This window comes from Puma concolor, chromosome B1 (assembly GCF_028749965.1).
Source record: "Puma concolor isolate L17-30 chromosome B1, mPumCon1.1.hap2, whole genome shotgun sequence".
Lineage (NCBI taxonomy): Eukaryota > Metazoa > Chordata > Mammalia > Carnivora > Felidae > Puma > Puma concolor.
Genome location: NC_141670.1, coordinates 29,002,929 through 29,291,286, shown reverse-complemented (window position 1 = coordinate 29,291,286; position 288,358 = coordinate 29,002,929). Strand labels below are relative to the sequence as shown.

At 37.6% G+C, this 288,358-nt stretch overlaps 2 protein-coding genes and 3 pseudogenes across 9 annotated transcripts; 2 read left to right on the top strand and 3 right to left on the bottom strand.

The window, feature by feature from the left end:
• Positions 1-34,892: 34,892 nt before the first annotated feature.
• On the bottom strand, positions 34,893-42,179 carry LOC112869855 (calcyclin-binding protein pseudogene; annotated as a pseudogene).
• Positions 42,180-92,261: 50,082 nt separating this feature from the next.
• WRN (WRN RecQ like helicase) lies at positions 92,262-243,341 on the bottom strand. Of its 6 annotated transcripts, none has more exons than XM_086703370.1 (34): positions 243,114-243,341; positions 204,449-204,633; positions 203,484-203,596; positions 198,970-199,115; positions 197,610-197,758; positions 196,502-196,651; positions 194,479-194,548; positions 187,520-187,634; positions 183,285-183,708; positions 180,362-180,442; positions 177,374-177,509; positions 175,736-175,811; positions 174,209-174,276; positions 173,812-173,920; positions 173,192-173,260; positions 168,665-168,747; positions 164,949-165,055; positions 153,462-153,649; positions 147,494-147,668; positions 142,614-142,795; positions 136,782-136,883; positions 136,405-136,497; positions 130,915-131,056; positions 122,985-123,155; positions 122,810-122,907; positions 121,877-121,949; positions 120,615-120,691; positions 115,825-115,900; positions 115,474-115,586; positions 113,057-113,171; positions 109,514-109,645; positions 106,759-106,921; positions 98,291-98,508; positions 92,262-95,302 (listed from the first exon to the last, which is right to left on the bottom strand). In XM_086703370.1, exons 2-34 carry the CDS (start codon positions 204,542-204,544, stop codon positions 95,183-95,185), a joined length of 4,230 nt encoding a protein of 1,409 aa, XP_086559496.1. In that variant the 5' UTR covers positions 204,545-204,633; positions 243,114-243,341; the 3' UTR covers positions 92,262-95,182. The 6 variants fall into 6 exon arrangements, with proteins under 6 accessions (XP_086559496.1, XP_086559497.1, XP_086559499.1 ...); XM_086703371.1 differs by having other exon boundaries at positions 204,449-204,585; XM_086703373.1 differs by having other exon boundaries at positions 98,312-98,508; positions 243,114-243,340.
• LOC112870066 (U2 spliceosomal RNA) lies at positions 230,663-230,802 on the bottom strand (annotated as a pseudogene).
• Positions 238,046-239,073, top strand: LOC112869857 (nuclear receptor subfamily 5 group A member 2 pseudogene; annotated as a pseudogene).
• A 91-nt stretch (positions 243,342-243,432) lies between the features above and the next one.
• On the top strand, positions 243,433-280,386 carry PURG (purine rich element binding protein G). Of its 3 annotated transcripts, XM_086703379.1 has the most exons (4): positions 243,433-243,958; positions 244,263-245,132; positions 247,368-247,369; positions 279,483-280,386. In XM_086703379.1, exons 2-4 carry the CDS (start codon positions 244,269-244,271, stop codon positions 279,583-279,585), a joined length of 969 nt encoding a protein of 322 aa, XP_086559505.1. In that variant the 5' UTR covers positions 243,433-243,958; positions 244,263-244,268; the 3' UTR covers positions 279,586-280,386. The 3 variants fall into 3 exon arrangements, with proteins under 3 accessions (XP_086559505.1, XP_086559503.1, XP_086559504.1); XM_086703378.1 differs by lacking the exon at positions 247,368-247,369 and having other exon boundaries at positions 243,435-243,958; XM_086703377.1 differs by lacking the exon at positions 279,483-280,386 and having other exon boundaries at positions 244,263-249,436.
• Positions 280,387-288,358: the final 7,972 nt, after the last annotated feature.

The following is a 288,358-nucleotide window of genomic DNA, read 5'->3' as shown; positions in this document are numbered from 1 at the left end:
CTTTCATTTAAGGCTCCTCAAATCCTTTTTGAAAGCGCATTTGGCAGTGGAGATTTCACTTGAAATCTCTGGTTACCATGGCTCATGCCTCACTTCAGCTGGCATGTGGGTAGCAAATGGTGAAGTCCAAAGTGTCAGCTAGCTACTTGCTGACTCAGGCTGAATAAAGGTTCAAACAGGAATAGCCAGACATCATGTGGCTACTGATACAATGCAATTGGAAGCACACAGAACCACCCCTTGCCCAAAAAGCTAAACTTGAATCTTATCAATCCTCTAAACTAACTCCTATTAGAAAACACAAGGGACAGGGTGCCTGGGTGGCTCAGTTGAGGGTCTAACTCTTGATTTCAGCTCAGGTCATGATCCCAGGGTGGTGGGATCAAGGTCCATTCTGAGCGTGGAGGCCATCTAAGATTCCCCCCCCCCCCAATTAAAAAAGAAAATACAGGGGCGCCTGGGTGGCTCAGTCGGTTGAGCGTCCGACTTCGGCTCAGGTCACGATCTCACGGTTCGTGAGTTCGAGCCCCGCGTCGGGCTCTGGGCTGATGGCTCAGAGCCTGGAGCCTGCTTCCAATTCTGTGTCTCCCTCTCTCTCTGCCCCTCCCCCGTTCATGCTCTCGGTCTCAAAAATAAACAAACATTAAAAAAAAAAATTAAAAAAAAAGAAAATACAAAGGACAACAAAGTTAAATGATACCACAAAGATCCTGGTTTTAGCACAAAAAAAAAAAAAAAAAAAAAAAAGACACCACAAAGAGAAGAAGAAACCAAGATGGGGTAAATTCTACCAAACAATTGATCTATTTTTTTTTTTAAATCAAGTCAATGGCAAATATGAATAAAAGACTTTAATATAGTATAAGGAGTTAGAAAGTAGTGTCTAAGAAATAAGGAAAAAACATTGAGCCTCTACAAGGACCCACCTATTGTGAAAAGGGTCGAGGAAGCTATGCAAAACAAAGAATTTCTACAACTTCTTGACTCAGAGACTCTGCTTTCCTGAGCTGTGGCTTATATTAAAGTAATAAGATCACTAAGTTTTTCTGGACTCTGCCACTCATCTTCAACAATTCTACCAAACTTCCTGTACTTTGGCTTGATTTTCTGCAAAATTGAGAGTGCAACCATAGCTAAGCTTTTCAGTGTACCAACCGATTGAATGACAGTCCTCAACACAGGTGACAATTCTAGCATCAGACTCTTAGAGTAAATGAACTAAGGGCCTAATTCACTGCTAAGAGGCCAAGAACAGCTCTCCTGACTTGCCTGTGTGAGTGAGAAGTTTAAAAAATAAAATCTACATGGATGCCAATGTATATAGCTACAGAAGAGCAATCACATTCTTTAAAGGGGGGAGGAGGAGGTAGTGGGCACTGCTCTTTATTCCACTAAGCTTTCATTCTTCCATCCTCAGAAGTATTTGCCCTGTGGTTTCAACTGGTAAGTACAGAAAAAATACATATATACATTAGGTAAAAATCACAGAATGAGATGAGACTATTTGAAGCTGTTACTTATTTTTAGGTGTGGCAGTCACGCATCCAAACAAAGGCACAGTGACTGCCATTATGTTGTGATGAATGAGGTAGAAAGAGCCATCATCTCAGGGTTTTGCCTCTGGAGTGATCCAGGGTGAGCAACTTCTCTGAATCACAGCTAAAATGGAAATCATACAGCCTGTCTCATGAAAATGGGTAACAGGGCTGATGGCACTTTGTAGACTCTGAAGCATTATCTAAATGTTAAGAATCACTACTACAAGGTTTGTCGCTTCCCTGCACATTAATGCTAAGCATAACGTTGTGTTAGGAAAAGAAACTATTTTATATTAACCATGTACTAGATAGAAAGTCAAAATTCTTAAACATGGAAAACATTCCTGATGTATGGATTCAGTAAGTCTGTCAACTACAATTACACTTAATAAATAACCTATTATATTGGCGAGCAGAATGTACTTGCTGCCCTTTGAGGTCCCCATGGCTTATTAATTCTCTGAAAGATGAAAGATACATGCTCATTTCCTTAATCAAATGAAAAAAAAAAAAATCAAACCCTGTAAGTATGCCAGCACTTGCACTCAGTAAATTAGGACCCTAAATTTTTTTTATTCTAATAGCACCTGTTGCTAAGTGTTATCAAAGAACAAGCTGAGGGGCCCTTCTGGGTGGCTCAGTCGGTTAAGCATCCAACTCTTGACTTCAGCTCAGGTCACGATCTCACAGTTTGGGAATTCAAGACCCGCGTCAGGCTCTGGGAGGACAGTGCTGACCCTGCTTGGGATTCTTTCTCTCTCCTTCACTTTCTGCCCCTCTCCTGCTTTTGCTCTCTCTCAAACTAAACAAACTTAAAAAAATAGTCAAAATAAAAGTACGTTACCCACATTTTAAAAAACCCCTTTACTTATTCTATTTTTAATTATATTCTGCTTTAACATAACAGTATCACCTAGAATATATTAAGCACATATTATACGTCAGACGTTGTTCTAACTTCCCATACATATTAACTCACTTGTGTTGTATATATTAACTATAAACAGTTTTCACATCTATTTCAAATAACTTGAAATAATTTTCTTTTTATCACCTTATATTTGTCTTACGTACATTTTTGCCAATTCTGAGGATGAATGAGAGATGTTCTCATCTACTACCAAAATGGGAGTTTCACCGCAGTATAATGAAATGACACATTTAAATGAATTCCCAAGGACTACAAGTTTATCTCAAGTTCTCTATAAAAATTAAAACAGTAATTTATCATAGTAGGTAAATTAATTGAATACATAATTATTGAATCCAAATTTCCAAAGTAGAAAAGTTTCAAAAACAGTTATCTTTCTTTATATAAATAGACAAAAATACATTGAGCTTCTAATCAGTGGTTCATATTAGTTTTTCTTCCAGAAGGTTAAAAATCTATAAGGAATTCTCTATAGCTTGAATTCCAAAAAGGTAAATCATTTCCATCAGATTTAATTTTCTAATACATAGCTCTACTGAGATTAGTCAGAGATTCAGAGTAATTAAAAAGAGATGGGTAAATGGAGATGGTTAAAATATCCACCAAAGGCAAGAAGTAAATTCTACACCTAATGAAAAGCAAATAAACAGCATCTCATTGCAAGGTACAAACTTGAAAAATTTTGATTAGTGAATTTAAGGACTCACTAATACCTGCATACTTATGACAATCCCCTGCTCACTGCTCCCTGGCTTCTGGCTGTCACAAACAGAGCGGGCAGAAATAGGCTACAGAGCCCCCTCCCCTCCCTACACAAAGGCAGCTGGAAACAGGGAGATCTAGAGCTTTCTCCAAAAGCTAAGCAGCCATTAAAGACACAAAACACTTGGTAAACAGTGCACTTAACAGATTCCACGTAATTATGTCAATTCTTTCAACACCACCTATGAAAGAGGCACAGTTACCACCTGTATTTCACAATAGGGAAACTGAGGCTTAGATGGGTCAAGTACTCTACTGAAAGTCACACAATAAAAGGGCCAAGAACAAAATCAAATGCAAGTCTGATTTCCTAAATGTGACAAGCTCCAATATAGACAATCATAACTTGGGTATCAACTGCCTAATTCAGGTTACTTACACACCTTATTTTATAGAATAATGTATGTCATGTTATAATTGCCCTTCTTTTCAGACAATTACTCAGAAAATATAAATCTCTCAGAAATCTGTTGAAGTGTATCAAGGAATAGGTTTATCCCAAACTTTGATTATGAAATTCAATGTTTATTCATTTTTGAGAGAAAGAGTGCAAGTGGGGGAGGGGCAGACAGAGAAGGAGACACAGAATCCAAAGCAGGCGCCAGGCTCTAAGCGGTCAGCACACAGCTTGAGGTGGGGCTCAAACTCATAAACCACGAGATCATCATCTGAGCCAAAGTCAGACCTGAGCCACCCAGGTGGCTCTTATAAGTAGCAGCAACATTACTTACATATTAGATTATACAGTTATCATTTAAATTCATGAATATCCAGCTCTAACAATTCTAAACAGCTCTGTAAGAGTCTTTCTAAATATTTGTGTTGTTTTCCCCATGCTATTTTAAAAACTTTTTATTGTTGATTTATTTTTGAGAGAGAGAGAGAGAGAGAGAGAGTGTGTGTGTGAGCAGGGCAGGAGCAGAGAGAGAGAGAGGGAGACACAGAATCCTAAGGGGGCTCCAGATTCTGAACTGCCAGCACAGAGCCCAATGAGGGGCTTGAACCCACAAACCGTGAGATCATGACCTGAAGTCAGGTGCTTAACAGACTGAGCCACCCAGGCACCCCTCCCCGTGCTATTTTTAAAAAGATTATCTTAATGTAGTGATTTGAGAATCACATTGGAATTTAGGAAACTGGGTTGGCCTCACAGCTCCATCACTAAATTCCTCCTAAAACATGAGGTAGTGCTGTTTAAATTCCCTGAACACAGAGAGATGTAACTAGCAAAATAAGTGGACTTTGTGTGTAAAGTGAATTCTAAGTCACATTTTCATTGTTAAAAATTATGTCACATAGGTTCTTAAACTAAGATAAAAATAAATTTGCTTAATTATTCACTTTTTTAAAAGCACTTATTTACAGGGGCGCCTGGGTGGCGCAGTCGGTTAAGCGTCCGACTTCAGCCAGGTCACGATCTCGCGGTCCGCGAGTTCGAGCCCCGCGTCAGGCTCTGGGCTGATGGCTCGGAGCCTGGAGCCTGTTTCCGATTCTGTGTCTCCCTCTCTCTCTGCCCCTCCCCCGTTCATGCTCTGTCTCTGTCTGTCCCATAAATAAATAAAAACGTTGAAAAAAAAAATTAAAAATAAAAGCACTTATTTACATACTTTACTATCTACATAGTCGATTCATTATGTGTGTGTGTGTGTGTATATATATATATATATATATATATATATATATATATATATATATATATATAAAGTTCTAAAGTTCTAAAATTCCTCATTCATCCCTTAGGACAGCATGATGCAAATTCCAGGGTAGTCTGTGCTGGCCATCAAATACAATAGCAAGGACCTTTTGCAGGTGTAAGAAACCTCAGTCTTGGTTATAGTTGCTATCCTGAGTCCATCTTGAATTCTCCTTATCAGTGCCCTCATGAAGATGATGCCTTTGGTTAAGCCATAGGTACCTATTTCCATGACTCTAGCTGTTTACCTAAGTGATGAGTTACTCTATAAAACCTTTAGATTTAGAATTCCAGAATTGGAAAAAATCATAGGGATTGTCTCTATATACCATCCTGCTCATTTTATAAAAGAAAAACTGAGAGGGATATAATTTGCCAAAGGTTACTCCATTTATACATTTGATTTTGATGCTAAGATTGGTGGATTAGCATATGAACTAAACTGAGGCAAAAATGATCAGTGCACCCTCTGGAGAAGCTCAAATTTGCAAAATTCTATATTATCAAGAGGATCAGTGGGTGGATTTTAATTCTGGTTCCATCAATCTCTAATTTTGGGCAATTCACTTAAATTCATGGATCTCGGGGCGCCTGGGTGGTGCAGTCAGTTAAGCGTCCGACTTCAGCCAGGTCACGATCTCGCGGTCCGTGAGTTCGAGCCCCGTGTCAGTCTCTGGGCTGATGGCTCAGAGCCTGGAGCCTGTTTCCGATTCTGTGTCTCTCTCTCTCTGCCCCTCCCCCGTTCATGCTCTGTCTCTCTCTGTCCCAAAAATAAATAAACGTTTGAAAAAAAAAAATTTAAAAAAAAAAAAAATTCATGGATCTCCATTTTCTATTCTAAAAAGGCAAGCATTCAATTACTCTTGAAATCTCCATGAGTAAATAAGATAAAAATGTTTATTCCTATTAGACAGAATAGACACTAGATGGGAGACATTAATTAGAATATAATTGATAACATTTATTGATAATTTACCATGCTTCAGATAGTGACCTAAATGTTCTATATGTATTTATTTTATTTAATCCTCACACCTTTGAAACAGATTCTACTATTACATTGATGTTGCAAGTGAGTGAGGAATTGAGATGTAATGAATTTAAGTAACTCAGCCAAGATTTCACCTATGAAGTGGAACAGTAAGGATTTAAATTCAGGTTGTCTAACTCCAAAGCAATGCTTAAATACTGCACTGCCCTTTGGATAACTCAGTTTGCTGTCTTATTTCTTAACTAGTCACTTTTCTGGACTTATTTTCTTCTCGGAGAACAAACGTGCTTCTCCATGACTCCTGATAAAATCCAATTCCTAGCTCTGTGGGCAGCCATTCACTCTATTTCCATTCCCACTGGCATCTGTAAATTAGCCTCTGGTAATTATCTGTGTAGGAAGCAGCAGGCAGTGTACAGAACAATGTAACTTTTGGTCAGATTCCAACATGGGAATTTAGCATTCTTGAGTCATAAATCAACCGACCATAGCCCAACTGGAGGATGTATTTGCTCAAGCTATAAAAATAGGCTTAACTGCATAGCTGTAGGCAAATACACCTTCGTAGACCTGAAACAGTAAATCCTCAATCTGTGAAAAGAACAGGTGTTCACACCTTGCCCTCAAAGACAATTGGTTCCCACTGTGTTTGACCAGATGGTGAGTACAATTTGGGGGCATCTGTCCTCCCTTGAGAATGTACTGTCTTCAGTTCCAGAAGTCATATACAGGGACTTGAAATGTAGTCATAGAAATAACTTTCATTCAAAAGTTAAGATTTAGACTCAATACCAGAATAACTTTTTAAAAGGCCTAAAGTTTCACAATGTTGTGTTTCATTACATCCCTATGCTATGGAATACTTACTGTGTTTTCTTATACTATTTCTCTTTAGGGAAACTAGAACAACTTGGGAGACATAAAACTAGAACCCAAGAAAATAGGTAACCTTGGGCTTAAAGGAAGGGTTGGCAAACTACAACGTGTTTGCCAATCCTACTGCCACTTATTTTTGTAAATAAAGTTTTATTGGAACTCTGTCACATCCATTTGTTTACATACGGTCTACGGTTGCTCTCATGCTACCTCTGCAGAGTAGTTTTGGCAGAGACTATATGACACGTAAAGACTAAAATGTGTATTATCTGTATTTTCATAGAAAAAGTTTGCCAACATCTGGCTTAAGGCATGGTGAATTGTAATTTTTAAAAATTTTTTAATGTTTATTTAGGAGACAGAGCTCAAGCAGGGGAGGGGCAGATAGAGAGGGAGACACAGAATCTAAAGCAGACTCCTGACTCTAAGCTGTCAGCACAGAGCCTGATGCGGGGCTTGAACTCACAAGCCATGAGATTATGACCTGAGCTCAAGTCAGACACTTAACCAACTAAGCCACCCAGGGGCCCCTGAAAATCTTAATGTACCTACATTTTTCAGAAGTTTCTTTTAATAATGTATCTATAAATTAAAAAGCAGAAGTGCTCTGATCATGTTAACCATTTTATTTCATAAACTGCAACCTAGCAAGCTAGAATCAACCCCTTTAACATCAGTTCCATTAGCAGATGATCACTGTGCTCTTCCCTTAATACTCAACCATCAAAATGGCTCAATACTCCTGGTAGAGTTATCTCATGATAAATTGTACTTACTGAAAAAGATGGGAAGGGAAAGAAACAGCGCCTGGCACCATAAACACATTTGAGGGCAATGAAGACATACTTTATTTCATAGCTACTCCTAGGTCCGGCCATATTTTCCCTTACAAAGTATGTCAGAATAGGAGATCATGTAGACCAAGTCTCCTCTGAGACCTGAGATCAAGCTCTAAAAGTGAAGAACAGCAAACATGCTGATCCTTCGTCTAAGCAGAGATGGAAAACAGCTTTAAAGACATAGCACTTAACAAAGGTGAATCAAAGAAATTGCACGGAACGTAAGTAAACCAGATCCTGAGAGAAATTAAGGTTATAATTTTCTACCAAGGATCTAGTCTTCATTTGGTCTCCTATACTTCAAAGTACCTGTCCATTTTATTCATGAATGATCTTAGAATTCCACTAAGTACCACTGTAAATTTGAGTGATAGATCACTAAGGAAAAATCTAATTAATATGTCAACATCCAAACAAGTAAACTCTTGAAATTCTAAAACTTAAAAGTTTACTGAAGCACAAATTTGTATTGCATGCTTTGTAAAATAGGTGAACTGAAATGAGTCATTTAAATAATGAGTGAGCACAGCTGACAGCCAAGCTCCCACATCTCAAAATAGCTTTATAGTTCGCTGTTCACCTTCTAGATGAAGCAACATTCGTAAAATGATTATAAAAATGGTGCCCCAAGGAAAACTACCTGCTACGACTCATGATAGAAGAGAAAAAAGGCTAAAAAATGATCATTCTAAAGCCACAAAGTAGAAAGCTTATGAATACATGCTATAGAGTGATAGTCGTGAACATAAGTTTTTCAAAGTTCTACTGGCTACACTCCATGCTCGTGTCAAGGGAGAGAGCAGGAAAGAATGGGTACAAAGACAAGAAATTTGGTGGTGGTACTTGTATACTCTGGGACTTGCAGCATATCATGTATGGTGCATGGTGCAAAGTATCAAACACCAGAGCAGTGGGTTTTGGATACCTTCGTGGTAAAGGAGAACATATACATGATTATCTATTAGATCCTTCAGGGGAATTTAACCATTAAGTCACATGCACAGACTGGGGGCAAGTGCCATCTCTGTCAACATAAAGTGAAATATGAAAAAAGTCAGCACATTTGACAGTTAACACCAACTAGCATGAAGACTATGAGAAGGAATATAGCAAAGCAGAGAAAGAAACTATCCTTCTGAAAGATCAGATGAAGAGCAAATATCTGGAAGTTCTGTATAGAATCCAGCAGGAAACTTTAGGCAACTATTTAGTATTCTCAGTTGTTGTTCTTTTTTTGGTTTGTTTGGTTTTTTAATTTCCACTCTAAGAGAGTATTGCTATATGGAGAGAACAGGTCAAAATAAGAAATTTGAAGTGTGATGAAAACGGGGGTGCCTGGGTGGTTCAGTCAGTTGAGCATCCAACTCTTGATTCTGGCTCAGGTAATGATCTCACAGTTTGTGGGTTTGAGCCCCATGTAGAGCTCTGCACTGACAGCACAGAGCCTGCTTGCGATTCTCTCTCCCTCTCTCTGCCATGCATGCTCTCTCTCTCACACAAAAATAAACATTTTTTTAAAAAACATGATGAAAATGTAACGGGATGAAATGAGCACATGGATGGATCAATGGGAGTTAGTGTTCCACTCTAAGAATTCACTGGGATGTTATCTGCTCACCAGTTTTCATTATTTTTATTTGTTTTTATTACTAATATTTTCATGTCTTTTGACGAAAACATACATGCATTTTGGAGGTTACATGGCAACTACTGGACCATAAAGTATGTTTATATTCAATGTTAGTAGATACTATCAAACAATTTCCAAAGTAGTCACACCAATTTACAGTCCTATCAGAAGTACAACTGGGGGACCTGGGTGACTCAGTCGGTTGAGTGACTTTGGCTCAAGTCACGATCTCATGGTTTGCGAGTTCGAGACCCACATCGAGCTGTATGCTGACAGCTCAGAGCCTGTAGCCTGCTTCAGATTCTGTGTCTCCCCTTCTCTCTGCCCCTCCCCTACTCACACTATCTCTCAATAATTGTGTGTGTGTGTGTGTGTGTGTGTGTCTCAATAAACATTAAAAAAAAATTTTTTTAAGTATATGACCATTCAAATTGCCCCACATCCTTGACAACACTTGATCCTTAGTCTCTTCCAATTTAGTCATTCTGACATGTATATGTGTGTATTACATTGTGATTTGAATTTGCATTTCTGTAATGGCTAGTGAATTTAACCAACATTTCATGTGTTTCTTCCAATTTAGACACGCTCTTTTGAGTTCACATCTTTACTCATTTTCTGTTGGTTATTTTTTCTTTTTCTTATTCATTTGTAGGTGTTCTCATTGTGGACATGAGTCCCATTTGGGGCTTTCCCTTTCACTTTCTAAATCCTTCTTTTAAACACTCACTTCATTTTAATATGGTCCAATTATCAATTTTCCTTTATGCTTGGCCCTTTTTTTGTCTGTATTTGTGTACCACTCAGAAGTCTGTCCTAGATCTCCTCTGCTCAGATTATAAAAATTCTATTTTTTTCTAAGAACATTATTGTTTTACCTTTCATGTCAAGATCTATGAATTCACCTGGAATTTGCTTTTGTGCATTGTTAGCTAAGGGTCAAAATCCATTTTTCCATGTTGATAGACAATTGAACCAACAGGATTTACTGGCACTGCAATGCAGAACCTTTAACCATCAGTATGGTCACCTATATATGGGTCATTACTGACACCTTTATGAAGCTGAGTCTTCCTATCCACTGGTTCTGACCAAAGGCTAACCCTGTGAACCTAGAACTTACTTAGTGCAATACTGCGTTCATGGTAGGAGTTTATGGAAGTCATGTAGCAAATACAGTTATGACTTAAGTCCCCACATACTCAGTCCAATGGAATGCTGGACCTATCACAGATATTTTTCTAGTTTCTAGGCATATCATTGAATAGATATACTCAGTAACTGACAGAACATCCACATTAGCTTCCTGACCCATTGAGTAAGAATTATTATGCTAAAAAAGGCAAAGTGGAAGCCCCTGGTCCCCAATCCTTATCAAAATACTATCAAAAGTAATGCCATATATATCTCCTTATGAAAAATTATGAGTTTAATGTTATCAGGAATAACTTAGAAATACAGAATTGGTGATTTATATTAGAGAGCCATTTGACTCACCACCTGGTCTATGCCAGAAGACCATTGGATCTTGGAAGACAGCACTGAATCATTGCAAACTAAAACAGGTGAGGACTTTAATTGGAGATTATGTTCCAAATGTGGTCTCTTCATAATGATAGATCAAAGCCCCTTTAACCTAATTTTCAAAACTGACACAGTGCTATTTCATCCTCTAAAATTGCTTCACAATCCCACATGACATTCCGATGGTCTAGTACACTGATGATCTCATGCTGATTGGACCTGGTGAGAAGTATCAGGTACCCAGATACATGCATGCCAGCAGATGAGAAATAAATCCAATTCAGGGGCTACATTCCTAGGAGTCCAATGGTCTAAGCCATACTAGGCTATCATCTCTAATATATAAGACAAATTGCTGTATGTTAATCTCACCAATGCATCACTGATCAATTTTCGTGCCCCACTTGTATTATATGTAAAATATATACCATATTTGGATGGGCTACACTTATTGAGTCATCAGTGAGTGGGCTCAGAGCAAGAGAAGGCTCTCTAGCCATCCAGTTGCAGAGCAAGTGAACTTTGGCCTAGCAAATTCAACAGTTCTCAAATGTGCATAGTCCACCAGGACACTGTGTGAAGATTGTAGCAAGTACCAGTAGAACAATCACAGCAAAATCCCATAGAGTTTTATCAAGTAAGTATGCTTTTGATTAAAACTTTTGAGTAGCTACCAGACCTTGGGAGAGAATCAGTGCTTGACCATGGGACATCAAATTAATATGCGACTAGAATGACCCCTCCTGAGTTAGGTATTAGCTAATCCCCTAAGCCATAAAGAGTAGAGCACCCAGTAGGATTCTATAATCAAAAGTAAGAAGCATAAATGGGATTGAATTCGAATAGATGTTAAGGCATAAAAAGTAGGAGTTTGCTTTCCATTCCTAGTGTACTTACACTGCTCTGCCATGTTGCCATTAACACACCCTTATGACCTCATAAGGAGGTCCTTAAGTTGATGAAGAAAAGTATTTTTCCCTGATTTACAGAGAGTTCTGAAATATATGAGTAAATCAGAATTTCCAGGATCATACTGGTTAAGATGTTACCATACTGGTCAAGATTGGAAGATGGTCTGAGGTATGAAAATTCCCAATTCATGGGAAATAGCTGATGGTTTGGCCAGATGGTAAGGGACTTGTAAGCAACTAGATGGGAAAAATTGATGTGAAAGGAGGTTTGGAGAGAAGTTAGTGGACACAGTGTGGATTATTTCTATCCCATGAAAATGCTAATCAAAAGACCCCTTCTGGGGGTGCCTGGGTGGCGCAGTCGGTTAAGCGTCCGACTTCAGCCAGGTCACAATCTCGCGGTCTGTGAGTTCGAGCCCCGCATCAGGCTCTGGGCTGATGGCTCAGAGCCTGGAGCCTGTTTCCGATTCTGTGTCTCCCTCTCTCTCTGCCCCTCCCCCGTTCATGCTCTGTCTCTCTCTGTCCCAAAAATAAATAAACGTTGAAAAAAAAATTAAAAAAAAAACAAAAACAAAAACAGAAGACCCCTTCTGTGAAGGAGTCTCTCAAGGAAGAAGCCTAAGATAAAAATAGTTCCTATGAAAAGCTCAGTTAAGAAAAAGTATAGAAAGGACAAAAGTAAAGAAAATTGAGTATAAATGCTTGAAGCAGTTAAGATGGCAGAGAAGGAGGGGGATCCTGGACTTCCCACATCCCTCAAACACAGCTGGATTGAGGTCAGATTACTTGGAACACCCAGGAAATCGATCTGTGGAGTGGCAGAAGGTTCTCCATAGTTGGAGGGAGACAGGTTGGCAGGAGTGAGGTGCATGGATGTGAGTTGGGGGAGAAAAAAACCAAGAACCCCTGGAGGGAAGTAAACTCCTTCCATGAAGAGACAAAAGGGAGAAACAGCGGGGGGGGGGGGGGGGGGGGGTTGGGGGTTAAGATAGTGGGGCACTGAGTTAGCACAGAGGGAAACTTCTCTGGACAACAAACTGGAGAGCAATTAAGTACTGGGTGTCCCAGTTTTTATGAACAGTGTATGGAGGTCAAACTTGGGGATTCTGGAAATACCCAACTTTCTCCAGAGAAGCACGCTCCTGGGGAGGGGGAGGGAGTGCATAGTGTGGTGTAGCAATCTCCGGGATACACTAAGAGAGAACAATCCCCTTTCTGGAGTACTTTTGGAAGAGAGTTTATTGCCTCCCCAAGGACAAAAGACCCTGCAGGCACCAGCTAAAAGCCTTCATCAACGGGGTGGAGAGGCTCTATCCAGAGGAGGTGAGTGGATCCACGCCATGCAGGGTCTTTTAAGGGTGGGTTTTGAATCCCAGCCATGTAGCAAGTGGCAGGTCCTTTAAGATCTTAGATTTTAAATCCTAGCCATGTGCACCAACGAGACGGTGCAGGATAGTTGTGGCACAGGGTGAACTGACAGCGCTTGCTATTCTGCAAGGACTGCCTGAACAGCTGGGGTTGAAATCCCCAGTCTGGAGATGAGAGATTGTAGTGATGCCATTATTCCCCCCACAGCAGCAAAGGGAGACTCCAGAAAACAGCACAGTGGGCCCCAAGGGGGCAGGACATACTTACACCAAACCCTGCCCCTCTATCCCTGGCAACTGCTTATTTACTAGGGCAAGACTGCCTCTGAGCCTACACAGCCAGCCTCTTTCCCAGACCAGCACAGCCAGCACCACCCAGACACGAACAGACAACTCTTTTTTCTTTTTTTTCCTTTCTTGTGGAATCAGGCTCACAGTTTCTGATTTGTTTGTCATTTCATTTTATCTTTAATCTTTTTTTCTTTCTGAATCAGGCTTTTTTATTCTTTTTATTCTTTTTTTCTCTTCCTTGTTTTTCTTTATTCTCCTTTTTCCTTGGAATAAGTCTTATAGTTTTATGATTCTCTATTTGCTTTTCTTTTGTCCCCTTTCTGTCCCTCTTTTTATGAGATCAGAGTTCACCCCTTTTTCCTTTTTTCCAGTGTTACTTCAACAAACAAATCAAATCACAGCACAGCACACTTAGGTCCAAACACTTCACTACTGCAAGCAAGGAGGAGCTCTGCAGAGGACTGACCGATGGGAAAGAACAGCTAAAATGCAACAGCAAGGTTTAACAGCATACACCAGAAACACTTCTTGAAGTGCCAGGCCCTAGACAGTGGATGACCCCTTTTTAATACAGAAGTACTCTCAGATGCAGGACGCATAACAAGCTTTTAAAATATACAAGAGACAGAAACTGAGCCAAAATGACAAGACACAGCAATTCTCCCCAAAAGAAAGGTCAGGAATAAATCACAGCCAGGGACTTGCCCAAAACAGATATAAACAATATATCTGAACAAGAATTCAGAGTAACAGTCATAATACTACTACCTGAGCTTGAACAAAAAGCATAGAAGACACCAGAGATCAAAGAACTGGTCAGGATGAGTTTTAAAATGTAACTGAGATGCAAAATAAGCTAGATATAGTGACTGCAAGGACTGAAGAAGCAGAAGAGAGAATAGGTGAAATAGAAAATTAAATTATGGAAAATAATATATGGTAATTATGGAAAAAAGAGGGAAAGTAAACTACTAGATCATAAGGGGAGACTTAGAGAACTAAGTGACTCCATGAAACAAAACAGTATCTGTATCATAGGAGTCCCAGGTGAAGAGCCAGAAAAAAGGTCACAAGGTTTATTTGATAAAATTATAGCTGAGAACCTCCCTAATCTGGGGCAAGGAAAGAATCATCCCAGTCCAAGAGGCACAAAGAACTCCCTTCAAAATCAACAAAAACAGGTCAACATGACAACATATCATAGTGAAACTTGCAGAATACAAAGATAAAGAGAATTCTGAAAGCAGCTAGGAACAAAAGGTCCTTAACCTACGAAGGTAGACACATAAGGTTAATAGCAGACCTGTCCATGGAAACTTGGCAGGCCAGAAGGGAGTGACAGGAAATATTCAATGTGCTAAATAGAAAATATGCAGCTAAGAATTCTTTATCCAGGGAGGCTGTCATCAGAACAGGAGAGATTAAGACTTTCCCAGACAAACAAAAACTAAAGGAGTTTGTGACCACTAATCAGACCCTGCAAGAAATTTTAATGGGGGGGGGGGGGGACCCTTTGAGTAGAAAGCAGCAAAGACTACAAAGGACCAGAGAACATCACCAGAAATTCCAACTCTACAAGTAACACAATGCCACTAAATTCTCATATTCCAAAAATCACACTGAATGTAAATGGACTACATGCTCCAATCAAAAGACACAGGATAACAGAATGGATTTTTAAAAAGAACAAAAACAAAAAACACAACAAGATCCATCTATTTGCTGCCTACAGGAGATTCACTGAAAGTGAGGGGATGGAGAACATCTATCATGCTAATAGAGGTCAAAAGAAAGCCAGAGTGCCCATATCAGACAAGCTAGATTTTAAAACAAAGACCGTAACAAGAGACAAAGGAGGACATTATATCATAATTAAAGAGTCTATCCATCAAGAAGATCTAACAATTAAAAATATTTATGCCAAGATGCATATAAATCAATCACAAATTCATTGATAATAATACCATTATAGTAGGAGACTTTAATACTCCACTTACAACAATGGACAGATTACCTAAACAGAAAGTCAACAAGGAAACAATGGCTTTGAATGACACACTGGACCAGATGGACTTAAAAGATCTAGTCAGAACATTTCATCCTAAAGCAGGATACAGATCCTTCAAGTTCACATGGAACATTCTCCAGAATAAATCACATACGGGACCACAAATCAGCCTTCAACAGGCATAAAACGATCAAGATCACAGCATGCATATTTTCAGATTACAACACTACAAAACTTGAAATCAACCACAAGAAAAAATTTGGAAAGCCCTCAAAGATGGAGGTTAAAGAACCTATTACTGAAAAATGAATGGGTTAACAAGGAAATTAAAGAAGAAATTAAAAAAAAAAAAGAAAGAAAACATGAAAGCCAACAAAATGAAAACCAGACAGTCTAAACCCTTTGGGATACAAGGCTATCTCTGGGATTCAGGCCTATCTCAAGAAGCAAAAAAGTTCCATATACACATGTAACCTTACAACCTAAAGGAGCTAGAAAAGGAGTCACATATCAAGCCCAAAACCAGCAGAAAAGGGAAATAAAAATTAGAGTAGTACAGGGCACCTGGGTGGCTCAGGTCATGATCTCACAGTTCGTGGGTTCAAGCCCCACTTCGGGCTCTGTGCTGACAGCTCAGAGCCTTGAGCCTGTTTCAGATTCTGTGTCTCCCTCTCTCTCTGCCCCTCCCCCACTCGCTGTCTGTCTAAAAATAAACAAATGAGAAGTAAATGATAAACAAATCAAAAAAACAAAAACCAAAAACAGTAAAACAGATAAATGAAACTAAAAGCTGGTTTTGTGAAAGAATAATCAAAATTGATAAACCCCTGGCCAGACTTCTCAAAAAGAGAGAGGACCCAAATAGATAAAATCACTAATGGAAGATCACAACCAACACCACAGAAATACAATTAGACAATACTATGAAACAGTAGATGTCAACAAACTGGACAATCTGGAAGAAATGGACAAATTCCTCGACACACACTACCAAAACCCAAACAGGAATAGAAACTTTGAGTAGACCCATAACCAGCAAAGAAATTGAATCAGTTATCAAAAATCTCCTAACAAATAAGAGCCCTGGGCCAGATGGCTTCCCAGGGGAATTCTACCAGACCTTTAAAGCACAGTTAATACCTATTCTTCTGAAGCTGTTCCAAAAAAGAGAAATGGAAGGAAAGCTTTTAACCTTACTCTATGAGGCATTACCTTGATTCCAAAACCAGATGAAGACCCCCCTAAAAAGGAGAGTTACAGAACAATATTCTGGATGAAACTGGATGCAAAAATTCTCAACAATATACTAGCAAATCAAATTCAACAATACACTAAAAGAATTATTCACCATGATCAAGTAGGATTTATTCCTGGGCTGCATGGCTGGTTCAACATTTGCAAAATCAATGTGATATACCATATTAATAAAAGAAAGGATAAGAACCATATGATCCTGTCAATATAGATGAAGAAGAAGCATTGGACAAAATAGAGCACTCTTTCTTGATAAAAACCCTTAAGAAAGTAGGGGTAGAAGGAACATACCTCAACATCGTAAAAGCCATATATCAAAGGCACACAGCTAATATCATCCTCAATGGGAAAAAACTAAGAGCTCTCCCCCAAAGGTCAGAAACATGACAGGGATGTCCACTGTCACCACTACTGTCCAACATAGTACTGGAAATCCTAGCCTCAGCAATCAGACAACAAAAAGAGATAAAAGGCAAACAAATTGGCAAGGAAGAAGTCAAACTTCCACTCTTCACAGAGGACCTGATACTCTACATTAAAAAAAAAACCAACCCTAAAGGGTCCACCAAAAAACTGCTAGAACTAATACATGAGTTCAGCAAAGTTGCAGGATATAAAAATCAATGTACAGAAATTGGTTGCATTACTATACACCAATAATGAAGCAGTAGAAGAAATCAAGGAATTGATCCCATTTACAGTAGCACCAAAAACCATAAGATAACCTAGGAGTAAACCTAACCAAGGAGAGAAGAGATATGTATGCTGAAAACTATAGAAAGCTTATGAAAGACATTGAAGAAGACACAACGAAATGGAAAAACATTCTATGCTCATGGATTGCAAGAATAAATATTGTTAAAATGTCAATACTACCAATATTACCCAAAGCAATCTATACATTCAATGCAATCTCTACCAAAATAACACCAGCATTCTTCACAGAGCTAGAATAAACAATCCTAAAATTTTTATGACACCAGGAAAGACCCTGAATATTCAAAGCAATGCTGAAAAAGAAAACCAAAGCTGGAGCTGGAATCACAATTCCAGACTTCAAGCTGTATTACAAAGTTTTAATCATCAAGACAGTATGGTATTGGCACAAAAACAGACATACGTCAATGGAAGAGAATAGAGAACCCAGAATGGGACCCACAAATGTATAGCCAACTAATCTTGGAGGAAGCAGAAAAAACATCCAGTGGAAAAAAGACCGTCTTTTCAGCAAATGGTGTTGGGAAAATAGAGGGACATGCAGAATGAAACTGGACTACTTTCTTATACCATAAACAAAATAAACTCAAAGTGGATGAAGACCTAAATATGAGGAAACCATCAAAATCCTAGAGGAGAAAACAAGCAGCAACCTGTGACCTCAGCCGTGGCAACTTCTTACCTGACATGTCTCTGGAGGCAAAGGAAGTAAAAGCAAAAATGAACTATTGGGACCTCATCAAGATGAAAAGCTTCTGCACAGTGAGGGAAACAATCAGCAAAACTACAATGCAACTAACAGAATAGGAGAAGATATTTGCAAATGACATTGGATAAAGAGTTAGTATCCAAAATCTATAAAGAACTTCTCAAAATTAACACCCAGAAAAACAAATAATACAGTGAAGAAATGGGCAGAAGATATGAATAGACACTTTTCCAAAGAAGACATCCAGATGGCTAACAGACACATGAAAAAATGCTCAACATCACTCATCAGGCAGATACAAATCTCACACCTGTCAGAATAGCTAAAATTAATAACTCAGGAAACAACAGATGTTGGTGAGGATGCAGAGAAAGAGAGGAACTTTTGCACTGCTGGTGGGAATGCAAGCTGGTTCAGCCGCTCTGGAAAAAGTATGGAGGTTCCTCAAAAAATTCAAAATAGACCTACCCTCAGTCAGTTGGGCGTCTGACTTCGGCTCAGGTCATGATCTCATGGCTAGTGACTTCAAGCCCCACGTCGGGCTGTGGTGGGGTCTGTGCTGACAGCTCAGAGTCTGGAGACGGCGTCAGATTCTGTGTCTTCCTCTCTCCCTTCCCCTCCCCGACTCATGCTCTCTTTCTCTCTTGAAATAAAGTTCAAAAAAAAATAGTGATGAAAGAAATTGAAGAGGACACAAATGGAAAGATAGTCCGTGTTCATGCATTGGAAGAATATGATCAAAATGTCCATATTACCCAAAGCTACCTATAGATTCAATGCAATCCCTATCAAAATAGCAGCAGCATGTTTTGCAAAACTAGAATAGTACTCACAGAAGACCCTGAATAGCCAAAACAATCCTGAGAAAGAATAAAGATGGAGGTATCACAATTACAGATTTCAAGATATACTACAAAGCTGTAGGAAGCAGAACAGTATGGTACTGGTACAAAAATAGGCACATAGTTCAGTAGAACAGGATAAAGACCTCAGAAATAAACACATACTTATATGGTCAATCTAGGACAAAGGAGGCAAGAATATTCAATGGGGAAAAGATGATCTTTTCAATAAATGGTGCTGGGAAAACTGGATGGATCCATCTGAAAAAACGAAACTGGACTACCTTCTAACACCATACACACACATACTGAAAATGGATTAAAGACCTAAACGTGAGACCTGAAACCTAAAAATCCTAAAAGATAACATAGGCACTGTTTTCTCTTACATCAGCCATAGCAACATATTTCTAGATACAACTCCTAAGGCAAGGGAAACAAAAGCAAAACTAAACTATTGGGACTACATCAAAATCAACTGCTTTTGCACAGCAAAGTAAACCACCCCAAAAAAATAAAAGACAACCTGATGAATGGAAGATATTTGAAAATGATATACCCAATAGGGGTTTAATATCCAAAATATATGAAGAAATCATACAAGGGCACCTCAGTGGCTTAGTCAGTTAAGCATCCGACTTTGGCTCAGGTCACGATCTCAAAGTTGGTGAGTTTGAGCCCCACGTTGGGCTCTCTGCTGTCAGCACTGAGCCCGTTTCGGATCCTCTGTCTCCCTCTCTCTCTGCGCCTCCCCAACTCATGCACTGTCTCTTAAAAATAAATAAACCTTTAAAAAAAAAAAAAAGCATATAACTCAACACCAAAAAAAAATCCAATTTTAAAACAGGCAGAAGACCTAAGTAGACATTTTTCCAAAGACATACAGATGGATAAGAGACACATGAAAAGATGCTCAACATCACTAATCGTCAGGGAAATGCAAATCAAAACCACAATGAGATATCACCTTACACCTGTTAGAATGGCTAAAATCAAGAAGAAGAGAAACGATGTTAACAAGGAGATGAAGAAAACAAACTTCCGTACACTGTTGGTGGGAGTTTAATTGGTACAACCACTGTGGAAAACAGTATGGAGGTTCCTCAAAAAATTAAAAATAAAAATACCATAAGATGCAATAATTCCACTATTTGTTATTTACCCAGGGAAAACTAAAACACTAACTCAAAAAGGTGCATTCACCCTTATGTTTATTGCAGCAGCATTATATACAGTAACCAAAACACAGAAGTAATTTAAATGTTCATCAATAGACAAATGGATAGGACACCTGGGTGGCTCAGTCAGTTAAATATTAGACTTGATTAAGGCTCAGGTCACGATCTCACAATTTAGGAGTTCCAGACCCATATCAGGCTCCATACTGTGAGCACAGATTTCTTTGGATTCTCTCTCTCCTCTCTCTGCCCTCCCCTGCTTGTGCACGCACTCTCCCTCTCTCTCAAAATAAATAAACTTTAAAAAAAAAAAATAGGCAAATGGGTAAAGAAATTATGGTTTATAAACAACGGAATATTACACAGCTATAAAAAAGGATGATTGTGCCACTTGAGACAACTTTGATGGACCTAGGAAACGTTATGCTAAGTGAAATAAGTCAGACTGGGAAAAACAAATACCATAGGATTCTACTCACAAACAGAATATAAAAAATGAATAAACAAACAAAAGGCAGGGGCACCTGGGTGGCTCAGTCGGTTAGTCATCTGACTTCAGCTCAAGATATCACGGTCCAGGAGTTCAAGCCCCATGTCAGGCTCTGTGCTGACGGCTCAGAGCCTGGAACCTGCTTCGGATTCTGTGTCTCCCTCTACTCTCTGACCCTCCCCTGTTCATGCTCGGTCTCGGTCTCAAAAATAAACAAACATTAAAAAAAAAAAAAAAAAAGGCAGAATCAGAACTACAGAGAACAGACTGATGGTTGCCAGAGGGGAGGGAGTTGAGAGTTTGGGCAAAATGGGTGAAAGGGAAAGGGAGATACGGTCTTCCCAGTTATGGAATAAGTCATGAGAATAAAAAGTAGAGCATAAGGAAAACAGTCAATGGTATTTTAATAGCAACGTAATGAGACAGTAACTATACTTGTGGTGAACATAGGATATATAAACTTGTCAAATTACTAAGTCTTACACCAGCAACTAACGTAACATTGCATGTCAACTATACTCAATAAAAATAAAGTGATGTCTGTACAGAGAAATCATTCAATGAATAAATGCATAAACATACTAGTATATGCATAAAATTTTTTCTGATAGGATGGAGAAAAGGCTAAGTGGTAACCTTTAGAGAGACGGTGCGTGAAATGGGAAGGGATATTTTGTTTCTATTCCACACCTTCATATATTATTTGAATTATCCCATTATGTACATATGTTGAATCTATTGCTTTTCACAAGTTATCTCATGTTTTTTATAACTTTGTGTCCCAGAAATAAGTGATTAAGTAATGAAATGTGTATCTGCAATGAGACCTTTCCTCCCAACTTAAGGGACACCTCTTTTCCACACATCAATGAAGTTAAATACCCACCCTACTGCCCTATTGCCCACCAGTCTTCTCCCCGGAAGAGTATACCCTACCTCAGCATGGCCCATTCTAAAGCCCATGCAAGGATTTGCAGTGATTATAAGAAAAGAGTAGAGGAGTGTCAGTACTAGTGAGCATCATTCCCATCAACTTGGGGATAACCCTAGCCTAAAAATATTTCTGAGTCCACTTTCTGTTCACCAAGCATAAAATTTAGCTCAAGAGTTATACCTTCCTTACTGTATGGATCTCGTATATATCAACTTCCCTTTCAGGCCAGCCTTCTTTCCCTGGGATCCTTGATCTCCAAAGTGCTGAGAGGCAGCACAAGGCAGGTGCACCCACTTGCACTTACCACTCTTCCTTCTATCCCATCCACTTCCTCAGCTCAGGCCATCTCTTCTCACCTCCACACCCCACTTCAATTCTTAAAACCCTCTCCATTTCAACCATGCCTCCAGAAATTGGTTTTTATTGCTGGTATTTTGGGGTTTAAAACAAAAAGCCCCTTAAATCTACGATGGAGTCATAGAACCCCCGACCTCCAAACAGAAAGCTCCAGATATTCCCATGCTATAGATACCTGATGAGTTTATAGCTTAAAAAAAAATTTTATTTAAAGCTTATTTTTTAATCAAGTACCCATGGTCTATACAGAAAGAAGAATTTTTGTATTTCATTCCTAATCCAACTATCAAAAGATTACCAGAGCTAAAGTTCTGGTGCATTTCCATGATTGTATCACTGAAATTATCTAATGTATTTAAACATGCATATTAATTTATTCACATTTCATTGTAACACAAGCAATAAAACTTCTTTATAAGCATAATTTAAATGGCCAATCATCTCACGATATGGACGCAAAACAATTTACCTTAGTTATTTCCCATTCATTGGATATTAAAATTGTTTCACTGGATGCACATAATTCTTCTGCACTTTGGATCATTTCCTTAGGAAAGATTCTGAGAACTCGAGGTGCCAAGTCACACAATATTAGTAGTTTGGGGGCTTTCCATATATATAATCTAATATAGGAAGTTAATTACAAATTTATACTTAGAGCAAGTGTGCTCAAGCATTAGACATTTGCTGTTTGATAACTAGAGTTGAACAATGCCAGAGTTAGGGGTACCAACCCTCCATGCAGTCGAAAATCTATGCATAACTTTTTATTCTGTAAAAAAATAATAATAATAATAATAATAATAATGTTAATGACACTGGCACCTGGGTGGCTCAGTCGGGTAAGCGTTCAACTTCAGCTTATGTCATGATCTCACGGTTTGTGAGTTCGAGCCCCACGCTGCGCTCTGTGCTGAAAGCTCAGCCTGGAGCCTGCTTCGGGATTCTGTGTCTCCCTCTCCCTCTGCCCCTCCCCAGCTTTCCCTCTTCCTCTCCCTCTGCCCCTCCCCAGCTTTCCCTCTTCCTCTCCCTCTGCCCCTCCCCAGCTTTCCCTCTCCCTCTCCCACTGTAAGACAAACATTAAAAAAAAAAAAAGTAATGACTAACAGCCTACTGTTGACCATAATACTGATAACATAACTGATTAACACCTATTTTGTGTATATATTATATACTATAGTTTTACAATAAAGTGAAAGAAGAGAAAATGGTAAGGAAATCATGAGAAAAATACATTGACAGTACTGTGCTGTATTTATCCAAAAAAAATCCACATGTAAGTGGACCCTCACAGTTCAAACCCATGTTGTTCAAGAGTTGACGGTGTACACATAAAACAGTACCTCATTCTTTTTGTATTAATTTCATTCTTTTTGAAATTAAAAAAAAAACATTAAAAAAACCCTTTAAGGTTTATTTATTTTTGAGACAGAGCATGAACGGGGGAAGGGCAGAGAGAGGGAGACACAGAATCAGAAGCAGGCTCCAGGCTCTGAGCCATCAGCCCAGAGCCTGACACGGGGCTCGAACTCACGGACAGTGAGATTGTAACCTGAGCTGAAGTCGGATGCTTAACCGACTGAGCCACCCAGGTGCCCTAAAGGGTTTTTTTTTTTTTTAATGTTTCTTAGAAAAGTTTGTTTTCCTCCTTTTCTAAGTTTTGGTCTTAATATATATCTCTGTATGCCAAATATAATATTACCTTAGGTTTTTTTGTTAAAAATGCTTTCCCAATGTGTTGCATGCCTTTTACTGTGTATTGTTTTGTTTTATATTTTTAAGTAGAGAAAATGTGGGCTTTTTAAGATCATTTTTATGTGAGAAGTCAAGTCTATTAGTCTTCTCTTTCATTGCCTCTAGGCTAACAAATCCTTTCCCATCCCTGGATCAGATAACATTCATCTATATTTCTATCATTTTCATGTTTTGTTGACATTTAGTGTTTTAATCCATCAGAAAATAGATGATCTTTTAGTAACAGAAAACTTGAAAACATTTTCTAATTTTAGATGTAATTAATAATCCTACCCTTTATTATTGATTTGTTTTGCCTCCTTTTCAGGCATTAAATCTTATTTGCATCAAGTTATTTTTCTAAATTATCTACTGATTCATTTATCTACCAGTACCATGCAGATCTAATTGCTATAGTTTTATAAGAGATGCTAACATTCAGTAGAATCCAGGGAAGGTTGCTTCTGCCTCATTATATTTTTTTTCCAGCATTTTTTAGTGCTGTTCTTCTCATATGTATGTTCTTCCACATGATGTTAAAAAGATATTTTGGCAATTTTCAAGGAAAAAATATCCTGTTGGAATTTTTATTACATTAAAACTGAAATTTGGAAAGAATTGACATTTTCACATAAATCCTGCTTCCCTTCAAGAACATTTTATATCTACATTGTCACAATTCTATTATATCTCAGTTGAGTTTTATAATTTACTCCATAGAGATTCCCACATTTCATTTTATTGTTATTCATAGACTTTTTCTCCCTTTTATTACTATTGTGAACAGAATCTTTTTCTCACTGTTACTGCTAACTGGTTATTGCCTTAGAGATTAGCCACAATAATATTAACCCAGAAAACGTTTAAAGCAAGTATTACCAAGTGCTCTTTTCAACAAAAGAGAAATAAATTTCTATAAAGTATTCATAATGCATGTAACTCTAAGAATGGAAAAATATCTCATGGATTGGAAGAATATCATTAAAATGTGTATACTACCCAAAGCAATCTACACATTAAATGCCATCCCTAATCAAAATAACACCAGCATTCTTCACAGGGCTAGAACAATCCTAAAATTTGTATGGAACCATAAAAGACCCCTAAGAGCCAAAATAATGTTGAAAAAGAAAACCAAAGCTGGAAGTATCACAATTCCAGAATTCAAGCTGTATTACAAAGTTTTAACCATCAAGACAGCAAAGTGGCACAAAAACAGACACATAGACCAATGGAACAGAATAGAGAACCCAGAAATGGACCCACAAATGTATGGCCAACTAATCTTTGACAAAGGAGGAAAGAATATCCAATGGAATAAGGACAGTCTCTTCAGAAAATGGCGTTGGAAAAACTGGACAGCAGCAAACAGAAGAATGAAATTGGACCACTTTCTTACCCCATACAGAAAAGGAAACTCAAAATGGATGAAAGACCTAATTGTGAGACAGGAAACCACCAAAATCCTACAGGAGAAAACAGGCAGCAACCTCTTTGACCTCAGCCACAGGAACTTCTTACTAGATGTGTCTCCAGAAGCAAGGGAAACAAAAGCAAAGATGAACTACTGGAACCTCATCGAGATAAAAGGCTTCTGTACTGCAAAGGAAACAATCAACAAAACTACAAGGCAATGGATGGAATGGGAGAAGATATTTGCTAACAACGTATCAGATAAAGGGTTAGTATCCAAAATCTATAAAGAACTTATCAAACTCAACACCTAAAAAAACAAATGATCCAGTGAAGATATGGGCAGAAGACATTAATACACACTTTTCCAAAGACAACATTCAGATGGCGAACAGACACATGAAAAGATGCTCAATACCACTCATCATCAGGGAAATACAAATCAAAACCACAGTGAGAGACTACCTCACATCTGTCAATGGCTAAAATTAGCAACTCAGGAAACAACAGATGTTGGCAAGGATGCAGAGAAAAGAGAACCCTTTTGCACTGTTGGTGGGAAAGCAAACTGGTGCAGCTACTCTGGAAAACAGTATGGAGGTTCCTCAAAAAATTAAAAATAGACCTACCCTACGAACAACAATTGCACTCCTAAGTATTTATCCAAAGGATACAAAAATGCTGATTCAAAAGGGAACATGCACCCCAATGTTTACAGCAGTACTGTAAACAATAGCCAAAGTATGGAAAAAGCCCACATGTCTCAACTGATGAATGGATACAGAAAAAATGGTATATAATGTATATATATTATATATAATACACACACACACATACACACACACAATGGAATATCAAAAATGAAATCTTGCCATTTGCAACATGGATGAAACTAGTATCAATGCTAAGTGAAATAAGTCAATTAAAGAAAGACAAATACCATATGATTTCTATTCATACGTGTAACTTAAACACAACATAGATGAACATAGGGGAAGGGAAGGAAAAATAAGATAAAAACAGAAGAAGGTAAACCATAAGAGACTCAACTACAGAGAACAGACTGTTGGTGGAGGGGAGGTGGGTGGGGGCATGGGTTAAATGGGTGATGGGTATTAAGAGGGCACTTTTGGGATGCACACTGGGTTTTACCGGTGATGAATCACTAAATTCTACTCCTGCCACCAAAGAAATTTAAAAAAAAAAAAAAAAAAAAGTCTTGCTGATCAACCCTCTAAAATAAACTGTGCATACTCCTATGTAATTCAATAAGTTGATTTGCTCAATTGCTTAGGCCATAATTTTTATATATAGGGTAATGCCTACTAAACTGTTAGCAAAAATTATTTCAGAGCAATTATTCTAACAATTAGGTATCAGAGCCAGCTTTCTACTGAGATTTCTCCTAGTCTATAAAAATGAAAGCATGAGAAAGCATGAGATCTGTATAAAGGAGATTGCTTCATGTTCTCTTCTCAATAACAGGGTGAAATGGAGAGAAAGGGATATGGGTCCACATCATTTGAAAATGCTGTAAAGGCTCTAAGATACATATGCCCTAAAGAAAAAAATACCAGAATGTGTCTTCATTTTAATTCTACGAAAATGAATTTCTTCAGACTGTCATGAGCATCAATGGTTGAAGGTGAGAAAACTTCAACTCAATCAAGCTCTAGACCAAACTGACTCACACGATTAGAAAGTCCACGAGTAGACAAGGCATACTCATGTTTCTTTCCTCCACAGCCCTCCTCGTCCTCTACTTGATTCTTCCTTTTGGTTCTGCTTTTCTACGCTTCTCTTTGCATATTGACTTCATTCCCAGTGTCAACAAATAGGGTTTATCTCCACCCCTGGAATTCATGTGCCTTCCCACGTACTTGCTACCCATTTCCCATTCTGCCTAATAAACTTATTAACATAAGGAACCGATGTGAAGTTCTGCATGGTGTCCAGATAGTCTAAGTCCCTTCATACTGTATTATAACAGATGGAAGGAGAGTTAGCATAGTCCTCTGGCAAGATCACAAATATATACTGTTATCTAGTCCACATGAGTGAAAACTGATTCTGATCCTTTTCTTGATAAGGATGAAAAGACATTCACCATATTGATGGCTGCATACATAGTTCTGAGGCTGTGTTCATCTGCTCTAGCAAGAAGTATGTCTGGCAAAGCCACCACAACTGATGCTACTACTTGATTGTAGCTGCAGTAGTCCATGATCATCTGCCAGAAACCATTTCATTGTCAAGACTGGTGAACTAGGGGCACCTGGGTGGCTCAGTCGGTTAAGCGTCTGACCTCAGCTCAGGTCACAATCTCACGGTCCGTGAGTTCGAGCCCCGCGTTGGGCTCTGGGTGTTGGGCTCTGGGCTGAAGCAGGCCTGGAGCCTGCTTCTGATTCTGTGTCTCCCTCTCTCTCTGCCCCTCCCCCATTCATGCTGTCTCAAAAATAAGTAAATGTTAAAAAAATTTAATTAAAAAAAAAAACTGGTGAACTAAATGAGGATTTGATGAAGACCATTTCTGCCTTTTTTAAGTTTGGAGAAAGGCATTAATATCAGAAACAACTCTAGGTTGTAATATTGTGTTTTTATTTACTCTCTTGGCCAAGACGTAGGACAGTTTTTTTAGGCTTCCCCCACATGACAGCTCTTAACCATAGGCCAAGAAACAGGAGAGTGCTACCAACTTCCAAGTATGTCCATTCCAATAAAACCTTTCTAATTTTCAAATGTAAACATTTAAAGCTAAAACATTCCCTCTATACATGACATCAGCTGCATCTTCCAATGTGTTGTATTTTCATTTTTAATTAGTTTGAAATATTTCCTAGGGTTTTTCTGGGGTTTCCCCAGTATTGGGTTATCTGAGTAAATAGCCATCATCCCTTTGAAAGAGAATGGAGAAATTCCTTAACGTTTACACTTGTCATAGCACTTCAACATTTTCCCTCGGGGGAATCACCTTCTTCAGGCAATGGCTTCTGTGTCTGAGACTTGACTCCGTCCAAAAATTGGGTAAGGATAGTGACATTTTATTTGGTTAATTGGGATCAGCCTCTTGATGATCCATCCCTAATTTCTCTTAATAGTATCAAGTCTGTAATGCTCTTGTTAATCGTCATCTACTCGGACCCCAATAACACTGTGTGCTAGAAACCATCTCCATAGCTCTCTGAAGTTCAGGCCCACCTCACTACCGCTCCAACCCCACTGCTCCTTACAATAATGGCCCGCATCTTGTTTCAGATGGTTAAGCAGGGCCCACCTAGCCCCTGTCAAGGACAGTTCTGTAACAGCATCTCCTATCATCAGTTCCGACATACAAAACTTCTCACCAGAGGCCTTGCCAATCCTGTGAGGAGCTCTAGACCCGGGTTGGACTTTCAGACTTATCCCAAGTTGCAACAAGTTGTCCAGGCCTTTGTACCCCTGCATTGACCAGTCACTGAATTCAGTCTGCTGCCCCTGTCCCCCACCTGCAGAAGAAGGTGTCACTTTTGGTGAAGCATCTACCTTCAGCCTGAAACCCCCAGAGAGATGCAGCTGTGAGCTGTGACAAGCCAGCATTCCTGGAAGCTAGGGGAATGAGTGCTTCAGTCCAGAACAGGGATATGGTTGGTACATCACAGCATCCACCACAGTAACATACATTTGAGAAATGATTAATAAGATAAAAGGCCTATAGTTTGGGGAGAGTGGAGGAGTAGAGGATTTTGTTTTTAACTGACTTAATGACACTCTAGCTCAAACCAGCTGAAGCCATTTCCATAGAGCTAATAAAAATAAACTCAGGTGAGGAGACATAGTTTCTAAGTTGTCACTGAATCTCTCTCAAGGCAGGACACCTTCTCCAGATACTTTCTTTACTTTTATGAAGAACTAGAGTAATTGGATTGCACATTGGAGGCCTAAAAGTGCAAAGCCTGCTCACAGATGTATTTTGATGGGTACCCAGTATTTCTAAAAATCAGATTAGTTGCAAACAGTTAAAACCAATAAATCTCACGAAAATCAGATTGTTTACTTCTCTTGAAAAAAAGATCTAGAAACACTGGTCAAACAAGAGTACATTCTCAGGAATAGACTTCATTCTCCCCTTTGTTCCACTCAATGGCTGGAACCCCAGCTAACCTGGCCAGTCTCCTGGTAAAGGCACTTTTGATGGCCTGTGGCATAACAGATTTAAGTTGGCAGAGGTTCGGGTTGCAGTAAGTTTGCACCACTGAGCAACTGCGAGCCTGCAGTATATTTTTTATTTCCTGGAGTTTCAGAACATCACTAGAATTTGCAAATACCTTAATCCACTGAATTCTTCTTGACCCTTTATCTCCAAAGGTCAACCATGTGAACAGACAGTCTGGGACAACTATGCCCACAGTGAAAAGAAGACCTTGTAACTTATCAGCCAGTCCAGACTATCCACTTTTGGATGCAGCTGTAAACAGAAATGAATTATTCTACGCCCCATAAGGCTGGCTTCCAGATTAGATATTTTTAAGTTTCACCCAGATCATAATCCTACCCTACCATTCAATATTAAAAGCTATTTTCTAAGGACTTGGCCATTTTAAATGTGTGTATCTTTACCTAAAGAATATCCCATAGAATAATCCTCCTGCTCATTTACTCCAAAGCATAATATGGCATTCGGATCTCCAAGAATCAAATCTCTTGCAAAATATGTAGAATGGGCCAGTGAACTTTGTGTGACCATCTGCTCAAATAGACAGCAAGCACCCTGACAAAAGGGAATATAAGTATTAAGAGCAATCACACCTAGATGACCGGAGAACCAAATAAGGAAAGCAGAAGTTTCCTATCACTCACACCAGGGACTCAGAAACAACCACCCTAAGGTTGAGGGTGGGGGACAGGGGATAGTAGTAACTTTCATTTCTAACAAAATATTGTACTGTCTTTTCCCCCCAGCACCCAAGAAAGACATCAAGTCTAAACCTTGATTACAGTCTATAACACAAATCTACTGATATTACCAGCACTCCAAAAGCAAACCATCTATATGAAAACCCTGAAGACCTTTAATCATGGGGGATCAGCTAGAGGGTTCCTAATAATCGTTCTTTTTTTTGGCGGTAATGGGTTTGGTGACAGCGAGCAGAACAAAGGGAAAGAGGGGATGGTGACAGCCTGGGAAGAACAAGCTGAATGCTGAGGTAAGAATAGAAGGTTCCTAACATTGGACACTCTCCAATGATAAGATAAATCCATCTCACCGGCGTCGTGTGGGAATGAGGTAATCAAAATTATGCTATGGCTTATTATGCATAGAATGAACAGATGTTTTCACTCTCCTCTGAAGAGCCAACAAGTAGGGAAGGGCACACGCTGCAGCACAAAGGATGTAACTGTGTTTGTGCATCCACGACACCTACTGAAGCCAAGTCTCTCGGGAACAGGGTCAGGATTTGGCATCTTTAGCAAGCACCAGAGGTGAATCAAATAGAGATGGTCTTCACACCATATTTCCATAAACCCTGAACATAAGTGAACCAAAGGAAGACCTTTCTAGAAGTCGGGAGTGAAGTGATAAAAGGGATTACCAAAGACACAGAACAGAAATCCTGATTAGTGGACCTGTACATAGTTCTGGGAGACACAACAAGGGAAGTTTGAGGCAAAAGTGTTATTTTTTTTAGAATAAAACCTCACTGGCTATATCAGCAGGAGGTCAAGAAGTAAACACTAGAGTGGAAAGAGGTCTAAACTGAGCTTCCTGGGAAGTGCCGGTCTCCCACCAGCTCTAACTGGCAGAGTAAACTTCCACAATTGCTTTACTCTGCACTTCTTTAGGTACAGTTTTCTTCATAAATAAAATGAGATTAGCCTAGAATTTCTAGGTGCCCCTACTTTTATTTATTTTCAGAGAGACAGAGATGGCACAAGTGGGAGAGGGACAGAGAGAGGGAGAGAGAGAGAGAATCCCAAGCAGGCTCCTTGCTGTCAACACAGAGCCTAGTGTGGGGCTCGAACTCACCACACTCCAAGATCATGACCTGAGCCTAAAGCAAAAGTTGGATGCTTAACTGCCTAAGCCACCTGGGTGCCCCAGTTTTCTACTGCTTTATAACAAATTACCACAAACTCAGTGACTTTATTTTTTTTTAATTTTTTTTTTTAACGTTTATTTATTTTTGAGACAGAGACAGAGCATGAACGGGGGAGGGTCAGACAGAGAGGAAGACACAGAATCAAACAGGCTCCAGGCTCTGAGCAGTCAACACAGAGCCCGACGTGGGGCTCAAACTCACGGACCACGAGATCATAACCTGAGCTGAAGTCGGACGCTTAAACCGACTGAGCCACCCAGGCGCCCCTCCACAAACTCAGTGACTTTAAACACAGGTTTACTCTCTCACCATTTCTGGAAGCTAGAAGTCCAGGCCTAGCAAAGCTCATAGTGTCACCAGGCTGAGACCAAGAGGTCAGCCCGGAGTGTTTTTTTTTTTTCCTAACCTAGAGGTCAGAGTCTTCCTCTGTTATAGACTCAACTTTGTCCCCAAAGAATTCCTACATTGAAGTTCTCACCCCCGGTGTGACTGTATTTGAAGAATGAAACTTTAGGGAGGTAATTAAGCTTAAATGCTATCATAGGGTACAGTCCTCATCTGATAGGGCTGGTGTTCTTCTAAAAGGAAGAGGCAACAGGAACCTCTCAGTTGCTCCCTGCCCTCCGCCCCTCACTATGCCAAATGCCCATATGAAGAAACAATGAGAAGGCAGCCATCTGCAGGCCAGGAAGAGAGACCTCACCAGAAACTAACCCTGCCAACATCATCATTTCCAGAACCATAAGGAAATACTTTTCTGTCATTTAAGACACCCAGTCTGTGGCATCCTATTATGGCAGCCCTACCAGGCTGATACATCTTTCAAGCCCACATGGTTGTGACAGAATTCAGTTTCTTGTGGTTTTAAGACTGAAGTCCCGGTTTCCTTGCTGGCTGTCAGCCAGAAGCTATTCTCAGCTCCTACAATCCACCTGCATTCCTTGCCATGTAGTCCCTCATACCTTCAAGTTAGCAATAAAGAAGTTATTGCACAATGAATCTCCCTCATGCTTCAAATCTTTGACTTCCTCAGTCTCTAACCCATAGGCCCAGATTTTAAAAGCTCACTAAAATGGGGTGCCTGAATGACTCAGTCGTTAGGCATCTGATTTCAACTCAGGTCATGATCTCACAGTTTGTGAGTTCAAGCCCCGCATCGGGCTCTGGGCTTGGAGCTTGGATAACTCAGAGCTTGGAGCCCGCTTCAGATTCTGTGTCTGTCTGCTCCTCCACCACTTGCACTCTCTCGCATGGTCTCAAAAATAAATAAGCATTAAAAAAATTTTTCTTAAGCTCACTAAATGGACAATGTGATTACATCAGCTCCACCTAATAAACTATCCATTCTAAGGTCATTTAATTTGTGACCTACCTTAGTTACATTTGGAAAATCTCTGTAAGCACCACCAACATTAGTGCTTGATTCAACAGTTGAGAGAAGTTGTATGTACAACAGGGTCCAGGAATCTTGGGAGCCATATTAGAATTCTACCTACCACACCCCTTCAAATCAACTAAGTGCTAATGTTTTATAATTGTAGGATGTAAAGATTTTAATCACTCATTATATTTCATGAGAGTACACATTTATAATGTCATGTTCCTGGAAAACCTGGACGTATTACATTGTATCATCATAAAGTTTCTGGTTTTATATGTTTCCCCTTAAAATGTAATTTGTGGTCATTGTCTTTTTCATAAGGAGATTAAATAGACTGTAATTAAAGTTTGTTTTAAAAACTTAAGAACAGGTAAAAAATACACTTGGACTATTAACTTTCATCTATAAAAGATTAAAACTAAAGATAGTTTTTCAACATTTCTTTAGCTGAGAAGCTCTTTAATCAAGCGAAATCTTATACAGAAGTTCAAATAACAAGTAGGCTATTCCTCTGAAGTGAAAGGAGATCCCATTTGGCCCACACTAAAAATAGAGGCATATCTGTATGGAACAGAATCCTACTCCTTCACTTTACTGAAACTTTCAAGTTTAAAGACCATATACCTCATCTAAGCCTATGTATTAAAATCACTAGTAAAGTCAAGCCTTAGAACTCAGATTTCCCACCTCTTGGTTTAATGGTCTTTACGGTTCAGCATGTGTAACAAACTGTAGTTCTCTCCCTGATCCTTTCTACCATGCATAGTTGGAAAAGTGGAGTCAGCCCACTTCCAGGGATGAAATCCAACTGTGATTTCACAATTGGGGACAGTGGTCCCCTTACCTTTGCCACAGTTAATTGGTTAAGGTCAACTAGACCTAAACCACTTTTTGAGTAGTATATTTATTCATTTTTGAGATGGAGATAGAGTAAGGGAGGGGCAGAGAGGGAGAGAGAGAATCCCAAGCAGACTCTGCAACATCAGCATGAAGCCCAATGCAGGGCTTGAACCCACCAACCATGAGATCATGACCCAAGCTGAAACTAAGAGTTGGGCGCTTACCCAACTGAGCCACCCAAGTGCCCCATGAATAGTATTAAGTCAAAGGTAAATGATTCAGAAATGAGCACATTCAGGCCATTTACTCTTGAGGGTAAGTGAAGATACCTCCCTCTTCTCAGAGAGTCAATAGAAGCCTGTCCTCACAAAGACTGATGCTTAGCTTTGACATATCTCAGTATCAAGTTGAGATAATCAGTCCCTGATCTCACTGTCCTCTGGGAGCAAAAGTAAATCATCACTGGAGAAAGAGAACACAGTCCAGAGCCTCAACTGCTCATTATAATTTTTTATATACTATATATAACATTTAATCTAAGATTAAAAGGCATCAAAAAGATAATTACCTGAAAATTAAGGGTGGTGAAATTTAGGTGAAAATTAAGACAACAAAACAGACTCCTAGGAAATCCAGACACTGAACTTATCAGACATAAAATTTAAAATAGCCCTGGCTGATGCATTCAATATAAAAAAGCAAAATGGAAAATTTCACAGCTGAAGAAGATTTTTTTAAAAAATAAAATAGAAATTTAGAAACTGAAAAACACAGAATTAGTCAACTTAAAATAGAATTAAGGTCAAGAAGATAATTCAAAAGAAAATATCCAGTGGATATGAAGACTCAGTATCATCAGTTCTTCCCAACTTTGTCTATAGATGCAACATCATCCCAAACAAAATTTCAGCATTTTGTGGACAGGCTGATTTTAAAGTTTATGGAGAGATAAAAGATCCAGAAGAGTCAAAACAATAATGAAAAAGAACAAAGCTGAAGGACTGACATTACCCAATGTCAAAATTTACTATAAAGCTACAGTAACCAAGTAAGTGTGGTATTAACAAAATAACTTTAAAAAATAAGTAACAGAATAGAGAGCCCGGATATAGGCCCACAGAAATATATTTAACTGATATTTTTACAAGTAGCAAAGGCAATACAGTGGGGGAAAAAAAAGTTTTGTGTTTTTTTAATGCAAAAATCCAGGCTTTATTTTTACTTATTCTTACATTGGTGGGTGGTGATGTCAGGAACTTACAGGCAAACAAGAACTTTTGTTTTCTACCTCTTAGTTGAACAAAAATACACACAATGTGGCATTATCATTAGGCAAGACTTGCTTTTTTACATTTCACATAAGAACACAGTATCCTTTTTTGAAAAAAATGCCCAGATTACTAAGGAAATCACCTTTGGGGGAAGTGTTTAATAAGCATATTTAAATAAATCCTCCAGTAGGAAATGGAAGAATTCATTGCCTTTACTTAGAAGAAGGCTATGTAAGTAGTTATCTGTCAAATTTATCTCTGCAGCTCACTAACAGTTCCTCACTGGAAGGGTCAGTATTTCCACATCACAGTCCCCCAAAATGACTTTCAAGTCTCAAAATTCTGTGTCTCCTTTGGCTTGTTTCTCTCTTGATTCCACCCAGTCTTTAGTAATGGTTCACTTCATATCATCTCCATCTTCAGAAGTTTCTTTAGAACATTCATTAATCCCTCACTAGGATCTGTTTTCAGTGTCATAGGAGGGCTTTTCTTTTTCTTTACATTCTTTTTCAACCTGAGTCAGGTAGTCCCACCACATGTTTTCAGCTTTCTTAACTTTTTTTTGAACTGCCTTCCAGAGATGGGTTTTAAGAGATTGTTCACAATCATGGAGCAAAGCTCTTCCCATTTAGTTTCTTTACCAAGAGATCAGATGACCTCTCTGTGAAATGCACCTACACATTCTCAGTGGGGATTTGATGAACTCCAGTTAAGGTAATGTAGATTTTCACAAACTTATCTGACTGATCCCATTGGTAATTACTGATTTTCACTGTGTAGCCCATTGTAATAGGGGCAATCACAGCATCTGGCTTTTCATAGTCAAGAAGTTCTGCTTTTCTCTCATTTCTGCTGGATCTTGTTCTTGATTTTTGTCTCAATCTTGGATTTTTCAGCCTTAAGGGTATCACGTACTCTTTTTCTAGGGGCCTTTTCCAGCAGCACTTTCACCTCTTCTAGACCTTCCTGTAACTCTTCCAAAGCTGAAGCCACAGTCGGGCTGGGTCAGTCAAGGCCCCAGCTACAGCTGCACAGGGAAGAGAACAGGAAACACCACCCAACCCACTCACTGGGATGCAGGTCCCACCCATGCCAGTCTCAGTACCCACAGCCCGTACGTTCATACTTGACCCTGCTCATCATTCAGCCCCAACAAAGTCTTTAACAAATGGTGCTGGAACAACTAAATATCCACCTACAAATAAATAAATCTATGCATAGACTTTATATACTTTTCACAAAAATTCACTCAAAATGGATCCTATGTCTACATGTTAAATGCAAAACTATAAAACCCCTAGAAGACAAAATAGGAGAAAACCTAGATGATCTCAGATATGGGAATAAGGACTTAGATACAACACCAAAGCCATGATCCATGAAAAATAACTGATGAGCTGGACTTCATTAAAATTAAAAACTTATGCTCCATGCAAGACACCAGCAAGGAAATGAGAAGACAGACCATAGACCGGAAGAAAATATTTATAAAAGACACTTCTGATAGGGGCGCATGAGGGCTCAGTAAGTTAAGCATCCAACTTCAGCTCAGGTCATGATCTTATGGTTCGTGGGTTCAAGCCCTGCGTCGGGCTCTGTGCTGACGGGTGGGATCCCGGAGCCTGCTTCGTATTGTGTCTTCCTCTCTGCCCCTCCCCTGCTCACACTCGGTCTCTCTCAAAAATGAACATTAAAATATACGAAGAATTTTTAAAACGCAATAAAAACAACTTCAATTAAAAATGGGCCAAAGAGGGGCGCCTGGGTGGCGCAGTCGGTTAAGCGTCCGACTTCAGCCAGGTCACGATCTCGCGGTCCGTGAGTTTGAGCCCCGCGTCAGGCTCTGGGCTGATGGCTCAGAGCCTGGAGCCTGTTTCCGATTCTGTGTCTCCCTCTCTCTCTGCCCCTCCCCCGTTCATGCTCTGTCTCTCTCTGTCCCAAAAATAAATAAAAACTTTGAAAAAAAATTTTTTTTTAAAAATGGGCCAAAGAGCTTAACAGCACCTCAGCAAAAAAAAAATATGTAATATATATATATATATATATATATAGACAGATGGCAAATAAGCATATGAAAAGATACTCTACATAGATCATCAGAGAAATGCAAATTAAAACAATGAGGTAGGACTACATGCTCATTACAGTGGCCAAAATCTGGAACAATGACATCAAGTGCTGGCAAGGGCATGGAGCAACAGGTGGGAATGCAAAATTGTACAGCCACTTTAGAAGACAGTTTGGTGGTTTCTTACAAAATCAAACATACTCTTACCATACAACCCAGTAATTGTGCTCCTTGATATTTACTCAAAGGAATTGAAGACTTATTTGCACATAAAAACATGCACATGTACGTTTACAGCAGCTTTCTTCATAGTTGCCAAAACTTAGAAGCAACAAAATGTTTTCCAGTAGGTAAACAGATAAAATGTGGCACACCCAGACAATGGAATATTCAGTGCTAGGAAGAAATTAGCTATCAAGCCATGAAAAAAAAAAAAAAACATGCAGGTAACTTAAATGCATGTTGCCAAAATGAAAAACAATCTGAGAAGTCTCCATACATATTATACCAACTATATGACATTCCAGAAGAGGCAAAACTATGGAGAAAGTAAAAAGATGAGTGGTTGCTAGGGAATGGGATGGGGTTAGAGGGTAAATAGGTAAAACACAGGATTTTTAGGGCAGTGAAAATACTTTGCATGATACTAGAAGATGCACAGATGTCATACATTTGTCTAAACCCATACAACACCAAGAGTGAACCCTAAGGTAAACTATAGACTTTAAGTGTGTCACATAATGATGTGTCACTGTAGATACATCAGTGTAACAAATGTACCACTCTAGTTCAGGTTGTTGATAATGGAGGAGGCCATGCATTCGTAGGGGCAAAGGGATATATGGGAAATCTGCCTTCCGCTCAATTTTGCTGTGAACTTAAAACTGTCTCTCTCACACACACACACACACACACACACACACACACAGACACACACACACGTTTTAAAAAAGAAATACCTGGGCGCCTGGGTGGCACAGTCGGTTGAGCGTCCGACTTCAGCCAGGTCACGATCTCGCGGTCCGTGAGTTCGAGCCCCGCGTCAGGCTCTGGGCTGATGGCTCGGAGCCTGGAGCCTGTTTCCGATTCTGTGTCTCCCTCTCTCTCTGCCCCTCCCCTGTTCATGCTCTGTCTCTCTCTGTCCCAAAAATAAATAAACGTTGAAAAAAAAAATTTAAAAAAAAAAAAAAATATCTGAAATGAATCAGAAAAGAAAAAAGAAAAAATCAACAGTTTAAGACCAAAGGAGTACAAAAAATACATAACACATGTAATTAGGCTCCTGGGGGGGGGGGGGGGAGAGATGGGAATAAAGCAATATTTAGAGTGATACTGCTACAAATTTTCTAAAAATAAAAGACATCAAACCACAGATTCAAAAGATATTACAAATACCAAGTAGGATAAATACCAGGAATATCCTATTGGGGTACATCAGAGTAAGATGTACCTAGTTAATTTACAGAACTAAAACTGCTAAAAATCAAAGGTTTAAAAAAAAAAAAAACGTTTTTAAAGCAGCCAATATAAAACCATTAAAGATTACTTTCAAAATACAAAGACTTGCAAAAACTTTTCAAAAGAAATAATGAAAGCCAGCAGATAACGGAATAATATCCTCAAAGTACTTTAAAATTCTATATACAATAAAAATACCTTTCAAAAGTAAAAATTCAATAAATCCATCATCAAAAACAGAGAACTTAGCACCAGATCTACAAAAGAGGAAGAGCAATTGAAAGAGAAAAGAACTTAAAAGGAATTGGAAAAATATAAAAGACTATAATAGATTTAAAGACAAATATTTAAGTAATTACAATAAATTAGCCTGACTAAATAGTCCAATTAAGAGGCAAACATTGATAGATTTGAAAAACAAAAAATTAAACTCAATTCTGTATTTGTTTTAAATTTTATTAATGTTTATTTATTTTTGACAGAGACAGAGACAGAATGCGAGTGGGTTAGGGGCAGAGAGAGAAGGAGACACAGAATCCGAAAGCAGGCTCCAGGCTCTGAGCTGTCAGCACAGAGCCCGACGCAGGGCACAAACTCACAAGTTGTGAGATCATGACCTAAGCCGAAGTCAGATGCTCAACCGACTGAGCCACCGAGGCGCCCCAATTCTGTATTTTTTTTTTTTTTTTTACAGAAGACATGCCTTAAATACAAAGGGCCTAAAGTAAAAAACTGAAAAAAGATAGACTATACAAAACACTAACCAAAAGAGTTTGTGTACCTATACTAACATCACACAAAGTAAACTTTTTGGCAAGAAGCATTATTGTAAGATGAGGAGGGACATTTCATAATGATAGAAGTACCATTTTGGCACAAAGTTAGAACAATTTTAAACGTGTATACATCTACCAATATAACCTAAAAATGAAATAAGTGTTGACAAAATCAGAAGGACAGATAGGGATGCCTTGGTGTTGGTTCAGCCTCTGACTCTTGATTTCAGCTCAGGTCATGATACCAGGGTTATAGGATCAGGCCCCACATAGGGCTCCGTGCTGAGTGAAGAGCCTGCTTAAAGTTCCTTCTCTCTCTGTGTGTGTGTGTGTGTCTCTCTCTCTCTCTCTCTCTCTCTCTCCTTCTGCCCCTCTCCCGTGCTCATACACACTATAAAATAAAATAAAGAGGAAAAATACACAAACTCACAGTGATACTGGAAGAGTTTAACATACCTTTCTGAACAGTTGATAGAATAAGCAGACCAAAAAAAAAAAAAAAAAAATCCATTAAACAGAAAAAAAAAAAAAAACTTGAAAAACAAAGTGATCTACTTATATAGAACACCAACCCTAGGAACCACAAAGACACATTCATTCCAAGTATATATAGAATATTTACCAAAATAAACCACATGTCAGACCACAGAGCAAGTCTCAATAAATTCCAAAGAACCACTTAGAATATGTTCTCTGATCACAATGAAATTCAATGAGGACTCAACTACAGAAATACAACTAGAAACTATCCTTATTTTTAAAATTAAACAATGTATTTCAAAATCACCCATGAGTCAAAGACATAGGAAATCAGCAAATGAAAATGAAGGCATAAACATATTGAAAAAATATGTAACATGGCTAAATCTGTACTTAGAAAGGAATTTATAGTCGTTATTGAATATATATCTGATAAGAAAGAAATCTGAAGATTATGGGATCCTTAAAAGGATATCAGTCAATGAATTTAGGGCCCACCCTGATCAAATCTGACCTCATTGTAAGTTGATTACATCTGCAAAGATTCATTTCTAAATAAGATCATATTCCTAAGTATTGGGGTTAGGACTTCAACCTAACTTTTGGAGGAACACAATTCAACTTACAACACTAAGTAGTGGAAACAGGGGCCTTTCTTCCACATTTGTGTATAGATTTAATACTATCTCAATCAAAATTTAGGCAGATTTGTCATGGAAATTGATAAGCTGCTTTTATAATTTAGATGGAAATCAAAGAATTAGTTGAGGCAACTTTGAGAAAGAATAAACAAAGTCAAAGGACCTACACACACTCCAGATTGTCTAAAATAAAAAGACTGGCATTGCCAAGTGTTACCAAGAATGGAAGCAATTAGAACGGTCCTGCATGCTACTGGAAGGATAAATTGGAGCAATCACGTAGAATATTGTTTGGTAGTGAGAAAACACAAAGAATCTGACAGTCCAATCATATTTAGAAGAATCAGAGAGCTTGCTCTGTAACAACAGATAATTGCCAAGGAGAAGGGTAATTGTGAGACACAAGCAAAGCAAGAACAGATTGGTGATCACCAACACCACTGTCCACATTCTTCCTTGTCATGTTAGGAGGCTGACAGCAGCGCAGAAGGCCATCACAAATGGGAGCTATTTCAGTTGTGAAACATCAGTATTTTATATTCTGATGATTCAATAGCTTAGGTACTATTTTCTTGGAAATCCTATCCCATTAAGGACACATATACCGGGCTTATTTGCAAAAAGCAATCTAAACTATTCAATGACATACTGCTAAAAAGCATTCCCTAGATAAGAATTCTCACAAGAGTAAATATACCATCAGTGTATTTTCAAGTCTTTCATTAGCATGTTTACAAGAGCATTTACCTGGGTGTTTTTTTTTTCTTTTCTTTCTTTCCCAGGCATCCCCACTAAAGGGAGAAAAATGATTGCAGGAATGCTGCTAGATCTTTCCTTACCAGGCAGGTTTTTTTTTTTTTTTTTTAATTTTATTTATTTTGAGGGAGAGAAAGCAAACAAGCAGGGTAGGGACAGAGAGAGTGGGGAAAAAGGGAATCCCAAGCAGGCTCCACACGGTCAGTGCAGAGCCCAATGTGGGGCTCAAACTCACAATTAGTGAGATCATAACTTGAGCCAAAACCAAGAGTCAGATGCTCAACAGACTGAACCACTCATGCACCTCCCCCCAGGCAGTATTTTTGAAAGCTGAACACATGTATAATATACAATAATTCCACTCCTATATTTCTATTAGAACACAAAAGCATTAAATGTACACCAAAAGGTATGTAGTCTGTATTTGTGGTAGTGAAAATAATCCAAATGTCTATCAACATTAGAAAAGACAAATTGTGATATATTTGTAAATGGAATACTAGATGGCAATGCAAGTTAATTACTTCAGTATCCAACAACATGGATGTATCTTACAAACACAATGTTGAGTACAAGAAATCAGGTGTCAAACAACAGATACCATATAATTCCAGTCAGATAAAGTGCCAAAAAAAAAAAAAAAAAAAAAAAAAAAGGCAAAATTCATCTATGGTGTTAGATGTCAATTGGTAGTTCCTTTAGGAAGCATTTGTTGCTTAGTAGGGGCATGGGAAGGGCTTCTGGGCTGCTGTAATACTCTAGGTCTTTAAATGGGTGGTGGTTACATCGTTGAATTCACACTCTAATAAGTTATTGGTCAGTATAGTTAGGACTTAGGCACTTTTCTGTATGTGTTATAATGAAATTAAAAAAAAAAAAATTTTATGTTTGTTTTTGAGTGGGGTGAGGGGGGAGAGATGGGCAGAGAGCAAGGGAAATCTGAAGCAGGCTCTAGGCTCTGAGCTAGCAGCACAGAGCCCAAGGCAGGGATCGAACCTACAGACTACGAGATCATGACCCGAGCCAAAATCGTATGCTTAACCAACTGAGCCACCCAGGCGCCCCGATCATGAAATTTTAAAGATTTTTATTTTTAATTCCCTGCTCTCCACAAACCAAACAGTCACTATCTCATGAGTGGATGACTTTGCTTCCTACTTCACAGAGAAAGTAGAGATCATCAGTAAAAATGCTTCTTCCTATCCTACCCAACCAATCACTCCCCCTTTCAAACTCATCTGCCCCCAAACCTAATACAGCTTTCCTTCCAAGCACAGGGGAAGAGCTAGCCCACTCCTACCCACAGAAAAGGTCTCCATCTTTGTTCGGGATTACCTCCTTGGGAACATCATGCCATGAAGTGCCCTTCTGTCCTCTTTCTCACAGTTTTGCCCTTCCCAGCAGCATCGACATTTCTCAGCATGTCCCATTATGAAAACCATGTTGTGGTCATCCTAGGGCCCCCACTACTACTGCCCCCCTTCCTCTCCTTTCCTAGCAGAGCTACTTGGAAGATGCACCTGCACTTGTTCTATCTACTCATGGCCTTGCATTCACTATTCACATCCCCACAACCTGATTTTATCCACGTCGTTCCACCAAATACACCCTGACCACCTGCTCGCCAGGTAATAAAATGTGGGTTTCTCAGCCCTGGTCTCAACTCACTTCTCTGAAGTAGTTGGCTGCTTCCTCCTGAAAATGCTGCACATTCCTCTCCAGATTTTCTTGCACCATCCTGGCTATTTCTTCCCTGCTTCAGCAGTTCACAGCACAGTTGTTGGCTTCTCCAAAGCTGGCAGGAGAATGCCTGCTACTGGTCACTTTTAAAGGCTACCTTATCAGGCCAGGCCCACCCAAGATAATCTCCCTTTTGATTAACTCAAAAATCAACTAATTAGGGACTTTAATTACATTTGCAAAATCCCTACCCCATTGCCGTATAAAAGTACCATGTAATGCAGTCGCAGGAGCAATACCTTATCATAGTCACAGGTTTGCCCACACTCGAGGAGTAGATTATACAAGAGTACGGGTCACTGGAGGTCACCTTGGAATTCTGCCAACCTCAAGGGCAACGGTTAGCAAAGGGCCCCTAGAGAATGGATGTTTGAAAGGGAACTGGTAGGATTAATAGGAGACTTCACCTGGAAATAAGGGGGGTGGATTGTTCCCTACCCAGCACCCAGCTCCGGGGGGTGGGGGCTTTTGGCGGGGGGATCATTTTCTTGCCACCCCTACAGGCCACCAGAGGCCCCAAGTGCCCTGGCCCAGGACTAGGAAGTTCTGCATTGGGCAATGGTAAGCCGCCCAGATGGGAAATTTTCCCCTGAAAGGTAATGCCTAGATGGGAGTAGGGATTGGACAGAGGGGAAGTCAATCAAAGTCTGAAAATAAGAAGGTTGCCTTTAAAAAAAAAAAAAATTATCAAAAGGACTCCTGGGTCTTGAAAAACTGAGAGATGTTGCATTAGATATAGACAGAGGAACACAAGAATGTGTGATCAGGTCTAAGTCAGAGGAGGACAGTATGAAAGCAAGTGCAGAGGCCTGAGCAGAAGAGAGCTTCTGCACCATCTATCCAGGGTTTCTTCCCCCAAGTACCAAGTACAGGGTCCAAGCATAATGGGGGACAGTTCTCAGCTGCTGCTGCTTGCACCCCTACTAAGCAGCCCTCACCACAAAGAACAGGTCTTATCCTCACAACAGCAAGTATTATGATGTTCAGCTTGCAAATGAAGAAATTTATAACGCGGATCGTTCAAACAGACTAGCTCGTCAGCAGCCAAGCTGGATTTAGGCCAGACTGTCTGCCTCCCAAAGGCTATACTCCTATGATGTCAAACCCCCACCAACTAATCCCAAGCACAAACTCAACCACACAAGCCTAGAGGCTTTGTAGGCATCCTTGCACTTAGGGTTCCAGGCAACTCCATGAGTAGACATTAGCTAGTCTTACAGATCAGGAAGAAGGATCAGCAAGCACCTTGTCCAAAAGCTTAAGTGTAGAACTTGACCTCAAATTCTGATCTAAAGTTAAAACGTGGATGGTCCAGGTTTGAGGGTATGCCTTTTGTAAGTGAGCAAACACAAAATCCGGAGTCTACCGATCAGGTCTGAACCTTGTTAGTTCCAAAGAGCAAAGTTTGTCTTATTTTCTCCCCTTCGTCCTCTACACTTTTCCTCACCTTTTCCTTTTTCTTTATTACTACCACTTAGACTCTGCTTTCCTGAAAGATCTGCCTATAAAAGAAACCATCTTTGACACCTTGAGATGGATTTAAGGCAATACTTTAACTTTCCAGAAATATGTACTCTTGGGTCTCATTCTAAACTGCAGATTCAATGGTCTTCTCCCCAGTTAAGTGATTTTAGCAAACATAGGAGAAAGTTGGGAAAGGCTCCAATTTTGCCATAGATTGTCAAATTTTCTCTAATGCAAGTGAGAACCCAATCATTTCTTAAATGAAAATTTAACAAACATATGTAAAATATATATATAAAAGTTTTGGGGGGGGTTGTTTAAGACTGTTGGGGGAAAAAATGAGAAAAATATACTATTCTTCTATCTTAAAACTTCAACTCCCTAATATTACTGATTATAAAAATCCTGAAACATTCAATTATCTTAAGACCAAGAGTAGTATAGGATTGGGACCCTACCCTTATGACCTTAATTACTTCCTAAAAGCTCTACCGCCAAATATAGTTACATTGATGGGGATAGGGGAGAAACACAATTCGTTCCATAGCAAGGACCAAGGGGTACATTAGATATGTATGGTCTTGGAATAAAAAGCATCTTGTCTCATTAAGGAACAGAATTTTATCACCATGTCATTGTGGCAGCTGGTTGTCTAAACTAATCTTTATTGATTGCTTTCTCAAATCAAGTGTCCTGGAGGAACAGAAAATAAAAAAAAATAAGCAATAAGCTTTTGTAAGGCACACATAAAGCAGTAAATGCTCAAATTGATTATTCAATAAAAAGAATTTTTTGTAAGTTTCTATCCTCTCATTTCTATAGCGCCAATGCTGGCTGCTACAACAGTCTTTTGTTAACAAAGGTAAATTACAAAAAACTTCTGTTGCGCTGATGTGGGTTTCTGTGAACCGAGCTCGCCACCCAGTGGCGAACACAGAAATTGCAGAGACACACCGCATGCTGTACTTTGGGTGATTAGAGACTAGATCACTTGCTTTTCTCCAGCTTCAATCACTGCTAATTACAACTTCTACCTCCAAGACAATAGTTACTTGAAACTAAAGTGGGTTTTCCTTGGACTTTCTTGTTGAGACGGGGATAGAAACAAATGGATAGTGGAGCTTGTGGGTAGATTTGTACAAAGGTCAGTGTCCTCCCTCGCTCCCAGTGTCCCACCCCCCAAAGTCTCAGCATATAGGTGCCCATCCAAAGCCTTCCAGTTTTGCCAACCTCCACCCACCATTGCTGCTGCTTGTCCCACATGCTCACACCCAACGGTCACTAAGTCAGGCCAGGTTACCACGTGACCATACCTCCAAGCTCCCCTTTCTTCTGTTGCTGCTACATCACTACAGCCCTGATTTTTCAGTCCCCATTCATGTCTCTTCGGCATCCCTCCAATCCATTCTCCATACTGCTACCCAATCAACTCTACAAAAATTCTTATTTTTTGCAGTTTTTTGGTGCATGAGAAATGTAGCTAGGCAAATTTGAGGAAGCAAACAGAATATTCCTGACAATATAAGGTAGACCAAAGAATGAAATGAATGTAGAGAATATATGTAGGATATCTATATAGGTATATATACATACAATACATATGCACACACCAACACTTGTAGATACATGTCAAGGTGGAAAACACTTAACAGAATACAAAATCTAGAAGGCCTAAGGAAAAGATTAATTTTACTACAGAAAAATTTTAAATTTTAATTAAAAACATAACAGTGGGGGCTTTCTTGGGCAAAGATCAGAGAATATGCCCTTTCTTTTGGCATATTTTGTTAATGTTTGTTAGAGAGAGAGAGAGCATGCACAAACAGGGGAAGGGAAGAAAGAGGGAGACACAGAATCTGAAGCAGGCTCCAGGCTCCAAGCTGTGCTGTGAGCACAGAGCCCGACGCAGGGCTCAAACTCATAAACTGGTATCGTGACCTGAGCCAAAGTCAGATGCTTAACCAACTGACCCACCCAGGTGCCCCGCAAATTACCAGTTTTAATAATCACCTCTGAACAATCCGTGATGGCCCTAGAGGAGGCCTGACCTGACTAGATTACCTACTGACTTAACAAGAAGTTAAAAAGAATCAGGTGAAACCCAGAGCAGAGAAACCAAATTGTGAAGCTGAGAAACACAGGGCCTGAAGGGAAGGTGTTCTAAGAAGAAACCATGCCATGCAGGAGCAGTGACCTCTGACACACTTAACCCTCTCCTGACAGAGAAGCAGACAGATTAGCCCCTCCCTGAAAGCAGAAATCATGGGTGAGAAATTCCCTTCACAACATCCAAAAATAACAAAGAAGCCTTCCCTTCACCACCAACACCTCCTTAGCAGCACCATACTCGGTCTCTCACTCGGTCTCTCACTCGGTCTCTCACTCGGTCTCTCACTCGGTCTCTCACTCGGTCTCTCACTCGGTCTCTCACTCGGTCTCTCACTCGGTCTCTCTCACACACACACACACACACACACACACACACACACACACACACACACACACCCTTTAACCTTTTCCCTCAGAGCTGGTGATGTGGGGAAAAAAAGGCAGAAGGAAATGGCAGATAAAATTGAATTTCCTTATAACCTGCAGCCCATCGACAGCTACTTGAGGCTGGCAGAGCAAAAGTTTCTCCAGGAACTCGCTGCTGTGTTAATGCTAATGCTCTGTTAGAGGGAAAAACAACCTTAGCTTGACAACAGCTAGGCCTCCAGTATCCTGGGAGTCTTCTTTAGCATATGGAAATCCCTCTGGAAACTTCCCTTGGACCTTACCTCCCCCAAGTCCATAGTATATAACCAGTCTCTCCCCATAGTCCCGGGGCAGGTCTTTCTGCCCGAGGGTCCTGTCCCCATGCTTTAATCGCCATTTTGCACCGAAGACGTCTTCAAGAATTCTTTCTCTGCTGTCAGCTCTGGATGCCACGAACCCCACAATCCTGGCAAAGATCTCATCACTGAACAGCCAGGTCCACATGAATTAGATACCTGGCTCTCTCAAGGAAGAAAACCCACAGGATATCAGGGCAGTTTTATGGGGTTTTTTTGACAGAGAGAGAGAGAAAGAGAATGGGGGGGGTGGGTGGGCGGAGAGGGAGACACTGAATCTGAGGCAGGCTCCAGGCTCTGACGCAGGGCTTGAACCCACAAACCGCGAGATCAGGACCTGAGCCGAAGTTTGACGCTTAACTGAGCCACCCAGGTGCCCCAGGACAGTTTTGCTTCCACTTTCATGAGACCTCTCTGCCTACACCTATTACTGGTCCTTATGTATCTTCTTTGGGCTCATGTGGACAAGATTTTCGTACCTAAAGGCTCCGAGATGGCCAACACTGAACATATAGTACATTAACTTCAAGGCCAAACTGCACCCTGAACCAAAATTCATTCCCTATTTCTCATCTCAAATTATGCCCCGCCGCACTAACACAGCTTCCCAAGACAGTGGTCAAGGGGCACAGAGGACATGCTTAAATCCCCAAATCCTTCAGCAGCAATATAAACAGGCACCAAATTTAGACAATAAGAACTCCTTCAAATAGTAAATATCCAGAGAGAAAGTGCACTCGGGAAAGAAAATCCTCCTGTAGAGTGCAGCTGAAAAAAATTAATCCCCAAACTTGTTCCGCTTAGTCTTAGAGAATCTCACCGCAAGGCCGGGGTAGAGTCAGGCTCCTGCTTTCATAGCCACAGCCTAACTTTCACAGAATGGGCTCCCTCCTCACCTCCCAAGCTGAATTCACAAAACCCACATCTCTCCCTTCAACTACTCGCCCAAAAAGTCAGGGTAAGCAGGAAAAAATAACGACGCCAAGCCTTAGAGCCCCAGGCACCAAAAAAAAATGTAGAAAACACAGATGACCAGCCCCTACCATAGTTACTCCTAACTGAACCATCTTCTCAAAACCCAGTATTTACAACAACCCAGAATCACATTAGGAGAACTATGCCATCACAAAAGTAATCGTGATATTCCGCGTCCTCTTTCTCGGAAATCTAATTCACCTGTGCACACCGTAACCCCCCCGCAAGGACGTGGGAGACACTCCTGTCTTCAAACATGTGGATTCAAAACTTGAGGAGCTTCCCTGGCGAAACGTGAAACTGCCCCCGCCCCCACCTCCGTCAGAAGGCAGGGAGAAACTGAGGAAAGAGCCCGACCATGCCAGATTGGTAAGTAGCAGGTGACAAACGGGAGAACTTACCTGTGAGGATCACTTGGGCAGCCACAAGCTGACTAAACCTCCACCCAACCCCCTGCCGCCTTCTTAGGAGTTTATATAGAGGCCTTAACTGGGTTCAGTCACGTGTAGTGCCCAGGTGATTTCAATAACACATTACTCTCTGAGGGCTGTTTGCAAACAGCTGTGGGCGGGGGCGGCGAGCAGAATGTACTTTCCCAGGGCCCAGGAGGTGGGAGGAGCCTCTGGCTGCATGGGTCCAGCCCACGGGTCAAGCAAAGGTCACATCCTCCGAACGACCTTCTCCAATGTAGCAAAACAGGGAAATTTGCAAGGCGGTCCCTGCATGCATCCGGATATGACCTGAAATTCTCTTCCCCCACCCTCGGCGTCCATTCCACATATTTTAAAGACTTTTAATGTCCACTTTCCATTTGAGCCTTGTGTTCCCATCATCTTCATACTTAGCTGGCATGCTCTTCAAACAACTCAACAATCTATTAATCATCATAAGATCCCCCCTTCCCAAGTCCAGTCCCGAAAGGAACACAGAGCCCATATATTTCAGATCTGTCTTGCCTGATCTCTAAGATTTCAGTCTTTCCCCCAAGGAAATTCTTTTCTTCCTCCAGCTCAATTGGCATTTTCTTCATTTTCCTTTTACTTCTCAAGTATTCCTATTCTGCAATCAAGCCTAAAACCCGATTTTACCAATTCTATTCCTCAAGTTTTGGGACAACCTGAATCTTAGAGATACCTGTATTCCAGGTACAGGCCCTTCAATTTTCTTCTGAGTGTCAGGGTTTAGAATTATTTAAATTAGTTTATTATCACCCTCAGGGAGAAAAAAAAAGAGGCAACAAGCACACTTTGTGGACCCTTGAATTTATAACATTTGACTTGTAAAATGCAGAGGTAACAAAAATTAAGGGAAATATGAGTTGTATGAGACCCAGTTTTTCAGGAGGTAATTCTTTGCTCCACACATCAACATAGATCTATTCCCTAGGATTGTGAATGATTTCTTAAGTATATTCTACTGTCTCTCCTCTAAATTGGGATCAAAATCTTACCCCTCTTTTATTACCAGCTCCAAGCACAGCGTCCTACACGTAGCAGGGGCTCGGTGATTTGGAAAGTACCCATATGCTAACAAAAACCACGAAAATCCCTTGCTTGTATGCTATTGTGGCTCTGATTCTCACCACATATGATGCAGAGTCAAGAGGCCAGGATTTGGTTTCTGCCCAGACACTAAATGGTTGTATGACTCTATAGGGTGGTTTCAATTCAAGAGTCTCTCTTGCCTTGATTATAAAATGGGAGGATTGGATTTGACCTATCTCCAACATCTCCTCCAGCTCCATGTTGCTGGAAAAGTTATTCTCAAGTCTTTATAAAATGAAGCATGCCTTTTGACTGTGCTGAGATAGTGTGTTTGTGGAAAGAATGTAAATGGTGAGGTAATTAACATATTAGAAGAATTAACTTACTGGTTGCCCCATCCTAGAGCAGTTTGCAGACTTTCAAAACAGAGATGTCTTTAGATTAGTAAATTTTGCGTTTGAAGGAGGAAATGTTGGAGCATGAATCTTGTCCCAGTATTGGTACATATCAACAGAACCCTGGGCACCAAAGAGGCAGGAGGCTCATACAGGCAGGTGGCCCCAGACCTGGTTCATTGTCATCCCCACCACCAGTCTGCCAAGGGACAGCCTTGACCCTGCAGAAAGCAGGGAGCTGTGCTCATTGTTTCACCTCCCACATGTCCCAGGAAGCTACCATTTGTGGAGGCTTTTCCTTTTTGCTTTCAGTAGGTCAACAATTTCTTTCAAAACTCTGCTTTTCTCTCTTAGGTTCCTGCGCATTGCTGGGTCTGACTGTTGTCTTTGGTCCCATCACCACCCTTCACTTTGCAGCCCACAGTCAGTGCCTTCGTGCAGCTGGATTCTATTCACACCATAAATGAGCGGCACTAATTCCAGAGGGCTCCTAGGACTGATCTCGGCTTCCTTAGACTTTCAAACACCACTACCTTCATGAGAATACTCTCACCTTCAATAAATGATCAGGTGTCACTACATTGCAAAATGTGAGTCCTGAACACACACAGCACACTGTCAGTTCAGGACATCAAAGGGGCTGTAAGGGAGAAAACCTGTCAAGGGGCTGCTGGTGAGTCTGACTCCATTAAACAGCAGGGTTAATGACCCACTTACCCACCACCTAAGATTAGGAATTAAACCTTAATTCTCTATAAGAATAGCAAGTAGAAACTGGATCATGTTTGAAGAAAATTTGTGCACCACCACTGAAAAGTAAAAAATAAATCAGTTCTTCATCACATCCACAGTTTCTAAGGGAGAAAACCCAATGGCTTTTTTTTTAACCTATATGCTCAATTCTACCCACCATATTCACCATGCACACACACACACGTGTGCCTGCACACTCAGTCACACATACACACAGCTGCAAAATATTTAAATGCCACCAACAATTTCATCTATATAGTTACACAGTGCCAATCAACATTTTAGCTCCTCATAAACACGCCCAATTTATTGCCCAATTTATCAAATATTATTTATTCTATTTCTTTTTACAATACTGGCTATACTGAGTACTTTTTTTTTTAACCTCGCCGAATACTCAAGTCAAAGTTCTCTCTTCTTCATCAATAAATCAGACTGTAGGGGTGTCTGAGTGGCTCAGTCTGTTAAGCGTCTGACTTTGGCCCAGGTCATGATCTCAGGGTTCATGAGTTCAAAACCTGCGCACGGGGGGGGGGGGGGGGGGGGGGGGGGGGGGGGGGGGGGGTGTCTGTACTGACAGCTCTGACAGCTCAGAGCCTGGAGCCTGCTTTGTATTCTGTGTCTCCCTCTCTCTCTCTGCCCCTCCCCCACTCATACTCTGTCTCTCTGTCTCAAAAATAAATAAAATGTCAAAAAAAATTTTTTTAATCAGACTATATTTTTTCGATGTAATCAATGTCTCTTCCACTTATTGTCCTAGATGACTTCTTATAACCAAAACTTCTCAAGAGAAGAGATTTCCATTAGCTTTAGACTCCTTTCAGAGTTTTTCTAGGACTCGAATGGGAACTCCAAGACAAATATAAAGTCTCCCTCCATGGGGAGATGAAGTCATATCTAAAGGACACCTGCTAGAAGGGAGTCTTCACATGGAAGCTTGCCCTGTGAGGCAGGAAAAGGAAAAATGTGGAACATACTCTGATAGCTCCTGAGAGCAACAAACCTGCATATCAAGTCACACAACCATGTGGAGAGAGCCAAAACACACTGAGCAATCTTCCACCAACTCTTACCAAACAGATCAAGCCACAAACTCAACACTTTCCTTATTCCCCATTTAGTTGCAGAAAGTGACTGTCATGAGATGGGAAAGGCAACCACGCTCTTTGTTCTGCCGGGTGCCTTCCTGTAACTCAGTTCTTTCCATGTGTGTGACTGACACACAGATATGGGTGGGACCCTGCCAGGCATTCGCCCTCACCCAGTGCAGAGCACCGCGAATACACCTAGTGCTTTGCTTCAGCTGCCTCCTGTTAAGTCAACCCGACACGGTAAGTTGGATCTTTAAGACTGCTTACAAAAAAAAACACCATAGTTTTAACTTTTATTGGAAAAGTAATTTAATTTACAACTTGTTAGCTAACAAGTTGGTTGGCATAAAATGTGTCTTAGATATCAAAGGATTGGGCATAAAACAATGAAGTTAATATTTGGATAATCGATGCCCTTAGAATCAACAAATAGATGGACCACTTTTCTTTTTCTTTCTTTCTTTCTTTCTTTCTTTCTTTCTTTCTCTCTCTTTTTCTTTCTTTTTTTTGTTTTTGTTTTTTTTGGCTTAAAGTACATACTTGATCTTTTAACAAGATATGTATCAAAACTGAAGTAACTCTTTGTATGTTAGATATATCTGAATGTGTGCAAATCAAATTTCAAATAATTAAGCACTATTAGGGGGTCTTATAATAGGGAAAGATAGGATACAATAGGCAGAGAGGGAAAGGTTAGGATCTGAGGTCCTGGGTGGCAAAAAAACACATATTTTGAAACAATGCTGGGAGGAGCATTTGACCCTCAGGGGTAAGGTCCCTCTTAAGAATGTAACAGACACCGCCTACTTGCCCTCACATTCCCCTCAGGAATTTGAAAATCAAAATACCTAACTAAAACAAGTAAACCCTAAAACTTACATTATATATAAGATAGTATGACCAGTCTGACTCTTCAAACAGGGGAGTCGAACCAATCAGGAATGGACAACCCAGCACCTAGAATTATCCGGCCAATAAGGGGAGAACCTGAGAGGCAACAAGGGGGAACAGAAGAGGGTGCTGACCAGAACCTTATAAAACAAGGACCCTTGCCTATAGTCCACGGACATTCACTTTCGAATGTCCCTTTTCTGTAAAGAGAGTTTTCATACTGTTCTTACTTTCCGATCTGGTACTCTAATAAACTTTTGCCTGCTGCGCATTCCGTGTCCACCTCTTCATTCTTCGAAGCAGCGAGACAGCGAATCCCGGGTATTGAGATAAAAAATCCTGCAACAGTCTCACAAGAGAAACTTTTTTTTTTTTTTTAAACAGAGACCTATAATTTAAGATATAATCACACCCCTAATTTACATCTTTGGTAAATTTCCATGGTTATTTAAGATATTTTATTAAACTCAAGTCTGCTTTTAATATCCAAAAACATAGGGATGAATCATGAACCAGAGCTTCTGACCACAAAGGAAAATCCACTTCTATCACATCTGCTGGTGCTGGCAGTCATTTCAGAGAAAATATTGAGGAATTTTGGGTATAAGAAAACATAGGAAATTCTACTTCTTGCATGTAAAGATACAACAGGAGCTTCCTCTGGAAAGTTCTGTCATAGCAACACTCCACTAGCGGAAATGCCAGCCCTTCTGAGCTACAGGGAAACAATGAAAGGCCTAAAGGGTAGATCCCCATCTTCTTGCTCCAAGAAGCTAAAAAAAGGAAAGTTCTGGATTCCCCACTCATTTCTTTCCATGGCGTCTTAAAAAGCTCCTTAGGAAAGCTGTCCAGGTTAAAACTTTTTAACTGTAAATGTCCTTTAAAACTATTTTAGATCACCTCCTAAGGGACAAAGTTATTGTTTTCACTGTTCTGCTGCTCTGTAAGGACAACCAGGGTAGCTGAAGGTGACCTCAAACAGAGTATTGTTACAGATCACAAATTCTGTTCCCGGAAGGCATAGAGCACGTTAAACCTTAGAGCAGATGGCCTTTCAGCATCACATCTGGTGAAGGCTCTTCTAGTAAATCAACTCAGAGACCAAGGTGTACATCTATGGAAAGAGAAGTCCCAAAGCCCTTGGGAAGCGAACCTTCTGGTGACCTTGAGTGGTCACGTAAATGGACGTTTGTTCTACCGACAGATTCTCTTCTCATTCCATTCCTCCATGGCCATTACCGTGGGAGCATTTGGAGGGTGGATGGCTATAAACAGGCTATCAAACAATCCGTGAGTTTGAAAGATGTGAAGCTCAGCTACTTACCAAGCTCTGAGACACCTGTATACTACACGGGGAAGGAAGAGCCCTAGCTAACAGGAGAAATCCATACAGGACCCCTCCAAATCAAACATTAAGCAGGCAGAGGGCTGCTTCTCACCAGGAAATGGGAACTAGTTTGAAAGGAATAAAGATAAATTTCCAACTGATCCTGGAGAGGTTCCCTTGGGGTCTGCTGAAGAACGCTTGAGTTCTCTAAGAGCAGCCTGGAAAGGGGGAGTGAGTCACTCTTTTCTCTCACGGATTAAGTGCAAACCTCCTGAAAGTTAAGCAGAGGCAGGCACCATTTAACATGACAAAAGGCAGAAAAGCCTGAGCTAATTACAGCCCTTGAGGGAGGCAGGTGGCCAGCACTTCCTCAACACCCAGCTGTCACAGAGAATGAGTCACACTGAACCCGGTGGGGGGCAGCTCAGTGCCCCCTGAGACTTCATTTATTCAGGAACCACCATCTGAGCCAGCCCAAGACAAAAACTGGGAGCCAGTTGACCATGCCCCTCGTAACCTACCAAAGTCTACTCTTCCAACCCCTTTTGTCTCCTCAGCAGAAGTAGAACATTATCTCCCCTCTCCTGAGATGCATGATTTTTCTGGTTTGTCTTATTGGTAGAACGTTTCTAAAGAAAATTAGAATTATCACCACCTCTATCCACGTCATGGGAACAACCCAAAACCCAAATCTGCATCTTTAGGTTGGAACTTACTCCTGAATTCCCAAAGTCCTCCCCACCATGTTCCAAAGCCTGTCTCTACATCACTACCTGAGTGTCTCAGAAGTACCTCTAAACTCAGTTTACACAGAACTGAGTATCTCTCAACCCAGTCCTCCAACACCTGCAGCAATCCCTCTCTTGGTTAAACTACCACCATACAACTGCTCTCCCAAGGGAGAAGCTGGGCACCATTCCAGCTTGCTTCCCTCAGTCCAGTCCTAAAGGCCTAACAATCAAAGCGTTTTAATATCTTTAAAACTTGTCTCTTCTCTCTATCCCCATCGCCTGATTACTGATTACTTCCTCTCTACCTTTAAAAATCTTTCCTTCTCTGTAGCCCTTTGGAGCTCTCTTCTACTTGCCAGATGGAATACTGCCCAATTCATGAATCAATTAAGAAATCCAGTTAGACCTTTAAAATTTGTTCAGTTGAGGGGCGCCTGGGTGGCGCAGTCGGTTAAGCATCCGACTTCAGCCAGGTGACGATCTCGCGGTCCGTGAGTTCGAGCCCCGCATCAGGCTCTGGGCTGATGGCTCAGAGCCTGGAGCCTGTTTCTGATTCTGTGTCTCCCTCTCTCTCTGCTCCTCCCCCGTTCATGCTCTGTCTCTCTCTGTCCCAAAAATAAATAAACGTTGAAAAAAAAAAAATTTGTTCAGTTGAATTTTTGTTACTGAATGCTAAGAAGCCCCTGGGTTATAAAATTGAAGTAAAATTCCTTTTCATTGTGATTTTTTTAATATTTCAAAGAGTAAAAGATTATTTTTACATTGGAAATTATTTCTATATTAAGAGGAATAAATGAGGCTTTATGGAACTCTTAAGAAATGGGACCCCTACTTTCTAATAGGACTTTCTTCAATAGACATACATCAACTTAAATAGAAAACTCTTCGTAAAGTTTATACACATTCATTAAACCAGATAATACAGAATAGCATGTACGTATCACAGATCTGAGAGAAACTAGGCTGATTCCTGCTAGGCAGGCCAGTATTTAGACTATGTTACAGTTAATGCCTATGCTGAATGCCTGCTATTTGCCTTCTTATATGTACTGTCAACCTTTCTCCCAGCATTGTTTACCAGAAGGAGGTTTACTGAAGACGCTACATCAATGGGGTCCTTTGCTCGCTGGCTTCCAGTTGCATCTGGCCAATGGAAGACACCGAGAAGAGATCTGAGTTGAGAAGGAAAGAACTTGAGGGATTTATTCTCTCCCTTCCCCCTCATTTCCCTCCCTTCCAGTTTGCTTTGACTTGCCTGCCTCCTCCTCCCAAACGTCAAAGCCTCTATCTGGAAGCTTTCTCCACAGAGCTTCTTTCTCCAGTCCCAGTAACCACTTCTGCCCCTTGCCTCCTCAGACCAGAGTGGTATTGGCTCCCCACAATTACTAATCCACAGTACCACTTTATCCTCTATGGTTTCCTTAAACCTCACCTACACTTGTATAAACAGTCCCTTATCAAATCCTCTTTAAAATAACTACTTTGAGCATACCATTTGTTTTCTGACAGGACCCCGACTGATGTAGTAATTGGTGCCTGGAGTGGACCTAGGAAAAAGACTTTAGAATGGAATTCTGTGATCTGAAAAGTTCACAGATAACTTTCCTGTTAAGACAAAATGGGATTCAAGTAATCCCTGGCATGGTTGACAACACAATTACTCAAATTATCACAAGGCATGGGAGGTACTACAGGCAAGTTACTGAGAAAAAACTAATTCTAGGACATATCACTGCTATGACAATAATAAGTGCTTATCAAATTTGGAGGAGGGGGGGTTATAAAGACTGGAGGGCCAGCTGGATCCTGGTGGCCCTGGAGAACATATATACAGAAAACAAGAAATTGGAGTTTGTGACTGTCCAACTCAAAAAATTGGGAAGATTCTACGGCAGAATTTGAGGAGTCCTTTATCTTACAATCATATAGAAGATGTGGCTGAGGACCAAGAGCAGGCCTAATTTTAGGAGGTGTAAGTTATAAAACTTACTAAATGATCAGCTCCACCATATCTCTTCACCAACACAGGGGTATTGGCTGGTGGTAAAGAAGTGAGAACCTGAGATATGGGAAGGGGTGGTTTGAGTAGTCAGAAATGAGGCTGAAAGCTTTGAACCCCAGATCTTTCTGAACCTTCCTTAACAGTAAAGCCAACCCCTCCCCCACTTTCCATTTGCGGGATGCAACCTTCTAAGAGAGAAAAAGTTTTCAGTGACTGTATCTGTAACACGTGCTTTAAAAATGGGTGCTTATAGGGACACCTGGGTGGCTCAGTCAGTTGAGCGTATGACTTTGGCCCAGGTCATGATCTCATGGTTCATGAGTTGGAGCCCCATGTCGAGCTCTGGCTGACAGCACAGAGCCTGAGGCCTGCCTCGGATTCTGTGTCTCCCTCTCTTTCTACCCCTCCCCCACTCATTCTCTCTCTCCCTCTCTCTCTCAAAAATAAATAAAATATTTAAAAAAAAAATTTTTAATGGATGCTTATTCTCCAAGGTTAATGGAATCCAGCCCATTAACATTTTCTTGCCTCCAAGTTCATGATGGGAGTTCAATACTAATAGAGCCAAGCCAAAGGAGTGAAATGTCTATCTCAGGATTCTGAAAAGCACACATGCAAGTGATTTGAAGAGTGTGATACCAGAGAAACTGAAACATAAAGCTTGATTGGACTGATTTATTGACATGGGTACACTTGTGCAGGAATTAGAATTAAATGAATTGGCTTCAGCACCCAGGAGTGGTGTTAACACCCTACTGGACCGGTTAATTGAAGCCTAGACTCAACAGTGACAAGCAGTCGATAAGGTTAAAATCCCCCAAATTCTCTGGCTTGCTATAGAAGAAGGAATCCAAAATTTCAATGAGATGGAAATGTTGGACCAGATCTATTTTAACCCACCTACTCAGCCACCCCTAACTTAATCTTACCCTCTAGAAGGAACTGAGGATGCTCCCTCTACTAAGACATTAAGAAATTAAGATATTTATAAATGAGAAGGGAAGATATTTATTTGGGAGGAAGAGTGGTAACCAACATCTTGGAAAAGCTCTGTGATGGCTGTCCTCTACCAACAACAGGGGAGATGCAGCAAGGGAACTACACCCCCTGGTTTCAGTGGAAATGATGAGATCGGTGAACAGAGAGCACAGGTGGTAGTCCTCACCAGCAAGAACAAGGTGGGCACAATTGCAATCAGCCATAAGGACCAAGTTGTTATCAGAAGGTTTAGACTCACAGGACTCTGTAAGATCATCTAATTGATCACGAAATCTCCAGAAATAAAGTCTACAAAGGATGCCACTTGGCATTTACATGTGGAAAAATTCCAGGTCTGCTAGGCAGACACCTAACTCAAATTGCTGCAGTAAGGGGTTCACAGTCTCTTAACTAGTTCCCACACCTAAATAAGTTCACAGATCCAGAACTCTTTGATTGAGCAAGAACTTTGGGAGAGGATCCTGCAATACAGTCACAGATATCTATTCATAAATCATCCTTCAAGGTTTTCCCAGAGATGCCGACAGCCAGTTAAGCTGGACACTGGGGAAGGTGAAACACCAGATCTTCTGGAGTTAGTAGATACTGGCTCTGAAGTGATCCTATTCTCCAGAGATCCAATATACCACTATGATTCACCAGCAGAATGGAATCTTAACAAGGTCAAGAGATAAATGGAGTCTTGGCCCATGTGGATCACCCCATGGGTCCAAATGGGACCAGAGAGACCCACTCTATCTATGGTTATCCCCTAATTGCAGAATGTAGAGTGGGAATAGATATATTTAATAACTGTTAGAATCTCCACCTTAGTTCCCTGGCCTTTGAAGTATGGGCTATTTGTGTGGGCAGGGCAGAATGGAAGCCTTTGGAACTGCCTCAGCCCTTTCCAAGATAGTAAACCATACACAATACAACATCCCTGAGGTAACTGCAGCAATCAGTGACACCATCAAATAATTGAGAAATGCAGAGATGATAATTCATGGTGTTTTTTTTTTACTTTTTTTTGTTTTTATACTTTTTTTTAATGTTTATTTATTTTTGAGAGAGAGACAGAGTGTGAGCAGGGGACAGGCAGAGAGAGAGAGAGACACACACACACATAGAATCTGAAGCAGGCTCCAGGCTCTGAGCTGTCAGCACAGAGTCTGACTCAGGGCTCAAACCCATGAACACAAGATCATGACCTGAGACAAAGTTGAAGGCTCAACCACTGAGCACCCAGGCTCCTCCCTCCACCCCACCTTTTTTTTTTTACTTTTTAAAAAATGTGGTAAAAAAAAAATAACATAAAATTTACTCATCTTTAAGTATACAGTTCAGTAGTGTTAAGGGTATTCACATTCTTGTGTAAAAGATCCCCAGAAACTTTTCATCTTGCAAAACTTAAACTCTATACCCATTAAACAATTCCCCATTTCTCCTTACCCCTAGCTCCTGGCAACCACCATCTTACTTTCTGTTTCTATGAATTTGACTACTTCAGCTACCAGGGATGATATTCTTAACACACCATTTAACACTTGTGTTTGCCCAATGCAACAGCCAGATAGAGCACAAAGATGGCTACAGATTATCACAAATAGTACCAAATAGTAAAAGCCAATCACTACTGCAAATCAATATCATCACTGAAGCAAATTAACATAGCCAGTGACAAGTAGCATGCACTTAGTAATTTTTTTCTCATTCTTATTAAATATAATCAGAAGTACTTGCCTTTCTATAGTAGGAAAATCAATATACCTACACTGCCTTGCCTCAGGGCTATATACACAGATACAAAAACTCAATAGACAGATTGGGAATAAAAAGAAAATGATATGGGAAATAAAATTTAGTAAGAAAATGAACAGATCAGATCTAAATCAGAGACATAGAATCTCATTTTAAGAAACAAATAGAGAAGAAATTATCTAAGAAAAAGTGTTTTAATATTCCAGAACTTAAGAGTATGAACTTCTCAATTGAAAATATCTACTAAGTGCCCAACACAATGAATGAGAAAACACACAAAACACATCATCGTACAATTTCAGAAGCCTAGGGGTAAAGAGAAGATCTTAAAAGTTTCCAGAAAGACAAAAGAGTTCAGTAATGAAAATGATTTCAGATTTCTCAACAACACTGGAAGCTAGAAGATAGTGGAAAATTGCCCTCAAAATTTTTAGGAAAAAGTATTTCTAATGTACAAAAAACAAAAAACATATATATAGTTTGCTGTGGACTGAATGTTTGTGAACCATCAACATTCATACATTGAATGGGGCACCTGGGTGGCTCAGTCAGTTCAGCATCAGACTCTTGATTTCACCTCAGGTCATGATCTCATGGTTCGTGGGATTGAGCCCCAAGTCAGGCTCTGCACAGCACAGAGGCTGCTTGGGATTCTCTCTCTTCTTGTCTCTCTGACCCTCCCTGGCCTGCATGTACACATATTCTGTCTCTCAAAAATAAATAAACATGTTTTTAAAGTAAATGAAATTGTAGTACACTACATGCTCATCTATGGACATGTACAAAGTCATAATAAAATAAACTTAAATATTTATCATATGTGATAATATTAGTAGCATGCGGTATTATATGTGTAGGGGAGTATAACAGTACTAAGTACTTATCTAACAAGTAGAAATTAGGGAGGGGGAGGTCAACAAATAGTGATATAAATATGCTATTTGGAAATATGATGGTAAATAACAAAAGGAATAGTAAAAGTCAAAAATAGAAGTTAGGGTGAGAAGCAATTGGAGCTTGTCAAATATTCTAGCTTATATACGGTTTTATTATTCTTTAATTTAATAATCATTATAATAGAACACCAAAGAAAGAGTACCTTCCTTAAAAATTATTAAATAACCATTTTTAATGGTAGAACCCAATCCTTAAAATTAGTCTAACAGTTTCAACATGAAGAGTATAGTCTATGACCTTTTTTAAAGAGTAACCCTTTGATTCATGAAGATTCCCTTAAGTAGGCAATCAGTTTAGCTTTTATGATTTTTATTTTGTTTCAGATGTTAAAGCATCAGTACAAATGCCTGTGTTTTTTAAAAATGGAAAGGAAAATAAATACTTTTCTGGTGAATTGTGGCACTTTAATGCCACCAGGGGTGGCTATAATATACACCTGACCCTGCTAACTAATTGCTCTCTGAAGGTTATTATTCAAGATCAACTATTCAAAATCAAAATCTGAGGTTTTTGTAGATGTCATCTAATCCTTTGCCTAAATATCCCACATTATGAGTCTCTTTGGTTGCTGAGGGGTATATGATACAACCACTCTAAACTGAAGGATTCACCAAAAACTAATATTACCTAAATTTAGATGCCTTTTTTTCTTCTGTTTAAATTGGAAAGCCTAATTATATCATGACCATGCTATCTTCTATAAAACCTTAGAATTCATTATCCCATTTGTTTTGGTTTGGAAAATCTCCTACTTCTTTATTTTATAAAAATAAAATAGAATAAGTAAAATAAAATCTGTGCTCATTCATGAAAAGAAAAAAAAAAACTTGGAGTTTTCGAACCATGACATTTGGCTACATCCAACTCAACTGTTTACGACACAGAGTATCATCCATCTAGGATTTCTGAAAGAGTATAATCTCACAATTCTGCCATCCAATGGTGATCAAAAAGCACAGAGAGAGAAGAGAAAGAATCCTAAGCAGGCTCTGTGCTGTCAGCTCAGAGCCGGACATGGGGCTCAAACTTACAAAACTACGAAATCATGACCTGAGCCGAAACTGAGAGTTGGACACTTAATCGACTGAGCCACCCAGGTGCCCCTGACTATTCCTTCCTGACAATCAAAGAACTAAACACCAGGACCACATCATTTTGAGTCCTCATAGGATGGCTTACACTGAATTGCTTGTGACAATGTGACAGCTAGCTTGCTTTGAAAGATATAATAAGCAGCTCTACTGAATCTTTGTAATACCCCATTTAACACATCTTGTTCAGCACATATTTGTTATAAACCACTTTGTGATGGTGAATCTTATGGGTCATGTTGACTGGCCTAAGTGCCCAGGTAGCTGATAAAATACTGGGCATTCCTGTGAGGGTGTTTATGAAAGAGCCTAGCATTTCAATCAGTAGATTGAGTACAGAGATCTGTCCTCACCAATATGGGTAGGCATCATCCAATCGTTGGAGACATAAATGGAACAAAAAGATGAAGAAAGGGAGAATTCCTTCTTCTCTTCTTGAACTGGGACCTCAATTTCTTCTGCCCCCTGACATCAGAGCTCCTGGTTCTCAGGCCTTCAGATTCCAGGACTTCAACACCATCAGTACCTCCAGTCCTCAAGCCTTTGGACTCAGACTGAATTACACACCAACTTTCCTTGTTCTCCAGTTGCAGATGGCAGATTGTGGGACTTCTTGGTCTCCATAACCATGTAAACCAATTCCTAGAATAAATGAATGAATGAATGAATGGTGTGTGTGTGTGTGTGTGTGTGTGTGTGTGTGTGCATGTGCACGTGCGCACTGTGTGTGGTTCTGTTTCTACTGGTTCTGTTTCTGTGGACAACCCTGATGTATATACACCTGATTCCAAAATATCTTTCTAAATAAATATAAACAAATGTAGTATAGAGTTTATATACTTTCCCAATGTTCTGCATGCTACTCTTAGGCATTCTTGATGACTTAGAGTCACCTGTTATATTAAATAGTCCTTCTGTCTCCAACTTTGCTATTGGCTGTCACTAGCAGTTTCTTTTCTCTTAAAATGTCTCTTCTAATTTGCTACAAAGCTTTCTTTTCTTTTTAAATGTTTTTTTTTTGAGAGAGAGAGAGAGTGAGAGACAAACGGACAGTGGGGGAGGGGCAAAGAGAGAGGGAGACAGAGGATCTGAAGCAGGCTTTGCACTGACAGCAGAGAGCCCAATGCAGGGCTCAAACTCATGAGCCCGGAGATCATGACCTGAGCCGAATTTGGTCACTTAACTGACTGAGCCACCCCGGCTCCCCACCACAAAACTTTCTTTTATGGAATCACTACAAGCTGATTCTACATCACTGGACACTCCTGCAGGCCTCTCTGAGGAAAGGCTCATTCCCAATGGATGGTGGTTCTTAAAGACATTTGGCTACATCTTAGAACCTAGCCTCTTCACTGTCAAACCCCACCCTGATTCCTCAATTTTCAAGCCAAAATGTCACCCTTTGAAGCTACTTCTAAGTATCTCCTTCCAATCCCTGTTCATTAGAAATGTGTTCCTACAATCTCTTTCTTCAACTAGTAAGTGTTTACATAGTCTTAGAGTTGTTTTTTTCAGCACCAGTTAATCTCGTTTCAGTGAAGGATTGGTCTCCCTTTCCCCAAGAGCTACCTTGTTGACTACACAGACTGAAGGCCAAGTCCTAATGCCTTCATTTCAGAGTCTAACCTTGATGCTAGCTGGCCTGCTATTGGGTTGGTTGTGTAAGATGTTATATTCTCCAACCAGTGTGCAACTAGGTTCACTAGGTCCTCTTCCTTTTTTACCAAAATAGAGATGCCAAATTCAAGGGGTACTTACCTAGGAACAAGTAACATTGAACAAGATTATTGGCAATAGGCCAGGCTCATGGTAAGAAGGCTCCTGTTTTCTGATGAGTAGTTTCTGGAAAATAAGTCCAAGTATAGCTCCAAGTCACCAGACATACTCTGAAGCCCAGAACAGGATCCTGAACTCCAAGATGTCACTAAATTTTATCCTCCTTGGTGATGCGGGGTCCCAGTTATCAGAACTAAGGACCTCAGGATCTAGGGAAATTAAGAAGACAATAGAGGCCTATCCTGGGACACTCTGATGCCACTGTCTATTTTTCTAGGATCCATGATAATGTAAAACCAAGGCCAGTCTACCAGAACCCCAAGTCAGCCACCATAGTCATCCTCTCCCATTTCCAGTAGTGTCTATGCACAGCCCCACATTTCTAATTAAGCCAGATTTTCTGGCTTAGATTAAGCTACACAGATCATAGGTAACAAAATCAGAAACTCACTTCTACTAATATCATAGCACAGCAATATGACAGAAAGTGAAAAGAAATTTCAGGGCCACTTAGTGAAACTAAACTGGAATCATACCTACTCCTGGTAACCCCTCTGTCACCACCAATCTCTTTATTACTCAAACTATCTATTTGCCTTCACAGTCAACTGTATTGCAAGATCTTCTTGACCTTTTTGTTGTTATATCATGGTGATCATCTGTGAGAGAGAAGCTGCATAAAAACATTTAAGAATCTGGATAGAATGCAGTGAAACAGCATCATGACCACTATGACAAAAGCAAGAACAATTAATAATCCATATAAGCTGCTTCAAAACCAGGAATCCCAATTGCTCAATCCAGGCCAAGAAAACAATTCCCATAGGAAATAGAAAGTCAAATAACTTTCTCCTCAATGTATATTACTATGTACATCCTGTTCTACCTTGCCTGTTTCCCAAGTACAAGAAGTATTAGCAATGTCACAGACACCACCATGACTAGTCAACAAGAAATCTAGAGCAATGCAATCACTCATCATGACATATGCCATTGTGTTGAGACTGATCTATATTCTATCTAGGGCAGAGACAGTGTCCTTAATACCTTCTGCCAGAGTTAGCAACAGGTTTCCCACAGTCTTTGTGTGATTCCCACCGATGGGAACACTACTCTGATTATTTACATAAACAAGGAGTCAGTAATTCCCCAACGTAGTATGCCTGAATACTCAAGAGTGACCTCATTTTGAAGCTCAGGTCAGAATCCAAACTTGGTAACTTCTAGAATTTAGATCTCTAACAAGTCTCAGAATACTATTCCTAAAGTGTATGAGGTGCTAGTCTAAAGGCAAACAAGACCAGATGTCCTGGCCATAAGGAAGTAGTATAGAGTAGGAGTACATGGATATACAGGGGAAAAAATGAGTCATTCATGACATGAGCTTGGAACCAAGACCTTCCATTAGTTGGATTACATACTTGGATCTCTATTAGTCTCTTCTAGGTGGTATTTGGCCCATTGCCCTGTGAAGTTTATTGTATTCAAAGTTAGAATTACCTAGGGTCTGACCAATAGATTGTAATTATGGTTTCTTTATCTGACATATATGAGTATGTCAAAGTCACTGTTAATTTAAGGTCAGTTGTCCATGAAGATACAAGTGGAAATGCGATCAGCTAAAAATCACTATGGTCTCATTTGATGAAACCAGAATTGTCCAGAGGTTTTTATCACAGTGTCTGATGATGGATAGCATGTCCAGGAGTCAATAAGATTGAGGGCAGTGGTTATTGTTTGGATAATCTAAGAATGGTGTTGATATGAATATGTCCTGACCTAACAATTATAATAAAGAAGGAAGAAAAGAAAAAAAAAAGGGTCATTATGAGTGGAAAAGAACAAGGATCTATATAAAATGAGAATTATTATAAGTAAGCAGATAAAACAGGAATTAGATAGAGGTCTTGGTCCAACATCTTGGACAGAATCTTCCCAATATAAATTGTCATCTGCTTGTTCTGAAGGTCTTGGGTCAGCTGTCTACCTCTGAAGATCAACTGTTTCTACAATCCTCAGTTTGACTTACCCTATTGGAGTAACCTTCCAATTGTGTGGAATTCTGAATTTCTGTTTTAGTTGTGAAACATGGACCCAAGGATTAACTCCCTGGAGTTTCATTGCTGTCTTCATTGTTAATGTTGATAGGGTCCCTTCCAGCAAGTTTCAAAAGCAGTTTTTCTCTGAGGTCTCTTCCAATAGTTGAAATATCCTGGTTAAAAATCATGAAGACATTATTTAGGAAAGTGTTGTGGGAAAGGCGGCTTTAACCTGTTGGTGATAGAACCTGGTATCGTACATGAATCCTTTGTAATATTTTGCCATATCTGCATGCAGCAGGGCAGAGCCTAGTGATGGAGATGAAATCCTAAATGCACAGACTTTCCAGTTACTAATTCATAGGTGGATAACAAATGTGTCCCTGAGAGAGTGGACTGCATGGCCATAAGGACTGGTGGGAATACTTTTGGCCAAGGAGCTAAAGAGTTTCTGAAAATTCACTGATTTTAAGGACACCATTGGTCCTTTCAGTCTTTCCAGATTGAGACTGTAAGTGGTAGGTGTAGGTTTTTTTTTATAAGTGTATTTATTTATTTTGAGAGAGAGAGCAAACACACAAGCAGGGGAGGGGCAGAGAGAGAGAGGAAGAGAGAGAATCCCAAGCAGGCTCTGCACTGTCAGTGCAGAGCCCAATGCGGGGCTCAAACTCACTAACCATGAGATCATGACCTGAGCTGAAATCAAGAGTCAGACGCTCAATGGACTGAGCCACCCAGGTGCCACAGGACAGTGTAGTTTTTGAGCAAGGGTTAATGCCTTACAGAGTTCTTTTATGATGGTTCCCATAAAGTGTGTGCCTCAATCACTTGATATGAAAGTAGGAATGTCTTAGCTTGGAAACTTAAAACCCAGCAGTTTTTTAACGATTGTAAGGGCTATAACTTTTTGTCAAGATTATGATTCAACCCTTTCTGAAAATAGGCATATAATAACTAAAACATATTTGAATCCCATGGTGAGTATAAGCTGGATAAAATCTATCTGAAAGTGTTCAAGACACCTTGAGGTTTTGGTTCCTAACTATGTCCTATGTTTGCAGTTTTTCCAGGATTATGCTGTCGACAGGTGACACATGACCCAAAAATACTCTATGGCATCTTTTTTAGAGTTTCCCTATCAATGTTGATTGAAGATACTAACCAATTTGTCTATTCTGTGATGAGTTGTTTAGTGGAGAAACTTAGCTAATATCCATTTAAAGCCATTTGGTGCTACTAAGCAGCCATCTTGAGAACACCAGAGATTATCTGAGTGAAGGGTACAACCAGATTTTTTCTAATCTTTTTCTTTCAAAATCAGGGACTAAATGTTAATATCTATAATGACTACTTTGAATCCCTCAAGAGATTTATCCTTTGAAGGTTTAGACAGGATCATAACTTTGGTTACAGCAGCTTGTTTGGTATAGTGATCTTCTAGAACATTTCCATTAGCTTCCATATTATCTTTTTACATAGGTCTCAACCTTTATAATAGCCAACTCTCTAGGAAATAGGAGTGCATCTAAAAGTTCTTCACCTTACTATCTATTTTTATTGGGGGTTCCAGCAGAGATGAGAAATGCTCTTTGTTTCCAAAGCATCTCAAAGTCATTTACTACTTCAACAGCACACTTGCTATCAGTACATATGTTGACTCTCTGGTCTTTGGCTAGTTGACAAGCTCTAGTGAGTGCAATAAGTTATTTCATCTGGACCAATTTTACTGCAGATCAAGGACTGAAGTCTTCGATTAGTGACTGTACATCCTGCTTGGTTTCATTTTGAGGTATGATTCATCAGCAAATGATATTAGGTTAGTATTTTCAAAAAGAGTTTCTAGAAAATCTGAGGGAGGTACATTGAGTTCCCTAACTGAGGCAAGACAATCATGAGGCTCCCCTTCTTCTGGTAGGTGCAGGAGAGTAGCAGAAATTGAGTGGTAGAATTGTAAGGAGTAATAGTATCTTATAAGAGGTTAATTGGCTGACTGAAAATTCTTTTGTGTTCTCAGTCAGGAGTAATATTTACACTGCATGAGGAACCACAAAGTCACACAAGGAGCCTAGAATTTGCTTTGCAAAAGCATCAACAAAAGACTTAGAAAGAGAGATTTCTCATCAGAAGAATAAGGGGGAAGATGGAGAGCTGGATAGATGGAGGCAATGGAAGAACAGGAGGGAGAGAGTTTGCCAGAGGAATTAGTCTAGCTTGTTCTTGTGAACGTTTGCCCAACTGCTTGTTAGCATTGGTCAAAGAATCTTTTAATCAAGCAATTTTTGACTCAGAATTTTGTTTGTAGGCAACTGCCTACCAGTCAGAAAACCCTGCCCATTTGGCCTATGAAATCTTTTTCTCTTTCTTTTCTAAGATATCTTTCAAATGAACAATTTTGTTCAAATCAAATGTTACCCTGAGTGGCCACTGAAGGTCCGAATCAGCCTTGGTGAAGTTATGCCATTTCGAAAGACAGGCACGAGAATTAGGATTGCAATAAGAGTACATATAAAATGTAGGCATTTTTCCTGGTAGAGGAGAGAATTTAGACTTAGACAACCTCAAGAAATGTGACAATGGTCAGCAGGAATCTAATGCTTGTGCACTGTGTGCCTCAGTTTCCCAACCTTAGGTTGGCTGCCTCTGAAAGCAGACCTGACCATCAGCACCCCCATTCCTACCCCCTTCCACCCCTGGTGGAAAACCAGACAATGCTCTCTCTTCATGAAAGCCAAGCTCTCTGGACAGAAAACTAACATGTAAGGAAAACCTCATCCAGTTTTATTGGTGACTCACAGCAAAGTTTGCCCAAAGAGATGCTAGTACAGTTAGACCTGCAAAGTCTTTGAGGTAGATTCAAAGATTCAAACAAACAAGCTTATGGGGCCTATGTCTGTATTCTACTCCATGAGTCTGTTTTTTGTTTGTTTTTTTTTTTTTTTTATGACTTTGAGATGGTACACACAAAACAGCAATGCAAAAGACAGCAAAAAGTGATGCAAACTAATGGCCGGGGGGTGGGCGGCGCCTGGGTGGCCCAGTTGGTTAAGCCTTTGACTCTTGATTTCAGCTCAGGTCAGGATCTCACAGTTTGTGAAATGAAGCCCTGTGTCAGGCTCTGCACTGACAGCACAAGGACTGCTTAGGATTCTCTCTCTCCTCTCTCTGCCCCTCCCCCCCCAACTCATGTGCTCTCTCTCTCTCGAAAAATAAATAAATAAATAACATGAAAAAAAGAAAAGGAAAGGCCTGTCTCCACCAATGATGCCCCCAAAAATGGGAACCTAGAACAAAACCCAGTTCCAAACTGAGAAAAAATAGTCAAGGAACTCAACACAGCAGAGTTCAGACTCAGGACTGACACTGCGTCCTCAAGGACTCAACAAGCCTCCAACAGCAGGACACAAAGGGCCACTGTGGGCACTGCAGTACAAAGCCGGTGTCAAACCTGTGACGTAAAGAAAGACCACCAAAATGAGAACAAGCAGAAGTTATTTTTTCAGAGCTTGCTATATGTGGCAAGAGATCAGCCACCATCACTTGCATTTGGTGGAGACTCAAAGGCAGAGGTGTGGGAAAGAGGACAGCCTCAAATGTGCCATTACTGGAGGCTGTTGGCATGAGAAGGCTGTAGGAAAACTAACTGGACTCAGGGCATCCTATGGGATTGGCTAGGAAGTATGTTTGGCTTTCTCTGGGTGGTCCTAAGCTGGAAACAGACAAAAACTAGGGAAGCTATCAGTTATTAATCAAGTCCTGGCTGTTTTGAGCCAATTGTTACAGGGCTTATTGTTTGGCCTACGGCATTATTTTCTAGAAAGAGTGGTCTGATTTCCCATAAGTCTGACCTATAGATAGTAGGCTGGCTTCCTGGGCTGTTTCCAGTAGATAATGGGTTGGTTTCCTGGGCTGGTTGCTATGGATAGTGGGTCAGAGTTCTATTTTTATATATGATTTGGCCACTGTATATTGGCCAATTTGTATATTCAGTCTCCAACAACATAGGGTAAGTACTATTATCCTCATGTTACAATGAGGGGAATGTGACACATAGACACAGTTAGTAAATGGCAGAGCAAGAATTCAAACTGAGGCAATCTTTCTAGGCTGTGCCCTCAGTCCTGCAGGTAGCTGCCTCCAATGTTGCTATCTTGGTGTTGGATCCATTCCATAAACCTCTTTTTGGTGATAAAGTTAAAATTTTTTAATGTTTTATTTATTTTTGAGAGAGAGACAGACAGAGCGTGAGGGGGTAGGGGCCAACAGAGAGGGAGACAGAGAATCCAAAACAGGCTATAGGCTCTGAGCTGTAAAAACTGAGCCACACAGGCACCCCTTTGGTGAGAAAGTTTAAATCTCTTCCTCTACCCAGTTGTTTGGGATCCTCCTACCTATTCATTTTTGTGGCCCAACCAAAGAAGATGTGTAAAGTATTGTTACATTAGCAACTTATGAGAGAATTTTTTTAGTTTTTTAGTTTTTGTTTGTAATTGTCTTCCCAGTAACACTAGAAAAGGAGAATTTTTACAATTGGCTCCCCTGGAAGCAGGCTCTGAAACAGAGATTATTATACATTAAGTTTATTAGTGAAAGCTCTTGGATTCAACCCCTGAGGAAGGGAGGGGAAGGAAGTAGAACTGAGCAGAGAGTAACTGAGCTATGATGCAGTCTCAACAAAGGCCTCAGCCACACCCTAGGGATACAATGGAGCTGGGATGACCTTTCAGGACTGGCTTTCATTGCAACAAGGATGCCCAGCCTTCCATTCCCTTAGAAACTGGTCAATAGAACAGGCTACCCCCAAGAACAGCCTACCCCCAAGAATAGCCTCCCCCCAAGAACAGCCTCCCCACAAGAATAGCCTACCCCCAAGAACAGCCTCCACCCAAGAACATCTTCCCCCAAGAACAGCCTACCCCCAATAACATCCTACCCTCAAGAACAGCCTTCCCCCAAGAACATCCATGGGTCATTTCCACAGGATGCTGAAGTCTGAAGGCTGTCTTCTGACAACACTCCCAGAATCTAGGAGAATGAGTCCATCCCCCATAAAGAGGAATCACTGTAGTGTGTTTGTGTACCAGAAATATTATTCTAAGAGAGAAAATCTCTAAGAAATTACTCCTCAGTAACCACTAACAATTAAAAAAAAAAAAGGTTTTTAAAGTGCTAATTCCATTGGGATGAGCACTTTGTGTTGTATGGAAACCAATTTGACAATAAATTTCAAAAAATAAATAAATAAATAAATAAATAAATAAATAAATAAATAAATAAAGTGCTAATTTCTAGTGGTGCTGTATTTGGCAGCACTAAGATAGAAACAGCTGAGTCAATAAAGAAAGAACAAACCCCTGAGGGCTCATGTGACCACCTTCTGAGTAAGTGAACTAATAGAAATACGGACCCAGAAATGTCAGGGGTGGTCAGGGTGGCCAGGTGAGTTTCTTCCAAAGATGACTTGGGCCCCAGCCTGATCCTCATTCATACCACAAACTGTGATTTCCTTAAGACACCTGTATAAGTGCATGAGATTTGGTTCTTGAATTGGAATTGACCAGAGTATGGGTCAACCCATAGACTCCTTTGGACTTATTCCTACCTGCTCCAGGTATAAATCTTGTGACCTCTGAGCTGGGGGCCTCTCCCTTGAACTAACTCGGGGGTGATCTGGAAAGAGCCTGAAAAGTTCCATGGGGAGACGGGAAGGGGCAACAAAATGGAAGAAGAGAATAGGAAGACCCCGATAAGGAGAAGAAAGGAGAAAAGGAGACAAGAAGAAGTAAAATAAGACTAAATGGGTTGGGGGTGGGGGAGGCTGCTTACACAGTGTCCTACCAGAACATAGGAGACAGATGAGGAGACACTTCAAGATTCTTTCACCCTCATGGTTCTAAGATTAAGTTGGCTTTGCAAGTGATTTCCTGCTAGAGACGGTATGACCCTATCCCCACCTACCAAAGCTGGTTTTATATTTGGAGAATAAAATGTTATTTTACCCACCAGCAGTTCCTAGAGGAGAACACAGTAAAGCTTTAGAAGGTTTCATTCCTGTCAGTTTCAACAGAAACAGTTTCTACAGAAAGACATAAATCATGCAATGAAACAAACCCTCCCCATAGATAAATAAAGAAAATGGGTGAGAGAGAAAGCCAGGAAGAGTGACACTATTAATGCCTAACTAGTGAAAGTTGAAAGCCATCTTTTCCATTCACACTATAAGTAAGACGATGAAAAGGAATCATCTATTTTCCAAGCGATTTACTCTTTATAACAAAGTGCTCAATACAAAACAAAAATGCTTAACAGCTCAGAAAATAGCTTTGAAAGTTCATGCACAGAAACATTTTCTCAAAATGTTTTGCCTACAGAAGACTACATCATTTGTGGGAGAAAACGGGGTTTTTCAAATGTTGAAGAGCTGAATAGATCCATCTCTTAGATTTTCTAAATATCCTAATAGAAAATCCTTCTTTGTACTGCACTGACAGATCCTATCAGAATGTGCAAAAGTGGGGGTGCCTCATTGGTTCAGCCAGTTTAGTCTCTGACTCCTGATTTTGGGTCAGGTCATGATCTCACAGTTTGTGGGTTGAAGCCCCATATCAGGCTTTGCACTGACAGCACAGAGCCTGCTTTGAGTTCTCTCTCCCCCTCTCCCTGCCCCTCCCCTGCACCCACACTCAACGCATGTGCTTTCAATCCCTCTCTCTCTCTCTCTCTCTCTCTCTCAAAATAAATAAATAAACTTTAAAAAAAAATTTAATGCCCAAAAGTGTACTGCTTTGAGATTTGGATCTTTCCTCTTTTTCACAGGTCTCAGAGCAAACCATTCAGCCTCTCCTCATCTCCTGCTATCTCAGACAGCTCAAATCTTCATAGGTTAAGGCAGGTTTTGGAAACTTGCTTTTTTGACTTAAAATATAGCTAATTTCCACATTAATTTTTTAGAAAGTCATTCTTATACAGATTTAGCTAAAACTCAAGTAACCTGAACCACACTGACATTGGAAGATGTTAGAAAGTATAACCCTTGTGTTATGCAACAGGATTATTTTTTCCTCTTAGTTTATATTGTTTGGAGTTCAGCTTATAAAGCCTAGAATATATGGAAGATCCTTATAATAATTAAAAGTTACTAAGACATGTCATAGGTGTTTGGCAACCACTTCACTATTATTTATGCCAAGCTGTCCACTGAGGTCATTTCTAGAGAGGGCTTATTTTTGTTTCTGTTTTTTATTTTGGTATTAGAAGATCTTCCTTCCTTTGTGGGGTGGAAGGACTCTCATTTTTTTAATTAAGTCATTGGAATTTTTTTCATGTACTTAAACTGTAAATTTCTTTGAAGAAATTCATAAGGTTGAACCATTTAGCCAAGAATATGCTCTAAGTTTTCACTGGGGAGTAGCTGGGGGAAAACACTCCATTATTCCGTAATTCCCTTTCCTTCTTACCAAACTCTGTTTCTAACACTATCACTGAGTTAGCCACAACCAGGGATGACACCGTCATCTCTAAATGTGGCACATGTTACTTCTTTTTAAAAAAAAAGACAAAAAAACCTTTATTTACTTTGAGAGAGAAAGCGTGAGTGGGGGAGGGGCAGAGAGAAAGGGAGAGAGAGAGAATCCCAAGCAGGCTCCCCACTGTCAGCGCAGAGCCCAACACGGGGCTCCAACTCACAGACTGTGAGATCATGACCTGAGTTGAAGTCAGCCACTCAACTGACTGAGCCACCCAAGTGTGCCAGCATATCCTACTTCTTTTTATTTAGTGTTAGGTGATAGTACTGTGGCTATTACCTTAAACATAAAGAATAGGTTCACTTAGCAGCCAATCCTCAGCCACCATCATATACTATACAAAGCATAACCCCAGTTTCATCAACACTCTGGAACCCTTGGATTTCAGAGTCATGGTGTCTCCAATTTAGTGACTTCTCCACCTCAACAAGGTTCTGAAATTGTATATGACCTGTTTCTATAACTTGTTCCATTTTGTACAGTATTATGTATCCCCTGGCAGACATACTTGTGGAAGGGGCTCTCAGAATGGAGCAAAAGCACTGTATCACAAAAGGCAAAGATCCACAGAAAGTGCAGGAATAAATTGATGCATTGCAGTCTGTCACAAGAAGGAAGATAAATAAAAAATCATCACTTCAGCTGTGATCCTGTTTCCTAAAGCGTTTGGGTCTTGCTGGGATGGTGAAGATGACAGTATACAATTTCACTGGCCTCAGGGCTAAGAATTTAATTTCCTTTTCCATCAGGTTTTTTATTTTTTAATTTTTTTAAACGTTTATTCATTTTTGAGAGACAGAGAGAGACAGAGCATGAGCAGGAAAGGGGCAGAGAGAGAGGGAGACACAGAATCCGAAGCAGGCTCCAGGCTCTGAGCTGTCAGCACAGAGCCCTACGCGGGTCTTGAACTCACGAACCATGAGATCATGACCTGAGCTGAAGTCGGATGCTCAACCGACTGAGCCACCCAGGCGCCCTCCATCAGGTTTTGAAGTGATATTTCTCTACTTTTCCCATGAGCACAGACAAACTAACATAGATACAAAAGAGTGAACTGGTTTGTTATTGTGTTAGCAAATTACACCAGTTTTACTCAGCATAGACTGTGGTGAAATTCTACACAGGGTTTATGTTGTGCTAAACCAATAACATAACTAAAGGGCTAAGAGTGTACAGAGGAGCCAGTAAAAGTTTCTATTTGAGTAGATCAGTGAAGGCTTCATGGTGGAAGTGACATTGGAACTAGGCCTTGAAGGGACAGCAGAGTTTCGCTCGATGGAGAGCATTCTAAGATGACGAAACAGCATGAAAGTGCTGGGAACCCATGGCAAAGGTGGTTAAGTGTAGGTGCACATGACTTTGCTAGACTTCTGGAAGATAACAAAATATCCTTCATTCACTTTTAGTCATAAAATAGCTCAAATCAAAAATTAAGACAACAAGTCCCACACAACAGTGAAAGTTCCAAAACTTAATTTAGTGTTCCATTTCCTCCAACCAATAAATTCTCTGGCTTCCAAGCAGAAGTGGGGGAGGGGGTGTGTGGTTTTTCTGTTCTCTGCTTTCTCCTAGCTTGCCTCCTTCCCCAGGGGGAAGCCATAGTTCAAGAAACTTCCTGTGTCAAAATAGGAGGCAGCAAGTGAGAAAATAAGGGACTCTTGCTTGACTGGTATTCCCAGATGGGTCTGGCTGTTAATTACACATGGATTGCAGTGGTGCTTTCCATGGGCTCTTAGAAGTTCCCTGAAGTTTCCATGACCCAAGGAACTCTTAACAACTCCTGGGCACCCAGAAGTATAGTGCCAGCCTCCATATGCCGAGTTTTCCTCATGCTGCCAGCCAACACTATGTGACAGTCTCTCAAAAGCACCCACATCAGGTCTCCCTCCCTGTTGGTCCACATGTGTCCACAGGATACAATCACACGCTTTTGCTACCCTGACAAACTCTAGGAGAGCAGGCTGCTCCCAGCACACCACATGCCTCATTTGGCTCTGCCACCAGAGCAGCTATTAGCCTTTTCTCTCTCACTTTGGAATTCCTGTACAGTTTTCAGACCCCAGTCCTCTGTGTCTCCCAGCTGTGGAGAACACATTTCAAAGCTGACCAATGGCCCCATAGAAGCCCTTGCAAGTTAAGGGTTAGAAAAGAAGCCCTTCTTGTTCCTCTTCCAAGAGGGGCATTTGTCTGAAATCATTGTTGTACTATATGCTAATTAACTTGCATGTAAATTATAAAAAATAAATAAATTATAAAAAGCTCTGGATACAACACAAAAAGCATTGGAGGACCCTGAAAAGTGGAAAGAAGAAAGTGGAATGCCCAGGGACTTCAAGACTTGAGAAAAGATAGTGGTGAACTCCCTGGGCACATTAGTCAAAGCTCTACAGAGCAACAGAACCAATCGCATGTATACAGATATACACAAAGAAAGAGACTTATTATGAGGTACTGGCTCACGTGATTATTTAGGCTGAGAAGTTCCACCACCTGCTATCTGCAAGCCAGTGGCCCAGAAAGTCCAGTGGTGTAGTTCCAGTCCAAACCAAAAGGCCTGAGAACCAGGGAGCCAAGGTATACGTCCTACTCTGAAGGCCTGAGAACCAAAAGCACCAAAGTGCAAGGGCAGAAGGAGATTGGTGTTCCAAGCCAAGTAGAGACCAAACTCACCTTTCCTCCTTTTTGTTCTATTTAGGCCCTCGATGGATTGGGTAATGACCCACCCATACTGGTGAGAGCAATCTACTTTACTCAGTCTACCTGTTCAAATGCTAATCTCTCCCAGAAAAACTCTAATAGACACACTCAGAAAAATTGTTTTATCAGCTACCTGCTATCCCTTGATCCAGTCAAGTTAACACATAAAATTGACCATCACACTGGGTTTCCTTGTTGTCACCCTTAAATCATGGACACAGTGCTGCAGAAGCTTCCAACCGGGAATCACCAGCAGGTGCAGATGAATAAAACTCAAGAAAAGTCTGTTCCTCCTAGACAAAGGACTGAGAAAAGCGTGACCTAACAATAGAAAGTCTTTTTCATAATTTCTGCCTGACTCCGGCCAAACACCAAAAGGAAAAGCTACCACCATCCCCATCTCCCTGTGGTCTCAAAGGGGCTGACAGGGAGTCAATCTGCCACCCACCATCACCCCATCTCTCAAAAGCAGTCATGAAGTGGTGTTGATGTCAGTTGGACCAAGTGGGAGCTGATCTTTCATCGCCCCTTGAAAGAAGTACATGATGTCCTGATTCCCCCACCAGGAGAGTGCCAGTCAAGTCCAGGGGAGTTGAGCCTTCAACCCCACCTGACAGTTAACAAGACTGAATGATGCCATGCAAAGTTCCTGCCCTCCCACCCCCACTTCTTCAGTAAACTAGGGAAAATTAAGTAATGTCAGGTGGATTGGTCAACATTCCACTCACCTTCCTCCTCTCCCTGGTGGCAGCAGGGCCCAGTGGGGAGCTGATTTTACACTTCCAATTGGAAACTATGGGATGGAATAAGCCAGTGTCTGTCTTTGATCAGGAAAATATCAGTGAGGGCCAAGGAGAAAAGCTGAACTTCCACCCTACCTGTTTAGAAGGAAGCAATGTGAGTCAGTGCTTCACTCTTTCTACAGGGGTATCAATGGGGCCTGTGTCGAAAGCTTAACATACCACCTGGCCTTCCAGCTACACTTCAATAGGGGGATTGCCTGATGAGAAGAAGATTAAAGAACATTCCAAGTCTCATAATATAATATCCAAAATGTCCAGAAGACAATTTTTTAAATTCCAGTATCATTGACAATGTTATATTAGTTTCAGGTGCACAATATAGTAATTCAACAACTGCATACATTATTCAGCGCTCATCATGATAAGTGTACTCTTAATCCTCTTCACCTATTTCATCTATGCCCCACCCACCTCCTCTCCAATAACCACCACTTTGTTCTCTGTATTTAAGAGTCTGGTTTTTTGTTTGTCTCTTTTTTTCTTGGTCCATTTGTTTTGTTTCTTAAAGTCCACATATGAGTGGGATCATATGGCAATTGTCTTTCTCTGACTGACTGATTTTGCTTAGCATTATACCCTCTAGATCCATCCATGTTGTTGCAGGTGGCAAGATTTCATTATTTTTTTATGGTTGAATAATATTCCAGTGTATATATTTATACCACATCTTCTTTATCCATTCATCTATAGATGGGTTACTTCCACATTTTGATTATTGTAAATAATGCTTCAATTAACATAGGGGTACACATACCTTTTTGAAATAGTTTTTTCATATTCTTTAGGTAAATATCAAGTAGTAGAATTACTGGATCATAAGGTAATTCTAATTTTAATTTTTTAGGAAACTTCATACTGTTTCCTATAGTGGCTGCATCAGTTTGCACTCCCAAAAGTGCACAAGGGTTTCTTTTTTTCAGGAGACAATGTTAAAAGTCACTTGTCATACCAAGAACCAGGTAAACTACAACATGAATTTTCAAAGGTAGTTAAGGGTCAGATGCATTTACTCATGAATTCTACCAAACATTCAAAAGAAGAAATTATGCCAGTTCTCCGAAACTTTACCAGTTCTCTACAATCACTTCCAGAAAATAGGAAAATATGGGATACTTCCTAACTCATTTTATGTATTTAGTATTACCCTAGTATACCCAAACCAGACAAAGACATTATAAGAAAACTACAGACCAATATCTCTTGTGAACATTCTTGCAAAAATCCTCAATAACATATTAGCAAATCAAATCCAACAATATATAAAAAGAATTATACACGATTACCAAGTGAAAACAGTTGAAAACCAATTAATGTAATCCATCACGTCAAAAGGCTATAGAGGAGAAAAATCACATGATCATATCAATAGATACAGAAAAAGCATTTGACAAAATCCAACACTCATATAACTTTCAGCAAACTAGGAATAGAGGGGAAATTCCTCAACATGATAAATAACATTTACACAAATACTTATAATTAACATTACACTTAATTGTGAGAAACTAGAAGCTCTTCTACTAAGATCAGGAACAAGTCAAGAGTGTCTACTCCCCAATGTGACTTTCCAATGTCACATTGAAAGTTCTAGCTAATGCAATAAAACAAGAAAAGAAAGTATACAGATTGGAGAGGAAAAAATAAAACTGTCTTGGTTTGTAAATGAAATAATTGTCTACAAAAAATAATTAAAGAATAGGCAAAAAAAAAAAAAAAACCCCAACTTTCCTGGAACTAATCAGAGATTATAGCAAGATTGTAAGATATAAGATTAAAATATAAAAACCTATCACTTTCCTATAGACCATCAATGAACAAGTGGAATTTGAAATAATTTACATTAGCATCCAAAAAAATGAAATATGTAGATATAAATCTAGCAAATATGTACAAGATCTACATAAGGAAAATTACAAACTATGATGAAAGAAATCAAAGAATTATAAGCATGTCCAAACTACCCAAAGCAACCTACAGATTCAATGCAATCCCTATCAAAATACCAACAGTGTTTTTCACAGAGCTAGAACAAATAATCCCAAAATTTTAAATAGAGCTACCAAAGACCCTGAATAGCCAAAGCAATCTTGAGAAAGAAGAACAAAGCTGGTAGTATTATGCTCCCTGATTTCAAATTATATTTCAAAGCTATAGTAATCAACTCAGTATGGTACTGGCACAAAACAGGCACAGAGATCAACAGAACAGAAGAGTGTCCAGAAAGAAACCTATGCTTATATGATCAATTAATCCACAACAAAGGAGACATAATACACAATGAGGAAAAGACAGTCTCTAATAAATAATGCTGGGGAAATTGGACAGTTGCATGTAAAAGAATGAAACTGGTATACTTTCTTACATCATATACAAAAATAAATTCAAAATGGATTAAAGACCTAAATATAAGACCTGAAACCATAAAACTCCTAAAAGAAAACTTAGGCACAAAACTCTAGGACATGGGCCTTAGCATATTTTTCTGGATCTGTCTCCTCAGGCAAGAGAAATAAAAGCAAAAACAATTGGGATTGCATCAAACTAAAAAGGTGTTGCACAGCAAAGGAAACCACCAACAAAATGAACAGGCAACCTACTGAATGGGAGAAGATAGGTGCAAATTATTTGCCCGGTAAGTAGTTAATATCCAAAATATATAAAGAACTCATGGAACTCAACATCAAAAAAAAACAAAAACAAAAACAAAGTCTGATTAAAAAATGAACAAAGAGAAATGAATAGCCATTTTTCCAAAGAGGACATACAGATGGCCAAAAGACATGTGAAAAGATGTTCAATATTACTAATAACAAATGAAAATCAATGAGATATCACCTCACACCAATCAGAATGGCTATTATCAAAAAGATAAGAAATGTTAAATATTGGTGAGGATGTGGAGAAAAGGGAACCCCTGTGTACTGTTGGTGGGAATGTAAATTGATGCAGCCACTATGGAAAATAGTATAGAAGTTTCTCAAAAAATTAAAAATATAAATATAATCCAGTAATCCCACTTCTGGGTATTTAACTACAAAAAATGAAAACAGTATTTTGTATAGATATATTCAATCACTATGTTTATTATAGTATTATTTACAATAGCCAAGTTATGGAAGCAACCTAAGTGTCCTCTGATAGATGAATGGATAAAAAAATGTTTTACACACACACACACACACACACACACACACACACACACGCACACGCACACGCACACGCACACACACACACACAAACACAGAGGAATATTACTCAGCCAGAAAAAGAGAATGTGATCTTGCCATCCAACAACATGAATGTACCTACATGATACTATGTTAAGCAAAATAAGTCAGAGAATGACAAATACCATATGATTTCACTTAAATGTAGAATCTAAAAAACAAACCAACTAACAAACAAGAAAAATAGAATAGACTCATAAATACAAAAACAAACTGGTGGTTGACAGAGGTGGGGAGAGGATGGGCAAAGTAAGTGCAGAGCATTAAGAAGTACAAACTTCTAGTTATAAAATAAGTAAGTCATGGGGCGCCTGGGTGGCTCAGTAGGTTAAGTGGCTGACTTCAGCTCAGGTCATGATCTCACAGCTCGTGAGTTCAAGTTCCACATTGGGCTCTCTGCTGTCAGCGCAAAGCCTGCTTCAGATCCTTTGTCACCCCCTCTCTCTGACCCTCCCCGGCTCATGCTCGCTCTCTCTCAAAAATAAACATTTTTTAAAAATTAAAAAAAAATAAGGATGAGGATGAAAAGTACAGCTTAGGGAATATAGTCAATAATACTGTAATACTTTTTTATGGTGACACATGGTAACTACACTTATCATGGTGAGCATTCCATCATATATATCATTGTTGAATCACTATGTTGTACACCTGAAAACAATATAATACTGTGTGTCAACTATACTTCAATTAAAAAAAAGTAAATAGAGAGATGCTCCATGTTCGTGGATAGAGAGACTCAATATTATCAAAATGTCAATTCTTCCCAACTTGATCTATGGATTCAATGCAATCCCAATCAATATCCCGGAAAGTTACTGTGTTAATATTGACACACTGATTCTAAATTGTGTATGGTGAGGCAAAAGACACAGATTAGCCAATACAATATTGAAAGAGAAGAACAAAGTTGGAGTACCTATGCTACCTGACTTCCAAGACTTACTATAAAGCTTCAGGACAACTCAACACCATATCAAGACAAATCAATCAAGACAGTATAGTACTGGTGAAATAATAGACAAATATATCAGTGCAGCAGAACACAGAGCCCAAAAAATAGACCCAAATAAATATAGTCAACTTATCTTTGACAAAGGAGCAGAGGCAATACAATGGAGAAAAGATCATTTTTTCAACAAATAGCGCTGGAACAACTGGACACCTACATGAAAATAAATGAATCAAGACACAGACTTTACACCCTTCACAAAATTAACCCCAAATGGATTATAAGCCTAAATGTAAAACACAAAACTATAAAACTCCTAGAAGGTAACATGGAAGAAAATCAAGGTAACTTTGGGTTTGATGATGACATTTTAGATATAACACCAAAGCTGCAACCCCCCCAAAAAAATTACTGCTCTGTGAAAGACATAGTCTAGAGAATGAGAAGATACACCCCACACTTAGAGAAATATTTGGTAAAGATATCTGATAAGGGACTATTATCCAAAATATACACAGAACTCTTAAAACCCAATAATATGATCGTGAACATCCAATTTAAAAAAGAGGGCAGAGGGCATCTTTTGGGATGAGCACTGGGTGTTGTATGGAAACTAGTTTGACAATAAATCTCACATAATAAAAAATAAAAAAAAATCTTAAAAACAAACAAAAAGAAAAGAGGGCAAAGGTCTGCAAGAAAACTCACCAAAGAAGATGTGCAACCTATTTGTTTACTTTATTGTACCTATCAAAATTATGTATATATTTGTTTTTTGGGAGCTGAATTTTGCATATCACTAAATTCCCAGTACCTGCTGCACTCCAACAATATATTCAATAAATACCTACTGAACAAATACATGATTGAATGAGTGATGAACAAACATAACAGAGATAAAAATGGATAACTTCAGTTGGGAATCAAGGAAAAGGTGAAAAGGGCAAAGGAGAGAAAGGAAAGGTAAAAGGAAAAGAGAAGGGAAATGAAAACAAAAAAGGAAGAAATACATGTAAAATCAAACCCAGAAATTTTTGTTTAAAGTTGATTTGGCTCAGGGTTTAAGAAATTCTTAGGAAGGTGCAATTCAATTTATTATTCAAGAAATTGACCTGGGGCCTCCTGGGTGGCTCAGTCAGTTGGGCAACTGACTTCAGCTCAGGTCATGATCTCACGGTTTGTGGGTTCGAGCCCCATGTCAGGCTCTGTGCTGACATCTCAGAGCCTGGAGCCTGCTTCAGATTCTGTGTCCCTCTCTATCTGCCCCTCCCCACCAATGCTCTCTCTCTCTCTCTCAAAAATAAATAAACATTAAAAAAAAAAAAAGGAATTAACCTGGCTGGTTCAAGTTTGGCATTCATGATTGGTTCATTTTGTCTCAGGAGTTTGATGTAAAGGAAATTTTATAGTCTTGTAAGTGAACACACATCCACATCAACATGCACATCCACATCCATGTAGTAGCACCGGATCACAGAAAAAAAAAAAAGATAAAGATGACTCAACTTCTATTTCTCATCCTAGATATTTATCTGGCTTAAGAAAATGCTTATTAAGCTAGTGGCTCCTTAACATATCTAGGGCATTTTGTCACAAAAAGTCAAGCTTAGAGCTATCGGAATTAAACAAGCTCTCCCCAATTAGAGGAATTGAACTTTTGGAAGCTAATTGGTAGGTTCTGAAATCACATAGCTTTAAAATTGCAAGACAATTTTCTTTATTATGTTATATTGAATTAGCACACTCTTGAGAAATTAGTTACCTTTTTTATATTATCAAAGCCAGGTAGCACATTATTTTATTTATAAATCAATATCTTGGCTCACTTGACAGAATTCTGAGCAGACTGATTGACGGATCAGCAGTCTGGGATCCTGGCTTATGAGCTGGAGAGGAGACCTGTCACAGTAAGAGTGGGATTAATTGGTAAGGCTACAATAATCTGATCATGACATTTTTGAAGGGCAGAGTTCATCTCATTAATTAGAAAATTACAGTGGAAACTCAGGGCATTTCTGGGAATTGATGGTCATCTGAGAAAACTAAGAACTTCAGATTTTGTTTATTCTCATTATGCCTAACCCATTAACCAGCCATCAGCTGCTTGTTTATCCCCTTGGAACTCCATTTTGCCGATCTTGCTCTATCATTGGCTTTACTTCTCCAATCCTTCTCCACCATTGTTATCACAACCACCATAATCTTGCCGCTTAAAGTTAATTTAGAGGAGAGTTGTTGGGAGGAGGGTGAACAACTGACATCTAAGATACAGTGTATGGTGGAAGGAATTTGAAAAAGAAATGCAAAAAAGCCTTTCCATCTTCAGGAGACTATAAACAAAAGAATTTAATCATGTAATACCATTAGCTGATAAAGTAGACCTTGAAATGTGGTGAGGGCCACCTGAATGCCTCAGCACTCATGAAAAACAAGATTAGATCAATATACTTCAGCTCAATAGCAGGAACTAGCCTTCCTGATAGCAGAGCCAGGTCCTGATAATAAGAAAAATATTCTTTCCTTTTCTTTCTTTTTTTTTCTTGTCCTCATGTTGTACATTACATCCTCAAGACCTCTTTATTGCATAATTGGAAGTTTGTACCTTTTGGCCACTTTCACCCATCTCACCCATATTCTTTTATTTATATAGGATTAAACTGTGTTGTGTATTTTTTTAAAAGCCTTCTAGACAGTTGATTAGTTGATTGCCTAGCAGTTCCATTGATAGGAAAATTACAGTAGAATCGAACCATTGTTTCCCTTTCCACCTTCCCTGGACCCCAGCTCGTTTGCATTCTCCTGCCTGAAAACTTGTGCAGAGGCAAACAGCAATATCTTTTCTATTTATTTAGATTCAAGTTAACATATAGTGTAGTATTGGTTTCAGGAGTAGAATTTAGTGATTTATCACTTACATATAACACCCAGCGTTCATCTCAACAAGCGCCCTCCTTAATGTCCATCACCCATCTAGCCCATCCCCCAACCCACCTCACCTCCTGGAACCCTGTGTTTATTCTCTGTATTTAAGAGTCTCTAGCGGAGCCTGGGTGGCTCAGTCAGTTAAGCATCTGACTTTGGCCTAGATCATGATCTATCCCGCTGTTCCACTGTTCGAGCCGTGTTGGGCTCTGTGCTAACAGTCAGAGCTTGGAGCCTGTTTCGGACTCTGTGTCTCCCTCTCTCTCTCTGCCCCACCCCCACTCAAGTTCTGTCTCTCTCTCAAAAATAAACATTAAAAAAAAATTAAGATCCAAAATCTATAAAGAGCTCACCAAACTCCACACCCAAAAAACAAATAACCCAGTGAAGAAATGGGCAGAACACATGAATAGACACTTCTCTAAAGAAGACATCCAGATGGCCAACAGGCACATGAAAAGATGCTCAACGTCGCTCCTCATCAGGGAAATACAAATCAAAACCACACTCAGATATCACCTCACGCCAGTCAGAGTGGTCAAAATGAACACATCAGGAGACTATAGATGCTGGAGAGGATGTGGAGAAATGGGAACCCTCTTGCACTGTTGGTGGGAATGCAAACTGGTGCAGCCACTCTGGAAAACAGTGTGGAGGTTCCTCAAAAAATTAAAAATAGACCTACCCTATGACCCACCAGTAGCACTGCTAGGAATTTACCCAAGGGATACAGGAGTGCTGATGCATAGGGGCACTTGTACCTCAATGTTTATAAGCAGCACTCTCAACAATAGCCAAATTATGGAAAGAGCCTAAATGTCCATCAACTGATGAATGGATAAAGAAATTGTGGTTTATATACACAATGGAGTACTACATGGCAATGAGAAAGAATGAAATATGGCCCTTTGTAGCAACGTGGATGGAACTGGAGAGTGTGATGCTAAGTGAAATAAGCCATACAGAGAAAGACAGATACCATATGGTTTCACTTTTAGGTGGATCCTGAGAAACTTAACAGAAACCCATGGGGGAGGGGAAGGAAAAAAAAAAAAAAAAGAGGTTAGAGTGGAAGAGAGCCAAAGCATAAGAGACTCTTAAAAAATGAGAACAGGGGCGCCTGGGTGGCGCAGTCGGTTAAGCCTCCGACTTCAGCCAGGTCACGATCTCGCTGTCCGTGAGTTCGAGCCCCGCGTCGGGCTCTGGGCTGATGGCTCAGAGCCTGGAGCCTGTTTCCGATTCTGTGTCTACCTCTCTCTCTGCCCCTCCCCCGTTCATGCTCTGTCTCTCTCTGTCCCAAAAATAAATAAACGTTGAAAAAAAAATTAAAAAAAAAAAAAAAAAATGAGAACAAACTGAGGGTTGATGGGGAGTGGGAGGGAGGGGAGGGTGGGTGATGGGTATTGAGGCGGGCACCTTTTGGGATGAGCACTGGGTGTTGAATGGAAACCAATTTGACAATAAACTTCAGATATTGAAAAATAAAAAAAGTTAAATAAAATAAAAATAAAAAATGGAAAAATAAATAAAATAAAATAAATGATGTGAACATATCGAAATGTCAAAACCTATTTCAAACTGAGCCAAAAAGCAAACCCCTGATTGCAACTATGGTGAACTCTGGGTGGGAAGATCATAAGAATTTATTTTTCTAATTGTGTTTCTATTTTTTCTGATGAACATATACTCTATTTGCAACTTTGTTTTTAACAAAATGTTAGTGCCAAGTTGCAAAAGGCCTTGATTTTAGGCTGAGAGGTTCTGAGAGCCCTAAAAATGCAAACAGGGCATCTTCAAGTGTCAAGGAGCTTACTCCTGGCTGATTCTCTTCCATTCCCCTTTCCGTTGCTCTGGATGAGCTCAGCATCTCCCAACGGAAGTCTGAAAAGGGAAGACATAGGTTGAGGCTAGAATTCCCACACTGGGGACTCCACAGAATGAGTGTGTGAAGGGAAAACATTGCTCAGAGAAAGACTGTGTGATAGTCAGGTTTTCAGGATGAATTTGAACAATTGAGGAGCTCAATTGATAGGACAGCCATGACAAAATACCACAGACTGGGTGGCTTCAACAACAGAAATTTATTTTCTCACAGTTCTGGAGGCTGATCCAGGGGTCAGCAAGCAGGGTTGATATCTTCTGCAGCCTCTCCCCTTGGCTTGTAGGCTGTCTTCTCCCTGTGTCCTCACATGGTCTTCCCTCTCTGGGGGTGTCCTTGCCCAAATCTCCTCTTCTCAGAAGGACACCAGTCATATTGGATTAGCATGTTCCCTCCCCATCTCCAAATGTCCTCAGTTTAATTACCCCTTGAAAGACTCGACCTCCAAATATAGTCACAGTCTGAGAGATTCAACATACAAATTTGTGGGGAACACAACTCATTCCGTAACAAGATAATCCTGAGACTGCAGTTATCACAGCTGGGGATGGGTGGCCTGATGGCAGGTCTCATCCAGGATGATAAACAGTACAGTACTTACCCTAGGCTTCCGAGATGCTCTCTACAGGAGTGCTATTATTCTATCTTCAAGACACTTAGAATCTAGGTTTGGAGACTAGACATAATCATCACATTTGTCAAATGAGGACTAAGCATCGTTCTCATTCTATAAGGCTGTGGGATTCTCTACATTGGGATGGTGTGGTAGATGAGAAGAAAGTTTAAGAAGCCCTTTTCTGGACTGTGAGGAGCCACAAAAATTTCTAAATACATATCAGTGGAAAATTTCCAGTTGAGAACAGTAAAGCCTATTATGTCCTGTGCATAGGAACTGATGAACGGGCTTAATTCAAATGCCTGCTGCTCTGTAAATGAATGAACAGACTCCAGCTTCTCTGTGACTCATAGAAACTGGCCCAGAGTAAACACCTCTTCCTTTCCGTCTTGACACAGTAGCCATGAACCTTCGGCCTAAACCAATAACAAATGATCCCCCCCTCCCCCCCCCCCCCCCCCCCCCCCCCGGCCGTGTACCATAAACCTGAAATTACCTAAATTTACCAGTAGGTGGTGCTCTTTCACCAGCTAGGTAAATACTCCTTCCGTCACTCCCAGTGTGAAAATGAGCCACAGGAGAAAAAGAAAGAAATAAACTGATGATTGATTCTTGGTGGATGCTTAAAACTGTATGAAATTCAAGTGAGTCAATAAAAGTACTAAACTGCCCCATTAGGATCTAAGTCAAAGAGGGTCTGGGCGGCTTATCAAGTCCCATATCTTCTCTAAGGCTTACAGAGTTCCAGCAGATGCCTTTTTCTCCCTCTTTGTTTCTGTCTTGCACTGTCAGCACTCCCAAGCTTAAATATCCCTACCCTTAATCAGCTACAATGAACCCAGAGGAAATTAAAAATAATTTCTATTCAAAAATGTTAAGGCTATGTCTTCACAGAATACCAATTCATGAACCAGAATATCTCATCAACTTCCAAATATTTTATTATTCCAGTTATTTTCTTAAAAGCTTCTGGAATGCCCATCCCTTTGTATCCTTTGTTAAATGAAAAGTAACAATTACTTTAGTACATCAGGAAATCTACCTGGCGCCTTTCTTTAAGTACCAAAATTACCCAACTCCCTTCTCTTTGACTGAACCACTAGGCAATCTTCTGATTATAATGTGGCTTTCCCATAGCTTTTCTTTTCTTTTCTTTTTTTTTAATATTTATTTATTTTTGAGACAGAGAGAGACAGAGCATGAATGGGGGAGGGGCAGAGAGAGAGAGGGAGACACAGAATCAGAAGCAGGCTCCAGGCTCTGAGCCATCAGCCCTAAGCCTGACGCGGGGCTTGAACTCACGAACCATGAGATCATGACCTGAGCTGAAGTCGGACGCTCAACCGACTGAGCCACCCAGGCGCCCCTCCCATAGCTTTTCTATAGGCAAAGGATGAGATAGCTAACGTTCATTATTCCCACAGTGCTAAGAACTATGCTAAATGCTGTACTTTGTGTAATTCTCCAACTAAGACTGCTTCCTCTTCTTTAAAATGCTATTAATAAATGAGGCTTACAGAGGATTGATTTGCTCAAGGTCACAGCAAAAGTTGCCAAATCCATGCTAATTCCAGAGTTCACATCTCAGCAAGGTCTTCTCTGACCCAGACTGAAACACTCCCTACTGTCTTCCCTGCGTTGTCCTCCTATGGCTTATCACCATGTAATGTTTACCATGAAACATGTTTTGTTTTGCCATTGTTGTATCCCTAGCACCTAGGACAGTGCCAGGCACACAGCCGGTACTCCACATAATTTGTTGAATATTTAGTTCCATCTCTGTCAACTTGAACGAGAGCCTGAATCTACTCTTGAAAGAAGGATCCATTTTTGGGTGTGGACACCCCAAATTTCTGAGCAAGAACAATAAGGGGCACACACTGGACCACAGTGATTTCACCAAGTAGTGCCCAAGTAACGTCTAGGGAGATAGATTGCCTCCTCAGGATACCCAGGACAAAGTCTGCCTTTTCCCTTAGAAATTTCTACAGCTCCAACTGGGTGAATACCAACTATGTATGCCAACCATTGTCAAATGGTCTGCATGAATTGAGTTTAATCCCAGCAACCTCTCTTCGTGTTACAAATTGTCTGAGTCTCAGAATGTCTATTTGTCCAAAGTCACATAGCTAGTAAAACGGCTAGTAAAAACAGACTTCATTGAACATATGCTGACCTACTAAAGTCCAGAGGAAGTTATAAAGGGAAACTGTGCTATTTGTGTACACAGAATCCACTCATGGACAGAGCTCACTCTTCCTGCCCTTGGCTCTTTTCTTCACCACAAAGAACTCCTGTGCATACATGTGAACACTCAGCCTAGACATCCAAGCCTTGTCCATAACCCCTGCAAATAGCCATTTCTAACCACCCTTCATGATGAGAAATGAGCACACCAAAGAGTTAAACCAAGGTCAGAGGCTCCTAGGGACTCAGAAATGTTTAGGCCAGGCACTCTTGGGTCCTATGTACTGGGAACATGGTCTAGAAAGGGGGGCAGGTATGGGCTTCTTCAAGGGAGGATGACCCCTGACCCTAAGGATTCCTCACCTCTTGGAAAAGGCAGGGAATGTTCTCTCACTAAGGCTCTGCTGCCTAGAAGTCTCAAAGGAGGTAGGTCATCAGATACCTGTCAAAGCAATAGGATAGGCCCCTGACCCTCTCAATCTCATGGAGTTCTTCTACCTGGAGAATGAAAAGAATTTGATCTGTTCTTTTGGAATCCAAAAGGTCTGACGCATCCCAGAAAACCTAGACCAACCTTCCCCTGCATGTCCAGGCATCTCTTTGGTATCCTTCACATTCCTATCTTTGACCTAGCTTTCCCCACTTCCAGGTGTTGGTCTCACCAGCAAGAGTCAGCACTCTGAGACCCTGCTCACCTGCCAGTCCTAGCCAGCAAGAGAGGCAGGTGGAAGTTAAAACAGGGACCAGGTGGAAGCAAACCTATTGTTGTGCCATCATCCTGGGATGCCCTCCTACCTTAGCTTTAATTTAAAAAGCAATATAGATTTATTTTTTAAATTTCTTTTTTAGATTTATTTTGAGAGACAGAGACAGAGACAGAGCAAGTGGTGGAGGGGTAGAGAGGAGAGACAGAATCCCAAGTAGGCTCCGCACGGTCAGTACAGAGCCCAGCGTAGGGCTTGAACTCACAGACTGACATCATGACCTGAGCCGAGATCAAGAGTCAGACACAATCAACTGAGCCACCCAGGCACCCCAATACAGATCTAAGAGATTATAACAATGTAAATATCTGGCCCTTCCACCTTCTCCTTCTACTCCCCCAATATAAGAAATGTCATTAACCATTAGGAGTGTTTGAGTCCACTTCTTTGCCCTCCTACAGCCATATTACGGGCAGATATATGTATAAACATAAACCTCTACTTTTCGCAACTCCTACCAAGTGTCAAATACCCCTTAGTCCCACTGGGTAGTTGCTCCTTTTATATCTCAGCTTAATTTCCATCTCTTTGGGATATTGGAACAGTCTCAATTCAGTTTTCCATCTTCAATCGCACATCTGATTCAAATTCCTCTTACCTCCACCCCAACCCCAGTTCATGCTAGACTGATGGCTGTAGCTATCTCCTCTATGTCACCTCCCCCTTCCATGCACTAACTCTTTGAACTTAGGGTTGGGAAGAGGAGGAGGAAGAAAATCTGATGACTGACTATCAGAATTGCTTATTCCCTTTTGGTTGCTTCTGTGGCCAATTGACTGGCAGATGCTCAATCTGTTGGCAGATATCCAAATGCCAGCTCTCTAGGGGTGCATTAGTTGGTCCTTCTGCAGGTCTGGTTGGGGGGGAAGGATTACCTTTCTCCAACCTCCTGCCAAGTGTGTTCTTGCTGCTGGGATTCCCATACCCCATAGGTGACCCTCTTCTGAGGGTACTCTCAGAATGGCCTTTAAACTTGGCTCCTTCCAGGAAGTCCACTCACTCAACCCACAGAAAATTAGCACATCCGTGCTGTGCCACATGGTGATGAGCAAGCTGGCCCCTTGGCATCTGCAGTCATAATCCTGCTCTATCAAGTGCCAGGAGCAACGGGTATTCTGCTGAAGCAGCTCAGAGGCTTTTAGAGAGATCACACTCCTTAATCTAGTGCACTGTTCCAACACCTTCAGTCTTCTAGGAATAAGGATGGAAGGCTCAAGTGAAAAGCCTCCTTTCTGGTGTAAAGAGAAGACGAAAAGTTTGTTGCCCTCCACAAACTGCGTTCCCTTGTAAAAGTTCTCTCTCTCACCCAATACTCCTCTCCCACAGAGGGGATGATGGGGAAGAAGCAGGAATGCCACTTTGCTAAAAAGGTGCCATCATACACCTGCTAGAAACAGCCTGAATTTAAAATTTTTATCAACTTTAAGTTCAGTCAAAATTTAAAAATAATAAGGAAAGTCCCACATGGCCCCTAACCCCACCTGATTACATATTCATACATATATTGTGATCTTTCTTTTCCCCACTCTCACATTCTGTTTACACAAATATAAGCAAATACATGATTCTAACTTCAGGTTGTACTGAAGGCTAACTGCCCAGGGTGTGGCCACGGCAAATGCTTAATGAATGATCAGCTTCATGATTCCTTTATATGGTCTCCTTTTTTTTTTCTTTCACATTGGTCATTGTTTTCTTGTATCTTATAGACTTCATGATGTAAATATCTTCTTCAAAATATCTTGCTTCCTGTAAGAAAATACTTTTGTGAGATGCTTTTTTGTTAATTCTTCACAGAGCATATCTTCTTGTCTCTTAGGCATGGGATCCATGTTGTGTTTTCTTCTTCTATTTGTTCCTTCCTTGTGAAGCCAGTCTATTATCTAGCATCCTATGAATGCCAACGTTTATTGAATGCAGAAGTATTGAATAACTGAGTACGCGCTTCTCATTAATCCTTTTAAATTGAGTTAGAAGATGAAGCTGGATGTAAGGCTGAAGTTTCATTAATTTTCTGAAAAATAATGAAAGCTCTGGGTTTAATGAATGGATACTAATATTAATATTAAGCCTAGTATTAACAGTAAGCATAATATTAGATCTTTTTTCTTCCTCCTACAAGTGTAATTTGTTGGTGATAGAATTTCATGCAGTAACAAATTTTTTAATTCTTATTAAATATTCCAATAATGTGTTAAACTTGGTATAATTTCAACTTTAAAAGAACAAGCATATGCTAATTTTTCAATGATACATTTTAAATTGAAGTCACAGGAATAAGCTGTTCCTCTAAAAGCTAAATTATCTCCAGCATTTCAAATGCTCACAATATCAAATATATACCTATTATTCCTTAATCCTAAAATATTATTACCAAAGGTTTAATTTATGTTCTACTTATTTTTAATCTTTTCCAAAGTTTAAATACATTTACCTAGTAAGGATGTATGTACTTTATCCCAAATGATCTTTGGATTGCCTTCCTAAGAAAAATTCATTATGTGGCACTTTCTCAGGTGGCCAAGACTCCTAAGTTTTCAGCTTCCATTAAGACTGCAGTGAACTCTCTTCAGTGTTTTTGTTGATTTTGCATTTCTTTGCTTCCCATAAGACAGATAAATGTCTAGTCATCTCTAAAAAGACTTTAGAGGGCACCTGGGTGGATCAGTCGGTTAACCGTCCGACTTCAGTTCAGGTCATGAACTGAGCCCCTCATTGGGCTCTCTGCTGTCAGTGCACAGTCCACTTTGGGTCTTCTGTCTCCCTCTCTCTCTGCCCCTCCTCAGTTCCCCGCCTCTCTCAAAAATAAATAAACATTAAAAAAAAATGACTTTATAGCCATGCCACTGGATCTTTCATGTTCTTAGTTACTTCTATTACAACCTCTTTGGACAGGAAGAATCCTATATTCTTTTTTATTCTAACTATTCTATATTCTTTTCTTATTCTACACAGGTTTTTGTTTTTTTTTAAATAAATTCTAAATAAATGTCAGGGTGTTGTCTGACTCCATAATCAAAATTCCAAATGACAAACAACACAAAGAGATCCTAATGAATACTTTGTAGAGGAGATAGCATAAGACAAATACCCTAAAAGAAACCCCTTGTTTTTTTAAGCTTTTATTTATTTATTTTGAGAGAGAGAGAGAGAGAGAGAGAGAGAGAGAGAGAGAGAATCCCAAGCAGGCTCCACACTGTCAGTGCAGAGCCTGATGCAGAGTTCAATCCCACAAATCGTGAGATCATGACCTGAGCTGAAATCAAGAGTTGAATGCTTAACTGACTGAGCTACCCACGTGCCCCCAGAAACCCTTTGTTTTTAAGAATGAACCTGAGGCCAGCTTGTGGCCCAAGAATTGCTGAAGAATGATGATACAACTGGGAGACTAAAGTCCAGTTCATCAGTTCTTAATCAGTTCTTACCATATTTCATTTCAAGAATGTTCAAAGCAGTGCATTAAAATAGGAGAGAAATTGGGTGTGATTTAATGTGCAACAATAGGAAATCAGCTAAATAATTCATAGTATGTGTATATAAGAAAATACTATGTCAGCGTATGTCTCAGACCTCCTTTATATTCTTAAAAATTACTGAGGACCCAAAAGTGTTTTTCTTAATGTTGGTTATATCTATCACTATTTACCATTTTAGAAATTAAAACTGAGAAATTTTAAAGAAATGTTTATTAATTTTAAAAAAGCAGCAGTAAATCCATCACATGGTAACATAAATACATCTTTAAAAAATATCCCCCACAAAATAGTGAGAAGAATTGCATTGTCTGGCTTAACAGAGGTGTCTGGATTCTCAGATTTGCTTCTATATTCAGTCTGTTTCAATATGCATTCTTTTGGTTGATGTTTCTGAAGAAAAGTATGACATTAAACAGGCAAGTAGTTGCAAAAGGGGAGGAGTATTTTAATAGCTTTTCGAGATAATTATAGACACGCTTCTTTGGAACTATACCAAAGCTGGACACCTGTAGTTTTTTTTTTATTAAAAAAAAATTTTTTTTAATGTTTATTTATTTTTGACACAGAGTGAGAGACAGAGTGTAAGAGGGGGAGGGGCAGACAGAGGGAAACACAGGATGAAGTGGGCTCCAGACTCTGAGCTGTCAGCACAGAGCCTGACGCAGGGCTCGAACTCATGAACCGTTGAGATCATGACCTGAGCCAAAGTCAGTCGCTTAACTGACTGAGCCACTCAGGTGTCCCGGACACCTGTAGTTTCTTAAAGATTGGGTGCAGTGCGTAATATGAAACATTTATATCTGAAAGTATAAATGAACGTTTTCCTACTCTGCTACATTAAAATCCACTGGGCTATTGTGTGGTTTGAATGAATCATTTACCCCCCATGCATGACTTTATAAGATCATATATTAGTCATCCAGAAAATATTAATTCACTGAGTTATGCAGATCTTCTAAATGTTGACAAAACCATTGTACGATAACAAAAAATGTATTAACCACAGGATTAACATCTCATTAGAAAAGTCTTTATATTATGGGAAGCTTTCAAACTCCTGGTAGCAGACATAAGTTTTCCAAAACTATGAATTCCACCAGTAATCTCAAATTTTATCACTGGCAACAAATAACCATCAGTTTTCCTTGAAGTGATAGGGTGGCTTCATTCAGTTTTGAGAAAATGTTCACCAAACACCCAAGTCTGAATAACCAATCACAGTTTTGTCATTCTTTTCAGTAAAAATGGTATTCCATGGAAAAAAAGAACTAATTCAATTCACAATTCAAACAATTAAACAAGTGCTTTTTCTGGAGGGCACCATCACACATTGGTACAGAGCAAAGTGTGTTAAGGACTGAGAATTAGTAAAATCAATAATTTGGTGTCACTGCCGTGATCTGCACTGAAGCACCAGTGGTTTTACTCACGACTCGGCACATATCGCAACAGAGGACAAAAGGCAGATAATGTCTTGAGATGATGAAGATAGTTTTGTCTTTGCAGGTCCCCTGAAAGGGGCTCAAAGATTCCTAAAAGTCTGCAGACCACACACTTTCAGAATCCCTGTACTATAGAAAGCCACAAAAAAAGGATCTGTGGAAAACAACTTAATGACATGAGAAAAAAAAATGTTCAGAGCATTTCAAGTGAAATATAAATTTGACTAATTCTACTTCTAGACATAATCTGAAATTTAGAAAAATGACAAAAATCACCGAGAGAAGTGATTATATAACTTTATAGTATATTCATCAGATATAATGGTATGTAGCTATAAAAAAATGAGACAGACCAATATATATACTCAAATGGAAAGTTCTTCATAACATATTAAGTGAAAAGAGTTTATTGCAGGAAATTGCACGTAGTGCACTCTGATTCATGTTGAAAAGCAAGAATGTGGGTGTAGATGTATATGTAAAGCATGTAAATGAATGAAGAATGATTAGAGAGCTATAGGTCACATTTAATAGGGTCTACCTTCTGGAAAGGGGCTGGTACTGACATGGTGAGAAATGGGATTACAGAGGACTTTGTGTTTTCACTTAAGTGTTTACAAAGTAAATACATTCATGTATTATTAATATAACAAAGAAATAAAGTGAATATAAAGAGGTTTAGCAGGATACACAAAAGGGGTCAACTGATTACCTAATGGTAAAACCACCGGCGATTTTTTTTTTTTTTTCATTTCTCTGGATTTTCTACTTCTTCTGCAATATTTCTTCTTTATTAACAACAATTATCTTTAGTCACAGAAAAGTCAGTTAAAGGCCATATGGTGAACTGGTTAAAGTTATATTAACTATGGTTTATAAAACCCAGTGCCAGAGTATGGGTTTGATACTAAAGTTGCACATACTGCATAAAGAAGTATTAGAATCGAATCCAACATCCTCAAAAACTAAAGGTGCTCAAAGTAATTAAGCAAATAAAAGTTAAAAAAATATATATATATACATATATATATCTTTGTAACATTCAGTATGAAGGAATTTATTATTTGAAAAATAAAAAAAGTAGTATATAAAATCAAAGGGCACAGATGCCCAATGCAATTGGTCTCCTTTGTAATATTATTTTTCCCTACTTACATGGAATCCAAAATGCTTAATTTTCACTGGTCTGGTTTACTAATACCATTTATCAATGTATGTAAGAGTTTCTTCTAAAGATAGCAAGGACAATTGTAAAATAACTATGCTTCCTTAATTCACAAGAATGAATTTTGGTAATATATGAAGAATTTATATCACACGCACAATCACCACACAACTACCAATCTGTTATTTATATCAAATCACCACTCCTTAAAATTTCCAAATATACTGTTGAAATAAAGAGATTAGAAAACTGAGCAGTAACAGAGTTTCTTAAAGCAATCTTAAAGGAAACTATTACTCTATTCTATGATGTACTCACTCAGGCTCTCAGAAGACTCAAGTAACTGTACAAGGAGATGCCAGCTGTTCAACAAATAGGTGAGTTTTACTTTAGAGATTAGAATAATTTTTAAACTGAAATGTTGGCCCCCGCTATTTTCAGAAATGAAACAAGATCCCCTCTTATAATACAGCAAGACACACATAATTCCTCTGGCAATCACCAATTTAACTAAAAAGACCTCTCTTTTTTGTTTTGGCCATTGATTGCTTGCTGGTCTCAGCTGAAGTCTCATTTTCTTTGGCAAACCACTCAGGTAATTTTCTCATTGAGGTTACAAGTGAAATCTATAGGAAAGAAAGAGAAAAAGACATATTTATAATATTGAAAATGTATGTCAGTTGTAAAAAGTAACATAGGTTACTGAATGAATATACACCCACCACCCTTCCCTTGCTGAGTAAAACAAAATAGTGAGAGCTACAGGATTTATTTCTGGATGAAAAGTAAATAAAGAAAACAGAGACAAAATCACTGTATCATCTCTTTAGGCAAATGCCTGCCATCTTGTTTTTTTATTATTAGGCACTTAAGCATACACACACATTTGAGAAGGAAAGAACTGGGTATTATTTCAGATTTATGTCTCATGTATATTTGCTCTAGGTTGACCAACATGGTTAATTTAATGTTCAGAGGAAGGCATCTGCTTGGGCGTGTGTGCACATGTGTGTGCGCGCGCACACACACACACACACAGAATCACATTAAGCATTTGAAAAAATATATTTCTATGTCTCCAATGGCAGACTGACTACAGAGTGGTTTCAGCAACCACCGACATCTTGCAGACTTGCCAAAACGTAATAGATACTCAAAAAACAGCCAGTGAATAAATGAAAACAATTTTTGTTTTTTGGCTCAAAGACTCTTTGGAGAATCTGCTAAAAACTGGAGATCCACTTCTAACAATTTTAGGGGATTTATTTGTACACCAAATGAAGCCTCAGAACCCTAAGTCAAAAAGTCCCTGAAAAAAAATTTTTAAGAACCCAAAGGCAGTGGCTGTGTCCTTATGATCTGCACTTGAAAAAGATAAAACAATTTTAAGTTATGTCCCATAAGCCTAAAATGGTATTAATTAGTGTTATCTCAGTTTGACCACAGAGCCTCACACTAACATGACAAAAAAATCAGTCTGACAGGAGTATACCTTGGAGTCTAGCAGAGTTGGTTTAGTTATTGAACTATGTGAAAGATTTATGATAAGGTGAGCTCATCTAAGGTATAATGTGTCTGTTACCTTAAGGTAAAAAGCATAATTTATTTAATTTCAAGAATGAAAACTCTACCTATATATTGTTCATCAATTACTTGTTATGTTTTATTATGTTTCAAAATGGTTTCAAAGGGATGCCTGGGTGGCTCAGTCAGTTAAGTGTCTGACTTCAGCTCAGGTCATCTCACAGCTTGTGAGTTCGAGCCCCACATCAGGCCTGGAGCCTGCTTCAGATTTGTGTCTAAAAACAGATTTGTGTGTGAATTTGTTTTCACATTATTATGTATTAGAAAACTCATAATCTTATGATGAAATAGACTAAGAGATACAACCCAGGTTAGCAGAAAAGATGAGTGTTCACATAGGAAATACGTGAAACCAGCTCTACAGTATTCAGGGTAGAATACTTTCTGTACTTGGGAGGAGGTTGAAAGAAAAATACTTTGGCTGGCTCACTCCTCTCTTAATCCACCTCCTAGCCCCAATAACCTTGTTCCTCTAAATGGGGGTGGGGGGAGAGGACTACATCCAGTAGGCTCAGCATGACTTCCACCCATTCACCCAGTCCCCCCAAATCTCCCCACTCTGTTGTCGGCATCTGATGCTATTTCGATAAGGGAAAAGCCAAATGCTAATATGTTATTAAATACAGTATTTCACATAAATGTGTACCGATAATCAGGAAAAAATAACAAGTTAGACCTTTTCCTTTACTGATAGGTAGAAGCTGGTAAAAATTTAAGGGTTTAGGGGTGCCTGGGTGGCTCAGTTGGTTAAGCGTCTTGGCTCAGGTGATGATCTTGACAGTGAGCTTGAGCTCAGTGGGCTTGAGCCATGCATCAGGCTCTGTGCTGACAGCTCAGAGCCTGGAGCCTGCTTCAGATTCTGTGTCTCCCCCCCTCTCTCTGCACTTCTCCTGCTCATGCTCTGTCTCTCAAAAAGGAATAAATGTTAAAAAAATTTTTTTTAATAAAATAAAATATAAAAATTAAGGTTTTAGGCACTTGGTATAGATTTCAGAAATAAAAGGCTGGGAAACAGAAGCCAAATTTCACTACCACCATCCCAACATATATTCTCTTTTATGTCCTTCTTATAGCTAGCTCAATTGTGTAAATAATGAAAAGAAGTCCAATTTAATCCAATTTCATTAGGTTATCTAGGACATGTCTAAATGCAAACCTAACTGAAGTACAGAATTTAAAAACACCAGTTCCTCTCATTTTTAAACTATTGAGAAAAGCAGTTTAACTGCTGGAAATCCCACAAGGACTACCTTAGAACTGAAATGGAATCCCTAATGCCCTACCATAAATATTAGCAACCACCTACTACTATGCTTTCTAGTTAATTATTAGTTTTCACAACTTTTATCATGTAGTCATATAATTTCAGCTACAAGATACTGAAGGTTAAATTTTCAAATTATTCAATCATTTAATAGAATCATTACCAAAGAACAGTCATCTCATCCAACATGCAGAGCAATAATTTCCAAAGCATTTAATTTTAATAAATATACCATCTAAAATAATACTAAACTCATGATCTTTCTCTGATCATGCAAAAAGTATGCTGGGATATACTCAGGACCATGTACAATAATTACTCCTGTGCCTGAAAGATTCAGTATAATAGGAACAAAGCATGATGAATGACAGAATGACAGACACACTGACTTTGGGGGGTATTTGTAATAAAATTTGTTTTCCTTTTCATTAACTACATAAACTGCCAAATGCTCAAAGCCAATATTAACTATGTCTATGAAAGAAAGAGAATTGTCAGGCTACATATAGCCAGGATGAGGTAGACGTAAAATTTAAGCTGATAATCCACACAAAAAGCTAAATAGATGGGCTACATGTCCCTTTTTCTGTCATTTAAAAAATCACTTTCCTCAAATAAGATTTATGAAAAACAAAAGAAATAAAGCACAGATTAAAAAGTAACCTTATATCAGAATTTATACATTTAAAAAATACAGCATTCTAGTATTAGAATATGTAAATTGAACCAACTGACACTGTATGAAAATTCTACATATAATTAACACCTTGGTATTAGCACCTACTTCTTCTTCCTTGCTTCTCTTAGAACTTGAACAGCTCTCTTCAGAGTTGGGGAAACATCTCTTTCTGGTGGAATCACAGGAAAGCTGGTCTAACCGTCTGTTGTCACCATCTTTTTCCAGGATCTCAATTGCCATATGGATAAGGTATGTGTCAATGTTTTTAGGAACCAATGCTCTAATAAGTTTGATTTTATTTATATCTGTAAAGCATGAAAAAATAAGATTTAAAAATAAATTACACAGAACATTTTAGAAAGCTCTGAGCTGAAAATAGTGAAATATTTTGTAGAAAGCAGGGAGGAGGGTGTCCAAAGAAAATGTTCCTCTTTCAAATGCCTACAGCCCTACAAACAGAAATTAAGTAAAATGTGTCCTCCCCTCACCTGTGCACCACCTGCAATTAGCCCTTGCCTCCAAGACTCAAAGTCAGGTCAATGCCAGCGAATTCATATAAATTATGTTTCAAACTGCTTTTTGTGAGGTGCCCTGAGAAACCACTATCTACAGAACTGTTTCTAAAGGAATTATGCTTCAAATTCCAAATATCAATTACAATCATTTTTGAAAATGACTTATTCTTAAAATTTTTTTAATGTTTATTTTTTGAGAGAGAGAAAGAGTGCGAGTGGGGGAGGAGCAGAGAGAGAGGGAGACACAGAATCTGAAGCAGGCTCCAGGCTTCGAGCTGTCAGCACAAAGCCCAACACAAGGCTTGAACCCACGGACCATGAGATCATGACTTAAGCCAAAGTCGGACACTTAACCAACTGAGCCACCCAGGTGCCCCATGAAAATGACTTATTCTTAAGATAGAAGGTAATCACACTTGTAAATAAAATGCTAATAAAAAAAAGATCCTTTCAATAGATAGTGTAGCATAACAGAACACACTATTTAAAATGCATAGTAACTGAGTTTTCTGAGAAAGAAATAACAAGGAATTTTTAATTTGTAACTCAACAGAACTGATTCAACTGTGTGTTGTGTCTTCACTGAACCTTTTACAAATTATTTAGCGATCTCCCACAGACCACTACTTATGTTTCAAACACTTCCAACATCACATTCATGTGAAATGTTCTAGGAGTAGCTTAAAACTAAGCAGCTTAGAATCTATTCACTCATCTTCATGTAATTATAAAACTAGTATAAAACATTTCTGACACCCAATTCAAATTCACAATGCCACCCTGAAAAGGCGGTCTTTCAATTATTCCACTTTTCAAGGTTTATATTCTCCTTTCAAAGATCTTATCTTGCTACTCTTGGACTTAAACAAACAAACAAACAAACAAAAAAAAAACACTGCAGTTACAAAAAAACGCAACAGGAAGAGAAAAGGTTACACAGCTAATGGAAAACTAAGACCATGGGGTATCAATGATTTCGCCTCTACTCTTTCTAACTTTAAAGTTTTAAAATGTGAAACTGATTCTAATCAAAAACTTGGAAAGATAAGGGGTGCCTGGATGTCTCAGTCGGTTGAACGTCCAACTTTGGCTTCTTGGTCATGATCTCCTGGTTTGTGAGTTGGAGCCCCACGTCAAGCTCTGTGCTGACAGCTCAGAGCCTGGAGCCTGCTTCGGATTCTGTGTCTCTCTCTCTCTCTCTCTGTCCCTCCCCTACTCACACCCTCTCTCACTCTTTCTCTTTCTCAAAAATAAATAAACATTAAAAAAAAATTTTTTTTAAACCTGGAAACATAAGATTAACTCTAAATGTACTAAAATTAGCAATGTGACTGCCAAATCTATCAACCAACTAAAATTCTACTTGCCCTTTGGCCATTATACCATCCAAACACCACAGAAATTTGGCCCATTTTACTACTTCATTAATTTCTTAATGGCTGAGAAGTCTGTGTCTGAGCTCCCTTTCAGGTCTTCAGGTTTTCTTTCAAAAAAAAAAAATTTTTTTTCCAATGAACATTACATTATGTTTATTTTTCCAGATTTCTAGATTCTTAGAAGTGGGATTGCTAGTTCAAAGGGTAAACACATTTATGTTTTCATACATATTGGCAAACTACCTCTATAACTGTGCTATCTCATACTATAAGCACTACCCACATGTAGCTACCTGAAATGTGGCTAGTGTGGCTAAGGAACTCAATACTTAATTTTAAGCAAACTTAATTTAAAATTAAATTTGAAAACTGAGGGGCGCCTGGGTGGCGCAGTCGGTTAAGCGTCCGACTTCAGCCAGGTCACGATCTCGCGGTCCGTGAGTTCGAGCCCCGCGTCGGGCTCTGGGCTGATGGCTCGGAGCCTGGAGCCTGTTTTCGATTCTGTGTCTCCCTCTCTCTCTGCCCCTCCCCCATTCATGCTCTGTCTCTCTCTGTCCCAAAAATAAATAAACGTTGAAAAAAAATTTTTTTAATTTGAAAACTGACACTTGATTCACTTATCAGAAAAATTTTACATACGTTTGGAACACATTGAGTATCTTCATCTACTTTATTCAGCTGTCAATTTATGAAAGCTAAATACAGATCAAGTATTTTCGATTACAATTTACTATCAAAATTGACATATGCTATAAATATAAAATGCATACACAATTTCAAAGGCATAGTACAAAAAATAAACAAAATATCTCAATAATTTTATATTGATTTTATGCTAAAATTGGTAACATTTTTAATACATTGAGTTAATTAAATTATATAATTAGGGGCGCCTGGGTGGCGCAGTCGGTTAAGCGTCCGACTTCAGCCAGGTCACGATCTCGCGGTCCGTGAGTTCGAGCCCCGCGTCGGGCTCTGGGCTGATAGCTCAGAGCCTGGAGCCTGTTTCCGATTCTGTGTCTCCCTCTCTCTCTGCCCCTCCCCCGTTCATGCTCTGTCTCTCTCTGTCCCAAAAATAAATAAACGTTGAAAAAAAAATTAAAAAAAAAATAAATTATATAATTAGAATTAATACATCTGTTTATTTTTACTTTTCTGTTTTATCTTTTGCTTTTTTAATGTGGCCACTAGAAAACTTAAAATTGCATATATGAATAATAATATATAGACTTGTTGAATCTCTATGCTGCACATCAGAAACTAATGTAACACTGTGTGTCAACTATACTTCAATTAAAAAATTTTGTTAATTAAAAAAATAAAATTGCATGTATGGTTCATATCATATTTCGTTTTGGATAGTGCTGCCCTAGAAAAACCATACAAAATTTCCTGTACTCCAGCCAACTAACACGACTATATTATATTACATTTATTTTCTTCTATGGGTATTTAAGTCCTGGGTAAATAAACTATACATCCTTAATTTCATCATACTGTAAATGTACATTATACAAGCGAATTCTTTGGAAACATAGTTCAATAACTTTGAATTATCATGGCATCATAGATTCAATGAATTATTTTGAAAGGAAAAATGAGATATTTTATTCCATTTGAAACAATGTGTTTCTGAAATTAGAATGTCTTCTTTTCATAAAAGTATGATGTGTAAACATTTGCTTATAGTTTTAAACCACTGTTAATGATTAATAAATGTATAAAGTTATTGTACTATAATTTGAATATAATTTCTAGATATAATTAGAAAATCCTTATATTCACATTACACATTTCTGTAAGTACCCTTAATATTTTTATCTTAACGTTGATTTATTTTTGAGACAGAGAGAGACAGAACATGAACAGGGGAGGGGCAGAGAGAGAGGGAGACACAGAATCTGAAGCAGGCTCCAGACTCTGAGCTGTCAGCACAGAGCCTGACGCGGGGCTCGAACTCACGGACCGTGAGATCATGACCTGAGCCGAAGTTGGACGCTTAACCGACTGCGCCACCCAGGCGCCCCAATATTTTTATCTTAAAGTCATCCTACAACATATACCTGCAAATAAGGGGCATCTAGCATTAAAGATACATCTCCTGCCCTAGCTTTAAAGGAAAGTAAGTGCTGAAAATTTCTACTGGAGAATAATGAACACTGGCTGCAAAGCTTTAAAAGAGATCATATTACTCCTAGTTTTGTGGCAGGTCCCTTGGAAGCCACCCTTAATTTTCCAGTTACATGCACATAAACAATGGAAGAATGAGATTATTCAAATATTATCCAGACACCTCATTAAATGTCTTGCCTAATTTATTAAGCATAGTTACAATTTCAACTCCATAAAAAATCTTAAAATTACATAAACATGGATAAACTAAAACATTAAAAAGTTTTAAAACTTCTGTAAATATTAAATAACAAGGACAAAACCTACTTAGCAAATAAGACAGCATGAAAATAATACATGTGATTTCTCAATTCACAAATACTCTGTTTTCAGGTATAAGATTAGGCCATAATAAAATAATAGAAAATTCTCAATTCAGTATTTTGCAGAATTTAAATGCCAATCAAACCTGTTCACTAAAACACCAAATTATATAATATGGCTACAGTTAAATAAAACATGAAAATAATGCATCTGAGTCATTAATGTAGTACGTACATCTTCATTTCTTATTACAATTTATAATTCAAAAATGTCTTCTCTGACTAGAGAATAGTATTTCTCTTATCAAGTATCAAGGAAAAACAAAAATTCAAAAGTAAAATTTCACATTTCAATAAGTGTTATCTTACACACTAAATAAAATTTAGAGCTCATAGTTCTCAAAATCTAACTTTCTCAATTTTGGCTTTGGAAGTAAACTACAATAATATATTTTTTCACATTATATGTATAACCTACATAGAGTATATAGGCAGAAAGATGAATTAAATGTTTAATAAGTAGATTTCAAAGTTTTCTTTATGTAGAATTTCAATTTAGTATGAATCTCTAAATGAAAATTTATTTGCTATATTCAGTATATAGTGGTAAAGACAAATTTTTTTGTTGTTGTTATCTATTTTGAGAGAGAGAGAAAGATCATGTGCATATACAAGCAGGGGAGGGGGAGAGAGAGCGAGAGAGAGGGAGAGAAAGAATCCCAAGCAGGTTCCACTCTGTCAGCATAGAGCTGGACACTGGGCTGGATCCCACAAACCGCAAGATGATAACTTGAGCTGAAATCAAGAGCTGGACACTCAACTGCTGAGCCAGCCAGGAGCCCCAAGACAAATGTTTTTTGTTTTGTTTTGTTTTTTAATTTTTAAAATATTTTTTTATTTTTGAGAGAGAGAGAGAGAGAGAGACAGACAGACAGACAGAGCATGAGTGGGGTAGAGGCAGAGAGAGAGGGACACACAAAATCTGAAGTAGGCTCCAGGCTCTGAGCTGTCAGCACAGAGCCTGGTGTGGGGCTCGAATTCACGGACTGTGAGATCATGACCTGAGCTGAAGTTGGACGCTTAACCAACTGAGCCACCCAGGCGCCCCTTAATATTTCTTAATTTAAAAAGTTGTCTGACATCAGAAATGGAAATTGCTAAACTCAGAATGTAGAGGAGACTAGAGAATATTTAAAGATACTAGACATATAAATATGTTAACCTGATTATATGTAAGTATATTTATTTTACCCATCAATGAGAGGTTTATAAACCCAAATCTTACACCAGGATTAGAAACTGCATATTTCTTTCTTTAAATAGTTGGCAGTACGCTTAAACATCGTATAATAAAAAGAAAAACTTGCTCAGTCATTAATCTTGACATGATATGAAAACAATCTGCAACTCTCTAGGCCTCAAATTCCTATCTCTGAAACAGGGCTGGATTAGCACAGTGAAAATTTAATGATTTCCAATTTCCTTTCCAGGTCTAAAAAATCCTGTAATTTTACAACTATATGATTTGTAAAGCAAATTAGGAACACCTGGATTCTTTACCATAGCCAAATAAAATAGATGTTGTCAATAATTGGCTAAATACTAGAATGTTAAATCCTTCCCTACCATTTCCCTCTGCCAATAATGAATCGAAATTAGAACATCTATTTTATGTCATTCAAGAATATCTGCCCAAGGGACACCTGGGTGGCTCAGTCGGTTAAGCATTCCACTCTTGGTCTCGGCTCAGGTCATTATCTCTCAGTTTATGGGTTTGAGCACCTCTGCACAGCGCTGCCAGTGCATCTGGCTACCGCTTCGGTCATGATCTTGCGGTTCATGAGTTTGAGCCCCCCATTGGGCTCTGTGCTGACAGCTCTGAGCCTGGAGCATGCTTCGGATTCTGTGTCTCCCTCTCTCCCTCCCCTGCTTGCTCTCTGTCTCTGTCTCTGTCTCTCTCTCTCTCTCTCACACACACACACACACACACACACACACACACACACACACACACACAAAATTAAAAAAAAATTAAAAAAAAATTTTAAGATGAGGAAAACTGGGGCTTGGGGAGATTGGGTAATTTGCCCAAGGTCACATAGCTGTGAAATGGTAAGCCTACACTGAAACAGGTCAGCAGTCACCAGAGACTTTGCTCTCACTGACCAGGCTGACACATTCGCCAGTCTTCAGGATTTAAGGAAGGTAGCCAATGATACCAAACACGATGGTCAACAGGAAGCAAAAAAACAAAAAGGAAAAAGGAAAAAAACTGCACAAACTCTTTCAGAGAATACCACCTACTACCCAACAGCCTCATCAAAAGACAAACATTTCTTTAAGTCCTGAGAGATTATACATACACAAAGGAAAAAAATAATTCCACAAGTATTAAAATCAAGAAGGCATCAGAGTCTTTGACTTCCTTTACAATACTATTTTACTTTGCATTGGAGAAAGAGAGGTTTGATATAATCATAGTTCTAACCCTACAAAGTAATTACGGTTTTCCTTCCTCTACCTTAATTTCAAGGTAGGTGGCTGCTGGAGTTGGAACAATGGGAATGTGACCAGGACAGCTGCCTAGCTTTCTCATAAGATGATTCACGGCTAAGTAAGCTTGGATGTTTTATCACAGTCTGTGATACAACACTCAGGTTTTCAGATTTAGAGACCTACTTTAACCTTAACAGATCCACATTAGCCATGCTCACGAGCTGTCAATTCCCTGATTTACAATTATGAATTCACAATTATCACACAGAAAGACTAGCATACTTTCCCTACAGACAGATCTACTTGAGAACTCAAATTATAACCAGAAGGCAAGGAAGTGATATAGAAGCAGAATTAGTTGCTGAAATGTCTTCCTCAAATACTCAAATAAGATCTTGGGATAACTAATCAATAGGCCCTTAATATGCTTGAAGTCTCATTGGCCAGGATCAGAACTTGAATGTTTGTTTTTTTGAAATAGTTGGCAGTACAACTTTCATATGGTATAATTAAAACAAATATTTTAGGGGTGCCTGACTCAATTGAGAGAGCATGTGATTCTTTATCTCAGGGTTGTGAGTTTGAGCCCCACACTGGGCACAGATATTATCCAAAGGAAAGAAAGAAATGTAAATAAATAAATAAATAAATAATCAATCTTTTAAGGTAAAAAGAAAGAAAAATTTTAGTTCTCTGGGAATAATTTAGATGACTACTACCCACACTTGCCTCTTTGTCTTTGTCTTCCCCCTCTGCCTCCATAGTTGATCAATGGAAGCGATGAAGGTGTCCTTTCTTTAGGCCTTCAGTCAAGCTTTCCTCAAACCTAGAATTATTGCTGCCTTTTAAGGTGACTTTAATATCTTTGTTCTAACCAATTTAATATAGTATTGACTGTGCTTTCAGAAGGTGATCTTATTTCCCTTATTTCCAAATTTTGGGGGGGAACTGCCTAGTTGTTCCCAAGTGGTAACGAATCTGAGTTAATAAAAACTTAAGTATTTGCATTGCGGTTTTGGAGATAAGGCTTTTTGTATGTCTACTGCTCTGCCCTAAGAATGTGGAAATATTTATCGGATTTATTGAATGCTAACATGCCCAGGTTGCACATGTAGGGAGAAAAATCTTCTGAGGTAGTTCATCTTTAATTCTGTAAAAAACAGATAATTTTTAAGTTTCTGCAGGGCAAGAAACTTGGTCTCAGCACGGCTGAGGTTCTGCAGCAAAGTGACAAGAGGACACCATTCTACATGGGGGCCTAGAGACCTGGGACCAGCCCTTCAACATCACACTGACTGAGACCACTGATTGTACTGAATAAGAATTGTAGAATAAGGCTACTTCAGTGAAACAAATGACAAGGAATCTGTAAGATTCAAGGGGAAGTGAGAAGTCAATACGGGAAATGAACATGGGAAAAAAACGTGTTGTTTTCAAGGGGTGAAGCAGAAGTTAGAAAAGGATGAAAGTTCATTGTCTTGGGGGTAGTGGAAGTTGTATTCTAAAGCCGAAAAGGAAACCAAGAATTTCTCAGATGCAGTCTCCTCTGAGTGGTAATGGGAAGAAAGACTGGTTTTGAAGAACAATTAACAAGCATTACCAAAGTAAATTTTCATAGTAGCATAAAGGGTTAATGCTGGTGAAGTGAAAAATATTAGTGGATTGCTTGTTTACTTCATCTGGGTTCAGTGACTCAAGTCATTAAGGCTGTAGACGAGGGTCACAGTGATCACCTGAGTTGATGGGAGGGTTTCGGATAACATCAGCAATAATCTTCTGAACCTCTGGAGTCAGGCCTGCTCGCTCCGTATCAAGTGGGCAGCCAGCTCTCACCGCCTGGGATAAGTGCATGCCAACTGCTGTGAGAGGCAGAATCCTATTCTCAGCTATCCTCATCTAGAGAAACAGGAACAAAAGAACCAGTGAGGCTTCAAATGTTTGCACGGTACTGTATGCAAATAAAAGGTCCAAAACCTTCAGGTAGTAAATGTTCACTGAGAAATAAACAATGCACTGAACTTTCATTCCAAATATTCAAGTTTCCTATTTCTTTAAAACTGCCCACATTATACATCTCCAGTTCTACTTTTTATACTTACTGTATTGAATAAAACAAAATCATCCAGCTTTAGCTAAGAACTCATTCCTCAATCCCTCTATAATTATTCACTTTAAAAACCTATCAGTAGTAGAGAGTAATCATTCTGTGGAAGTCTACTGACTGCCACAGCCTTTTGAAAATAGAGGAAACTGTAATCCAATATTCTATAATTGAACTACTACATGGTATTTCAGTTATATGAATTTCCAAGAAGACAAGTCCTAAAATGCTTAGTGATAATGTAAGGCTCCAGGTGCATTTTATAAAAGGTTCTTGAGAAGACTTTAATAAGGTTTTTATATTGGCTCTATTCGTAAAATAATAACCACAATTTATTCTGTCATCTCTTGCCTAGCATTAAACTTAAGATGAATTGTTTTAAATTTAGGACAGCATTACAGATTCATGTAGCTTTTTAAACAAAGGTAGTTCCAAATCCATTTATGATGTACATTAGATAAAACATTGCTTTAAATACTCAGAAAGTTTAGTCAGCTCTAAATTATTTCATGATACTCTCTTAATATATCTTTGAAGTATGAATTTGGATTGTATTTATGTGAATGTCGATACTTTCACGGAATAGAACATTTGAAGCACTATTTACATCCTTCAAAGGTAGATTTTAAATTACCTTAATTAAATGTCTACCTTTTTCTACTACACAGTATGCACCATGTGTGCATAATATCAGGGTTATTTGATCCCAGGCATCAAATTACCTAGAACTAATTGTATTATTGCTCCAGATTAATTAGTCCTTAGGTATGGTTAATTTTGTGGTTAGCTGGCACAGACCCTCTCAGACCCGTGGGAAGAACAGATAATTATACCATGATATTACACAATAACAAACAACAAAATAATAGCGTAAGACATTAATGAAAATACACCATTCTTCACATTTTTAACCATGAATATGTAATATAATACTGAAACTTCATGAAACCACATATCATGGCATAGTATTAGAATGTACTTTATAGAAGCTATGCCAAATTTTCTTAGTACCATATTCAGTTATGCCATAAATATTGATGTTCAATTTATGTATATATAAGCATATTTAACACACATGTGTAAATTACTATTTAAATAAGAAATTTTTTTCAAAAATAGTTCAATGGAATTATTTGGTTTCTCCTGTAATGGCTTTGGTACTTTTAATTTTAGAAATTTGACTGTTTAATTAGAATATCTATTAAGTGATGAAGACAAACTATGGACTGTTTTTCATATTTACACTGGACTTTAACCAGAATAAGTGTAATGTAGGCTAAGAAATAGACACAGAGACTAGGAAAAGTAGGTATTGGACCATATAGCCTTTTCCAAATCAATTTAATGACAGGATAGGAATTCAAATTAATTAAACCTAGATGGAAACCTAATTCTGTCTCTATTTCACTAAGATATACTCTTCATTTTGTATATTTTAAGAAACCTCAACAGCCTTAAGGATTTAGGCCAGAACACTGAATATGAAAAAACATTAATATGGCCATTTTTCATAGTAATGAAGATTTTTTTCAAAGACCATCAGGCATGGTTTAAAAAACAGAATAGTATTAGAGGATACAGAGTGGAAAACAAGTTTGTTGTTAGTGTTTTTTTTTTTAAACTTATTTCTAGCTTCTTGGACATCCTTCCAATGATATTCTATGCATTTCTGTATAATACACAAGGATATGTCAATAAATAAAAATGCATATATATACACACAAATTTATGTTTTTCAAACAGCTCTGCATCTCCCCTTTAATGTATCTTGGAGATAATTCTTTATCAATACATAAGCTAATAGTTATTAAACTATTAGTCCCAGCTTTAAAAAAAAAATAGAGTCTTAAAATATGGCTGCTCTAATATCCCTAAGCTGTAAGTGTGTTTAACAGTACCTCTATACAACCTCTATAAAATAATCATGGTCAAAGTATACTTGCTGTTTTTACTTAACTGACAAAAGTAGCCTTAGCAGAAAAAGAAAATGACATTCTAGTCTAAAATTACATATGGAGCTCCTGGGTGGCTCGGTCAGTTAAGTATCCGACTTCAGCTCGGGTCATGGTCTCACGATCCTTGAGTTCGAGCCCTTGAGACGGGCTCTGTGCTGACAGCTCAGAGCTTGGAGCCTGCTTCAGATTCTGTGTCTCCCTCTCTCTCTGCCCCTCCCTGACTCATGCTCTGTCTCTCTCTGTCTCAGAAAATAAATAAAAACATTAAAAACAAATTTTTTTGATTAAATATAAAATGAAACAATAGAAAATATTGTAGGATTGATTGTAAGAATTTTATCCCAAGTCACAACTTTAATATTTGAAAAACTGATAAAACACATGTTTACATAAATTTGACAATCCCCTCTAACTTGAAAGTAAAACACTTACCAAAGACATCTTCTTTTCTTGGAATAAAGAATACGTGATGGCCACAGACTGCGAAAGGGAGCATGCTCCATTTTTCGGCACCAGACTGTTCCCTTGTTTTTCCTGAAGTTTTGTATTTGGAAAGAGGTCTGTCTACAAAATTTAAAGTGTAACAAAATAATCAATAATAATATCAATATAATGATAGAGTATTAATATGGTCATTAGGCACTGGGGGGAAAAGTCTCTAAAGAACAGTAAAAAATTCACTTTTTACAAAGAGCTCAAAAAAGGTTTTTTCGTTTTTTGTTTTTTAATGTTTATTTTTGAGAAAGAGAGAGAGAGAGAAGAGTGCATGCTCACGAGAGAGGGCAGAGGAAGGACAGAGAGAGAAGGGAGACAGAGAATCCCAAGCAGGCTCTGTGCTGGCAGTGTAGATCCCACAACCTCGGGATCATGACCCAAACCGAAATCGAGTCCTACGCTCAACCAACTGAGCCACTCAAGTGCCCCTGTTTTTGTTTTTGTTTTTATCTATTTATCTAAAAAGATAAAATAAGGCTAGAGGGAATAAGTTTTTTGATAAAATATTTGTAATGACAAACATGATTATAGGACCAGAAATGTCTAGCCTCTCCGTTAGCCAATAAGAGAGAATAACAAATGAACTATAATGTGGACCACTCTGACCCTAAATTTCTTAATCCCTGGAAGTGAATGCTGAATGAATGAATAAACCAAATTAAAATTCAAACTCAGATACCACACCCACAAATTCTAACATATCATAAGTAAATATATCATCACTATATACATACAGTTTAAAAAGATATGTACAAACTGTGGCTCTAAACTTGAAGCATTATCTAAATTCTTCAACATAGTTCTTTAGGACATGTTTAAAAGAAAAAAAGTGGGGACAGGATTGAAAATATGAGATTAATGAAGAAAACATCTTGAAATAAAGACCAAATGAGAGTTAGTGGTAGAATTACATGATATATGATTCACATAGATACATGAAGTTTCTCCTAACTTTACCTTTCAAAACATAAGCACAAATACTAAATTAAAAGAATTAAATCCAATAGAACTTGGCTTACTGTTAACCCACAGAAGTTCATTTCTATCCTAAATAAAAAATGAGTCTGTAGATTAGTTCACAGATACCTAGCACAACTGCAGTTTGGTGAACAGAGAGGCCCAGACAATCCAATGACCTAAAGTCGTTGTTTCTAGGCACCCCTAAATTTTCAAGGAAGAGTAGTTTTTATTAAATGAAGTGTTTCCATCTGAGACCTGAACGCTGTCAACTTTGGCCCTAAATTCCTAGGAATGCCTAACTAACATCAAACTTCATTAGCCAGATTTCTAGGTATGTCTGTATAACGGTCTAAAGCTGGAGGCAACAATGCGACACTCCTATACCAAAGTTTTGGAAATGTGACCACTGTAAGTTATGCTGATAATCCATACAGATTTTATTATTTAGGGGACAAAATCATGGTATCATCTGTAAACTTGTGACCAAAGGGTTTAGAAACATCCAAAACACGAAGCAAAGTAATAGGAGAGCAGTAATCTCAAGAAGATAGGGCTAGAATGTGATTCTAATGAGCAAAAGTCTCATCAAATCATATTCTATATAGATAAAAGGCTATGTGGATAGACAGTGGTCAATTGTGGAAACATATAAATAGGAAAGGCAGAACAACAGAAGTAGGCAATGCCTATCCAAGCACTGTCTAGAGGAGAAGATGCCTTGGCTAACTAGATTTGAATAGGACAGCTTCCCGGGCAAGTAATGTATGAGAATGCCTCAACCTGCCTTGATGCTTAGAGACAACTTCAGACACCATCAGAATGCCCCTTGTTATATTCCAGGCATGCTAAGCAACTGTCAGATAAGCCGGCCTCCCATATCCCTTTTTCCTCAATAGGAGAGGAAAACACACTGGCTGGGTCAAGTGAAACTTTCCAGTTGCATTTCTCACTATAAATTAATGAATCTGCATTCCAATATAACCATTTACATTTGCATATGCACACTAGTATACATAAAACCAAGCTCACAGAGAAGGATAATACTCCCCCAAACACAACTATTCTGTGATAAGACATACCAGAGTTTTAAGATTACAAGGATGATTTCTAAAGTGGGATCCAAATGTGCCTGTCCAAAGCTTACAGGAGATTCTTACAAGTAAAAATAGCCCTTTAATATTGTCTTCCAGGGGTGCCTAGGTGGCTCAGTCGGTTAAGTGTCTGACTCTTGATCTTGGCTCAGGTGATGATCTCATGGTTTGTGAGATTGAGCCCCATGTTGGGCTCTGTGCTGACAGTGCAGAGTCTGCTTGGGATTCTCTCTCCCCATCTCTCTCTGCCCCTCCCCCACCCCTCTCTCAAAATAAATAAATGAACTTAAAAAAAATGTTTTAAATACTTCCTTCCATATTTTTAACTCTTCCAACTTTTTATTCCCACCCTGTTATCTTTTATCTTTCTAATTCATCCATTGTTTCTTTAATATGGGGAAGGAAAGTATGCTTTCCATCCTGTACGTGAGGAAATGGAAACCCAAAGAAGTTAAAGAACACGTTTGGCTTCCCCAGGTAGACAGTGGTGGAATTAAATTCTTGATTCCCTGATTCTGAGTTTAATAGACTTTCTACCACCTCACAATGCCTCACCTTCTATGTTGGAGTACACAGACTAATAGAGTCTACATGTGGAGTTTAAAGAAAGAAACCCAAAGGTCCCTGTGGAAAAGGTCATTTACAGTGAAGCAAGAAGTAAAAGGATAGGAAGAAAACACTATGAAGACGGAAGAGAGGGGGCGCATGGGTGGCTCAGTCGGTTGAGCATCCAATTCTTGATTTTGGCTCAGGTCATGATCTCACAGTTCATGGGATCAAGCCCCATGTCAGACTCTGTGCTAACAGTGCAGAGCCTGCTTGGGGATCTCTCTCCCCCTCTCGCTGCCCCTCTCCTACTCGTGCTCTCTTTCTGTCTCTCAAAAAAAAAAAAAAAAAAAAAAAAATTAAATAAATAAATATAGGTAACTAACATGTTTTTATAAGTGATTTACTATAGAAACAATCTGAATCGCTTTTTTAAGTGTCCAGTGTGGAAATGAAAATACAGTTGACCCTTGAACAATACAGTGTGAATGGGACAGGTCCACTTATATGCAGATTTTCTTTTCAACAAACACGGTACAGCTCCATAAATATATTTTCTCTTCTTTGATTTTCTAATAACATTTTCTTTTCTCTAGCTTACTTTATTGTAAGAATATAAAACATATAACATAAAAAATATGTGTTAATCGACTGTCTGTGTTCTCAGTAAGGCTTCCAGTCAACAGTAGGCTATTAGTAGGTAAGTTTCGGGAGATTCAAAAGTTATCTGTAGATTTTTGATCGTGTGGGGCTCAGCGCCCCTAATGCTCCACATTGTTCAAGGACCAACTGTAAAGGGAGAAAATACTGCTGTTGAAAGGTGTTTCTAAAATTATTAAAAAATGTTTATTCTCACAGTTCCTGAAAAATCACAGTATTTTACCTGAATGCTATTTTTTTGACAGAAATGTTTGATAACTTCCAACAGAGGGGCCAACATAAGAGCTTTGCCTTCAGAAACACCATCGATCCTTTTCACATTTTCAACTGTAGTAGGTCTGTCATTCAAAAAAATTAAAAGGTCAACAAACCACTAAAATATGATCACTCCAGTAACATAGCTGATATTTAGTGTCATACTAACAGTAAACATATATTTTTCCAACAATCAGAAACAATGTGTAATACAGGCACTCATATTTTATGATGTCTTTCTTTGCTTTCCACCATTTAAAGATTTGCCATTTTAGCAATTTATGAATAAAAACACCACCACCATTGTCACCACAGAAACACGGTACTAACTGATAAATAGGGTATTATCATGAAGAAACTAATGTTCTACTCTATGACTGATCTTATTATTATTTTTGTAAATAATAAAAAAAAGGCTACTATGAGGCCCGGGGCACCTGGGAGGCTCAGTCAGTTAAGTGTCCAACTCTTGATTTCAGCTCAGGTCATGATTTCGCAGTTCATGAGATTGAGTCCTGCATTGGGCTCTGCGCTGACAGCATGGAGCCTGCTTAGGATTGCCTCTCTCCCCTTTCTGTGTCTCTCCCCAGCTCATGCACGTGTGCTCTCTCTCTCTCACTCTCTCTCTCTCAAAATAAATAACTATGAGGCTTTAACTGTGGACAACCGACAGGCTAAGAAACAAAAAAGAAAATCCCATTCATTATTTACGAAGTATTTATCGGTAACAACAAACCTGCTAACTACTTTAGGCTTTTAACTCACTATTTCTTACTGTATCCAATATCCAAGAGACTGTATGTTGTCTACTTTCTAAAAATCTGCCAATTTCATGATTATTCTTTTTCCTTCAAACATCTTCACTAAATATTAAAGTGTGGTCTTGGAATATTTATTTATTTGTTATTATTATTTTTGAGACATGGGGCAGAGAGAGGGAGAGAGAGAATCCCAAGCCGGTTCTGCACTGTCAGTGCAGAGCCTGACATGGGGTTTGATCCCATGACCAGGAGATCATGACCTGAGCCAGAATCAAGAGTCAGAAGGTTAACTGACAGAGCCACCCAGGCACCCCTGAATATTTACTTTTAATGAAATAATTATTATAAAATATAAGCGCTATGTTCTATTATTAAAATTTCTACACTAAAGTAACACCTTTTGGATAAAATTTAGTGACAAGAACAATTTTTTAAAAGAAAGTATAAATGATGAATACAATTTCCAAACAACTATTCTTTGTTAATATTTCTTCTAAATATTTATTGACCAACTTGTGTTTATTAGGCATTGTGTTAGGTGCTTCGGAAGACAGAAAATGATGAGGAACATAGTGTCTTTATTCACAGAGTTTACAATCTGCAAGATAGAACACATGTATACCAATAATAATAATAACAAAAAAAGTAAGTAAAGCATTGTGTAAGAAGTGCCATAGAAGCTTCTTCTAAATTTAATTTTAAAGTCCTTTATGAATTCTAGTGAGAGGAATTACTTTGCAGTTAAAGAGCATATAAAACTTCATGGAAAAAATAATTAATAAAGCCAGATCTTAAAGGATTCCCTAAAAGGAGTTTTGGGGACTCAAAGAAACCACAAGGCAGAAGCAACACTGTAAATAAATATATGGAAGTTGAAAGTGGGTCTTTAACAAATGGTAAAGAGCCTAGGTAAGATAAACCATTCAAAATCGCATGACTTGGCTGGAAAAGGAGGTTTCAGTCCATAAATGGAGGGGCCTGAATTATAAGCTACAGAAGTTAAGACAGTGGGGAACTAGTTAAGCAGAAGTACAACATGATAAAGACTGATTTAGTGTCATATTATCAGGTGAAACACAGAGGGAGAGATGAAGGAAAAAGTAACTGGCTTTTGCAATAGTCCAGGAGCACTGGTCCAAACTAACGGGGTGTCACTAAAAAGAGAGAGGAGAGAATACACAGACACATAAGGAATATTTACATGAAAAAGTCTCAAAACTATTTAAATAAGACAAAGACGGGGATCCATGTTAGAAGAGTGAAAATAATACCTGGGGTTTTAAACGTCCATCACTGAGAACATGATGGTATGAATTTAAAAAAGTAAGATATTCAGAAAGAGTTTTGGTAGTTGCCTGAAATGCATGTATGGAGGCTTTGTGGATAAAGAGTTAGATTTTATATAGAATGAATCTGATTGCTGAAAACAGTTGATTTTCATTGACGTAGAAACACGGGTCTGTAGCTCGGTGGTGACATTGTGAGCAGCAGCACGGGAGACTGGGAAGTCAACGCACAGACACGACAGCTGGACCCACGGTCATACTATCACTTAACAATCCATGTTACAAATACATTACGTTAGAAGAAAATAAGTTAGAACATATGCAAACAGACAGCTTACCTTATTTTGGCCATATCCAGCAGTATCTTATTTGTTGCCAGAATAGCGGGAGGAACACCCTTTTGATTGGCATTTTCCTGCCTTGCTTCCACCAGTTTGCTATACAGCATAGTCTGAACAAAGAACAAAGAAAACAACTCAACATTTTTTGTTTTTTTTCAAATGTACTTGGAAAAATCCAGCCTTCTATTTTTAGAGCTTCAGATATTACATTTTCCCTTAGGGTGAAAACTAAACTGTATCTCAGACTCCTTGCTAAAGAACAATTTTTAAAATACTGGCAAAAAAAATTTAAGCATGCATATGTTCACAACTATCCTTTCAAATACTGCCTTTTCACAAAAGCCATACCTGAGTCTTCTGCTCTTCAGCTGAAATAACAGGTTCTGAGGACTTGTAAGATTTTCCTGGTGAATGTACCATGATGCTAGAATATTTAAAAGAATGTAAATGATAAAAGCTTTTCTTTCTCCAAGATCACTTTTTATTTAACCCCCAAAATGAGAATATTGTTCCAAGTCAATAGTAACATTTATTCTTCATAATACCAGTAACATAATTGTGATCTACAACAGCCTAGATTTTCAATAATTTCAATCAAATGCATTCATTATAATGGTAAAGTTAAAACTGCAATTGGAATTCATCAAAAATGAGTATGCTTAAAAACAGCACTTTCCCTACCCTCATCCTCAACTAAATGCTTTAATACTCCCTATCTATAATGAAAATAACTCTTTTTTGACCAAGAGAGAATCTATTGATTCTTCACTGTAATAGATGCTAAAGAATCTACGATTCTTTACTGTGATATCACTAATTTTTGGCTGGTGAGGCACATTAGCATGGAATTAATCAAATTGTTCATACTTTTCTTCAGAATCAAACAAAAATAAGCCAAAGAAAATACTACCGCTTTTGGCTCCTCAAAAGGATAAAAAACACCCAGTTAGCAAACAACATGGAAGGTGAGAGGCAGCAAAATAGAAAACCATTTTCTTTAACAAGCATTTCTCACTGATAAAGTAATTATAAGGAGAAAAAGTTATACAAATGAAATTATATGGAATAGCCCATATAAAAGATGCCACATTTAAATAAAGTCCTCCTTTGGTAAGGAAAGGGGGGAACATGTTTGATACCTGAGAAATGTTTATAAATTTCTCTGTTGCAAGAATTCAAAATCTACAGTGTAAAGTAAGATTTTCACAATTACCAAATCTTATCACTAAAATAAGTAGATGTAAGCCTGAGAAAAGATACATCAGTTCAAGGAATTAGTAATATCAGTTTACTCAAGATAAGTATAAATGTTTTAAATAATATAATTACATTGACCTTTATCTTAATATTTATAAATATCTTTATACTAATGTACTGTTTGCAAAATGGTATTTTAAATGATTTCACAAATAAGTTTTATCATCTATACTAACAAATTTTGGGTAACATAGCCCTAAAGCAGAAATATACATGGAGAACATTTAATAAAAAATACTTTGCCTATGAATGTTATTACAAGTGCACAGAAGAAAAGTTCAAAATTACTACTATGAAAATCACCAAAAAGTAGAGATGTTGTATCCACGAAACAAGAAAACGTTATGTTAAAGAAAGAAGAAAGAGAACAATAAATAGTTCTTAGAAATTAAATTTTTGAAAAATAAAATTAAAATCTTACTAGATGGAAGGGAATATAAAGTCAAGGAACTCTCCAAGAGAATAAACAAAAAGAGATTAAAAACAAGGGAAAAGAAAAATAAGGAACAAGAACACTAAAAACCAAGCAAAGAAAAAACAAAAAAGACAATTACTAACATCAAGGAAAATAAGGTAGTGGTGGCCATAGTAACAAAGTTTGGCTTAGTAGTATATAAAGTTTGAGTAGGTTTAATAACATAAAAACAAATTGTTAATCTGACCAAAACTTGAAATGTAATTGCTTTGGTCAAGAGGGGAATGAAGGAAGGGAAATGAGGGGAAGGCATATGGAGGATAAGCCCTAATCCACCATTATAGAATGTCAACAAAAAAATTTCCAAAACTAGTTGGTCCAAAACCAGTAATCTAAGTATGCCACTTAGAAATATGGTGGCAGGGGAGCCTGGGTGGCTCAGTCAGTTAAGTGTCCGACTTCAGCTCAGGTCATGATCTCGCGGTCTGTGAGTTCAAGCCCCGCAACGGGCTCTGTGCTGACAGCTCAGAGCCTGGAGCCTGTTTCGGATTCTGTGTCTCCCTCTCTCTCTGACCCTCCCCCGTTCATGTTCTGTCTCTCTCTGTCTCAAAAATAAATAAATGTTAAAAAAAATTAAAAAAAAAAGAAATATGGTGGCAAATATCAGAAAGCCCAGCTGGAAGATTTGAGGATGACTGCTTCTACAGAACAGAACAAAGTAGGTTTGGGAAGGGTGTGAACTGGTGTGCTTTGTGACATGCCATTAAGTACCAATTTTAAAACCATGTACATGTATTATTTTTTTAATGTTTATTTATTTTGAGAGAGAGAGAGTGTGTGCAAGCTGGGGAGGGACAGAGAGAAAGGGAGAGAGAGAAGAAACCCAAGCAGGCTCCACACTGTCATCGTGGAGCCCCAGGAGGAGCTCAATCTCACAACTCATGAAATCATGGACCAGAGCCAAAATCCAGAGTCCCATGCTTAACCAACTGAGCCATTCAGGCGCCCCCATATGTATGATTTTCATAAAAATTCAAATGAACTTTAAAATAATAGTTATTGATGTGTAAGCATAACTCTCACTTCTCTACACTATAGAGCCCATACATTAAAATTAGTATCTGGACTACTCCACAGGTGTCTCAAACTCAGTCCATCTATCAATAAACTCCTCATCCCCTTAATATCCAACAATCTCTCAAATCGGTGTTCCTCTTATGTTGCCAGTGAAGGGAAGGACAACACTCTTACCCGTAACCAAAGACAGAAACCTAAGTGTCATGTTCAACTTCTCCATTTTCCTCAGCCCACCTGACTTTCCAATCACCAAGTCCTAACAATTCTATCTCCTAAATATCTTACAGCTCTATTTCTGTCCATGCCCACTGCCACTTCCCTCATCTATGTTCCCATCTTCTCCTGAAAATTCTACTGCAATAGCCTTATTTGTGTCTCTACACTCTGATCCTCTAGTCTTCTAATCCCTCCACAGCAAGAGTCACTGATCAAGAGTCAGCACACTAGGGTGCATGGGACAAATCCATGTGTTCTGATAAGGTCTGCAAGCTAAGAATGGTTTCTTACATTTTTAAACAATTTTAAAAAATCAAAAGAACATTTTGTGACATGTGAAAATTATATGAAATTCAAATTTCAGTGTCCATAAATAAAGTTTTATTGGAACACAGCCACACTCATTTCTTTACATATCATTTATGGCTGCTTTAAGGCTACAACAGCCAAGTGGAGTAGTTAGACAGAGACCACATGACCCACAAAGCCTAAATTATTTACTATCTGATCCTCTATGGAAATGCCAACCTCTGTTCTCAATCATAAATTTGATGTCACTATCCTACTGAAAATCCTCTTAGATCTCATCTCAACTGATCAAGTTGAGTGCCTGAAAGGAAACTGGATATTCTGGACCCTATTTAATTCTCCAGTCTTAAATATTTACCACTCCCTCACTTCCCTCTACCAGATAATTGCTAGCATACTTGTTGAGTTCCTCGTTGTATCATACCTTCTTTTGCTTTCAGGTTTTAATATATGGGCCATTCCTCTGCTCAGAAAACTTCCCCTCATTTCACTTCACTTCTACTTAAGCCTTGATCAAGTGTGACTTCCAAACTGCTTTTCCAAAGTGTTACAACCCTGAATTGTAATTTTATGTTCCCTTACCTGTATATCTCACCAGAGTATAAACCCTGGGAGGGCCCGGGGGTGGGGGCTATGTCTCTGTTTTTCCCCACTCAATCCCACTGTCTAGAATAATACCTGGCACAAGAAGATGCCTAGCAAAACCACAGTAAATGTTTAAATGAAGAAATGCTTCCACATACTGAATGGATATATTGTTTTATACACAACTTAACCTTTTTGTTTACATAAAATGTAGTAATTACTCCATATCTAAACAAAAAGAAATTGTTTTGAGGGGAAGACGTATTATAGTAAATGTTTGTCAGATCCAAAGTAGTATTCTCTAAGTGAGAAATCCATTAGAAAGTAACAGTATCAGGGCGCCTGGGTGGCTCAGTTGGTCAAGTGTCCAACTCTTGGTTTCAGCTCAGGTCACGATCTCACGATTTGTGAGTTCGAGCCCCGCATCAAGCTCAGTGCTGACAGTGCAGAGCCTGCTTGGGATTCTCTCACCCTCTCTCTCTGCCCCTCCCTCATTCGTGCTCCCAGGCTCGCTCTCTCAAAACAAATAAACTCAAAAAATTTTTTTAAAAAAGAAAGTAACAGCATCAGAGCACATTAATTTATTTTCACCTGATACATATATAAACATAGTCCATTCAATAATCTGTGTATAAAGGTCCTGACAAGTTTTTCAAATTCTCCATCTTCAGACCTTCTGTAATTCTGTACATTCTCCATACTTCCATTAAGTCAGCAAGTCAGACAGCAAGCTCCAAAGTACAATAGGTGCATTCATTATTTGTACCAACTCTCATATTTACCATTTTATATTGCCATATAATGTATTTTAAGTGGGCTGGAAATATATATTTTATACAAATATAATGAGTGCTTAGATGCTAGAGGTTGACAAATATAGATTTGAAAGTCAGCTCTAGTATGAGCTATGTGCAACTGAACAAGTTAGTTAACTTCTTCACCCTTGGTATCTTCAACTTTAAAATGGGAATAAATAGTAGTGGTTAACTCATAGGCTGTTGTAAGAATTAAATAAGATATTACAAATAATATACTTAGCATTTAGTACAGAGTTTGGCAAACAATAATACCCAAGAAGTGTTAGTTATTAAATTAATGTTAATACTATCATTTTATAGGTCTTCTTCAATAATTCTAACACTGGAGGCTTATGCTTTAACTTTTAACTTCCTTCTGCCAATTGAAATAGCCCAACATCTGACAGATATTTACCTTTAGGAAAGGAAGAAAAAGGTATTGATATAGTAAGTATAGAAAATAAAAATTTTCAACTCTGTACCTTCTTTTGGGAATGTTACTGCCAGAAGAAATTTTATCAGATGCTTTGTAAGAATACATCTTCTCCAAGTTAGACTGCTTTTAAACATAGAAAGGTCCATTAAAAAAATCCAAAGTTTCAAAAACTTTTAAATATGAAAAGAATATGATATAAAATCTCACGATTACAATTTCTCCTCTAAGTCATCAAATAAATCACCTGAAAATAAGCTCTTAGATTATCAACTTCTAGGATGCTGGCAGTTAGTCCTATTCCTCCCAAATGTAGAGAATATATGATCAAAACAATTATTTGACACGCAGCAGAGGCCAAAGTTACAAAATGATTCAGTTACATTCTGCATACTTTAATAAAACAAAAACTTTACCAAAAAATTTAATTCACCACATTTTCCTATTACTCCAGTGTTCCAATTACGTGAAGTCTACCTGTGGGTATTTAATCTATAATAGTTATCTAAGACCCAAAACATAAAAGAAGAACATATGTATGCATGTGTGTATGTGAGTGTGTATATAGTTTTACTGAGAACTTTTAGGAATCGGACTTATTTGTTTTCTATCAATTATATGTATCATAATGTGTAAAAAAGAAAAAAACTCCAGGCCAAATGAGTTATAAAATAGGCTTTAAAAAAATCAAAATACTGGGCGCACCTGGGTGGCTTAGTCAGGTGAGCGTTCGACTTCGGCTCAGTTCATGATCGTGAGTTCGAGCCCTACATCAGGCTCTCTGCTTACAGCTCAGAGCCTGGAGGCTGCTTCAGATTCTGTGTCTCCCTCTCTCTCTGCCCCTAACCCACTCACATTCTGTCTCTGTCTCTCTCAAAAATAAATAAACATTAAAATTAATTAATTAAATTTTTAAAAAGCTAAAAAATCAAAATAGGTGTGCCTGAGTGGCTCAATGAGTTAAGCATATGACTTTAGCTCAGGTCATGATCTCACAGTTCGTGGCTTTGAGCCCCATGTCGGGATCTGTGATGACCACTCAGAGCCTGGAGCCTGCTTTGGATTCTGTGTCTCCCTCTCTCCCTGTTCCTCCCCTGCTCGTGCTTTTTCCTCTCACTCTCTCAAAAATAAATAAACATTAAAAAAATCAAAATAAGTTACTTCTCAAATATTTCTGCTATTGATCCCAGAAATTATATACTGCATATTTTATTGTTCATTTCGCTACTCTTTCCAAAGTTTATGTTTTGTTATATAAAGCATTTCACTTAATAAGGAAATAAATAAGAACCACCTCTTTAACAAACAAACCTTCTCTGCAGTTAATTCAGTTGGTTCTTGAGTATAGGAACACTGTTGCATGCCAAGTGATACGGTTTTAGAACTGAAAAATAATAAAATTAAGTTATCTCAAATGTCAAAGTGTAACTATCTAATTATCTAATATCGTCACACCTCCACTCTTAGAAAGGCAGATGAGATTTCATTACTGTTTCAGAATTGAGGATTTTTTAAAATAATTTTTTTTAGAACAAGCTCTGGAATGTGCTTTTTAAGCTCTTCAAAGTTTAAGTTTAAAGCTCCTTAAAGTTTAAGTTTAAAGCTCTTTAAGGTGTTTGAAGTTTAAAAGAAAAATTGACAATCTAATGCACAATTATAAACAATTACAGTGAACAACACTATTATAAACTTCAAAGTTGCAGTGACACTAGGTTGTTCTCAACACAAAAAGAAATAATTATTTGACATGCTAGAAGTTTTAGTTAAAGTATTGTAGTAATCATACTGTAACGTATAAATCTATCAAACCAATATGTTATACACTTCAAACTTACACGATGTTGTATGTCAATTATATCTCAATTTTTTAAAAAAAGGAAAAAAAACAAATGATCAACAACATGTAAAGATATTAAAAAGAAGGCAACAAGTATATTCCCTTCCCACCGTCTACACATAAGAAGGAAATATAATGTATTGACTCTTCAACACTGATCTCAGCACTGCTTCATTAACCAATGGGAAAGCAGCTTTCTAAACACCTCACCTGCTTTTTATCAACCAAGAAAATGTTCTATGATTTCTCTTTCACCCACTGACTCCCACCCTCAAACTAGCTAAAAGAGGTATGCTAAAACAATCTTTACTCATTTTATCTTTGTGGTGTCTGTAAATTGGTATAATTTGACATTTCAACTACAAAAAATCCAGAAGTTAAAAAAAAAAAACACCTGAAAAACGAACCTTGGTTGAGGAAACTCTGTTAGACACAATTCTTCATTAGCTTGAAGGATAAGTTTCTTAGGAAATTCTGTTTTGGCTTTATCAAGCCAGTCTCTACCCTGTTGAATACAAGAAGAATCTCTTAATGAAGAGTGAGTAAAATTAAATCAAACAGGTAGACTTCTACATTGTTTACCTTTTTCGTAAGAGTGCAAATCCTTATAAATTTGGAAGACCCAGGAATTTCCATCAAGAATCCCTCAGTCATGAGCTGACGGGACAAAGCCTTCCACCAATTCTCTGTGTGATCCTTGCCATTGCCAAATAAATCATGTCTGCGATATTGATCTGCAAGACGCTGGGAATTCTGAAATTAGGAATAAAATCAATATCTAAAAATGCTTATTGAGTTAAACAGGATAAGTGAAACAGAACTGTCTATTCATTTTTGGGGTTTAACACTAAATCTCAGTTTTAAAAACATATGAAATTTTATGCCCATCCTGCTTGTTCTGAATACTTAAGCCATAAATAAATATATAACCAAAGTAGAGTTGCTTTTCTGTCTAAAATAATGGCAGGTAATTCTGCATATAATTCACACGCATTTTACAATGCATAGGCTGGGATATGTTTGTAATATTTAACCTAGGCTATTTAGACCTTTTATTAACATACATTGTCTGAAAACAGAAATCATCATCTGCAGCATGAGACTAGGAGCTTGGGTGTTAAGAGGCAGTGTGATCCAGCAGCTAGTAATCAGTGAGTACATGACAACTCACTTCCCACTGCATGGCTGCATTTGTGGTGCTTTTGTTCAAGAGGTACTGCAAAGTTTACTTCATCACTTCTGATTTAGCTGCTTGACTGAGATACCCCAGAAAAAGCAAGTGCATGCTACACAGTTGCTGTTTTTGAGATTTTTTTTTTTCCTAAGTGAAGAGAGGATTCCAAACTGAAGACTCTTTGCAAGCCATCAAGTTTTAACAATGTTGGGGAAGCTAGTCTGTCATGTGCAATTCTCTTGTCCTCTAATGGAAATGACTCTTCCCACATTGCCCCCCACAAAGTACTTTTCCATTCATTCGCTCTGCCCTCTCACTACCGCCTTCCCATACCCTACACATTTAAGTACCACCTTTAAATGTCTATAGTATTACACGGACAAAGTGCTTTATGGAAAGTTGCTCCTCTCTAATGTATTTGTGGTGAATAGGGCAGATGGTAATTCAAGAGTCATTCTAACCTTCATCCACTGTGACTTCTTTTCTTGCAGAATCTGGAAAGTTACAAATACTGCTTCTCAAAATCCCTTGCAGCTAGAGTTCTGGGTATGATTTAAGTTCCACTATTCAGGTGCATTTTTTCATGACATCTATAGGCAGGAAGTTGAGCTAAGGATACTCTTCCACTATTTTTTGCAGGTATGCAGGATCATGGAGGTGTTTGCTTTTTATGAGGAAGTGTTAGCACAGAACCCAGCATACAACTACTGGCTTCCTGAGTATCAAGAGGCATCCATTTTTTTGGATACAGATTATAGCGACTGCAGGGTGATTACCAGAGCAAGCACAAGGGGAACCTCCCTGATTGTTAGAGCTCCCTCTTTGGTGCACTTTGGGGTCTGGTGCTGTAGCAGTGGCTTGCCAAGCTGACAGATAGCTTCTTGTCACAGAAGAGGCAGCAGCTCTTAGGATCAACTATCCAGTACAATGTTATCAACAATACCATAAGCTGTTTAATGCACAGTAATACATACTTTTCTGTTTAAATTACTTAGAGTGATCCTGAGATAATATAAATTCTGTATTTTAGAATATGTTTCAAAAACATTCATCCTTTGAATATGTCAAGAGGTTACTATATTCTAAAAATTTTAATATAAAACGCAGTCTAAAATTTTAGAAACAGGCAAAGCCTGCCATTCAACATTTTTACATTTCACCTATACTCCATGAAGGTTTAACAACCAGTGCATTTAAAAACTCAGGGATCAAAATCAAAACAATTTATAGGATGAGTTCCAGCAGACATGACTCAAGCACTATAAAGGCTCTCTATTATGAACGTATTGGTTTTATTCACCTGACGAGAATGTTACAGCTAACCGTTTATCATTCTGGAACGTTAAACATGTGAATACAAGTGAAAGAGCCTAATTAAAACCGATTCCTCATACAAAGGAAATCTAGGCTGCAATCAGATTAAACTGGAATGAATTCTGATCAGAGACACATTGGTGCCTAGATACTGAGCTTAACACATAGGCTTCTGATAGGTTTAGTTAACAGAGTCTGTAACATGCATTCTATTTATCTTAAAAATAAAAATAGAAATAGAAGTCTTTTTATTAAAATGACTAAGTAATGAGCTTTAATATCATGATAATTATATTTACCAAAACTTTACTGGAACAAGATTTAGAGAAACAGAAACACCCGGGTACAACATGGTACCTTTTTCCTTAGTAACAATCCCTATAGCCTGCTTCGGATTCTGTGTGTGTCTCTCTCTCCTCCTCCCCTGCTCATGCTCTGCCTCTCTCTCTCAAAATAAATAAATGTTAAAACAAACAAACAAAAAATCCCTACCTACGCCAACTGACTTTGAGTTGACTTAAACAGAATGTTTAAAATCAAACATCAGAGACTTTCAGAGCTAGAAGGAACACTGGAGCTCTTTGATCTACTTGGTCACTTTTTACTCATGTTGCTAACAAATAATCAGAGGCTCAAAGATGTTTAGTGGAAGCCTAAGGTCCTAGAACTAGAACACAGACCTCAAGACTACTAGTTCTAATCTTTTATTACTATATTATGTGTACACACACACACAAATATACCTATACAACACACACATACACAACATAGATACTATATATGCATATAGTATATATGCATATACATAAACACATACATACACATATATATGCACATACACATTGATCATAGTCACTCCAGCAAAACTACCTGGATTCACATCATAGCTCTGGCACTTACTAGATTCTTGACTTTGGGCAAGTTACTTAACTTATCTGGGTTTCTATTTCCTCAGCTGCTATAGAAGTATTAACAATAGCATCTATCTCCTGGGGATGTGATGAAGACTGAGTACCCAAGACAGAGCCTGGCTCAGTAACATTAACTTTCTTATTAGTTAACAGCTGATGCTTTAACTCAACCTGAATTTCTTAATCTAAAAGAAAATCCATGACTTAGTACCTAGTCAGTTTTCCCTGTAACACCTGTAATGGCACTCTATCTCTGCTAGGAGCTTATACTAATAGTAGGAGATTCTATTGCTTGCAAAGATACTAAATTGCCTAACCAGTACTTATTAGCAATCTCAACACTAAAATTATTCCTCTAGCCTTTCCTTTCATAAGAAAGAAAGAAAGAAAGAAGGAAAGAAAAGAAGGAAAGGAAAGAAAGAAAGAAAGAAAGAAAGCAAGCAAGCAAGCAAGCAAGCAAGCAAGCAAGCAAGCAAGCAAGCCTGAAGGCAATGGACACATTTAATAGTAGGAAACAGTGAGATTTTTTTCTAATCAGCAAGGAGTAATTGTCCTTCCCCTCACGATCAATAATCATCATGAATGCTATGTACCGTTGAATAAATTTACGTTGTCTTGTGTCCATGGCAATCCTCATGTCCAGAAAGCTGCTATAGAGACTACTGGATTTGGGCACTGATTTTACACACATTTTATACACCCATCCCATACCAGTCGCATTCATTCTCCAGATCACTGAACCCAAAAACAAAAGTGTAAAATCGCCTGTGAACAGCATGATAAATAGAAAAGGCACTAAACAGTAGTCGGGAGGGCTGCTTGCTCATCCTGATTCTGCAACAAGGTAATAGTATGATCAGGGCAGGTCCTCTAACTCTTAGGGATTCAGCATTGATCACTGTAAAATAAGGCGATACACAGGGTTAAACAGTCTTTTTGCTTTAGGAGTCTACAGTTCTTTAAGACACACTCAAAAAGGGTAATTATCTCACTCTTTTATTTTAAAAATTAGGTTGGGATAATAAAGAACACCAAACTGGCATATAAAGGAATGTGGAAACCTACTAATTAGCAGATAAGAGTTAGAATGAAGTGAGAAGACTGGCTGGGACACACGACCCAAAGAATCACTTTCTGATAAAAGCAAAATCTCTGAACCTCTACCTAGCAGAGAAAACAAATGCACTTGCCACTTATCTGAAGTAACTTCTTTAAAAATCACAACTATTTTGTGTGGTCATTTTTTGTGGTAGGAATGTCACATTCTCCTCCACCTTTCTTCCCTCATTCCATCTCTAAATGCCAAAATCTACTGTATCTCCCACAAAACAAGAAGTTCCAGTGATAGTGGCAGAATCACAAAGACTTCTCTAATTTCTCAGCTATTAACAAGCACTCTCTCGAGGACTCAGATCTACTCATATGTCCTTTATCTCTTTCAACGCTACACTATACTTTCTATCTATCTATCTATCTATCTATCTATCTATCTATCTATCTATCTATCTATCTATCATTAACACCTTTCCTATTAGATGATGAGTTTCATGTAATTCAGGTTTGGGATTCCCCACAAAACACAGTGTCTTACACACACACACACACACACACACACACAAAGATGTTTAATAATTAGTGGGAAAAAATAGGTATAAGCTCTAACTCAACAAGTTTTAAATCTCCATGTTATTTAAGTGCAAACAAAACCAGCCTAGTTTCTATTTACATTTTCACTTTGTTCCTTTTGACTTTTTCTCAATTCCCACAAGCCAAAGAAGTTCAGAGCTGCCACTCCAGGGCTTAACAAAGTCACTCCCAGAGCTGTTATTCTAAGTGCAAAATAAAATCAAAAGATTAAAAAATATCTATCTCTAGGATTATATTTCAATCAGACAAAATAGCTTACCCAGAAAATTAAATGGATAACCCTCTTCTGTATGATAGATTTAAAACTATACAGGGTGATTAAAACTACCAATAGTTTGCTAGTGGCTGCCTAGTCAAAGCATCTTTTATCAAAAGTGTTACCTAACTCTGGAGCCATGACAAGGTTTAGCACTTTGATAATGTGATTAAAAATGCGGTTTCACTTAATGTCTTGGTTATTAAAATTAAGGACTGTGTTTCTGTTTTCTATAAAATCATGATAACTGCATATCTTACCACTCATTCACACAGGGTGTTTAAAAATATTTATGTGGTGAGATGTTTAGACAGCTAAAACAAAGTTCCTTAGGCAACATTTCTACTATTTAATCTCTAATTAAAACTTTGTTTTAAAAACAAAATTTTAGGGGCGCCTGGGTGGCTCAGTTGGTTAGGCATCCGATTTCGGCTCAGGTCATAATCTCACGGTTCGTGGGTTCAAGCCCCAAGTCGGGCTCCATGCTGACAGCTCAGAGCCTGGAGCCTGCTTCGGATTCTGTGTCTCCCTCTCTCTGCCCCTCCCCCGTGCTCACGCTTGCGCGCTCTCTCTCAATCTCTCTCTAAAAAATAAACATCAGGGGCGCCTGGGTGGCGCAGTCGGTTAAGCATCCGACTTCAGCCAGGTCACGATCTCGCGGTCCGTGAGTTCGAGCCCCGCGTCGGGCTCTGGGCGGATGGCTCAGAGCCTGGAGCCTGTTTCCGATTCTGTGTCTCCCTCTCTCTCTGCCCCTCCCCTGTTCATGCTCTGTCTCTCTCTGTCCCCAAAAAAATAAATAAACGTTGAAAAAAAAAATTTTTTTTAAAATAAACATCAAAAAAATGTGTTTTTTTTTTTAAACAAAAAAGCAAATTTTAAACTCCATTCACAAATGCCTGAATGGCTGCATAACTGTTTATACCATTTAGAAATATCTTGTGTAAGAAAGGAGAAACATATGCTGCTTAAATCATTTTTGTTATATATACATATATATATATATAAACATCTTTTTAAAATGCCAAGAGTTTTCAGTTTAAGATATTTATCATATTACAGATCAAAATTAACTACAAAGATATCAATTTTTTCTAAATTAGTTAAGGTGGACAATTTGTCAAATTCCTAAAGGAATTATAATTATAATTTTTTAAATAATATCCCAGTAGGTACCAAGATCACTGAAATGGAAGGAAAAAAAATTGCCTCATTTTCCTTGTGGTTAATGTCTACAAATTTTTGTTAAGTGGTACTTTTTGAAAAGTTTTGCACTTTTACCTAGCAAGGGTAGTATAAAATTTCACAAAGAATAAACTTCTTAATTTGAAGACTCCCAGAAGAGACCGTCAGTATAAGAGGTCTGACTTGGTTTTCAAATAATAGGTGAAATTCGATCCCTCTTGTGACCAGTTCAAGTTTGTGTAGGAGCCCACTTACACTTCTTTGTTGATACTGGATACTGCTGGATCATACCAAATTAAACAAGGATAATTTTTATAAATTACACATTCAACTGGGATATACAGGTTTTGAAGATGACAGAGACAGAAGAAACTTTCACAGATCTCAATTAAACTTAATCTATCCCTTGCAATTTCAAGTCTTTAATAAAAAAGATAGAAAAAAATATTAGCACTCATAGCAGCTAAATCCAAGTTCCTTAACTTGGAACACTAATTAATTAATTAACTGTGGTAACACTATTAAATTTCTAATCAAACTGGTGATTTGATAACAAAATTAGAATGGGACGGGGGAACAAATTTTAAATTCGATTCAAAATCTAAAAACATTGCTACCTGAAAAGTGAACATATTTTCAATATTCCACTAAAAATATTTCACAACTAACTTGTCTATTTCTAAACAAGAAAAAAACTCGATATAAATATTTATATGAAGCATTCAAGTATTTAACAAATAAATGCTCACTTAAATTATTTTTTAAATTCTACATACAAAGTGAGAATACTCATCTCTACTTTTAAGTATTTTTTTTTTTTTTTTTACTTTTTTGATAGAACACAAGGAGGGGAAGAGAAGAGAGAGAGGTAGTCACAGAATCTGAAGCAGGCTCTAAGCTCTGAGCTGTCAGCACAGAGCCCAACGCAGGGCTTGAACCCACAGACCGCGAGATCATGACCTGAGCTGAAGTCGGTCAGCCAAACAACTGAGCCACCCAGGTGCCCCATATTTTAAGTATATTTTTAATAAATATACAAATTTGTGAAGGATTCTATCTCCCACTTTTGGTTTATTTAACTAATATTAATACCTAATAACTCAGCTTTACTTTGCAGTCTTCTAAATCAGGAATAAAATCATATGAACCAAAGGACTACAGAATTTAAGGGTCATGACTTACTCATATTGTACTTGCAACTGTTAGAATAATTCTGGCACACTAATTGCGGAAAAATAATAAAAGTGGCTGAATTGACTATCACTATTTATTCACTGGTAAGGTCAAACAAAAACTTTGGAATTTTAAATATCTGTGATAAGCAGAATAGAAGTAAAGAAAAAATATACTGCCAAATATTGTTATTGAACTGAGACATTTACAAATAATCGCTAAAGTTAAAGTTTTGTTCAAAGCATTTACTACTTTCCTGGGCACAAAAGAGACAATTTTGTTCTATTTGTCTCCTGATACAATGAAAGTTAACTTTTCTTAAGCATCCTAAGAAAGAGCAGGTTAGGGATTCATCCAACCAACTGCAATAAGCTAATACAATGCTTCTAGAAGGAGGTGCAGAGCTGCACATCAACCTGAAATATGAAAACAGGAGTAGGTATGATAACACACAGGTTTTGTCAAAAGTAATGAATGCAGGGGCGCCTGAGTGGCACAGTCGGTTAAGCGTCCGACTTCGGCCAGGTCACGATCTCGCGGTCCGTGGGTTCGAGCCCCGTGTCGGGCTCTGGGCTGATGGCTCAGAGCCTGGAGCCTGTTTCAATTCTGTGTCTCCCTCTCTCTCTGCCCCTCCCCCGTTCATGCTCTGTCTCTCTCTGTCCCCAAAATAAATAAAAAACGTTGAAAAAAAAATTAAAAAAAAAAAAGTAATGAATGCAGTGCTTAATTGGAACTTAATATGGCTCTCTGAGTTTCTAACAACTCATCTAAGGCCAAAGCTAATACAGCAAACCTCTGAAGAAAAGTATAACAGGAGTGCAAGAAGAACAATGAAGGTGATTCACAGACACTTACAGATCCTCGGAGAAATAAAATCGGAAGCCCAATTCCAAACTTTTCTCCTAAGATGTTCACAGCAGATAATAGCTGGAATGCCTGTGGACCGAAGTCCTGTGGGGTATCATCTGAGTCATCAATGGAAAAGCAACGATCCAATCTAAGTAATAATAGGATAGAAAGTTTAGCTAAGGCAAGTACCTTTAGAAATAAAAAGATTTACTGAAATTATTAGCCAAGTTAAAAAAAAAAATCTCAAATACACCAACTGCTTCATAAGCTACAAATAAAGTTCATTACAGCCAAGACCACGTGAATTGTGTAAAACATGGAATATAAACCACAATACAGCTCTGCACGTTATGTTGAGAGTTCTCAACCCTAGTGCCCTAGAACACAAGTTTCACAGTTGGTAACTCAGACCATAAACGGAAGAAGAGGAAGGAGTTCAAGCAGAATGCAGAATTATAGCTTGAAAAGCTCCACTTGACTGATTATATAAATATTGGACTTTTGGGTTAGGTTGTGATCGAAGAAAAAGTTTGTTGCAAAAAAAAAAAAAAAAAGTAACTTAAAAACCAAATCTCCTATGCAATAAATTATTAAACTCTGATGCCTGTACAATATGACAGAAAGATAAACTGCACCTCATTTGAATCCATTTAGAAGTTACATTCCTAAGCCTTCCTTTAGGTAGATTTGGAATTATCATTAATACAAATGAGAATTCTTTAAAGCAGATTGAGAACAAAAGGACTCCTTAGAGAAAATTAACTAATACAGTTCAACTATCTAATTCAATTGCTTTCTTTATAACAAATAGCTTTGAAATAGCAATAAGAATATATTCAATATTCCAGATATAATAATATGTTTGGGGGGGGGTAGAGACTATGCTTAGGTTTATCCTCCTATTCTAATTTTCTTTAGTAGGATAATTAGGTCATTAATTCTCTTTTCTAATATGAATAGTTAAAGCTATCTGATTCTCACAAAGTACCACCTATACTGGATCTTAGAAGTTTTAATGTAAAGATCTTAAAGTTTTAATTTAATAAAGTATTATTGTAAATATCACTAAAGTTCTAAAAATGTTTTAATTTCCATTCTCTTTCTTTGATTTATGAGTAATTTAAAAGTGTTATTTTTAATTTCCAAAGGAATGAGAATTTTTCTATCCTCTTACTTCCTTTTTTTTCAAATTTTTTTAATTTTTATTTTCTTAACATTTATTTATTATTTAGAGACAGAGAGAGACAGAGCATGAGCAGAGGAGGGGCAGAGATAGGGGGAGACACAGAATCTGAAGCAGGTTCCAGGCTCTGAGCTGTCAGCACAGAGCCCGACGTGGGGCTTGAACTCATGAACCGTGAGATCATGACCTGAGCCGAAGTCGAACACTTGACCGACTGAGCCACCCAGGCACCCCGTCCTCTTATTTCCTTTAATTCAAATACATTGTGATCAGAAAAAAGTGGTGTGTTCAGGATGCCTGGGTGGCTCAGTCGGCTGAGGGTCCAACTCTAGCTCAGGTCATGATCTCACAGTTCATGGGTTTGGGCCCCACGTCGGGCTCTGTGCTGACAGCTCGGAGCCTGGAGCCTGCTTCAGATTCTGTGTCTCCCTCTCTCTCTCTGCCCTTCCCCTGTTTGCGCTCTGTCTCTCTGTCTCTCTCAGAAATAAATAAACATTAAAAAAAAATTTTTTTTTAATAAAAGAAAAAGTGGTGTGTTCAATACCATTACACAGAAAACTTCTGAGACAACACTACAGTCTAGTCATAGGGGCTAGAAAACTTTTATAAAGGGCCAAGATAGTAGTTTAGGCTTTGTGGGCTATATGGTCTCTGTGTCACAACTACTAGGCAACAGCCATAGACAACATATAAACCAAAGGGTATGCTGCATTCCCAGATGTTTGGGTCATCCACACAGACAGCAAAGTGGATTTGTTTACCATGCTCTGCTCTAATACAGAGTCAAATTTTTTATCCATCTTCCATGTATGTTTGAGAAGTGCAGTCTCTAATTCCATGCTTCCAAGCCAGTGTGCTGTATAGTTAACCTCGGTTCTGAACAGAACCTGCCCTCAAGTAGTGCACAGCCTACTGTGCCTACAGGTATTATCATTAGATTTGTGGATCGTGAAGTGAAAATGTTTGAGATACATTGTTCTAACTGCTTAGTACGAGGCTCTAAATACCAAGTGTGTAATAAATCACTTGTTACTATGTTGACCACATTTTCTACAGCTCAACATTGTTGGATTGCTTAACCTGTCAATAACTAAAAATTGTATCAAACTCCTCTGCTTTAATGGTGGATTTGTTGATTTTTCCAGCTGTTCTGTCAATTTATACTTTGTATATTTGTAGGGTTTGGGAGTTCTTTTTTTTGAGGTGCATAGAACAATTCTGTCCTCTTGGTGGAGCAACTTTTTGTCACTGCACAGAGATCATCTCCATCCCTAATAGTTACTTTTTTGTCTAATAGTAACACAGCTACCACACCTAGGTATACAGCTGACCCAACTAGGTATACCATTTGTTTTTATTTTATTTTTTCAATTAATATACAATTGAATTGACTGTATGCCTGAACATGTGTAAACTTCTACAAATTTAACCACATCTATTGATTCCTATGCATAGATTCACCTAACTACCACAATCAGCCACCAGCACCATCAGGACCCATAACAACTCCATCACTTCAGACAGTCCCTTGTACTAACAGCCCTTTGTAATCCTACCCTCCACCTCCCTCTAACCGCTGGCAGCCACTGAGATTTTCTTCATTCCTATACTATAGTCTTACTTTTGAGAGAAAATCATATAAATGGGCTCATACTGTAAAACTGGCATGATTTCTTCTTTTAAATGTTTGGTAGAATTTCCCATTTAAACCATTTTGGTGAGGGAATTTTATTTCCAGAGGTTTTTAACAACGACCTGATTTAACAGTAACTACTATTTATTAATAATAACAATAATAAAAATACTGTTTATTAATATTTGTTACTAAGAAATAAAAACAATAACAATTTATTAATGACAATAATAAATACTGTTAATAATAACCATAACTGTTATCATTTAATGGTTACTATTAAAGATTATCTATTTCATTGTGGGTGAATTTTGTTAGTTTGAGACTATCAAGGAATTGGGTCCATTTCCTCTGAATATATGCACACTGAGTTATTCATATTGTTTCCTTACTATCCTTTTAATGTCTGTTGGGCCTATAGTGAAATTCTTCTTTCATTCCTAATATTAAGAACCTGTGTCTCCTCTTTTTTTTTCGTTAGAAACTATCAATTTTATTGACTCTTTCAAAGAATGTGATTTGGAGGTCTTTGATGATTTTGTTTTCTATTTCATTTATGCTCTTTATTATCTACTTCCTTCTGCTTCCTTTTAGTTTACTTTGCTCTTATTTGCTTCCTAAGGTGGAAGTTTAATTACAGATTTGAAACGTTTCCTCTATTATGAGTATTTAATGCTCTAAATCTCCCTCTCATTATTGCTTTAGCTGCATCACATACATTTTGCATTTTCATTTCATTCAGTTCAAGATATTTTCAGTTTACCTTGAGACCTCCTCTTTCACTCATGGGTTATTTAGCAGTGTGCTATTAATCTTTAAGTGTTTGGGGACTTTCCTGGTATTTTTCTGTTACTGATTTCTAGTTTTATTCCATTATAGTAGGAAAACACACTCCATATGAACAGAATTCTTTTAAATTTATTAAGGTTTGTTTTATGACCTGGAATATAATCTATGTTTGTGAACATTCCGTCTGTACCTGGGAAGAATGTTTATTCCACTGTTGTTGGGCAGAGTGTTCTTAGATCCAGTTTGTTAATAGTCCTGTTCATTTTTTCTGTCTCAGTGATTTTCTGTCTACTAGTTCATTTAATTACTGAGAGAAGATGCTGAAGTTGACAACTGTAATTATGGATTTCTGTATTTCTCCTTTTAATTGTCACTTCTTTTGTTAACTACATACACATTTAGGATTCTGTATTCTTGGATATGATGGTTGCCTTTATGTGTCAACTTGGTCCAATTATTTGCTTAAACACTAACCTAGATATCGTTACAAAGGTACATTGCAGATAAGGATTAACAATCAGTTGGCTTTAAGAAAAAGGAGACTACCATGCATAATCTGAGTCTCATCCAATCAAAAGCAGGCCTTAAAGAACAAAGACTGAGGTTTGCTGGAAAACAAGGAATTGTGACTCAAAACTGTTCACACAGAAATCCTGCCTGACTTTGCAGCCTGCCAGCTTGCCCTACATATTTCAGACCTGCCAATCTCCACAACTGCGTCAGCCAATTCCTTAAAACCACTGTGAGTGCGTGTGTGTGTGTGTGTGTGTGTGTGTGTGTATACATATACATATGTATGTGTCTTTCTGTGGAGAACTATGATTCATCGGTAAATAATACTTTTATCATCATGTAATGTCCTTCTTTATCCCTTGCAATATTCTTTTTCCAAAGGCTCCACTGTCTAATGTTAAAATAACAACCCCAGCTTTCTTCTGATCAGTGTTACCATGATATACAATTGTTAGCCTTTTATTTTTAACTTACCTATATAATTATACTTGTGGTGAATTTCTTATGGACAGGATATAGTTGGATCATATTTTTGTTCTTTTTTAAAGCTTATTTATCTATTTGTAAAGTTTATTTATTTTGAGAGTGCATCCAAGTGGGGGAGGGGCAGAGAGTGAGGAAGGGAGAGAATCCCAAGCAGGCTCCACATTCTCAGCACAGAGCCCAACGTGCGGCTCAATCCCAGGAACTTTTCAGCTAAAGTCAAGAGTTGGATGCTTAACCAACTGAGCCACCCAGGGGCCCCATATATTTTTAAGTAACCTCTACACCCAATGTGGGCTCAAACTCATGACCCCAACATCAAGAGTCACATGCTCTTCCAACTGAACCAGCCCAGAGCCCCTAGTTGGGTCATATTTTTAAGTCAATTCTAACAATGTCTACCTTTATTTATTTATTTATTTTTTTAAATTTTTTTTCAACGTTTATTTATTTTTGGGACAGAGAGAGACAGAGCATGAATGGGGAAGGGGCAGAGAGAGAGGGAGACACAGAATCGGAAACAGGCTCCAGGCTCCGAGCCATCAGCCCAGAGCCCGACGCGGGGCTCGAACTCCCGGACCGCGAGATCGTGACCTGGCTGAAGTCTGACGCTTAACCGACTGCGCTACCCAGGCGCCCCAACAATGTCTACCTTTAAATGGTACCTTTGGACCATTTACATTTAATATAATTACTGATAGATTTAGATCCACCATTTTATTGGTTTACCTACTTATAAAGTAAAATAATGTTGTTTGCTTTGTCTTCTATTTAAATAAAGATTTTGTTTTTTAAAAACTACAATGCATATCATTCAATGAAAACTCAATTAAAAATTATTTGAAAAGGAAGAAAAAGACTTTTAGAAAGTCTATGTAGAAGAAAAAATCTTTACCTGGACCTGCAATTATCACAGCATTTTTCAGTTTCCATAATACCCACAGAGGCCTTTCGCAGTTGTTTGTCTTCAAAATGAGACAAGATGATTCTACCCAAGAGAAAATTTAAAATTAAATAAAAGAACAAAACCATATATATTAAAACTATTGCTGAAAATAATGAGGTGAAATCATTACTAATTGATTCATCTGAGATCTCATTATCTGGCTTCAGTTTACTGAAGCACAAAGAAAGTTGCCTTAAAAATCAGCACATACATAACACCAACAAAATACTATTTCTAAATATTTCTAATTACTTTGCAAAACTTTTTCTTAAAGGAGCACCATTCATAAAGCTGTTACTAATTAGTATAAGAAAAATAATACATACTGTCGCCTACATCTTCTGGAAAGAAGATAGTTTTCCATCTTTGCCACCATATTTAGTTTATATAATCGAAACTTTTCACTGGGTATCTGACTAAGGAGGTTCCTGTCAATTACAAATATTACAAGTTAATAAATAAAATTGCATCAGTGATTTTCTTACTTTTAAATTTGTTGTTATTTTTCATAAACTATAGAACCCACACCTCCATCAAGATAAAAAAAAAATTTGTATCATCCTGGAAAGTTATTGTGTCCCTTGCCAGTCAATACCCACACGAGAAGCAAGCATTTTTCTGACTTTTATGAAAATTACTTTTCAAAGAATTCTATGCCTATGCCTAAGATTCAATTTTTTAGCTGCCTTTGAAAAATTACTATAAACCCTAAAGTTTTTCATTTTGATTTATATGCTTTTTGGTAATTTTTCCACTATACATGAATTTTACATTTTCCCAGTAAAAAGTTATTATTTTTATTTATTTTATATGAAAACTAAAAACACCTATGTAAGCAATACTGAAAGAGGCTCATGATCCAAATATGAGCCTTCATCCCTATTTACTCTTCAGAGGACTTCCCATCCTCCTAAAACTATCTCTGTACTATAGGCTATTATGGGACACCAATAAAACATCAGAATTAAGTTCCTCTTTCAAACAATTACAACTGATCTTTTCCATAATACTGAACTTATTTAAAATTGTTAGAAATGGTAAAGACATGGCACAAGAAAAGACACTCAGATCAATGGAATAGAATAGAGAACCCAGAAATGGACCCACAAACATATGGCCAATTAATCTCTGACAAAGCAGGAAAGAATATCCAATGGAATAAAGACATCTCTTCAGCAAGTGGTGCTGGGAAAACTGGACAGCAACATGCAGAAGAATGAACCTGGGCCACTTTCTGACACCATACACAAAAATAAACTCAAAATGGATGAAAGACCTCAATGAAAGACAGGAAGCCATCAAAATCCTCGAGGAGAAAGCAGGCAAAAACCTCTTTGATCTTGGCCACAGCAACTTCTTTTTTTTTTTTTTTTCAATATATGAAATTTATTGTCAAATTGGTTTCCATACAACACCCAGTGCTGTTGTATGGAAAAGGTGCCCTCCTCAATACCCATCACCCACCCTTCCCTCCCTCCCACCCCCCCATCAACCCTCAGTTTGTTCTCAGTTTTTAAGAGTCTCTCATGGGCCACAGCAACTTCTTACTCAACACGTCTCCGGAAGCAAGGGAAACAAAAGCAAAAATGAACTACTGGGACCTCATCCAAATAAAAAGCTTCTGCACAGTGAAGGAAACAATCAGCAAAACTAAAAGGCAACCGACAGAATGGGAGAAGATATTTGCAAATGACATATCAGATAAAGGGTTAGTATCCAAAATCTATAAAGAACTTATCAAACTCAACACCCAAAAAACAAATAATCCAGTGAAGAAGTGGGCAAAAGACATGAATAGACACTTCTCCAAAGAAGACATCCAGATGGCCAACCGACACATGAAAAAATGCTCAATATCACTCATCATCAGGGAAATACAAATCAAAACCACAATGAGATACCACCTTACACCTGTCAAATGGGTTACATTAGCAACTCAGCAACAACAGATGTTGGCGAGGATGTGGAAAAAGAGGATCTCTTTTGCACTGCTGGTGGGAATGCAGGCTGGTGCAGCCAATCTGGAAAACAGTATGGAGGTTCCTCAAAACACTAAAAATAGAACTACCCTACGACCCAGCAATTGCACTACTAGGCATTTATCCAAGGGATACAGGTGTGCTGTTTCGAAGGGTGCACCCCCATATTTATAGCAGCACTATCACCAACAGCCAAAGTATGGAAAGAACCCAAATGTCCATTGATGGATGAATGGATAAACAAGATGTAGTGTATATATACAATGGAGTATTACTCAGCAATCAAACAGAATGAAATCTTGCCATTTGCAACTATGTGGATGGAACTGGAAGGTATTATGCTAAGTGAAATTAGAGAAAGACAAAAATCATATGACTTCACTCATATGCGGACTTTAAGAGACAAAACAGATGAACATAAGGGAAGGGAAACAATAATATAAAAACAGGGAGGGGGACAAAACAGAAGAGACTCATAAATATGGAGAACAAACTGAGGGTTACGGGAGGGGTTATGGGAGGGGGGATGGGCTAAATGGGTAAGGGGCACTAAGGAATCTACTCCTGAAATCATTTGTTGCACTATATGCTAACTAATTTGGATGTAAATTTAAAAAAATAAAAAATAAAACAAGTTAGAAAAAAAAAAAAAGAAATGTTAAAGACGTATTTTTTTTTAAATGTTTATTTATTTTTGAGAGAGATAGAGAGTGAGTGGGGAAGGTGCAGAGAGAGAGGGGGGGACAAGAGGGCTCCACTGAGAGCCCGATGCAGGGCTCAAACTCACAAACCGTGAGATCATGACCTAAGCTGAAGTTGGACTTCAACCTACTGAGCCACTCAAGGGCCCCAAGACATCTTTGTTTTTAAAAAGTTAATGCTGCTGTGACTTATCCTGACTCTGTTAATTCTAGTCTTCTTTGAAGAAACCCCATGAATATCAGATATCAGAAGATGACAATCTCCCTTGGCATGTCTTTCCAAGAATTCTTTCAAAAATAAACATAAGTATCATAATAATAATAATAATAAACAGAAGTCTGAATTGAATACATTTCAGATATTTCAAAAGAAAATATTTACATATAAGATCTAATTCATAATCCTGATCCTCATCAAAACGGAACTCACTAATATTATGCCTATTCAACCTTCTGACAGATAAAAACACCTCTGCACAATTCTCAAAGATTATACCAACAGGGAATCCAGTTAAGTGAGTTCTGGAAAGTTTGGACACCCAAATGATTTCTTATTCAAAAACATTTTTATGATTTAACACCACCAACCACCATGACTTCCCACATAATTTACCTAAAAGTCTCTTCTATTAACTCTAGTTCTTACTAATCTCATTCTTCCTAGCTCATGGGCTAAAAATTACAGGTGACCATTGAACAACCCGAGTTTAAACTGCATGGGTCCACTTACATGTGAAGTTTTTTTTATAAATACAGTATGGTACTGTAAATGTATTTTCTCTTATGATTTTTTAAAATACATTTTATTTTCTTTATATTATTTATGGTAAGAGTATAGTATATAATAGATTTAACACACAAAATAAGTGCTAATCAACTGTTTATGTTATCCCTAACACTTCCGGTTAACAAGTAGGCTACTGGGAGAGTCAAAGTTATATGCAGATTTTCAACTGCCTGGGGAACGGGCAGCCCTAACCCTCAAGTTGTTCAAGGATCAACTGTAGCTCCTTTTTTGCTTTGTTTCTCACTTCCTTCTCCTCAGAAAGAACAAAGAAAACAATGCCTACACTTTTAAGTACTACAGACTCCCTTATATTTGGTTTAAATGACCTACATTTACCTACTTTTTGTCATCAGTGTCAGTAACAAATCTACAAACATGAAATTATAACCATCTAAAAGCAAATTCAGTTAATAGTTATTCTTCTTATAAGACTTTTAAAATAAAGCACAATATTCCACATAATAAAAATAAGTTGAAAAAAGAGAAAGATTCTAAAAGCAATACCGTAAATAGAAATCAGATGGAACCAGTTGGAAGATCTATTAAATTGAGATTAAACTTTATAAATTACAGTAACCTTTTCAGTGAGAACCAGCAACTCTATTTATTCTCAAACTTTGTGTTTTCTAAAGAAGAGGTTTGTCACAAGGATGACACAGATCTGTCCTAAATCCTATAGTTTTATTTCCCATAGGATGGCTGCAAAGAACAACCTGTCTACACTCAAGATTCAAGCATGGGTTTTCTGGCACCGTTATTTGATTAGTAATCACTGTTACTTCCTGTGAAATCTTAATGAGATAACCATTTAATATATCTTTTGAGACTCAGATAAACAGGAACTATATCTACTAATGACCCTGTAAAGTCATAATATAAAACTCGGGCTGTTAAGTATTCAGCACCTTTTATCACAATGTACAAATAAATCAGAATTGGCAGGAATCGGCATACGCTTGATACAATCCCAAATTTAATAGTATCATGCAGAGCTATACTCTATACCGATTATTTTAGTTTATAAAAAGGTTTACATAGACAAGAGTCAGGAGAAAAACAGTAATGTTCTGTTTATGGGGATGGTTTTATTGACTATGTTAAGAAACAAAAGCTACCACTACTCTTAAAATGATAAGCTTAAAATTTATATCAAACATGTTTACCTAATGAATCTCTATTCTTCTTTCAGATCAACTTACCCTACCACCTCTTGAAAGAAGTCTTACCTGACCTTTTTGGTAAATACACACCCTATTATACACTACTCAATGTAACTTTCCTTCCCTGTACTTAACACAGCTGCAATCTTACACGGATTTGCATGATCTCTTTTAAAAAATCTTTCAGGGAGCCTGGGTGGCTCAGTCGGTTGGGCGACTGACTTCACTCAGGTCATGATCTCACAGATCATGATTTTGAGCCCCACGTCAGGCTCTGTGCTGACAGCTTAGAGCCTGGAACCTGCTTCAGATTCTGTGTGTCCCTCTCTCTGCCCCCTCCCTGCTCAGTTCTCTCTGTCTCTCTCTCAAAAATAAACATTAAATAATTTTTTTAAATAAAAAATAAATAAATAAATAAATAAATAAATAAATAAATAATCTTTCCACTATTGGAATTTTCAAACACAAATGCAGAACAGAAAATGAACCCTATGTATTCATACTTGTGTGATTCTGCGATTAAGATCTTCCATTTCCATTATACTCCAAGCCCCATGAAAACAGGAACCATATCTGTTTTCATTTATTTATCACTGTATCCCCAGCACAGAGCATAATGCTTAGAACATAGTGGGCACTCAAAACAGAGCACTGCTGAATGATGAATGAAATAAAAACAGGATTGGATAGGCACACTTATCATTTTAATAACACGAGCTAATATGTCCATTCAAGAGCTCAATTTATTCAGCTACATGGAGGTGCATTTTGAAAATACCTCATCTTAACAGCCCCATCAGTTACCATATATAAGTTTTTTTCCTGAGGTTTTATCGCCCCTCTGGAAGAGGAAATCAGTTGCTAACAGCTGCCCCTAAAATTTTTGCAAGATGAAGTTTTCCTTTCCTATATAAATCTCATAGAATTTACATGCCAACGAAGATTTGCTTTAAGTTTTCTTACATTTAAACACTGAACTCTTTCATTTTTTTCATGGTAGTCAATCAGTACAGTGAATGGGTACAGTGCAACATGATTATTCACACACAGTCAATGAGAGCTGGCATGCTTTCATAGAACAAAAGAAACAGATGGTAAGGAGAGACAAACAGGAATTGGTAAAAAGTCTCTTGGAATAAGTACCACTGTAGCATGGGAAGAAAGAACCAATAACAAAATAAACGGTATCTGAAGAAACTATGGCTGAACACATATCAAACTTGAGAGGACCTGGGGAGACAGAAAATAGTTTGTCCCTGCACGATTAGGAAAGCACCCATACGATCTATGTTCCATTCCCAGTATAGTCCCCATTTAGTTAATTCCTCACACTAAATGAGGTAGAGCTGACATCAGGTCATCTCCTCTGGGTGGCAACACTTACCACGAATGTTCTTGAGATGTCTTGTTTGGGTTTGGTTTCAAATGCACCTAACACATCACTTGAAAGTCTGGATGCTGCTACAAATACTTTCAAAGCTTATGTGGAAAGAAAGAAATCCGCAAGGGTGAAAGCAAGAAATGTTTTTACCTATTTGACTGAATGTCTACTGGAGCCCAGAGTACATGACAAGAACTCTGAAGTCCATCACGGCCGGCTCTCCCAATCTCCTGGTAATAGGATTCCATTTCCTTAGGAGCGCCATAATGAATGACCTTGCGAATGTCAGCTTTATTAATGCCCATGCCAAAAGCTATGGTAGCCACGACACACTAGGAATAAACAACAATGTAGTTTGACAAATATGTAGCAGAACCAAAGCCTTACATCTTTACCTTGTGGTAAAAGTAATTAATTAGTTCATTAACTAAAGTCCCTGGCATAGAACTGAACTTCATATAATTTCAAACAATCACAGGTTAAAAGATCATCTGCACAATTTACAAATCAGGGACTGGCAACCATAAAACAGGATTTCTAATTCCTCACTTAAGTAGCAAATAAAGTGGTCTCTCTGAACACCTATGAGTACAAGACACACAACAGACTCTTAAAGTACTTATTATATTAAGTCTTGCTATTACGACGTTTCAAGAGTCCTTACCTGATTGCACATTATCTTAATATTTTTAGCATTATTATAAGATGGAAGGAAAACTTCTCATTAAAGATGGTAAAATGAAACACGAATTTATCTTTGCATCTTTAAAAAGATAAAATTAGTAGATATCTAATATATATGAGCATACTGAAATAAGATTTACATGATTGGGGGAAATTCTAGGGAAAAATTAGTGAGAACACAAAAATAACCAAAAAATTTTAAAGTATTAGCAGCAAAAGAAGATGTATAAGAAAAGTAACTATATACTACATGGCTTAGAAATAAAAGCATTTGCAGAGAAATAATTACGTAAATATATAATATTTATATATTACAGTATATATATCAGTACATACATATACTGATCTAACCAAATTGTTAATGTTGGGAGGAAAGTGGGTTAGAAATACATAAATGGAGTGAGGAGGAGGGCAGGAAGGGGTGTGAAAGGAAGCTAAACTTTCATTCCTCATAATAGGAAGTCAGTGGCAATGCCTAAATCTAATAAATAAGAAACTAAGTAGTAACAGTAAAAGCAATCATTGCAAGATCTAGGGGTAAACACCAAAAGATTAAACTAAAAGAGACAAGAATAGGAAACAGAAGTGGGGAAGGAAGGAGAGTGAGAGGCTACTGTTCTCATTGTTAGCACTATAGAACCAGCTGGTTCTTTAAACTGTGTGTGTAACCAACATAAATTAAAGTGCTATTTAAAAAAAAAATGTATTGGGGCGCCTGGGTGGCGCAGTCGGTTAAGCGTCCGACTTCAGCCAGGTCACGATCTCGCGGTCCGTGAGTTCGAGCCCCGCGTCGGGCTCTGGGCTGATGGCTCGGAGCCTGGAGCCTGTTTCCGATTCTGTGTCTCCCTCTCTCTCTGCCCCTCCCCCGTTCATGCTCTGTCTCTCTCTGTCCCAAAAATAAATAAAAAACGTTGAAAAAAAATTAAAAAAAAAATGTATTAAGATGGACCAAGAGTGGAAGGAAGGAAAGAAGGAAGGAAGGAAGGAAAGGAAGGAAGGAAGGAAGGAGGGAGGGAGGGAAGAAGGAGGCAAGGAAAGGAGAAAGAAACAGATAAAAGGAAGTATAAGAAAGATTAAAGAAAAAGATAGGAATAGAAATTTATTAAGAAAAAGCTTTGAGGGGTGCCTGGCGGGCTCAGTCAGTGGAGCATGAGACTCTATCTCAAGGTTGTGAGTTCAAGCCCCCATGTTGGGTATAGAGATAATAAAAATAAAATCTTAAAAAAAGAAAGAAAGAAAGAAAAAGCTTTGAGTGAAAAGACTGGGCTATTTTGTTATACTTGAGAGTAAATAAGCAACATAATTTTAAGGGTTTTTTAAACTGTATTTCTGAGTCAAATTTTTTCAGCTTTATTGGGATATAATTGATATATACCATTATGTAAGATGCATAATGTGATAATTTTATATACATATACACTGTAAAATGATCATCACAATAAAATTACTTACAACATCCATTACCTCGCATAGTTACTATTTGCGTGTGTGTGTGTGTGTGTGTTTGTGTGTGTATGTGTGTGCGGTGAGAACTCTGAAGATCTAATTTTCATCATATGATACTGTTTTGTTATTAAGATTTTATCTTTAACTAATTTCTATACCCAACTTAGAGCTCAAGTCCACAACCCTGAGATCAAGAACCACATGTTCCACGTACCTGGGTGGTTCAATCGGTTAAGTGTCCAACTCTTGATTTCGGCTCAGGTCATGATCTCACGGTTTGTGGGTTCTAGCCCTCTGTCAGGCTCCAAACCAACAATGCAGAGGTTGCTTGAGGTTCTCTCTCTCTTCCTCTCTGCCCTCCCCCTGCCCATGCTCTCTCTCTTTTTCTCAAAATAAATAACTAAAACTTAAAAAAAAAAAAAAAGAACCACATACTCTACCTACTGAGCCAGCCAGGTGCCCCTTTATGATACTCTTTTCAGATGAGATCACCCTATTCTATAGGCATGATTTTCAAAATATCATAAACGCTCAGGTGAAAATACAGATATTTTATCAAATAATTTATTCACAGCCTCATCCCAGAAAGAAAAGGAATTCAAGTCACCTTGAAAAGGCAAATAAAATATGAAAGGACCTGAAACTAAAAATTAGGACTAAGAGTAAGAACGAATGGTCACAAACTAAAAATGCAAATTTACATCTGAATGAGGTTAGATATGGTTAAGAATAATGGGAAAGAAAAACATTTCTCTAAAATTATAAAATAGAAAATACTAAGATTCTAAGCATCAATCAATCTAAGGCATTAAGAGCTAAGGTAGTGAGCTGGGTGGTCAGCTGTACTTTTAGGTCCACACCAAAGTATAAATCAACTTCAGAAAGAGAGGAGAAGGAACATCCAGAATTCTGTACATGTATGCATTCAGTAGGCACTCAATGAATATTCAATGGAAGGTAATCAATTCTAAGAGCATCAGACTATTCTATATAGATGAGGAAATGTATTTTCATCATCTTGAGAAGGTGTTTGAGAACTCTCAATGCAAATGTGAAGCTTCTGAATTATTTATTAAATAGTTGTCATATACAGCAGAACTCCTGATGTCAGCCTAGGGTGACACCATCAATATTAATTTATTAATTTTCATAATGTGGATAAAACTTTTTGACATCCTGCCATAGACAGGGAATATATAGTGGCACATACATACATAGACCTTTCTAGATATTAAGTATAATTAGTGATCACTGTGAGGTTTTTAAAGCCATATTTCAAAGTATTAATGTTTCAGTGAACACAGGTTTCACTGGAAACCAGATGTATCCAATAAAGTTTCCCATCACAACCTAACAGGTAAAGTTTGCAATCTCTCATATCTGTAGAAGATGTTTCTACCTAAATGACTAATAATAAAACAAGATGAAAGAAATCATTGATTAGTTAATGGCTCAAATATCAATTGTTAAGATTCAGTAAGCAGCAGCCAATAAATTTTATCTGGTAACTTTCAAATTCCTGAGATAATAGAATAAAAGTATACACATGTAAGAATTTAGGGAACTCTAAGCAGTTGTGATAGCTGTTACTACCTTTGGAAAGAAGAGGAAGAAAGAGAATAGGTGCTTTTAGGGCAGGAATGTGTTACAGCATGACAACGCACAGTGAGCTTCACAGACAGTACATATGAACCATACTTGAGGTAGGTTGTCTGAACAACACCTACAGAGCTAGGCAGAGGGGAAACGGAAGACCAACTGAGCCGAAAATGCAAAGAAGTTAAGTTCCTCTCTTGAGAGGAGAGCTAGTCCACAGGCTTACAGTGACAGACCTTGGGTATGATGTTGATGGCGTGAAGCTGTTGATTTAAACCCACCAACGTGGTTTGTATCTAAATCTTCCTAAATATTCTGCAAAACACCCATTAAACTAGGATTCCAATCGCTACAGGAAGCTCAGTTGGAGCACTTCACAGTAAGGTCACTGATACCCATTTAACTTTGTTTTTCTCCTTCAAATCAATCCTGCTTAGGGTTGCTAATCCAATGTTTCTAGAATAGTATTATCTTGCTCAAAAACACAGAGTCGTCTTCATCATGGCTTTCAAACTCTATTTTGAGGAGCTCTGCCGCATGGACTGTCCTGGGAGACTGGAAGACTCTTGGAACACTTTCTCCCTCACATCAACTTCAACAAGAATTATTCTACTTTAATTTGTTTTAACTATTAAAAAATGAATTAAAATTTAAATGAAAAGTTAAATAAAAAACTCTAAGGCTAAAGTAGTCTAGAAAAACTACAGGCATATCACATCAATCCCAGCCTGCCTCTCTGCAGGTTTTAAGGCCACCCATCACCTGGCCAACCACCCCTTAAGCTGTTTTCCTGTGACCTTCTAACAGTTCCTCCCTGCCTTTTCACCTATACCTTGTACCATTCCTACTCCACACTCCCTTTCTCTCTAACCATTTCATACTCCCAATTTCCTGAACCCAGCAGGCCCTCTCATACCACAGTGCCTTTGCACATGCTAGTCCCTTTTCCTGGAATTCCATAACCGATGCCCTTTCCCTCATCACCTACTGGCCTAGCATATAACAAACTTGTATTCACTCTCCACTCAAATAGCTTCTTCCTGGATGGACCATCCCCACAGTACAAGCTACCTTAACAGCTAGCGTTCCCTCCTCTGTGCACCTAATCTCTATGTGCAGGGTCCTATTAAGACTAGTCTGCAGTAGTTTGTTCATATACCTATCTTACACATTATATATTAATTCCCTTTATGAGAGAGACTTCTTTAAACTCAACACAAAGTATTTCATAAAGATATGGCAAATATTAGACAAATATCTGTATCCATGGAAGAATAGAGAGTAATGATGATGGATCTTCACACCTGAATTTCATCTCTCATGAACCTGTGATGAACCTCTCTCCTTGCAGTAACACACATGCCTGCATGGTATGTTCCACAGGCTAACTTCACCTTCCTAAGTTCAGCTGTAACTTCTTCTGTCATTTTTCTGGAAGGACAATAGATGATAGTTGAACCTTCAAATTCCCAGGTGGAACTAAAACAAAACAAAAAAACAAAACCAAGAGAACAAACATAAATATATAGGCTTCAGTTTGAGTTTCCAAAACCAGTTTGAGTTTGGCCTTATTGAATTTCCCCTTTCTTTTTAAAATTTTAATTTAATTCAATTTTAATTTAATTTTTAAATTTTTAATTAATTTTTTTAGTAAAACACTAAAAAAGAGAAATTATATAGAAAAAAGGATATATTTAACTCCATAAAAATGTGGAAAGTCAAATGTGGAAATAAATTATACTAAATCCCAAACACTTTTGACTCATTTTTTTGTTTAAACAAGAGACAAGTTTATTTATTTAAGTAAAAGCCTTGATAAAAGCTTACAAACTACTGAAACGCAATTTTCATACTTTTAGAAATGCAAAAGCACTAGGTGAAAAATTAGTCTTCATTTATAGGAGAAAGATAAGTGAATATTTACATAGGAGAATGGATACAATTTATATTACATTATTCCTATTCTCTCATGATCAAAAAAATGAGTTTCTATGTATGTTTACTAAAAAAGCAGTAACTTCTTATAACATTAAAGATCATTTTTATAGTTCAAAGAAGTATTTACTAGTAATCTTGAGACTGTAACTATTATAGAAAACATCTGTTCAAAAGTCTGTTTTAGAAACCTGTGCTGCCTTTTTTCTTAAAGGTTTTTTTTATTTATTTCTTTTTTGCAGGGGGAGGCATAGAGAGAGGGGAGACAGAGAATCTCAAGCAGCCTCTGCACCATCAGCATAGAGCCCCATGCCGGCTTGAACCCATGAACAGTGAGATCATGATCTGAACCGAAATCAAGAGTCGGACGCTTAACCAACTGAGCTACCCGAGTGCCCTGAAACCTGTGCTTATTTATTAAAAATGAAAAGGTTTGATTTCTCAATACAGTCATTTACATAAATACATTCATTTATGCTGACTTAAGAAAAAGAATGTGCTATTTTGTATTTAGGAAAAACTGGTTTATTTATTTATTTTGAGAGAGACAGAGACAGCACCAGCAGGGGAGGGGCAGAGATAGAGGGAGAGAGAATCCCAAGCAGGTTCTGCACTGCCAGCACAGAACTGGATGTGGTGCTTGAACTCACAAAACTGTGAGATCACTACCTGAACTGAAACCAAGAGATGTTTAACCAACTGCGCCACCCAAGTGCCTGTTTTATTTATTTTTTAATGCATACACATTTTGATACAATTTCAACTTCAGGAATCTATTTTACAAATACATTTACACATTTACCAAAAGACACATAGACACAAATATTCACAGCAGAACTATAATTGTGAAAAAATCACCTAATGTTCATCATTATGTACATTCGTACTATGAAATTAACTAAGCAAACAATAAAAGATCGTGTGGATCTAAATAAATCCTTTAAGAAGGACTATGGCAAAAGTCACTGCATACTTAAACAGAGAAGAAAACATAGGTAGTAATTTGACTCCAAGAGTTTTACTGAATAATCTACTCAAAGCAATTTTTGATAGCGACCAAATGGGCTTCTGTAACAAAACTTCACAGCAAATAACTTAAGTATGGGACACCTGGTGGCTCAGTCATTTAAGTGTGTGACTCTTGATTTTGACCCAGGTCATGATCTCAGGGCTCATGGGTTCGAGCCCCACATCAGGTTCTGCACGGACAGTACATAGTCTGCTTGGCATTCTCTCTCCCACTCTCTCTGCTTGGGATTCTTCTTTCTCTCTGCCCCTCCCCTGCTCATTCACACATGCTTTCTCTCTCAAAAATAAACAAACAAACACTTTTTAAAAACCCACACATTTCTCAAAGAAGAAAAATTTCTTCAACAAAATGTGAATATTGAAATATCCTACACATTAGGGCCCCAATTTTTTTCCTCTTTTAAAATTTATTAGTTTTTTAAAAATTTACATCTAAGTTAATTAACATATAGTACCATAATGACTTCAAGAGTAGAATCCAGTGATTCTTCACCTACATGTCACACCCAGCGCTCATCCCAACAAGTGCCCTCCTTGTATAATGTGCCCTCACATTATGCAGAAAGATAGCAAAGACACTTTTTTACTAAGAATGATAGAAGTTTCAACTTATTGAGGAGTCTGGGTGGCTCAGTCATGATCATGGCTTCGGTCATGATCTCACAGTTCATGGGTTCAAGTCCCACGTCAGGCTCTGTGCTGACAGCTCGGAGCCTGGAGCCTGCTTCAGATTCTGGGTCTCCCTCTCTCTCTCTGCCCCTTCCCCACCTGCGCTCTGTCTCTCTCTCTCTCGAAAATAAACGCAAAAAAAAAAAAAAAAAAGAAAAAAGAAAAAAAAGCTTTAACATTTCAATTTATTGAAGATATGAAAATCCTAAATGTGTATGTACCGACTAATAGTGCTTTAACACACATGAAACAAAAATCTACAGAACTAAATAAAGGGAGAAAGAGATATATCTGTAATAATTGCAGATTTTAACATGTATCTTAGGAAAGACACTTTAAGTCAAAGGAGAACATTGCCTAAAAAATGGATATACTGTGTACCTATTTCTGCACAGAGCTAACAACAAAAGCTGGCAGTGCACATCTGCACGGCACAGTCAGAGAACAGAAGGGTATATATAAAGGGTATATATATAAAGTGCCCAGACGTCAACAGTGATGATACGTGAGGAATCAGATGGGAAGATCTAAGTACTCTGGAATTTATGCACATCTGTAGTGTTCACATCAATAAGACTGTGTATCACTTTCTACACTAAAAAAAAGGTAAAAAATACACAAAAATTTGAACTTACAGAGCAGAAGAATCAAAGGTGTAAAAATCTCTATTACAACAGGATTCATTACTGGGGTGCCTGAGTGCCTCAGTTAGCAATGCCTCTGACTCTTTATTTTGGCTCAGGTCACGTTCTCACAGTTGTGAGATCTAGAGTCCCGCTTTGGGAGTGGGCAGGCAGCCTGCTTAAGATTCTCTTTCCCTCTCCCACTGACCCTCCCCCACCTGCGCTCTTTTTCTCTCTCCCCCTCATCTCTCTCTCTTTCAAAAAAAAGGGGGGGGTTTATTACTTCACCAAGTGGTTTACTAAACATTGTTATTTCCTCACAACAATTTCTGGGAGGGGAAAAAAATCTATCTTCATCTAATCACTAAATTAGACAGATGAGAGGCTTGTCTACCCAATTTCAATGTATCACGATTATAGAAAACAAATAAAGTCAGGATTTAACAAACATGTTAGCTCAATGACTAGAAAAAAAAATGGTAGAATTAAATAAAGGGAATAAAATGGAAATAAAAGGCAACACTCTGAAGTCTTAATTACCCTCCATCTAATTATTGCTCATTAAGGGAAAAATTTCTCTTTGCCTATGATCTACAGAAAGCATTCTGACTCTCAGTGGTTGGCTGCTACCATACTGTTCTTGAAGGATTGAAAATGGGATGCAAAAATCTTTTTTGCTTTGCTCTCAGAAAAACCACGTCATATTAAATACAAAAATCTTGGATGGTCTTGGATGCCAGGCTAAGGATTCTGGCCTTTAGTCTCAGGAAAGAGGGTGGCACCAGAGAGAAATGCCAAGACTCAGGGATGTACTTTCAGATGGCGAATCTGAAAATTGTGTATAGAAGAAGCAAGGAGGAACCCTGGGGGTGGGGGGGAGTTTGGTAACAGTCTGGGCTAAGGGACCTTCACTGGCAGAATTAACATGGAAGATGGTAAGAGAACATTTACATAAGATATCATAAAAGGACAATACAGTCCAAAAGATAAAATGTCACAGTGTGACACACACACACACAAACACACATACACACAAAGGCAAACAGTTTCAAAAGAAGAAGGTTATTAGGGGAAGGCCACTGAGATTGAGAAAAATATAGATGGGAGAGGAGATCAAAGATTAGGAGAATAGATAATGATCCCACTGTTAAAAGACTCTAGCCTAGAATAAGCAGCCTTCTTCAAGAGAATGTTTTCCCTCTAGGGCACAAAAGAAGTTAAGTGCAATGAGTACTCATTTCAGAGAGATCTCTAGCACAGCCAGAACACTCAGAATATATTCATTACTTTCTTGTTTTATTTTTTTTTTTTAATGTTTATTTATTTTGAGAGACAGAGCCAGGGAGAGGTAGAGAGAGAGGGAGAGGAAATCCCAAGCAGGCTCCACATTGTCAGTGCAGAGCCCAACGTGGGGCTCTATCTCATGAACCTGTGAGATCATGACCTGACCTGAGCTGAAATCAAGAGTCGGATGCTTAACCAATTGAGCCACCCAGGCACCCCTCTTGTTTTATCTTTTATTTATTTTTAAAAATATTTTATTTTAAAAAAAAAATTTTTTTTTCAACGTTTATTTATTTTTGGGACAGAGAGAGACAGAGCATGAACGGGGGAGGGGCAGAGAGAGAGGGAGACACAGAATCGGAAACAGGCTCCAGGCTCTGAGCCATCAGCCCAGAGCCCGACGCGGGGCTCGAACTCCCGGACCGCGAGATCGTGACCTGGCTGAAGTCGGACGCTTAACCGACTGCGCCACCCAGGCGCCCCTAAAAATATTTTATTTTTAAGAAATCTCTACACCTAATGTGGGGCTCGAACTCACAACCCTGAGATCAAGAACTGCATGCTCTACTGACAGAGCCAGACAGGCGTCCCCATTACTTTCTTGTTTTAATCTAAATGTAGTACAATCCAGCCAATAACAAATCCTACATTAAAACTCATCCTAAAGGACCCCAGTAGTCCTTAAGGAAGAAACTAATGATGTTCTTTAAACTCTATTTGCCTAGATTTGTTTCATCTTTGTGTTGGTAGGACAAACATTATTTTCATGAATTCTGACTTAACACATTTCATAACATGACAGTTATAAGATTTTCACCAACGAGACAGATCAGGGAAATAAGGCAAAGGAAAGCTTCTTAGCATATATATAAAATGCCTCCAAACAAAACAAACAGGACAAAGTACTAGTGACAGTTTCTTCATCAGTAAAATGAAAATAATATGTAGCTTATTGAGCAGTTACAAGGATTACTACATCATTTACATAAAGCACCTACGAGAGTCCTTGGCACATAGTAAGGGCTCAAAAGTACTTATCAATAAGATGGCTTTTAAAATTCCCTAATACTCATGGTGCCTGGGTGGCTCCGTAGGTTGAGTGTCCGACTTCTGCTCAGGTCATGATCTCACGGTTTGTGGGTTCAAGGCCCAAATCAGGCTCTGTGCTGACAGCTCAGATTCTGTGTGTGTGTGTGTGTCTGCCCCTCCCCTGCACACTCTCTCTCTCAAAAATTAATAAACATTAAAAAAATTTTGTTTAATAAATAAATAAAATTCCCTAATACTCAATTAGTCACATAATTAGCAAACTAGATAGAATTCAGATAAAAGACTCAGTTATTTTTGTTGTTTACTTATCAATTATTAAGAGTATCGGTGTGTCTGGCTGGTTCAGTCAGTAGAACATGTGACTCATGATCTCAGGATCATTGGTTCAAGCCCCACATTGGGTGTAAAGTTTAGTTAAAAAAAAAAAAAAAAGAGCATATATCCTGTTCAAGTAAAATTAAGTAGAAAAATACCAGATGAATTAGTTTCTGACTTCAGAAATAGGCTATTTACTCAGTCACTGTCTTGTTAATATGACATCACACTTGACTTGAATCAAAGCTAAGTAGAACTTGAAATATGTTAAATATGAATTAGAAGAAAATAGTAAAAAATAAATAAATAAAACAAAAATTTAAGAAGGAAATAGTTCACCAAAATTTATCAACCATGAATTCTTCACCTTGTCTTTTGGACAAGAAATTGCTTTAGATCCTGAAGGATGTTTCCTGATTTTCGTCCAACTTCCAAATACAAGTTTGGTCGATCAAAACCAGTACAGGTAATCTGAGGATTCTTCAGTTTTAAGCAGTGTATAATGTCTTCCCGGATTGAAGAACTTGCAGTAGCAGTGACTGCAACAATTGGAACCTAAATGAAATAAAACTGATTTGTCAGAAAGGAGAGCACTCATTACTTCCTAACATTTCTACCACCTTCTTACATAGAGACTGGACAACAATTATATGAGGAACAATGTTAAAAATATAACTTTAAAATTACTTTTTCAAAGAAGAAAAAGAAAACTTCCTACTTACTTGTTTCTCAGCCTTCATCATACATTTACTTTTTAAAAATCAGAAATCATTTGGGGCACCTAGGTGGCTCAGTTGGTTAAGTATCTGTCTCTTGACATTGGCTCAGGTCATGATCTCACCATTTGTGAGATCAAGCCCTGCATCAGGCTCTGCATTGACAGTGAGGAGCCTGCTTGGGATTCTCTCTCTCTTTCTCTCTCTCCCTCTCCCACCACCATTTCTCTCTCTCTCTCACACACCTCCCTCACTTGTGTGCATACACGAACTCACTCTCTCAAAATAAACATTAAAAAAATCTTAAAAAAATCATAAATCACTTAAATAAAACACTAAATCCATACAATTTTTCAATACAATCTACCTACTTATTAGCTATCTAACTCTTCATTTATTATTTTGTAAACATTTATTATATTTATAATAGTGCTGGTATAAGTCATATGTCATACCTTATTTTTTATTAATCTGTGATTCACAAATCATAAACCCTTTCATTCACTGAAAATCTAACTATACAAAGCAGTAAGTCTTTTTTTTTTTTTTTGTCTCCTATATTGTATATATCGGTTTATGGCTTCTCAGATCTAGAAACACAGCTCTTAATGACCTGGATAACCTCTCTCCAGTTCACTAAGTTAATGATTACATACAATACATAAGAGGAGTACATAAAATGAAACATCTATTATTAATTGGTTCCTTGAGCAACCAACTCATGTTCTATTTTTAGTATAGAAAAGACCTAACTTATAAGGTCAGCAGCCAAAACAGGAGACATGCAAGGTACTAAGAAAAACATGAACATGTAATCTTTCAGAAATTCTAAAGTAGGATAACAATATACCTCCCATGAAACTATATTCAATATTTTTGTCCCTATTATCACAGGGAGCTATAATTAATTATGCTATTATTTTATATTCAGAAAAAAATGGAGTAGGTCTTCAAGTTCTTCCTAAATCATTAAGCTGTTCTATATCCAAGAATACAACTTTCTAAAAATACTTTTTGTGGTCTCTTACAAACAAAATAAATGATATCCTCAGAAAATAGCTCTTTAGATGCCCTGCATGTAACTCACAAATCAGTTTAAGCAAGCATCCTCATGTAAGTGAAAGTTTATGGGCAATTTGTAAAAAAGCAATTATAGAATTTGGAAAACAAGATACAATTTACTAAACACTACAAAGTACTTTTACAATCAATATAGTTTTACTGAATTAAAAATTATTTCGGGGCACCTGAGTGGCTCAGGTGGTTAAAGCATTCGACTAGGGCTCAGGTCATGATCTTGCGGTTTGTGGGTTCAAGCCCTGCGTTGGGCTCTCTACTGACAGCTCCGAGCCTGGAGCCTGATGCTGTTTCTGTGTCTCCCTCTTTCTGCCTCTCCCCAGCTTGCACTCTCTCTCTCAAAAATAAATAAGCATTATAAAAAAATTTTTTTTAATTATCTCAAAGCTCATATAAAAAAATGAAGTCTGGAAGTAGTTTTTTTTAATGGAAAAAAAAAAAGAGACCACAACCAGTGTGACCCAGTTATTTGCATTTTTGCATTCTCTATACTTAAATTCTATGAAATTATTTAAATGTGTTAAGTATTTTTTAATGTTTATTTATTTATTTTGAGAGAGAGAAAGAGAGATTGAGAGCAACCTCTCTCTCGAGCAGAGGGGGGTGGGGGGTGGGGGGAGAGAATCCCAAGCAGGCTCCATGCTGCCAGCACAGAGTCCAACATGGGGCTCGAACCCACAAATCGCAAGATTATGGGGCCGAGCTGATATCAAGAGTTGGATGTTTAACCAACTGAGCACTCAGGTGCCCCTAAATGTGTTAAATATCATTAAATGTTTTAATTAAATTTAAAATTTTTAATTAAATTATTTAAAAATTAACCCCCAAATTAACTTCCTTGAGTTTTGGCTTATAATCAGACTGTTCTCTGAAGTTAGAGAGTGCCATCTATAACAACTTATAAATGAATAGGCCAATTTATAAAGAATTTAGTTTCTCTAACCAAGCTTAGAGAATATATATACATATATATGGGAAGTTCAAACATTAGAAGCTCCTAGGACATGTACATTCTCACTTTTTTTTTTTAATGTTTACTTATTTTTTTTTTGAGAGAAAGAGACAGAGTGTGAGTGAGTGAGGGCTATCAGCACAGAGCCCAATACGGGGCTTGAACTCACAAACTGAGCTGAAGTCTGATGCTTAATCGACTGAGCCACCCAGGTGCCCTGAGGAATGTCTTCTCACCCTTACAACAACAAAGCATTTTCATCAATTTAAGTGCTTTATTCAAACAATTCATAAATGCACTAAGAAAATACTTGTTGCTTAACTACATATACAGAGAAAGACAGATGTTTTCAGGATACAAAGAATAAGTGGGTATGGTCTGTTTTTCTAAACAGTATAATGTATGAGTGAATAGGCAATGCATTTCTGAAAATAAGAAATTAAGCAATGGAACAGGACACCTCTTGAAGAAGTTAATAGAAAAGTCAGGCAAAAGAGCAGCATGGTAGTGAAAAATATCTGGTGTAGTCAGTTGCCCGAGTTCAAATCCTGTCTTTTTTGTCACTAACGAGGTGTGAGATTTTGAGCTGTTTATTTCACTCTCTAAACTTTGGTTTCCTCATCTACAAAATGGCAACAATAACAGCAATCTCATAAAGTCACTGTGAAGACCAGAGGACAACAGGACATGTAATGTGCTGCACATAATGCACGGTACACAGTAAGCACCCGAAAAGTTTCAGCCATTACTGATGTTGTCATCGCATAATGGGAAAGAATTCTATACAAGAACTCCAGAGCCCTAGGCGCTAATCCAAGATTTGCCACTGACTTCGGCGAGGGCTTCTCTTGGCCTCGGTTTTTTTTCTCTAAAATATGATATGTACTGGGCTCCACAATGTTAGACTCTCTTCTAACTCAAAATTCCCATGTTGCCACTAGAAATGCCCTATGCCAGCGACCCGCTAATGATAAAAAATCACCGTAAATGCACTCTTTTGCCTCAAGCACTCTAGAAAGCCAGTCACAGTTAAGAATGCTGCTTCCACAACTAGAAAATAGAAGTAATGGAATATATTAATTTTTAAAAATTTTTTAATATTTATTTTTGAGAGAGAGAGAGAGAGAGAGAGAGCTAGTGCACGAGCAGGGGAGAAGCAGAGAAGGAGACACAGAATCCGAAGCAGGCTCCAGGCTCTGAGCTGTCAGCACAGAGCCCAATGTGGGGCTCCAACCCCTAAGCTGTGAGATCATGATCCGAGCCAAAGTCGGACGCTCAACCAACTGAGCAACCCAGGTGTCCCTGGAATACATTAAATTAAAAGAAAATAGTTATTTCCTTCCACTTCAGAAATGAATAGAATCTGTTCTCTTAGAAGTCTGTGGTACCTTATGATGTTTAAAATTTATAAATGAGAGTGAAGCCTGGAAATAGCACACAGGCTGGTTATGAGACAGGTGATCACACATCCTGGTTTCCAGGGACACTCTGGTTTATGCTGTCTTCACAGCATAAATATTAATAGCTTGTAATCTCTAACATTCCAAAGCAAACTGATTTAGGCAATAAATTATGGTGTCACCTAGTCATATCAAGTTCTTAATTCATGAAAACTCTTACTCTTTAAGTTGGAAAATTTGGCTTCTTTGGAAATAAGTACCAGGTTTTGTTAAAACAGGCAAAAAATGTAAGTTAATCTTATGACTATATGTTTAGGAATGATTCAGTCCTAGACTTCAATGGTATAGCACCTACAGATTCAGAGAAGTATGACTATTCCATCTGCTTCTAAATTTGGGTCGTGTTGCTAATTCTCACTTGGTACTGCATAATATCATGCTTCATTCATGCAGCCATTCACTCAGTCCAAGTAATTACTGAGTGCCTGCATGCCATCTTTGGGAAAGGCTGGGGGAGGGAGGAATGGAAAGAATCAACATGTCTCACGGATCTCACGGTTCCTTCTCCTTGAATCTTAGAGAATGTTAAGACTGGTGTATAGCTTTCTGCCTGGTTGCTCTTTCTGAGACTCACTTTGTCTCATTCTCTCCACATGGGAATCTTTATGCCAAGTGGTTTAGTGAGTTCTTTGCTATTTTTAAACTCATTGAAATCATATGGTGTGAAGCTGCATCAGCTGTCCCAGTGTGACTGTAACTAGAAAGAGGAGAAAAGCACAGACAACCGTGAGGAAAATGAGAGTCCTACAACCACCAGGTGGCATTTCTCGCCACCTAGCTAATCAGCAGGATTTGTGAAAACACTAGGGGGAAAGGTTTTCTCAGCCATTGCTTGACAAACACTCTGTGCTATACTGAACCATCACAAGAAATGAAAATGATCCAATGGAGTCCACAGCCAGATATAATAAAAGATTTAACTCACCACTGAAAAGTGTTTAAGAACTGCATAAAATACTTAAAACTCCTCTAACACAATCCTTTTGGAATCAAAGGCCTGGGAAAGGATTACAGAAAGCAATCTTCCTATTTTCCAAAAGCTTACTTTAAACCATTCTAAATTAATGGAAAGCAGACCTTGAGGCACACTGAACCCACTGACTTTTACCACACATATATCTTTTTCCTCTATTATACTACTAACTACTATTAACACTGCTAATATTTCTATTGTATTAATTCTATTCTATAGAATTCTATATTAATTCTATATTAATCTATTATTAGTCTATTATTAATCTAAACTAATTCTATATTTATTCTATTAATATTTGTACTGTTCCACACACCATTTACTGTTTGGTACTATTGTTTCTACTTTTATAGGTACAGATCTAAACTCCTTTATTGGACTATGAGCTACTTCAGAGCAGAAACTATACCTATGGTTTTTTTACTTCTTTCAAATCACTTGTTTGAGAAACTAGCAGTGTCCCACTGTGAAACTACGGCCCAACTCCACCACTATCCACGTGGGAAGGGGACTTCTCTGATTCTTGGCTTTCTCATCAGAATTCATTTATTCATTTAACCAAGTATTTTATGGAGCATCCACTATGTGCCCAGTCCTATTCTTGATGATACGAGCAAGATTATCAACAGCCTGTCCCCAGAGAATATCCTAGTGGGGACTCACAGACAATAGACAAAATGTAACACAGTAACTTAAACAGTGGTAAGTGCTTTTAAAAAATAGCAAAGGAATAGGAGGAATATTGAAATGTTGGAGGGAGGAATTGATTTAAAAATTTAATATGGTGGCCCAGGAGGCCTAAACGAAAAAGTAGTATTTCAGCAAAGACCTGAGAGAAGTAAGGGATCACCGCATGTGAATTATCTGGGTGAAGAGTATTCAGGGAGAGGGAAGAGCAGGAACAAAGCCCTATCGCGAGAGCATGCTCCGTTGAAGAATATCAAAGAGAATGTGGTCAGGATGCAGCAAATGAGGAGACGAGTAGAGAATCAAGTCAAAGACAAGATGAAAGACCAGACCACATAAGACATGGTAGTGAGTTCTGTCATTATTTAGAGAGAAAAGGTCCACTGCTAGAGGATTTTCAGCAGAAGACATAACCTATCTGACTTATTCTAAAAGGATCACTCTAGATGCTGGGTTAATAGACTGAAAGAGGGAAAGAGTGGAACGAGGAAGACCAACGAGGAGGCTACTGCTGCAGGGAGATGGAGATGGTGGCTGGTACCAGGGCGGTGACAGAGATCAAGACAGAAATTATTAGATTCTGTACATATCCTGAAGATCTCATGAGATTTCCTCACTGTTTAAATGGGTGGAGGGGCGTCCAAGTGGCTCAGTGGGTTAAGCACCTGACTTTTGATTTCAGCTCAGGTCATGAGTTCAAGCTCCGAGTTGAGCTCTGTCCTAACAAATCCTCTCTCTTGGGATCCTCTCTCTCCCTCTCTCTTTCTGCACCCGCCCCCCTCTGGCCCACCGCCTCTCAAAAATAAATAAATAAAAATGTTTAAAATAAATACATAAACATGGGGGAGGTAGAGTATGAGAAAAAAGGAAGAGTTGAAAAATTTTTTTAAGTTTATTTATTTTGAGAGAGAGTGAGGGAAGGGCAGAGAAAGAGAGAGAGAGAGAGAGAGAGAGAGAGAGAGAAAAGAGGAAGAGAATTCCAAGCAGGCTCTGCACTGCCAGTGAGAAGCCCAATTCAGGGCTCTATCTCAGGAACCATGGATCATGACCTGAGCGGAAATCAAGAGTTGGACGCTTAACTGATTGAGCCACCCAGAAACCTCGAAGAGTTGAAAATTTTTGGCCTGAGCACCAGAAGGATAGGCTGCTATTAAATGACATGGGGGAGGGGTGCATGCGTGGGTCAGTCACGTATCTGACTCTTGGTTTCAGCTTAGGTCACAGTCTCACAGTTGGGGAGTTCGAGTCCCACAACAGGCTCTGTGCTGACACTGTGAAGCCTGCTTGGGATTCTGTCTCCCTCTCTTTCTCTGCCCATGCTTGCTCTCTACCTCTCTCTCTCAAGAGGAAGTTTGAAATGTCTATTAAGTATCTAAGTAGAGAGATGTTGAGTAGGCAGTTACATTTAAATAAGTGTGTGTGTGTGTGTGTGTGTGTGTGTGTGTGTGTGTGTGTATTTTATAAAATGGTTACAATAAAAAATAGTGATAATACCAAATGCTAGCAAGGAGGCAAAGAAACTGGATCACTCACACCTTGCTGGTATTAATGGAGTCGGGGGATATAAATTTGGGAGTTGTCAACATATAGATGGTATTTAAAGCCGTATGTTAGATCAAATGACCTAGGTGGGCAAGTGCAAATAAGGAGGAGAATTAAGTCCAAGGACTAAGGTTTCAGGCAGGCCAATGTTAAAAGTGCAGGGAGCTTAGATGAAACAAGCAGAGTATGAAGAGACAGGAAGGAAGGAAGAGAACCAGGAGAATCTGCTAACTTGGTGACAGGTGAAAAACTGTTTCAAGAAGGTAATCAAGATAATAATCTTGCTGGCTTGTTGTGAGGCTTAACCAAGACGAAAGCATCGACCCCAGGGCCAGTCCCATAGTTGGAGCTCAATTCAGGCTAGTTTGATTCTCTCTCAGTATATACTTGTAACTGGTACATTCAAGTTTTTTTCTTGTTTTTACTTTATTTTATTTTATTTTATTTTATTTTATTTTATTTTATTTTAATGTCTGTTCTAACCAAATTTTTATGAGAAGAGCTAACAAAAAGAAGCTCTCAATTTTGCTACCGAGGGGCGCCTGAGTGCTTCAGTTGATTAAGTGTACAACTTCAGCTCAGGTCATGATCTCACAGTTCATGAATTTGAGCCCCATGTTGGGCTCTGTGCTAACAGCTCAGAACCTGGAGCCTGCTTCAGATTCTTGTCTCCCTCTCTCTCTGCTCCTCCCCTGCTCATTCTCTCTCAAAAATAAACGTTAAAAAAAAATTTTGCTACCTAGAAGCATAATTAATATGCAATGGAAATGAACTACACTCTACCAAAAGAATAACAAACAATCTCGGTCTTTCTTTCTTTCTTTCTTTCTTTCTTTCTTTCTTTCTTTCTTTCTTTCTTTACGATCTCTGTTTTTCTAAGTTTAGTCACACAACTGTTAAATCTTGGACTCTGACGACATACGTGATAGCTTCACTACTATGTGGCAAACCTAAACATAAGTCGACCTTGTTTATTCATTCAAAATTAATACAGTAGACTAGAGAACCCAGAAATAGATTCATCCAAATATACCCAAATGATTTTTAACAAAGTGTCAGAAGCTGTTCAATAGAAGAGGGACAGACAGACATTTCAACAACTGGTTTCAAGCAACTAGATAGACATCTACAGGCAAAAAAATGAACCTCAATCTAAACCTCACACATTACACGAAATATAACTCAAAATGCATCATGGACTTGAAATCTTCAGGATCTAGGGTTAGGTGGAGAGCACAATGAAAGAAAAAACTGATGAACTGGACTTTATCACAACTAAAAATGTTTGCCATGTGAAAAACACTTTGAAGAAAATGAAAAAACAGCTACAAATTGGAAGAAAATATTTACAAACCATGTATCTGACCAAGGATTCATACCTATCTACAATAAAACACTTTCAATAGTAAAAATAAATACATAAATAAATAGACAAATCCAATTAATTCAGGCATTTCACAAAAGAGGCAATTAGTATATAAGATGTCATCATCAGCCATTAAAGAAATGCAAATTAAAAACACAACAGGCTAATCCTCCACACTTATCAAAATGGTTAACCATATATGGGGTGCCTGGGTGGCTCAGCCAGTTGAGTGTCTGACTCTTGCTTTCAGCTCAGGTCATGATCCCAGGGTCATGGGATCAAGATCCAGGTGGGACTCTGTACTGGTTATGAAGCCTGCTTAAGATTCTCTCTCTCTCTCCCCCTCAGCCTCTCTTCCTGCTCATGCTCTCTCTCTCTAAAATAAGATTTTTTAAAAAACTGTATTTAATGGCTAACACAGAGGCAACTGGGTGGCTCAGTCAGTTAAGCGTCCAACTTCGGCTCAGGTCATGATCTCGTGGTTCATGAGTTTGAGCCCTGCATTGGGCTCTGGGCTGACAGCTTGGAGCCTGGAGCCTGGAGGCTGCTTCAGATTCTGTGTCTCCCTCTCTCTCTGCTCTCCTCCATTTCACTCCAACACTTCATCCCTCTCTCTCTCTCCCTCTCTCTCTCTCTCAAAAATAAATGAACATTAAAAAAAAATGGCTAACACCAAATGCTGGCAAGGATGGAGAGAAACTGAGTCACTCAAACACTGCTGGCAGGAATGTAAAATGGTAAAGCCACTCTGGAAAACAGTTTGGCAGTTCCTTAAAAAACTACATATGGGGCACCTGGGTGGCTCAGTTGGTTGAGTGCCCAACTTCCACTCAGGTCATGATCTTGCGGTCCGTGAGTTTGAGCCGTGTGTCCAGCTCTGTGCTGACAGCTCAGAGCCTGGAACCTGCTTTGGATTCTGTGTCTCCCTCTCTCCCTGCACCTCCTCTGCTCATGCTCTCTCTCTCAAAAATAAATAAACATAAAAAAAAAAAAAAAAAAACCCTACACATGCACTTACTATAGGACCAGCAACTGCATTCCTGGGCATCTGCCCTAAAGAAATAAAAACTTATGGTCACAGTTTGTTTACACACTTGCCAAATGAAGGACTTCTGGGTTGTACACAAATGTCACAGCAGCACTATTCGTAAAAGGCAAAAACTGGAAACAACACAAACGTTCTTCAACAGGCAAATGGTTAAACTAACTGTGGTACAGCCACACAATAGAATACTATGCAGCAATAAAACGGAACTTTTGATTTACACACCAACTTGGGTGGATCTCAAGGGAATTATGCTGAGTGGAAAAAGACAAAATAGGTGACAGACTGTACGATTCCATTTACAGAACATTCTCAAAATAAACTTATAAAGATGGAGACCAGATGAGTGGTCACCAGAAGTTAGGGTTGGGGGGGGATGGGGGGGATGGCTGGAAAAGAACAGCTTCAGGAGGCTTGTGTTAATGAAGCAGTTCTGTATCTTGATTGCCGGGATAGTTTTACAAATCTACATATGGGATAAAATTGTACAGAACAATACACACACACACACACACACACACACACACACACGTACTTATAAAACCAGTGAAGTAAGTATAAACTGTGGAGACTAACTAGTTTTGACATTGTACTACAGCTATGCAAGATGTTACCATTGGGGACATTGTGTGAAAGGTACACAGACCCCCATTGTACATTTTTTTTTTTTTACAACTGCCTGTGAATCCATAATTCTTTAATATAAAAAATAAACTGTTGCCATTACTTTCAGTTTTCAAGCAATTCATATAAAACATGCCATTCATGTACTTATTTAGAAATTTGCTCTTCTTTATAATTAGGGAAGAAGTGGAGTTCTAATACTAAAAACTTTATTAAAACCTCTTTAGTTCATTTTTCAGGTTTTCTTTTTTTTTTTTTTTTTAATTTTTTTTTTCAACGTTTATTTATTTTTGGGACAGAGAGAGAGCATGAACGGGCGAGGGGCAGAGAGAGAGGGAGACACAGAATCGGAAACAGGCTCCAGGCTCTGAGCCGTCAGCCCAGAGCCCGACGCGGGGCTCGAACTCACAGACCGCGAGATCGTGACCTGGCTGAAGTCGGACGCTTAACCGACTGCGCCACCCAGGCGCCCCATTTTTCAGGTTTTCAATATGATGCAAGAAAAGATAACCATGCTTTCACAGCATCCTAGAGGAAAAGGACATTGCATAATACCTCATTGAGACAGCATGGGAGACCTAAACATGTTCTCAAGTAGTGTCTGTCGGGGCACCTGGGTGACTCAGTTGGTTAAGTGTCTGACTTCAGCTCAGCTCACGATCTCACAGTTCGTGGGTTCAAGCCCAGGATTGGGCTCTGTGCTGACAGCTCAGAGCCTGGAACCTGCTTCAGGTTCTGTGGCTCCCTCACTCTCTGCCCTCCCCCACTCATGCGCTCTATCTCTTAAAAATGAATACATGTTAAAAAAAATTTTTTTTAAGTAGTGTCTATGTTCTACAGGTCAAATATGGCCCATAGCCTTGTTATGGCCCACAAGAAAATAATTTTTACATCTGTTTAAACTTTATTTATTTGTTTTGAGAGAGGGGTAGGAGGGACAGAGAGAGAGAGAGAGAGAGAGAGAGAGAGAGAGAGAGAGAATTCCAAGCAAGCTCTGCAATGACAGTGCAGGGCTCGAACTCACGAACTGAGAGATCATGACCTGAGCAAAAGTCAAACACTTAACCTACTGAGACACTCAGGTGACCCAGTTTTTACATTTTTAAACGGTTGTGAAAAAAAACAAAGAAAAATATGGACAAAGACCATACATGGCCCATAAAGCCTAAAATATTTATTATCTGGTTCTTTCAGTAAAAGTATACCAATCTCTGCTTTGTGGTATACCTCAATAAATTATATGCCAACCTTAGAAGAAAGTCAAAGTCAGAATTTTTTAAAAATCTTTCCTCTGCTTACACCATCCATTTGCCCTTCATAGAGAAGCCCTCAGCCTAATAACAATTCCCCAATCCTGGACTCTCCTTTGTTAAGAACGTCATTTCAAGACACCGCACTTTAGGCAAGTTTACCGTGGGGAGTGCTTTCTTTAGGGAGCCCAAAGTCCTGAATGAATTCCTGAAATCATGTCCCCATTCAGAAATACAGTGAGCCTCATCCACAGCAATAAGTGTAATACCTATAAAGTGAAAAATATAAAAATGGGGAAAATAAAGTTTAAAAAGAAGCAATAAATTCATCTAAATCAATTATCACCTTTACTTCAAATATATAAATATCACAGAAAGGAAAATAAATAACTCAAATCAAAGTATTTGGTTCATATAAAAATATAAGCATAAACAACATCAGGTAACACCAAAAATCATTATGAAACAGAGGATGGGAGAAACATGGATAAAGGCACATGGATAAAAGAAGGAAACACTGATTCAAACAACATTATTTATTAGATTTCAGCTTTCATCATTATTCCTCAAAGAAATGAATTACTTACTATTAGTTTGTCCTCAAAACTATCACTCATGAACCACTTGCAATGATACTGTCTTAAAAAAGAAGAGCTGCTTTTCTTTCTCTCTCTCTCTTTGGTAATACTTTCAATTTTATCTTATCGATTAGCTATCAAAAGAGACAGAAAGAGCACATTCCTACTGAGATGAAGCACATCATTGTCCATGACTGATCACATATCATACTGCAGAGAGTTCCTCTGAAATGCCAATATTGGAAGACAGGATGACATCCACATTTTCTATTGTAAGATGGTAAGAACTAAATCTCGGTATGTACCATGCAGGTAAAAAGGAACGTAATTTGTTCTTTCCTTCCCTAGCAACCCCTCCACTCTGCCCCCCACCACACACCCACATTGAAACAGAATCAATAGTGTATACTAATACATTTCAGAACAGGCTTTATTGTGTAACCATCCATTAAAATGTCTTTAGATATTTCAAAGTAATGACAGTAGTGCTTTCGCCTTCCATTACCAAATTAATACTTAAGACAAAAATAATTTTGTCCTTCAATGGAGATGATCACCACTTGATACTTATTTGAGTATTAATCATTTTCTGCCATTAGGAGGGCAATTACAAATATGTGTTCTAGAGTCAGACTACCTGGATGCAGAACCTGGCTCCAGCACTAACATTTGTATTAACTTAGACAAGCTACTTAAGTTTCCGATGGTCAATTTCCCACAAATAAAAGGTAGAAAATAATAGTACTTAACATTTTTTACTTACTCTGAAGATTAAATTAGATCATTCACTTAAAATGCTAAGACAGGGCCTGGCATAAAAGCCGAATTAAAAAAAAAACAAAAACAGAACACTAAACTATTACAGTTATTAAATGCCCACTCTGATCCAAACACTCTTCTAGGAAAAGATCAATAAAATGTACTCTGTAACCTTGAGAAGCTCACGATTCCACCCGAGGAGACAGACCAGCAAATAAACAATTATAATTCAGTGAGATTACCAAATAACAACAGAGATGAAAGAGAAAGCAAAACAGTAAACCTACTAAATATGAATACAGGTTGATTAGTATCAAAATTCTCTGGCTGCTACTGTGTAACTGGGAAAAATTCAATGTTACCACTAATTTGGGCTTTAGAAACTAAATGACCCAGATTTTAAATGAAATAGGTTAAAATAAACATGATGGCTCCTCTTTTAAAACCTTCCTTAAAATTATAGGTTTGAAAAAAAAATTATAAATTTGACTAAATACCTCTTCATGGAGCTGAACTTTGTCCCTTACCATCAGTTTTACCAAGCTTTTGCTAACTTTAACTTTATATTTTTTAATGTTTGTTTATTTATTTTTGAGAGAGAGAGAGAGAGAGAGAGTCACAGAGAGGGACACACAATCCCAAACAGGCTCCACACCAGCAGTGCTGAGCACGATGTGGGGCTCAAACTCACAGCCCATGAGATCATGACCTGAGCCAAAACCAAGAGTCAGACACTTGACTGACTGAGCCATCCAGGCGCCCCAACGATTTTTACTTTAAATTTGCAAGTCCAAGTGTCTGCCCAAGTCCTATACATATTTCATTTTGCTTATCTGTCACTCAAGCCTTATTTCTAAAGTCAAAAGACAATTACAAGTGTGTTTGGTTTTAAGGAGTCTCCATATAACATTATGTTTGCTGCTTCTGTTACACATGCATACTACTTAAATAATGTAACATAAAAAGCATAAATCTGATTAGCTAAATGTCAGACTACTGTACAAACAGAATTCTGAGCAGATTCACTTTTGCAAGCATTTTACAATTTCCTGCAAACAAAAGCCAAAGAAAAATCTTTCAAAAAGAATTTATGCCCTTTTGTTCAACATTGAGAGTCAACCAAAACGAGCATTTTCATCCATCCTATGCAGAGTATTCTGCTCTAATGACTGCAGTGTTCATAATTTAATCCATTACAAAAAAATAAAAATAGAGAATCAGAACTAGTTGTCAAAGGATCTAAGCAAATTTTTAAGCTAATAACTAATTAACTCCATCACAGAAACAAAGCAAATATTGAAATGGAACAAAACATATGCAGCTCCCCATGAACACAGATCCAGCTTTTGGTAGAAAACGATAAAATTCCTACACCTAGGGTATTTAGGCTTAATCTGAAGTGAAATATCCTTAAGAGTTCCACACAACTGGATAGAGGACACACCAAATTTGTCTTCCATGAAAGGCAAAAATATGCCAATAAGGAATATGATACTGATAATATCTTTGATAACGTATTTAATCAAATGTTAACTTCTGCCCTCATTCTTTTGTTGGTATTTAATACATACTAAAAAGACACAAATTTGTTTTCATTAAGTTGTTACAAAAATTATTAAATGCATTCCTAGAAGTATATGCTACTAACCATTAAATGAGATGTTGCAATGTTGAAAATTTACCTACCCAGAATTATTTTAATATATAATTATTCAGTGAGACCAAATAATATTAGAAAACTAAGACTGGTTAGTTGAGCTGAATGTTTGCACGATGATTGCAATTCTTGGATAGCTTATTCTAGCCAGCAAGAAGGAAAAAAAGGCAGACAAAAATTTTTAAAGTACAAAAAAAAAAAAAAAAATAGGGCACCAGCTGTTGACTAATTCTGTATTTACATTTTCTAGGAAATAAGCTCTGACTTACTATCTAACTTTTTAAAATCACACTCGCTGGTGGCAAATAATCAAAGTTACTGTGGTTTTCAACCTTGACTACAAATCAGAATCACTCATGAAAAACCACAGGGGCCAGGGTCCCACCACAGGCATGTTGAATCAGAATTTTCAGGTTTGGAGGATACTACATTGTTCTCAAGTTTGAAAAGTGATTCTCATGAACAAGAGTGGAGAACAACTATGTTGATTTAATTCAGATTCAGAATATGAAAAAAAGGAAATTATAATTTCACAGAATCTAAAAATCAACATTTATCTAACAATACATTTAAATTCCTACTGTGTGCCAGGCACTGCGCTAGGGCATTTTTGCCCCCAAAATGTTTATAGTCTAGCAGAAGAAAAGAGATCTATAAACAGGCAATTATAATACAGGAGCCTAATGTCTATGGCAGAAGGAATTTTAGGTACTTAGAATAAGACAAGGAAGACACCAAGTTGCAAAGTCAGAGATTTCCTGGAGGAAATAATGTTTGAAATAAACTTTAACAGAAGTGAAATCCAATATCCATTCATATATTTAACTTTAAAGGATAACTCAATTAAATAAGCACTTATAAAAAGATCCTATCATACCACTTACCAATATTAGCCTCAAGTTGCTGGAGTAGGCTCAAGTTACCCGAACAGAATTCTGGAGTTACATACACAATTCGATATTTGCCTCTGAAAAATAAACAAACAAAAAAAGAAATAGAAAAGGAAATATACTACAATAAAGAAAACAACCATCCAATGAATTACAATTTAAAACCATAATACCTGATAAATTTTTAAATAATACATTATACCACTCAAAACTAAATGAACATTACAAGTGTGTGTATATATCCACATGTATTAGTTCTCTGATTCTACTTCAACACATCAAAATAAACAGTGGCAAAGAGTACTCAGGAAGTCCTCAGCATTAAGGTGACATTAGAAGCCAGGTCCTGATTTCCAGCAGTTTAGCCCCAAAACTATAGTGTTTGAGTTAAACAGTTAAGCCTGTGGTAAACCTTCTATGTGTTGGCAATCCAGCCACACACCATCCTCCTTCTTGGAGAAGTACAACCCATTATCCTACCACCGACTCCCTCCCCATGATTAAATCCATAGTCCCATGTTTCTCCTACGTATTTTGCTCTCTTGCCTAAACATATCTTCTTGGGCCAGAGTTCAGCACTGAATCAATGTCACATCAACTGGTCTCTGTCCTAGAATTTGGAGTTCCAACCAGGAACAACCAGTCAGTCTCTGCAAATGACAAGACCTATAATTTGTGAAAAAAAGGAGCTGCAGGGCAGTCTTCTCTACCTTATGACTAGAAAAGCAGAAAATGCTTATCTCCTCTGAGAGAAGAATTGAGGAGACACAGAGAGGCCATGGATAAAAAAAAAGCCTTATTGTATTTTTGATACCCAATTCAAAGTCTCTTCCTAACGGCTGGCTAATTCGTGTTCAGTGTGACCCATGAGACATTCCTATATCCTTAATATAAAATTCATTATTTGCTTAAGCTAGCTTGACTTTTTTCTATTCTGGGCAGACAGAATCCTAACTAAACAATGTTTGTAATAAAGTTTAGGTCTAGGGCATTTAAAATATGTAGAGTCTCCTTTTCATTCTACTAAGTGAAGACATAAAGTTAAATAGAACGAAAACTTAATTTCCTATATAAAAAGACTTTAAAATATTTCATCTACTGTGTGCTAGGCATAGTGCTTTTATTAGGAATTAGGAACAAAACAATTAGGAACAAAATAGATATGCTTTTAATCTCATGAAATTAATTCAATATTCTAATTAACATAGGAAAACAGTATAAATAACAAGTTCTGATGTCAGCCTGCCCAAGGTTTGAATCTCAATTCTACTTCTTACAAGCTAAGTGATTTTAACTTCAGTGTGCCTCAGTTTCTTAAATGTAATGTAGTAATAATAATTATAAAGACAACTAATTCAACACAAATCTACATTGAAGGTAAATCCAATCAAATTCCACTGGCATTTGAGTTGAAAAAGTAATTTTGAAATACTTATGGAATGTTCACTTTGGCAGCACATATACTGAAATACTTAAGGAAATACAAAGGACCTAGAAAAGACAAAAAACTTTGAAATAAAAGAACAAAATCAGAAGACTTATACTACCTGATTTCAAGGCTTATTACAAAGCTACAGTAATGAAGACACCAATCCAGATAGGCAAACAGATTGATGGAACAAAGACTGTAGCAAAAGACCCACATGTATGTAGTCATTTTGTTTTTGACAAAGGTACAAAGGCAATTCAATAGAGAAAGGATAGTATCTTCCACAAAGAGAACTGGAACCAACTGGATATCCTTAAGAGAAAATAAGTTGTAATCAGTAACTGGTACAATACACAAAATTTACATTAAATGGGTTATAGACCTAAATGTAAAACTTAAAACTGTAACACTTTTAGGAGAAAATATAAAAGAAAGTCTCTGTGATCCTGAGTTAGGCAAAGGCTTCTTAGATTCCACACCAAAAGCAAAATCCATAAAAGAACAAATTGACAGGCTGGACTTCAAAATGAAAAACTGCTGCTCTTCAAAAGAACAGTTCAGAGAATGACAAGAGAAGTCACAAACTAGAAATGTTGGCAAAGCATATACCAAATAAAGAATTTGTATTCAGAATAAATAAATGATTACCAAAACTCAGTAAGGGAAAAGACAACGATAAAGAATGGGCAAAAGATGTGAATAGATGCTTTCTAAAAGAAGATCTACAGATGGCCAAAAAGGACATGAAAAGATGTTCAAATTCAGTAGTCATTAAAGAAATGCAAATTAAAAACACATTGAGATCTTATTAGAATGGTTAAAATCAAGACTGGCCATACCAAGCAATGGCAGAGAGGAGGAGGGATTAGAACTCTCAGACCTTGCTAGTGGGAATATAAAATGGTACAAATCACTCTCAACAAAGTCTGGCAGTTTCTTAAAAAGTCAACATAGAATTACCTATGACCCAGCAATTCCACTAATAGGCATATACACAAAAGCATGAAAACAATCTTCATATAAAAACTTACACACTAATGTTTGTAGTACAATTATTCATAACAGCCAGAAGTGGAAACAACCTAAATGTCCACCATTAATGAATGGTTAAACAAAGCATGTTATGTCTGTACAATGGAATATTATTCATCCATAAAAAGAAATAAAATACTGACAACTAATGCTAAGTGAAAGAAGCCAGACACAAAAGGCCACATACTGTAGGAGTCCATTTATATGAAATGTCCAGAGTAGGCAAATCATAGAAACAGAAAGTAGATTAGTGGTTTGAAAGGGTGTTGGGGTTGAAGGGGGAGGGAGATGGGGACACTGGGGAGTGACTGAGTAATGGATACTGAGGTTTTTTTGGAGTGATGAAAATGTTCTGGAATTAGACGGTTAGATGGTTGTAAAACATTGTGATGTACTAAAAGCCACTGAACTGTATAAAATGGTTAAAATGATGACTATTATGTAAATTTATCTCAATCAGAAAAAAAAGTTAAATATATACTCACGACACGATCCAGTGATTCCACTCCTTGGTTTATACCAATCAACACATATGAACACATACCAATAAACACATAAATGAAAACATATGTCCATACAAAGACTTGCATACAAATGTTCAGAGCAGCTTTATTTGTAACAGCCCCAAACTGGAAACAATGCCATGTCTATCAACAGTTGAACAGATGAAACAAATTATGACAATACCCTTATGACGTAATCTAGTTAGCAATAAAACAGGAACGAACTATTGATACATGTAACAGCATGGATGAATCTCAAAGTAATTATGCTGTGTGATTTAAACCAGACAAAACAAGAGCACATACTGTATGACTGGTTCTGTTCATGTGCAATTTTAGAAGACATAAACTAATCTAGATTGGCAGAAAGTAGATCAGTAGTTACCTGGTGAGTGGGGTAGACAAGGTAGGAATAAGTGAAAGGAATGCATTACAAAGGGTGTAAGTAAACACTGAGGATGATGGATAAAGGGTCAGCATCTGGATTGCAGTGATGGTTTTGTCGGTATTTATACGTCAAACTCACCAAATTACACATTTTAAGTATGTAAAAATTATTGTATTGCAATTATACCTCAATAAAGGTAATTTAAAATGTTTAAAAGAAAGAAAACATATGTTCTAAAAAAGATTTTACAGGAATGTTCACAGAAGCTTTATTAGTAGTAGCCCTGAACTACAAACAGCTTAGGCATCTACTGCTGAGGAAATGAAAAAACAAACTGTGGTCTTTTCATACGATGACGTTTCATTCTGATACATCAAAAAAATTATGGATACGTGCAACAACAGGAAGGATTCTCAAAACATTTTGCTGAATGAAAGAAGTCTTACACAAAAGTTTTTATTGTATGAATCCATTTATATGAAGTTCTAGAACAGACAAAAGCATGGTAGAAAAAAATTAGTGGTTCGTTTTAGAACGGAGATAGAACGATCGATGGAATAGGAAGAGACGTGAAGGAACTTTCTGGAGTGACAGTAACATTCTATATCTTGATAGGGGTTTGGGTTATACATTTGTATGCATTTATCAAAACTCAGTAAATACATGTGTATACGTGTGTATATTAATAAGATATATACATTATTAATATACATACACACACATATTTTTGTGTGTATGTGAGATTTTATCCTTGTTAGAAATTATGCTATGATAGGACTGGTGGGGCAAGAGATTTAGAATCCAGTCCATGCTCAGCCATGAATTCGTTGAGTTACTACAGGCAAATTACTCGCTCTGGGCCTCAACTTCGTCTGTAAAAATGAGACAAAACTAGATACATACTCTCCTACTTCTACTTTCAAAACCAAAATTTTACAATTCTAAGACGACAATGCTAAATTCACAGTCCAAGAACTAAAAATAATAGATTTCTTTTAAGTCTTAAAAATTTTTTTAATTATCAGTTCTGTAAATGTGCTATAAAAAACAAAGTACATTTTTTAATCAGGAACATTTTGTCCATGAATTAAATAAAAATTTTTGTGTACAAAATTCTCTCACATATCATAGACACAACCACGTAATCAGAAATCATATAAGTTACTCACAATTTAATATCCTCTAGAACATTTTTTGACTGTGCTGATCCCAGAAAACAAGCTGGAATGTTGGACATTCTATAAGAAGAAAAACAAATATTCTGGAGCCATGTACACACTACAAATATCAACTTAATTCTTAAGGAATAAAGAAACAATGATGAACAATCCTCTTCTTTGCAATCTTCATTCTTTTTATAACTCACTGATTTAATAAACAAATTCCTTTGAAGGCCATATGAGAAAGCAAGTTGTTAAGGCAGGTTTTTCAAAAAGATTGTAAGCTCAAGTTAAAGAGGTTTAAAATGTTTTTGTAACTTAAAATTATACTGCCATGTATACACTTCATATCAAGCTAAAGAGTAAGGGTAACCAAAAGAGAAAAGACTTTTGAGATATGGATGTAAACTGGCTTAGAGTTTGCCGTTACACAAACTTTTACTGGGGCCATCTGGTAGTCTTGGATTATAGAGAACTCAAGAAAGAAGGTAAGTCCTTCCACCAAAGGGTCATGTATCACTAATAAAGACAGAGCAACACTCACAGAAATGTGTTACGGGGAACTAGATTTTAACATACAGGATAGATTACATGTTTCCTTCATGGAAGAAAAAGAAAACATTACTGACTGAAGCTGGAGCACTTGGTCTTCCATCAAAGAAATAAGAGGAGAGATGACAAGGCCAATCTTGCCTACATACACAGGTGGGAACTGGAAGCACAAACTCTTTCCATATCCTGGAAATAAAAATAATACACTGATAGAAATAAAAATAAAGACTTGGTACTTTGATTTCTTCTTACAACATAGTTGGCTGAGATGAACCACTAACATTTTATCCTCTTATCCTCCTAACAGCTAATTCGTGCATAAATTTGAGCATCTAATCTCAGATCCCTCTCTTCTGAATTTTAAATCATTTGCATTTGTATTTATATTTTGAGAGTACAGTGAAAGATTACACCCTTGAAAACCTTTAAGTTTTATATTTTAGAGGACTACATTATTGCTTGAGTACAGCTTACCAGTTGCCATCACAACAACATTATCTCTTCTTTCTTCCAGTACAGAATGAATCACCTTCCACTGAACCCTGCAGGGTAAAAAGCAAAAGGCTATTTTGTTTTACTAACAAAAAACCCAAGGACAAGTTGAAACCTGTTTAATTTTTTCACTACCTCCAACAGAATTTGTTCTACATTTTTGAGCTTCAATACAAAAAATGTATAAACCCTGGAACTTTAAAACAAAGAGTCCCATGTGATCAAGCTCCCATTCAAGCTGATTTCACAATTACGAGTTTCAATTGGTATATGCATTAAATTTGATTACATATATCAAAAGTATAAAATAAATTCTAAGTTTCGTACCAGAAATCCAATAGAATCATCATTGATTTAAAATAAATAAAAGAAATGCTCCAGGGGCAAGGACTGCCTGAGAAGGGAAATGAGGGAACTTTCTGGAATGACTTTAATGTTCCATATTTGACCAAAGGCTTAGGCTGGTTTGACCATCTCCTCGTATGTAAATTTTACATCAAAGAAATAAATCACAAACATATAGCTATAGTTAATGATTTATACGCTGAAGTACTTAAGGAGATGTGTAATGGTGTCCACAATTTACCTTGAAATGCATTTTTAAAATTGGATAGATTAAGGAATGGATAGAGAGGTGACAGATGAATACATGACAAAGCAAGGATAGTAAAATGTTGAATATACAGGTATTCATAGTAAAAAAAATTCTTTCAACTTTACAGTATCTTTGAAAATTTTTAAATAAAATACTGAGGGAAAAATCAATAGGCAAGGTGATCTTCTGATGTGCTGATAATGACCTATTTTTTCTTATGTGAGTGCTGGTTACACAGGGTGCCTAGTTTGTGAAAATTCATTCATCTGTACATTCATGTGCACTCTTCTGTATGTAGGACATAGTTTAATAAAAAAAACATTTAAGATCAAAGACAAAGGGAAAGAAATGTCTCCATGGGTTAAATTTTAAATTCCCAGAATAGGAAAAATCCAGTCTAGATTTTTACATTCTTATTAATTTACTTGTTCTTCATCTCATTTTTATTCATCTCCTTTTAATACTTATAAATGTGCCCCTTAGACATAAATACATTTGAATACATTAAAACTGGTAAGATTATCACTGTTCTTCCAAATGTTGTCTTATGAATTTCCATTATATCAGCATGCTTTGGACAGTAAGATGTACAAAACAGACACACAGATATTTATTTAATGAAAAACAAGTCAGTGTTAAGTTAGATTAATTTATTGATGTATTTAAACTAGTTTCTACACAGAACTCTCTATGGTAAAGAAAACCATTTTCCTCTCTTACAAAAACAATTTGCAGATATGAATTTTATATAAATATTATTTTAAAATAACTTTGTAGTCACAGGAAATACAGTGTGGAATATATAAACTACAGTGAAGTTGTGCTATTACTATTATACGGATGGACTACTGGCCATTTTTCCTTTGTGTAAAAAATTATGAATATGCAATTTAATTAGGAGAGATTATACTCACGGTTTAAAACTTGAATGGCCAAAGTACTTCTTGAGGAAATTAATTTGCATTTCATTAGGTCCTGGTAATGAATGGTCTTAAAATAAAAGTAAAATGGCATTTATGTTAAAATATAAGTGATAGGGAATAAAAATTTTTATTTCATTGGCTTCTTTTAAAGAATTTGGTGAGGGGCGCATGGGTGGCTCAGTCAGTTAGGCGTCTGACTTTGGCTCAGGTCATGATCTCACAGTTGAGTTTGAGCCATGCATCAGGCTCTGTGCTGACACAGCCTGGAGCCTGCTTTCGATTCTGTGTTTCTCCCTCACTCTCTACCCCTCCCCTGTGCACTCTCTCTCTCTCTCTCTCAAAAAATGTTTTTTTTTTTAAAGAATACAGTGATAAATAACAAAGATTACGGTTTCCTGTCTTTTAAATCCAACTAATTTGGCCCTCTGGATACTAGTCATGACTCCAGTTACACACTTTGATTATTACCTAATACTAAGGATTAGAACTGTGTTGTTCTACTACAAAGTGGTTCATATTTTGCCAACACTATAAGAAAACAATGTTTTGGAATTTGCTACAGTTCTAAAACGTAACATGTAGACCCAGCCACGGCAAGCAATATACCAATGCAAATGTCATAATACAACCAACTTTCAATTAATAGTAATCAGAAATTAAATGGTCACAAATAAAATCCAGAGATAAAATTAAATCTTATTTTAGTTACCACTCCACCAAATCTTTCGCCAAAATTTTAACTGCCTAGCACAATGGAGTTACATTAACTTTTACTCAACTGATTTTTATTTTCTACTCAGGTTGAACAGTTCATGAGTGGCCAAGAAGAGCAAAGTATCAAGACCATTTACCTATAAACAAATGAAAACTTATTATACTTCTCAGCTTTAACAATTCCAAACAGAGAACTAAATTGATTTGAAGATACTATGCCTTGATTTAATACAAGAAAACAAACAGAATAACACTTTCTTTACCATCTTCATATACTTTCCACCTACAATATTTATGTTAATTTTCCTACATTATAACATTGATGAATCTAACTCTAGAGAGTGTTCTACTTCACGAGAAGACCCCATGGTTTGCCATAATGAATTCTGCTACTTAACGCTTGAATAACAGGAGGTCATTTCATGGATTCCTTATGATAGGTGGCATACACAGTATGAAAATTAGTCTGTTTTGCAGTCTGACATTGTGCCACTTGCTTTAAGTAATAAATTCCTGAAGAACAGAAACTATATCTATGTCTTTAACGATGTTTAATATAAGTAATTAAGGATTCTTATTAATGATTTCCTATTAATTTTTTGAATATAAAATATATTTCTTGAGTAATATATAATATATATATATATTACCATATGCACCAAATAACATACACATCACATCACATCACCATATGCGCCAAATAACACAACATTTCTATTATGACACTTTTGTTAAAAGTAAGAATTATGCTTTATAAAGACCAAAGCACTAAGGGACTTAATAACAAGTTTTTAGGACCTTATTAATTATATGCCACAAAATCCTTGCCTCCAAAGTGTTTAAAAACTGGACCCTAAATTAGAGTCAGCGGTAGGTACCAGAGATGAGTCACTGCAAACATATTGCAGCGCATACCTTCATCATGTCCTTCTTCTTTAATAGTTTCAAACTCATCTTCATCATCTTCAAAAGGAACATCCAGATTTCTGTCCATTTTTATGCCTTTTGAATGAATTGAATCTGCCGTGCCACTATTTAGATTTTCTAAAGACTGGAAGTTTAAAAGAAACCTTAGAAGCAAAACCATTGACAGTGTCGTATCTTTTTCACCAAACACAAAAGGAGTATTATTAACAGAACCTACAATTTTGTTCAAAGCTAACAGATGTGCAACCACTCTCACAAAAGAACATGTGTGCTCTGGTTTAAATATGTACTCAAGAGTGGTTTGTAAGGCACAAGGCCAAAGATGGAATACTTCCAGCATAAACAGGGTTCATTAATAGCATATAATGAACTGCCTATGGGGAAAGTTACCAAAATTTGAATAAAATTTGAATTTAAAACTTTTCTTCTTGGGGGCGCCTGGTGGCTCAGTCCATTAAGCGTCCAACTTTGGCTCAGGTCATGATCTCATGGTCCGGGAGTTTGAGCCCCACGCCGGGCTCTGTGCTGACAGCTCAGAGCCTGGAGCCCACTTCAGATCCTGTGTCTCCCTCTCTCTGACCCTCCCCCATTCTTGCTCTGTCTCTATCTCAAAAATAAATAAACATTAAAAAAAAAATTTTTTTTTTTTAACTTTTCTTCTTGGGGCGCCTGGGTGGCTCAGTTGGTTAAGCAAACAACTCTTGATTTCGGCCCTGGTCATGATCTCACGGTTTGTGGGATCCCAGGCTTCATACTGGGGATTCTCTCTCCCTCTCTCTCTAAATAAATAAACGAAGTTTAAAAAAAACTTTAAACTTTTTTTTCCTTTATCATACTTCAATGTTTTCAATTGCCAAGAGGTAAATGCAGGTTTGACTATTATTTTATGAGTTTCTCCATATCATGTGTCAGCATAACATTTAAACAATAAATAATAAATGTATTTTTTGTGAATTATGTGAACGTGTTTATGTGAATTGTGAAAACAACAATAAAATATTGTAATAATTTTAGGAAAGGAATATTACAAATGTGAAATAAAGCTACTCTTTATTTTGGCTTGACAATATTGGATTTTCTCCCCTAAATGAAGATTATCTATTTAAAGAATGTTAGGATATTTCAAAATTGTTTCATCTATATGGGTTTTTTTTGTTGTGTTTTTATTTGTTTGTTTGTTTGTTTTTTACTGAGAAGTGACAGGAAGAATTGTTAAACCACAGTTCTCATTTTCTCTTTTTATTAAACCGTCCACTTAATATATTTGACTTTAATAGCTTTTTTTTTTAATTTTTTTTTTTAACGTTTATTTATTTTTGAGACAGAGAGAGACAGAGCATGAACAGGGGAGGGTCAGAGAGAGGGAGACAAAGAATCCAAAACATGCTCCAGGCTCTGAGCTGTCAGCACAGAGCCTGACGTGGGGCTCGAACTCACAGAACGCGAGATCATGACCTGAGCCGAAGTCGGCCGCTTAACCGACTGAGCCACCCAGGCACCCCGTTTAATAGCTTTTTTTAAAAGTGTATTCATTTCAGGCCTGGAAACGAAAGAGTGATTCTGTTCCCAATTCTTCATTCAAGTCAACAAATATGTTTAGAAAAGCATTCTGAAAATAAAGTTCTCTCATATGTGCATCCAGATTGCCTTCTAAGAGGTTCAATATACAATGTAAGATTGTGGAAGTCTGCAAGTGTCCTCCAAATGCACTACTTGAACAGCATTCCGCAGAGAAATGGTTAATCAATAAAGGAGTACGATTTAGTATTTACATTCTATTATTGCTATTAGCTAATATTTATTAAACACTTAAGAAATGTCAGGCTCTGTACTAAGCTCTTCACAAATGACACCTTAAATAATAGTTACAGCTGTTAACTGAGTACCAAAAAGACTAAGAAACTTGCCCAAAGTCACACAGCAAATAAATGGGAGAAGCTGGGATTCGAACCCACATCTAAATTCAGAATCCAAAAATAATTAATTAATTAATTAATTCAGAATCCACATTCCCAGTCACTACCCACTACTCTGGCTCAAAACTGAAGAATCAGGACCCTAAACTCATTTCATTAGAAAGAAAAAAAATCACATCAACCTAAAAATGAGGAATAAAAGGTACACATTATGATGAACTTCTGTGTGTTTCTTCATTTTCAATTAATTTGGATAAATTTAAGCTTTGCTTTCTTATTGTCCATCCCTAGTTCATACCTGACAAAGAAACTGGAGGTTGGGTGAAATGATGGAAAATAGACTTATAAAATAGTATTTTCAACTGTGATAATAAGATAGGGGTAGATGAAACAACTTAAAACATTACAAAATTATGTATAATAACTATATCCATAGTAAATAAGACTTTTTCAAAGCAAGTGAAGAACAATACTGAATGTATAACAACAGAGCTTCCGAATCAAAGGGGATACACATAGATGGGAAGAAAAAGAAACCTATTTCAATAGCAGAGGGCAAAATTGCTACCCATTTTCCAGGAAAAGATTTAAAAGAAGTGACCTGGGAGAAATATGTTTTCTAATATGTAAAAATTAGCGTACTACTAAAACATTATAAAGATGTAAAGAAATATGAAATGGAAAACAAAATCTAGGGGCGCCTGGGTGGCTCAGTCGGTTAAGTTTCTGACTTCAGTTCAGGTCATGATCTTGTGATCCGTGAGTTCGAGCCCCGCATCAGGCTCTGTGCTGACAGCTCAGATCCTGGAACCTGCCTCCGATTCTGTGTCTCCCTCTCTCTCTGCCCCTTCCCCGCTCACGCTGTCTCTCTGTCTCTCAATAATAAATAAATAAATGTTAAAAAAAAATTAAAAAAAAACAAAAACAAAAACAAAATCTAATGATTATGTAATTGACAGTAATCACACTGTGGGAGGACATTTAGAATTAGGTAATATTTTACTTAATTAAATTCCCTTTTTAAGGAACTGGAAGCAAATTTCCATAATTTCAAACATACCTTAATCATCTCTAGTTCTAAATCTTCATCACTTTCAATTACATAAGATACATCCTCTTCATTATCCTTGGAAAATAAATCCTTTAAAAAAATAGTATTTCAAACATTAATTTTCCAATGTAATTGACTCAATACCCTGTTTTCTACAAAATAAAGTTACTATGCATGAGATATCTTTAGACAACTTTCTCTTCTTCTCCAGTAGATAAGTTTATAATACATATTTATATGTTTATATGACACACAGATAGAAAGGGAGAGAGGGTGGTAAGGAAGAAGAGAAAGAGGGAGGAATAAATAGATGCAAAGAAACAAAGAACCAAAGAAAAGGAGAATGAAGGAAATGTAACTGGAAAGATAGATAAGACAGACTGACTTGAAATAAAACCCCCCACAAGCTAAAAGTGAGTACAAAGTGACAAGTTCAACAATGGTTAAACAATATCAAACTGTGTTTCCCGACTTGAGTACAAGAACCTCCTTACAATGTTGAAAAATTCCATTCCATTCCATTCCCATTCCCATTCCATTCCAGGAACAACAGGTGTTCTTTTATATCTACTGATTTTAGGAGCTCACAAAAAAGCTGCTATGACTGTAATAATACCTTTAGATTAATCACTTTTACAAACAGTACCTACACATATTTTAAAAACTGTATCAGATATGTTATTTATTCAGATATTGCAAAGGTTTGGATATGAGGAAACTTTGCAATTTGGCAATTCCCAGGAAGCAAGCGTCCAACAGCATGGGAACCTGCACAAAAAAAATGCAGAAGGACCCAAAAAAAGTCCAATCTTTAAACTGAAAGTAGGAAAAGGAAGTCTAGCCATAATTAACCTGCAAAAATTAAGCCTTCAAAAAGGATTTTAAAGTAAGTTTTATAGAAAGAGAAAAAAATTCTTTTACTATTATTTTACCCTTTTAAATAGGGTCTTTAATGAATAAAGAAAAAAATTGCTAATGGTTATTACACAATAAGAATGGCAATAATTGGGGTAAAAGATGGCAGTGAGATCATTAAATTTTGATCATTCTATATCATTTTATGAAACCTATCATCTTAAAATGTATACCTAATATGAAATTTCCAAAAGGTTAAAGGTTGATATAGCCATTAGCAAAAGATATTTCCTAAAAGGGGAATATGTTTTACAAGTGGTTGGGGTGAAAATAGCTTGAAAATCTTTTTTTACTTTTTAAATTTTTTTTTTTTTTTTGAGAGAGACAGCAAGCACGTGCATGCACATGAAAAGGGCAGGGACAGAGGGAGAGGAAGACAGAGAATCTTAAGCAGACTCCATGCCCAGTGCAGAGTCTCACGCCAGGTTTGATCTCACAACCATGAGATCACAACCTGTGCTGAAATCAAGAGTTGGACACTTAACCAACTGAGCCACCCAGATGCCCCTTGAAAATCATTAAATTTTTTTTTTTTTTAACGTTTATTTTTTATTTTTGGGACAGAGAGAGACAGAGCATGAACAGGGGAGGGGCAGAGAGAGAGAGGGAGACACAGAATCAGAAGCAGGCTCCCAGGCTCTGAGCCATCAGCCCAGAGCCTGACGTGGGGCTCGAACTCACGGACTGCGAGATCGTGACCTGAGCTGAAGTCGGACGTTTAACCGACTGAGCCACCCAAAATAAAACGCATTAATATGTAGGTAGAAGTGATTACTAATATAGTTACCAAACAGAGAATTTCTCAAATACTAAGATTTTGATTGCCACTAGAAAACTGAAAAGGGAAATAACCTTATTATATGACTTTCAAATTTAATTTAAAAAACGTAAAACTTCATTATTGCAAAATAAAATGCATAAAATTCTACCAAATATGGACATCATAGGTAATTTTCTAAACTAAGGAAAAACAAATGAGACAAATGTATAGGCTATATGATGTCTCTTTTTATGGTTTCTCTTTACAATAAAAGAAACACAAAGATTTTTCTAATACAACCTCATTATTTCAAAAAATATCCTTGGGCGCCTGGGTGGCGCGGTCGGTTAAGCGTCCGACTTCAGCCAGGTCACGATCTCGCGGTCCGGGAGTTCGAGCCCCGCGTCAGGCTCTGGGCTGATGGCTCAGAGCCTGGAGCCTGTTTCCGATTCTGTGTCTCCCTCTCTCTCTGCCCCTCCCCCGTTCATGCTCTGTCTCTCTCTCTGTCCCAAAAAATAAATAAATGTTGAAAAAAAAAAAAAATATCCTTAACTTAGCCAGGAGAAAAACATTACCTCACAAATTAAACTAATAAAATCAGAACATAATAAGAAATCTAAACATGAAATTGACAGAGAATATAGAAGTTTAACAACAATTAAGAAAAAAACAGGTCAAGACTCTCTGGATGCCAGGAAAGGGTAGTGTCAGGCAAAAATATCAGTTTGTTAGAAACCCTCTTACAACAGCAAGTAAAGAAAATCTGTATGAGGAAATAAAACTACTTCCAAAGCAAATTTGGAAGAGTAAAGACTAGTAGGTATATAGGAAATCCACAAAAAAAAAAAAAAAAAAAAAGAAAAAAGAAAAAAACCCAGAGTTATCTATTATATAAAAATCAGGAGAAATGTTAAAATAGCAAAGTACAATGAATGTGTACTGACACTTTAAAATCTTTTCATTGTAAGACCGTAAGTTGCTGCTTATTAGACTCAGTCAAAGCAGCAAACTAGAGCTCACGTGTCAAATTCAGCCCACTTTTTGTTTTTGTTAGTAAAGTTTTACTTGAATGCAAACAAGCTCATTTGTTTACATTTGTCTATAGTTGCTCTCACATTAAATTGGCAGAACTGAACAGTTATAACAGGAACCGTGTGGTCTGCAAAGCCTAAAATGTTCACTATCTGCCCTTTTACAGAAAAACATCAGCAAACCCCTAGTAGTGAATGAAAATTGTTTTCTCTTTTTTTTTAGTACCTCAGGAGATTTGCAAGTAACATCACTAAGAACTTTTTCCTGAGCCTGCTGCTCCAAAATCTGTAGTTCATATTCTGTAATATCTAATGAGTGCAAACAAATTCTTTCTGTGTTCTCTCTCAACTTATTGTCTTCTTCTAATACATCTTCAAGCCCATCTTCTCTTTGTTTTACTTCATTTCCAAGTACATTTTCCTCATCATGTTTAATTATATCAAGTGTTGTGTCCCACGTCTCATCTTTAACTTTAGTAAAACTTTCATGTTCTCTAATTTGTTTCTGTTGTACTCCATCAGCAGTTGGATTTTCCAATGGTGATAAGTGAAAATTAGCACTGGGCCTCAGTTCAGTCTCAGTTGAACCAAATATCATCTTCCTCCATGAATACAGATTTTCTGAAATATCATTTAATAGTGTAGAAACCCTAAAAAAAATTAAGAAAGGGTAATTCAACTTTAACTGCAATAACTATGAACACAAGTCATAATGCTTTTTAGTAAGTACAAGCTTTCTAGCCTGACCTTCACTTAAAAGACAAATTGGATTAAAATTATTCTTCATTCCCTAATAACCACTATATGCTTATGGCTGTGGGTTACTCTCTAGTACTGTAAGACACTTCTGTACTAAGCATATATGCTAATATGCTTGTTGACTTGTAGGCTTACTAGTGTCAGTAGCGTTTAGTCCCAAACTAATTATTTATGCCAGTTACACTTTTTGTGGCAATTAATTTAAATGTAAGTCAAATCGATGATACATGACCACCAAAAAAAAATTTAAGTTGAACATGCTGAAAGACTCAGCAAATTTCCTTTTTTATAAAAAAAGTTCTGATTAACTATAGTCAAAACAACCAAAAAAGTTTGGAGGAAAAATCTTAAAAACTCCTAGGACTCTGCATTCAGATTGTTTCAGGTGTCTTAAGTTTTCACTCCTAATTTTAAAGAAACTAAAACTAGAAATTGCAAATGATACACAATGGGCATGAGTTAAAAAAAGAAACTCCAAAGAGCGTCCTATATTTAATGAAAAAGCCATGATAAATATAAAAAGACTGAGAAACAAATATATAATATGTTAAATTAAAAGAAAATTTTTATGATCCTACATTTTAACTAACTTTTTCAATTTGCTGATCAATTACTAGTCCCAACTGTAACACCTAAGACTGTTTATGTTACAATTCAAAAATGATGCTGTTTAGCATAGTCAATAATCACAAAACTAGAATATATTCTTTGGAATAAGAAAAAAACTTCCCATCAGTGGACAAATAAGAAAATATGGAGAGGCTGTATGTGAATAAATATGATATGAATTTTTTTAAGTTTATTTATTTTGAGAGAGAGCATGAGCAGGGAAGAGACAGAGAGAAGGAGAGAGAGAGAATCCCAAGCAGACTCCACACCACCAGCATGGACCTGATGGGGGCTTGAAGTCATGAACCAGGAGATCATGACCTGAGCTGAAACCAAGAGTTGGACACTTAACCAACTGAACCATCCAGGTGCCCCATGATAAGAATTTCTTAACTCGTTAATTATAGTTGCTAATAATAGCATTTTAACTAAGTGACTTTAAACATCTATTTATAACCAAACCTGCAAAGGGAAACCACAGCTAGAGTGTAAATTTTTTTTTAATGTTTATTTTTGAGAGAGAGAGAGAGAGAGAGAGAGAGAGAAAGCAAGTGTGAGCAGAGGAGGGGCAGAGAGAAGGAGAGGGAAACACAAAATCCGAAGTAGGCTCCAGGCTCTGAGCTGTCAGCATAGAGCCCGACACAGGGCTCAAACTCACGAACTGTGAGATTATGACCTGAGCCAAAGTTGGACGCTTAACCAACCAAGTCACCCAGGATCCCCTAGCGTGTAAAATGAGACACACTATCTTGTCTGTTGGTAATAGGGTTTATTAAAACAATTTTTAGTTACTTCATAAAAGTGGAAGTTAGGGGGAGAAAAGAGAATATGATAAGCAAAGAGACATTTTTACTATTTAGTTAACAATTTTGTTTAGCTCTTCTAATTCTTCTGTATTGAAATTAATAATAAAATCTGACATGACTTTTAAAGTTTTATATTGATGATTCGCATAAAAATTTGATCATTTATGGGAATAAACTATCAAAAATGCTGAGTTGTTTCATGATTTTTTCCCATGCTAAAAATAGCACCAAAGTTGGGCTCAAGCTTAAGTTGACAAATCTACATCAATACAAACAAAATCAAAATTAAATTCAAAACCTAAAAACTCACTAATTCTAACATTCTAAAATTGTTCAAATCTTATGGAGAACAGTTAGCATTATACTTAGGTATTCAAATATAAGAACCACACATAAATAGTTTAGGAGAAACAGATATGTGACATCATTAAATTGTTAAATGCATGGTAATGTTGTAACATATAAATACAGCAACAGTGACATACAGATTGACAAGACTGTAAGAGCTTATTTATTCTGTGCTAACATCAGAGGATGACATGCCTCACGTGAGGTAACTATTTACTCTAACAAATATCAAAGGCTATCTTCTTCAGTAAGGCATAATATACTTTTCCTTCTCTCTTGGAATTGTTATTATGCATATTAGTAGCCTACAGAAAGCATCAGCACCCAAAAGAATGCCAAGGACAGGACAGCAATACAAGAGATGTATAATGAATTTAAATCAACAGCTAAGAAGTATTGTACAATCCAATACCTTCCAGGTTCACTGAAGCATAAAACTGTCCCCTTCTCTAACAGACCTCAATTGACTCTACCTTTAAAGTTCTCACTTCTAATTTTTATAGTTTTTTTCACTCTTTCACAGATTGCCACCTTTAACTTCCAGGTGTGGTCATGTGCACACCCTTCCTTATCCATGCCTGGTTTTCACTTTAACTGGATATCCAAGCTTATCAAACTGTATCTATAAACAAAAAGCAAATAGGTTCTGAATGGGTTTCATCCACTATGTACTTCAGTGAGTTTGAATTCATGCTTAGGGCATGTATTTTGGCATTCAGAGGACTTTTTTGCTCCCCCTTGGTTCTAATGTGTAATTTGGTAAGTTAGGTATTATGCAGACTTCTCACAAAGAATCTGAAATAAGAAATTTAACTAGTCCTTGTTTGACACTGAAACTTGACAAGATCTTTCTTTACTAAAGATGAATCCAGTATTTCCTATTCTCAAGTTTTAACAACACTTACATAGCTTTGTTATTACAAAGCAAAGCATTAATGAGACATAATCTACATTTAATAGACAGTCTAACTGCTGGAACAAAAATCTGGAATACAGTAAATACCATGTAAACAGTGATTATTTTTCTTTCATGGAGGGAAAAATATAAAATTGAATATGAAATGGCTCTACTGGTACCTGTCCCCATTTCACAGTCAGTCTTTCAGAAACTCTGTTACATAAAAACCACTAAAACAAACTAGGGGGAAAAAGGACTTTGAAAAAGATCTGATTCTCTGTATCATATTTTGAAATATCACAGTCAACATATATCACAAATCTCATCCCCCAAAAATACATGAACATTGCATTTTGTCAAAATCAGAATTCTATTTCAACAAACTGCTGACATTCCTACAAAGTATTTTTGCCTCAATATTATATTACTACATTGTAATCATTCCATATTCAAGAGTATTCCTGATTTTAGAGGAAGTCATTCAGCAATTAAGGCTCCCGCAAGGCCTAGTCCCTGAAAGAGTCAGCTACAAGGCACCAGTAATCCAACCTCTATTAATCCAAATATCTCAAATTATCTAGGGCTTTAGCTATAAAATTACATCTAACAGTGTCCTGATTAGGTAGAATTCCTATTTAATAATCAGATTAAAAAAACCAGAAAAATGAAGCTACTAAATATAAAAAGTGTTTTTATTTATACATTTTAGGTGACCAAACTGTAAATATAATTAAATGAGAGATGCCCATAAACAAAAGAAAAAGACAACATTGAATCTAAAATATTTTCCTTTCTGTGAACTTCTGAATTTTATTTTACTTTGTTTCATAAAACATCCTACAGAGCAGACAGAAAAGCCTTAAGCTTTTGATCTGCAATGTAACAACTGGAAAGGTATTTCTCAAATTTACACATCAGTCCATGTATATTTCTATGAATCAAGCAAATTGCTATGAATCTACCTTAATGAAAAGTAATTCTTTATAAATAGGAATGTACAGTAAGAACAAACACAATTGGTAAAAACAGGTAATATTTAACCTCTGTGGATCTTCCAATTTTTTCAAAGTGTCAGGAAGACGCTTAGCCAGATCCATCATATCCTCAGATACTGAAATCAGTTGTTTCTTCACATCACTAGATAGCATTTCTTCCTCTGGAAAAAAACAATCAACATCACCTTTCAAACCACAAAGCAGGGCTCACATTTTCCTTTTCTTTCTGTAAGTGAGTTCCAACAAAAGAACTTCTTTATCCTATCTCCCCATCACCTTAGTCACTTTACGTCCCTTTCAAACTTTTACTACTTAAATTTTAAATAAATTTCAAATGATCTGTATTCATACATATTACAACCAGTGGTTATCAACCTAATCAGAAGACGGTGGAAATGAGAATCTGAACCCATCTACATTATTTCAAGATCGGAAATCAGCATAACATCACTTGGGCTGTTACTTACAAAAAATAGTTTGGTAAACATAACCTTAGCCAACAGCCATTCCTCACTTCCCTAGTTATTAGGACCAAAATAAAATACAAGCCTTTCCAATCAGCAATCATCTTCCAAACCCTCAGCTTCACTTTGTCTGGTGCATCGTTCCCCACCCACACCACACCTGCCCTCCTTTCCAAGCCCTTCCCCTGCTTAGAATTTCTTACACTTCCTCACCGTCTTCTCTTGTCCTTCAAAAGTCCAGCTCCTCTGATGCATGTGACATGGGGTTACACCATCTGCTAGTCCTGCTTGCTGCACCTTGTAACCTCAAAATCACAACCTTTCATTCACTGACGGTTTTACTGCCTGGCTCACTGTCTTTCCCTTTACTACTACTCCTGTGGTCATTCCTAGTGATTTTACCACTCACAGATGCTCCGCCTAAAAGGGTGGCCTTCTCAGTGCTTTGATCCTTCCGTTTCCAACAATCTTTTCCTCAGCTGACCTCAGCCACCTATTCCTATAGTCATTTGACCTTATAATTGCCAATAAAGTCACTACTTCCAAACTTTAATTGTAAGCATTCCACCCTCCAAACACCAGCATGCTGGCTTTCTTTCTAAAATGCCTTCCTCAATATAACTGTTCTTTCACACTTTCAGAATGAAAACTTCCTTACACACCTATCCTTCCCACATCCACTCCCCACCATGTCTTTTTTTCCTTTCTTACCCATTTTCTAGTAATCACTCCCCTGTTTGGACTGTCCCCTCTTTTGCTCCTTCCTCCCTCCATGGTACTTATGTAGGAAAACTCGTACCCTAATTAAAACCAGCTTTTTTTACCTACTGGATGCCTATACTCAAAGAGTTTAATATAAATGAAAATAAAACCCAGCCATGATGACTCAGCTTGCTTTAAATTCTTAACACAGATCTCCACTGAAGTAATGACTGTTAATTATTCTACATTTCCCACTCTCCCACTATCAAGATGACCATTTCATACCTCTTTCTTTCTCTCCAAGCCTCCAACACCTGCTTGCCCCTCCTTTCATTCGGGGAACAACTTCACCTCTCACTACACTAAGAAAATACCAAAAGAAAACTATCTCATCTGCCCACCCCCAATCTGCTAATGAGTCTGCATTCATAGAACTTCTCTCATTTACAGCAAAATTCCATGAAAGCGTTGTCCATACGCACTGTCTCAAACCTTCTACTCCCATTTTCTCTTAATCTGTCTCCAACCAAGCCTTCACCCCCACCCATGCAGCACAGCTGCTTTGGGAAAGGTTACCCACGGTCTCCACACTGTCAAATCTAATTGTTGGGTCTAGTTCCACATCTCCCCCAAATACTCAGAGGTATTTAAAACAGCTGATAACTTCTTCTTCCTTATAAATATATTCCTCGCTTGCCTTCCAAACACTACACCTGTTTCCCTCTGTCCTTCACTGCTGCCCCTTCTCAGGTCCTCTTGGCTGCACTCTCCTCCTCTTCCTGATCTCTAAATGTGGGTGTGCCCCTGACATCAATACTTGGGCTTTCTCTCTATTCACTCTCTTTTCATCTCATCTTGTTTCACTGCTTTATTTATTTTTTAATGTTTTTATTTACTTTTGAGACAGACAGAGCATGAGCAGGGGAGGGGCAGAGAGAGGGGGAGACACAGAATCCGAAGCAGGCTCCAAGTTGTCAGCACAGAGCCTGACACGGGGCTCGAACTCACAGACTGTGAGATCATGACCTGAGCTGAAGTCAAAGGCTTAACTGACTCAGCCACCCAGGCGCTCCTCGTTGCACTGCTTTAACTACCATCTGTACCTTGATGATTCCCAAAGTCACATCTCCAACCTCACCCTTCCCCCTGAACTCGAGTCACACTTCCAAGTACAATGTTCTTGGGTATCAATAAGCATCTAAAATGTAGCATATCCAAAACTGTAACCTGGATTTTTCTCACCCAAGCTCATTCTTCCTATGACCTTCCTATCATAACTGATCCTTCCATTCACTCAGCTGATCCAACCAAAATATCTTAATTGTCCTCTCAGTCTCTACAATTCACCCCTTACAGAGAATTCATCGGCAAATCCTTCACAATACATACCTTCAAAACATATACACAACCTTCCACTTCCCACCATCTCTACTGCTACCAGCCTAACCCAAACAATTAACTGTCATCTCTTGCTGGGACTATTATAGTAGCCTAATAGACTTCCCTACCTAATCACTTGCCCTCTTACAGCAGCCAAAAAAAAAAAAAAAAAAAGAAAGAAAGAAAAAAAAAATCCTTTTAAATTAAAATTTAAGCGTATCACTCACCTGTCCCAAATCCTCTTGGGTTTCACATCATTCTACTTTGTATTTATCTTAATAAAATATGCATTCATCACCTATAAGGACCTAAATGATCTGGCCCAAGCTACTTTTCTAGCCTCACTTTCTACCACTCTCACCCTTACGCATTTTGCTACAGTTAACCTCATTGGTCCTTTTTTTTTTTTTTTTTTTTGAGAGAGAGAGAGAGAGAGAGAGAGGGTGCAAGTAAGTGAAGAGCAGAGAGACAAAAAGAGAGAGAGGGGGAGAATCTCATGAGGGGCAGAGAGAGAGAGAGAGAGAGAGAGAGAGAGAAGCGGGCCTCACCCAGGGCTAGTGTTTTACCCAAAGCAGGGCTCACATTCACCTGAAGCGGGGCACAAGCTCACCCAAAGCAGGGCTCGAGCTCACGGGATGTGGAACTTGAACTCACAAACTGTGAGATCAGGACCTGAGCCAAACTCAGATGCTGAACAACAACATATACTTGTTGCTCCTTAAATAAGGCAAGCGGGGCGCCTGGGTGGCGCAGTCGGTTAAGCGTCCGACTTCAGCCAGGTCACGATCTCGCGGTCCGTGAGTTCAAGCCCCGCGTCAGGCTCTGGGCTGATGGCTCGGAGCCTGGAGCCTGTTTCCGATTCTGTGTCTCCCTCTCTCTCTGCCCCTCTCCCGTTCATGCTCTGTCTCGCTCTGTCCCAAAAATAAATAAAAACGTTGAAAAAAAAATTAAAAATAAATAAGGCAAGCAATCACCCTCAGACACTCAGCTCTTCCTCCGAAGACTGCTACATTCTTCCCTCAGATATTCACATGGCTCATTCCCTCATTTCTGTGAAATGAAGTGAAGCACTTGTCTCCTGTGTTCAATGCATTTTCCCACCAACCGAAACTATACCTGACCCATGATAAACACTCATCAAATATGTGATATGAATGAATATCCCCTTTCCAAACCAATCTAAAAAAAAGTTTACACGTGCTTTCTCATGTTTCTTAGCTCTAATAAGTCCTCTATCATGTTCATATGATTTCCATTCACATCATTCTGCTCATGCTATGGTTTAGCACTTCCTTGTTACCAAAGCCTGGGGACCCTTTTCTGTTTTAGTAGCACAATGCACAAATAACCACTCTCTCCCTGGAATACTCTTTTGTCACTCATTACACCAAAGCTGTTGGAGTAAAAAGGTTACAAACAACTAACACGTTGCCAAAACTAGTGATTAATTCTAAGTCCTCAGTTTCTCAAACTCTCAGCAGAACGTACTAAGAGATAGCTCCTCCTACTTAAAACATGCTCTTCACTTGGCTTTCTGCACATCAAACCTCCTAATTTTCTTCTCTGCCTATGGCAACTGCTTTGCTGTCCACCCCCCATCATGCAAACATTAAATACTAAGAGTTCCTCAAAATTCTTAGTCCCAGTCCTTTATCTCTCTCAATTCTTTTATTTTTTTTATGTTTCTTCATTTTTGAAAGAGAGAGACAGAGCACAAGCAGGGGTGGGGTGGAGAGAGAGGGGGACACAGAATCTGGAGCAGGTTCCAGGCTCTGAGCTGTCAGCACAGAGCCCGACGTGGGGCTCGAACTCATGAACCGTGAGATCATGACCTGGGCCAAAGTCGGACGCTCAACCGACTGAGCCACCCCCAGGGGCCCCTTTAACTCTCAATTCTTTATCTCTAACTAAAACCATCCTCTGAGATACAGCCTGGATATCTAAGTGCCGCCTGGCCACCCACACCTGCTATCTCACAGCCATCCTCCCTTTAAGACATCTAAAATCAGCTGTTTGACTCCTCAGTTCCAAATCTTGCTCCTTCTCTTCAATGGGTTTCATCCCTGTTGCTCATGCCAACAACATAGGAATGATCCTTGATACATGGCTCTCATCATCACACCAAATTCTGCTGATTCTACTGCTCTATTCAATGTATAGATTGAATCTATCTCCTTCTCTCCATCCTCAATACAACCATCCAAGCCAGGCCACCACCCCCTCTCCCTTGGATTGCTCTTGCAGCCTCCTAACAAGTTTGCCCACTATGACCCTTGCCCTCCCACAATTCATTTTCGACTCTACAGCCCAAGTTATTCTTTTTTTTTAATGTTATTCATGTCACTCCTCTATTTAAAACTCTAATTCTTAGGAGGAAATGTCAACTCCTAATGTAAACATGGCCTATCTGCTTCCCTTGGTCTGCTTCCTCTTCATCCCTCACTCGTCATACTCAACAGTCCACCATAGTGAACTAGTTTCAGTTGCCTATAGATACTATGATCTCTTTCTGTACCTGCTATTCCCTGTGCCTGTGACACTTTTCCTCTACTCTTCAGCTACCTAACTCCTGTTCCTATTTCAGGGTGTACATGAAACATCACTCTCTGCAGGAAACCCTGCAATACTTCCACATATGCATTGGACGACTCTCCTAGATGCTAACCAAAGTGCCTGTTTTCCCACATCCTAAGACTCCTCTCCCTATACTGCAACTGCCTTTTTTTGTTCATCTCTATAGCCCCTAAGAAATGTAGGTCTCCCTGTCAGGAAGCAGATCATAACTGTCTTATTCACTACTGTAACTCCACATCATAAAGTGGTCAACAATTTTTAATGAATGAATAAGTGCATTTTTACCTGCTATATCATTTAGTGTTTATTAGCTACCATCCTGGGATAAATGACTATTTTAACAGTGAGAAACAATGTGCAAATATCCTTTTGTTTTCTGATGTTATAATCCACTGTAATTCTTTAAAAAAGAAGAAAAAATACCATCTTACAACCAAAAGTGGCCATTTGAAAATATCATCTATAAATACACCAAGGAAATTAAAGGACAATGAGGCTGGCATAACTCTGGCTTCATAATAGGAAGCCAGTGAGGGAGAAAAAAATAAAGAGTAGTAATGTTCATTACAATTCACTAGGATCCTAGTCAAAGTATTTCACCTTAGATGTCACAATACACACACACGTATAATACAATAAAGAATAAAAGTGAGAGTCAAAGAATGCAGTATTGCAATGACAGGTACACAGATACCAGGACTTCTAGTGGCAATTTATATGTTACTTAGTAAGAAATATCTTACACATCTCTTGGAAACATTTTAATTGGGGACAAAATTACAAGCATAACCTAGAAGTAATTCTACAAACCACAAACTCAAAAAACCATGAATCCCCTCTGTTGCATTTAATTCTGTTATGATTTAAATAAATTCTATATTATTCTCCAGATCAGCTTCAAAAACGTATCATGTGCTCAGTTAATCAAGATAATTTCTAGCCACAGTACCTTTGGCTATAGAGAGTCAGCAAGCATTCATTAGAAGTGGCTTTCCAGGGAAAGAAAGAAAGCATAAGGAGACTTCTACCTTAATAGGTAAAGAAGGAGGGTCTACCACAGAGGATATGGATCCCTTCTCAATGGCCCAATATAATTTTAAAGGGTACAATATAATTTTAAGTGAGATCATGCCATATCTTTAAGCTTATTTAACAAAATCACTACTTTAATTAACATCTTAAACACAACTGTTTTCTATCTCCAAAGAAGCCACAAGAATAGGAATAACAACTCTATACAAATCAATATAGGTGCATGGAATATTCTGTCCCTCTTGGTGCTCACAAGTATTCTATGCTTGTGATAGATACTTAGCTATCATCTACATTTCAAACATGGGGAACCACGTACATCTCAAGTCAAATGGCACAGATTCCCCTTTGGCTTTTGTGACATGGAAGCCCACATTCTTCCACTACCCATGTAAGTCTATTATCACTGACCTATCAAGACAGCTAAGAAAAGCACTGAAGTTGAACAAAGTAGTCATTCTTTCTGGAGAAAAACAGTGGTTATCCTACCTTAGAGAAAATTTAGAAATTTAAACCAGGACACTATGAAGTAAATGGTACACTTCAAATATTTATAGCAAGGATGTACATCATCTCCAGCCTGGGAGATAACTGGCTGTATAACTGATATTATCAAAGCCACAAAGCCCCAGCTGAAGAAGCCTAATGAAGTGCAATGTGACAAAGTAGTAAATGCCTGAAACTCTAATCTCTGGCCAGACAGATCTCACACCCTAATATCAGCATGGCTCAGACACTCAAGAGGCTGTAACAATACTAAATAGATTGCACACGTGTGAATATTGACTTTTTGGAGATAAACCTCACAAAAGAGCACATTCAAATTTTCTTTTATTTTTAGATCATCACATACCTTTTTTTATAGCAAACATTTGCACAGCATCACTTAAATTCTCTAATTTTCGATAAATGATGAGACCAGCCTACAAAAAAAAAAAAACAAAGAACAAAAACAAAACAAAACAGAGAAGTTATTTTTGCTAAAACTAACCAAAATGAATGAGGTGCCTGGGCGGCTCAGTCAGTTAAGTGTCTGAGTTCAGCTCAGGTCATGATCTCATGATTTGCGAGTTTGAGCCCCGTGTCAGGTTCTATGCTGACTGCTCAGAGCCCGGAGCCTGTTTCAGATTGTCTCCCTCTCTCTCTCTGCCACATCCCCACTTGTGCTCTGTCTTTCTCTGTCTCTCAAAAAATGAATAAACGTTAAAAAAAAATTTTTTTTAAATGAAGCTATATGTCCCATCTTTAGAAAAATCCAAAGTAGTGACTCACAAAGCACCCAAAAGGCTGCATTCAACTTATTATGTTACACAAAGATCTATGCCTTCATTAAATCACCTTACTGATTATGAGAACAGAGAAAGCAAGTGACTTGTGCCTTAAAATAAACGTTCAAAGTTTTTACTTTTTAGCATTCAATATTACAAGGAGTTATCCAAATCAAATAACTTATAAGTAGACTCCAACAAAATACAAACAAGTAAGAAAAATCTACTTTGACAACACATATCCACTTCCCCATATCTCACTAAATCAGCTGGGAATGTCGACATATGAACAGCCCTCCCTCAAGGCACTGTTAAGAGGAACAACAAACTCACACTGAATTATCATGAATAAAAATGCTACAGAACTTGCACGATTTCTCAAGTTTTACAATTTTTTTTTTTTTTTTAACAGAACATAAAGGGGAATGCCTGGGTGGCTCAGCATCTGACTTCGGCTCAAGTCACTCTCTCTCAAAAAACAAAAAAAAAGAACAAAAAAACCCACTTTATTAACAGAACATAAAGGAAAATTATACCCTATCTCCTGAAAAAAACTGAATTTTTTGTTTATAAAAAAATGGTGGCTCCATGCCTAAAAACGGATGCAAAAAGGAAAACAACAATATATTCATCTACAAATAAACGTATAAATTAGGGAATAAGAAATCCACTGTGACATAAGATATATTTCTTGAAAAAACAAAGACAAAAAACAAATAATGCTATAAAGATAAGTCCAAATTTCATGATGTACAAATATGTAAATATGAAAATACATCTGACAGCAGTGGAAAGCTAAATTTGGAGGCAATTTTCTTAAATTTTTAGCATGTTTTAAATATAAATATAAGAAATAAGGCCAGTTTCAGTATAGAAACTATAATTATTTTTATTCTGAAGCTGCTTATAAATCAAATACATCATCAATACCATTTGTTGTTTACTCAGCCTGGGCTTATTACTATTCCATGTTTTCAGAGAGATTACATTTTTTACATACAAACTGGACATTATTTTGGCTTCATGACAATGCCAACCTGATTTAAAATATTTGAGTTGTGGCCACCTGGGCGGCTCAGTCGTTGAAGCGTCCGACTTCAGCTCAGGTCATGATCTCACGGTCCGTGATTTTTTTTTTCAACATTTATTTATTTTTGAGACAGAGAGAGAGAGCATGAACAGGGGAGGGTCAGAGACAGAGGGAGACACAGAATCTGAAACAGGCTCCAGGCTCTGAGCTGTCAGCACAGAGCTCGACGTGGGGCTCGAACTCACGGACCGCGAGATCATGACCTAAGCCGAAGTCGGCCGCTCAACCGACTGAGCCACCCAGGCGCCCCTCGTGGTCCGTGAGTTTGAGCCCCGCATCAGGCTCTGTGCTGACAGCTCAGAGCCGGGAGCCCACTTCAGAATCTATGTCCCCCTCTCTCTCTGCCCCTTCCCTGCTTGTGCTCTGTCTCACTCTCTCAAAAATAAATAAATGTTAAAAAAATTAAAAAATAAAATAAAATATTTGAGTTTGTGCAACTGTTACAACAAAATTTTTCTACAGTGATTTGTTATAAAGTTTAAAAAATACATCATAGTCTAAAGAACTTTGGTACATACATACGCATCAGTGGCTGCATACAGTTTCTGATCTTCAGTAAGAGGAAAGTCACTCCAGTTGCTACAGCAGATAGACCTGTCTTTCAGAAGCTGTTTGCCGAAGAGGTGTTTAACCAAACCATTGAGGCTCCAGGTCTCTTTACATTTCAGCTAGAAGTAATGAAAGATCAACACTGCAAAAAATTATTTCCATTTTCAGGTACTCCTAGATACCACCAACTGACGAAGTCACAAATAAAATTGGAAATGTTATACTAAAATATATAGTATATTTATATATAGTGTATATATATTATATAAATATATAGTATATTTATATATAGTGTATATATTATATATTATATATATATACATATATATATATATAGTATATTTAGCAGAGATAGTCCTTGATAAACTTACCATCATTAAAAACCTCATTTGCAGTCCATATTATATGAATTTAACTCTGGAGTTTCCCTAATGTAGGTATTAAAATTTTTGGACTATAATGGAAAAAAGTTAGATAGGTTGGTAGGCTTTCTACCTAGTCCAATGAATACTTGGCCAAACATGAGAATTCAACCTAATGACTACATTAATAAAATAAGTGAAATAAGAGTGATGGAATTGATGGCCAAACTTCCACTAAGCATCATTCCACAAGAGCTACATTATGCTTTCCCTTAAAAAAAATTATTGGTATAAATGGATCAATGAGAAAAACTTAAAATACAATACTTAAATTTGCAAATATATGAAACAAAGTCAAAGAGTACTAAATGCGGGGGGGGGGGGGGAGCGGGGGTGGAACCAGCTTAAATCAACTTTGCTAAGGTAACGGATTAGAACTAAAGGTTTTCATTATGGAATACTCATTTGTGACTACTGTTACACTAACATACGGCTTAAATTATTTTTTTCAAAATATCTAACATTCAGATAGACAGGACATTCTGTGAAACACAAATTTATCTTCTTTATGAAAATAATATATGTATTACATCTACCCATTTTTTATTTAAATTCCAGTTAGTTAACATACAGTGTAATATTAGTTTCAGGTGTGTAATATGGTGAATCAACACTTAACACCCAGGCTCATCAAAAGTGCATGCCTTATGCCTACCTTGTCATTAGCAACATCTGTCAGCTCCACAAAACTCTTCAATTTGATGTCAAAGTCCTTTAGAAGTTTCCACTGATCTCCTTGGATTCCTACACCTGCTTTTTTAATTGCTTCATTTTCAAGCAACATTTTTAATCCCTGAGGAAAAACTGTAACATTTTATTATTATTTCCATAGGTCCTTTCAAGTATTATTGATTTCTTTCCTACTTCTTACACACTCTATGTTTATATTTAAATTTATATTTATGTTAAGCTTAAATTCAGAAGCACATTCATCTTTAGTATTTCCTTTCTTACCTAAAGCAAAGTCCTGACAAATAACAAAAACAACTAGTTTGAATGTTTCCTCTGCTAACACTAACAGTGTATTCCAGATCATTTAGCCTCTCTAAATTTCAGTTCTCTATTATTTAAAACAGGAATAATATCAATGCCTGACGGGAATGTTGTAAACATTAAATAAAAGAGGGATATGAGGGGTGTCTGGGTTGCTCAGTCGGCTAAGCATCTGACTCTTGATCTGGGCTCAGATCATGATCTCATGTTTCTCATGTACTGATAGCACAGAGCCTGTTTGGGATTCTCTCTTTCCCTCTCTCTCTCTCTCTCTCTGCCCCTCCCCTGCTTGTGCTCTCTCTCAAAATAAATCTTTAAAAAAATATATATATATAGGGATATGAATGAGACAGGTGGAAAATGAATACTTCAATAAATTTCAAGTTAAAAAATAAACATAAAAGTAAATGATAAAATAAAAATAAATAAGAAAATAATAATAATAATTAATTAATTAAAAGGGGTGACTGCCTGGGTAGTTCAGTCAGTTAAGCTTCCAACTTTTGATTTCAGCTCAGGTCATGATCTCATGGTCATGAGTTCAAGCCCTGCATCAGGCTCCACATTGGAGCTCCATGCTGGGAGTGGAAACTAGTTAAGAAAATAAAATAGGAGTGCCTGGGTGGCTCAGTCAGTTAGGCGTCCACCTTCGGCTCAGGTCATGATCTCACAGTTCATGAGTTTGAGCCCTGCATTGGGCTCTGTGCTGACAGCTGAGAGCCTGCTTCAGATTCTGTGTCTCCCTCTCTCTCTCTGCCCCTCCTCTGTCACTCTGTCTGTCTCAAAAATAAATTAAAAAAAAACAAAATAAAAATAAATATTTAAAGAAATAAAGGAGTAAATGAATGAATGAATATGAAGCAATGAAAGAAGCAGCAGCTAATTCAAAAGCTTAATTTTATAGGGATAAAGTTGACATAATACAACTATCAACCATGTAAAGTTTAAAAAATACAAAGTTTATATTAAAAAATATAAAGTTTAAAAAGTTAAAAAATGAAACAAAGAAAAGAGATACCAACCTGCCATAGAAGAAATATGAAACAAGTAACATTTGCTCTCTGACACACATAACTGAATCAGTGCAACTCTGCCCTGCTTCCCTGGAGTGTATACTGGTGGCCATTCCATGTCAAATCCTACCACATCTCCAAAAGACAGACTCATGCTAAAGGGGGAAAAATAGTATAAATTAAATACATTAAAATTTTAACTTCTGCATTCAAAAAAATTAAAACACAAACCACATATAGTAGAAGATATCTATGATACAAATAACTGATAAGGAATAGCCAGAAAATCTTCAAAATTCCTCGAAAAGTCCCTAAGAAAAAGATAATACAGTAAAATAAAGAAAATGAAATATATGAACAGGCAATTCCCAAAAGAAAATCCAAATGGCCAATAAATCCAAGTAAATAATGTGAAGACAAAAAATCTCACTCAAAATCAGATGCAAATTTATCAATACAATTTCATAAATATATGACTGGCAATAATTCAAGCCTCACAATATCAAATAAAGAAAGATATCTACCAGTGGGACTGTTCATATACTGGTGAACGTTAAATTAGTAAAATCCTCTTAGCTGAAGATGTACAAACACTGTTACCTGCAAGTTTTTCTCATAAATGTATCAAGCTCTCATATGTACACAACCAGACAGATGTTTAAGAATGTTCATTGCAGGTGCGCCTGGGTGGCTCAGATGGTTAAGCATCTGACTTTGGCTCAGGTCAAGACACCACAGTCAGGACATCAAGTGCCCACAAGTGCAGTGCAACATCTTCACTGGATGTGGAGCCTGCTTAAGATTCTCTCTCTCTCCCTCTGCCACACCCCCCCTTACGCACACTCACGTGCACACTCTCTCTCTCTCTAAAAAACAATGTATAGATATAACAGAAAACATGTAACATATGACAGAATGCTAAACACTAAACTCATGATAGAAGTTATCTCAGGGGGCTGTGGAGGAGAGAATCACAAAGGACATACCTGGGGCTTCAGCTGTATTTTATTGTAACATTTCTTAGTAGAGATTTGAAAAAAAACAGATTTTAAGATTTGCTAAAGCTATGTGGGAGGAATATGGGGTTTGTTATATTATTTTCCATTACTGTTTATATTTGCCCTTTTTACAATTTTTAAAAATTAAAAATGTACATAACAAAAAAAATCTCAAACTTTGCTTTGGGACAAGATGGAGTACCAGGGATCAGACATATGTTTCCTCTATGAACAAACAGAAAATTGAACAAAATAGGTAAACAATAGCTTTCAGACACTGAACAATGGGCAGTAAAGGACTCTGCTCTCTGAGGGAAGGGAAACAATGGGGGGGAGCCCCACTGTTGCCCTTGTTTTCTATGTGGAACACTTTCCAGACAAGAGAACAGGGAGGAGAATCCAGAGCAGAGCACTGAGTCAGGGAGACAGAGTTCAGAGCCAAAGACGCAGAGGACCTGGAAGCTGTGGGTGGTTTCTGGAGAAAAGGGAGCTAGGTAAGAAAGAAACTGAACAAAGAACAACCAGGGAATCATTAGATGAACAATTCCTAGTGCTTACCATACTGGGAAGAGGCACTAAAGTTCTGAAAAGTCACAGCAGAGATTCCTGTTGATCACCTGGGGCAGTCAGCAAAAAGGCCAGACTGGTCACACCTTATTATAGTGCTAAATTATTCCCAGAGTAAAGACTTCTAAAGACCTGCCCTAACAAAGCTTAAAACTAAAGGCTCAGGGCATCCAGCCAGGTGGCTCAGTCGGCTGAACATCCGACTCTGGCTCAGGTCATGATCTTAGTTCCTGAGTTCGAGCCCCACATCGGGCTCATTGCTGTCAGCATGTCAGTGCAGAACCTGCTTTAGATCCTTTGTCCTCCTGTCTCTGTCCCTCCCCCACTTGTGCTCTCCCAAAAAGAAATTTAAAAAAATAAAATATAAATAACGAAATAAATAAGGCTCAAAAGGTAAAAGCTGGTCTTCAGGTAACTTAACTGTTTAACAGAGCAAAGCTCCTTTCTTTGAAAAAAAGCAAATCCAACATTCAACAAGGTAAAATCACAATGTCCAATCAAAATTGTCAGCCATTAGGATAAAACAGGAAGATGTGACCCCTAACCAGGATAAAAATCATTTCATAAAAAAATAAAATAACTGAAATAATTGAATTAACACGTAAGCACACTAAAACAAGCATTATAAATATGCTGAATATGTTCAAATATTTAAAAGAAAACATGAATATGATGAGAGCCAAAATGGAAGATATTTTTAAAAAGAAACAAAACTAACTTCTAGAGATGAAAATACAATAAAATGAAAAATTTACAGGATGGGATGATAGACACTACAAAAGGAAAAAAAGCGAAATTGCAGACATAGCAGAAGGAACTATTCAAACTGAAGCACAGAGATAAAAAGAATTAAGGAAACAATAAAAGACTGAAAGGGAAGAGAGCTACATGACCAGTGACACAGGATTAAGCAATCCAACCTATGTGTATAGAGGCTGCCAGAAGGAGAAGAGAGTACAGGATGGGAACAACAACAACAAAAATCTAAAGTAATGTTTTAAATTTGATGCAACTATAAAGCCACACATCCAAAAAGCTCAATGAAACCCCAAGCAGGATTAAGACAAACTGCACTACAGAAAGGCATATCATAATCTAATTTTTTTAATGTTTATTTATTTTTGAGGGAGAGAGAGAGAGACAGGGCATGAGCTAGGGAGGAGCAGAGAGAGAGGGAGACACAGAATCCGAAGCAGGCTCCACGCTCCAAGCTGTCAGCACAGAGCCTCAAACTCTGTGCTGGGCTCAAACTCACAGACAGTGAGATCATGACCTGAGCCGAAGTCGGACACTCAACTGACTGAGCCACCTACGCGCCCCTGGCACATCATAATCTAATGGCTGAAAACTGTGATAGCAAAAATCTTTAAGGTGGCCAGTAGAGGCTAAAAACAAACCTGCCTGTCTTTCCTAACACACACAGAATTTATGAGAACTACATTCCTCAAATCACTTATGCTTACTGCCTTCAGATACGACATGCTATAGCACTGTTAACAGTGCAATGGTGGAGTTAATATACAATCGTAAATGACAAATTTTACTTTCTCTGTGAGACAAATTTTGTTCTATATAATGAGACCCAAAAGTGGCCAATTAACTGTATGCAGTAGGAGTGAGGACACCTGAATACTATTTCTAGAATTCATCTACCACCAGGAGATAATAATAAATAGCTAAACTTAACTCTGCTTCTTTTAACCACTGCAATGTATAACAGTTTAAAAAAAAAAAAAGTGTAACAACTTCAAAGAAGATCTGAATGAATTCTCTACTACTTCCCCTTATAAAATGCTTCAAGTGCCTTACATTGTATTAATGCAGAGTCCTAATTTAACAAGTCAATTTTTAAAAATACTAACAGTCCAGGGTCACCTGGGTGCTCAGTCAGCTAAGTATCCGACTCTTGGTTTTGGCTCAGGTCATCCATTATCTCACCGTTTGTGAGTTCAAGGCCCACACTGGACTCCACACTGACAAAGCCTGCTTGGGATTCTTGCTCTCCCTCTCTCTGTGTCCCTCCCCACTCGTTCTCTCTGTCTCTCTCTCAAAAGTAAATAAACTGAAAAAAAAATACTAACAGTTAGGGCACCTGGGGGGCTCAATCATTAAGCATCCAACTTGATTTAGGCTCAGGTCATGATCTCATGATTTGTGAGTTCAAGCCCTACATCGGGCTCTGCACTGTGTTAGTGCAGAGCCTGCTTGAAAGGCTCTCTCCCTCTCTCTGTCCCTACCCCACGTGCTCTCTTTCTCTCTGTCAAAATAAATAAACTTAAAAAAAATACTAACAGTCATTTCTAATGTTCTTTTTAAGAATCATTCACTATAATTTTTGCTCACTAAATGCAAGAGAGGTGATCCAACCACTATTCTATATTACTAGGTTGGTATTTTTAATGAAATATAATGGAGCATTTGGAGGTTGAATAATTCTTGTATTTTTTTGTCTTATATTAATTAACAATGTCTTCAATAGTTCTACATATCTGGGGCACCTGGGTGGCTCAGTTGATTGAGCATCTGACTCTTGGTTTCAGCTCAGGTTATGACCTCCCAGTCATGGGATTGAGCCCCATGTTGGGCTCTGTGCTGATAGCATAGAGCCTGCTCTCTCTCCATCACTCTCCCTTGTCCCCACTCACATACACATGCTCTCTCTCAAAATAAATAAAACAAACTTTGAAAAAAATAGTTCTATATATCTGAAGTAGCAAAAGCAACAAAAATTTAGCGAAAGTAATAGACAGGCTTATGAATAAACAAACAGGTACGCATTACACATTTAATCCAATGATTTTAAGGGTTTTTTAATGTAAAATTAGAACTCGTTAAGTGATATTCCACATGTAGAAATAATTGTCTATAGAACATATCTTAACTGTAAAATTCAGTATACTGACAAATACTATCATAACAGTTATCTTCAAATGAAACTAGGAAATTCAAATCTCTTACCTAATATCTTCTGACAGAAAAGAACAATCACTAGCTTCATAACTATAAACAATGGATCCAGTGAACTCTAAGAAGGGGAGAACATCTTCAAAAATACTCCTCTGAACAGATGCCTTGAATTAAATAAAATTCCAAAAGGCACAAATAAAGTTCACATTAAATAAGAAATGTTCATGGAAATCATGAAGTTCAGTGTAGCATTCAAATTATAGTTCTAAGTTTTATCACTAATGTTCTAGAGACTTAATGAAGTCAGAAGGACAATGTAGCAAAAATGAAGCCATCCATAATAATTTTTCTAAAGAGCTTATTTGTAAACTTATAATCCTATGTATTTTCATAAGAGCACTTATTAATGTTTTTCTATAATTATATTTGTATTCTAGATGTAATAATGTTGACTTAAAATGTTAAAGACTGGCTGGTGGATCTTGAATCTATGAAAACTTAAACTTAATACCCACAAAAATTCCCATAGTAAATACTGTCCAAATTATCTAAATTAGAACATACTAGTAAGGTCAACCATACAAATGTGATAAAAAGGTAAAGTACGCAGCAAGAATTCCCATTTTGTAAGCCCAATTAAAATTTAATCCCATTCCACCATTCAATAACTAGCTGTGGTTAAATCACACAACAGCAATTGTAATTAAAATAATGACCTGAAACTTACAAGTGAAGACTGACTCAATTTACAGTGAAATTTCACTAAATTTCCCATCTGAAATAAGAATTGGTGGGGCACCTGGGTGGCTCTGTAGGTTAAGTGCTTGACTCTTGATTTCAGCTCAGGTCATGATCTCACCATTCGTGAGTTCTCTAGGAGCCTGCTTGGGATTCTCTCTCTCTCTACCCCTCCCCCACTTGCTCACGCGCTTTCTCTCTCTCTCGTTCTCTCTCTCAAAAATAAACTAAAAAAAACAAAAAAAAAAAAACAAAAGAAGAACTAGTGAACTGCATACCTTTCTTTCTTCTACATGACATCTCTCATTCTGCATAGACATCCATTCTGGAAGTTTCCGCTGCTGTGGAGTTGTTTCCAATTTTTTTTCATTCATCTTTAATAAGGTCAAGTAGCAAAATCCAAAACACAATTACTCTGTGAATAAATACAGTGCAATCTTTGAAAGAAAACTCAGAGAGAGGCCTGTGGATATGAATGAAGAAACAAAGATGCATATTTAAAGTTATGGCATTTGGCCCACATATAGGTTTTAAGAGATGGAATTGAAAAACAAAAGGGAACAGATATAATATGCTAGATCTAATAACTATACATTTACTATTTCTTCTTTCTAAAATAAGTGAGCCAGTTTAATTGAGCTCGAAGGTCCTAGCAATTTCAAAATCCTATTATTCTATGACTTTGATCCTTTCAAAGGATCAAAGATAATCTTTATCTCACTACCAAAGACAATCATTGGGTGTATAAATTCTTACAAATTTTTGACATGTTTAATTTTCTTATCACCTCTCCTAAGATCTAAGTAAACTCAGCAAACTGTTGGACTTATTCACAAGTCTACTTGAAAAATGAATTTTTAGACTGAGAACAGCTTTTCCATAGTAAGGGTTTTTTTGTTGTTGTTTTTTGTTTTTTTTTTTTTTTAATTAAGCTCTTGGCCTAGTAACTGAACAAATTTCCCTAAGAATAAGAGTTTTACAGGGGATATTTTTAAAAATCTATTACTAGCTTTGAGGGCTCTTCCCAGTGTAAACCACACTTCAAGAATAGTTACGGAAAACACAATGAATAGAACTATGATATACTCTTCTTGTTAATGGCAAATGGATCCATACCCTCAGGTGACTTAACATACTAAACTGAAGTAGCTTTAAGTTCTTAATAAAATCTTTCCAACTCCAACCTTAGTTTCTATTAACTCAAATTTCCAGTAAAGGGACAGCAGTTTTGAATATATACCTAAAGATTCTTATGAAGAAACATGATGTTAATATGAAATAATCAAAGCAACTATTTATGATTTAGGGACAGCCTGTTATCCCTCTTAATACTTAGCAATATAAACCCTGAAGAAATTAAACAGTATTAGCAGGTATCCATTTTAATTGCTCATTTTCTAAAGCATGAACCCCCAAAACTGAGAATACTGATAATTTATAAAGGAAAATGTTTAGAGATTACTCTAGCAAAATTTTCTATATAGAACCAACTCCACCACTCTTATGCATTAGGAAGGAAAGGGTTAACAGGAAGCTAGTAATACACTCTCCCAACTGGGGAAGGGTAAATGAAAGACAATGGATCCCAATAAATAAAACACTAATGATCTAAATAATCCATCTCAACAGTGGATCCCAATAAATAAAACACTAATGACCTAAAACCAGAGGGTAGCCCTATAAACCTATCAATGGCATTTACTAGCAGAAAAATACCAAAGAATACCTATCTAGAAAGTGCTGTTCACAAGATATAGCTCAACTATCTTGACTGCTTATCATAAATATGCCTGACATTATGGATTTATTAATTTATGGCTATAAAATGGGAAGTAGTCAAGTAAGCTGTGTAATAAAGAAAATATAAAACAAAGGAGTTCTAAAACCAAAACAATTTCTTTTGTGCAAAAAAAGGGGGGTTTTTTTGCACACAATGCTCAAAACTGTTCTGTTAATCCAAAACTATAACATGTCCTATTGCAAAAGAAAAGGACATTTTTGGAATCTGTGTCTGACAGTCTCGGGCTCCTCCAAAAAAAGAATATGCCATCTGCACTTCGTGCTTGCCTGTATTCTTTGAATCATTAGCAAAATTTTGACATTGGGTAAGATCTATGAATCACTGGATCAGAATGGACAACTCAAGTATGGGTGTTACCACTTGTATTATATGCACTAAGATAAAACATATAAAATATATGTATTAGTCACTATAAAACATTTTACAAACATTAGTAGTTATTAATATGTGTATATGTGTCACAAACTCAAAACTCTTAACAAGAGAGTTAAAAGTTAGTCCCAAAGTCTACTTTTATATATGGTCTGTTCTTAATCTTAAAATATTATTTTTATAAAGCTGAAAAACAAGTTTTTGCTATACACAGAGTAGATAATTTGCAAAACTGCCAGAAAATTGAGGTTCCTACAAATAATACACAACTCTATAAAACCAACTACAAAATCTTGTAATTTTGTAATTCATTCATTCATACTACCAAAATGGAAATAAAACTCCAGTAACTCTTCCCTACTGCCACCTATAACACTAAAATTGTTTTAACTTGAAATGCTTAGTTTTCAGATGTAAAATACTCTCTTTTGCACACAAAATTCTGTCTAGATGCTTCCAGGCAAAGAATTTGAAAGTAAACTTGTTTACAAACCTAGTATCTTTCTCAAATTTACTCAGCTCTAGGCAGATAAAAAGCATACAGAAAATTAAGGTTGTAGAATAATTTGCAACAGGGAAATTCTTCAAGATACATAAGGATTTTTTTTGAAGTTTAATGATTTATTTTGAGAGTGAGAGAGCAGGGGAGGGGCAGAGGGAGAGTGGGAGAGAGAGAATCCCAAGCAGGCTCCATGCTGTCACCACAGAGTCCAACACGGGGCTCAATCTTAGGAACTGTGAGATCATGACCTGAGCTGAAATGAAGAGTCAGATACGTGGGGCGCCTGAGTGGCTCAGTTAGTTGAATAACCGACTTTGGCTCAGGACATGATCTCACAGTTCACAAGTTTGAGCCCTGCATCGGGCTCTGTGCTGACAGCTCAGAGCCTGGAGTCCGCTTCAGATTCTGTGTCTCCCTCTCTCTCTCTCTGCCCCTCCCTCGCTCACACTCTGTCTCTCTCTCTCTCTCTAAGAATAAACATTAAAAAAAAAAAGTCAGACACTTAACTGACTGAGCCACCATGGTGCCCCTAGACACATGAGAATTTTAATCGCTGATCACATAAAGGCTATTCTCATGAGGGATCCAAGTCATCGATTAATAGAATTTTTAACTTATATATTTAGATGTTATGTTGTTGAGTACAAACCACTTTGACCGGTCTTTCTCTAAAATGAAGTCTTTTCTCATTTCATAACACTTCATATTGTACCATTAAAGGACTTTAAATTCCTCTTTGAAATAAATACAGATGGTCCCTGATGAACAATGGTTTGACTTAGGATTTTTCAACTTGACAACAGTGCAAAAGCAATACATATTCAATAGAAACCACACTTCAGATTTGAAGTTGGATCTTTTCTCATGCTAGTGATATGTGGTATGATCCTTTGGGGTGATGCTGGGCAGCAGCGGGGAGCCACAGCTCCCGGTTAGCCAACACCATCACAAGGATAAACAACCAACACACTGACAACCATTCTGTAACCACGCAACCATTCTGGTTTTCACTTTCAGTACAACATTCAATAAATTACATGAGATATTCAACACTTTATTATAAAACAGCCTGTTAGATCATTTTTGCCCAACTGTAGGCTAATGTAAGTGTTCTGAGCACATTTATGTTAAGCTAGGCTAAGCTATGATGTTCAGGAGGTTAGATATAAGAAACACTTTGGTCTGGGCACCTGGGTGGCTCAGTTGATTAAGTGTCTGACTCTTGGTTTCTGCTCAGGTCACGATCTCACAGTTCATGAGTTTGAGCTTTCAGCACAGAGCCTGCTTGGGATTCTGTCTCCCTCTCCCTCCGTCCCTTCTGCACTTGCTCTCTATCTCTTTCTCAAAACTTAGAAAGAAAGAAAGAAAGAAAGAAAGAAAGAAAGAAAGAAAGAAAGAAAGAAAGAAAGAAAGAAAGGAAGGAAGGAAGGAAGGAAGGAAGGAAGGAAGGAAGGAAGGAAAGAATGGAAAGGAAAGGAAAGGAAAGGAAAGGAAAGGAAAGGAAAAGAAAAGAAAAGAAAAGAAAAGAAAAGAAAAGAAAAGAAAAGAAAAGAAAAGAAAGAGAAAGACAGACAGACTTTTGGTCTATCAGGGAAGTCCTCACTCAAGGAAGATCTGTAATGTACTTTGATTTGGTTTGCTTTGGACTTTCTTCAGTTTCTTTTTACTCATTTCATTTTTTCTAATTGGCCAAAATTACCATTCATACTTTTTTCCCATAACCAATGACAAAATTTCATTTTTTTTTCCATCCTACTATCTCAGCAAACTAACATGACAATATCCCTTCCCCACCAAGACACTACATTTGCACAGTCCTTCTCCCTAGCAAGGCAAAAGTCAGAGTGTTTTTACTTCCCCACCCTTCTACATACTGTTTTTTGATATGATATGGTTTTAGTTACAGCCTGTTAGTTTACTTAGTATTGCTCTTCTATTTCAAGAATCCTTACTATTTTCTAAACATTTGTGTTACAAATTTTATCAAACATTTTAATATTCCCCATCCCCCCTCAACTTCCCACCCCCATCAACTCTCAGTTTGTTCTCAGTTAAGAGTCTTATCATTTTTGTCTCCCTGTTTGTATCTTATTTTTCCTTCCTTTCTCCTATGTTCATCTGTTTTCTATCTTAAATTCCACATTATGAATGAAATCATGATATCTTTCTGACTTATTTCATTCAACATAATACAGAGAACTCTTCAAATTATTTTCTTCAGGTAGAATATGTAGGTAATAAACTCTGATCCCCTGCATATGTGAAAATGTATTTTTTCTTTTTTTTTTTAATTTTTTTTCAACGTTTTTATTTTTATTTTTGGGACAGAGAGAGACAGAGCATGAACGGGGGAGGGGCAGAGAGAGAGGGAGACACAGAATCGGAAACAGGCTCCAGGCTCTAAGCCATCAGCCCAGAGCCCGACGTGGGGCTCGAACTCACGGACCGCGAGATCGTGACCTGGCTGAAGTCGGACGCTTAACCGACTGCGCCACCCAGGCGCCCCGAAAATGTATTTTTTCAAACAGATAGGAGAATGATGTGTTGGCTGAGTACAACCGTCCCTCAGTAGTCTATAAATACTCTCTTATTGTCTTCTACCTTTTGATGCTGCAAATAAGAAATCCAGTGGTTCCATGATGGCTTTTCTCTTATAAGTAATCTCTATTTCCCATCTGGGAGCTTGAAAGACTTTCATGGATGTTTATATTTTAAGAGGCCCAAGTGTAAGCTTTATTCTCCCTGGGATCAGGACTCCTTTTCACATCTTTTTCTTCAAATCAGAAAAATTCCCCCTCATTGTAAGTTGAATTGTATCCCTCCCCCCAAAAAAGATATGTTGGAGTCCTAACTTCCAGTAAGTACTTCAGCATGTGGCTCTTTATTTGGAAACAGAGTCTTTACATCAGTAAATCAAATTTTAACAAGGTTATTACAGTGATCTATAATCCAAACTAAGTGGTGTTCTTACAAAATGGGGAAATGTGGACAGAGACAGGCATGCATAGAGGGAAGATGATGTGAAGCAACACAGGGAGAAAGAGTCATCTAGAGACATCATCTAGTGATGAACAGATCTGAAACAGATCCTTCCTCCACAGCCCTGAGAAGGAAACAGCTCCGCCAACAACTTGACTTCAGACCTCTAGTCACCAAAACTACGAGGACAAATTTCTTTCTATTCATTTTGAACTAAATCACATAAATTTACTATAAATTAAATCATAGTTTGTAATACTTAACTATGACACCTTCAGTAAACCAATATAATCCTATTCCTAGTTATTGATTGCCATTATCTATTCCTTTTTTTCCTGCTACAACATTTATTCACATGCTGGTGAATTTCTTACCTGGATTTCATCTCCTAGACTCTATTTTTTCCCTCCTGACTACCAACTCTTTAATTTTAAGATACTTCTTCCACGTGACTTCCAAGATGCTAATTTCACTCTCAATGGTGATAGTCCTCTTTCACTTTGTCTATTGGATTTTTACAATGTTAAGAACTTGATTGTTAGTTTCAGAAAGTTTCTTTGTGCTCTAGTTGAGTCTCCCTAAATGTGCTTATTATTTCTTTCTTTTGTAAAAGTTATAATTTAGTTCAAATATCTGTTCCAATAGGAATGTCCCATTCTGTTGTTCTTTGGCCTTCTGTCCACTGATAGGGGCTTCCTTAGTCAGACTATTATTTTTCTTTGCTTGTAAAACTCTATTTACCATCAGCAGTCATCTGCTCTTAGGGTCCCTCAGGTTAAGCTGTGAATGGGACAAAGACTGTAAGTCTTCCACTGAAGCCTTAAGAGGCAATTCCTCTATCCACAGGTCTCCCAAGTTGTAATCTCAAGACCTAGCCCACCAGCACACTGATCTCACAACTCCTCTGAAGGCCTCTAAGACAGGAAAATCAAGTAGACATCCTCCGACCAGTTGTTCAGTTCACTCAACAAATACTATTTTGTTTTCAGCCACGTTTGTTCTACCACAGTAATTCCACCGAGTATTTTATTTAAGGAATTATGTTTCAATTCCTTTCTTACCCTGCAACTTTCCTTTTCAACCATCTTCAGTTCCTTCATTAATGTAACTTCCTGTTGAGTCTGTTTTTTGGTTCTTTTTAACGTTTATTCATTTTTGAGAGACACAGACAGAGTGTGAGCGGGGGAGGGGCAGAGAGAGGGAAACACAGAATCGGAAGAAGGCTCCAGACTCTGCACTGTCAACATAGAGCCCAACACCGGGCTCGTACCCACAAACCGCAAGATCATGACCTGAGCCAAAGTCAGATGCTTAACTGACTGAGCCACCCAGGCACCCTGCAACTTCCTGTTAAATCTAGCAATAATACTTATAAAGACTTTTAGTTCTTTTTTTTGTTTAGAAATTATTTTTTATCAAGGGTTAAAACTCAGCTAAGGGATTTGATGGCTGTCAACTTGCTCAAATACATGATGATTCTTGATGCTCACTTCATTTAGAAATGTAGGTCTACCCCAAGAGTCCACAACATTTTCAACTTCATAGCACATTCAGAAAATGAAAATATTTTTATAGCATACTGGGAAGGGGATCTGGGAGTGCACCTGTGAAATTTTGTAAAAATTTTATATCTTCATTATATCTTCATTGTAAAATTAAACTTTTTAAACAAGAAACTAAATTGTTTACATGAACACACCTTTTGTATATCAGGTTTTCTGCTTAAAATGACTATATACAACTCCTGATTAAAACCTTTTAACAACATTTTCTTAATATCCTATATAGCAACCATCACGGAGAAGCTTTATTAACGTAAGTAGTAGCAAATGGCAAAAGAGGATGCTTTGTTCCAAAAGGCTGAAAACTTCTTTTTCACTATTAACCAGCATTCCAACAATCCGACCTCTTTAAATTGTACTTCAAGAATGCTAAAATTCTTTAAATCTAACAGCTTCTCCTTTTCTTCTACTGAGAAATATGTTAACTCCTTCTGATAATATAAATAAGTCTGGAATACAAATGATCTTTTTATATCAAGTATTTCAATAGACTTGTGTTAAAGCTCTGTCACAGGTATATGCGGAGTTTGCTCTATACGTATTGTTAATTCATCTTTAGGATTCAGATGATACCAATTAAATGTCACTTCTAAAACTATTTTAACTTCACTCTCCCAAAGCTGATTTTTTACTCTGAAGCCATAAACTTTGTCAGTACATGTTAATATATTTTCCGCGCGATTGTTGTACTTTTAAGTTAATTCAGGTGCTCAAAATTTGGTCAGTTAAGGACACCATTCATTGAAGACATAACTATACTTCCACAAATCTGCAAAGTAAGAACCATTCACCATTTCATAATCTGAAATTTTCTTTGAGCTTATAAATCTTCCTTTAGACAGATACTTCATAACTGAAATAGCTAACATTTCTTCACCTAAGGCTGAAGAGAAGGTACTACAGCAGCTTAGATTTCATTAGGTTCATCATTTTTATGACTTCATTCAATGTGGAACTCAGAACTACAGGCCAATTTTAATATATAGGAGCTTCTCTGTGAATAAGACCACTTAATACTTAGAAGAGTATTGAACTTAAGGTAAAGCCTAAACCTTACTGTTATTACCAGTCCCAAACTGCCACTGTTTCCATAATATCTTGTATGTTTCCAAATATTCCCTTGAATATTTTAGTTTTGAAACTTCTTTGCCAAGCAAATAATGTCCTTTCAGGCATTTTTCTTCAAGGATTCTATACAGCTTTCTAAGCAAGGCCCATTACCAACATTTATGGATTCACATCTGCAATTAACAAGTTTTTCATTAAATAATCTTTTGAATGAGTACTGTCTTCCATGTGTTTGACAAATCTTAAACATATCTTCCTTTTTTTGGTAAATGTTTATTTTACTTTTCAGAGAATGTGCACACAGGGGAGCAACAGATGATCCAAAGTAGGCTCTGTGCTGACAGCAGAGAGCCTGATGTGGGGCTCAAACTCAAGAACTGTGAGAGATTATGACCTGAGCCGAGTTGACTGAGCCATCCAGGCATCCCTTAAACATATCTTATAATAGAATAATTTAAAATGGCAACTTTTACATTTCCTTTGCCTTATTGATCCCAAACACAGTGTTCTACACAGGCAGGAAATAAGAACAAATTTGGCTGGGCTTTACCAGCCTCTTGAGCTCAATCTGATTATCACAATCTAAAAAGTATTTTGTTCTTATTTTGTGCTCAAAGATGATTTCAAAGGTTCAAACTATTTTTAGATTTATGAAAAGATACGACAGTATTTTGTTTGACACCCCTATTTGTTTTGATTTAGTCTGAAAAGTAAAGAATTGGGGAAACACCATATAATTCTGAGATATTTCTTTACTTTATAGCCTAATTATTGAAGAAATATTTACTATTACATTTAACTCATGAATCAGATAACTTTCCAGCTTTAATCAATTAGACATTACAGTAGGAAAGTAAATATCTGCAGAAATAAAATTTATTTGAATATAAAGCACTCAAAAATAAAGTACTTAAAATACTGTCTTTAATTCCTTAGGAAAAGTTTTTTGTCAATTATTGAGTTTATCTGAATTCTCAAATTTTTAAACAAATCTTATCCCAAGGTACTTCTTTAGTTAAAAAGAGTAAACAAAAACAACATACTGCAATATTTATTTTCATTTAGTTTAATATTTTTTTTTTTTTTTTTTTAGAGACAGAGCACGTGAACAGGGAAAGGGGCAGAAGAAGAGAGACAGAGAATTTTAAGCAGGCTCCACACCCAGTGGGGAGCCCAACACTGGGCTCAATCCCACAACCCTGGGATCATGACCTGAGCTGAAATCAAGAGTCAGATGTTCAACTGACTGAGCCACCCAGGTGGCCCAATAATTTAAATTTTTAAAACAAGTAAAATACACTGTAATCAAAAATATGTTTAAGTGAGGGGCACCTGGGTGGCCCAGTCGGTTAAGCATCCAACTTCAACTCAGGTCATTATCTCACACTTCCTGAGTTCAAGCCCCACATTGGGCTCTGTGCTGACAGCTCAGAGCCTGGAGGCTGCTTCAGATTCTGTGTCTCCCTCTCTCTCTGCCCCTACCCTGCTTGTGCTCTGTCTCTCTCTCGCTCTAAAATAAACACTGGGGTGCCTGGGTGGCTCAGTAGGTTAAGCATCTAACTTCGGCTCAGGTCATGATCTCACAGCTTGTGGGTTTGAGCCCTGTCGGGCTCTGTGCTGACAGCTCAGAGCCTGGAGCCTGCTTCGGATCCTGTGTCTCCTTCTCTCTCTGCCCCTATCTGCTTATGTTCTATCTCTCTCTCAAAAATAAATAAACATTAAAAAAATTTTTTTTAATAAATAAATAAACATTTAAAAAACTTAAAAAGATATCTTTAAGTGAGCTTCTCAAAGGCCTATCTTTCCCTTACTGAATCAATGGAATTGCATTATGTTCAATTATTGATTATTTTTAGATATAAGCAATAGTTTAAATTAAATAAACATATTATGAAACTCTATCATAATCACGGTTTCACAAACTATCACATCAAAAAGGCCATCAAAAATAAATAAAAATTAAATAACAAGCAAGAAAATTAACAAAATTCATTGTTTTCTGTTAGAAAATACTAAATATAATACAATAAGAATTAGCTAACAATCATGATCTTTTCTGTTAGCAGTAAGATAATTATGAAAATTGAGACAAAAATGAAAGAATTTCATGTACACAAACACATATAGCTTTCCCAATTATTAAATAACATACACATATACAATTAAAATAATAACTAGAGGGGCACCTGGGTGACTCAGTTAAGTGTCTGAGTTTGGGTCAGGTCATGATCTCATGGTTCATGAGGTCAAGCCCCCCATCAGGCTCTGCGCTGTCAAATTTTCTCTCTCCCTCTCTCTCTGCCCATCCCGCTCACACTCTCTCCCAAAAGGAATAAAAATAAATAACAAAATAAAATAAAATAATAATTAGAATGGAAATTATTTAAAAGGAAAAGTCAGGAGGAAGTTACTACATAACACAGCCACAGCATACAACTCTGTCTGACCATGTTTACTATGCATAGCCATGCATGTTACTTAACTCAAGTAGTTTACAAAACGATCGCCATCTAGAATAACCTTCAAATATAATTTCACCTATTATGAATCTTTGAATGTTTCACAAAATGCTTTCATATGTTTGAACACTATAAAAAGTATGCAACCATCAAAATCTTGCATGCCCATTCATTATGCTACAGCACAAATTAGAAGCAACTAACTGCTCCAGCTAACTCTTGCCAATAGTCAACATGGACACAGTGTTGCCAGGCCTTCCAATTTTTCCAAAGAACATGAATAATGCACGTTCCTGTGCAATCCTCCATTTGATAGCAATACCCAAGACTACTCTACAGGCCAAATTTTGGCCTGCAGACCTCCCAATTTACAACCTCTGCTATAGACAGATCAGTACTAGCAGCTGGTGTGGGTATCCCTACAAATTTTTTTAAGTCAATATCCAGTTACAAATCATTATTTGAGTGAAATACTTGGGTATATTTTTGTAGGTACACTACAGAAAGAGTGGTAGCAAAACCTAGGAATATGCTAACAAATGGAATTTCCTTTATAAATTGTTTTTTAATGTTTATTTATTTTTGAGAAAGAGAGACAGAGTGTCAGCGGGGGAGGGGCAGAGAGAGAGAGAGAGAGAGAGAGAGGAGGAGACACAGAATCCAAGGCAGTCTCTAGGCTCTGAGCTGTCAGCACAGAGCCCGATGTGGGGCTCAAACCCACGAACCATGAGATCATGACCTGAGCTGAAGTCGAAGTCAGATGCCTAAACGCCTAACGGAGCCACCCAGGCCCCCCTGGAGTTTCCTTTAAAGAAGGATACAGGGGCGCCTGGGTGGCGCAGTCGGTTAAGCGTCCGACTTCAGCCAGGTCACGATCTCGCGGTCCGTGAGTTCGAGCCCCGCATCAGGCTCTGGGCTGATGGCTCAGAGCCTGGAGCCTGTTTCCGATTCTGTGTCTCCCTCTCTCTCTGCTCCTCCCCCGTTCATGCTCTGTCTCTCTCTGTCCCAAAAATAAATAAACGTTGAAAAAAAAAAAAAATTAAAAAAAAAAAAAATAAAGAAGGATACAAAGACCACAAAGAGGCTGGCTGGACCACCTACTTCGTCAGGGCAGTAGCAAGTGAATTATCCTAAGAATGGAGCACATCTCCTTTGTACCTCCATTTCTGAGTCTACTGTGTCAACTCACACCAACCTGGAGCATCACTCCACTTTTCTCTATGGCTTCCATAATAATGCTAGCAGCACGCTCACAAGAAATTTACTTTCCCAAGCCGTAGAACTGTGAGTGAAAACTATGAGCCCAGAGTGAGGCACTGACCCAGTTCCTCCTATCCACCTACTATCAGTATCAACCATATGTTTTATCAGTCAAATTATTAAAAGGACTGGTTTGATGGTCTGGTGTGAAAATTATTATGTTGAACCAGAGCTGAAGCTACATGGAAGATAAGCCATCTTCTTCATGAAGGCAGACCAAGGAAGTATTTTACCACACTATCAACATTTCCCTTAAAATATCTGTCTAGTTCTCATACCATTTTACACATAATTTCATTTTTAAGAATTAATCTTACCAAAAAAACCAGCACTCCTCAGAAAGATCTATATACAAGGATAGTCATACTTGTCATATACAACAGTATTTAAGGTATATATTATATAACGTAATATACAATATATATAATGATAAAGAGTTGAAAATAGACATGTCCAACAACGGTAAAAATAGATAAATAATGAATTATGGTACATCCATAAAACAGAGCACTATGCAGCCATTAAAAACATATTCTTGGGGCACTTGGGTGGCTCAGTTGGTTGAGCGTCCAACTTTGACTCAGGTCATGAGCTCGAATTCATGAGTTCAAGCCCCACATCGGGCTCACTGCTTTCAGCCTGCCAGTGCAGAGCCCAGTTCAGATCCTCTGTCCCCTTCTCTCTGCCCCTCCCTTGCCTGCACTCTCCCAAAAATAAATAAATATAAAAAAAAGTTTTTTAAACATATTCTTATAATTTATCAAGTGAAAAAGCAAGTCAGACTCTAAATTTACACAATAAATGTGTATTTTTCTATGTGTATATATACATATTCTATACAGACATGTACATATACATATACATATATACAAACATTCATACATATACATATATTTACATACTATAAATTTTTAAAGGTCTGGAGCAATGTATACCAAAATATTAGTTGTTATCCCACCACTGAAGATAGTTTTCAATTTTCTTCTTTATACTTTTCTAAACGTTCCAAATTTTCAATAAGAACATGTATTACTTTCAGCAATCAGGAGGGAAAACTAAACCAATAAAAGAGGGAAAAGTTTTTGTTTTTTTAAATGAACAACTAAGGCTACATTTTTTTGTACTATAGAGTAAGAGCCAACTTTTTCTCTACAGAGTCAGATAGTAAATATTCTATTCAGACATTGTGGCACAAATGCCATAAGTAATAAGTAAACACAGCTATGTCCTAATAAAACTTTAAAGACAATGAAATCTAGATTTATAAAATTTACCAAAATGTTATTCTTCTTTTGATTTTTGTTCAGTCACTGAAAAATGTGAAAACCATTTAGCTCATAGTCAGTGAAAACCATTTAGCTCAAACCAAAAGCAAGCAGCAAATCAAATGTGCTCCACAAGTTAGCCAACTCCTAAGACAGAACACAAACAAAATGGTGGAAGACTGGAAAATGTCCAGTGCTACTGGTATTAACAACTACAGCTATTTTTTAATTACCATAATACACTGGTAAAATACTTAATAAGAATACAACTTCTTAGTAAAACCTTTTTGATATATCACTTGCAAAATGAAATTAATGATAGCAGAATGAGTGGGTTTACTATAGAGGGTTAGTAATATTAGCCAATTAAATGTTAAGAGATTATCTCCCCAAATTATAAATGATGTTTTGAAAACATTCATCTTAAATGATTTTATTTGACATCAATTAGACAGTAGGACACGCTGTCTACTGAGGGCAGTTCAAGTGCCTTTTAGTTCATGGCAATAGAAATACACCTATAAGATTCAAGATTTAAATCAGACCAAATACAGGAAAATTAAGACCAACGGCATCATATTAACTAAGAAGGGATAGCTTTTTAATCATCTATAGAGCTTTTAAGTCACATTCTACTTCACTCTGTCAGAGCAGAAATTGGTCTCAAGAGTACAACATTTTGGGTGCCTGGGTCAGCCTCAGTCGGTTAAGTGTCCAACTCTTGACATTGGCTCAGGTCATGATCTCACAGTTTGTGAGTTGGAGACTCCCATGGGGCTCTGAGTTGATGGTGCAGAGCCTGCTCAGGATTCTCTCTCTTCTCTCTGCCTCCTGCTCTCAAAATAAATAAATAGACTTAAAAAAAAAAAAAAGAGGACAACACTTTCCCACTTAGAATGCTATCATCTTCTAGAAAATGGACAAACTCCTGTTTCTTAGAAAGCTGGGTTTCAGTGGAGCAGCTCAGAGATGTCTTTGTTCCTAAAACCTTTAACTAAGCCAAGGAAATTAATACCTACTGTTACCATGGTAACTGACTTGCCCAACAGCTTGAGGGCTAAACTGAATCCCAACCTTTCTGAAAAGTGTTTAAAACAACAACAACAGGGGCGCCTGGGTGGCGCAGTCGGTTAAGCGTCCGACTTCAGCCAGGTCACGATCTCGCGGTCCGTGAGTTCGAGCCCCGCGTCGGGCTCTGGGCTGATGGCTCAGAGCCTGGAGCCTGTTTCCGATTCTGTGTCTCCCTCTCTCTCTGCCCCTCCCCCGTTCATGCTCTGTCTCTCTCTGTCCCAAAAATAAATAAACATTGAAAAAAAAATTTTAAAAAAAAAAAAAAAAAAAAAAAACAACAACAACAACAACAAAACACTGTTAAGTTACATGATACCTACAGATAACCACTTCCAGGAAAAAATTTTTAGTAAGTAGTTCAGTGTTTAACTGATAGGCAATTATACTGTTTAATGTGAACAAATTTCTACCTACTATCTAAAATAGTTCACTTCTATTTGTTCAAAATATGTAAAGGCTAATCTGATAAAATGTTTTTATAAATTTTGATTTAGTCAAAAATCAAGAATGTTTACAATGACTCTGAAATCTGCTAACCAAATGTCATAAAAGAGTGGTCATGGTATGGGGTGCCTGGGTAGTTCAGTCGGTTAAGCATCCAGCTTCAGCTCAGGTCATGATCTCATGGTTCATGAGTTCAAGCCCTGTATCGGGCTCTGTGCTGACAGCTCAGAGCCTGGAGCCTGCATCAGATTCTGTGTCTGCCTCTCTCTCTGTCCCTCCCCTGCTTGTGCTCTGTCTCTCTCTCTCAAAAATAAATACTAAAAAAAAAAAAAAAAATTTTTTTTTAAGTAGCCATGGTATATAAGCTGTAATTTCAATTTTTCACTTTGGGCATTTATGCAAATTTTACAAATATCCATTAAGTTTCACAATATTTCTCTGAGGAAGAAAACTCTATGACCATCACCATATAACAAAGGAATTTCTATCACAAAGGAAAACTAATAACAAAGACTAACTGATTTTGCAAAAGTTAGCAGACTGCTCTCATATTAAACATTATACTATTAAGGGGCACCTGGATGGCTCAGTCAGTTAAGCGTCTGATTCTTGATTTTCAGTTCAGGTCATGATCTCACGGTTCGTTTGTGAGTTCAAGCCCCGCATCAATGCAGAGCCTGCCTGGGATTCTCTCTTTCCTTCTGTCTCTTGGCCCTTCTCTGTTTGTGTGTGCTCTCTCTCTTGAAATAAACACACAAACTTAAAAAAAATTATATTATGAAGAGGCAGAAGACTAGAATGGAAAGAAATCTGGGCTTGGAGTCAGAAAACCTAGGCTCCCACGTTGCTTTGTGTCAAGAAAAATTATCCAAAAGTTAAACTATCCAAAAGTTAAGTTAAAAGAGAAGGCAGTACATCCTTTCAATGTCATATAGGAACACAATCTCATCCAAAGATAACTTTCATTAGAGAATATACCTTTATATGACTTGCTATTTACTACTGATTAAAAACTGAGACTCTGTGAAGTTACTTGTTAACTTTAAGTTTTTGTCTGGTTAAGAAGCAATTGAATTCTGTCATGTAGAAAAGAAAATGTCTGTAGGGATAGCTTTGTAGTTGACCCAGCAATCTTATTCCAAAGTTATTTCTCCAATGTCTACATGTAATGGTCAATTTTACAGGTCAACTTAACTAGGCTAAGGGGTTACCTGGCCCAGAGCTGGCTGAACATCAATTCTAGGTGTGTCTGGGAAGGTGTTTCCAGAGGAAACTAGCATTTGAATAGAACTTTGTAAAGACTGCCCTCACCAACAAGAGTAGGTATAATCTGATCCATTGAGAACCTCCATAAAACAAAAAGGCAGAGAGAGGGCAGATCTGCTCTCCACTTGAGCTGAGACGTTCTTCTTCTCTTGCCCTCCCATACCACACTCCTCAGTTCTCAGACCCCCCCCCTAGGAGGGGCACTTAGACCACCGGCTCCTCTGGTTCTTAGGCCTTCAGATTTAGACTGGAACTACACCACTGGTTTTCCTAGACCTCCAGCTTGCTGACAGCAAACTGCAGGATTTCTAGGCCTCCATAATTGCATGAACCAATCCTTCATAATAAATCTCTTCCTAGAGGTGCCTGGCTGGCTCAGTCGGTTAAGCATCCGAGTCTTGATTTTGGCTTACATCATGATCTCACAGTTTGTGAGTTCCAGCCTTGTGTTGGGCTCCACACTGACAGATTCTCTCTTCCTCTCTCTCTGCCCCTTCCCCATCACTCATGCTCCTGCGCATACTCCCTCTCTTTCTTTCAAAATAAATAAATAAACTTAAAAAAATCTTTTTCTATATATCTATATATATCCTACTGGTTCTGTTTTTCTGGAGAACCCTAATATACTATATAATCTCTGTTCCTCTTTGAACAAATTTTATCTCCTGCTGGTTCCCTCATTAGTGAACTGAATGTGACATCTGTTGATTCTGTACTTGTATGAGAATCGGTCTTTAATATTTTGGAAAATTACACTTTGACACTTGGCCACTTAGTATCCATGTGACTTTGGACAAGTCACTTTACTTTCTGTTTTCGTTTCCTCATCTGTAACATGGGATTAAATTCCTAATATATTACTTGCCTTATTACATTATTATTATATATTATATTACTTGCCTTACCAACCATGGCATCAATATAAAGATAAGCAGTGATAAACAGGACATTACATCTTTTAATCTACAGTTATACATAAGTTGGTATATCGATAGTGTTAGGATGCAACAGAAAGTTACTCAAATCACAGTTCTGATAGCAATCAAGCAGAAGGGAGAAAGGGAAGGGACAAAAGCAGGGAAGGAATGTATTCAGCTTTACAGAACCAGCAGTGTGGCCAAGGAGACACCCAGCCAGGTTGTTTCACCTGGTGGTCCCTTGTGGGGTGTTTCATCTGATAGCCTCTTATGTGAACCAGTTTGAGCCCTTGTGGACGAGTTGAGGACCTGTGCAGAAGCCCCGGGTTGTCCTGAAGCCCCGGGTTGTCCTGGGTTAGCTCACTGTAATACAAAGATTTCCTCCTATGGGAGGGGTTTTCTGCCATTTTTTGAACAGACGATGTATGTATGCACTACTAGCACATTGACATGCTAGGTATGCACAACTGAACTAAAGTGCCTAAGTAACAGAATATGTATAAGTTCCTTAAAGTATATGCAAGCTCCCTGCCTCTACCCCCAAATACACAGAATAAAAGCTTCCTGTACAACCCCACAGGGAGACAGTGCTTTTGAGAGCTAGCTCCCTGACTCCTTACTTATAACAGGTAATAAAAAGTTCTTTGCCTTCAACACTTCCTTGGGTTGTGTTCAATTTAATGCACCCCAATAGGCAAATCCCTTGAGTTCAGTTACAAGAGAAATTGTGATAGATCTTCTACTGTTACTATACCTCATTCCCTTCAGTGTACTGACAGGAATCAAGTGAAGATACCAAATCCATGCCAACTAGACAAGGCATATAAAGTTATTAAAAATTAATTAAGCAGAGAAGTGCTTCATCAACAGAACGTTCTTTTAAATGATAAATTCAGGGGCGCCTGGATGGCTCAGTCGGTTAAGCGTCCGACTTCGGCTCAGGTCATGATCTCACGGTCCGTGAGTTCAAGCCCCGCGTCAGGCTCTCTGCTGACAGCTCAGAGCCTGGAGCCTGTTTCCAATTCTGTGTCTCCCTCTCTCTCTGACCCTCCCCCATTCATGCTCTGTCTCTCTCTGTCTCAAAAATAAATAAACATTAAAAAAAAATTATAAATTCAAATGGGGAGAGAAAATGAATTCATTTTCCAAAAAGACTTCATTCTTACCCATTAGACCTGACCCAAAGTATAGTTTTGATACTGTAAAAGTATATTTAGGAGGTTTCCAAATATAATCTAAATTACAACAGTAATAGTCACATACTCACCTTTTTGTGCATGTACAAAATAAGAATGAATTAAAAAAGTCTCAATGACTTATAAGTTATAAAATGGGACTAATAAATATTTACAAAATAATTTAACACAGAGAGCTTATAAAACCAAAGCAGCTTAAATGCTTCAGCAATTCAATTTGGTTATCAATGCCTTAATTTTGGTTAGACTCTCTGGGTTTCATCTATATAGTTATATTCTTTTTCCTGAGAGGCAGCTTCTAGTCAAAACGTCTTTCAAATTTAATCAACAATGCAATGAACTTTAAACATTCTGGGTTTGCATAAAAATCCTAAAAGAAAACAGGTGGTTAACTCTTGGACATCAATCTTAGCAATATTTTGGGGATCTGACTTCTCAAGCAAGGGCAACAAAACCAAAAAACAAAACCAAAAAACAATTGGGACTACATCAAATTAAAAAGCTTTTGCACAGTAAAAGAAACCACCAACAAAACCAAAAAGCAATCTATTGAATAGCACAAGATATTTGCAAATGATATATCCAATAAAAGGTTTATATCCACAATATACAAAGAAATCGTACAACTCAACACCAAAAAAAAAAAAAAAAAAAAAAAGTGATTTAAAAAAAAGGGGGGGCAGAGGATCTAAACAGACATCTTTCCAAAGAAGACATCCAGATGGCCAACAGACACATGAAAGATTCTCAACATCGCTAATCATCAGGGAAATGCAAATCAAAACCACAATGAGATATCACCTCACATATGTCAGAATGGCTAGTATCAAAAAGACAAGAAATAACAAGTGTTGGTAAGAATGTGGAGAAAAGGGAACCCTTGTGCACTGTTGGTGGGAATGTAAATTGTACATTTAGCCACTACAGAAAACAGTATAGAGGTACCTCAAAAAACTAAAAATAGCAATACCCTACAATCCAGGAATTTCACGACTGGGTATTTATCTAAAGAAGATAAAAACACTAATTCAAAAGGATACATCCTGATTTTTATCACAGCATTATATACAATATCCAAGATAGGGAAGAAACCTAAGTGTCCATCTAAGGATGAATGAAAAAAGAATGAAAAAGGTGTGCAATGGAATACTACTCAGCCATAAAAAGGAATGAAATCTTGCCATTTGAGACACCATGGATGGCCCTGGAGGGTATTTTGCTAAGTGAAATAATTCAAAGAAAGACAAATCCCATACCAAAACACCAGAAACAAGACTCATAAATACAAAAAGCAAAGTGGTGGTTGCCAGAGGGGAGGGGTGCTGAGGAACAGACAAAATGGATAAAGGGGATTAAGAGGTACAAACTTCCAATTATAAAATAAATAAGTCATGAGCATGAAAAGTACAACATAAGGAATATAGTTAATAATATTATAATGACTTTGTATGGTGACAGATGGTAACTACACCTGCTCTGGTGAACATTTTGTAATGTGTGTACAGCTGACCCTTGAACAATATGAGGGTTATGGGCACCAACCCACCACACAGTCAAAAATCCACATATAATTTTTTACTCCCCCAAAACTTAACTACTAATAGCCTACTGTTGACAGGAAGCCTTACCAATACTATAAACAATTAACAAATATTTTGCATAAGTATAAAGTAAGCTAGAAAAAAAATTAAGAAAATCGTAAGGTGGAGCCCCCAGGTGGCACATTTGGTTGAGCATCCAACTCTTGATTTCGGTCACAGTTCTCACAGTTATGAGTTCTCACAGTTATGAGATCAAGCCCTGCTTTGGGCTCCCTGCTTGAGATTCTCTCTCTCCCTCTCCCTCTACCCCTCCCAACTTGCTCTTGTCCACTCTCTGTCTCTCTCAAAAAAAAAAAAAAAAAAAAAAAAAAAGAAGGAAGGAAAAAAGACACAAATCATAAAGGAAATACATTTATGGTATTGTGCTATATTTATTAAAAGTATTCATGTACAAGTGGACGCACTCCATTCAAAACCATATTGCTCAAGGGCCAATGGTAAATGTTGAATCACTATATCATACACCTGAAACTAATAATATTATATGTCAACCGTACTTCAATTAAAAAAAATCTAGATTTAGGGGTACCTGGGTGGCTCAGTCGGTTAAGCATCTGACTCTTGATTTTGGTTTACGTCATGATCTCACGGGTCGTGAGATCAAGCTCCCTACCCCCACCCCAGGGCTCTACACTGACAGGACAGAGCCTGCTTGGGATTCTCCCTCTCTGTCTGCCCCTCGCACAGCTCGCACTTGCAAGCAAAAGCACCTGTGCACTCTCTCTCTCAAAAATAAACAAACAAACATTAAAAGATTCTGGGCTTGATTTCTTTTTATTTATTATGTTACATATTTTCTAAAAATTGTAACCTCGCCCTTTGAGTGTATCTATACTTAGTAATATACTAGCAACTAGTTTATGTGTGCATACACACACATACACACACACACACACACACACACACACACACACACACACACACATATGCACATATACCCAATCTATAATTCACTTTAGGAGTTCCAGTGGTACAATCGGTTAGCATGTGGTACTTACAGAATTCATTTTAGAAGATATAATTTATAAGGTATTCTTCTGTACTGTTTTAGAGAATTCTTTCTACTTTTCAATGTACTACTAGAAATAGGAGGGGGTAGAGGAAAACAAGAGAAACCAAACAATCCATGACAAAGCCCTCATTAAATCCCTAATTAAAGAGGCTTTCAAGACTTTCATTAATCCATTGCTAGACTTCTGCTAATCATCATTTCCTCCCAAATAACCCAGGCAAGCAAACTAGAAAAGCTAAAAAAAACCACCTATTAGCATTTGGTTTGGCTATAGTAAGTTACTAAAATTTTAAAAAGTAATAGAATGTTTTTTTGACAGACCCATTCCTTTATCATAGATACCTACCAAATTTTCATAATTATCAAATATTATATAATATGATTCATATTAATAAGGTATAAATAAAAATTTGTATTAATAAAGTCAACTGAAATAAAGTGTAAATGAAACCAATCAAATATAATAAAATGCCATTAAAACGCTAGCAACAGGGGAAAGGATAAAGCCTCACTCTATGCTGTGTCATTGTGAGAAGCCGCACTGCCCATAAACCAGGAACACGACTTGACCTGAACTGAGTCCATAGCTCATGAAGTGCTTTATAACTGAATTTCACTATCCAACTGAATAATTCATTGTTTTTAATGAATTTCCTCTGTTCTGTAAGTAGCTACAGCCAGTCAGCTGAAATCAACCATTATAAAATGGGAGAAACTGCAGAGAAAGTTTTCAAGTAAGTCAATTTAAAACTTGCTTAGGCTGCCTATTTTTCCTTTTACATTTATTCCTGTTACTTCACATGGCCTGAGATGAAATTTCATCGGACTCATTATCAAGTGTACATTGATGGTTGCCTGCCCACCATCCATTCCATCCTGCACCCTTTTTACAGTACCATAAATTTAATTTAGAAAAGACTAGTTATTTACCCACAAAGCCAGTATGCTTCAGGAAAACTGCCCTCACTCCCAGCTCCCATGAGAAACCCAAGTGATCTAAAGGTAACCTCATGCCCTTTGGGACAATGATGATTCAGAAACTCGGGTTAAACTCAAGGCATTCCCCCAAATTTGGCTTAAGAATAAAATATACAACCTAATTTAGGCCAATGAGACACAAGAAGAAGGTTCCTGAAGATAATACTGTCTTGTACTGGTAAGAAAGTGATTTGAAGAGATGCCCTCTATTTGAGAATGTGAAGTCTGGGCCATCTACAGCCATTCTGCTACTACAATGGAAGTCAGCTGGAGGAGAAAGCCATCTTAAATAGAAATCCAAAACACAGAAAAAAGCAAAGATGACAGTGGGGTCACAGTCAATGGACAAAGGCAGATTAACTAATCAGCCCTGCCTTAGCCTTCACGTTACATTTTAATAATATATTTCCTTATTTTTTTAGCCTGTTGAAAGACGTTTCCTGTGCCTACATTCTAGCAACACACAAATATAACTGAAAATAAAATTGTGTGGTTAATCCTTTTCTTTAATTCCTTATCTTAAATAAAAATGAATTATAAAGATAAAATAGCCAAAGTATTCAACAAAAGTTTCATAACTTCATATGTAGAGTTTCGAAAACTTTTTTTTTTTTTTTAATTTTTTTTTTTTTTTCAACGTTTATTTATTTTTGGGACAGAGAGAGACAGAGCATGAACGGGGGAGGGGCAGAGAGAGAGGGAGACACAGAATCGGAAACAGGCTCCAGGCTCTGAGCCATCAGCCCAGAGCCTGACGCGGGGCTCGAACTCACGGACCGCGAGATCGTGACCTGGCTGAAGTCGGACACTTAACCGACTGCGCCACCCAGGCGCCCCTCGAAAACTTTTAAAATAACAATAAGAATCAAAATAACAGTAAATAGCAATTTAACAGAAACTTACAGCAACTAAGTGGGAGTAATATTTAACTTCAGGATGCAAAGCTCTGCAATCCACTGTGTTGAAATTCAGCAATGCCACACAGAAAGAAAAATGCATGGGGCACCTGGGTGGCTGTCGGTTAAGCGTCCAACTTTGGCTCAGGTCATGATCTCGCGGTTCGTGGGTTTGAGCTCCACATCGGGCTCTCCACTCTCAGCGAGGGGCCCACATCGGATCCTCTGTCTCCCTCTCTCTCGCCCCACCTCCCTCTTTCTTGCCCCACTGGTCATTCTCTCTCTCCCTCAAAAATAAACATTAAAGACTTTAAAAAAAAAAAAGAAAAGAAAAATGCATAAATTTTACCACAAGACCAGTAAGTGTGGGAGGAAGGGTGAAAAATAAAAATGTAGACTGGGTAAAAAAGACGTTGGGAAACTAATACATAATTCTGAAAGCAACCATTAGTTTATCCAATGCAAATCTTTCATAAGAACCTCTTAAAACAGGATGAATTTATATAAAATGAATAAAAGAGGGGCACCTGGGTGGCTCAGTCAGTTAAGCATCCGATTCTTGGTTTCGGCTCAGGTTACGATCTCGTGGTTTCATGAGTTTGAGCCCCACTTCTGGCTCTGCACAGGCAGCACAAAGCCTGCCTGGGATTCTCTCTCTCCCTCTCTCTCTCTGTCCCTCTCCCCACTCATGCTGTCTCTGTCCCTCTCAAAATAAATAAATAAACTTAAAAAAACTTTTAAATGAATAAAAGGAAAAATCAGCAATTTTGTGATTATACACCTCCTAGAAGGCAAAAGTTATTGTCTAGTCCAATTGTCTTTCTATTGTACTTCAGTGCCTTCATTTTATGAATGAACAGCAAAAGCAGATCAGGTGCCAGTAGACAATGCCTCATGCTGCATGTCAAAATTTCTAGAAGAAACAAAGCTTTGGTATTTTTTCCAATGGCGTCTATCAATGCTACCACAGACTACGAATATCTCCCATCCCTCTATCCTCTGGGCTTCAACGAGCCTAAAAAGGGGGTGAATCTCTGCCCTCCCCTAGCATATCAGACTAAAGATGGAAGAAAAGATCATAAAAATGTAGGGATAAGAAAATGGAAGTCAGAAAGTAACAAAGATTTAAAGTAGGCTTAGGAGAGAAGGTCACTGGTTTCACATATTTTTGGGAAAATGTGAAATTATACTAATTACTTATTTTCCCATGAAGAAATTATTCAACAACCATCCTCCTTCTTAATTCTCCCATTTTTAAGCATTTTATCAAAAAAAAAATCAACTTTAAAAGAGGTTGACTGCTACTACTAACCAGCTTTTACAAGAGACAAGCTTAACTCTTATCAAAAAGCTAAAGTCTCCTAAAATAAGTAATTTTTCCATAGTATCATGAGGGTATCTTATTTGATTAAAAGGAACAAATATTCTGAATGACCAGATTCATGATAAGCCTACCCAAAGTAAGTACTTCTCTATATATGAGCAAGAATCAATTTGAAAATATAATTTATATCTGAAATCAATAAAAGCAAAACGACAACCTACCAAGAAATAAACCTAACATAAAACATAGAGACCCATTTTAAAGACAACTAGAAAAGTTTACTAGGACGTCCAAAAAGGGCTATTTGACACACTTAGTTTCTGGATGGTTAGTCTCAAAATTGTAACCACATTAATTAAATCAGTACACTCAAGAAGTAATACCAAGAAAAAATGTCAGCAGGAGTTTTCATCAAATCACACAAGTTTATATTAAAGTTCTCTAGGAAAAGAAAATGCTCAAAAGTAGTAAATATTTTTTTGAAAAATAAGACCAATAAGGGGAAGCTCACTCTGAATATGAAATGGTACAAAACAACAGTAATTCAAATTATGTGGAATTGGTATAAAAAAAGATACAAATCAACAGAATAAAATATACCAGTTCTGAAACAGATCCATGCAAATATAGAAATCTGACATACCATAAAGGAGATTTCTCATCTTCAAGAAAGAACAAAGTATTCAATGAATGGGCCAACAAAACTGTCTAATTCTGATATACCACTGTCAGCAAAAATTTTAAAGGTTAATCATATACAATATATTTGCAAGAGAACAGGAACCAGCCTTATCATTTTCAAAGACATTTTGTAGACATTATCAACATTTTAAACTGCATACCCTTTAAGCCTGCAATGATATCTATCCTATGGAAATACATGCATATATGCACAAAGATGTATACATTATATCAGTCTGTAATAACAAAAATACTAGAAGTAATTAGTAGGGTAAATTAACACTTAAATAAATGACATATCCAAAAAAGAACTCAAACTCCACACCCAAAAAACAAAAAATCCAGTAAAGAAATGGGCAGAGGACATGACTAGACACTTTTCCAAAGGAGACATCCAGATGGCTAACAGACACATGAAAAGATCATGTGTTTTCACATCACTTTTCATCAGGCAAAATGATGAAACATCATCAACATCACTCATCATCAGGCAAATACAAATCAAAACCACACTGAGGTACCACCTCACACCCATCAGATTGGCTAAAATTAACAACTCAGGAAACAACAGATGTTGCCAAGGATGCGGAAAATGCACTGCTGGTAGGAATGCAAACTGGTGCAGCCACTGTGGAAAAAAATGTGGAGGTTCCTCCAAAAATTAAAAATAGACCTACCCTATGACCCACCAGTAGCACTGCTAGGAATTTACCCAAGGGATACAGGAGTACTGATGCATAGGGACACTTGTACCCCAATGTTTATAGCAGCACTCTCAACAATAGCCAAATTATGGAAAGAGCCTAAATGTCCATCAACTGATGAATGGATAAAGAAATTGTGGTTTATATACACAATGGAGTACTACGTGGCAATGAGAAAGAATGAAATATGACCCTTTGTAGCAACATGGATGGAACTGGAGAGTGTGATGCTAAGTGAAATAAGCCACACAGAGAAAGACAGATACCATATGTTTTCACTCTTATGTGGATCCTGAGAAATTTAACAGAAACCCATGGGGGAGGGGAAGGAAAAAAAAAAAAGAGGTTAGAGTGGGAGAGAGCCAAAGAATAAGAGACTCTTAAAAACTGAGAACAGGGGCGCCTGGGTGGCTCAGTCGGTTAAGCGTCCGACTTCAGCTCAGGTCATGATCTCACAACCCGTGAGTTCGAGCCCCGCGTCGGGCTCTGTGCTGACAGCTCAGAGCCTGGAGCCCGTTTCAGATTCTGTGTCTCCCTCTCTCTCTGCCCCTCCCCTGTTCATGCTCTGTCTCTCTCTGTCTCAAAAATAAATAAACGTTACAAAAAAAATTAAAAAAAAAACAAAACTGAGAACAAACTGAGGGTTGATGGGGGGTGGGAGGGCGGGGAGGGTGGGTGATGGGTATTGAGGAGGGCACCTTTTGGGATGAGCACTGGGTGTTGTATGGAAACCAATCTGACAATAAATTTCATATATTGAAAAAAAAATAATTAACAACAACAACAACAAAAAATAGACCTACCCTATGCCCCAGCAATTGCACTACTAGGAATTTATCCAAAGGATATAGAAATGCTAATTCGAAGGGGCATATGCACCCCAATGTTTATAGCAGCACTATCAACAATAGCGAAATTATGGAAAGAGCCCAAATGTCCACTGACTGATGAATGGATAAAGAAGATGTGGTGTACACACACACACACACACACACACACACACACACACACACACACACAAATGGAATATTACTCAGCAATCAAAAAGAATGAAATCTTGCCACTTGCAACAATGTGGATGGAACTAGAATGTATTATGCTAAACGAAATAAGTCAATCAGAGAAAGACAAATATATGATTTCACCCATATGTGGAATTAAAGAAACACAACAGATGAACACAGGGGAAGGGAAGGGAAAATAAGATAAAAACATAGAGGGAGGCAAACCATGAGATTCTTCACTTGATCTCAGCCAAAAGGCCGAGAAGCAATAAACCATAAGAGATTCTTAAATACAGAGAACAAACTAAGGGTTGCTGGAGGGGTGGTTGGTTGGGGGGGATGGGCTAAACGGGTGATGGGCATTAAGGAGGGAACTTTGTTGAGATGAGCACTGGGTGTTAAATGTAAGTGATGAATCACTGGATTCTACTCCTGAAACCAATACGTTATATGTTAACGTATACTAACTTGAATCTAAATTTTAAAAAGTAAATAAACAATGACACATCCATAATACAGAATAGCAAGTTCATAAAAAAATACAATAGAACTACTGACAAGTTCTATTAACATACGTAAAGTCAAACAGGAAAAACTAAGTATAAGTAGTAGTTACCATTTAAATTTTAAAATACAAAATGAGGGGTGCCTGGGTGGCTCAGTCGGTTAGGTGTCAGACTTTGGCTCAGGACATGATCTCACAGTTCATGAGTTTGAGCCCTGCATCAGGTTCTGTGCTGACAGCTCAGAGACTGGAACCTGCTTTGGATTCTGTGTCTCCCTCACTCTCTCTACCCCTTCCCCACCTCCCCTCTCAAAAATAAACAAACATTAAAAAAACTTATAAAAATAAAAATGAAATTCTATTTAAAATTTAAAATACAAAATGTAAATGCAAAGAACAATCCAGAAGGATATGTATCAGTTAACAGGGATCCCTATAGGGAAAAAAATGGAATTGAGGTCAGGTATGTGAAGGGAGATTTTTAAGATTCTATAATTTGTTTCTCAGCAACCATATTTCTCTCTCCCACCCTCCCTCTTATCTACCTCCTTCTTTCAATCTGAGAGTAATATGAGCCTCTGTAAATAATGAAATCAATAGTGACTTATATTTTTCCAACTTGGGATGCTGAGGATAAACAAATTCTCATGGTTTTAATAAAATCATGAATGAGAGGAGCAAAAATAGGCTGATTACCTTAACACTAGAAAGAAGGAAGTAACAAACCCATTTCGCCCTCCCCTCCCCCCCCTCCAACGTTAACAGCAAAGTTTTTTCGATGAGAATAACCTCATCGCCAGTACCAGGAATGAAACCCAATTGTTTTAAGATCAGTGGGGAAATTCTATTCCCCCTACCATATAACCAATTCAGGGGCAGGAACTAAAGCCTAGGTCTCAGTTCTCTGGTCTCCATCCTTTGTCCATAACTGTCAAATGCAAAATGGTCCTGAGGATTCTCTTTACAATGTATAAGATGGGATACTTTTGCTCCAGCTAGTTTGACTTGGGTTTTTCATTAGTTGCAATGATAACATCCCTGTTGATGGGATGGAATAAATAAAATCTAATACTACTTCTTGAACTGATTTTTTAAAGACTATACAGAATTCCATTTTCTTTATCATAATTTGTTTAACTATTCCCTATTGATGACAGTTTACATACAAGTTTTATCACAAATCATGGTCAGTGAACACCCTTATGTGTATCTTTAGGCATTCATATTATTACTTCTATAGGATGGATTCCTAGACATGAAATTGCTAAGTCATGGAATACTCCTACCTCTCTGCCTGCTTTCCACCAATAAATTATTCACAACCCTGAGAGAGAAGACAAGGCAAAGAAGACTACACAGAAAGCCAGGAAAAATTCCTACAGAAGCCTTTGGTGAAAGACTTCAAATTAACAACTAAGAAAAGATGCCATCCATCACCTGCCACTCTTATAAGAACACTTTGGTCAAAGAACAGAAGTCCATGAAGGCGTTGTGGGTTGACTATGAGTTGCAATATATCCATATGTAACTCAATATCTAACTTTTCAGTGTTGGGTATAGAACAAGTTGGTGATATTTGAGTTGCATGTTAATGGACCATCACCCATCACCATCAGTATTATAATCATTTATATCTACATCCTACCTCTTTTCCTCTCTACTTGTCCAAGGGCTTACAACGTTTGATGCAAAATTTCCAAAGACAGTGCCTCTCAGTTTTCTGAGTAGGTCTCCAATTGTCTTGCCTACACCCTGCTCTGCTCATTTGTTCCCAGAGGGATGCCATGTCATTACCAATGACTGAATCCTTCCATAATCTCAATTCTAAGCATCTCATTCTCTAATCAACATCTCCTATTTTCCAAGTTCATTCCCTTTAGAAATTCAATTCAAAAAATCCTTTGATCCAAGTAGGACCTATAATCCAATGGTCCTACTTTTCCACTCTCCTCACCACCAGGTAGTCCTTACTTCCTCCTTGAGCAGTTTAAATTGCAAAATTATAACCACTTACTTTCATACTCCCTTAATTTCATTGTGCATCTTTGGCTTCATTATTCTCTCCTGTTAAAACTCTCACCCTGCCTGAAGAAAACAAATTCTCTGCCTACTCTATGCCTGTACCTATGCAGCTAACTGAATGCAGCAGGTGAAAAACCCAACCATGCTGACTGGTCTCACCTTAAATTTATGACCACCAAATGTCTTCCTAGCAATTCTACAACTTTTCACTTATCTATTTCCTATCCTCTCCTTCTAAGATAACTATTTCAGGGGCACCTGGGTGGCTCAGTTGGTTGAGTGTCTAACTTTGGCTCAGGTCATGATCTCATGGTTCAAGGGTTCAAGCCCTGTGTCAGGCTCTGTGCTGACAGCTTGGAGCCTGGAGCCTGCTTCAGATTCTGCCTCCGTCTCTCTCTGCCCCTTCTCACCTCACGCTGTCTCTCTTTCTCTCTCTCTCAAAAATAAATAAATATTCAAAAAAAATTTTTTAAATAACTATTTCATATCATTTCCTCTCTGCTTAAACCTATCATATATCCTCCCCCATCCTCACTTTCAGCTGACCACCTTACTTCAGATTTCACTGAAAATAAAAACAATTAAAAAAGAACTTCCATATGGCCTTACTCTGAAATGTATTCACATAATTGTATCTATGCCCATATACTCTGCCATGATGGCTAGTTTTATTGTGTCAACTTGAATGGGCCACACTGAGCCAAGATATTTAGTTAAAATTATTCTAGGCATGTCTGTCAGGGTGTTTCTAGATGAAGTTAACATTTACTTTTTTTTTTTTAATGTTTATTCATTTTTGAGAGACAGAGACAGAGACAGAGACAAAGCACCAGTGGGGGAGGGGCAGAGAGAGAGAGAGAGACACACACAGAATACAAAGCAGGCTCCAGGCTCTGAGCCGTCAGCACAGAGCCCCACATGAGGCTCGAGCCCACTGACCGTGAGATCATGACCTGAGCTGAAGTCTGATGCTTACTGATTGAGCCACCCAGGCGCCCCAACATTTCAATCAGTAGATGGAATACAACAGATTGCTCTCCCTGATGTGGGTGAGCTTCAAATCTGCTGAAGGCCTAAATGGAACAAAAAGGTTGAGTACGAAAAAATTCACTCTCTCTGCTTGACTGCAGTCAAGCTAGGTCATTAGTCTTCTCCTGCCTTTAAACTCAGACTTGGAATGAAACATATACCATCAGCTCTCCTGGTTCTCAGACCTTCAGACTTGGACTAGAACTGTACCTTCAGCTCTCCTATGTCTCCAGCTTGCCAACTGCAGATTACATATAGATGTAGATGCATACATGTATATAGGTGGTGTATATATATAGTATCTGTATACATATGCATATAATAAAATCTATAATAACATATAATGTATGCAATCATATATATATGTATATATATTATAGTATACATCTCTCACGATAAGGAATTGGGAACTTGCCCATGCTACTAAGGAGGCGGAGAAATCTACATATACACATTGACATCAATATTGACATAGGTACCAGGATAGACACACATATATGCACACACATACATATATATGTATATAGAAACAGAATATATATATATATATATGTATAGATAGATACATATATATTTATATATCTCCTGTGAGCTATCTGTGTGCCTAAATCCAGCCCCTCCATATGTGTACTAGATTCCATACTCTCTCATCTACTCACGGGCACTTTTCACCTCTCTCCCAAATCACCTCTCTACTAGTCTACCAGAAAAGTCCCAAAGTCCTATCAGTATATACACATACTGCAATTTCTTCCATCTTAAAAACACAAACTTGACTCTGGGCTAACTGCTCCATTCTTTTTCTCCCCTTTATAGAAAAACTACTCAAAAGAGTCATCTACACTAGTGTCTCAATTTCTATTCCTTCCATTGTCTTTTAAACTCACTGTATCACTCCACCCCACCAAAAGGGCTCATATTAAGTTTACCAAAGACTTTCATGTTGCCAAATCCTACAGTCAATTCTCAGTCCTCATCTGGCTCAATACACCAGCCACATATAACACAATTAGTCATATCCACCTTCTTTTTTTTTTTTTTTTTTTTTTTTTTTTTTTTTTTTTGAGAAGTTTGCTTGCTTGCTTGTGTATTTTGAGAGTGAGATGGAGTACAAGCAGGGTAAGGGCAGAGAGAGAGAGGGAGAAAGAGAGAAATCCAAGCAGGCTCCACAGCATTAGCACAGAGCCCAATGCGGGGCTCGAGCTCATAAACCATGAGATAATGACCTGAGCAGAAATCAACAGTTGGACACTTAACCGACTGAGCCTCCCAGGCACCCCCCACATCATCCTTCTTCAAACACTTTATTAAGCATCTGTGACAATTATTCTCCACCTGTATCAGTAAGAATCCTTCTCAGTACCTTTGCTAGTCCTTCCTTAACTCCCCAATCTCTAAACCTCACAGCATTCTAGATTCAGGTCATAGACCTTTTCATTCTCTTCTCTACATTCACTCCCTTGAAGATAACAGTCTGATGGCTTTAAAATTATCTATAGCACACTAACAACTTCCAAACTTATATAAACCACCTAGACCACTCCTATGAACTTCAATCTTGTATGTCCAATTATTTACTAAACACTTGAGTATCTAATGGGCAAATCAGAGTGGGTATGTATAAAAGTCTCCCCAAACTACTCCTTCTATAAATTACAGTTTTCAGTAAATGCACCTCCATCCTTCTTCTGATTGCTCAGGCCAAAAACCTTAGTTATCCTTGACTCTTCTCCTTTCACACTTCACATCCAATCTAGCAGCAAAAATTTTACCTTCAAAATAAAGCTGAAATCCACCTTCTCTCACCACCTTCATAGCTAAAATCCTGGTTCAAGCCACATTACCTCTTATCTCCTTGTCTCTACAATCTATTCCCAAAACAGTGGCCAAAGTGATTCTGTTAAAAGATAATTCAATTTAAAGAATAATACACCATAACCAAGTGAGATTTATCACAGGAATGCAAGGGTGGTTCAACATAAGAAAATGAATCAGTGCAAATGTATCACTTCAATAGAATGAAAGAAAAATACCACATAATCATCTCAGTTGACACACACACACACACACACACACACACACACACACGTAACATCTGAAAAATCCACCACTCTTTCATGATAAAAAAAGACTCAAAAAACTAATAATGAAAGGAACTTCCTCAATATGTTAAAAGGCATTTATCAAAAATCCAAAGCAGGGCACCTGGGTGGCTCAGTCAGTTAAGTGTCCAACTCTTGGTTTTGGCTAAGGGCATGATCTCAGGGTTCGTGAGTTTGAGCCTGCTTGGTATTCTTTCTCTCCCTCTCCCTCTGCTCCACCCCCCGAAATAAATAAATACACTTAAAAAAATTCATAGCTAATATATTCAGTGGTGAAAAGATTGACAGTGTGGAGCTTACCTGGAATTCTCTCTTTCCCTCTCTCTCTGCCCCTCCCCCACTCAATCTCTCTCAAAATAAATAAACTTTAAAAAAATTTAAAAAAAAAAAAGGACAAGGCAGGGATATTCACTTTCACCACTACTATTCAACACTGTTTGGGAAATTCTGGCCAGAGAAATTACACATAAAGAAATAATAATGATAAACATTCAAATTGGAAATGAAAAATTAAAACTATCTCTATTCACAGATGACATGATCCTACATACAAAAATCCCAAAGAATCCACAAGAAATCCACTAGATCTAATAAGAAAAGTCAGCAAAGTTGTAGGATACAAGATCAATACACAAAAAGTCGGCTGTGTTTTACACACTAGCAATGAACAATCTGAAAAAAAATTATGAAAGTAATTTCATTTATAATAGCAGCTAAAAGAATAAAATAAAATACCTAATAGTAAATTTATCCAAGAAGGTGAAAAACTTGAATACTTCCAAAACACTGCTGAAAAAGATTTTAAAGATACCAATTAATGGAAAGACATCCATGTTCATGGACAGAAATGCTTAACATTGATTGATAAGGTGCCAATGCTACCCAAAGCTAACTACAGCTTCAATGTAATATCTATCAAGACTCCTACAGCCTTTTTTCCAGAAATGAAAAAGCCAATCCTCAAATTCTTATGGAATTCCAAGGGCCTTGAAGAGCCATAACAGTCTTCAAAAAGAATAAAGTTGGAGACTCACACTTTCCAGTTTCAAAACATACTACAAAACTACAGTGACCAAAACAGTGTTGTACTGGCATAAGAATAAACATATAGATCAGTGGAACAGAATTGAGCTTCCAGAAATTAATTCTTACATTTATGGCCAACTGATTTTTGACAAGGATGCCAAGTCCATTCGGTGAAAAAAGAAGTTCTTCAACAGATGATATTGAGACAGTTGGATTTCCACCTGCAAAAACAATGAACTTGGACCTCTACCTCACACCATATACAAAAATTAACTCAAAATATATTGATTCAAATATAAGAGCTACTAAGACTATAAAAAACTCTTAGAAGAAAACATAGAAGTGAATCTTCATGACTTTGGACTTGGGAACAAATTCTTAAACATGACAACAAGAGCACAAGCAACAAAAGAAAAAATAGATATACTGAACTTTACCAAAATTTAAAACTTTTATGAATAAAAGAACATTATCCAAAAGTGTAAAGACAATCCACAGAATGGGAGAAAATATCTGCAAATCATATTTCTGGTAAGTGTTTAATAAAGAGAATATACTATGAAGATTTCATACAATGCAATAACAAAAAGATAAACAACTCAATTTAAAAATGGGCAAAGGGACTGTCATCACCCCTCATCCCAGCCTTCCTCTGTCCTACTCACCTCCCCTTTTCTCCTCATCTTTCCCCTTTCTTCCCAGCACCTTCACCCTTGGGGCTGGAAGGACTGCTCTTGGACACACGAGAGGTGTAAATGAGGCAGGAGAGGGAGGTGCTGGGCTTCTGGACAGACAAGGACTCCCTATCTCCACCCAGAGCCACCTTATCATGCTGCCCGAAGTGGGGACTGAAGCCCTGAGACTGGCTCAGTCGCATGGGGAACAGGGGCAGATGCCAGAAAACATGCAAGCGTCTCAGTTTAAAATGCTGAATTATTCCTATGATGAAGATCAAGAAGAGCTCTGTCCAGTGTGTGGCAATAAAGTGTTTGGGTACCGTTATGGGCTCCTCACCTGTGAAAGCTGCAAAGGGTTTTTCAAGCACAGTCCAAAATAATAAAAGGTACACATGTATAGAACACCAGAACTGCCAAATTGATAAAACACAGAGAAAGAGAAAGCGTTGTTCTTACTGTCAATTTAAAAAACGTCTCTGTGTTGGAATGAAGCTAGAAGCAGTAAAGGGCCAACCAAATGCACAGGGGAAGGAATAAATCTGGGCCAATGTACAAGACAGATGGGTCTCTAAAACAGAAAAAAGCCTTCATCCGAGCCAGTGGACTTAAGCTAGAAGCCATGTCTCCCGTGATCCAAGCAATGCCCTCTGAGCTCAGAATCTCTTCTGCAATCCAGAACATGCATTTTACCTCCAAAGGCCTCCAAAGGCCTTGCCTCCTACAGACTATGACAGAAGTCCCTTTGCAACATCCTCCATTAGCATGACAATGCTACCTCATTGCAGCCCGCAAGGTTACCAAACATACTTCAGTCCCCTAGCCAGGCCATCAAGTCTGAGTACCCAGACCCTGACACCAGCTCACGGGAGTCAATAACGGGTTATATTCCTCCATGGACAGTTACCAGACAAGCTCCCCAGCAAGCATCCCACATCTGATACTGCAACTCGTGAAGTGTGAACCAGATGAGCCTCAAGTCCAGGCCAAAGTCATGGCCTATTTGCAGCAAGAGCAAGCTAACTAAAGCAAGCACAAAAAGCTGAGCACGTTTGGGTTTATGTGCAAAATGGCTGATCAAACCCTCTTCTCCACCGTTGAGTGGGCCAGAAGTAGTAACTTCTTCAGCGAACTTAAGATATGTGACCAGCTTTTACGACTCTCCCTTTCAAGAGAGACCTAACTCTGTTCCTAATTAAAACATTCTTAGTGCTGAAAATACACTTTCCTTAACTTTTCTTCTTTACATGATTTACAGAGTTAGAAAAATCTTATAACCTTGACATCAGGACTATCACAGCTTTTATTATATGGATTCATAGGTTGGGGGAGAGGGGAATAGCATTTCATGTAAACTATAGTAAATTTGGCTGGTTTTTTTTTTTTTTTTTCTGAATAGTAGAATGTCTTTACTTATTTCCTTTAATTCAGATAGCTTATGGCTAGAAAATTTAAGTCTATGTGAACCAGCAACCTAGGGAACTTCTTAAAAACTACCAAATAAAAAGTTATAATAGTGCCAACTTAAAAGAAAAAATACCAACATTTACTTGTATTTAAACCCTGAAGAGTGAAAATGATACCACTGGTTACTAGTATCAAATAGGTCTTTATTACCTGTTTACTTTGACATTTGGTTGGTAAAGCTTTTGTTTTTGGAGCAGATTCCAACAGGATGTTTACGGTCATTGGATGGGGCTTAGGCAAATGGTGAGTGCTAGTCTACTTGGCTGGGGGTTTAGTTCTAAATATCTATGTCTATTGTTGATTTTAATAGATTGGTACATTGTAAACACAGTTCTTGTTTGTATAAGTATCTCTGTTTAACTACATAATTATTTTATTTCCTGAAACTTAATACTGAATTAATCTGGGAAAGTGAAACAGAAGTTTGGAAACTGAAAGTCACTATCAAAGCACATTTGGTAGTCAGTGGTTTCATTCTCTGTTTTAAGAACAAAGTGAATCCTGGATTTGATTCCTCAGTGTATCTGTTACAAAATCAATTTCTCCCTTTTCCAGTCATAGGGGTAGATGTGGCTACAAAATACTGTAGCTTCTGATCACCTAGGACTTTTGGAGGAAATTTAAAACTCTTTGAGAGAAAGACAATACAAAGCAGACTTTGAATATAAAGGGTGACTGTTAAAAACCGTGCAGAGGGATCAGGGAATATGGAAGCTGTGTGCAAATGGAAAATAGTGCTTTTCACAGCAGTCGTCATTAAGCACTGTGACTTGTACAGGGAAACAAAAAAGTTACCTGAACGGATCCAACTAAGTTGATAGAATACAACCACCATGCTGTTAAGACTATTAACATATCCAGCTCTTTACTCTCTTGTCCTTTATCGTCCCATTTAAAGATGGCTGAAGGTGGAAATAGATACTAGGCTGCAGAGGACAAGCCGAATGCATTGATTTAGCACAGTGAGGCCAGATATTTCCTGAGTATGCAATCACTTTGTGATAAAGTGTTTTCCACTAAAAACAAAAACAAATAGGGGCACCTGGGTGGCTCAGTCAGTTACCTCTTGATTTCAGCTCAGATCATGACCTCACAGTTCATGAGTTCAAGCTCTATATCAGGCTCCACGCTGACAGTGAGGAGCCTGCTTGGGATTCTCTCTCTCTCCCTCCCTCCCTCTCTGCCCCTCCGCAACTTACACTCTGTCTCTCTCTCAAAAATAAATAAACATTAAAAAATTTTTCAGTAAATAAACTTTAAAAAAATAAAAATGGGCAAAAACTTGAACAGACATTGCTCCAAAGAAGATATACCAAATAGCCAATAAGCACATGAAAAAAATGCTCAACATCATTAGTCACTAAGGAAATGCAAATCAAAACCACAATAAGATATCACTTCACTTCATCACCTAGGAATAAGAATTATATGAAAGAGGAAGAAAATTATTTGGAGAAGATATGGAGAAACTAGAAGTCTTACCACATCTCTGGTGAAATGTAAAACAGTGCTGCCAATGTGATTAGCTCCTCAACGACTGAAACAGAATTATCATATGATCCAGCAAGTCCACTCCTAGATATATACCCAAAAGAATTGGAAACAGGAACTCGAGCAGATATTTGTAAGCCAGTGTTCACTGCAGCATTATTCACAATAGCCAAAAGTGGTAAAAAAAAACAAAAAAAAACAAAAAAAAACAAAAAAAAACCAAGTGTCCATCAACAGATGAACATAAAACGGAATATAAACACACAATGAAATATTACTCCGCCATAAGTTCTTTTTTATTTTTTTAACTTTTTTATTTTTTTTATGTTTGTTTATTTTTGAGACAGAGAGAAACAGAGCATGAGTTGGGGAGGGGCAGAGAGAAAAGGAGGCACAGAATCTAAAGCAGACTCCAGGCTCTGAGCTGCCAGCACAGAGTCCAACACGGGGCTCGAACCCATGAACCGTGAGATCATGACCTGAGCCAAAGTCGGACGCTTAACCAACTGAGCCATCCAGGCGCCCCTAACGTTTATCTTTGAGAGAAACAGAATGTGAGCGGAGAAGGGGTAGAGAGAGAGAGACAGAATCCAAAGCAGGCTCCAGGCTCTGAGCTGTCAGCACAGAGCCCAACACGGGGCTCAAACTCACGAACCATAGGAGAGTGACTTGAACTGAAGTTGGACGCTTAACCAACTAAGCCACCCAGGTGTGCCAAAAGAAATTAAGTTCTGATACACGGTACAACATGAATGAACCCTGAAAACATTATGCTGAATGAAATAAGCCAGATGCAAAAGCACAAATATTTTTTTAAAAAATTAAAATTAAAAAGTGTTTAAGAACTCAAATATTATATGATTCCAGAATGAGCAAATTCATAGAGAGAGATATTAGAGGTTACCAGGGGCTAGGCAGAAAGGGCAATGGGGAATTATTGAATAATTAACCAGTTAGAACTTGGGGTGAAAAAATTTTAAAAATAGTGGTGATGGGGGCACCTGGGTGGCTCAGTTAGTTAAGCACCAGACCTCAGCTCAGGTCATGATCTCTGGGTTTGTGCATTCGAGCCCTGTGCCAGGCTCTGCTCAGAGCCTGGAGGCCTGCTTCAGATTCAGTGTCTCCCTCTTCCTCAGCCCCTCCCCAACTTGTGCTCTCTCTCCTTTCAAAAAAATGAGTAAACATTTAAAAAAAAATTTTTTTAAATAGTGGTGATGGCTGTGCAACATAGTGAGTGTAATTAATGTCAATGAGCTGTCCACTTAAAAACTGTTACAGTGGCACATTTTGTTACATATATTTTACCAGTGTTTTCTATTTTTTTTAATGTTTTATTTATTTTTTGATAGAGAGCACAAGCAGGGGAGAGGCAGAGAGAGAGGGGGGACAGAGGATCCAAAGTAGGCTCTGCGCTGACAGGCTGTTGGGGTTCAAACCCATAAACTGTGAGATCATGACCTGAGCCAAAGTCGGAGGCTCAACTGACTGAGCTAGGCAGGTGCCCCTTACCAGTTTTTTGTTTTTTTTTTTTTTAAAGATCATTCAGATGATGATGTTTCCCTGACAAAACTCTCCAATAGCTTCCCACTTCCCTCAGAATGAAAACCCAAATTTTCAAAATACCCTATGAAGTCCTACACTATCTGTCCTCAGCTCTTTCCCGTCTGACTTCACCTCCTCCAACTTCTCCCTTACTATCTCATTGTGCTTTAACTTACTGGCCTCCTAGACTGCTCTTTGAACACGCCAAACAGGCTTCCTCAGGGCCTTTGCACTTCCCGCCCCACCCCAGCCACAGAACCAGCTTTCCTTCAGCTCTTTATTCAAAACTTACTGTTAAAGGATTTAAACTCAAGAAATCCAACTTAATTTGCTAAATTACACGTAATAGGTTATTGCCCTCGACTTTGTTATGAAAATATGGAGTGGCTCCATTTCTGCAGCAGTAAAGGCTGGATCCGAAGGGTACAATCCCAAGGGCCCAAGACAGGCAACCGGTGGCACAAGCTGAAGGTGGGAGGGAATGGGAAAGCTCACTTTTTGGCTGACAGAAGCCCTGGGAAGGCCTGCGGCATGTGGGGGCCCTTTTCCGGCATGCTCCGGAGGTGGGAAGGGGCAGGAGGTCGCGGGTTTTAAGGCACCTCCTACACACTGCCCAGCGGCCTGCTCTTCGGGACTGAGCACGCACCCCCAATGTCTGGGAAGGCTAGAATGATACCCCAGGGTCTGGAGCTGGCTGAAACAGGGGTAGGGAAGTCACGTTACCCTGAGAAGAGCCAGTTCAACGGGTCTCCTCCTTCAGCTGGACGAATTGTGAAGCGCCACAACAGCAGGGCCTGGAAGCCAGGCATCCAGGCCGGACACCAACTCAACAGATCTTATTCCCGCGCTGCAGAGCGCACGCCTTGGCGTCAGGGCGCCCACGGCACATTATCAGCTGGGGTAGACCTATCTTCTCCACCCCTCCCTCCGAGGTCCGCCCCGCCCCCGTCCTCCATTCGTGGTGCGCGGCAGCCCTCCCATCAAGCCCAGCGGGCCAGGCGGCGCGCATGCGCAAGGACTCTCGCTACCGCTGAGCATTCCGGGAAATGTAGTCCCTGTGCGGATGCCGCTGGGCCGCCAGAGTCCTGCATCCCGGAGGAACGTGGAGAAGTCACAACAGTCTCGCCACCTCCGTCCTCGTTACCATCTTCGCACCTGTCCAGTCACCTCGCACTCATAGTCCATCTCCGCGCGCCGGGCTTCGGTCAGGGCGCGCCCCGAGGAAGAGCGCGAGACCTTCTCTTCCCTTCAGCGGGCTGTGCTGGAGGAGGCGGGGTCCACGGCCCGCCCCCCGCCGCCACCCCCCCCTCCCCTCCCGGCGGGTATCGGGCCGGTGCCCGAAGAGAGGCGGCGGCCCCCGCAGCGGCCGCAGGAGGGGCGGCGGCGGCGGCGGGCGCCGCAGGCGATGCCCCTGCCCGGCTGCTCCGGCGGGGGACGGTGCGAGCGGCGGCGGCGGCGGGGGAGTTGGCGGGGGGCAGCGGCTGCGGCGGCTGCAGCAGAGGGGCCGAGAGCTGGCGGCGGCGGCGGTCGTGAAGGGCATCGGTAGCGGCGGTGATGGCAGTGTCGATGTGAGTGTTTACTGGCTGGGGACCCCGGGGCTGCCGAGCCTGAGGCCGGCGGCCCGGCGGCGAGCGGGAGGCCGGGGCGGCGGAGGGATGCTGTGTGCGCGGTGCGGAGCCGGGAGACGCCGCCTGTCGCCGCCGACGGTCGGGCAGAGGCGGGAGCCGGGCGCTGCGGCGGCGGGCGCCGTGCACCGCGGCCCGGTGTGGGGGTCCCGGGCGGAGGCGGGGGCAGCGCAGGCCGAGGGGCGTCTGCGATTGTTCTCAACACCCCTCCCCCACCCCACCCCGTGTGTCTGTTTGTCACTTGCAGCTGAAGATGGAAAGAGCCAGGCGAAGGGGAGGCGGCGGCGGCCGCGGCCGCGGCGGCAAGAATGTAGGGGGCTCTGGCCTAAGCAAGAGTAGACTCTATCCCCAGGCCCAGCACTCCCACTACCCCCACTACGCGGCCTCAGCCACCCCTAATCAGGCTGGGGGTGCAGCCGAAATCCAGGAGCTGGCCTCCAAACGAGTGGACATCCAGAAAAAGAGGTTTTACCTAGACGTGAAGCAAAGCTCCCGGGGCCGGTTCCTAAAGATAGCTGAAGTCTGGATAGGGAGAGGCCGGCAGGACAATATCAGAAAGAGTAAACTGACTCTGTCCCTGTCTGTGGCAGCGGAGCTGAAGGACTGTCTAGGGGACTTCATCGAGCATTACGCCCACCTGGGCCTGAAAGGCCACCGACAGGAGCATGGCCACGGCAAAGAGCAAGCGTCCAGGAGGAGACAGAAGCACTCGGCACCCTCCCCACCAGTCTCTGTAGGGTCCGAAGAGCACCCTCATAGTGTCCTCAAAACAGACTACATAGAGAGGGACAATAGGAAATACTATCTAGACCTAAAGGAAAATCAGCGGGGTCGCTTCCTAAGAATTAGACAAACCATGATGCGGGGGACTGGCATGATAGGTTATTTTGGTCACAGTTTGGGCCAAGAACAGACTATTGTGCTCCCAGCACAAGGAATGATCGAGTTTCGTGATGCCTTGGTTCAGCTAATTGAAGACTATGGCGAAGGGGACATAGAAGAACGAAGAGGTGGAGATGATGACCCACTTGAACTCCCAGAGGGGACTTCTTTCAGAGTGGACAATAAAAGGTTCTACTTTGATGTGGGCTCTAATAAATATGGAATTTTCCTGAAGGTAAGTGAGGTGAGGCCACCTTACCGTAATACTATTACTGTTCCATTCAAAGCTTGGACAAGGTTTGGGGAGAATTTTATCAAGTATGAAGAAGAGATGAGGAAAATTTGCAACAGCCATAAAGAAAAGAGAATGGATGGCAGAAGGGCCAGTGGTGAAGAACAAGAATGCCTCGACTAGAGTGAATTTGAACTCCATCAGGCAAAATTTTAAATCATATAATTGGCTAAAAGTACTGATCCATAATCATTTGAAGAAGTTTTTCCTCTTTTTTGGCCCTTTGTTATTAGTAATACCTCTGGTAGTTTATACTTCAAGGAGTCTGATTCTCATGTTATACGTAGAACATTATAATTCTTATGGGAATTCCGATCTTCCCAGAGCTAAATAGTTTAGCTGCTTCAACTGCTCCAGACCATTGAAGTATGCAAATCAGCACAAAATGTGACATTCTGACCTTCTAAATACCATAACTAAGATTTACATTGCACTATGACATAATCCTGAAAAAGATACATATACTTAATATGGAAGTGTGAATTTCTATTTAACAAGTTCCCCAAAAAAGTATTCCATCCCTACTTCGTTAAAAGCTGCTAAGCTTACCTGTAGGGCAGTTACCACAGAAACAGAAATTGACCTCAAGTATAATACAAATATATTTATTTATAAAAGTACATGTAGAAATATATCAGTTGTTCATTGGATAACAGTATTAAACCATACCATTAAAGAGTCAAATCTTACAGCTACTACAGTATTCTATAATTTCAAATTTTGTGGTAACCCTGGAGTTTATAGTTGCCATATCAAAGCCGTGGGAGAGTTTTAATTGGTTGTTCTAAACTAGTTATAACCCTATCTTTACCTCTACTTACTGTACCATATATTTTTATTGACTTTCCGAAGTTTTAGGAATTACTTTTATGTCACTGTTGAGTGGGAGGCTTCATCCTATGGCTTTGCTATGGAAATCTTGGTGTTTTAGCCTTTCATGCTAATTTGAAGGTTGTGAGAGGTTTTTTGTTTTTTTTTCCCCCAAAATATATCGTGGACTCAAGGTGTTCTATTTTATGCTTCTTCTTTAGCACTCTTTCAGAGGGGTTGGTGCACCAGTTCACTGATACAAAAATACATCTGTAATAATACATTTTAGTAGCACTTTTGCAATTGCTACCGTTAAAACCGTGTCAACACTTCCAATATAAACCTGGCTTTTACAGGTATTTTAATTCCAGAAAAACAAACAAACAAACAAACAACTCTTTTTCTAAAAAGCATTTAGAATATAAATTTTCAGCCTGGGAAAATATTTTAGATTGGTTATAAACATATTTGAAAGGAAAATTCAAGCATTTTCCAAGGTGCTCTTTATGATACTTAAAAAGGTTTACTTTACACAAGACTCACCCAGTTACCTGCATTAAAAATTGCTTTCCAGGAAGTGCCACAGCAATTTTTCAACACCTAAGCAATTTTTAAACAAGTGGATATATTGTATATGTGTACCAACCCACCCTGTATTAACTGACTAGAATTTTATCTGTTGAGCTGCATTTTATTCTGATTGAAACTATTGTCTTTTATCTTGGCTTTATTCACCTCCCACACTATAAGTCCATATCATGTTTAAGAGCCAGACACTGATTTCAACCCCCAAATATAGCTCTCGTTTATGAGAGCTGGCTGCATGGATTGAGATCAGAATGTAGCTCTCCTTTTATATACCATAAGTAGTTCAAAATAATTTTAATAATTTTTTTCCTTCAGAAGTTTGTCCCCAAGTACATTTAAGTAAGGTCACTAAGAAAACGTTATGAGTTAAGAAAATAATATTACTGGCCTCTCTTATTTAAAAACAAGCAATCAATAACCCAGACATATATGCTGGTATTGGTTTTCAGATTGTATTTCACGTTTCCCCAAGTAGTATGAAGGAATCTCATTAGTTCATCATAAATGTGGACCATCTGGATTACTATGGAACAACCGAAGGTTGGAAGATAGTTGGAAATACTAGAGTTAATAGCACATGGTGGGTGTTGAGACTCTAAAAGTAGCAAGGATCTTTAAACAGTCCTAACTGTAAAATAACTATTGTAGACTTGATAAAAAGTAGCTTTTGGTATATGAAGGAGTGATGTGCACTTGAATTACTGTACTACTGATTGTTATTCCTGCCCATCATAGTGCCTATTAATAATTATCAACCTGTCAGATTTTGGCAAACTGGAGCTGTGCATGTTCCAGTATTCGAGTGTTCCTATCACTATTGCTATGACTGTATACTCTCTCTTAAAAACCTTCCCTCGTAAAATACTTATATCCATTAAGTCTAAATGATTTCTTTCTTGGTTTTTAGTCTGATAAGATTTGAGAGTGTGTGTCTATATACATACATACGTGTGTATATATACATATACACAATACATGTCAGACTTAACTATCTTTAATTCATTGTATATAAATATTAATTTTGCATTAATTGTTTAACTAAAGAATTAGTTAAGTAGCCAAATCTTCTACATTGTATGTATACTTCAAAGTTATTACCATCTCAAAGCTATAGATTGGTAGATGCATATATACCGGCAATTGAATATACTTTAGAATCACTAAGCCTTCTGCCAGTCCTTTTGTTTCACTTTTTTATATGTATTCATTGAAAAATGAAATGATGTTACAATTTTTTGATACTTAAAATTCCCAATTATTCATTAGCCATAATCAAATAAGATCCAGTTCAAAACTCTGGTATTAGGACATGTATTGCCATGTATCTTATAAAATAAGCTACTATTTTTATCTGTGCAATATACATTTTATTTATTGTCATTTGTAACATAAATGGAGCTGCAAGTGTACATGGTATTCTTCAAAATAATAGGATCCCTGCCTTGAAGACATTAAACTCTTAAGGCAACTGGATGTTAGAAGTCAAAAAATGAACATTCAAGTTAGTAACCAAAATTACTAGTTCATTGTATAATTCTAAAACACTGATGATGTTTGCACATAACCCAAGCATAATGTGGTATAGACTCAAAACTGTAATAATATAAGCTAATAGTATGAAATTTGGAAACGGGTTCCTCATAATAGTTGGCAGTGTGCTCCTAGCAATTGAAAGCAACACTAATCTGTTGCTTAATATGCAAAAGATGCAATGTATTATAAAAGTATTAAAAGTTCTGCCACATTTTATAATTTTCCTTGTTAAAACCCCAAACTGCCATGTCCCTTAAACTTGAGTCAAACACAAGCTTATTTGCACTAAAGAGCATGGCCAAAAAGTAAACGACAGGGTGGAAAAGCTAGTTGGAACCTCTTGAAATAATTGGTTCTAATGGGAGAATTTCACATTTGTCTATTTGAAAGCTATATGGTCCAGGCAGACAATCTGTCAGTTCACTAATTTAATAATGCACTTTACCTTTTGTATATAGAAGATGTACATTTATGCCACTTGAAAGGTGGGATGTGTTTCAATAACTATGTAGTTAGAATCTGTAGGGTGATCTCTTGCATGCAGATGTTTGTGTTGGAACTGCTATAATAACAAGTTTCCATTAAATCAGTGTAACAGAGAAGGGTAGAAGATGCTTTTGAAACAACTCCCAATACATTTAATGAACACTTAAAGTAGAGTTCATATTTGTATTCTTAAGAACTAAAATCAATGAAAAACTACTTCTAGCCCAGATTAGTATTACAGTTGAGACTATATCTAGTTGAGACTCCCCATAATACCCTGAAAGTTAATTTTGGGAATTTGTGCAGAAAAAAAATTTTTTAGTAATTCTGTTTCATTGTTGATGTGTGTTAAAACAACTAATGAAAAGACAGTACATGATACTGTGTAAGAATTAAAGGCATGGTTGGCTGATACAGTGTCATTAAGAAAACACCCAGACTAAAGAAATAAAGTTTCAAATTAAGAAAATGCGAAGAGCCTCAGAACCATTGCTAAAATCAATACAGTATTATTTCAAAATTTGCAGAACTAACTTTCACCAACCAAAAAGGGTATTGGGAGATTTAGTGTATCCTTTCATCCTAAAAACTTCCTGAGATGTACATTTGAAAACTAGATAATTGTTGCTTAATAATAGGTTGTATGTACTTTACTAAGAAACACTGTGTACTAACAATTCATCGAGAATATGCTATATTTACTGCATTCATTTTATATATATGGATAAGAATACATTATATATAATCATCCTATCTTAATATATTCATGTATTTATATTGTAATTTTGCAAATATTTTCAGTAAAATAAACATTTATCTGAGCTGCACAATTTGAAGAGGACGAAATTGGAATACACCCTCAGACACTCATTTTTACTAAGCAGCTACCATTGAAAGCTGGTGTATGTACTATCACTCCTTTAGATTTTGTTTTATGGTTTATTTTAATATCTAAGTGATTAGGACTTAATTTGAATTTTTAAGTGGCGTTCTGAAAATAATTTTTATAAACGTGAGATTTTTTTTCCCTGCTTATTTCAAAATGTCTTTCATTGGAACTATTTATAAAATCCTATTCCAAGCTTTATGTAAGGGCTTTGCTTAGTCACCACATAGTTTGAAGTCTGTGTTTACTAAAACACCAAACATCTTTGGCAGGATAAAAATCTAAAGTAAACCACAAAGAGAAGTTAAAATTGACCCTATGCCAACAGAATAACAGAGGTGTAATACTTATCACTGCCAAGTAAGATTCTTATAGTCCTTCTGAAGTTTCCTTAAAGATTTTTTGAATTTCACAAGTAACATGGCTAACGGCTAACCCATCACAGGAAGAAAATAAGGATATTAGTATGCTGTTGAGACAGACCATAGTCCACAGTGCTGTAGCGATGAGGTACAGGGAAAATGTGTTTTTCCCAATTTAAGGTCATGTGAAAGTTGAGTTTTTAACTCACGCTTACTGTCACAAAGTAAAGATACCAAAACTTATGTAGGTGGATCTTGGAAAAACAATATATGTATTAGTATATTTTCTTCTATAACGTTAAAAAAAAGTTTTTTTTCCTAATTTGACTTGTTTTTTAAAATTAAATTTATTTTGGTAGTTTTTAATCAATATTTTTGAATAGGGAAGACATGTATGGTACAAAATTTAAACGCTACGGTTAGGTAGACAGTGAAAAGTAACCGGTGTTACCGATTTCTTGCGTATCCTTCTAGAGTTACTCTGAATATACAAGCATATGTGTCTATACATATATTCTTTATAAACATACAAAGGAAAATATATACACTGTCCTGTGTATATGTCCTGGTAGTATCAGTTTTAGATCTGTCATTTTAAATGAATTTTTCCCCTTTTACTTAGATACCATACTTGTACTAGTTAACATAGCACTTAATTTGAATTATATTATTACACCAAGGGAACCTCAAGGAAATTTTGAATGAATCCCATTAATATTAACTTAAGATGCAAATATGTGTATATATTAATTTAAAGTGTATAAATATTTAATTTCCCTTCTCTGTCCCTAACCACCTTGCCCTTCCTGTCTTTCCCTGTTCCTTCTCTCAAAAGACTATTGGTCTTTTTCCTAAAGTAATACAGTTGAGGACTGGCAGGATATTAAACTATTTTACCAAGTGTTAGGTTAACTGTGTTCTCTAATGAAAAACACTGATATTTAAAGCTTTAATAAATTATTACTTAAGTTTTACTAATTCTTTTAATATCTTATTGTTATCCAAAGACCTTGCCATTATGAGAGCAAATAAGTAATGGAACTATAGTGAAAGGTTGTGCTATGACTGTTGAAATCTTTTGATTTGTTAACATGAGCTTTTATCTTTATTATGATGAGGTTATTAATGAATAATTCATTTAGCAACCTAGTCAAATCCAGTACTAAACAAAGGGGTAACACTAGTCCTGATTGTTTAAGGCATGGATTCCCCACTGAAGGACTCAGAGTCCATCAGATGTCTTTGGGACCAGAAGGGGTACTATGATGATTTGCGGAGAGAGTAAAAACTTTGGGGCTATAAGGTTACAAGTACAACTAAACCATCTCCATTCTCTGCTGGAAGAGTATTAAACAGTAAATTGTTTGAAAATAAAGTTAGCATAATGCTTTAATAGTTTTTAAAACCCCTCCCCCCCCCAAAATCAAAATCAAATTCTCTTCTCATTCATATCAAACATGTATATTTAAAGTCATTTTTCTAATAACCACCAAGAAAAAATTATCTGAAAAATTGAAAGTCACATGCTGGAACCTTAAAGGATATTATCTAGTTATAAATTAAATCAGAGGAAAAGATTATCTAGTTATAATTATCTAGTTATAAATTAAATCAGAGGAAAAGATCTAGTACTATTAGAAGTACTAGAATATGAGGGTTGAGGAGGAATTTTTTAATAGATTGGTATCTGTAAATTTTATGAAAATATTAAAAAGTTTTAAAAATTCAAGCACTGGTTTAAACATTAAAAATATATCTCCATAATTGGTGGCATAATTTCCTGTTTGTAAATGAGAGAGTTGTTAGAAGACAGGACCCTCTTAAATATATATTTTTAAAGCATAAAAAAGTGTTTATTTTAATGATGAATAACCCATCATCCTTTACAGAATCTATAACATTGGTAAAACTCTCCAGTATTTACTTGTTCAAGCTTAAAATGGTTTATAGGTATTGCTTCTTATTTAAGGAATGGGGTCAAAAAGAAGGTAAATTCTCCTGCAGGAACGAGTTTTGCTTAAAAAATTAGGAATTTCTCATCCTTAATCAAGGAGTTTCTCATGTTGGTGCTTTCAGGTAAATTGTGTTTTCCAAACTTTACCTTCTTTCAAATATTCTTTGTGAGAAATGTCTTACTAAGGCCAGTGACATCTACCAGTAAATAAAAACTTATTCATAATGAAATTAGTGCTGCTACAGTGAAGTGAATTTGTGATGTGAATGTAAAGGAAATACTTATTAATGAAATATACATTTTCTTCCTTTCTGTTGTTGGCTTTTTTCTAAGATTGTATAGGAGTTGTCTGCCCTCTCATTTCCCCCCTTATATAGTTTCTGTGTTATTCTATTCAAAGTGTTGATTGGTTTCCAGGAAATAATAGGCGTACATAAAAGGAAAAGTCATCCCTAAGAAAAATGTTCATAGTAGTTAAAAGTTAGACTTGCTCCCAAGTGTAAGATTAGGGGAAAAAATGCTTTTGTGGGCTTTTGTCTTTATCAAAATGGTGGTATAAATCTGTTTATTTGATCTGATTAAAGACAGAATTTCTTGTGAGATACCTATATTCAGAAATCCTTAGTGTCTTATTTTTCTTGGAGTAGTATAATACATACTCTTCAAGATTTTATTTATTATTTGTTGTGGATTTGATGAGGCTGTTGCCTAGAGCTAACAAATACACAAGGAAGAGAGAAGAGAAAGGTAGTGGTTTACTATTTTGTTTGCCTATAGCAAAAGAAATCAATATAACAAAATGGAAGAAATAAGACTTCTCAAGACCAAATCCCTATTTATTTAACCTTTAAAAGATCATTTGAGAAAGAATAATAAGACCTAATTCTTCCAGTGTAAGGCCTGACTCTCAGTAAACCATTTAACTTCAGTAGGATGGCTTCCTTTTATGAAACATGAACAAGATTGTGCTAGAAGCTAAGGTTCCCTCCTACTCTAAACTTCTAATAATATTCTGTATCAATGAAGTGTGAAAGAAAAAAACAGAATACCAGAATTGGAAAGTATAAGACAATCTGTATTAAAAACAAAATAATGCAGCAATCTGTGCTTATACCCAAAAGAACAGGAAGAAGTGGCAGTTTTATCACATGTATGTATCTCTTCAGCCACACAAAATGAAATTTTGTTCCTGGCCCTTCTTAAGATCAAACTGTTTACACTAACTGTACAATCATCCTATGCTTTAATTTTTTTATGGAAATACTTTTATTATCTGTATGAGGTCTTATTCTTTGGAAGCATTACTTGTTTCTACACATTCTGTAATCATTTCTTACATTCTGCATGACAAAAGAATTTTAAAAATTAACATCACACCCTGAAATGGCATTGTACCTGAAAGAACCTTAAATTACGTTGCTAAGTAATACACCACTGCTATCATTTCAGGGGCCCCTGAGAATCAAATACTACCTTTGACCTCTATTTCCTTGGTCTACTGAACGTATTACGTTAGAAATAATGATGTTTAACAAAGGAAATCAGGAAGGGCACTGAGCTGTGAACGATATGGTTCTACTTTAGAGGACCCGTAACTACTAGAGTGTGCAAAGATAAAACATCATAATGAGTTTGTTTGTTTTGTTTTTAGCCTTGAGAAACCACCAAGGTTGGTGATTGAAGGAGAAGAGAAGAACACATAAGGGTTTTTGTCCCAGATGCTTTACTTAGGCGCCCGAATCCTCCAGTATACAGTGCCACCACTGTCAATAGATCAAATGGAAAAGAGTGACACCTTTCTCCCTAGACCTCTCCTTCTGGTGCCCATTGGTTTATCAGAGACCGTGCTTAAGAGTTACCAAAGTGTATTTTGAAGTGTGTATACACATGTGTATTTCATTAATTTCAAAAATCTCTGTGCATATAAAATTCCATTGCAGAAATAGTCCATATGATAAAGCAGCCTTTAAGCCTGGTGGTGCTTTGCAATAGCAATCTTGTTGGTCAGTTCGCAACAAATTCTGTTGAGAGTGGATTGCCTGTTGTTAGAAATTTTTTTTCTCCTCCCTCTTCTCAATATAGCAGGTACATTTTAGGTTCTTCGCGGTTTCTTCTTCAATGCTGTTTGAAAGCTAAGTGGGATATGAGAGAACGGTTTAGTTGGCAGTTATTTGCCCTTGCCGTTTTGTAGAAATTGTCCCTATCTTCCCATTCAAACATTCTGAGCACCAATACCAAAAGATCATACATAAGTGCCAAAACTACCCATAAAATAAAACAACAGAACCATTAAGATAATAATTTAGGGGATGCCTGGGTGGCTCAGTCAGTTAAGCGTCCGACTTTGGCTCAGGTCATGATTTCACAGTTGGTGAGTTCGAGCCCCACATCGGGCTCTGTGCTGACAGCTCAGAGCCTGGAGCCTGTTTCAGATTCTATGTGTGTCCCCCCCCCCCCACACACACACCCCCCCCCCCCCGTCTGCGCCTCCCCTGCTTGTGCTCTCTCTCGCTCTCTCGAAAATAAACGTTAAAAAAAATTTTTAAGATAATTTAGGAATAAGGATAAGGATATGTACAAGACACCTAGATATAAAAAAATTCCTTATCATTTGCTAATTTGCTTCAGAAACTGCTGTATTTTATTTCTAGGTGTTTCAGACTAGCAATGTGGTTTATACCAATGGTTGACAGTCTAGAATTTCAATAGAACAAAATAATTTGAAAGTTCAGGTGAATTTATTATGGAATTTTATCTATTGCTGTTCTCCTTAAAGGTTAAACCATGCTATAATCATTTTAAAAAATAGAATTTTAAAATGTCCTCCCTTCTTTTACCCCCCTGTCATAGTAAGAACATTAATTTCTCCCAATACCAACACAGCTCCTCTCCATCCTATTTATTTGTTTAGATGACAACTGAAACACAATAAAGACTGAAAAAATTGCCCTATGAACTAGATCTATAGACTCAGAAAGGACTGCTACTTAACTAATATCAATACTGTTACCGTATTTCTGTACAGGAATTTAGTATGAATAGAAACATCTCACTTGGGAAGATATGGACTGAAAGGTCAGTTATTCCAACTTTTCAGTATACACTGTATCTTCAGGAAATACTTTGACTAGCACGATTGACAAGTAATTTCAGAAACGAATGTAGCCTCTAGGAAAATTGCACCATGACCATTTTTAAAGAGAAGGTGGTAACAAAAGAAAGAGGCAATCTTATTAGTATTAACAACCATTACTTATTGAATACCTACCATATATTAAACATTGCTGAACCCCTGTAACTATTCTACTTATAACAACCCTATTGTCACCATTTTTTTTTATCATCACCATTTTAATATGATTTTCCAGAGATTTTCAAAACTGGTTCAGTATTTCAGAACTAATGTATTTGAACCCAAATTGACACCAAGCCAAAGACTGTGTTCATTCAATTAGGCCGAACTATCTTTAAGACTTACTCCAAAATCTAACCCCCTGACTAATATAGCACAGTCTACCCCCATGTATTACTGGTAAATCTGCCTCAGATTACGAGGAATTATTTTATCCCAAACTAATCCCCATATATGGGGCTAGTACCACCAAGAGACACTGCTTATATAAGTGTTCATCTAGTTTGTTAAAGTTCAGTGCTATTAAATACAACTTATATGATCTTTATGGATTGAACCTCTAGTCTCAACCGTTTTAAATAAATGTCTATTTTGGAAAGAGATCACATGACAATATAGATGAATCATCCCAATTTAACCCTTAAGTGCAGAGAGAAGACAAATTACTATTTACTGTGGATCTACTATTTCATTTTCATGACCCGAAATCAACTGGTCATGTTGAATTGATCTGGAAACAAGTCGTGTCAATATCAGTGAAAAGTTTATTGTTTTTTGAAACTCTTTTTACCAACTTACTCTTCCTATATCACTCCACTGATTTTCGTATTTCGTTACCAAGTCTCCCCTTCTTTTCCATATCCCCAGCAGAGGAAACTGAACTGACCCTATTTACAGACACATATTTTCCTCTGTTGCTCCAGGCCAGTGGTTTTCAAATTTTGGTTTGATTGAGAATCAACCAGAGGGCTTGTTAAAACAGATTGCTGGCCCCGCTTCCTGGGTTGAGTCTGTTGGCCTGGTGTGGTGAGGAGGGGACCAAACATTTGCATTTCTGACACATTCCCAGGTAAGCTGATGCTGCTGCCTTGGGGACCACATTTTAAGAACCATAGCTGCAGGTTGATGTGATCTTACCTTAGCTACAAAAGACAGGGAAGGAGAAATGTGGTCATAACAACTGTAAGATCTTGGTAAAAAGAAGTCTCCGTGCTATTCATTCAGCCTTGAGAAATTTACAAATCTAAAATAATATTTTTTATCAATTGACTAGACTTTGAGTAAAAATCATTTCTTCTCTCTTTATCCTGTCATGACATTTAATAAATTTTCTTCTGATTTTTTGACAACTATCTTGAGATAACTCTGATAGGAACTAATAATTAGGAATTCTTATATGAAAAGCCTAGCATTCAAATTTATGGAGACTGAAACGTTTTTTAATTTATCAAATAGCTGGTATATAAATCTTAGTAATGGAAAGTAAATAATTTCTATACTCAATGGTTACTAATACAACTGTTAGGAAATATTAAACATTAGGACTTGAAGGGACCTTAGTTTAGTCCCTCAATTTTACATTTTGTGGGGCGCCTGGGTGGCGCAGTCGGTTAAGTGTCCGACTTCAGCCAGGTCACGATCTCGCGGTCCGTGAGTTCGAGCCCCGCGTCGGGCTCTGGGCTGATGGCTCAGAGCCTGGAGCCTGTTTCCGATTCTGTGTCTCCCTCTCTCTCTGCCCCTCCCCCGTTCATGCTCTGTCTCTCTCTGTCCCAAAAAATAAATAAATGTTGAAAAAAAAATTAAAAAAAAAAAAAATTTTACATTTTGTGACATGTATCATGTAGCTCAAATGGTTCATAATTAGTAAAATAAGCCAAGTAAGTAAACAGAAAATAAAGGCTAAAGGTTAAAATGCCAATTGTCTCTTAAGATATATAAGCGATAAGAAATATACTAATTTCTTTTAAATGCATATATTTTTATCATCTTCCTATGTCTTATCTATGTGTGTAGGATAGAGGAGCTATAGATATATACTGTAATGTATTTATGGTACTTTTAGTGGTACCCATTGATTTAAATTTAGAGAAACTTCTGGATGCTCATTGAGCATATTTGAAAACATAACCAACATACTTAAAAATAATTTATATTGTGCTTGCTAACCTGTGGACATTCTATAATTAATGTATTGATCAAAATTAATAAAACAATATTTTATATAAGTCTATATAATTAATATCTATGATATAACCTTACTAGCTGTCATTCTAATGGATCATGCTTTATCAGAAATACCAAATCATTCATATATAGACATTTGGCAGTTCTGCAAGTTCATTAACTTCTGTTTCCAACTACTACCCCTTTGATGATTAGTACTCCAGAACAATGAATGAATTCCTAATTGTGAAAAAGATGAACATAACAGAGATAGTCACCAAGTCAAAAGGATTATTATAGGCTGTATAATGTATTTTTAAAATTCTGTGTCCTGTTGTATTATAGCTACAATTTAAATTTTAGGTTAAAAAATTTATGTCTTATTATTTGAGTCAGCTTCAGACAAAATAGATTTATAGGAAATTTCAGCTCGACATGAGGGCCACCTTTAAGAAGTAGTGTTCCTTCCCTGTTGCTGAAATTATTGAAGGCAGAGAATAGACATGCACTTAGTTTAGGATGCATAAAGGGAATTAATAAATCAAGAAAAAAATGGATTGTTATTACCTTGAAGATTCTTTTCAACTCTGAGAGAATTTCTTGGGAATACTGGGAACTTTTGTTTTCAGGTCTTTTATTAATTTATCACATTGGATAAAGAAGCGTGATTTCAATTTTTCTAGTATTATTCTGAAAACATGTTAAGAAAAAAAATGACTTCCTCCTACCCCTTGTTATTGCAAAACAACATAAAAGACATTTTCAAATTTTCATGAGCTGTACTAATTAAATGAATTAGTTAAGATAGGTTTCATGAGATTTGCCCCTCAAAATTAAGTCTAGCTTTTATGATTTTCATAAGAAACTTTTTACTTTTAGTCTTTTTTTTTCCCCAGAAACAGCCATATGAAGGAATGTACTTGGTACTTATGTGGCTATTTCAAAAGTACCTGTTACAGGTTTATTTGGGAAGACATAAGTGATGGTACAGTAAATTGGATAACCAAATTATTGCATATTATGAGGTTTTTCTTCATAAAAGTCTAGATTAAATTCTCTTTAAAGATTGAAGCAATAAAATATTTCCATTCTCTATTTTTTCTTGCACTTCTAATTTAAGATGAAAAGAAACAACAAAATTCTCTATTTCCTCTTAAGTTTTCTGTATTAAAGAACAAGATTCTAAGTAAGTTGATTATTGCTGCAAATAATATGTGTGATTTTCTCCTGGAGATTTTCAAGGCTTTGCATAGGGCAAAAGGTTAGCTGTGGCAATAATATCTAAATTCAGGGATCTGGCATGAATCAATATGAAACTCGATTCTCACTTGCAGGGTCCATTTTTTCTTGTCACTCCTTCCAGGCATCTTATGCTTTCTCATGACACTGTAACATTTCCAAATTTCAGTGGACAAATAATTAAAATTTTTTTTAATGTTTGTTTATTTTTGAGACAGAGAGAAACAGAGCATGAACAGGGGAGGGTCAGAGAGAGAGGGAGACCCAGAATCTGAAGCAGGCTCCAGGCTCTGAGCTGTCAGTACAGAGCCTGATGCAGGGCTCAAACTCAGGAACTGTGAGATCATGACCTGAGCCAAAGTCGGAAGCTCAACCAACTGAGCCACCCAGGCGCCCCAGTGTACACAGCATATTTAAAATGTAGGTTCTGGTCCCTGCCCCCAGAGATTATGATTTGGTTGATCCAGAGTGGGGTTCAGAAATTGGCTTTTTAATCTTGCTCTTTCTGAATGGTGTGGGGGCCATTCTTTGTCATGGCCTTAGACTTGCATTCTTTCTTCCACATCATCTTTCCAGCTGGAATTGTTTAGGTTTTAATACTGTCAGCCAAAACGATTTTTTGGTTATCCTATTAACAACTAATATCTAGGGCCCACTTTAAACACAGAGAGGCTAAATACATAAACCCAAATATTTAAGATGTCGTACTATCATATTGTCTAGCTTTCTGGGCAATGATCGCTGGGAATGCTAGTTTCTCCCCCACCTCCAATGTTCAAATTCAAACTACTTGACATGTAACCACTAGTTACATATTCCCCAGATGTCAAAACCAAAATATTCTGTCTTTCCAGCCTGAGTTAAGTACATAGGTGATTTGTCTTTCACCTTTCATAAGATGACCCTCTAAGTCTCAAAAATGACCTTTCCCAATTTTCTTTTTTAAATATAAACTTACAATTTATTAGGAGTACACAAAAATATCCTTAATCAGTCTGAATACCTCACTTTTCTGGTCTAGTTCAATTTTTTTTTATTGTGGCTTAAAAAGCACATAACATAAAATTTACCATCTTAACCATTTCTAATATGCAGTTCATTAGTGTTAAGTACATTCACCTTGTTGTACCACCAATGTCCAGAACTTTTTTGTCTTGCAAAACTGAAACTCTAAGCCCATTGAAAAACTGTCTAATTCCTCCACCCCATCCCCTGGCAACCACCAGTGTACTTTTTTCTCTTTTTTAAAATAAGCAAGATATTTGCTTAAACCTTCGCCCATCCATAGTGGATTGGTTTATGGCTATTGATTATTGCTACTTAGCTCTCCAGGTATGATACATATATCCTGTGTTGTTATAATTCTCACATGTAAAAAGGTTTACAATTGCAAAGCAATTGTGCTTATATTTATTAAGCAATCCTTAGAATCTTTGGGTGGCTGCAAATGAAGTATATTTGGTCCTGGAAACTTTCCTCTGAGTTACAAGGAAGAGTAACCTTTATTGCTCATGAGACCTAGGGTATTCCAGAGGGACAGTTTTTGTATATTTGTTTGTTTGTTTGTTTGTTTGTTTGTTGAAGGTGTGAGGTTAGAATTACCAAGGAAATTAAATCATGGAATTTCTGTAGATTTTTCCTATGTACATTCTAGGATTTTCTCATTACTTACAAAGTTGATTAGAAATTTTTCTGGAATTTGGCAGAATTAATGTTCACCAAATGCTTTCAAAATCTTTGCTGAGTACAATATGAAACTTTACCTCTAAGCAGCTTCATTAGAAATATAATCTGGGAGAAATAGGCATATATAAAAATGCATTTCTGCAAATGGATGTTTCAAATGCTAGTTCAGGAATCATTGGCAATAAGAAAAACCCAAACCCAAGAAACATTCTTAAAATTCTTATTTTTTAAGTTTTTTAAAATTCTTCTTCCTCTGTTATTAAAATTTTCTAAAGAAATGAATAAAGTTTTAAATCCTATAAGCAATCTCCATCTAAATAAACAGAAATACTATAATTATGAGTATTATGCTGGATTTTAACATGGAAAAAATGTGCCTGTTCTTGGCCTAAATTATCTTGGAACTAACACAAAAACCAGTTGATAGTGATTCTTGGATAATGATAACCGAATCGTTCTTCGTTTTATGAATTTAACAATTCATAATATGAGTGTATATGATTTTTTCAGACAAATGCTATTTATTTACAGCAATTTTAAATAATTTCATAATTTTTGTACACCCAGATATTTCTTTAATGATCTATTGCAACATACTGATGATATTTACTTCAAAGAAAATTCTTTAAAATTGAATCTCATTATTTCCTTGAGCTCCACTATAAAATTAGAAATGTTTTCTTTTGTTTTTGTTTCTGCTTTTTTTTTTTTTTAGAAATGTTTTCTCAATACGAGGAAAAATTTTTGAGTTGAAAATATTTAGTGAAAGAGTTGTAATGCATCTGGTTCAGTAACATAGTAAGCAATTACTCTTTTTCCTTTCCCCCATCACTATTTAAGATCTTTCTTCGTTGCTCACCATGACCACCCCAATATCACAGAAATTCGTTTCATGCCACGCAATTCTCAAAGGCACACACTGCCAACAACCTAGAACTTAACCTCTCCTCTAACGTCTCTAACATAAGCTAGGCACTAATATTTTGTCAGTAAGACTCTGTATCTAATATAGTAAAACCTTCAGCCTGAAAATTCCCCAAGTTCTGAGCATTTTTTGACAATTATTTACATACTTTATCAATTATAATATTAAATTTACTTTGAATAAAGAATGCCTATTGGATTTATAATAACTGAAGCTAATTTGCATTATTGTTCTCCAAGCATTATTAAACTCTACTCCTATTTAAGGAATCCTTCAGGTCATTAACTTATTATGTGCAATTTGGTTTGTTAATCACCATTTACTGTTTGACTTATTTTTTTTAAAAGACCCAAATATTACATTTAATGACATATCAAGCTGGGATTCAAGCAGTACCTTCTGTTAAAGTGATTTGCTTCTGTCTTCAGATTATACTACATAACATCTACATTTTATTTGATGGAAATTTTTTATAGTTTATATGGAAAAAAATCAATCTTAGTTAAACCCAGAATTTGATTCCTACATTAGATTTTCAATAATTTAATTCTAAATTATTAGTTTTAAAACTTCTGTCACAAAATGACTATAAAATGAATGTCATTGCCAAATTACTCACTACATCTGTGCTATAATTAATAAAGTCCCCCTCCCCCAATTTATTCATATTACTCAGACTATTATTTCAAGCATTCATGGAATTTTAAGAATCCTAAGGTCTCACCTTTTCCCTCCCGTTGTGCAGCAGTGTGGTATAGAGGTCAGGGCTCTGTGTTAGAAGCCCTGACTCTGGGCCTTGTAGCTGGCCCAGGGGGAGGCATTTAACCTCTGTGGGCCCCAGCTTGTTTACTCCTCACTTGTGGGGATTGGCTCATAACAGGTGATTCCTAAGAACCTTTCAATTTCTATATCCCTGCAGTCATAAAAACTCCGATTACAGTTATCTTCAATTTCTTTCTTTAGTGTATTTTTCTCCGCATCGTCTTTGTTTCATCTGGCATTTATTGACCATCCATTCCTCCTTGGCATCCTTCACATTTAGATATGGTTGCTTCAGTGAAGTATTTCAGTGCACTGTTCCCCTGTCTGATTTGCCCAATCCCCCTTTTTTATTAAGTTTAAGACCAGAGACTGTTTCTTCCTCTTTTCTTTTCCCCTCCATACCTAGCACTGTGCTGATTGCTTAAATCATCTCTCTTCACTTAATCACCACTGATCCTGTTCCTGCTTTGCCTTTGAAATCTCCTTGCTTCAAGATCACAGTACTTCACAGACAAATCAAAATGGCGACAAGTATGAATGAAAGCAATAACTTTAAAACCTGATAAATACTATGTCAAGGACTGACTCACAGGTTAAGATACAGTAGAATATGGGACCTTTTGTTTCCTGCACCTCCTAAATTTCACTTCAGAAATATTCTTTCCCTTGTTCAATAGATAAATGATCCTGTTCTTTTCACTCATGGATGTTGAGTGGCTACCTTGTTCCAGGAGCTATGCTAGGGGCTAAAGATCCAAGAATTTACAAAAGAAAAATATGCCACTGCTATTAGCTTTAAGTGTGCCATGTCCAAAATTGTTTGATTCAGAGCAGCTTTTGGAAGCCAATTGAACTTTCATATTTTTCATTCAACGGATATTCATCTGATTATCTGCCATGTGCTAAGCAGTGTGTTGGTATGTATGAGAAGCGTGTTTGAAGCATTATAAAATGCCAAATATTATTTTCCCTTTAACAATTTATCCTTTAAATATGATTTAATTATCTACATCCTGTTATAATGCTCAAAATATATTTCACTGATGCAGATTTAGAGAATAGCACTGTTTTAAATAATAATTTTGTCTTATCCATTCCAAATCTCTTTTGATGTCCAAGGATGAAAATGATTGTGTTTCATCTCATGTGATTACTGTATTCAAGGTAATGATTTCCTAAATTCTAGGTTGGAGATGAATGTGAAGCCCCATGCAGGTTCATCATAAAAGACTGCTGTGGTTTCTGTGTGTGCATGGGGGACTGAGGTGGGGAGAGGTGGAGGAAGACAAGAAGTAGTAAACATCATATCCTATATTTGCCCTCCCTGCTCTAGGCTTTAGTATTTAACCTCACTTTAATTTTATTTCACTCTCTTTGCACATACAATATCTTCACAAACTCCTTTTCTCTCCATATGTCTGGATTTACAAAAACCCATCAGTGTTCCCAGCTACGAATCTCACCAATATCTTAGCCAAGTGAAATGAGCCTGATTCTACTGTTACTGTGTTGGTAAATCAGAAACTATAATCATTTTCAGTAGATACATTGCAAAGAAGAGTCACTAATGGATAAATTCAACTAGCTACTGATACAAAAGATTCATTCGTCCTCAAAGTTTTTCCATAACTGGAATTTCTAATTAAATTAAATGTAAAAAGAATATGGAATTTCAATTACAATAATTTGCATATAATTTCACATATTTTTAAAAGATCCTTCACATATTGTATCTCATTTCATCCTGATGAGAATACTGATTTAGATTAGTTTTGTTCATTATCTCTAACCTCAGTTAACAGATGAAGAAAACAGGACCTGGCAGGTTTAAATGATTTACTATGTCACTTAGCAATCTAATAAAATTCCAAGGTTTATAAAGAGCCCACTTCTCACTGCAGCCTTCTTAAGAAACATTATAGAAATTTTAAATGGTAAACTTGAAATCACAATTTGGTAAAATTAAGCACATGTTTTTACAGATAATTTAAATAGTTTTTTATTATAATTGACATACAATATTACATTGGTTTCAAGGGTACAAGAGAGTAATTCAGTATTTTTATACATTACAAAATGATCACTACAGTAGGTCTAGTTACCATCTGTCACAATACAAAGTTATTACAATACTACTGACTATATCCCCTCTGCTGTACATCACATCCCCAAAATGTATTTATTTTATAACTGGAAGTTAATTCCCTTCACCTGTTTCACCCATCTGCCTTCCCCCTTACCCTTTGGCAACCACCAGTTTATTCTCTGTATCTATGTGTCTGTTTCTGTTTTGTTTGTTCATTTGTTTTTTAGATTCCACATATAAGTGAAATCATATGGTATTTGTCTTTCTGTGACATATTTCATTTAGCATAATACCCTCCAGGTCCATCCATGTTATCACAAATGGCAATATTTCATTCTATTTTATGGCTGAGTAATATTCCATTATATACATATCACATCTTCTTTGTCCATTTATCTATCGATGGAACACTTAGGTTGCTTCCATACCTTGGCTACTGTAAATAATGCTGCAGTGAATATAAGGGAAACATATCTTTTTAAATATTTTTGTTTTCTTCAGATAAATATCCTGATGTAGAATTGCTGGATCATGTGGTATTTCTATTTTTAATTTTTTGAGGCACCTCCATATAGTTTTCCATAGGTGTTGCACCAATTTATATTCCCACCACTGTGCACAAGAGTTGCCTTTTCTCCATGTCCTCACCAATACTTGTTACTTCTTGTCTTTTTGATAATGGCCATTCTGACAGGTGTGAGGTGAGATCTCATTGTGATTTTGATTTGCATTTCCCTGATCATTAGTGATGTTGAGCATCTTTTCGTGTGTATGTTGGTCATCTGCATGTCTTGTTTGGAAAAATGTCTGTTCAGGTCCTCACCCATCTTTTAATCAGATTGTTTCTTTTGTGTTGTTGTTATTGAGTTGTATGAGTTCTTTATATGTTTTAGTTGTCAACCCCTTAACAGATACATAATTTGCAAGTATCTTCTCCCATTCAGTAGTAGGCCTTTTCATTTTGTTGGTGGTTTCCTTCACTGTGCAAAAGTTTTTTTAGTTTGATGTAGCTCAAATTATTTGTCTTTGCTTTTGTTGCTCTTGCCTAAGAAGACATATCCAAAAAAATATTGCTTAGACAAATGTCAAAGAGCTCATTGCATGTTTTCTTCTAGAAGTTTTACGATTTCAGGTCTTGTATTTAAATCTGTAATTCATTTTGAGTTTATTTTGTATATGGTGTAAAAACGTGGTCCAGTTTCATTCCTATGTATGTATCTGTCCAGTTTTCCCAACACTATTTATTGAAAAGACTGTCTTTCCCTCATTGTATATTCTGTTTCCTTTGTCATAGATTAATTGACCATTGACCACAGGTTTATTTCTGCGTTCTCTGTTTTGTTTGTCTGTTTTTGTGCCAGTAACATCCTGTTTTGATTACTATAGCTCTGTAGTATATCTTGAAATCTAGGATTGTAATACCTCCAGCTTTGTTCTTGTTTCTCAAGATTACTTTGGCTATTCAGAGTCTTTTGGGGTTCCATGCAAATTTCAGAATTATTTGTTCTGGTTCTGTGAATTAGGCACATTTTTTTTAATTTAAATTTTAGTTAGTTAACATACTCCTGAAATATTGGTTTCAGGAGTAGAATTCAGTGATTCATCACTTACATATGACACCCAGTGCTCATCACAACAAGTGCCCTCCTTAGTACCCATCACCCATCTAGCCCATCTCCTACTCTCTGTCAACTCATAGTTTATTCTCTACCATTAAGAGTCTCTTGTGGTTTGTTTCCCTCTCTTCTCTTTTTCCCCCTTCCCATATGTTCATCTGTTTTGTTTGTTAAATTCCACATGTGAGTGAAATCATATGGTATTTGTCTTTCTCTGACTGACTTATTTCACTTATCATAATACATTCTTGCTCCATCCACATCATTGCAAATGGCAAGATCTCATTCTTTTGATGGCTGAGTAATATTCCATTGTATATATATACCACATCTTCTTTACCATTCATCAGTTGATGGACATTTGGGTTCTCTCCATAGTTTGGCTCTTGTTGATAATGCTGCTATAAACATCGAGGTGCATGTGTCCTTTCGAATCAGTATTTTTGTATCCTTTGAGTAAATACCCAGTAGTGCAATTGCTGGATCGTAGGGTAGTTCTGTTTTTAGTTTCCTGAGGAACCTCCATACTGTTTTCCAGAGTGGCTGCACCAGTTTGCATTCCCACCAACAGAAGCAGATGCTTTTATAACTAATTTAAATAGTTTTTTGAAATGCATTCTACACATTTTTCTGTTTTCATCACATCTTTAGGCTCAATTCTGCACTCAGTATTCTGAGTTTTGGCCCTGGCAGAAGGCATATCAAATCATATTTTGGTAATCAATATACACAAGTCATTTGCCTAGATTCAGCCTTTTTTCCTCTTTTGACCATCACTATTTTTTAATCTATTTCCTGAGCTCCCACCTTAGTGAACCTTCCAGAACTTGATCCTAATGACTAGAATACAGATCCCTAGCTGTCTTGTCATCACAAATCTTGTCATGGCACCTGCATTGATTGCAGTGTAGCCTTCAAAAAGTGTAATTTACAGAATTTAAGAAATAAAAATACTTCTTTTTCACAGTCAGTTCAGTAAACAATTAAAAAGCAACTAGAGAATTTTTTTCATAAACTCTTAGGAGCAAAGATAAATGACCCCATAATAATTTGAAAAGGATATTCTAAGTTTATATGAAATTAACTCAGGAACCTACATATTCTTCATTTACATCATTATCTGGTGATTATAGTTTTGTTTTGTTGTTATTGTTTGGTGTCCCTGCGGTGATTATAGTTGTTAACAATAGATTCTAGAGCACTGAAGTATCCTCATTCATACAAAATTTAATTATGCTCACTATATTGTATTCATTCAGTATTCAATAGGATTCAATTTCAATAGGATTAAAAAGTATTGTAGTTAAAGGTCTGTTGACTAGGAAATTCCATTAATAAATAACCTTGCTCCTGGCATTCTCAATTAACCATGGTTTTGCAGCATCACTGAGGAGTTAGGAGACTTGAGTTCTAAATTTTGCATGCAGATTGTATTTTTCTGTCCCTGAAATAGTTTCATATTAGCTCAATCTGCACAAATTATCACATAGTTCTTCATATAAAAAGATCAATATGCTTAAGATTATCAAGAAGGAGCTTAATAGAAGTTCCACTTCTGCTTTTTGTTAGGAGAGGAATAAAACAACAATAACTTTAAACCATTCCCTTTGTCCCTATAAGTAATGGCAGTAATTTTAGCTGTATCTCTAGGCTGTGGATTCCCCCAGAGTCATCGGGCAGTCTTTGTGGCCCCAGTGCAGACTTTGGCTGTACAGACTTTGACGTCAGCCAGTCCTGGGTTCAAGTCCAGATTCTGTCAATGTTGTGTAATTTGGGGAAAATTATATTAACTTTGTAGAGCTATTGTGAAAATTCATTCAATCAGCATTCAGCTTATACTTATTATAAACTGTTCTGGGGCAAATCTTCTTGGTCCAGAGGATGTACCAATAACAAAATAGATAAGATTTATTGTCCTCACAGAAACTATAGCCAACCAGAATTCTCTTTAAAAAAACTGAAGCGATTAGCAAAGTTTCTATCACATAATAAGCATTTAATAAATACTAATAACATCATTATTAATTCTTCCCAACCCATAACATGGACAGTTCCCCAGAAAGTATAACAAAATTATGTAAAATTTGGGGTGCCTGGGTGGCTCATTTGGTTAAGCGTCTGACTTTGGCTCAGGTAATGATCTCACAGTTCGTGAGTTCGAGCCCCCCATCAGGCTCTGTGTGGACAACTCAGAGCCTGGAACCTGCTTCAGATTGTGTCTCCCTCTCTCTGTCCCTCCCCTGCTGGCACTCTGTCTCTCTCTCTCTCTCTCTCTCTCTCTCTCTCTCAAAAATGAGTGAACATTAAAAAAAATTAGAAGGGAGCCTCCTTTTACCACAAAAACTCTCGGTTATAGCAGTAGTCATAATCTCTTGAAGCTAGTTATAATCTCTTGAAGCTATTGCCAGTCAAATATAAAAGTGCACAACTATGTAGGCAGAAATTTCTTGGACAGGAAACAAAAGGCACTGACTTTTATAAAAAAAAATTAAGAATTAATGCTTCACCAAAATTAAAAATTTGTTTATCAAAAGACCATTAAGAAACTAAATAAACTATCCACTGGCTGGGAAATATCAAAGCATAATTGTATTGCTGGTGAGAATCAATACAGCTTTGTTTCATTTTTTTAATAGAATGATCATGGGGTGCCTGGCTGGCTCAGTTGGAGAGCGTACAACTCTTGATCTCAGGGTTGTAAGTTTGAGCCCCATGTTGGGTGTAGAGATTGCTTAAAAATAAAATATTTTTTTAAAAGATGGTCATTAGTTTGCATGATTTGGGGATCAATGACCCCACTTCTGAAAGGATTATATTCACCTGTTTACTTAGTGACTTGACAATTTAAGATTTTCTTGTCTAAATCTGCCTTTAACTTTAATTTTTTTTTTCTACCAGAAAGAGTCTTTGGAATCATGCCACACCCTGATTTTATAACAGTGTGTGGTTTTTTCATAATCATCTAACCAGTCATTTCAGAACCAGAACTAGGTTTTAGTAAGTTGTCCTTCCACTACTCAGAGTCTACTTCTCTATTATTTTGCTTGCAAATCAGTAGGAGATAGTATGTGGACTTTATTCAGAATATTTATTTTCTTCTGTCAGCTGGAAGTGTTTTCACACTTGTTTACTTTAAAGTTGAAAACACTGCAGGATTATGGTTGTGGGTCATTTCTGACTGAAAAAAAAAATAGCTTTTCAATAGTTAATACATACTTTAACCCTTGGTTTCAGGATAGTAAAGGAGCCATTATAGTTACTGGCCTCAGTTACTGTCATAAAGAGGCTTCTACAGACCATCATCTTGATACTGAGCTTTTCTCATTTCATATAATCTTGAGCTATGTTCTTTCTATCTTCTAGCACTCGGTATTTTGTTTGTCTTTGGTACTTAATGAAACTCTAAATCTCTATCTCAGATATGTTTATGTAAAATGTCTCACAACTATCCATTCTATTAATTACAAAAGTTTTTATTGTTCAGTATAGAGAAGCAAACCATGTCCTTTAGCGTCATTAACTGAGTTTTTAAGGAAAATTCTATAGCCAAAAATCTAGGTTATATTCTATCAATTTGTTATTATTTCACAATTGTGTTGACTTTATATTTATGTGATTTTTACGTGAACAAAAGCAGTAGAAGCAATAATGACATGTGGTTTAGGGGTTTCAGAGCATTACTTGCTGTCTTTTACTAAGTAAATGTCTATGCTTTTCCTTTTCAATCATACTGAATTTTTAATGTGCAGTAAGAAGCCCCTGTGTGAGGTAAGAAATGGTAATCAAGGGAAACAAAAGCATTCATTCATTTATTCAACAAATACTGAGTTGCTCCCATAGGCCAGGCATTATGCTAGGGAAATTGCTTTTTTTTTTTTTTTTTTTTTCATTTTTTTCTGTCTAATCTCAGGTGGAGATATTGATGAGTAGTAAAATTATGTATTTTAGATTTGCTGTATGACATGTGGGTTTAAAATATAAACATTTGGTGGGTTTGAATTGGAAAAGAAAGAAATGAAATGGAGAAATTATTATCTGGCTTTTGATTTTAGGGTTGTTTTTTTTAATGTTTGAGAGAGAGAGAGAGAAACAGAGCAAGAGTGGGGAAGGGACAGAGACAGAGGGAGACACATAATCCAAAGTAGGCTCCAGGCTCTGAGCTGCCAGCACAAAGCCCAATATGGGTCTGGAACCCATGAGCCACAAGATCATGACCTGAGCCAAAGTCTGGTGCTTAACCAACTGAGCCACCCAGGTGCCCCTGATCTTAGTTTTAAATTTTCTCATGAATACTTGGCATCACATGTAGGTAAATTCTTTTCAAGGCATGACTACTTTCTTCTCAGAACTAATAGAATTGTTTTGCTTATTTATTTTGAATTGTCAGATAGGGTAATAAGGTTATTTCTTTAGGGAATTGGAATATTCATTGGATAATGTAACCTCTTTAAAGTTGATGAACACGTGGCCCCTTAGATTTGAAGTGGCAAGGTGATCATAAATTAAGCCCCAAACATTGGCATTCAAAATGGTTTTAAAATGTGATACTCAATAAATACACTTGATTATGCACCAAAGTAGCAAAAGTAAAATCTTGTTTCCTTCCCATGTTTTAAGTCCCTCGGTATACCAGTGGAATACTACTGAGCTACTGTGTTCACTCATCCTTGGGGAAATAAGACTGAAGGCCATACTGCCATGATCACTTCTAAGTAGTATTTGAGCCACGTTTTTTATTGATTTTTTATAGCTTTATAAATTAATATTTTCATGGTGATAAATTTAACTTAAAAACTTTTTTCTGTTCTAGGCTATGTTTTAAGCGTGAGAGGTTTTATATCCTTTTCTTAGAGCCAATACATTCAGTATGGTCCATGTAAGAATTTGTCTTCTTTTTTCTCCAGCAATAAAAAATCTGGTTTAGTTCAGTGCCCTGATATAAAATCCATGTTCTCTGTAGAGTATTAGTCGTGGATCCCATTCTAGGATATGTTACTCTTATAGGACAGTTGCAAGGCAGAAGTCTTAAAATGAAAAAAAGAAAAATGCCGCCTAATCTCTGATGCATCAGCAAGAATATTGTGTTTAGTGGCAATGCTCCTTCACATTTTATATTAAGCTATAACTTACATACAGTAAAATGCTCAAATCTTAATATATCATTTAATCCATTTTGACGGATATCAAGACATAAAACATTTTTCTCACACCAGAAAATTTCTGTGTATCCCTTTCCAGTCAACAGCCCCACCCTCCCCCAATCCTATCTTCCAAAATCAATCACTGATCTGATTTGTATCACCACAGGCTAGTTTTGTCTATTCTGGAATTGTATATAAATGAACATGTGTTTTTTGTACTTGGCTTCTTTGACTTAGCCTAATATTTTTGAAATCATCCATGTCGTTGAGTTTACCAGTTAAATAGTTTCTTTTTATTACGGATAATATTTTTGTAAAAAAAAACAGGCAAAAAAAATTAGATCTTCACCAAGTATCTTTTTTTTTTTTTAACCAAGTATCTTAATTGATACATGACTACCTTTGAAATCGGGGCAGCAAAACCACAGTAAGAATGAAGAGGACAAAATACCCTCCAATATTAATATTATGTGACAGTACTCCTAACATTCAAATGGCTCTCCCATCTTAATTACTGTTATGTGCATCAAGAGGTACTCTTCTGGGAGATTCTAAACTGTTCTATTAACAACAAAGACACTGGGCAACTGCACTTCAACAATTGCAATGGCCGCGGATCTGTCGTTTCTTTCCCTTTGTATTTCTTCTTTGACCTCAGAAAGCAAATGTGAAAAATAATTCCAGGTGAGAAGATGCTTCTGATGATAGGTCCATGATCAAAACATGCTGGAAGGAATGCTTTCACTGTTCATCAATATGGTGATGCCTTGGTAGCTTTTATGTGCTCTTAAAATTGTATAATAACGTAGACCTTATGAGCTCAGTTTTATTATTACAAACTCACTATGTTCCATAATTTATACAAATGGAAGGAAAGTAGATACAATGAAAGCAACATCCAGATTGCATTCGCATTTTTTTTAAGTTCTAACTGGATTTACCAAAAAATTGCCATTTTAAGCAAAGATTCTTTAAAATTTGGGAGCAGTAATAAGTTTAAGTGAAGACTATACTGTGATTCTAGGAAGTCATAGTAAATTGCATACCAACAGATCCTAAAGGATGAATTGTCGCTATCTGCTGTTGAGATTCAAGAGAATTTTATTCTGACCAAAAAGAAGTCTGAATTTTGACCTAACTACATAATGGCAAGGATTGAGCTGGCCCTCGGCTAGTCCATCCCAAACCATCTCCACTTTTAAGATTCTTAAATAAGAAGAACCACAAAGAGGTCCCAGAACACTAATGCACACATCAACAACACACACAACAAGCACCTTCTTAACTTTATGGAATGTTATCGTGTCATTTTCAGTGTTTATACAACTATTCAGTAAGGGGAGAAATGACGATAAAGTACTATAGTGCTTGCATCGGTTCTATGGAAAAAGGCACTCAAACGAATAAGAAGTTGTGCCAGATTACTGAGAGAATAAAATTTCAGATTATGTCCATTCTGCGAATCCCTCACATCCACTGATTTTCTCATTTCTTTCTGCCCTCCACTAAATACACATTCCTTCTCTCCTCTCATACTTATTTTTCTCATATGGTTCCTAAATTCTGTTACCACATTCATATTTCATTCTAATAATTCCAAAAATGTTGAAGTGACACTTCCCTTTAACACAACCTACTTTAGTATACAATTTGGCTTAAGTCTTACTTCTCATTCGTCTTATTTTACATAAAAAAGCAGTTACATTTAAATTATCAAGAGTATCTCATTAGTGGGGCACCTGGGTGGCTCAGCAGGTTAATTGTCCACTCCTTGATTTTGGTTCAAGTCATGAGCTCACAGTTTGTGAAATCAAGCCCTGTGTCAGGCTCTGAGCTAACAGTGTAGAGCCTGCTTGGGATTTCTCTCTCCCTCTCTCTCTGCCCCTCTGCCACCTGTGTACATGCTCTGTTTTTCTCTCTCTCTCTCAAAATAAATAAATATGTTTTTAAAAAAAGACAGATTCTTTAAAAAAAAAAAAAAAGAGTATCTCATTAGTATAATTTAACCTGTATGGAGGACTTACAATGCTGTCATACCAAACCTCAAGGATCTATGTTCTAAACTATAAAGATGATTAACTACTTTTGAGCAGTGTGCATGAATTCTCTCAGCAGTTCATCATCATTTTAGTTGTAGTAATTAATTTTAATTAACTGCCAATGCTGTTTGTTGCCATGTGGAAAAATGAGAATATGGCCCTTCTTCCCATTTGAGTATGAGTAATGATATCAATTTAATGTTAGAAGGGTAAAGAGGTTTTAGGTTGTGAAATAAAGAATTATAAACCTGATTTCCCAGGGAATACACTCTGCTTGGAGGGTGTTGAGAAGTCCTAGCTTAACAGAAATTAACACTGATAGTGAATTATCTTTCCTCCTACCACATTTTTAAGGTTCTGGCTAATGAAAAGTAGATTTTGCTTCCTAGTTTTGGAAACTAGTATTGTTTTTGTTGCTTCTCAAAGTGTTCTAATTAATAGTGCTGTTTTTATAAACATATACAGTAATTTAGAAATTCAAACTTAATGTCATAGCCATTGGTTTTTTTCCACTACTGTGATTTAAAACAATAATTCTAATTTTTACAAGAAATAATTTCACCTCCTCTCTTTGAAGTTGGAAATGAGATCATGAATTGTACTTAAGACTTATTCTTTAGGGGACATGTTCATGTAAAGTAGTAGGAGTAGGAGCAAACTCCTCACTACTAATTTTGCTAACAATATAAAGTATTGTCAGCAAAGTAATATCCAGACTATATTGATATAATTTAATTATATTTATTCAGGATTTAAAAGGCTTTACATGGTATTGTTGGGGGAAAAAAAGGAGTAAAGGTGGTTTAAAAAAACTTAATATTCACAGTTGTTCAATCGTTCCAAAACATCAAATTTTTCAAGTTTATCATTTTTACTTTAAAATATACTCTGAATACTGAGTAGATTCTCATCTTACCAGAAGAGGAACCAGTTAGCACAACGTAGAATTTTAGAGCTGGAAAGACTTTCAATATCATCTAGTTTAAATGTGACATTAACCTAGTTTGGGGCGCCTGGGTGGCGCAGTCGGTTAAGCGTCCGACTTCAGCCAGGTCACGATCTCACGGTCCGTGAGTTCGAGCCCCGCGTCGGGCTCTGGGCTGATGGCTCGGAGCCTGGAGCCTGTTTCCGATTCTGTGTCTCCCTCTCTCTCTGCCCCTCCCCCGTTCATGCTCTGTCTCTCTCTGTCCCAAAAATAAATAAACGTTGAAAAAAAAATTAAAAAAAAAAAAAAAAAGTAAATGTGACATTAACCTAGTTCATTAAAATCACTATTTTCTCAAGGATCTCAGCTTCTCTGCGCTAACTTCCAGAAAATTAAAGGATCTCTAGTCCCTAATCCCTTTTGCTGTATGTCTGTCTTTTTGGTACCTTCTGATAGACTCCATATTCATGCCAATGATTACAACAGTGAGGATTTTCTCTATTCCTTATGCCTGAATTAGCTTAAGAATAGTCTATTGTGTGCAGAAACATAACTTTTAATTTAAATAGTTGTTCAAAGGGGCTCCTGGGTGGCTCAGTCGGTTAAGTGCCCAACTTCAGCTCAGGTCATGATCTTGCAGTTTGTGAGTTCAAGCCCTGAGTCTAGCTCTATGCTGACAGCTCAGAGCCTAGAGCCTGCTTCAGATTCTGTGTCTCCCTCTCTCTCTGCCCCTCCCCTACTTGCATGCTCTCTCTCTCAAAAATAAATAAACATTAAAAAATTTTTTTTAAATAAATAGTTGACCAAAAGAAAGGTGAATAATTTAGTTTTAGGAGTAGTTGTAGAAAGAGTCGAGTTATTGCTACTCTGGAGGACACATACTGTAAGGTCTTCTCCAGGGAGATTTAAAAGTGAGTAATACAACCCTATTGTGTAAGACAAGTAATACCTCTTAGCCTATTGTAGTGGAGAAGCAAGAGTGAGGTAAACATGGCTCTTCACTTGGAGGTTGAAGGTGAGAGGGGCAGTATGCTGAGGTTCTTTGTTTTATTTTCTCAGTCCTGTTTCTCAGTCATTAAATCAACAGACATTTATTTTGCATACAACACGAGCTAAACATTCTGATAGGTATGGGTATACAGCAGACAAGGAGATCTAGTCTTTGGCCTCAAGGAGCATAGCCTCAAGATACATAGCAGAGGGCAATGCAGATAACTGCCTATCTAACAGAGAAGATACATAGGATCTCTGCCACAGCACAAGTAATTTATTAACTTGGCTCATCTTGTAGAATGAGAAGTAACTATCATAATTAGTTGTGCAGCGTTTTGGAAATGACAAGTGCTATAAAATAGCCGAGTAATAGAAAACAAGAGTAAATTATATGGTAGGAATGGTTCTTATAGGTATCTTCAATATTTATGTCAGTGCTAAAGGACTACTACCAGGGAAAAGCTAAATTAGGTAAATACAATTTCCTAGGTAGATTTTACAAAGCCAAGAAAATATCTGTGTGTATTGACAGGAGAGATTGTGCAATCTTACTTTGGGTAATGCAAGAATTAAATATAGCATGGGGTTTCCCCATTCTTCACCTTCTATTAAGAATCTTCTGCATTTCAGTGTTTATTTGAAGTGTTTCTTTAACAATTTTTAAATGCTGCCACTATCCAAGACTGTTATCTACCAACAAGCAATTATATTTTCATATTGAGAAACTAAAAGAACGTTCATTAAATTATGTAGAATGAATGTCTACCTTTCTGTGATTAACCTATCAGTATATTGGGTTTGGGGGAGTTGTTATCAGTGATTTATCATGCCTGATTCTTTCTGCTTTTACTTATGTTTTTAAAGTTTGTGAATTCTCCTAGAGGACTAAGATACCAATTTACATCCTATTCTATATCCTCAGAAGGTGAAGAATTTATAGAATTGGGCATTTCATTCATATCCTTTTATATGGTGACATTCTTACACCCAAGATTAAGATTATCAAACTGTAGGAAAAGGAAGGAGTTCTTTTTCAATAGTCATTTAATGTTCCATGACTACAAAGTAATCTTATTTTATTATTAGCATTTTTACATTTTACCAGCATTTTCATCCTAATTAAATGAGGCACTACACCGCTATGTTTAGCCTGTGGCATAACAGAAGGCAGATGTCCTGTCATTGAGAATCATGATCTTACACACTCTTTTTCCTCTGAAGAATATAGTTTTGTTTTGTTTGTTTTTTTGGTCTCAGTTTATAATGACATACCTCTGTAGCTTAACTTCATCACATTCAAACAATAAAAACATTAAAAATTTAACCTCATTATATGCATGCCACTTATTTTTAAAAATATATATTAATATAATTATTACTTGGTAAAGAGATCTTATTTTTTATTGTCTTTCCCTGATTTAACAAATTTAATGATATGGAGAATTTCTATACAGTTGCTTATTTTATTCATTCCATATATTGGGTGTTTTGGTCTCTAATGTCCTGTTGTCCTTATTAGATTATCGCTATACATTTCCATTTAGATGAAGAGACAGAAGCATGCAGATTAATAACCCATGCATCAGACATTTTTGCCGTGTTTACTAGGAATGAGCAATTAAGGCTAGAAACCTCAGTGTTTAATACTGTTTTCAGAACTCAGTTATTACACATATATTGTCACTTCAGTGATTAAAGAGAGTAAGTATAATATGTAGTCAGATTCAAACAAGATAACTAAACCAATATTAAAAAAAAAAAAAAAGCTATGGTGTCTGTGCACTGCATGGCAGAGTACTAATAAAATTTGCCTAAATAAATTCTCATGATGTTTTGGGATATTGTGGGAATGCTTTGGCTATACCTGGATTTGAATCTTCATAATGACAAAGGTTCTAACAGTTATTTTTTAAAAACACACTATACTGTTTTTAGAAGGTTATAATTACTTCCTGCTTATATTTATGATAAATTTGTAAAACTACTATGCTGTTATGAAAAAGGTAAAAGTTTATATGTACTTTGATTTTGAAAAGTAGCATCGGATGCATTTAAAAAAATTTTTGGTAACTTGTGGCACTTTGGTAAAGGAATGTGCAATTATAGAGATTTATGCTGTTTTAATTTTTTTAAATTGCCAGGAGTTACTCTTACTAGGCTTTAGACTGAAAACCAAACTCAGTTTTAATACTGGCACTTTTTTCTCCTGGTACTTCCTGTTTCTCTAATTATGTGGAACATTTAATTTAAACCATTCTTTGCAATGAGGTTTAACTTTCCTCTTCCATCCTAACCTCAAAAACCTTTAATTTAAAATTAATCCAGTGGTAGTTAGATAAGCATTTTGGGTATCATGGCCATTTGATCTGGCACCTGACTTTAGTAATCTCATAAAAATAGCTAAACTCCTGAAAAACAATATTCAATCATTTTAATTAGTTTTTATTGACTATAACCAATTGAGTAACTTGACATCCATAGAGTCATAATTTATCTTAAAATCTGGGGCTGCCAACATAACTAACTACACAGCATCACTTGAAATACCCTCGTATATTCATTCCAAAGAGAAATGACAAGAAAAAATAGAATTCTGTATGATTATGGCTATTGCAGACACTTCTGTTAGGTTTCCAGTATTTTACTGTGATACACCCATGGGTACAAGTAAAATAAAAACAAATATAAATGCTTTAACATTGGATGGTGGCATCCATCAGTACAGATTATGCATAAGCTACTGCAATAAAAAATACTCATTGTGCCTGTATTTGAAGAATTTATCTGAGATTTCCTCTGGCCTTTTCCATTTAAGGCTGTACAATCGTTTTAAATGTAAAGACGACAGAATATATAAGTGAGTGAAATGATGGCCCTGTTTGCCATAGGATAAATATTCTGTTGAACTTGTTGAGGGGCATTGGCTGTTGCATATTATAACATAAGCTAGGTTGTTATAAGCCACATGCGAGTCTTATGTACAAATCAGAGCATTTAGAAATTATACATCTTTCTTTTTTCTCACAAAAAGAATTCAGACTTTATAATCCAAATTTATAATTTTAAGCTGCTGTTTATTGAAAAGCACCTAATATGGATTAAAAGACTAAATGAAATAAGACCTATGAAAGAATGCTAATTAATAGCCTAACCCTGTATATTATCAAACTTCTAATAATGTTAAGTTTCTTATAAAGCCTTAAAATATTTTAATGAAAAATTAATTACCTAGAAATGAAGGCACTTTATTACCTTAAACTAGCTATTTGTCTGTATAGAATTTGTCTAAACCCCATAAAATATTCTTTATCCTTTTATAAATTTATCCTGCTTATGTGTGTTTCTAAAGCTTCTTATAATATAATAATTCAAAGTATTTTACCTTAACAGAAAATTGTGTTACATGGTAGAACCAATGAACAATTCAGAAATAAAACTCTAGAGTAACAAAAGTATGTGTGATAATAGCAAAACTGTTAGTCTAAGTTAGTCTACAGTCATTTGGGGTAAAAATGTAAAATTTGAAGGCTTTTTCCTTGAACAATCTTTAGTCAGCTTTTTGTTTTTTAAATCTTATTTTTAACTGGCACTACGTTGTGTTTAAGTGTTGGTCAAATATAAGGGCAATCAAAATTATTATGCCAGCCTGTCGTAACTCAGTTTTGTTTAGTTGAGTTTTTTTAAACTAAAACATTGAGAATTAGTTTTGTTTCTTCTATGTTCAAGTCAGCCCCGCCTGGTAAATTATCAAATTTAAATCAGTAGTATGGGTGTGCTGCTCTGTATAGCTGTACCCTCTTCGGAAAATTAATAGTTGATTTATACAAGGGAGGTGATTCAGCAGAAGAAGCCTAGGATAATTTTTTTCAAAAGTTAAATTTTTTCTGAAGCTCTGAATCTTTCTGACATTTATAAAACATAGGCTAGCTTTCTTTTATCCAAGAAATTTTTTTAACACAAGAATATTTCAAGCAAACAAACTTTGCTTTCCTTTTCATTTGGGGGCAGTTCACTTAAGAAGAAAACATTTGTCTATAATTGTACTTATCTTCAATTCCTTCTCTGTGGTGGCCATTTTTCTATCACTAGTTTTAAATGTTTTGCTAAATGTGAATGCTGCTTCATAGATGCAGTTTTCATTACATGGTACAGACAGGAGTCAAGTTTATTAGCAGTCTACTCTTATCAAGGAGAAACTAAAAATAAGTTCCATGTCAATTCTTTGGTTTGTATCTTGGTATCTTTTTTTTTAAAATAAGATATATTAACCCAAAGGTGTGTTAATTGTCATGGCATGAACAATCTTAAATGTAGATCTATTGAGTATTTTGTGATGCTGAGTAAACAGACTTTTCTCAAATCTCTGTGATGCTAAATATTTTCCTTAGGAGGTTTTGTTTAATGTTAGATTGTTGTTCTGAAAGATGTTGGTCTTAGTGGGATTTTTTTAAAACTGGGAAAACAAATAAACGCATGTATTACAAGTATAGAAATGGTGAATTGTAAACTTACCTTATAATAATGATTCTATTTTCAAAAATGTTTTGCTGTTAAATATATACAACATAAAATTGCTGCCATACTGTAATTGAATACTTTTTCTTAAATGACCCTGTTATCACTATTCCAGAATTAGAAGTTGGGCAGATACATGATTGATTCATGTGTCTGCATAGATGCTTCAAGGTATATTCTTCTCTTGGTGAGTAAAAATATATTTTCCTTGGCATCAGTGCATTGAGATCTGAATATACCTGTATCTATCCATTCTTATTGCACATTTCTTATACAGTATCTTCTAATATGCCAAAATTGGCCTAGACATAACTTAAAATTGAGGGTTTGTTACATGCTTTCTAACAGAAAGGTTTTCAATGATATTCATTATGGGTTTGTACTGTGAAAATAGTGAAACTCCCTTTAAAATTTCATATATGCTAAATTTAAATTAATATTTTTTCTTTAGCTCAAATTTCCCTAAATCCAGAGAGAATACCAACCCTTTTCACTGTTGTCAAATCCAGCATAAGGAACAGCCCTATGACACTACAAAAACAGTTGAGGAATAAGGAATAAGTCTCTTATGTTACACTCCAGAATAAAGGCATTGTGTGAAAGAAATGAACCGAAGTTCACCGTGAATGCAAGGCTTCTGTACTTGACATCCCTCCACCGAAGGGAAGACAAGTGTCAACACCACTGGCATCATTTTCAAACTCATCTTATGTGGAATATCTTCCACCACACTGGAGTACTTATTGACTCTTACCGGGTTTTGGCTTTGTTTTGTTTTGTTTTGTTTTGTTTTAATTCATCAAGCCTTTCAGTTTTCAAAAAACCATTTGTCAGCACTGAGGTAGAGGGACATAGATTTGAAAATACTTTCTTAAGAGATCATGTAACTATTTAACTCAATTTAAAAAGAGGAGGAGGGATAGTTTCAACCCACTGCCTCTCACAAGAAACATGTTTTTAAATCTGTAACTGTTTTAGTGTTAACAGGGTACAAAGTGTTTTTTGTCCTGTATTGTACTTAAAAAGTTCTCATTGATTGGTGATTGTATTGTACTGTATGGAAACAAATCATAAATTGCCTTGTATTGTTTATAATAGACCATACCACGTACCACTTCAGTTTTTATGTTCCAAGTTTTCCAGTGATGCATGTTAACAGTTAGGTCCTAAAATTCTGTGGTGCTAATTCTTCCATATCCAATGGTGCTTTTGTGGATGCTAACTGCACACATGCTGAACAAAGCTTGAAGTTTAAAACTTTCCTCCCTTCCTCTGTTTATATAAAGTAAAATAAAATAACTTGAATTTGTCTCAAAGTATCACTGACAATCTAATAAACTGGTTTATATGTGTGATTAGTTTGGATTCTTAATTATTTTTCAGAAAGCAGATTAGCTCTACTGGGCCCTTCCTTCTATCAAACAGAAATTGATTTTACTATGTGTTTATTGTGTTATTTCATTTTGTGCCCCCAAAGTTGTGGTACCTTTGGGAATTTAAATCCAGGTGGCCTGGCTTCTATAATCAAGTTTATGTCAGATCTACAAAAACTAGACCTATCAGACCTGGAAATTAGTAAGTTGAGAAAACCAAAAATGTACCATGAGAGTGCCTTTGTGTATTTTAGTACTTTATTAATAAAGTTTTATTATCTATGTACCATGAGATAGCATTTGCATGGAAACTAGTATGCCTTCAGAACCTTTATTATTGCTCAGATGACATTGAAAAGGCCATCCCTCTATGCTGATATTTAAAGTAAAAGCTCCACTTTACATGTATGAAAATACAGACAAAAAAATATATAATAAAATCGGAACTTTCCAGGACAAACTGATAACCTATGCCAGGATGGCATAATAGATAAACCCATGCCTAGTCTTACTGGATTTTTAATTTTAGCATCTGCACTAAGAATCACAGCATTAGGACGAGTGAAGCTGCTCCTCGAGAGGGCAGAAGGCTGTTTCTCCCAAGCTAGAGATAAAGTCAGTATTAAGGCAGTGTGCAAATTTGCATTCTAATCTCGGTATTTTGCCTAACCCATGGGTAACCTTAAATTTAAAAAGATCAAAATAAATCTATTAAAACTCCTCAAGCAACAACCATTGATGTCAAATAAGAGATGAGCAAACCTGTCTATCTGTCCTAGTGGGCCTGATGACTGAGGTTACATTCCCATGTTGCTGGGGTTCTTTATTTTATCAAGAGCATATATTCAATAATTCTGCCTCAAATAGTTATTAAATCATGTCTAACTTCTAATATCAGAAAATAAAGTTGACAAAAATAGAGCCAATATGAGCACTGGGCTTACATCCCCATGACTGTCTTGAACAAATGCAATATTTACTAAATCACAGCCTCTCCAAAGATATTTCTACTGTGTATTTTTGTAACTACCTTTACAGCATGCCATTTCATGAAAACTGGCAAATAATAAATGTGTGGCAATAATTCCAGGTCTTCTTTAATCAAAAAAAGAGAGAGAGGGTAGGTAGATCTATGAATGTTTTAAAGAGTATCTTTACTTCTGCGGTAATATTTTGCCTGTTAATTGAAAGAAAATTTAATTATAATTTTATGAAAGGATAAAAGGATAAATTGCTTTTGGAAAATCTCTGCTTTTTAATCTACATGAAAAATCTCTCATTTTTTCCCTACAGCCACCAGATTTGTGTATTATTGTTCACCATCATGTTTGTCCCACCTAAAAAATTATTCTCACAAAATTTATCAGGTTTTTTTTGTATGAAATTATTTTTAAAACTCAGCCTTAAATAAAATGAATACACTTTGTAAGTTTGGTTCATTTATGAAAATAATGTAGTCTCTCCCTCTTTATTATTTAAGCTTTTTTAAAGTTACAAAATTATGTTTGTCTTTAGTTTTATCAACATTATTTTGGCAAGTTGTGTTTTCTGTTCCTAAAATAATAATTTCCCTTGGAAATCATAACCTCAAGGTGTCATCTGTAAATCCATGAATGAAAGCACTTTCAATAAAGATCCAGATATTCTCCATTGAGAAACATCTTTTGAAATAAATTTCATGTACATTAAAAACCTAACCTACTCATCTTAGGGAACTAATTTTTCTCATCAGAAATTGTGTTGAGTTTGAAAATGACCAATAATAATAATCTCGCCCTTATTTTTTTAAAAGCCAATAGGGGCACCTAGGTGGCTCAGTTGGTTAAGTATCTGACTTTGGCTCAGGTCATGATCTCACAGCTCGTGGGTTCAAGCCTTGCATTGGGCTCTGGGCTGACAGCTCAGAGCCTGGAGCCTGTCTCAGATTCTGTATCTCCCTCTCTGTCTGCCCCTCCCCTGCTCTCTCTCTCTTTCTCTCTCTCTCGCTCTCAAAAAATAAACAGTAAAAAAAATTTTTTAAGCCAATCTATAACCTATATCATTTCAGATTTGTCGTCTTCATTTTTTTAAAAACCATTGAAGTAGGTGCATACTGAGTTCTCATTAAGACTAACGTCACTTTTCTTACTCTCCACTTTATCCATGGGGCAGTAAAAAGACTCATAGAAAATAACTAAAAACTAAGTAAGACAATTCACATAAAAACAAATGAGTGGTACTTCATAAGACTGAATTAACCATATAATGCAGTGAGCAAACATTATACATATTCTCCCCAAATTGGTCTCGATGCTGTGAATGGTAGCTAAAGCTTACACTTTCTGCAGAGCATACCAGACCTTGAAAATAAAAAGGACTCTGAATGAAAGGATTGGCCCTCCATTTGGGGTATGAAGAAACTCAGTTTTGTTAGTTCATTCTGAGTAAATACACAAGAGCTCCCTTTTAAACAAGGTCATAAAGAAAACATGTTGAGCATGAGATATCCTGTGAAGAAAATTAATTTACAACAAAAAATAAAGTGTTATTCCCATTGAGTAGGACTGAAAGGAAACTGTATAAGAAGTAATCTTTGGGGCGCCTGGGTGGCGCAGTCGGTTAGGCGTCTGACTTCAGCCAGGTCACGATCTCGCGGTCCGTGAGTTCGAGCCCCGCGTCGGGCTCTGGGCTGATGGCTCAGAGCCTGGAGCCTGTTTCCGATTCTGTGTCTCCCTCTCTCTCTGCCCCTCCCCCGTTCATGCTCTGTCTCTCTCTGTCCCAAAAATAAATAAAACGTTGAAAAAAAAAAAAAAGAAGTAATCTTTATTTTTACCTTATATTCTTTATGTTATTTAATGATAAGCATGTATTACTTTATCTTTTTAAAAATTATTTTTTGGGGTGCGTGGTGGCTCAGTTGGTTAGGCGTCTGACTTCAACTCAGGTCATGATCTCATGGTTCGTGAGTTGGAGCCCTGCGTCGGGCTTTGTACTGACAGCTCAGAGCCTGGAATCCGCTTCAGATTCTGTGTCTCCCTCTCTCTTTGCCCTCCCTAACTCATGCTCTGTCTCTCTCTCTGCCTCTCAAAAATGAATGTTAAAAAAAATTTTTTAAGATTTTTTTAAGGGGTACCTGGGTGGCTCAGTCTGTTGTGTATCCGACTCTTGATTTTGGTTCAGGTCATGATCCCAAGGTTGTGGGATCAAACCCTGCATCAGGCCTTGTGCTGAGTGTGGAGCCTGCTTAAGATTCTCTCTCTCCTTTCTCCCCCTCTGTCCCTCTCCCCTGCTTGTGTGCTCACTCTCTCTCTAAAAACAGACAAAATAATAATAATAATAATAATAATTAAATAAAACTAAAAATTATTCTTAGAGGAAGGAAATAAATGCTCAACAAATTAGAATACCTACATCAACTGGTTGCATATTCTCTTTCTAGTAGGAAAATCTGCTTATAGAATCTAATTAATGTCAGAACATCACTTTACAAGTATAAGATCAGGTAAAAGGAAATATTAATGAATATTAATCATGTTATGATGGGGCTCCATTAAAAAAACAGAAATAGTCACACTAGCTCATCAGAGCAGTCACCCCAAGTCAGAGACCGAGATTACTAACACATCCTTATGTTTTGTATCTTTTTTTTTCAATTCCATATGACACCATCTTTCAGTGTGAAAATGTTATTGCTTATCAATATAATCAAACCACATAGTATATTTGCATCACTTTAGGCTCCTTAATGATATAATATGTTATCATTATCATTCATCATTAAGGATTATTGTTATTTGTATCTTGTATAGTCATTATGTACTACATCATTATTTCATATAATAAGAATATCATTATTACTAATGTAGTCATCATTATTAGTAATAATTAGCTATATTTGGCATTATTCATTCACTATCGTAATGTCATTCATCATTAATGAAAGTTTCCTATACAACAGATACCCCTCTGACTTTGACCTTTCTTGATAGAGACTTTGGGAATATCCCAAATCATCAGTAGCAATGAATGAAAGGTCAAAACCCTCTTCCCTTGCCCTCATGACAGAACATGTCAATAGATCATGGCATTCTTTCCAGTGGACCACATACATCTCTGGAATCTTTTTCAACTCAGCACTCCCGGCAGCCACTACCAGTTGACTAGACCTAGTATACAAGGTTGGCATATTTGCCACTCTGCCTCTGATGCCTCACGGACATAAAGAAGCCATCTGTATTTGTCTGGGTCCTCCAAGAAGCAGATTTCAAGATAGGGTTACATGTGGGGCACAAGGGTGACTCAGTCAGTTGGGCATCCATCCGACTCTTGATTTTGGCTCAGGTCATGATCCCACAGTTCATGAGTTTGAGCCCCACGGTGGGCTCTGTGCTGACAGTGATGGAGCAGAGCCACTTGGGACTCTCTCTCTGCCCCTCTCCACTCATGCTCACAGGCCCCCCAGCAACAAATAAATACATAGATAAATAAAACATTTTTTAAAGATGAGATTGGTTGTAACAATAGATTTATTAGAGGAAATGCCATTGAGGGAAAATGGAGAAGGAGTTGGTGGAGCCATCAGACTGTGATGCAGGTCTGTACCCAGTGACGGAGAAGACAGAAGAAACTAAGGAGGAGGGAAGAAGGGAGTACAGAAGGTACTTCTTAGACTTCAGCACAGTTTTAAGAAAATTTCAGCCAAACAATGGGCAGTCCTCGAGCCAAAGTCACCCTTCAGAGGAGGCCAGCGTCTTACAGGTATGGGCCTGCTTAGTATCCTTGCCATGCTCAGTCATCAGCTGGGAGCCGCCTAGGCAAAGCACAACCTCAGTACAAACATGGTAATGGACGTCAGAGCATAGCAGCTGGTCTGTGGGTCAATTATGCTCCCTGAAGTAGGAAATCTGAAAGATGCATTTTCAGGGCCCCCACAGGCTCCTGTCTGCACTGCACAGACTTACGTGTCCACCTAAGTTAGAGGAGCACTCTCTCCGTGGTCCTCACAGGCCTCTCTTCCTAAAGGAAAAACTCAGGAAAGAGAAGTTAGGGAATAAAGTACAACCCCTGATGTTGCATTGGATCTCAGGGTCGCAAATGGAACTTGTCTTCCTCCTCCACCATCCTTTCTAAATTACCCCTTACCTTGGTAAGACTCAATGACTTGCCTGGTGGTATGACTGAGACCTTCATTCCTGAGGAATCCGGCTTATTCAGATTGGGCTACGGTTGCCGCACAGGTCCATCAGCAGTTACAGTGGGCTAGGAAGTACCAGGAGGCTGCCTGAGTGGATCACGCACACATTCCTTCCTCCCTACCTCCATTGTGTAAAGCATCGTTATCTCCTCCTAATGATCAGGGTTAATTAACCCTGTCCAGCTGGTGACTCCTCTCCTAACCTGCTGATTCCTAGGCATAGGGAGTCTACAGTGTCCTGGCAGCAGCTATAACTCGAAGTTCAATGGATACTAGCAGTGTCCTTTGCCAAGAATACACCCCATTTGGGGACTAGAACCTCCAAACTGCAAAGCCCAGAGCTGCAGGGATAGGAGGCACAAACACCCAATGGGTCATTAGCAGTGATGGTAAGTAAAGCCACACCTGCTTCTTCCACACCCTTGATTCCCAGGTTTATGTATTCTTCCTACTGAGTGCACAGCACTATATAGAGGTCCCTGGTTTAATGCACATACTGCATCTTAAAGGATGGCATCCCATGCTTTCAGAGTATTGCCTCACATTGGCCCTTTTGCTGTGCCTTTAGAAAGCTATTTCTGCATTCCTTGGAGCTGGCTCTCTCTGGATAGTGTGCTAGTCATAGTTGGATCATAGGCCCACTCCGTCCACCTCCACTGGGAAATGGGTCCCCTGGTTGGATGCTTCTGTCTCTGCTCCCATGGCTACTTTGTTCATGTGCTCATTGTGTTCATTGTCAAGCGGCCAGTGGCAGTCTGACTCATGTCAGTTGACTGAGTCATTTTGTCTTCTTGGTTGTTCAGGATGCCTTCTGATGGATATTGACATGTAAAACGAATCTCTTCACAATTCATGTCCACTCCCATGTGTCCATCCACATGCATCTACCCCAGAGTTTTGTGTTCCAATCTTCCAGTTCTTTTCCTTTTAGGCCCCTGACCAGAGAGCCAAGCTGATGACCACTGTCCAGGAAGTGTAAATATTTTCACCTCAGGCCACTTCTTCCATACAAAGGGGATGACAAGGTGCACTGCTTACAACTTCACCTGCTGGCAAGATTTTCCCCCTCCACTGGTCCTTTCAAGGCCACCCCACCCATTTTCAGCTTGTACCCATATATCTAGCCATTTCATCCTAAGCTATGCTCAAGCTTTTTCGTCCTCCTTCAGCTGGTTTTATGAGAACCCCCATATATGCATACGTGTGAGATGGGAGAGGGATGCTGATGCTTTAGCTCCTGTTTGAGGGTGTTAAAGATAAGGGCCTTGGGCTGTCTGTTCATACAATATTCTCATGATCTCTGGTTCTGTTCAGGCTTGATCATTCCTATATCATTTCCATGTCTTGGTGAACTACCTTCGGGCCCATCCAGCTTCATGATTTGGAGGGTTCAACAGAACCCAAATAATGAAGGGCAGTTCTGTACCCATAGTCCACAACCATCATCTCCACCAGTACCCTAGCTCTCCAATGTCTGTTTCTCAAAAAGTGTCAAATTTTCTACTAGTTGACTTGGCCTTATTCCAGAATCCCAGGATTCTGCACTGGGACTCTCCCACTGGGGTTTGCCAAAAGCTCTCTTTTTTCCCACTGCACCCTTCTCAATACTAACACTTCCAAAGCCATAGGATCTGCCCATTCGTATGAACCAAATAACAGGGCTGCTATACTTCTTACAGAGCATTTCCTGCTCTGAGCCCTACTCAAAGCTGACAGTTTTCCATGTCACACAGTATATGGGCAAGGACAATATTCTTATCTGTGGAATGTGTTGTCTCCCGAGCTCAAAAAAGCTAACCAGGTGATAAGCTTCCTCTATATTTTATGGACAAAAGGTGCACCAACGTCTTTTACTTTGGAAAAGATATCCTGGCATGTTTTCAACCACTGGACCCCCTAAAAACCACTGAAGTGGCAGGAGCCTGATTATTCATAGGGTACCTAATAGAGTTCCCACTTTCCTCAGCCTCCTTATTCCTTCTGCTGATCATAGGGACCAATGAGCAATGTGACTTGCACTGCAGCCTGGTCCTGTTTCAGAATCCTTTCCTGAGGGCAACTCAGAAATTTCCACTGCGCTGAGTGCTGTCATTGTTTTTTCAAGACTTCTAAGAACTACCACAGCAGTGATTTTGCCCCATTCCCTAAGGTTCTTGCCAAGGTATAAAACCTTAGATCCCGATGGAGTTAAATTCCAGGCCCCTTATCAAGCACTCTGAAAACACAGTCCAAAGTATATGCCTCTGGCTCCAGCTTGTATGTGCTAGATAATTCTTGCAGCTCTTCTAGTGTAGAGTCTCTTTCCTCCTTCCTCATTCCTAGCATGTACCTATCTAGACTATGCTGGGACCCATCTTCAGTTATCAGACAGGGAGAGGTGAGGGCAGCTACGGAGGGAAGCCTGTGTTCCTTGTGAGGGAAATGTCTCTGCAGCATCTTCTAGTGTGTCTGAAGTACTGGCTCTTAACAGGGAAAGCTGGGACACTTCTGCAAGTCTAAAGGATTTAGTGGTGTAAGGGTGGGGAGGGGAATCCTGCAGAGACAATATACTGAGGAGCATCCATCTACATGTCCTTCAGGGTCCCATGTTTCCGCAACCAGCACCTTGACCTTCATATAACAGATCTGTCTTGGCTGAACATTTCAAACATCTGGGGGTCTTTGCAATTCTCTTTGATTTTCAGTCTGTTCAACTGTGTCTGTCTCCCACACTGGAGCAGGCAAGGGCCTCTTTGTAATCTACCAAAGAGACCCTCTGGCTCTCACACTTAGCCATTAACT

Coding starts and splice junctions, on each gene's coding strand:
- WRN (XM_086703370.1), bottom strand. CDS start 204,544: ATGAATGAAAAAAAATTGGAAACAACTCCACAGCAGCGGAAACTTCCA. Junction 123,156..130,914: donor TTTTATTTCTCCGAGGATCT/GTAAGTGTCTGT, acceptor TCCTAATTTCAG/AATTCCCAGCGTCTTGCAGA. Junction 122,908..122,984: donor TTTGCACTCTTACGAAAAAG/GTAAACAATGTA, acceptor TGTATTCAACAG/GGTAGAGACTGGCTTGATAA.
- PURG (XM_086703377.1), top strand. CDS start 244,269: ATGGAAAGAGCCAGGCGAAGGGGAGGCGGCGGCGGCCGCGGCCGCGGC.